Source organism: Halichoeres trimaculatus, unplaced genomic scaffold (genome assembly GCF_033239565.1).
Source record: "Halichoeres trimaculatus isolate MK-OKI-2021-1 unplaced genomic scaffold, fHalTri1.1 fHalTri1_scaffold_19, whole genome shotgun sequence".
NCBI classification, from domain to species: domain Eukaryota; kingdom Metazoa; phylum Chordata; class Actinopteri; order Labriformes; family Labridae; genus Halichoeres; species Halichoeres trimaculatus.
The window spans coordinates 6328925-6613594 of NW_027437197.1; the positions used below are offsets into that span (position 1 = coordinate 6328925).

The window sequence follows — 284670 nt, forward strand, 5'->3', positions numbered from 1 at the left end:
CATCGTGTAATGAAGAGAAAATACCAAGTGAACAAAGCTTAATAAAGGAAGCAGCTGCTGTGTGTATACACCTGCAGATGAGAAAAAAGCTTAGTTTAGAAACAGTTGAAACAGGTGAGAGACTAAACAGGCTTCTGGTTCATAAAGTGATTAGTGTTAAGCTCCAGCCTGGATGTGATCTATGAGAAATAGAAGCATTCAGATCGGCTGTGCTTGTTTAACATTTAAAACAACTTAAGAGACAAAAAACAACACACACAAAAGGTCAGACAGCAGATGAAAATATACATGGGCTGATGCAGAGACTTCTCCAGGTACACTGCTAGAATAATGACAACATTAACAAAGATTATAGTCAGGTAGGTTAACAGACTCAAGGTGAAGAACAGATATTTAAGGGGGCCATAATCTGAGAACACAGTGAACTGAAAATATATAGGATAAAGGCTGCTGTTCCTCCTCATGTCTGAGTAACAGTGGTGCCTAAAGATGAGAAGTGGGAGAGAGGAGGGAAAGGTAAAGCCCTGATCAACTTTCCTTTAAATTCTTAGTTAAACATTCCCTTGAAAATAACAGGAAAGATAAGCTTACATGAAAGTGAACTACCCTTGTTGGGCAGTTGTAGAAATTAAACCTGGTAATACACAGCATTACTTTTAAATTTCCAGCAATACAAAATGCTCAAAAATGAAACAGGGTTGTAAAAATGCTTGTGTCACCAGATGCAAAACACAAAGATTTTGCATTGTTCCATGAATAGAAATTACATGCCTGCAGGTAAACCAAAAAGCACAAAACTGAACAGATGAAAAAGGTGAGGGACTGAACGGGCTACTGATCACAAAGGGATTAGTGTTAAGCTCCAGTCTGGATGTGATCTGTAAGATAAACAAACATTAAGATAGGCTGTACTGGTTTCACATTCAAAACAACTTAAGAGACAAAAAACAACACACAAAAGGTCAGTGTCTCAAGAAAACCGGACAGAAATTTGAAAAACAAAAATGTTCAGTCAGGATGTTTCAAATCAACAGACAAACAGAGAGCATCTTAGTATCTGAATCAACAGTGGAAAAAATACAGAGCAACTTCCCCACATCCACTCAGGACTGAGGCAGCTGGTCCGTTTTTTTATTGTTGTGCTGTTACACTGTAACCAGGGAAATATAATCTGGGGCATGAAGTGATGTAATGTGTGCCACAAATTGCCAACATGTGTCCAAAGTTGCTTTTGGACAACAGGAACATTTCTCGAAAACTAAACACCTATGAGTAACCTCTTCTTTGATGACAGGAGCCAGGTTTAAAACTTGGTTCTTTTATATTATTGAACTTTCACACTTTTACTTTTACAATAATTTAACTTAGATTACATATAAAATACCAGCTGTAGCACAGGTGCATGCAGACACTGGGCAGACATCAGGCAATCTGGTCTTTGCTGGCTTTGATTGTGAGGGGAAGATAGTGACAAAAATCACCCCAATTATCCTGTAGTGTGTCTGTTTTGAAATGGAAATGTGTGAGTGTGTCTGTGTGTGAGCAGAAACCTATTAAATGTTGATCCAGAGAGAGAAATTAGTTTTTTTCCCATCTCATTTGGCCATGAGTGGCTCTAAATCACTGTTAAAACGAAGTGTAGGGTCAAGCATGTGTGGCAGAAATCCTAAGAGTCTTATGGGATGTAAAATGTGTAATAAACAAACACAAGGTAAGGCAGGAGGCTAAAGATGTTAGACCAGAGTTTTGAGAGAGAAAAAACATGAGATTGAGGAAAGAGAGTGTGCATGGATATTTGTGTTACAGAGAGAGAAAGAAATGTTGTGATGAACATTGTAGAAGGCACAGATATTCAGATTATTTACCACTCAGAGTACATGCATGTTCACCTAATTTCATGTGCCAGTTTTTGTATATCAGCAACTACAGTTTTCATAGATTTTAGTCCCCTACTTAACTTCACTTCATCATGATAAAGCCACAGCAGACACACACAATTATTGAGTTTTCAGACATTTTTAGTAGCTTTGCAGCCACCTAGTGGTAAAAAAGGGTTAACACAAATCAGCGGATGAGCAGTGAGTGTGTTAGCGCAGCCAAAAGAATTCCTGATTTGCTTTGTACTTTGCACTCATTCAGAAATGGAATTAAAAGTAATAATTTGAACTCAGTGTCAGCAGCATTGAGTAGTTATTTAGATTCCATAATTATGGAAAGTACCATTTAAACCAAATAAAAATACAATCTTAAAAGTCCTGCCCTTGAGAGCTACAGAGACTTAAAGCTTCATTGGGGAGATTTTATGTTGGTTGTATTCTGGAGCCCCCATCTGTAGTGTCTGTCTAGAATCCACGCAAATACTACAGAAAAGAAAAGACCAAAAAATTAGGCAGTGGCCTACAGAAGGCATCAACATACCCATGAAAGCCCGGCTGTCATGCCAAGATTTACATGTGAATGTGTGAGAGTGTAGAGTAAGAAAAGATAGTGTACACATACACGAACCGTCCACTTTGTTAGGCACACCTGTCCAACTGCTTGTTAACGCAAATTTCTAATCAGCCAATCACATGGCAGCAACTCAATGCATTTAAGCATGTAGACATGGTCAAGATGATCTGCTGCAGTTCAAAGTGAGCATCAGAATGGGGAAGAAAGGTGATTTAAGTGACTTTGAACATGGCATGGTTGTTGGTTCCAGATGGGCTGCTCTGAGTATTTCAGAAACTGCTGATGTACTGGGATTTTAATCCACAACCATCTCTAGGGTTTACAGAGAATGGCCCCAAAAAGAGAAAATATCCAGTGAGCAGCAGTTCTGTGGGCCAAAATGCCTTGTTGATGCCAGAGGTCAGAGGAGAATGGACAGACTGGTTGGAGCTGATAGAAAGGCAACAGTAACTCAAATAACCACTGGTTACAACCAAGGTCTGCAGAAGAGCATCTCTGAACACACAACACGTCCAACCTTGAGGCAGATGGGCTACAGCAGCAGAAGACCACACCGGGTGACCCTCCTGTCAGCTAAGAACAGGAAACTGAGGCTACAATTCACACAGCATCACCAAAACTGGACAAAAGAAAATTGGAAAAAAGTTGCCTGGGCTGATGAGTCTGGATTTCTGCTCCACATTCAGATGGTAGGGTCAGAATTTGGCCTCAACAACATGAAAGCATGGATCCATCCTGCCTTGTATCAACGGTTCAGGCTGCTGCTGCTGGTGTAATGGTGTGGGGGATATTTTCTTGGCTCACTTTGGACCCCTTAGTACCAACTGAGCATGGTTTAAAGTCCACAGCCTACCTGAGTATTGTTGCTGACCATGTCCATCCCTTTATGAGCACAGTGTACCCATCTTCTGATGGCTACTTCCAGCAGGATAACGCTCCATGTCATAAAGCTGGAATCATCTCAGACTGGTTTCTTGAACATGACAATGAGTTCCCTGTACTTAAATGTCCTCCACAGTCCCCAGATCCCAGTCCAGTAGAGCACTTTGAGGATGTGGTGGAACCGGAGATTCTCATCATGTATGTGTAGCCGACAAATCTGCAGCAACTGCTCTCATGTCAATATGGACCGAACTCTCTGAGGAATGTTTCCAGTACCTTGTTGAATCTATGCCATGAAGGAAGCTTCGCCCCAGGAGAGAACCTGGCCCTGATAGCATGTGCCCACGGCTCCTGAGGGCCTGTGCAACTGAATTGGGGGAGCCATAGCAGTCAGTCTTCAACCTCAGCCTACATCTAGGGTGAGTGCCCTCTCTCTGGAAAACAACCTGCATTGTCCAGGTTCCAAAAAAGAATCGACCTAGCGAGCTGAATGACTTCCGACCAGTAGCACTCACATCACATCTGATGAAGACTCTGGAGTGGCTACTCGTCAGACCACTCAGGCCTCAGGTTGAGCTTGCTCAGGATCTTATGCAGCTCATCTACCGTATGGAGGTTGGTGTGGAGGATGCCATCCTGTACCTTCTACATTGGGCCCACTTGCATCTGGATACTAGGGCAGGCACAGTAAGGATTCTGTTTCTAGACTTCTCAGGTGCCTTCAACACAATCCAGCCCCCCATGTTACAGGACAAACTGTTGTGGATGCAGGTGGATTCCCATTTGGTGTCTTGGATTGACAGCTACTTAACAGACAGACCCCAGAACGTACAGAAGAGTCTGACATCTTGGTCAGCAGCACAGGGACACCTCACAGGACCGTGCTGGCCCCTTTCCTGTTCACTCTGTACACCTCAGACTTCAGCTGAAACTCTGATTCCAGTCACATCCAGAAGTTTGCCAATGACACAGCCATTGTTGGATGCATCAGGGGTGAGGAAAAGTATCAAAGTCTGGTGAGGGACTTCATCAGATGGAGCCACACCAACCACCTGTAGCTCAACATCTTGAAAACCAAGGAGCTGGTGATAGACTTAAGGAAGTCCAGACCCCACCCTCAAGCACCGGCCATTGGTGGTCTAGTGAGGAGATTGTAAGAACCCACAAGTACCTCAGTGTTTGGCTGGATGACAAGCTGGACTGGACAAACAACACAGCTGTATAGGAAGGACCAAAGCAGAATGTATCCTCTCAGGAGACTGTGTTCCTTTAACATTTGCAGGAAACCCCTGTGGATGTTTTACCAGTTTGTGGTTGCCAGTGTGCTGTTTTACGCAGTAGTGTGCTGGGGAAAGTGCACACCACTCCAGACTGGACAAGCTGATCAGGCAGGCCGGCTCTGTGGTTGGCATGTAGCTAGACTGCCTGGTGACAGTAGCAGAGAAGAGGACTTTGAACACACTGTTGGCCATTCTGGACAACACCAGCCACCCTCTGCACACTGCCATCAGCAACCAGAAGAGCTTGTTAAGGGACTATGCTCCTCCCCAGATGTGGCACAAACAGACTCCAGAACATATCGTTTCACGTGCCATTAAACTGTATAGCTCCTTAGGTGAAGTAGCACTGAACTGACACCAACAAAACCACACTGTACTGTTGCACTACTCTAATTTATTCTCATTGTTCACTTAAATTTGTAAAGACTAAGGACTGATAAGGACAGAACTGCTGCTACTTGGATTCTTATTATAGCTGCTAACTCAGATCAATCTACCTACCCTCGTATTCTGAGATTCGAATTGCTGTTCTTATGTACAGCAACAGTATACTGTTTGTTTATTTCTTGCATTTTCATATTCATCTATCTTATTCTTGCACCTGTGTGCTCTTCTATCCCTTGGTGTTACCTGCAGCTGGAATCAGAATTTCCTGAGGGAACCTTCCCAAGGGATTAATGAAGTTCTTATCTATCTATCTATCTATCTATCTATCTATCTATCTATCTATCTATCTATCTATCTATCTATCTATCTATCTATCTATGTAGTTCTGAAGGCAAAAGGGGGTCCAACCCTGTATTAGCAAGGTGTACCTAATAAAGTGGCCGGTGAGTGTATATTTGCGTTAAAGAGAGAGGCATATGGAGTAAAAGTATATATATATATATGTATGTGTATATATATATATGGTTTTCAGTCAGACACTGCCATCATGAAATACAGAACAAAATGTTACTCAAACAAGGGAGCGAAGTGTGTCTTGGGTTGAACGGTTTGCCTTTTGGTTGATCCACATGTGAGTGCAGAAATTGAAGATTGAAGAGGCATGTCTGCCAGCAGTTGATGTTTGTGCCACTCAAAACGCATGCATGCACAGTTTTTGAACATAATAAAGCACGCACTGTGAATAGATTTCAGTCCCCTCCTTAACTTCACTTCACAATAATGGAGCAACAGACACATATAATCATTGAGTTTTCAGACAGTTTTAATAGCTTTGCTTTCACCCAGTGGGGAAACAGGAGAACACAGATCGTTAGATGAAGACTGAGTGTGTGAAGTGTCAAAGAAGGATTCAATGATATGCTTTGTACTTGATTTCTTTCTTTTCAAGATTCTGTAAGAAAAAAAAATCTGTTTACTGAAAGAACTTTATTTGTGAATCTTCAAACGTCTAAATATAACTCCTCTGATCCGAGGTAGAGTAAGACCATAAACTAAAGGGTTATTGATGGGAGGAATCAGGACTATCTCAAGAGACAAAACAACAATAACAACTGTATTTGCTTCATCAGGGTTGTATCGACTTAGGGAAAAATCACAGAGAAATGAGACACAATAATTTACAAAAGTGACAATGTGAGGTAAACAGGTTTGAAAGGCCTTTCCTCTGACTTCAGATGAGCTTCTCCTGCACACAAGCAGAATGCGAAGGTACGTGAAAAAGATAAAGGAAATAGCAGAGAAAGTGGTTGTTACTATTATTGTCTGACCGGCTGTGTTGACCATAGATGAGTCCTTCTCACATGAAAGCAAAATCAGAGGCCCACCAGTGCAAAACATCCTGTTAATATTATTTCCACAAAAAGTTACAAAGTTAAGTTTACGTGTAAAAGCACCAAGAAGAACTGCAGGAAATAACACAGACATAAATACTAACAGCTTCACCCTCCTTAAAGTCATTTTACTGTGATAGTGTAACGGCTGACAAATAGCAACATAACGATCATAGGCCATGACAGTGAGAAGAGTGAGTTCTTGAACTAGATAGGTGGTAATAAAATATGTCTGGATGACACAGGCTTGAAATGAGATAAAATGAGTGTCAGACACAATGTCCATCAGAAACCTGGGGAAGAAGCCGACTGAGCTGTACAGAGAGTTAAAGGACAGACAGCAGATGAAAATATACATGGGCTGATGCAGAGACTTCTCCAGGCACACTGCTAGAATAATGACAACATTAACAAAGATTATAGTCAGGTAGATCAACAGGCAAAGGGTGAAGAACAGATATTTAAGAGGGCCATAATCTGAGAACAGAGTGAACTGAAAATATAATGGATAAAGGCTGCTGTTCCTCCTCATGTCTGAGTAACAGTGGTGCCTAAAGATGAGAAGTGAGAGTGAGGAGGGAAAGGTAAAGCCCTGATCAACTTTCTTTTAAATTCTTAGTCAAACGTTCACTTGAAAATAACAGGAAAGATTGGTTACCAGAAAGTGAACTACCCTAGTTGCACATTTTTAAACAAGCATTCAGATAGGATGCACTGGTTTCACACATAAAACTTGACTTAAACTTCAGTGACAAAAAAATATACACATAAGGTCAGTGTCTAAAAAAACAGGATAGAAATAAATAAAAGTTCAATCAGTATCAATATTTCAAAACAGCAGACAAACAGAGAGCATCTTAGTATCTGAATCCCCTGTGAAAAAAAATACAGAGCAACTTCCCCACATCTACTCAGGATTGAGGTAGCTGGTCCGTTTTTATATTGTTGTGCTGTTACACTGTAACCAGGGAAACATCATCTGGGGCTTGAAGTGATGTAATGTGTGCCACATATTGCCAACATGTGTCCAAAGTTGCTTTTGGTCAACAGGAACATTTCTCGAAAACTAAACACCTATGGGAAACCTCTTCTTTGATGACAGGAGCCAGGTTTAAAATTAGGTTTTGAATATTAATTAGCTGTTACACTTTTAATTTTACACTTTATTTAACTCAGATTACACATATAAAATACTATCTGTAGCACAGGTGCATGCAGACACGGATGGAGGGATGGATGGATGGCAAGCAGAGAACAAGCACAATGAAACAGGGGACAAGAAATACTAGCAATGATGAACTGATGACGTCCTGAGTCCCCTAATGCTGGATGTTGCCACCGTGTCCGTGAGACACGTCTCTGCAACAGTGCATTGACATCGGGGACAGTGCCTCTGGATTGGCAGCCTGGGGTGGTTCCCCTTTTTAAGAAGGGGGACCAGAGGGTGTGTTCCAACTACAGGGGGATCACACTCCTCAGCCTTCCTGGTGAGGTCTACTCCAGGGTGCTGGAGGGGAGAGTCTGACAGGTGGTTGAACTTAGGATTCAAGAGGAGGAATGGGGTTTTTTGTCCTGGCCGTGGAACACAGGACCAGCTCTATACCCTTGCAAGGGTGCAAGAGGGGGCATGGGAGTTTGCCCAACCGGTCCACTAGTGCTTTGTGGACTTGGAAAAGGGTTTTGACCGTGTCCCCCAAGGTATCTTGTGGGGGGTGTATGGAGATGATGGCCCATTGTTATATGCTGAGTGAGAGCTTGGTGTGTATTGGCAACAGTAAGTCAAACTCTTTCCCAGTCTGGGTTGGACTCTGCCAGGGCTGCCCTTTGTCACCGATTCTGTTCATTACTTTTATGGACAGGATTTCTAAATGTAGTCAAGTGGTGGAGGAAGTCAGGTTCGGAGGTCTCAGGATCCTATGTCTGCTTTTTGCAGATGATGTGGTCCTATTGGCCTCATCGAACACTGACCTCCAGTTGCACTTAGACAGTTTGCAGCCGAGTGTGCAGCAGCCGTGATGAAGATCAGCACCTCTAAGTCCGAGGCCATGGTTCTCAGTCAGAAAAGGATGGACTGCACACTCCAAGTTGGAAGAGAGTCTTTGCCCCAAGTGCAGGAGTTCAAGTATCGCGGGGTCTTATTCATGAGTGAGGGGAAAATGGAGCGAGAGATTGACAGATGGATCAGGGCGGAGTCGGCAGTGAAGCGGACGCTAAACCAGTCTTCTGTGGTAAAGAGTGAAAAAGAGAGTTGAGCCAGAGGGCAAGGCTCTCAATTTACCGGTCTATCTTCTCCAGGCACACTGCTAGAATAATAAGGTTAACAAAGGTAGATTAACAGGCAAAGGGTGAAGAACAGATATTTAAGGGGGCCGTAATTTGAGAACACAGTGAGCTGAAAGTAAAACGGATACAGACTTCCGTTCCCTTCATGTTTAAATAACGTCAGTGCCTTTGAAAATAAAAGGAAAGATAGGCCTGCCTGAAAGTAAACTTTCCTTGTTGCACATACCGAAAACTTCAACCTGGTAATACACAGGATAACTTTTAAATGTCCAGGAAAGCAAAAATGAAATGCTCAAAAATGAAAAAACATTCTCAATTAAAAGTTGGTAACATTTCTACCATTTTAAACTGATCAAACAACCAGGCCTATTAAGTTTTATAATGGTATAACCACAAAAGCATTACAACAATGAAAGAATTCAACATCCTCAAAGTTAATTCTAGTTAAATATTGTCTTTAAGTTTATTTAAAATGTTCAATTTCGTAACTTTATAATGTGGCTTTTTTGTTGCACAGAGCAAGTCATCAATAGGTAGACATTATCTACCCATAGATGTCATCAGTAAATCTGTTTACTAGCATAAATGATCAGAATCAGGTCAATGCTGCCCCCAAGTTACGTAATAATAATGAGTCAATTAAAATTCCACCGACGCCACTAATGAATGTATTTGAAGCCCGAATTTGGGGTATCAGGAAATGATGCAGCCATGACATAACATTAGGGATGAAAAGTACAATTTGAGAAGGTGTTTTTTTTTATTGCAAGTTTAGATTTGAAGCACTCTCAGATGGTTCTCTTGACAAGACCAAAGTTATCTGCATTTACTGTCGACAGTGCGTGAATTAGTGTTCATTGAATGCACTCATATTTTTATGAACGGTGAACTGAACTACTCAGCTTTCAACTCATGAATGGGAACAGAAGCGATGTTCACTACCAGTGAATGACCACTCAGAATCTGAGAGGCGCCGAAAGGTGCCGACAGATGACAGGATGTTGCAGAGCATTGTCATCTAGGGCAACAGATCTTCAGAGCTACTCCAGCACTTCAGTGCATTCAGCTGCACGGCTCATCCTGTTGACAACTGGGGGTGGGGTGGGGGGTGGGGGGTGATTTCCTGTGACTTTCTCTCACCCAATTAATGATGAGCAGTTATTCCACGATTAAAATCAATCAACCAATCAACCAACTGCCGTTTCTAGAAGGCGGACGCAAAAGCATGTTGAATTAAGGCAAAGTGGTGCTGCGTTCAAGGCAAACTGGAAGTATGGGACAAATTGCGCCCCTACTGATTTATAACGGGACGCAACATTTAAGTGCGAATGATGGGACGATTCCATATTCTACGGGATGGGTGGCAACTCTAGGGATCTTATATTACGTTTATGGAGGTCCCCTGCAGTATATGCTGTTTTACATCTGTCACACCTCCGTGAGACACTGAAAAAGTTCTCCTGCATGCCTTGCAGTTTGCTTTATGCTTTAGTATTCATCTTCAGTGACTCTATCAGGCCACGTGTTGTGGCCACGTCTGTATTTTTGCAAACTATATTTTTACAAATGTTTCCTCTTTTGAGGACGAGGTGGGGAGTTCTGAGAGTCTGCTGTAGAAGTCGAATGTGCGCGTGCGTGTGTGTGACAGACGTGCATGGGACAAATGTGAAATACGGAATAAACTGCGTTCTGTATTGGTTCAATACGGAATGCAACTTTTAATTCCCAATTATGGAACGATTCCGTATTTCAAGGAACGGGTGGCAAGCATATTGACAACTCACACAATACAGTTACGGTTTTTCTGTCTGTGGTGCTTTAACAGCATACAGGAATTAGCTTGAGGGATGTGGATTTAAGCACAGATGGCTCTACTGAAAAAGAGAACTTGTGGCAAAAAAAAGAACGTGAACTAGTTCATTTTATTTGATGTGGACCTAACTTTGAGCTAGCTCACTTTTTTTGTGAGCTAGCACAACACTGACTGTCCATGTGCTTTCAGTTACCACCAAAGTAAGTCAAGTCTGTAATACCACTTGATGGCCAATCTACAGAGGCTGTGAAGAGCCCCCTCTCCCCCTTGCCAAAGGCAGACCACATTGGAAAGTATGCAATGGAAAGGCATGGCGATTCTACAAACAACAAACTGTCAACAGTCATGGCTAAATGGGTGACTATTGCTTGCCGACCAATTAACATTGTGGAGGAGGATGGTTGATACAAAGCAGTTAGACCTTTCATAATTTTAAAAAAACAAAAACAAAAAACAAAAAAACAAAACAGATTTCATCCTTTAAAAATGTACAAGTTATCTGTTCATGAACTATGTTACATGATAAAGATTTTCCAGCACAGTTTGTGATGGTTTTTAACCAGCTTTAAAGGCTGGGACCCCAAAGCTGAATCTGGAGACAGATGAGCAGTAGAAGTCAATTCATTGAAAAGCAGAAAGAGGGTGAAAAGAGGAATCCAGTGTCCGAGGTGAGAGGGACAGAGCTGAGGCGAGGTGAGGGTGTGAGGCTTAGGGCTTGAGGTGGAGGCCTGAGGAGCACACCTAAACACGCTAATGACACTTCTCTGGGGGAAGGGGATACAACTCTGCACAATAGAGGAGAGAAGAAGAAAAGAGAAAAAAGGAAGAGGGGAGATGAAAGAAGAGGAGAAGAGAGGCTGAAAGCCGATAGCTTTTTCTGAAACTCTGCCTCGCTCTAAGGGTCTGCCCTTAGCCTCAGATCTTCCCAAATCCTAAAAAACGCACCCGCTCCAGGGTTAACAAAACAAAAAGCAATCACCACACGATTGACAACCACAGTGTCAATGCAAATCACACACCTCTTCTTCTATGACAGAAACAATAACTGACGTTGAAATAAACAAATTTTTGAGGGACAGTTTAAATGAAATTGTATTCACAATATGACATACATTCAGAAATGCTTTAATTTCAGACTTATCAGGAACACATTCTGACATCATGTGCTTCAAGAGAACACATAAACATTGTGATGTGAATTACTCTGTGATGGATTTTTACTGAGCAGCATCAGCCTCCTAAGAGGTCATTAATCCTTTCATCAAGTGAAACTAACATCTCGACAACTTCAATAAACCATGGAGGCCTGGGCCCTTATGTGTGTCCAGCCTTTAGTGATTAAAAAAGAATTGGTTGGTCTGATGGAGGGGAAAAAATGGATTTCTGGTAAGCATGATCTAGGTTTATGCCTTAACAGATGAGCTAACATAACCTCACTCTTCATTTTATTGATAGACTCTCAAGTTTGAACAGACCACCGCAGAATAACTGCTGACTGTGGGTTGGGACAAACATTATCACAAAGCCTGTGTTTTAGCTCGTGCTCTAATACTCACCTGTTTATCTTTTTTCTGCTCTTCTGTCCTTTTTTTCCTTTTGCCAGTCCAGCTCCAGTGTCCACCACTACTACAAAATAAATCCACAAAATCATTTTCTGCAGAGAAAAACACAAATATATTCTTCACTACTGAACAATGTAGGCTGATGTGGTGATGTGGTTTCGTGCCATAAATCAATTTGGTCCTTTTCGACTTGATCTGAAAGCTGAGAAATAGCATTTAGAAATAACCATTTTTAACGCTGGTCATCTAATTTTAAATTGTGGATTACAATCAGGCATATAGAAGTGGGACTTTTTCAAGATCACTTAGAAAGTGCTCACAGTCACTATAGGTTCATACTGTTATACGTTAAATGCTCAGGCACATGGAGTCCATTAGTTGGTAACTTTTTGAAAAAAATCCAATATTTGAAAAAACAAACTATAAACTTGTTTTTTTTAAAATGCTCTCAGAAGAATAAAAACACTTAAGGTAAATAATCTTGACACATGCTTTATATTTCATGCATCAGAGGGAAAATGGCCCTAAAAGAGCTTTCAAAGGAAAATGTTTCCAATAAATGATGTTGTATGGTAAGGGTGGGAACTCTGTGACAACATGTGACTGAAAAATATCACCTCACCTGAAATAAACATTTTTCAGTTTTAAATTTTTATGATTTCACACAACCTAAAAGTTGAAGCTTTTATTTAGTGAGATGTGTTTTCTTGTTTCTTAACTAAAAAGAAGCCAAAGTAACACTGAATCAAACAATAAAATGAAAGCTGATAAGGCCCTGGTTTGGCTCACTGAATACACTATCCACCCCCGGTCAAAAGGTAAGAAGCCATAAGTTTAACACCCAGTTGCTGCATGTCCTCCTTCCACCTTTGCATACATTTCTTTTCTCTTACTGGCTTTCTAAACGAGTGACTGACACCAAAAGATGACTTGTAAAGAATAAAGAATTATATTCAAAATGAAGATAGTTGATAGGCAAAAATGAATTTATGCAACTCATTTTTTGTGCACTATGGAGAGAATACATAAACACAAAGGTATACGGATAAATCATAAAACAGCGGTAAAGTTCAACATCACTAGAAACTGACGGTGATGTAAGATTTGCAAAAGAAGAGTTCACACAAAACTTAAGATATTTACAGGTGTATTACAGAAACTGTAGGCTCAAAAGTATACATTTCACACACTCCCCTCCAGAATATGAATTACCTTAAATAAAAATATAGTGTGTCTCAGTCCATCTTAATGGAACAGATTCTTTAGGTGCTTATATATTTCTTTCATTTTCAAGCCATACACAATCGGGTTAAAAAGAGGGTGATACAAGACGATTTGAAAACTCATCACAAAATTTGCAGTTTTTGGAAAATCAGATTCAACCCTAAGTATAACAACATCATACAAACACAAACAAGAGAAGCTGATTAAAACCATCAAGTGAGGTAAACAGGTCTGAGCTGCTTTTTTTCTGACTACTCTGCAGCTACGGTAGGATACTATGAGTATCCTGGTGTATGTGAAGAGTATGAAGAGCACTGGAAGGAGGGCAACATTGATCATCACAATCAAACCAAAAATCGATACCGCTCTCGGTCGAATACAGTGGAGTTTGTATATAAAATTGTTACAGAAAATCCCTCTTATGGTGAAATTGCAGAGTTTCAGAAAGACATTTTGAATGGCAGACCCTACAAGCTGACAAGCAGGTAGAAGCCACGCTAAAACAAGGAATATGATTACTGTTGTTTTTCTCATGATAGTTGGATACTGCAAAGGTCTGCATATGGACACATACCTGTCAAAGGCCATGGCTGCTAATAGAAAGAATTCTGCACCTCCAAGAGAATAAAACAGAAAACCCTGACAGATGCAGGCTGAATATGATGTGATCTGTTCCTCTGATAAAAAGTCGATCAAGAGCTTTGGGTAAATAGCTGTGCTGAAAAGAACAGAGTTCACTAACAAAGCAGCAATGAAAACATACATGGGCTCATGAAGGTTTCTATGGATCCAGATAATGTACACAATAGTAGAATTTAGTGTAATTATTAGAATGTATACCGTCAACATAATCACAAAATAAAGATACCTGTACTTTTGCAATTGAACATACCCATCAAGAGTTATCATATATGTTCCGCTGAAGTTACTGTTTGTTAAGGTTGTTTCCATTTGCACTGCCATTCAACACTATGTGTCAATGTCCTGACTGTAAAAGAAGTCACACAATGAAGGTCATATAAGACTGTGACTGTCTGAAAAGAGGTGTACTCACTCTGAGAAAAAGGACAATCTGAGTCTGCAGCGAGAGTATACTACATTTGGCCCTACCCTCAACAGATCTCATTAACATCAAACAAAGAACCTTTAGGGGCTTGTGAGCCATGTAAGAAGTTGTTTTCCTTGTGATGAAATGGAAGTTCATTTACCCTCAAGAGAGAAATTTACAAGTTGCAGTTGTGACATTTTGCAGAGATGAAATCAAAGAAACCTTTTACTTAAAATAAATAAGAAAATAACTAATAAATGTTATTGGTTTAAAAACGGATTCTTTTATTCACTTTTAAAAAGTGATAAAGCCAAAACCAGCCCCCAGTTGATGGTCGGCCCCCAAGCCAGAGGTGACTGCCCACTGCAGTTTTCTTTTAGCACCATTTCTGTTGTATTTTTATCATGTAAATCAGGGGCAGGCAACCTTTTTCATGACTCATGGCACTTTAAAATACACTTGTGCCCAAATTGCCAATACTTACTTCTTTCATTAACTCATTGGCAGCTGATTGGAAAGTCTCCTTTATATATTCCCTGTCAGTAAATGGTTTTCCATGTCTCACTATGCAGTGAGGAAAGGTATAACTTCCCTCTGTTGCCTGGTTTTTAACTGAAAGTGTTGAATGTGTTGCTCTGTGTAGCATACTATGCCAATGCTGTTTCGTGTTTGGGCTCTAACAAAGCTGCTCAATTGATGTTCAAGGTACCATGCTTTCACAGCAAAAGGTGCTTATAGCCCGTTCTCTGTCTATCTTTGGCAAGAAATCCATACTCTCTTGTCCAACTATGTTGGAAAGACCAACTGGAACATGGTTTGTTTGCCATGATAACACCACTAACTGGATGTGATTGCAAGCTAGCAGGCTGACCTCCCAAGAGACTTGCGGTGACACACTTGCAAATCACATTCGAGCACTTGTAACGTCATGATATAAATTTAATATTTAACTTTTATTGCTAAACTTTGACGTATGAACATTTATAATGTGCTCATTTTTAGGAAAGTGGTAAATGGGAGACAATAAAAATGTTTTATTTTTTTACATTTATTTATTCATTTTGTCCTTTGCCTCCCTGTATTTAGTCTCTGCGTGCCAACATAAAAAGCCTCACGTGCCAGCTATAGTACCCGTGCCCTAGGTTGCCTACTCTTGATGTAAATAAACATTTTGTTGTTGATAAGAGACAGATTTATTAACTCTTGACATGTTTCTATAAAGGACCTGTCAGTGTCTTCGTACTGAGCATTAATGTGTTATTTTTGATTGTATTAACCCCTACTTAGACTTTTTTGTGTTTATATGCATCTCATGAGGTCTTACAAGTGGCTCATTTACCATTGAGTTGTAGTTCCTACTCAGCCTCACCTATTTTTGGTTGGTGATTGTGTGAATTTTCATTCATTCATTCATTTTCTGAATCGCTTATCCTGTTCGTGGTCACAGGTGGCTGGAGCCTATCTCAGCTGTCATTGGGCGAGATGCAGGGTACACCCTGGACTGGTCGCCAGCCAATCACAGGGCTGACAGAGAGGCAGACAACCTTTCACACACTCACACCTAAGGACAATTTTGAGTGGTCAATTAACCCCGATGAGCAGGAGGGTGGGAGCAGGAGTACCTGGAGAGAACCCACACATGCAAACTCAACACAGAAAGGCCCACCAGCCATGCTGGGAATTGAACCGGTGACCTTCTTGCTATGAGGCTGCAGCATTGTGTGAATTTTCTTGAATTATAATAACAAATGGGAATCATGCATCAGCCCACTCCTGGAAATTTGACGGGGTGACATGCATGGAATAGAGTTTCATGGGGATTGATTTGGTGGTGAAACAATGGTGAATGAAAATGTGGAACATTTAGCTTTAACCTGCAAGATAAAAAGTGAAACATATCCAATTTTAATTCAGAGAGTCCATAACTCCTCTCCAGATTAACTCTAGGGCTTAAATGTGGCAAGTATTCTCTGATTAAAACAACCAGTGTTACATGGGAGGAATACACAAAGTCCCAAACACACACAAGCCTGAAAGAGGGTTTAAACCTAGTGGCATTATCAAGTTAAACAGACAAATACTGCTGCAGACTTTAACAGATAAATTACAATAACTAAGGAAACTGAAGCATACTATTCAGTTGTTGCATTGTCTGAACAATGCACGGCTTTTAATAACTTATATTATAATTGAAAAGTGACAACATTTATCTTTTCTACCTCATATTACTCAATGCATTAGAAAACTTTTGGTCGACAGAACAATCTCTTCAGGTGTTTAGAGATTTCCTTCATTTTTAGTCCATAAATGATGGGATTGAAGAGAGGATGGTACAAAACTGCTTGTAAGGTCATTATCAATCGTACAGTTTTTGATAAATCAGATCCAATTCGAGCGATGAGGATATCATATGCACAAAAACATGAAAAGCTGACTAACACTAACAGATGGGGCAAACAGGTCTGTGCAGCTTTTCTTCTTACTTCTCTTTGACTACGACATGAGATGATGAGAATCTTGGAGTATGTGAAGAGTATAAAGAGCATTGGGAAAATCGCACTATCTACCAAAGCAAAAATGCCAAATACAGAAAGAGTTCTCGATCTGACACAGTGAAGAGTGTAAATCAGGTTGTTACAAAAGATTCCCTCTAAAGTGAAATTACAGAGTTTCATATTGGCACTCAGTATCGCAGAGACTGCAGTCTGACAGGAAGGCACAAGCCATGCTACGCCCAGGAAAATGCTCACAGTGGTTTTTCTCATGATATTAGGATATTGCAAAGGTTTACATATGGACACATATCTGTCATAGGCCATGCCTGCCAACAGTAAGAACTCGGATCCACTCAAGGAGTACAGAAGATAGAACTGAAAGAGACAGGCTGAGTATGATATGGTCTGCTTTTCAGATAAAAAGTCAATGAGCAATTTCGGGTAAATTGCAGCACTGAAAACAGCCGAATTCAGCAGCAAAGCAGCAATAAAAATGAACATTGGCTCATGAAGATTTTTGTTTTTCCAAATAAGGCATACAATGGTGATGTTAAAGCAGATAATGAGAATAAATACTGTTAGCATGATCAAAAAATAAAGATATCTATATCTGTTCACTTCCACATGACCACCGAGAGTGATGTATGTTTCGTTTGGCTCACCGTCCATGAAGAACATTTTCAAACAAATACTAATGATGACAAACTGATTGCATGGCACGTGTTTCTAAATTAAATAAAGGAAAGGTTTTTCCTATTGTAACTTTGATATCCTACAACTTGACTTATACTGTATTTGGCATTAACAGGCGCCTGAATGTATCTTCATATGTAGACTTCAGAAGTTGTTGAGTTTCAGTAAGGTAAAATATAATACCCTCTATGGAGCTTATTAGGTCCTTTTTTAAAAGCTACAGCCACACAAACAGTTGTATGAAACTCAAGAGGCCAAATTAAAAGATGCTACATTTTTCTCTCTCTTGTTAGCTTCGATCTTAACACAAACTCATTTCATAAAAACTTTCACACGCCAAAGGAATTAGTTTTTGTACATCAGTATGTCCACGTATACTGTATCTGTAATAAATAAACCCTGAATGAATAAATTAATATATAAAATACCAAAAATAGAATGATAAACAACAAACGTCTATGTTGCAAATCATAAAAGCTACAACCAAACTGAACAAATGATACCTGCTAAAATCAGACACTTCAGGCCTCAAATGGAACCTTCGATGCCACATTTGATTTCAGCCTGGGTAAAGTGTTACACCAGGCTTTTATTGATCCTACAAAGCTCCAGGCAACTAGCAGTGGGTAGTCTATGGGGGCCTAATGACTAATGCGTGACTGATGCGTCACTGCACTGCACTGCCATTGGTATGAAAAAGTGTGAACCTTGAGAACTAAAGGGTCCCCTTTTCATTCTTATTTCAAAAGCAAAAGTTTCTTATTTTTTTCACATCATTATATTGATTATTCCCAACTTTCAGTGAGGCATCTTTCAAGCACTATGGCCCCCGTCTGTGGAATAGCCTGCCAGAGGACCTGAGGGCCACAGAGAATGTTCATATTTTTAAAAGCAGACTCAAGACCCACTTTTTTCACTTAGCTTTTAACTAATATTTTATTGTATTTATTCATTTCAATATCTATTTGGTTATTTATTTAGTCTATTCATTTATTGAATTTTATTTTTAGCACTTTTTATATCTATTTATTTTCTTAGTTAATGTAGTTATATGTTTTTACATGTTGTTTCCTCAGCAGGGGGCCCTCTGCACTGGGGGCTGTGATTGGCTCTGGCTGGGATACTGTCTGGTGGTGACCATCAACTTGGTCAGGTGGGGGGTTTGCAGCAGTACTTTGCTGCGGTGGGCCCCTCACAGACCTGTAGCTCAGTGGGTGCCTGGGTGGAGGTGTCCTGGCCTTTGAGCCTTTGGCAGCGCCCGGTGCAGATGACCTCCTGGGTGCGTTTCCTGACCTGGCTACTTTGCTCTCAGCCACATATTTCTAAAATATATTAACCTTGTGTGTGTGTGTGTGTGTGTGTGTGTGTGTGTGTGTGTGTGTGTGTGTGTGTGTGTTTGTGTGTGTGTGTGTGTTTTTTTGTGGGTTTGGGGTCTTGGTGTGTTGGGGGTGGGAATGGGCAAGGGCTGCTCTTTTAATCATGTAAAGCACTTTGTGCTACATTTTTAATGTATGCAAAGTGCTTTATAAATAAAATTGATTGATTGTCCTTACGCTGCCATGGTCACAGAGTTTCAGAGATTGCAGAGATGCGCTAACTGAAATGTGGACAAAATTTATTCCTAAATGAGTTTACACAGACTATTGTTAACCTCATTATTTATATTAGTACTATTTTTTCTTTTTAACATGCACAAACACTTTTTGACAACCTTATGTTCTCAGATTAGTCAAAATCCTGTGCACCCACTGAGCTCAGATTCCAGTTTGGGGACCACTGAGTCAGAATAACAAATACACCAAAAACAATTCCTCTATAAGTTTATTTCACTTATTAGTTTTATATACTCACCATGCAGTTAAAGTTAGCTATCTCTTAGTTTTTTCTCAAATATGAAACTTTGGTCCAAATGCCTGTGCTTGTCAGCTCAGGTAGACTTTTTGTTACAGTTGGGGTCAAACTGATCTTTGATGTTATTGTGGTTGCACCTCTTAAACGGCTGTATTGATGAAGTTTTACTGACTTGGTGTTTATTGTGACCATTGAATATTCCACTGTTTTTTTTTTTAGCACTGTAGTTAGTTTGATGATGGTTTAATGAAGCTCATGTCAGCACAAAGTTTCATTAGCCCCTGGAGGATGAAAGTGTCTGATATAAACCACCCACAATAACACCTTCCTAGACAACACATGAACACGTTCCAGCTAGGAGTTTGAGCTGGAATGTAGACTTTCACTGATAGCTAACACAGCATATCACTTTAGAAATATTATTTCTTCACTCTTAATGAATATTCACCAGTTTGTATGACTGTTCTTAAATGACACTTGAGAGAGATTAGGGCTGACTAGAAAGAATGAATGGATCCTATATATCGCTTGGCGGGTATGTGGAAATGTTAAAGTACAGATATGTGTATTTTGGTGTTCTTTTCATTGTCTATAATCTAATAATCTGTTTTAATTCCACTATTGTGTGCCTTATTGTGAAAAATCAAAACCTTCATGAACCCATGTACATTTTTATCGCAGCTCTGCTCATCAACACTGTTTTGTACAGCACCACAACTTACCCAAAGCTTCTGATTGACTTTTTATCTGAGAAACAGGTCATATCACATTCAATGTGTCACTTTCAATTTTTCATTTTTTATTCATTAGGTGCATCAGAGTTCCTACTGTTGTCAGCCATGGCCTACGACAGATATGTCTGTATATGTAAACCTCTGCAATATCCAAACATAATGAAAAAAAAGACCATTATTATTTTCCTGCTTTTAGCATGGTTTCTGCCTGCCTGTCACATGGTAGGCTCATCCTCATTTAGTTCATCAAGGAAAATCTGTAACTTTATTCTGAAAGGAATCTTCTGCAACAATTCTATATACAAGCTTCACTGTGAGAGCTCCAGTGCACTAAATGTGTATGGTCTAATAGGTTTTCTAAACTTTGCAGTTTATCCAATGCTCTTTATTATTTTTACATACTCAAGGATACTCATAATATCTTACAAAAGTTGTAAGGAAGTCAGGAGTAAAGCAGCACAGACCTGTTTACCACACCTGCTTGTTTTAATCAATTTTTCCTTGTTGTGCGCATATGATATTATCATGCTTCGACTGGACTCATATATTTCCAAATCTGCACGTTTGATTATGACTTTACAACTTATTTTATATCATCCTCTCTTTAATCCAATCATATATGGATTAAAAATGAAAGAAATTTATAAGCATCTCAAGAAATTGTTCCGTCAGGTGATGTGATCTTTTGCATTAAAACTGTTGATGTAATGTTAAAATTGGAGTTAATGATGTGTTTCTTTGGTACTTGAAATGTTTTCAATGATTTCTTACATCTAGAAAGTGATGATGAGTATTGTAAGATTCAAAAGTTGGTTGATAATTTGATATTAGAATTTACTGACCCTTGGTGAAGTTATACCAGCCTGGTTGCCAAAACCCTCCTCTCTGTGTCTGTACATTGAGATTTAAGTCACATCCTTTTTTTTAGTTTTTATAAATCAAATATTAAATATTTGTCCTGAGATCTTTTGACAGGGCTGAGAGAGCTTTCTTCATGGCAATATTTCTGCATGTGTGTGTGTGTGGGTGTCCAGAGACCTAAATTGTGTCATATCAAAAAGTCTGGGACTCTATCAATTTTCCATTGAAAGAAAACATAAGTTTGGGTGTCGTTTAGCCTCTTGAGATATGTGCGCATTTTTGCTGTTTCTTTGCTGTTTGGGTTTATAGGCACCTGATAACTAAAAAAACTCAGCATCATCTTTTGACATGATGTAGCCTCATGGAAAAATTGTGTCCACATACGCAGACACTTGGTCTGAACTCCCATAAACACAATTAAGTCCTCATTGTGTAAAAAAGTATAAAACACATTACTTCCACCCTGAAAACAACAGTTTTTCTGCTTTTGCATTTTTAATAACATATACCAACATGTTTTTAACTTTTTGGAACAGTGCTTATTAACAAAAATGAAAAACAAACATTTTGCTAATTTTGGACAGTTACAACTCCAGTGTGGCTTGTTTGAAATGATGTCGGCATTTGCAGGAAGCCATTAAATTGTACACCTATAACAAAATAAAAAATCATTCAAACCATTTTGCCTGGGAGCGTATGATCTGTCGATACCATACATTAAACTTGTGGCTGCATTTGAAGCTATTGACTAACTTTATAAATTAACATTGAATGGAGAAATATTCTGACAATGGGATCATGAAAAAATCTGATAAAAATCAGCGTAGATGAATTCATTCTTTTATTTATTCAATAAACCACTTATTTGTTGATCTATTTGACAGGGACAATGTGCAGCTATTTAACTGCACCAGATTTAGCTGTAAGCTGATTTACTTAACTTGCTAAAATGAGCACTTTTGCTCAAATTTTAGCAAGAAGCAAATATTTTCAACAAAACTAAGTCTCTCTCTCTCTGTCCACGTAAGTGTAGCAGCATAGTAGATCATTAATGCTGCTAACTTGTGTCAAATTTGCATGTCATGGCAAACTTACAATGTGTTTATGCATATCTAAAGAATGAGCCATAAAACTTGATTGGACTTCTTATATTGTTGATGTTTGGGTTAGGAGTGGCCATTCAAACTTTGTGAAACCTAGTGCCCGCCCAGTTTTACCAGTAATGTGTTGCACTTTTCTGACACCACTAGATGACAGTGTGAGTGTTCTCTTACGTGTAAATCAGGTTCAACTTTAGTTGAATTAGCACTTATGTTCATGTAAGCAACGCCAAAAATAATAAACCTTACTTTCTACGACTTCCAAACAAACGTGTCACAACCTTACGTATACAAAACACACACCAACACACTTCTTGATCCTGCTATCCAATATGAACACAAGTTGCTCTCATCCAGTTAGCGAACCCCACACAACCCACAGACATTGGCTGCTGAATAGCATCTCACAACTGTGATTCATGTACTTGGGCACTATAATCTCAATGCTAACAGGAACCCATCCCACATTAGTCTGTCTGTTTTACTGATCAGTCCATCCTTCATTAAAGCTGCACCTCTCTGCATCAACTGTCCAGAAAGTGACTGTTTTTAAGTTTTAAATATATTCAGAAGGCCTTCCTCTTGCTAGTGTTCTCTACAACCTGCTACACCACATTTTACAGTGATGGATAGCTTGACAGCCTCATAAATATGAAAACCCAAAATGTTACCATCACCCCCTGGAAGTTTGATGCAGTACAGTTTGATGGGATCACTAATACTGAAAAATAGTGAAAATTAAAAAAAAAAATTGAATAAAATTAATATATATATATATATATATATATATATATATATATATATATATATATATATATATATATATATATATATATATATATATATATATGCTTCCTCACATGCAGTGTGCTTCGGCTCTTTCATTTGCTTCTGCATGGGTTTTTGAGATTCAGTGTTCCTACAGCCTAGCCCAGCAGCAAAGCAGAAATTAAAATAAACATCAGCTCATGAAGATTTTTGTGTTTCCAAATAAGGCATACGATGGTGAAGTTAAAGCAGATAATGAGAATGAATACTGTTAGCATGAATAAAATAAAGGTATCTGTATCTGTTTACTTCTACATGACCATCCATGAAGAACATTATCAAAAAAAACAAATACTGATGATGACAAACTGATTACATTTCTCATTTTTGTAAATGAAACAGAGGCATAAAAAGGTGCCTGAATGTGTCTTCATATGTAGACACAAATATACATAAATTAAAGTAAGACATAAATTGTACTTTCTTTCAGTTGGTGAGGGGGTTTCTGAGTTCAACCAGGTTGATTTAAATCTGTTTCCAGGTTAATTCAGGTCAACTAAACACACATGATAAGACAAGATAGCCTAAAACATCACAAGGGTTTATTTTGTTTTAGGGTTTCTACATATATTTCACTAAACATGTTTAGACTGGGAATAGGACATCAGTACCAACCTCTCTTAACCTCACAATTGACAAATTTCTTCATTTGTCTTATTTGTGAGTAGGCTGTGATGTCAAAACTTCAACTTTATGAAGAAATTTTGAACAACACATTTACAAAATTTGTTTGAAGTCTTTAAAGAATTGCAAAGAACAATCTTTGTAGTTCGCTGAAATGGGGTTCATGTAAAAGTTTAACATCAGCAATCTGCATTGAAATAAATTATTTGTGAACCTGTGTCCAAGAAAGAGCAAAAATTACAATAATGTCAGTTTTATTTTTATGAATTCTTGACTGTAAAAGCAGAACACAGGGGTAAAGTTCTTAATTGCTGATTATTTATGCTATTGACTAAAACCCTATTTTTTGGATGACTCAGCTGATTTGAATGAGTATGAAACCCAGAAGACTGAATTTCTCCTTTATGTAAATACATCATTAAATGCCTTTCAAGGCTTCACAGCTCTGCATAAACATTTCAGAAGAAATGATATTTTATTAGTGAAAAGGTTTAATACACAAAACTGTTTTTGCAGGAATAAACATCTTTTTCAGGTGTTTGGAGATTTCCTTCATTTTTAGCCCATATATTAGCGGGTTTAACAAAGGATTATAGAAAACTGTTTGTAACATCATAATGAAGCGAGCAGTTTTTGGGATATCAGATTCCACTCTTGCTATGCTGATATCATAGGCACACAAACAAGAGTAACTGATTAAAACTAACAGGTGAGGTAAACAGGTTTCTGCTGCCTTCTTCTTGACTTCCTTACAGCTTTGATAAGCTACACTAAAGATCTTTATGTATGTGAAAATGATGAAGAGCAAAGGGACAAGAGCAAGATCTACTAAAGTTATCACACCATATATAGAAATTAACCGTGAACTCACACACTGAAGTGTGTAGATTGTATTATTACAAAATGTTGCTCTTAAGGAAAAATTGCACAATTTGCTTCTTGCACTCAGTATTGCTGGAATGGCAATGTGACAAGCAGGAACAAACCAAGCAAAAAGAAGTAAAATACACACCGTATTTCTCTTCATGATGGTCGGATATTGCAAAGGTTTGCAGATCGACACATACCTGTCAAAAGCCATGGCTGACAGGAGTAAGAACTCTGAACTACCTATAGCATAAAATACAAAAAACTGAAGAAGACACGCTGAGTAAGATATAATCTGTCTTTCTGATAAAAAGTCAATTAAGTACTTTGGATAGACTGCAGTGCTTAGAATGATAGAATTAATAAGCAAAGCTGCAATAAAGATGTACATCGGTTCATGAAGGTTTTTTTGTACGCAGATGAGGTACACAATGGTAGAGTTACAACAGATGATCAGAAAATAAACTGTTATCATACTAAAAAAATATAGATATCTGTACTTCTGAACTTCCACATACCCATTTAAAGTAATGTATGTCATATTAAACTTATCATCCATTGTTATTTCAGACTGAATAAACAGACCGATTACCTCATATCAATAAATGTCTCAGTTCAATGTTTATAAAATATAACCCTACTGGTTCCAATCGACCTTAAGGTTCCTGAACTTGAAATGTACAGATGTGTTTTCATCTCCAAAATTAAAAAAAAAATAAATCCTGAACTTTGGCTGGTCTTTTATTTGCACCCTCTTCCCCCAAAGGATCCTATTAAACTTTGTCAAAACAAGTTGTAACACATGGAGAACTTCATTAAACTCAGGAGGCCTGAAGTCAAAGTGCTGTTTCATTGTCCTATATTTTAGGACAGCTGGCCTGTAATGTGACCTTTCTAACACAGAGTATTGACCGTCAGTGAGAGGTCCTCTCTAATCTGAAATCTAAAAAAGTGTTTATGACTTATTTTTATTTTTTAAAAAAAGTCTCACTAGGTTTGATAAGAGCCATATTCCTCAAACAAGTCCAGAAAAATACCTTATTCCAGAAATCAAAGACAAAATGGCACCTGAATCGCTTGTACAGAGTAAAAAAGAAAAAAGAAACTGCCAATTGGGGTAAGAAAATACTGCTTGTCAAGTTCTTTGACATAAGAACAGTGTCTCAACAATAGGTGAAGCACAAATTATTTGAATTGCAAGAGAGGGGGTCATAGAGTGAGTAATACTGAGTGTGGCTAATGTTGGCCAAGCTTGCATGATTTCAAATGACTGTTGAGATGGTTGACATTTGTCCCCTTTGAGAAAAATTCTGCATACGTTGTCACCTTCCACTGTGAGGCACCTGCGCTTTTTAGAGACAGTCATATTCAAAGTAATCCCAAATGGGGCTCTGCCGCTTTTTCCCATCTTTCAATGCCATTAACGCTATGCTAGTGGACAAAGGGTCGACGTGTGCGCCAACTGGTGTGAAACAAGCAGAAAACAAACTTTTCTTATCTACCCAAAATTGAGAGTTTGTGTACAAGATAAAATAACAAATACACTAAAAACATTTTCTCGATAAGTTTAGTAACTGCTCCACAGCAGAAGTGACAGTCACCCCACGACACCTTTCAGACCATTTCTTGGTAAAATTCTCTGCAGCCTTCCCATAAACACAGGTACCCATGCAGATGGTTTCCTCCTGCAGAAACCTGAGGTCCGTCACTGCAACACAGCTGACTGATGTAGTGTCCGCCACAATGCCCGACCACTCTTAGTCCTCTATACTGCCTGTTAATCAGGCTACAGACACATTCTGTTCCTGTCTGGTATCGGCTCTGGACAAACTCTGCCTCCTGGTGTCAAAACCAGCTAAGCCAAAGCTACCTAGTCAATGGCTCTCTGAAGTTCTAAAAGAACAAAGAGGAGGACTGGGGGAGCAGAGAGAAAGTGGCATACATCTCAAAAACCCACTGATTTGTCTTCCTACCAGCTACAACCAGCATTATACACATCCTGTGGCAAAGAAAGCCTATTATAAGAAAAATAAACATAAACAAAATCTGTGCTACTGACACAAAAAAAATCGTTTATGGTGTTTAACTCCTTACTCTCTCCCCCAACCACTCAGCCCTCTACTGCACAGACTCCAGACATGTTTGCCTCCTTTTTCACTGAGAAGTTTGCAAACACCAACAACCAACTCTCTGAGCCTGACTAGCTCATTAAGATCCAACCTACTACCGATGCCTCACTCTGCTCTTCAGCTCCTCTGAGTGAGGAGGAGGTCTCCAGACTTCTCCTGAACTCCAAACCCACAACCTGTCCTCTTGATCTTATACCTATCAGCATCCTGCAGACTATCTTACCCTAACACGAACCTGCAGTCACACACATTGTCAATTCCTCCTTAGAATCTGGGGTCTTCCCCGGAGCTTTTAGACAAGCTCGGATCACCCCACTGCTCAAGAAACCAAATCTTAGCCCAGCCCAGGTTGAAAATTACAGACCCATCTCCCTTATGTCCTTCCTGCTGAAAATACTCAGGTATACATTCTATAACCAAGTCTCTGAACATCTGCTGAAAACAACCTGATTGACTCCTATCAGCTTATCAACAGGGGTACCCCAGGGGTCAGTGCTGGGTACCCCAGGGGTCAGTGCTTGGTCCCCTACTCTTCTCCTTATACACCGCCTCACTTGGTGCACTGCTATGCTGACGACACTCAGCTTTTCCTCTCTTTTCCACCTAAAGACAATATCAGCGTGTCTGGTTGATATATCCATATGGATGGAGGAATGCTACCTTCAGCTAAATCTGTCTAAAACTGAGCTAATTGTCCTTCCAACTTGTCCCTCGGTTCAACCACAGATCAGTGTCCTGCTTGATGCCAATGAACTTGGGCCACAAACTCTGCCAGAAATCTGGGTGTCATGATTGAATACCAGCTGACTTTTCTTGGTTCATGTTGCTTTGATTGCTTGACATTGTCGATATGCCCTCTATTACTTCTGGAGGATCAGACCCGTGACACAACAGGCCATGCAGCTTGTAAAGGCCCTTGTGAAATCACAGATCGACAACTGCAACTCCCTCCTAGCAGGCCTCCCTGGGCTGTTAATCCCTCTTCACTGGCTTCCAGTGGCAGCTCGCATCAAATTTTAAAGCTCTTTCTCTGGCTTATAAAGCATCTGCAAGAAAGGCTCCATTCTACTTGGGGACCCTCTTTTAGGTCTACACTCCTTCTCGCCCCCTACGCTCTGCTTGTGCAAGACGCCTGGTACTCCCAGCCAAGCGCGGCTCTAAATCTCTAGCCAGACTCTTCTCTGTTGTTCCCAAATGGTGGGATGGATTAACTTACTCTATACGATCCACAGAGTCCCTTTCTACTTTAAGAGATGTCTGAAAACTCATCTGTTCAGGGAACACTTGAGCACTTAATCTGACCCCTCTCCTCTTCTTCCTCAGGGGTAGAATGAGTCAGAAGGTCTGGGACCCAGCTCTCAGTGAATTTACAGCATTAATTGCTGAAAATTGTTGTATGTTGAAGTATATTGTTGCAGCAATTGATTTTGGTTTATTTGGCTGGATTATTCTACATTGTTCAAATGAATAAATTTTTAAAAAATAACCTGCACTTGATGGCAGCACCTGCAGCCAATTAACTTATAGCACTTTGTTGCACAAACTAGGTTTTTCCTTTTGACTAAATTCTTGCTTGTGTTGTACGTCGCTTTGGACAAAAGCATCTGCTAAATGAAACTGTAGAACTGTAGAAAATGCTTATCTCACTTCTCGTTTTCACCTCTTTATTCCGTTAGTTTTTATTACATATAAAAACCTCGGTCTACATGCCTGTGCTTGTCAGCTCAGGTGGACCTTTTGTTACAGTTGGGGTCAAACTGATCTATGATGTTATTAAGGTTTCAAAAGCACCGCATGCATAACTATTCTTTAATCCAGGGTTTTCTTGCTTTGGCCTCTCCATTGCACCTGCTATCACTTTCCTTTGCACCAAAGCATGGGAAATTAATTTACAATCACTCATGCTTTCCACATTGATGAAATTTAACTGGTTTTGTGTTATAGTGGGTTGATTAAATGTTCTGTTAATTTTGTGAGCAGTGTAATACAGTGTAGTTAAAGTAAAAACTTTGACTCAGTCAGGGAATGCCCGACATAAAATGCATACACAACCCAATAATTTGTTGTAGCAACAAAGCAGAGTCAAGGATTTGACTCCTGGGTTTACTGAAGTTCATGTCAGCACAGAGTTTCATTGGATCCTTGGAGGATAAAAGTGCCTGATAAAACCACCCACTAAAACACCTTCCTAGACTAGAGATGGACACATTCCAGCTAGACTTTTGAGCTGCACTGACATAAGTATATACTTTCACTAATGGGTAACACAGCATCTCTCTTCATAAATTTTATTTTTCACGCTAAATTAATATTTACCAGTTTATATGACTGTTTATAAATGACACTTGAGAGGGATTGAGGCTGATTTGAAAGAATGAATGCATCCTATATAACTCTTGGTGGGTATGTGGAAATGGAGAAATACCGATATGTGTATTTTGGGATTATTTTTGTTGTATATATTTTGATAATCTGTTGTAATTCCACTATTGTGTGCCTCATTGTAAAAAATCAAAACCTCCATGAACCCATGTACATTTTTATTGCAGCTTTGCTCATCAACACTGTTTTTTACAGCACCATCACTTACCCAAAGCTTCTGGTTGACTCTTTATCTGAGAAACAGGTCATATCACATTCAATGTGTCACTTTCAATTTTTCTTACTATATTCATCAGGTGGGTCAGAGTTTTACCTGTTGTCAGCCATGGCCTATGACAGATATGTCTCCATATGTAAACCTCTACAATATCCACACATAATGAAAAAAAAGACTATTATTATTTTCTTGCTTTTGGCATGGCTTCTGCCTCCTTGTCAGATGGTGGGCTCATCCTCGTTTGGTTCAACAAGGAAAATCTGTGACTTTACTCTGAAAGGAATCTTCTGCAATAATTCTATTTACAAGCTGTACTGTGAGAGCTCAAGTGTACTTCATGTGTATGGAGTGATAGTTTTTATTAACCTTGCAATTTACCCGTTGGTCTTTATTATTTTCACATATTCAAAGATACTCATTATATCCTACAGAAGTTGTAAAGAAGTTAGGAGAAAAGCTGCACAGACATGTTTACCACATCTGCTTGTTTTAATTAATTTTTCCTTGTTGTGTTCATATGATATCACGATAGTTCGACTGGAATCAGATATTCCAAAAACTGCACGTTTGTTTATGACTTTACAGGTAGTTTTGTATCATCCTCTTTTTAATCCGATCATATATGGACTAAAAATGACAGAAATTAATAAGCACCTCAAAAAAATATTCCTTCAGCTGACATAGTCTTATGTTTTGAAACTGTTGATTTACTGTAAAAATGTTTATTTATACAGTGATTTCTTTGATCCTTAAAATGTATTCAAAAGGTTGTTAATTTAATGTAGGTAAGTTGAAAATCATTTGTTTTATTTTTTAATTTACTGACTCTATGTTATATTTCACTTGCCTGGTTGCCCAAAACTCACCTCTCTGTTTCTGTACTTTTGAGATTTAATTCACAGTCCCTCTGTTTTCATTATATACAATTAATGTTTGTCCAGATATCTTTTTTAAGGCTCTGAGAGCTTCTTTGTTTGCAACATTTTTACAGTTCACTTAAAGAGTGGAACAATGTTTTTTCTTGAAAAATCTGATTGTGCTTATTTTTCTACTGAACACACTGTATTGTCAAACCAAAGGAAATATATGTTCAGTTAAAAAAAGAAACGATTGATTTATTGGATTCATTAACAAAATGCACACATTCATATAATTACTGGCCTGCTTAAAGTGATCTAAAACAAGTCTTTATTAATTCTGGGCATTAAATGTAATCACACCATGTATGAAGAACTGTCCCAAAAAGTATTTTGTCTGTCTCTGTGAGCAGCACCATAAGCACTTTGTCAAACAGCACAAGCTAAAAGTGCAACAGTTGTCACCAAACTCTTTGAGCCCAAGATCTCTCAACCCAACCGGCACAAATGCAAGATCTACCTATTGAAGGCTTGAGGAAAAATAGAAAACACATTATGTATTTCCAGTTTTAACAAGCCTTGATGTATGAATTACACTGAAGTCCCTCGTATTTAAGTGTTATGAGCTTTTTTGCTTGCCTGCCAAAACTCTTCGGATGTTTTAACTTTTTACTTTCATATGATGAAAAAATTTAACTTTAATTTGTGTTTGATAACTTCACAGTCAGAGCCATTCAGTTACCTGCAGTTACCATCTGTTACATGTCAAAGCAGCATCACTTCAAAACATCATATAAAAGACACACAAGTTAGTGACTGAATATGTCTGTGAGGGTCTTGTAGTCTGGCTCATGGCTTTAAACAGCCAGTCTGAGACAGTCAGTAGGGTGGCTGAAAATAAAATGACTCTTGTTCTTTGATTTGCCTGCATGTGAATCTGTGTCAATCAAATTAATATGGCGATTAATTTAGCAATAAGGAATGTTGCACTTATAGCATTTTCATTAAATATGTTCTTGCCATTGCTGCTTGAAGTGTCCCTTTTATAGTAATACAAAGGTTTATCTGATCAATTTTGTCTTAAAAGTACTGCTTTAAAACAACAGACTGGCTGATGCACGTTATGTATAATACATTTTTTTTACTTAAACCAAAAACTGGGATTTTATACCTACGCTAGTTATTCATAGTTCTCAAAGTAGAGAGTGAAATTAAATAAGATAAATGATGACAATGTGTAAGTGTGCACAACCTACCCCCATTGAGACACCCCAGTCTGAAAGTCTAGACACGCCCCTTCACAGAAACACAGCAACAGTGTGAAAGCTGACAGGCTTTCAGGTTTGATCACCAAAAGCTGAAGGAAAACTCTGTTGGTTTTTAAAGAATCAGAGGAAAGATGGACAAACTAAAACTTCTGTCCCAAAGAGAGCAGAAAGGTGACTCCTGTATGAGCGTGAGACAGATTAACGATCAGCTGATGCGAAATACATGCGAGTGCAGGGGCTCAGCACTCATCATTACAATATCCACAAACTGATCGAGATAAAGGTTAAAGTAAATATAACCCACACAGAGTGACAGGGGAACTTCTGCTTCTAAATTTTATGAATATGGACATAGCGTAGAACAGAAGTTTTCTTATTACGTGAATTATTACAGCAACGAAAACAGAGAAACATGATAGCACGTCTGTAAACACAAGTAAATCATCATAGAAAGTGCGGATTTGATTTCCTCAAGCAATTTCGCCAGCCATAGTCCGCATTTGTCAATAAAGGGCACGCTTCAGGGCGGAACTTCATCAAGCATAATGCAGAGAGATTCCTTATTCTGTTATTTTCAAGATCTACTGGGCAAGCTTCAAACATTGACCAGTCAATCGCGATTCACAGGTTGGCGACCTCTGCTCTAGGCTGTAACCTGTCATCTGGCTTCAGCTACACTAAAAGTTATGACCAGCCTTAAGATAAGCCCCATGGATTGACACTTTGTCATCAAATCTCATTCCATGACAGAATACAGTACAGATTGTCCTAGATTAAGTAATTTGACATTATTCCTTGATGTCAAACTATGCTGCTTTTTCCAGTCAGTCTCAAATTTAGTGTGTGGTCGTTTTCTCTCTCAAGTGAAAATCAGAGCCGTGTCACTATGCGCCACCTGTAGACCTGGAACTGTTTCTTTTTTCTACCCCAAGTTCAAAACCTTTGTTTTTCCCCAGTAGATGTTTATTGATATTGTGTGCTTTTTACTTTGTTTAATCATTTAAATATTTTGCAACCATTTGGTCAAGGTGTTTTTTTTCCCAGCACATTTTCTCATTTGCAGTGTGCTTTAGCTGTTTCATTTGCTTTTGCATGGGGTTTTGAGATTCATAACCCTGCATTTTCAGCTTGTGCTTGCTGTAGAAGTTTATTTGGGCCTTTGCGCATGGTTTTCCCTTGTCAGCAGATGGACAAACTTACTTGTGATATAATACAAAACTTGAATAAAAAAAGTTCCAAAAAAAACAAGAGTCCCAAGACTCATGGGCTACTGTTTACAACAGTTCAAGGAAAAAGTTTAATGAGATCCAGAGAGATTATACTGTCAGACAAACATTCACACACAAACAACCAGCTTCCATGTATATAAAAAAGATGCTGTAGCATAAACCTGGTTTTGAGAATCAAAGAGAGATGTACTTGCCAATATTTTGACTTTGATTTCAGCCCTGGATGGATGAAGAACTCAATGTATCCTATATAACTCTTGGTGGGTATGTGGAAATGGAGAAGAACCGATATGTGTATTTTGGGATTATTTTTGTTGTATATATTTTGATAATCTGTTGTAATTCCACTATTGTGTGCCTCATTGTGAAACACCAAAACCTCCATGAACCCATGTATATTTTCATTGCAGCTCTGCTAATCAACACTGTTTTGTACAGCACCACGACTCATCCAAAGCTTCTGGTTGACTTTTTATCTGAGAAACAGGTCATATCACATTCAATGTGTCACTTTCAGTTGTTTATATTTTATTCATCTGGTGGGTCTGAGTTTTACCTGTTGTCAGCCATGGCCTATGACAGATATGTCTCTATATGTAAACCTCTGCAGTATCCAACCATTATGAAGAAAAAGACCATTATTTTGTTCTTACTTTTAGCATGGCTTCTGCCTGCCTGTCACTTGGCAGGCTCAACTTCATTAAGTTTAGCAAGGAAACTCTGCAACTTTACTCTAAAAGGAATCTTCTGCAATAATTCTCTTTTCAAGCTTCACTGTGAGAGCTCGAGTGCACTTAGTGTGTATGGTGTGATAGGTTTTCTTAACCTTGCAGTATATCCCATGCTCTATATTGTTTTCACATACACAAGGATACTTGTTATAACCTACAGAAGTTGTAAGGAAGTCAGGAGTAAAGCTGCACAGACATGTTTACCACATCTACTGGTTTTAATTAATTTCTCCTTACTGGTTGCTTATGATATTATCATACTTCGACTGGAATCTTATATCCCCAAAACTGCACGTTTGATTATGACTTTACAGCTTATTTTATACCATCCTCTCTTTAATCCAATCATCTATGGACTAAAAATGAAAGAAATTTATAAGCACCTTAAGAAATTGATCTGTCATTTCACATAATCTCCTTTTTTGAAAATGTTAATGTTCTGAAAAAATGTGTGTCAATAAGGTGTTTTCTTTGATACTTTGAATAAATTCAATAATTTTCTATAAAAGCTGCAAGGTTACAAAAAAGTAATGAAAGAATCAAAAGTTTTTCAATTTAATACAGGTCGGTTGGAAATATTTTTGTTTAAATTTTAAATTTACTGACTCCATGTTAAGTTTCACTGGCCTCCTTGCCAAAAACTCTCCTCTCTGTTTCTGTACTTTTGAGATGTTATTCACATGATTCCTCTAATTACATTGACTGCTATTAGTATTTTCCCAGAAATCTCTTTTTGAGGCTCTGAGAGAGCTTTTGTGTTGGCACAATTTCTGCAGTTAACTTATAGAACAGAACATGGCCCATGTGTGTGTGTGTTTGTGTGTGTATGTGTGTGTGTGTGTGTGTGTGCACAGATTTAAAATGTGTTTTCTTGAAAAATCTCAGATTATTATTATTATTGTTATTATTATTATTATTATTATTATTATTATTATTATTATTATTATTATTATTATTAAGTTTTTTACTGAAAACATTGTATTATCAAGTCAAAGCCATATGTTTAGTTAAAAAATAAATGTTTGATCTCTTGGGTTCATTAACAAAATGTACCCATTCATATAATTACTGGCCTGTTTCAACTGATGTAAAATAAACCTTTATTGATTCTGGTCATATAATGTAATCACACCATGTATGAAGAACCGTCCCAAAAGTATTTTCTCTGTCTCTGTGAACTGCACTACAAGCACTTTGTCAAAAAGTGCAGCAGTTGGCCGTACTCAAGGCCAGTATTTCTCTTTTTTTTCCCACCAAGGACCAATTACCCCCCAAAAAATCTAGGAGACCACCAGGCTAAATAGCCCCAGAACAACACCCCAGTGAACAAACTGTTATATTATAAACTCGCATCATTAATGTTACAACTTGCTGCAACTAACAATTGTTTTGATAACTGATTAAGCTGCCAATTATTTATTATTATTATTATTATTATTATTATTATTATTATTATTATTATTATTTATTAAAAAAGTGCATCTCATTTCTTTAATTCCCTTTGTTTGGAACTAGTATTTTTCACAATTAAAGTGACTACATGGTAAAAAAAAGTGCACATACTCCCTCATGGTTTGTGGTTTTCTTTTAGAGTGAGGGGGAAGATGGGCCTGAAAATCTGAGTATAACTTCATTACTGATACTTAAAATGGCCAGTACTGAAATACTCAAGTACTTTAGTTCAATGAAATTACTAATCATCCTCTGTCTAAATAAATAACTCTGTCTCACTACTTACATATATCCTATGTCATCACTCAGACCTTCTTTTAAAGAATTCAAAAACTTTTTTCCTCCTGGATTAGGCAACATGTGTTTGCTACTGTCATGTTAAGTTAAATAAAGTCAAATTAAAACAAAAAGACATTTATAAGGCATATACTGAGCTTTCCCTAATGTCAGTAAATGTGTTGGACTAATAACAGTGTAACTTGAGAGCAGGCTCGGGGAGTAACGGATTACATGAAATGACGTTATGTAGTTAAGATACAAGAAAAAAAGTGATTACAGTACAGAAAAACATATATAATCAGATTACCCATATATTTGATAAAAAGGGATTATCTGGCAGGATTACATTTTAAACAAGATATACTATAATGCAGCAGACACATGCACAGTGAGCTCGCATTGTGACACTCCACGACGCAACACCACCACAAACCAACACGTTAAGCGACCACCCATGCAGCCTTGAACAGTGTGTAAACATAACATAAGCTGAGGTCGTTCATCTTTAGGCCAATGCCAGGCTGAAATATTCGCAATTGCACTTTATGGAAACTTCAGGAATATTGCTTTAATTTTGAAAAAACTTGTTATGAAGACAGAGCTATTGAGAGTCATGTAGTGATTTCCTCTTACTGTGGCTGTTGACGGGTACATCTGGTCCATTTCTGCACTCACTTGTGGATCAAACAATAGGCAAAAAGTCCAGCTCAAGACACCATTAGGACTACCGCCTGATTTGAATAACAATTCCTTCTGTAAGTTAGCTGACAGTGTTGCAACATAAAATAAATAGGACAGTGCTTTTATTTGTTGATAATTCTATTTCCACATTTATTTTTTTACTTCTTATACTTTGATTATTTGGTTATTTACTTATGTATATATATATTTTTTGTTTTCGTTTTCACTTTTGTTTATTTTTCATTTTGGTAATTTTAGTCCTCCATAGTTTTTCCTAGTCAGCCTCAAATTCAGTGTGTGGTCATTTTTTCTCTCAAGTCAAAATCCGAGCTGTGTTGCCATGCGCCACCTGTAGACCTGAAACATTTTCTTTTTTTCTTGCCTCTGTTTGAAACTTTTCTTTTATAGGAGATTTTTAATGATTCTGTTAATTTAAAGATTCATAATACTGCTTTTTCAGCTTGTGCTTGCTGTAGAACTTTATTTGGGCCTTTGCACATGATTATTCCTTGTCAGCAGGTGGACAAACTTACTTGCGATGTAACAAAACCTAAATGAAAAAAAGTTTCACAAAGAAAAACAACAAGAGCCCCGAGACTCATGGGTTACCTAAAGTTCACAACAGTTTGAAAAAAAAGTTTAATGAGTTCCAGAGAGATTAAAACTGTCGGATAGAAAACATCCACACAAATGAAAATGCTTCCTGATACAAAAACGCCCCCTAGGTTTCTGTACTTTTGACATCAAAATCACATATGTTGTTATTTTTATATAATAAAGATATGCTGTGAGATTTTGTTAGAGATTTTAAGAACGAAACATAGCATATGTGTGTGTGTGTGTGTGTGTGTGTGTGTGTGTGTGTGTGTGTGTGTGTGTGTGTGTCTGTCTGTCTGTCTGTCTGTCTAAAATGTGAAATCTTGAAACATCTCTGACTATGCTTGTTTTTCCACTTAACACATTGCATTTCATTGCCAAGCCCAAGCAATTGTATGTTCAGTTAACATATAAATGTTTTAACTGTTTTTTTTTTTAACGCAAACATTTCTGTAATGATTGGCCTGCTAAAACTGTTTTAAAATAATGCCTCATTGATTTTGGTTGTTTATTGCATTCATTCCATGTGTGAAGAACTGTCCCAAGTATTCTCTCTCCATTATTGTGAGCAGCACTATACGCACTTTGTCAAAAAGCACAAGCTAGCAGCAGGTGAAGTCCAACGGTTGGGCGCACTCTGGGGTATAACCTGACACGAGTCAACAGAAACACTTCAAGTTATGACCAGCTTAAAGCTAAGCCCAGTTTGCCAGCACACTGTCTCCAGTTTACAATGAAAGAATGGCAGACTCAATTTCAGATTCTCCTGGCTCTGGCTTGGGTAACTTGATATAATTCCCTGATGTAACACCAAACTGCTCCTTTTACCGACATTTAAATAATGTGAGGTCATTTCCTCTCCAGTCAAAATTAACGCTTTGTCACCCTGGGCCCCCTACAGACCTGAAGCTGTTCTTTTTCAGCCTAAGTTTCATGTTTTATGGTTCTGTGTGCATATTGCTTGACATCATTTGTGTATGTGGAGCAATATGATTTTGGAGCTGTTGTTTCGGCTGTTTGCAACACATTTTCTTATTTGTAGTGTGTTAAAGCCGTTTTTTTATTTTGCATTGGTTTTTGAGCTTCTTGTTGCTGTTGAAGTTTCTTTGAGCCTTTGCACATGGTTCATTCTTTGTCAACCACGAGAAAAACTCTTTTTGTAAAGTCATATAAAAATGAACTTTGTAATTAAACAACAAGGGACTAAGGATACAGTGTGGTCACACAACTCCATGAGAGGGAAAACAAGAGCCAAAGGACTCATGGGTTAGCTAAAGTTCAAAAAAGTTCAAGGAAAAAGTTTAATTAGATCCAGAGAGATTAAAGCAGTTAAACTGGAAACATTTACACACATGAACTGTCAGCTTCCTATTAAATATGACAACCATGTTCCAGCTTCAACATGTTTTTGAGAATCAAGGTGAGATGTACTTGCCATTAAATTGACTTTGATTTTAGCTCTTGATGGATAAAGAACATAATGTAACACCTATTACTCTTGGTGGGTATGTGGAAATGGAAAAGTATCGATATGTTTATTTTGGGATTATTTTTACTGTATACATTTTGATAATCTGTTGTAATTCCACTATTGTGTGCCTAATTGTAAAACACCAAAACCTCCATGAACCCATGTACATTTTAATCGCAGCTCTGCTCATCAACACTGTTTTGTACAGCACCACGACTTACCCAAAGCTTCTAGTTGACTTTTTATCTGAGAAACAGGTCATATCACATTCAATGTGTCACTTTCAATTTTTTATATTTTATTCATTAGGTGCGTCAGAGTTCTTACTGTTGTCAGTCATGGCCTATGACAGATATGTGTCCATATGTAAACCTCTGCAGTACCCAACCATTATGAAGAAAAAGACCATAATTCTTTGCCTACTCTTGGCATGGTTTCTGCCTGCCTGTCAGATGGCAGGCTCTTCTATTTTCAGTTCAGCTAGAGAAATCTGTAACTACACTCTGAAAGGAATCTTCTGCAACAATTCTATTTACAAGCTCTACTGTAAGAGCTCAAGTGCTCTTAATTTGTATGGTCTGGTGGGTTTTCTCAACCTTGCAGTCTATCCCATGGTTTTTATTATTTTCACATACTCAAAGATACTTATAATATCCTACAGAAGTTGTAAAGAAGTCAGGAGTAAAGCTACACAGACATGTTTACCACATCTGCTGGTTTTAATTAATTTCACCTTACTGGTTGCCTATGATGTCAGTATAGTTCGACTGGAATCTTATATTCCCAAAACTGCACGTTTAATTATGACTTTACAGCTTGTTTTATATCACCCTCTCTTTAATCCAATCATCTATGGATTAAAAATGAAAGAAATTTATAAGCATCTCAAGAAATTATTCCTTCAGCTGACATGACCTTTTGTTTGGAAACTGTTCATGTGCTGTTCAAATTGTGTTGATGATTTGTATCTTTGATACTTGAAATGTGTTCAGAGATTTCTTACAAAACCTACAAGGTCATGATTTATGATGATGATGGTGAAGTATTGTTAAGCTCAAAACTTAGACAATCTAAAGTGGTTAAGTTGAAAATAATCTGAAATTTGGATTTAGAGACTTTTTGTTAAGTTTAACCAGCCTAGATGCCAAACCTCTTCCTCTGTGTTGTACTTCATTAATTACAATGAATATTTGGTAAGAGTTTTTTTTTTTTTAAGAACTGAGGTTTCCTTAAAGACAACATTTCTACAGTACACTTTAAGAACAAAAATGGCATTTGTGTTTGTGTCCCCTGTTATCTTTAATCATCTCTGTGTTATTTTCCCACTAAACATGCTGTATTGTCAAGCCAGAGCAAATATGTGTTTACTTAAAATAGAATTGTTTGATTTGTAGGGTTCATTAACAAAATGCATACATTCCTATATGCAAAGTAATGCTTTATTGACCTAGATCATTAGTTGCAATTATTCCATGTATGAAGAGCTTTCCTAAAAAGTATCTCATCTGTTCTTGTGAGCAGGGGGTATACCTTCAAATCAGACTTCAGTTACATCCAAAGCTATAACCAGCCAAAAGTTAAACCATGTGAAATCACACTTTATCACATGCGCTCAATCCATAACAAAATTCAGTCCAGACTGTCCTGACTTAAGTAATTTGACATTATTCCTTGATGTCAAACCATGCCCCCTTCCTTACCAGTGTTAATTTCAATGTGTGGTACATTTCCTTTCCAGCCAAAGTCAAAGCTGTGTCACTGCACCCCCTACAGATCTGGAGCTGTTCTTTTTCTAGCCTCAGTTTGAAGCTCCTTAGTTTTATGATTCTGTGTGCTCTTTGCTTGACATCATTTGTGTATGTGGAGCAATATGATTTTGGAGCTGGTGTTTGCTATGTATTTTCTCATTTGCAGTGTGTTACAACTGTTTTATTTGATTTTGCACTGGTTTCTGAAGAATTCTTTGTTTTTTGCTTTTGCAGCTTGTTGTTGCTGTTAAAATTTGTTTGAACCTTTGCACATGACTCGCCCTTGTCAGACACTGGATAAACTTTTTTGTGGTGTCAGTCAAAGATTAACTTTTTAGTCAGACACCAAGGGACTAAGAATGCAATGTAGTCACTAGGGGTGTAATGATCCATCGATATACATCGATACATCGATTGGTTAAGCAATTATCCAATCACATCGATAGAAAGTCTAAACATCAATCATCATCGTGGTCTTTGATGTACGCCTTCATTTTGAAATCCCGCCCGGACGCGCATGTCCGTCTCCGTCCAACCGCGAGTCGTTCTGAAGTTTCCTCTCAAGCCTCACACACTCAGCGTATGAGACTCACATTTGAACCTTTTAACTCTCTGACACGCCACGCCTGATATTTCTCCTGCTGTAAAATGTACTGTTTAGCGCCCACCGAGTCACACCGCTGTAGGTGAACGTATAGCAAGACGCTGTTAGCATCACAGAGCTAAACGGGAGCCAGACATATCGGCCAATCATAAAATAGCTCTCCTGTATCCGGGTGAGACATGGTCGACCTGACTGAGAGGATGCAGGCTGCACAGACGACAGGAGTGCATCATCACACGACTGCAGTGAGTTGTCTCATAATATGATTTTGTAGCGACTGATTCATGAAATTTCATAAAGTTAAAAAGTAAAACGGCGGGAGCTTAGTGTCATTCCTCCTCCACATCGACTGTTACACAGTGGAACAAAGTCTGAACACACTGACATACAAACTGTGGTTATCAGGCATCACAGTAAAAAAAAACTATCAATGTTAAGTTAAAGTTAATAGTTCTAATTTTGAACAATAGAAATGTTTGGGTTTAATTAAAATCAAAGCTTCAAATTTTTGGTTTGATAGAAAATGGACAAATGTTGGAGGTCAATAATAGTTTGTGTAATCAGTAATTTTTAATTATAGTGTTGCATCATTACTTGATATAATAATCAAATATTACAGTATAACAGTAAGACCCATAAGGTAATTGTGGGGGAAAAAAAGCACCTTACCTGAATTTAACCAGTTTTAATTTTAAAACATGATAAGATCATACAGATGGCTATAATCCTCTACAAACTATCATACCCAAAGGTCAGCACATCGTTCCACATTTCAGTAATAAAACTATCAAAATAGTTTTGTATTTCTTTCTTGCATCAGGTGAAATGTTGCTGATTGTGTTCAGTGAGGACATTATATCGTCTTAAATCGATCAAAGGCCCCTGAATCGTATTGTATCGTATCGTATCGTGACAGACTTTGTGATATCGGCAAATATCATATCGTTGTCCAAAGAATCGATATTGTATCGTATCGTCATGAAACTGGTGATTTACACCCCTAGTAGTCACACAACTCCATGAAAGGAAAAACAAGAGTCCCAGGACTCATTGGTTAGCTGAGGTTAAAAAAAAAAGTTTAAGGAAAAAGTCTAATGAGATCCAGGGAGATTTAGACTCAAGAGACAGTGCTATCTGTGTATGGCATTTTCACTTTTGTAAGCCTTGTAATGTTTTCTATGCTGTATATAGTGTTAACATACTCAAAGATACATTTTTTTACATTATTTTTTTATTTTATTACTTCCTACAGAAGTGGTAAAGAAGTCGGGAGAAAAGCTGCACAAACCTGCTCACCACACTTTCTGGTTTTGATCAATCTATCCTTGCTGATTGCTTATGATTTATTTGTGATTAGAGTAGAATCACATATCCCAAAAATAGTACGTATGATAATGACTTTACCGGTGGTTTTGTTTCATCCTCTCTATAATCCAAGTATATATGGGGTAAAAATGAAAGAAATGTATAAACACCTCAAGAGGCTTTTCTGTCAAGTGAAGCTGTCTTTTGTTTTACACTTGCTAAGTGATATCCGTATGATTTATTTTTTTTTACTTTTTCATTAACAAGGACCATAAATAGTCTAACAAATACATTATTTATCAATTCAAACCACTGTTTCAATCTGTATTTGATTGTTTAATGACTGGTAAAATAACATCATTCAATGTTTAGCAATGACATCTTCAATTGGTTTTATCATGTAAGAAAAGCTTTCATGTATTTCTTCAGTATTTAATTTTCATGGGGTACTTCTTGATCAGCAATCCAAAATATGTCCACATCCCAAGTTGTGTTTACAGTAAAAAGCAGCTTACAACAAGTGAATAACATGTAGAGTCAATGTAGTGATTTAGTGGGAATGACATGAATTTGGCGGCATAAATAGGTGAACAGCAGAGTTGGCTTGTGAAAATCTGCTCCATGGATTGGCACTTTGCCTGCCATGCCCAATCTAACTAATTGGCACGTTTTCTACCAAGTTCTCATACCCGTTGGCCTTTTGCATACCAGGTAGCCCCATATCACCATTGCTAAGGTTTCTCAAGATTAGTAAAAATTATGCCTGTAATCCCTGCCAGCTCACCTCATCTCATCTCATCTTCCACCGCTTATCTGGGTCTGGGTTGCGGAGGCAAGACACTATATTACCAAAAGTATTTGCACACCTGCCTTGACTCACATATGAACTCAAGGGCTATCCCATTCCTAACCCATAGGGTTCAATATGATGTCAGTCCACCTTTTGCAGCTGTTACAGCTTCAACTCTTCTGGGGAGGCTGTTCACAAGGTTGAGGAGTGTGTTTACAGGAATTTTTGACCATTCTTCCAAAAGGGCATTAGTGAGGTCACACACTGATGTTTTTCAAGAAGGCCTGGCTCTCAGTCTCCGCTCTAATTCATCCCAAAAGTGTTCTATCGGATTCAGGTCAGGACTCTGTGCAGGCCAGTCAAGTTCATCCACACCAGAATCTGTCATTCCTGTCTTTATGGACCTTGCTTTGTGCACTGGTGCACCGTCATGTTGGAAGAGTAAGGGGCCTCCTCCAAACTGTTCCCACAAGGTTGGAAGCATGGAATTATCCAAAATTTTTTGGTATCCTGAAGCATTCAAAGTTCCTTTCACTGGAACTAAGGGGCCAAGCCCATCTCCTGAGAAACAACCCCACACCATAATTCCTCCTCCACCAAATTTCACACTTGGCACAATGCAGTGCGAAATGTACCATTCTCCTGGCAACCTCCAAACCCAGACTCATCCATCAGATTGCCAGATGGAAAAGTGTGACTCATCACTCCAGAAAATGCCCCACTGCTCTGGAGTCCAGTGGCGGCATGCTTTACACCGCTGAATCCAATGCTTTGCATTGCACTTGGTGATGTATGGCTTGGATGCAGCTGCTCGACCATGGAATCCCACTTCATGAAGCTCTCTGCGTACTGTACTTGAGCTAATCTGAAGGCCACATGAAATTTGGAGCTCTGTAGCAATTGACTGTGCAGTAACTCTTTGCACTATGCACCTTAGCATCCCCTGACCCCTCTCAGTTAGTTTACATGGCCTACCACTTGGTGGCTGAGCTGCTATTGTTCCCAAACTCTTTCATTTTCTTGTAATAAAGCTGAAGGTTGACTGTGGAATGTTTCATGACTAGATTTGTTGCACAGGTATGACAGTTCCACACTGAAATTCACTGAGCTCCTGAGAGTGGCCCATTCTTTCACAAATGTCTGTAAAAACAGTCAGCATGGCCACAGGTGATTGATTTTATACACCTGTGGCCATGCTGGGCGATTGGGACACTGATTCTGATCATTTGGATGGGTGAGCTAATACTTTTGGTAATACAGTATATAATCTCTCCATTATGTCCTGTGTCTACCCCGGGGTCTCCTACCAGTTGGACACCTCCCCAGGGAGGCGTTCAGAAGGCATCCTAGCCTTATGCCCGAACCACTCCATCTGGCTCCTCTCAATGTGGAGGAGTAGCGGCTCTACTTCGAGCCTGTCCTGGAGCTCCAAACCCTATCTCTCAGGCTGGGCCCAGACACCCTGTGGAGAAAGCTCATTTCGGCCGCTTGTATCCGCAATCTTATTCTTTTGGTCTCTATCTACAGCTTGTGGCCATAGGTGAGGGTCGAAACGTAGATCGAGCAGTAAATTGAGAGCCTTGCCCTCTGGCTCAACTCTTTTCACCACAAGAGGCCAGTATTGCATCCGCATCACTGCCGACGCTACCCTGATTCGTCTGCCGGCCCCTACTTCATTTTTCCCTCACTCGTGAACAAAACCCCGAGATACTTGAACTCCTCAACTTGGGGCAGAGCTCTCTCCCAACCTAGAGTGGGCAGTCCACCCTTTTCTGACTGAGAACCATGGCCTCAGACTTAGAGGTGCTGATCTTCATCCCGGCTGCTACACACTCGGCTGCAAACTGCCCAGTGCGAGCTGGAGGTAAGTGTTTGATGAGGCCAACAGGACCACATCATACACAAAAAACAGAGATGGGATACTAAGACCACCAAACCTGAGTCCCTACGCCACTTGACTGTGCCTAGAAATCCTGTCCATAAAAGTAATGAACAGAAGTGGTGACAAAGGGCAGCCCTGGCTGAGTCCAACCCAGACTGGGAAAGAGTTTGACCTACTGTTGGCAATACGAACTAAGCTCTCATTCTGGGAATACAGAGACTGAACAGCTCATAACAATGGGCTATTAGCTGCATACTCACAGAGAACTCCCCACGAGATACCTCAGGAGACATGGCCAAAAGCCTTTTCCAAGTCCACAAAGCACAAGTGGACTGGTTGGGCAAACTCCCATGCACCCTCTGGCACCCTTGCAAGGGTATAGAGCTGATCTCGTGTTCCACGGCCAGGATGAAAACCACATTGCTCCTCTTGAATCTGAAGTTTAACCAACTGTTGAACTCTCCTCTCCAGCACCCTGAAGTAGACCTTACCAGAGAGGATGAGGAGTGTGATCCCCTTTAGTTGGAACACACTGTCTGCCTGAGTGATGACAGAATCCAGTTCAGAATCTCCTGGATAAAGTCAAACCATGCTGCATTTTGTTATCAGCCTTACATTCCGAATCAGGTCATTTTTTCCTTGACAGTTAAAATTAAAGTCACCCTGCATCTCCTACAGGCTTGGAGCACCTACTTTTTCAAGTCACAGATTAGAGCATTTTTTTGCAGATGTTCAATGATCCTGTGTTGCTTTTGCTTTTGCATGAGTTTCTAAGTTTCGGCTATTGCGACTGTATTTGCTGTTGAACTTTGGTCAGCCTTTGCACAAAGTTTGCCCTTGACACTGCACAAACGTATATTCTGATGTAATATAAAACAAAACTCAAATGATCAAACAACAAGGGACTAAGGATGCAATGTAGTCATACAACTCCATGAAAAAGAAAAACAAGAGTCCCAGGACTCATCGGTAAGCTAAAAAAGTAGGTTAAAAAAAGTAAGTAAGTTAAAAAAAAAAAAGTTTATGGAAAAAGTTTAATGAGATCCAGAGAGATTAAATCTTTCAGACAGAAAACACCCACACACATGAACTGTCAACTTCCTAATAAATATGACAAACATGTTCTAGCTTCAACATGTTCTTAACATTCAATGTGAGATGTGCTTGCCATAGTTTTTACTTTGATTTTAGCATTTGATGGACGAAGAACTGAATTCAACAGTTATTTCTCTTGGTGGGTATGTTGAAATGGAAAAGTATCGATATGTTTATTTTGGAATCATTTTTGTTGTATATATTTTGATAATCTGCTCTAATTCCACTATTCTGTGCCTCATTGTGAAAAAACAAAACTTACATGAACCCATGTACATTTTTATTGCAGCCCTGCTTATCAATTCTGTTCTTTTCAGTACAGTTATTTACCCCAAGCTTCTGGTTGACTCTTTATCTGACAAACAGGTCATATCAAATTCAATGTGTCACCTTCAGTTTTTCATGTTTTACTTCATAGGTAGTTCAGAGTTCTTACTGTTGTCCGTCATGGCCTATGACAGACATGTCTCTATATGCAAACCTCTGCAATATCCAGTCATCATGACTAAATCGACCATTATAACTTTTCTAGTACTGGCATGGCTTCTTCCTGCTTGTCAGATGGCAGGCTCAACTGCATTTAGTTCAACCAGAAAAATCTGTAACTTCACTCTGAGAGGAATCTTCTGCAACAATTTAATTTATAAACTTCACTGTTTGAGTTCAAGGCTGCTTACTGTTTATGGTGTGATTGTCTTGCTCAATATAATTGTTATTCCTATACTGTATATATGTTTTACATATGCAAAGATACTCATAGTATCCATAAGAAGTTGTAAAGAAGTTAGGGGTAAAGCTGCACAAACCTGTTTACCGCATTTGCTGGTTTTAATCAATTTCTCCTTGTTGTGCTTATTTGATATCATTTCTGTTCGACTGGAATCAAATATTCCAAAAACTGTACATTTGATTTTGACTTTACAGCTGATTTTGTATCATCCTCTCTTTAATCCAATCATATATGGTTTAAAAATGAAAAAAATTAATGAACACATAAAGAAGTTGTTTTCATCTATGAAATAATATTTTACATAGTAATAACTGATCTTGTGACTCATTTTAATTTGTTATTTTTGAAGAAGTGGTTTCTTTATTTTAAGGTATTTAATGTAAATTTCTACAATATATCAATGTCTTTAATCTTAAAAGTTTTGTTGTGTTTCACTTGTCTGTTTTGTCATTACGGGTTCCAAGTTCTCTTTTCAACCTCTCGATGAAATTCTTTTGCAATGTCATTCTGTTGTGAGAAAAAAAGGTTACACTACAAAACCTCAAGTTTTTCAGACTTGTGTAAAAGTCTTTTTAAAAAAACTTTTCATCATGCTGTAAACCAGATGCAACGTTAAGTACTGGTAAATACTTGAATTAAATTGATTAATGCTGCTAAAGGTATGTATAATCATAACAGACTTTAATAGGACCTAAAGCACAGGGTAGAATTCTTCACCAATTTAAATGACAGCATATCTGAGATTTCAAAAGGGCTGAAGCCTGGCAAAGTAAGAAAATATAAATATTAATACTTAGTTTAGCCAACTAGTTATTCTGGTGCTGTCTGGCAAAGGTGGAATCAAGTCAACTAAACACACCAGCCTTAATCACTAGAAACTATGGTTGCTACATTATCTTTATCTTAACTTTAGTTATCTAGTATGAAAGAAGAAATAGGACGCATTAATTTGTGATGAAATTTCATTATTACATCATATCACACTGTCTCCGTTTGAAAGCTGGAAGTGCTGTGGGGAGCTTTTTGACAGGGCAAAGTTCAAAGCTTGACGTGCAGGTTCGTAAACATGTTAGTGGAGAGAGTAATGAGATCTTCAGGGGATGAAAGTATCAATATAAACAGGTCACAAATTCATAGCATGTGGCTTCTGGGCTACAAACAGCCAGTGGATTTTGGAGCTCTGTCATAAACTGGACATTAAGATCCATGGTCTGCTATCAAAGTTTAATCTGCATATCATTACTTTACTGTATCCAAAACTCCCAGAATGGATGAAGAATTAAACACAACTCTAATTTATCTTGGTGGGTATGGAGAAATTGAGAAATTCAGATATGTATATTTTGTGATTGTTTACTCTTTATTTATGTTAATAATTTTCTTTAATTCCACTATTGTGTCCCTGATTGTGAAACATGAAAACCTACATGAACCTATGTATATTTTCATCGCAGCACTGCTCATCAACTCTGTTCTTTTCAGCGTTATTATCTATCCAAAGCTTTTGATAGATTTTCTGTCAGAGAAACAGACCATATTATACCCAGCCTGTATCTTCCAAGGTGTTACATATTACAGTGTTGCCTACTCAGAGTTTTTACTCTTGTCAGCCATGGCCTATGATCGGTATGTGTCTATATGTAAACCTCTACAATATCCAACTATCATGAAAAAAACAAGAGTCTGCATCTTTGTGGTTTCAGCTTGGTTTGTCCCGGTTTGTGAGGTCACAGGAGTATTTGCAATGAATTTCAGTCTGAAACTCTGTAGCTTTACTTTGAACGGGGTTTTTTGCAACAACGCACTCTATAAACTTTTTTGTGTGCGCACAGAGGGTCTAGCTATCTATGGGGTGGTACTTCTGATTAATCTTGGACTCCTGCCTGCGCTTTTCATTCTGTTTACATACAGCAGGATACTTGTGATAACCTATCACAGCTGTAAAGAACTCAGAATGAAAGCTGCACAGACCTGTTTACCCCACCTGATAGTTTTATTCAACTTTTCCTGCTTTTTCACATTTGATGTGACTTCAGCCAGACTTAAATCAGAAATTCCCAAAACTGCTAGCTTAATAATAACTTTACAAGTTGTTCTGTATCACCCTCTTATTAATCCTATCATATATGGGCTAAAAATGAAAGAAATTCATCGACACCTAAGGAGGATGTTTCGTTAGGTCACATTGTACCAACACATCACTTGTTGTGTAATACAGCAGAGTCATTAGTAACAATATGTGGTTTTCTTCCTGATTGTAAGTTTAGATTTGTGTTAAGATATATTTAAATTGCTGATAAAATGTGCCTGAAGTCTTTATTATAACATGACAGGGAAACGTGATGAAGGCCTGGACCAACATTCATAAATGATAATGTAGCAGTAACTGTTTCATTTTCATATCACTTCTTTACTGTGCATTAATCATGTATATCACTGTTTAGTCATAAAACCTTTAAATTGGTTAAAATTGAAGGTTCTTCAAAGCTGTTAAAATTCAATTTTAATATTAAATCTACAAAATCAAACCTGTGTATGAGGAGTGTGTTTGTATTCCCCATAAGTGAGTTTGTGTTGATACAGTCCATTTTTTGCATAGGAAGATGTGTTTTCATTGAACAACTGCTGACTTGCTATATCTGCTTTATTATTTTAAAGAGGGTAAAATCACAACAGACACTTAAAAAAACATCGTATTTGCAACATTAGTTTAGAGATATCTGCAACATATGCTTTTACATATACAATTTACTAACAACTTCAACTCCTGGCCAGTACAGCTCAGAGTCATTTACTCCATTGCAAACCAGATTTAGGGCCCACACATGGGCGGCCTATGCCATCATGAAACATCAGTGTAAAAGAAGTGTGGGCTCATCAGTCAGCACAATGAGGCACAGAAAACAGGGCCAAGACTTCAGTTATTTTCTGGCTTCTGTCAAGTCATTTTGGTCAACATCCTCAATATTAAAAGACTGCCTAGAAGAGCAGTCGCAGCAATTATACATCATTGATTACTTGTAATGCCCTCCTTGTGGACGCATACTTGTACTTGTGGATGAAGTGTAACATGCCCAAGCACACCACTACGACGCGTGCCAGAGCAGTGAAGTGTACCATACCCCACCATAGTATCAGAGTGGTAACACTGGCCAAATGAACTGGACTTTAGTGTTGAAGTGTGCTTGGGCACAGTACGGATGGACAGCGTGATTGTACCTTAAACTCATTGATTTCTGTTAAGTTAACTGGGAGATAAGTTGCCAATAAAATCCCTGGCAGCTACTCCAAAAGTGACACTGCAACATGTTGCTCAGAACAGAGGTGTCCATCTTTAACACGAGATAAGATAAGATAAGATAAGATAAGATATACTTTATTGATCCCTGAAGGGAAATTCATGTTGTTTGGGCTCTCTTCCAAGCAAAGAATTGTACACTCTGATGGCTGCAGGGAGGAACGATCTTCGGTATCTCTCGGTCCTGCAGCGCACAGAGGTAAGACGTCCACACTGGCCTTTACAGTCTGCTTTATAACAGGTGATTCCTAAACAAATGGATGTAAATTTACGCTCACTATAAATGATACTTGCACAATTTAACCCTAGTTCTATAAATCAAAGGTACAATTCTAACAAACATTTGAGCTTTTCATTTTAGAGAGGGTAAAAGGCTTTATAGCATTAAAAACTAACAATTTTGTCTCTGTGTGTACATGTTAATTCATATGATGCAATCCATTCTGAAACAGCTGAAGAAAAGATGACTTTCAATTTTTACTGAGGGGCCATGAGTTCATGTCCATTCATGCCTCTGAGGAATAATCGCAAAAAAACAATCCCAATTAGCATGGTGCAAAACATTTCGATAGGGTCCACACAGCGGCTCACACCTAATGTAATGTTACTGTAATAAGAGTCATTAATGACTCCACAGTTGCCTCCCATGTGTTTAGTCATCACTGTGGTGAAACACAGCTTATCTCAGGGGACAGGTCGGGCTGCAGCCAGTCAACAAACACCTAATTATGACCCAGAGGCCACCACAAGCTCGCACAGGAAAACCTTCTCTGAAAAAGTAAAGACACCAGAAGTTTTCATTAATTTCTTCTATCAAGAGTCAGCTGTAATATGCCCATCAGTGTTGGCCCACAATGCCAGAGGAATGCTGCACAAGCTGTGGCCATTCTCTTTACAAGAGTGGATTACACACAAAGAGACGCTTATTTATCTGACTTGTGTGGGAACTGGCGCAGATTTTGGTGTAGAAATGAGGTTACTGTAGCATTCACGTGCAATATATGAAACATGCACCTGGGCCAAATAAGGGATAAACCTGACCAGGTATTGATAACACACCTCTAAATTGGACACTAGCACAACACAGGTAGAGAGAAATAAAGTTTGTTGTTTGGGAAGTGGATAAGTTACATTGATAAATGCCAATCTGTGCATGAATATGAATGTACACAAGGTGCCATTTGTCAAATAAAGGAACAAACGAGGGACTTAACAGGCCTAATTCTTTTTTTGAGTCAGCGGTAGGCCATGTTGCATTCTGAAGAGTTGGACATTCATCTTTAATGCAAACTAAAAAGAAATGAAACATTTAATTTCCTGCAACGGGCACACCTTTGAGTTGGGGGATGGCGTACTTAAATTTCAGGACTATGGTTGTGGGCCTATTACACAAACATGGCATTTGACTTGAGGCAAAAAGGCAGCTCAAGCAGACTAAAAAACAACATAAAACCTAATTGATTAAGATTTTACATCATGTCAAAAAAAAATTAGACGAAGTAAACAGTTTTCACTGATGTTGAACTTCATGTGACCTTTTTGGGCTTTCTTGTAGGATCGTGATCTGCAGTGTTTAACCCTTCTTCTATCCACAAATGTAAGTCTGGCCCATAAACAACAGCGAAGAGAAGACTCATCAGTGTGGACACAATCATTCGGTTGTACACTTCACTGAAGATGTGATTCATGGCACTAAACCCACATTTCCACTCTGCAATTTTGTTTGTGGAACGGTCGGGAATTTCCAGACCACAAGGGTTCAGGTCAGGTGAAAGTTAGTGAAAGAATGTGGGCTATGTGTAAGAAGATGCAACAAAACCCCTTCACAATCTACCTGTTATTTCATCTTTTTTTTTATCACTGACAGGGTTCTCCTCTTAGAGGATAACATTTATTGAGCAGAGGTAGGGATGTAACGACCACAGAAGGGGTTGATCCCAAATATCCCACCATACAAAAACTATCTGGTTGTCACACATTTGGTAAATGAGGGGCAGTGTTCAAAAGTGACTTTTGATGTTCCCATAGAGGTCCGCAAAGTGTATTGTGTGTATTAAGCATGAGTATTGGTTTTCAAATATTCCAATAATCCATTAACAATAAAGACAATCAAAGAGTTCATGTGGCTACTATCCCAGCTGTAAAATGTATTTCTTAGCCCATTTGTAATTGCAAAATGGACATCAAATAGTGATTTTAGGGCATCAAAATGCTGTTTTCTTATTGCCATTTAATTACATAAAAATTCATAATAACAGGTTTGGTACTGTGAGATTAAAAACTGGAGAAAATGTAGAGACTTATGCTTGACTGAGGTCAGGTTCCAACTGAGTCGAACATAAATATTTATTTGTGTATCATATCCAAAAAGCTTAAGACAACTTTGTAATTATATGGATCACTATCTCATTGTGTCTACATAGGGAGCAAGGAAAATTTCAATTACTAGACTAAAAGTTCGCAGTTAAAATATAATTTAACTCTAATTCCACAAATTCAAAGATATGGCTTGAACATAACTTTTTGATGTTTACAGCAGGTTCATAAGTTCTGTGTGCCTCTGAGGAATAGGTGCAAAAAAAACAATCCCAATTAGCATGATGCAATACATTTCGATACTGTCCACACAGCGGCCCACACCTAATGAAATGTTACTTTAATAAGAGTCATTAATGACTCCACAGTTGCCTCCCATGTGTTTAGTCCCCACTGGGGTGAAAAACAGCTTATCTCAGGAGACAGGCCGGACTGCAGCCAGTCAACAAACACCTAATTATGACCCAGAGGCCACCACAAGCTTGCTTAGACAAACTCATAACAAAACAAAAGAACCCATTACCTCCTTTACAACAAACAACTAAAAAAGTGACGACATCAGAAGTTTCACTAACTTTTTCGAGCATAACCTACTCTGAAAGCAAAAAAAAAAACTAAAATAACATTTAAAGGTAAACTCAACCAACTGTATGACCAACGATGTAAAATGATGAAGTAGACACAAGATTGTCTATATTTCAAAACTTAATGCAGAGCCAACCTTTCTAGGATGGCTTTTTATTCAATTGAGGCCCTGCTCAAGAAAATATCAGATAGAAAGTCAACAAGTAGTTTTATTTCCAATTAAGGAAAAATGCTTTAGAAAAAGAACTAAAATCAAGCCATGTCATTTAATATTAGGTAATATTTCCGCTATATAGCTACTATAGTAACACCATCACGCCATATAGCTACTATAGTAACACCATCATGCTACTTACAAAATCTATAGTTTAACTTACTTATTTGTCAGTTTTGTGACATATTCTTAAAACTGATCATTCTGATTTGTGTTTTTAATTATTTTGCACACTATCAATGTGCAAAATGTGTGATTTTCTCAAGAAGTTAATGAAGCATACATTTTTAAAAGTAAAAGCAAGCAGCCCTGTTTTTTTTTTTTTTAAATACCGCACTGACATATATTATGTAACCAGGATATACTTAACCTGAAACTGAATTGATGGAAACAAAAGATTTAATTTGAACTACTTTGCCCTCTCATTGGTGCCCATGTTTCCTTACGTCTGTCTGTCTTTACGGCCTCTTTCTGTCACTTTCTGAAGGATGACCATTACCCTGTGATACCCCCCCATGAAAAACACGCACACTCGTAGTAGTGGCTGGCCTCTTTACGACCCAGATGTTGCAGTTGGATTTAATGCCCAACTGTTATCATGTCTTTGTATTTTACCCTCTTAACACTGTGTTTCCTGTCACTCCTGAGTGTGTCTGACCCAATGTGTATGTGTGTGGGTGTATGTGTGTTACTAAAAGCAGCAAAGAGTTAAGAGGCTTTGTGATCTGTTGAGGTACTTAAAGAGAGTGAGAGCGTGAGGAAACCAGAGAATGAGGAAACCATAGGATGAAATGGTTAAAGAGTGAAGAGAGAAATGCCAGAGCAGAGAAACCGGTGGTGTGATTAAAAAGAAAGAGGGAAAAGAATAAAAAAGAGTTTAAGATTACAGAGGAAAACTGAGGATAAAAGGAAACGAAGAAGAAGAAGAGGACAGGCAGGAGAGATGAAGATGGTGGGGGGAGGCTTGGTAGTTGGTGGATTAAGCTGGGATAGAGAGGATTAGAGTCTGTTTTGGTCTGGTAGTAAAATCACATCCATGTCAATCACCACTGGCAGCTCACATGCTCACAGTGCTGATTCACCGCGGCTCAGAGTTCACTTCCTGAAACTGGACCAGAGGGAGAGCAGGACAACGTGGTGGTGAGTTAGTCTTATTTCACACCTTTAGACAGCACTTGTATTTCTGCACAAGCTCTGATGATTACTTTTTATTGGGCAGCTAACATGCTAACACTTCTCCATTGACAATGTAAGGCGTTAATGCCACCTAAGTTTAGTGTGTTAGCATGCCAACATTTGGCCTCTACTGAGTGGCTGGGATGACGTAACTTTAGAAGTCAGAGGATCATCAAAGTTCCCAAGAGTCACTTACAAAGCAGAGGAATTGTTTGTATAAATATGCACTTACACAGCTCAGAGGAAGAAAAGCTGAACCAATCAGATACTTTTTACGATGCAGAGTAGTTGAGTAGTACTTGAGTACTTTGTTTGCTGCAGCTCAAAATGTTCAGCTGCCTCAAATGAGAACCTGTCACCCCCGACATTCTCAACATAAGCTCAGGAAACATTCTGGTTTTACTGTAAGACACGGTTTATACAATGACTGTTGTCTGAAAGTATCTCTAACAGCTAAAATTTTGTGACCCTCATCGTCAAGTTGATGAGCTTCCAGCACAGTACCTATGAGTTTAATGTGAATGACTCTCAGTTGTGCATGTGTGAGAAAGTGAAAGCTGTTCTCGGAAAGTGTCATGACAAACGGAAGCTGAGGAGAGTTAAGAGGCTGAAGACAAGACGTAACCTCAAATTAACCCGCATTCATTAACCTGCAGTCAGGACACACAAAAATAAACCAAGCTGCTTTTTTTGTATCTCATTCACATCTCTGCTTGTGTCTCTGTGCTGCAAAATAAAACTGCATTCCCTAATTATTCAAAAGACAGTCAAATTGGAATATGGGCCAAACCAACCCACTGTCAGGGTAGACATAGTGAGAAAAATATTTATTTTATTTGAAAGATTCAGGTATTTTTCTTAATTACCTGGCAGGAAAATGCATTTTTCTAATCAGTCAATGCTTCATATCAACAGTAATTAATTCTCAAAAAAAGAAAACAGTCACAGGGACAACAACATACACTATATCAGATCAATCTTCTGAGAGGCGTAGAAGATACATTTTATTCTCTTCCTGCTGACAATGTGGCAAAAAATGTTAGTGTCTGTCTCAGGCTGCTCCAACGCTATGAGGTCTGGGTTATGTCCAAACTGTTAGGATGCTAATTTGCTAACTAGCTCACTTTAAATAAACCTCTTTGTGAGTGGCAGCGCTAGTTTAAATCTAATGTGTTTGAATCTTAAAATGTTGATGCTTGCTGGGCCTACGCATCATCAAATGGGTGGTGAAGGAATCAGATTGTTGTCCACTGTTACAGAAACATTATCTCTCAATTCACAATATTCAGTTATGTCAATTGAAAGAATGGTATGCCGTTGTTTGTATTTTAGGTGGAATACACCTTTTTCTTCCTCTGGGGTGACTCTGGTCGATCACCATGAGACAAGCTTCAGAGGATGGTAAGCACGCACTCACACACACCCACACACACCGTTTAGCTTGAACTTGAGTCTACGTCCAGACACAATCTTAATTTCAGTTAATCTGGGACCTGATTCAGATGGTATTAGTGTCTGTTAACGAGGTCAGCTCTTCTTAATCCGCCCTGTCCGCTTTTCACCTTCTGTTCAGAAGAAACTTTAAACATCTGCGGATATTAAAAACCATTTTCACCATATTTAATCTGCTTCTAATCCCCGAAGACACCACTCAGCATCTGAAGTCCATGAACACAGCCAATTTACAAGCACGAGATCCATCTGTAAAAACACAACCGTCCTGAAAACTGTGGCTTCTGCTCTAATATTTCATGACATCAACCCCTCTGAGAGTTAAACGTGTGTTTGCTCAGGTGTCTGCGAGGTGCTGTCATGCGTGGTGGAGGACGTTGGTCAGGCCATGGGCAGAAACATCAGCGGCGCTCACATCCTCCATGAGCTGCTGAGTGCTCCATGGCTACGTGCAGTGCTGAAGGCAAAATAAACACACTGACAATCACCTGTTATAGAAAAACGTACTCCAAGTTGATGCCTAACTGTGACATCATTTCCTGTTTGACCCCATTAGATGTATGAGTGCCTGTTGCATTTCCAGAGATCTACACCTAGACCTTTCTTGCCTTATGCCTCAGGGCTCTCACATGAGGTTAGTACTCACACAAACACACTTTTTCTTTTAAAATAAAACAAAAAGCAGCAATGCAGGAAATGCAGATTTTAAAGTTCGCTTGTGTGTCTTTCGTCAGATTATGGTTGTCATACAGAAAGTCCACCGTCCTTCGCCTGAAGCCAGGGAGCTGTACAAACTCCTCAGCTCACCACACATACAGGTTGGTACCCTCATCCTGGAGCTCTGATATACAGTAGATCATGTTTGATGCCCCCTCCTCACACCTGTCACTCTGTTGCAGGCCCTCCTATCATCCCACGACAGTGTAGCTCAGTCAGACTATGGGCCTGTTTTACCCCCTCTACCCGATGAGATGCCTGAGGATGAAGAGGCCATGAGGATAGTCTGTCTGGTCAAGAACAACCAGCCACTGGTAGAAATCTATCTAATTTTTACTTAACACTACAATGTTGTCCTTTTTGAAACTTGTAACTCTGTGTTTGTAGCACAATAATCTATTAAGCTTATTGTTTGAGTGAGGAAGGAAAAAGGTCTGTACTTCTTCTGTCCACCAAGAACCAAGGAGAACGCAGAGGAAGCATAAGCGAAGGAATAGGTGTGATTCGTAGTGGTTGGAGCAGCCTTCGTCGCTTCACACTGGATCGCCTAGTCCCCACAAGAAGGGCGTGGTCAGGGGAGGAGCTCAGAGCAACTGAAAGTGAAGCCAGGCCTTTGCCCATTCCAAGAGGTGAACAGTCACGTCCGTTTCTCCCTCGCTATCAATCAACAGGAAGTTGCTGTTTGTGTCCACAAACTGCAGAGCTTCAAAAGAAAAGGCTCAACCAATCAGCTCCTTCCGTCTTTGGTTCTGCTCCCTGCACTGGTAAGAGGAGCAGGGGTTGTCCAGTTCGTGTGGACTCTAGTCATTTGTCTGCTTTTCCATCTCATCTTTCTTCATCAGATCTGTCCACAAATCTAACTCCGTACACAATGCAGTGCATCCCTTTATTCCTTCATCTTTCTTTGCATCCTCCCTTTTTCTTTGTTGGATTTTCACCCAACAAGCAGTCTGTCCATCAATTCAACGTCTTCCCACTCACCTGAAAGACTCAGCTTCAGCTCCCAGATTAAATCCTTCATTTCTATTCTTTTTCAATGATGTATCAAACTTATTTTCCTGTTTTCATCTGCTTTCCTGTTTGAAGCTTCAATTGGTGGAAAACCAAAACACACCAGGGAACAACAGACCTCAGTTGGAGGGAGCAGTGATGACTACGCTTACCCTCCTCCTCCAGTTCCAGCCTACAGTCTGAGCCTACCAAACTCCCCTGTCCTGTACAAAAAGGCAGCCACAGGAGGACACTCAAGGAACATCCCTACCCCGGGTAGGACCCCCTCATGTACCGGGACGAACCTTCTCAGGGCTCACACAGCACCTTCAAGCCCTGCAGCCCATCACTCCACCCTCCAATCTTCGGGGAGTCAAAGTAAATCTCCTAAAAAAGGCCATGAAGAGCCTTCCTTGTTTGATTTCTACCATAATGCCTCCAGTCACAACGAATGCCAAAACCAACTAAAACAAAGACAAAACAAGAAGCTAAAGCCTAAAAGTCAACATCCTCAGCCTCCGGATCTTACCAAACAGTGCTGCGTTGAAGAGGTAGAGTCCAGTTTCCAACCCCTGCCCAGTGGCATGGGACAAAGCACTCAGGACGTTACCCATCTCTGCCAGAAAATGGTGGTTGCAACAGAGACAATCAAAGACACAGCTGAAGAAAACACAGAGGCACTCAACCTTCTCGTTGAGGTGGTTGACAAGCTTCAGGGCCTCATTGTTGCCAGCAAAAACCCAGAGTTATCGCCATCAGGGAGGCCGAAAAAGGCCACTCCTCCTCCACCTCCTCCAAGAGTCTCCTCAATTTCTCCAAAAGTGCTCCACAAACCTCCAACACCTTACCCACGTCATCTCTCTTCCTCCTCCTCCTCTTCTTCTTCTTCCTCCTCCACTTCATCCACATCTATCAGCGGAGAGGACTTTGCAACCTTAAGGAGCCCGAAACGATCAAATAGCGGCTCCAGAAGAACAGTGGTGACCTTTGGTCCCACCCACAGAGCAATCGTGAATGGTGGTAACGGACAGGTCAGGCTCAACAATGGCACAGTTTCCAGGGCTCCAATGGAGGTTCAACAGAACCGTAACAGCACTGGGTGCTTAACAGCCAAGAAGAAGAAAAAGAATAAGTAAATGGAAAAACTATGATGCTTTGCCTTGTCTACTCTGGCTTTGAAACAGGCAAGAAAACTGAAAACCAAATGTCTACAATTTTAACATTTCCAATTTAAGATGAAGATCCGTATCAGTACTTGGATCCCAGCTATTAGTTGAATTAATGATGCACTTGATAAATGAATGCAAAAATATCTTTGCTGCTTCTTTCCTGATTCTATATCTGGAAGAGGAAGAGGGAGGGAGGCACAAAGAAGGTACATTTCTCAACGTCCATCTCCCAGTTCTTCCAGAGCTACATGAAGTTGTGACCATCATTCACCACCTTTCATCCTGTTTTATTCTTTTTTAAGACATCCTTTCCTTGTATTGGTCTTTGCCTTTGTTGTGCTGCATCTCATAATTATCATAACTTGTTTGAACAAATGTGTCATCTGCATATTGCACAATGCGTTGCATTTATGTTCTCAGTGTTTGGGAGTATTTCTTCAAACCAGTTTTCTGCTTTATTCCACCCATTACTTGTGTGTATCCCTCCTCATGACTCTAATTGGGGTTGCAAAACTGCAGGAATTTTCAAAGTTGGCAAAGTTGGAAATTTGAGGAAAGTTTTCAGGAATCTGTATTAACCGCATTTACCTGCATTTACATGTATAAATATTAAACTTTTTTAAGACGAAGGCATGCATGCAAACATGTCTAATGCAATATTTCTAAATGACATTATTAATAAATTTTCTGGGAATTTTCCCAAAATGAGTCCAACAATCAAGAATACAGGCAAACATATCTGTTATAAGCAAACATGCAAATATTCCTGATACAACATTTATTAATTACAAAACAACATAAACCATTAATGGTGAAAAATGAAAGAAGATTTTCCTTATGTTCCCCCAGCACCCCATAAAAAAGTCCCATTCAAAAATGTCAAAATATAAAGTTTAGCTTCTCTTTAAGTCATGCTTTATACTCATCAAGGACCCTGACCTCATTGTCCTTCAACTGCTGCAGTCCACTATGAACCATTTTACAGACAAATAGAGCAGTAGAGGATGGCTATTATTCATCAACCAGGCTAGCTAAGATCAGGAACTGACAACATATTTTTCTGTCTAGCTAGCTAAGTTAGCAGAGCCCATATGATTCATTGCAAGTCTTACAAAGTTCAGTTAGCTAATCATTACAATTCATTTATTAACCAATGTCAGGACACTACAATGCAAATTACTTACCCACATCATTGGGTGTTGTAATCTAGCTAAGCTAACAGAAAATTGGCTTGCTAACCGGCTAGCTGGCCTCTGAAATCTTAGTTAGCATTTGTTAGTTTACCTTAAATATGTCTATCATTTAAAGTTAAACAATACTGTCAGTATGATCATCAAAACTTACCTGAACAGGACTTCTAGACTCCAGAAAAGTGGTCTTGATGAAAATGTTCAAGATTGGTGATGATCAAATACTTGCAGCTGCTTGCACACGTGGTTCTTTATACACAGTTGAATTTAAATCGTTGTTGTTTCAACAAAGATCATTTTTGAAAACCTCAGAGATGATAAGAGTAAGAAAAAAAAATTCTATGCCAATATCTTCAGTGGATTTCTAGAAAAATGTAAGTTGACAGCAATAAAACCCCGAAAATTTCCATGAAAAATTTTAGGAAATTTTCCCAAAATTTATCCGACGTTTTCCACCCCCTTTGCAACCCTAACTCCAGTAAATATTACCCCCTCTCTGTAGACAAAAACATACACAAAAATGGATGCAACCAGGAAGCTACTGCTGGTTATCAAATTCAGAGTTCTGTCCATTTTGTCTGTCAGGGAGCGACTATAAGAAGGGATGAGGTAACAGGAGAAATCTACATTGCCAGAGTGATTCATGGAGGACTGGCAGATCGCAGCGGTGAGATTAAATATATTATCTTGTATGTTGCATTGCCTGCTGGAGGGAATATAACACAAAACAATGCAAATTTATTGTATTAAATTATGTTAAATATGGATTTTTGTGTGTCTGTGTGTTGCAGGACTTCTCCATCCTGGTGATATGTTAGTGGAGGTTAATGGAAACCCTGTTGTGGGTCTTGAACCCGAACAGGTCATTCAGATACTGGTAGGTTGGATCTGTATATACAACTGTAAATTTTGTCAGAGGTGTTCAGTGTCTGTTGTCTCAGTAGTTGTGACCTACCAGGTGTACCAGGTGACCTCCCATTTTTTTACTGTTGCATTTGCAGATCAATTCCCATGGAACTATCCTGTTTAAAGTTATTCCTAATGCCGCTCAGAGCAGCAACACCCAGAAATCGGTGAGAAAAACCAACCAATGACAGAGATGCATCTCAAAACCCACACTAGAAAAAGATTTACTTTCATACCTCTTTCTCTCTGTCTCTCTCTCCCTCTTTCTCTGCCAGGTATACATGAGGGCGATGGTGGACTACTGCCCCCTGCAGGACTCCTCCATCCCCTGCCCGAATGCAGGGATGGCGTTCAGCAGAGGAGACCTCCTGGAGGTGGTGGATCAGTCGGATGCTCAGTGGTGGCAAGCCAGGAAGATGCCCTGTTCTGTTTCCTGTGCTGGTTTGATTCCCTCTGCCAGCATGCTGAAGAGGTGACACATAGGGCGGGTTGGTTAATTGAGGCTTATTTGAAACAAAGAATAACTCATAAAAAAGTAAGACTTTGAGAAAATGTTAATTACTGCTAATTAACCCTCCAAAAAAGTTTTTCTTTCAATTAACAAATAAGATGTAGTTAAGTTTAATGTGATCCCCCTTCTTGTTCTGCAGTAAACAGAGGGAGCAGTGGTGGAGTCAGCCGTTACAGATTCATACCTGCATCAGACCCTGTGAGAACTTATTTTCAATTTCTGTAATCATGTACCACTTTTTACCAGCATTCCCAGATCCATATAATAAAAAAATCTTAATTTTGTGTTGTATTGTAAAACCAGACTCAAGACAAAAAACAAGAGTGCCTTGAAGTTTGCTCTTACTTGTTAATCTCTGAATGTACTTTCACCTCTTTGCCTGTAGAGGGCAGTGTGTGACTTTTTAACTGTTTCTTTTCTCTCTGCTAACTCTGCTGTCCTCAGTGACACTGCCTGATGACGGTACTAATACACATGTCCATTTATTTATTGGTAGATTAAGCTGAGTGATTATATTTAAACCAATAGTTTAGTGTCTTCAGTTAGTGTGTGATGGTACATCAATAGATAAACCCACAAGTTTTTTTAGAGATGACCAGGTTTATTTAAATTCTCATGTGAAAACTAACCTTTTTCTGTTTTTTTTTTTTTTTTTCAGAGGATGATCGACCGCATGAAGACGACAAAATTGTTTTAACAGGTAAAATATTTCTGACAGGGATAAGGATGATCAGAGGATAGAGGGAGGTTTCCTGTTTGTTCAAACTGTTTCACAAGCACAGAACATTTTATTTTGAAAATGACAGATTTCCTCTTTTCTTCCCTCAGATGAGACTGAAAGCAGTGATGGGATCTACATAGGTAAGAGAACACGGTTGTCTGTGGTTATGGATGGGTTGGTAGGGTGGGGTCAGTTAGTTGTGATGTTGGTTGGTGTTATGATGATCAGATCCATGAACATGATTGTATTCTTCTTCTCCACCAGCTGGTTTCAGGCGGAGTTTCCGTTTGTGGCGGAGGACGTCATTCAGGAGGAGACGACAGTCCTGCACCACCTGCACGCCAAACAGCAACGCTCTGTCCACCCCGTATGAAGAGGTGGCTCTCTACCAGCGCCCTCCACAGGAAAGCCACCGCCTCATCATTCTCATAGGTGATACTTTATTAAGGCAGTTTTTTTTTCTCTCTTTCCCTCGTCTCTTCGTTAATCTCCCAGAGCGGGTAAAGATCCCTGGTCTGATTTTATTTGTAACTCTCTGAACAGGAGCCTCAGGTGTTGGAGTCTCTGAACTGAGGAAACGACTCCTTAAGCACAACCCTTCACAATTCCAGGGACCCATACCGCGTATGTCACCTTAAACTAAACACATTGAAAGAAATTTCCCAAATGGATATGTTATTCAGCCTCTAGTGGACACTAAGGGAACTGCAGAGCCACTGTCTTAGGTCTCACTAACTCCACTCTGTGTGATCATTGAATAACTTCTAATCAGTTCTGATTGGCTGTCACCCTTTTTCAGATACAACTCGTCCAATCAGAGCAGAGGAACAGAGTGGAAGAGAGTACCACTTTGTCACTAAGGAGCTGTTTGAGTACATGGTCTGTAACAACAGGTGGGTAACTCTTTACCAACTTAACTATTGATTTTCTTCTCTTTTTTTGATACATTTGCAAATTGTTATCACTTTGATCGTCTGTCCTTTATGTTGCCTGACCCTCATTTCTTGATGTTTGTCTAGGTTTGTAGAGTACGGTGAATATAAGGGTCACCTGTATGGAACGAGCACTGACGCTATTGATGATGTGCTGAGGAGAGGCCGGATGTGCATCATCGATGTTGAACCACATGTGAGTTTTACTGAGACCCTGCAGGTTCTCAGTACAGGTTCAAACTGTTACCAAAACCTCAGATTACAGATAAATATCATGTATTTAAACAATCTATATTTCTTTTCACTGAAGCATAATAGTTAATCTGTGACAGACTTATTTCAGCAGCAGGTTTATTCAGTGAAGACAGATCATTTGTTTTTATTTTCAGAGCATTCAGACGCTGAGGACCAAGAAGCTGAAGCCTTATATCATTTTTATCAAACCTCCCGGCCCGGAAAGACTGAGACAAACCCGTAGAGATTCACAAATCATCACCAACTTTACAGTCAACAGAGTGTTCACGGTAAGAGCACAGTGCTATTCAAGCAAAGCAAAGCAGTTCAAAGACCTGCTGATGTTAGCAGTAAAGAAAGAATAAGATAACTAATCATTTTCCCCTCACCTGTCCTGAAGGAAGAGGACTTTGTGGAGCTAGAGGACATGTCCCGGCTGATCGATGTAAAGTACAAACAGTTTTTCGACAGCGTTTTGGTGAATGACGATCTGCAGGACGCCTGCATACAGCTCTGCTCGATCATCCAGGAGGCGCAGGAGGAGCCACAGTGGATCCCTGTCAGCTGGACCCGGGCTGAGGAGTAGAGGAGAGAGGACTGAGAGGAGTTCGGTAAATGAAGAAGAGATGAAGTAAAAGAAGGTGAAAGGAAGGATACGGGGATGAGAACTTTGAAAGTGAAGAGGGAATGTAGAAAGTGATGCAGATGATAAAATGTGAAGAGTGTAAACAAAAAAAATAATCTTTTCTTTTGAAATTTGCACAGAAACTTCAAAATCAACTAGCTTAAAATGCTTTCACACAAAAGGGCAGAGGTTTTTGTTATTCTGCCTCTATCCTTCAGATAATTTTGAAGAAATTGCAACAGTCTTCTCTCCATTTCAGCGCCGTTGGCTCTGAGAGATACTTTACAGGCAACATTAATGTCTTCTGAAGTGGCAGAGGTAGAAAACTCTCCGTTACTGCTTTGTCTTAACAAATATAAATCATCTTGTGAGATGTACTGTATGTTAAGGACTTTTATGAAGTGCTTTTGCCAAGAAATCTATAAAAGGGATCTCATAAAGTCAGAAAGCCTCTGAAATCCACCGCAGCAGAGCTTAAATCCTTGAAATCTGTCATGTATCACTGAAGTAGCATGACAGAAACTTGATGTCTCGTGTGACTGGAAACTCTCCTCTCATCATGATTTAGAGTGAAAGTTAAAATGCGTGTAAACTGTGTGTGTGTGTGTGTTTGTGTGTTCCAGCTGATTAAAGATCATGATGAAATCAGTTCAGTGTGTATGTTTTCTTTCCCTTCTTCTGCAAACCAGCCCCGCCTCTCTCTGTCAGGTTAATCCTGCAGCACAGATGCAGCTCAGGAGATTTAACAAGAGGATTAACGGCTTCTCAATGCAACACTTCGCTTTACTGACATCTATACAAGCTGCAGCCAGAGAGCGTCTGTGTACCATTTATCTTACTATGAAATACTTACTATTAAACATACTTTAGTTTGAGATTGTTTTCTCTGTGCTGATGACTGGGGATTTATTGTGACGGTGTTGTTCCTTTGTCCAAATATTCCCAGGTTAGTTAAAAAAAAGAATACATTGTTTATTAGATGATACATGACAGAAAGAAAAACAGAAAAGTATTTTGTGGAGTTGAATTAAATGAATTTATAAAGAAGTTACTGGGAGTAAAACTAGGATATATTAAATGCAACATTTAATAATACCGAAGGATGAATTTGTAGAGGAAAATTAATATTTATTTGTAAAAAATGTTTGCCTTCTTTTGGAATAAATATGTGTCAACACTATTTATCAAGTCAAGGCTTCAATCAGTCTGACTCTCTGTGTGTGTGTGTGTGTGCATGTATAATAGGATTCGATGACTTGACCTGGTTTCTGTGGTGTGAAGGTCTTAACTTTGACCTGTATCCTCAGACAGACGACACTCCTGCTCAGTTTCTGCAGGTTTTCACTGCAGCACTGTTACATTTTTTCTGCAGACCCTGAATACACTTGTTTTCCTGTTTCACAATTTCTCCTGCAATAAATTTAACACAATTTAAGTTTTGAGATCTATAAATCAAATGCAAGTGCAACCATGAGAAAGTAAAAAAAAACATAAAGGCACATACAGCAACAGAGAGAACCCCAGATATTAAATCAAAACTTTAAAAGTGTGGTAAAAATTGCCTCACTGCGAAGAAATCTTCATATTTTAATTTAATACAGGCTTCAGATTGTGCAGACGGCACAATTTAATCAACAATTCAATCTTTTTGTGATGTGTAAGATCTTTTCCGTCCTTCAACTGTTTGATTTTTGGAAGTCAGATGCACCCATAAAACACTTTTCTCATGTCGGACCTGACTGGTTTGAGTCTGGCTGATCTGCAGAGTTAAGTGTAATTAGATCTGTTGCAGAAAAGACTGGTTGGAGAATTAAGGTGGAGGATCATGAGCGTCTATACCTACTTTGCAGCACTACCAGCAGGTGACATCACAGCTTATCAACCAATCGTAAAGCTCTTGTCGGCCATTCCAGCTCAGCACATGTGCCACCTGTTGCAGTAAACCTGCGACACAACTCAAAGCTTCAGCTGAGCCTCTTTGTCTTTTTAGTTCTACTTCCTCTGCTTATTCTGGGGTTATTTACGTTTTCATCTTTCAGATTACAGAGACAGGTGGATATCTCAACTTCAACTTTTGGAGGTAAAAGACAAAATCAAGACACAGGGTGAGACTTCACGAAGAGGCTCATCCAAAGCTTCTCAAGCTCTGAGACAGAAGGGAAGGCTGTGACTGTCTTTGGTGTTTCTTTACAGCCAGAGAGCAGGTCAGCTGCGCAGGTGAGGCAAAGTTTCGATGAATACTTAGTTTACAGACATGCAGCTATTCTGTCCTAGTGCAGCATCATTGCTTTTTGTACAATACGATTAAATGAGGTTTGATTCAATACGGTACAGTACAATTATATGGTACAGCACTGAAATGTATGACGCACCGCAGCTACAATACTATAAAACATTATATGTTATGCTACAGTAGGGTGAGAAATAGGGTTATAATATACTACAACACAAAACAACATGGCACTAACAGCAGGTAATCTGTAACTTCTGGTTCAGTGTACAGATTACTACATCCATTCAAGAGCAGGAACCAGGAACCATGAACCGCTAACTCCTACAACAACAACACCACACAGTTCTTCTTCTACACTTAAAAAAAGTCTTCACAATGTTTGTGTTTCCTGAATCTTTGTTCCTCTGCCTCTTGTCAAACCTTGGGCTAATCCATTTAACTCAAATCAGCATCAATCGTCAGGTGATCCGTAAGATTCGTGTTAAACTGTAATTAACTGACCTAAATAGAAAACCTCATAAACTAATCAAAGGGATACGGTCTGTTACACACCAGCAGAGCTTCATAAAAGACTTTCACATTTTTAACGATTGATCCTCCGACAGACACGCCAACATGCCAACCGTCAAGAGCAAGAAGAAGAAGCCGAAGAAGGAGGTCAGCGTAGGAGAGGAGCAGGGAGAAGGTAAAACTCGGTCCCACCAATGGATTTGGCATTAAAACATCTGTTTATGAACATTTATAAAAGCTTTTTTCACTTCTGATCTTTTACTATGTTGATCCTCAGTGGCTCTGGACATGGAAATGGAGGAGGGGACCAATAAGAGCCAGTCTGACAGCCGGGAACCTTTGACCCCAGAACCACAGGATCCAGCACCACAGAAGAAGAAGAAAAAGAAGAGAGCAGCAACGATCGGTAACTCAGCTGCACCAGTTTCTACTGAGGACAAATGTTAGTGTTTGGAGGAACAGCTGAAGACAAAGCGTCCAGCCTGTTTTTGGAGACAGGAAGGGGCTGATTCAGGAGAAAAAATTGATTTATATACTTTGTTTTTTTAGCAGCTTTAAGACATGGATGCTGATTGGCTTCTATAATTCCCTTTTTAATTCATTTCCTTTTTTTATCAGATCAAGAAGTAGATCATGCTGACACGCCAAATGGTAAGACGCCAGAGCCAACCATCGAGGAAGAGACGGCTGTCCCTGTGACCAGAAAGACCAAAAAGAAGAGGTCAGAGTCAGCATGAGTCAAACACGAGCTGATAAATTATGATGTTGATCGCATCTTAAGAATTTCCTCTTGCTTGTTTGCTAGGAAGGCAAAATCTACAGAGCATTACAGTAACGACCTCGGAGCAGAGGAAGACGACATCATTGCAGATGCACCGTCCCCAATCCCCCAGCATTCCCTGTTCTCTGCTCCACACGGACAGAGTCAGCCTGTCGGGAAAGTCTTTGTGGAGAGGAACAGTGAGTGTGAAACCAAGTTCAACTCCAGTTAGAAACAGAGCCATCATGAGCAAGACATGCAGCAATCCCAAGACATTCATAAGTATGTGTGTGTTTTTGTGTGTGTAGGGCGATTCCAGGCAGAGCGCGTGGATCAGCTACGACACACTGAGATGATGGATGACTATTTGGACCCCAGACCGCTCTGGACCACCAGAGATGTTGCAATGAAGGTTCACAGCACCTTCAGGTCAGCATTAACACAACATGTTAACTTATTTACTGTACGGATAAGGATGCGGCAACAAATGGCTTAATAAGGACTGACTCACAGCGGGAGACCACCTGTAGGGGGGTATTAGGAAACTGCAGTTTGGGACTTACATATTAGCTTCATTGTTTGGAAACTGAAGCTTGAGAAAACAGAGAAAAACACTCAAACTGATTTGTGTCACGTGTTTTTTTTTTTGTGATGTGTACCGTCTGATGTCAGTGACTGTTATGTAAAACTGATCCAACCGCTCTGTGTGTCTGTACGTGCTCATCTTCTGCAGGGTCATCGGTCTGTTCTCTCACGGCTTTTTGGCGGGTTATGCCGTGTGGAACATCATAGTCGTCTACGTGTTGGCAGGCGAGCAGATGACCACGCTGCCCAATCTGCTGAACCAGTACCACCCATTGGCCTATCCCGCCCAATCCCTGCTCTACCTGCTGCTCGCCATCAGCACCGTATCCGCCTTCGACAGGTGTGTGCATGTTTATGTGTGCCTTTGAGTGTTATTTAAAAAATGTTGCTTCACAAGTACAATATCAACTCTGAGACAACATTGTAAAAAGATGTATTGAATATCAATACTTAAAATAATAAAAATAGGCAGTTAAATATAAGACATATTATCCTCAAACTCTGAAGTGATAAAACTGTATGAGAATCAACCCCAAATTTCGGTTTCTTAATGTGTAAATCATGGAAATAACTAAACTCACAAATTGTGTAAACAAAGAAAACATGGATGAATCATGGCTCATCCAAGCTGTTAACTTTATGCTCATATTTTCTAACAAAGGGGCGCTTTGTTCTCACCTGCAGAGTGAACCTGGCCAAAGCCTCTATGGCTCTCAGAGGCTTTCTCACCCTCGACCCCGCTGCTCTGGCTTCATTCTGTGAGTGTGAAACATAGAGACATGATGATGATGAAGATGATGATGTCCTGTAATAACTCCATGCTCTCTCTATTCAGTATACTTCATCGCCCTGATCCTGTCCCTCAGTCAGCAAATGACTAGTGATCGAATCAACCTCTATCCTACAGCCAATGAGACTCTGTGGTAAGAACTTACTACACATCTGTGGGTTATGGTCATTTTGTTCAACTTTATTTTTATACTTACTCTAACTTTCTGCAGGCCTCCAGGTTCAGAGCAGCAGATCTTACGGCCATGGATTGTGGTGAACCTGGTGGTGGCACTGTTAGTGGGCATGGCCTGGGCAGTTGTCTCTACACGGCCGGACATTGACTACACAGAGGGTTCGTATAGAAAAAAAGAAATGTTGTTATACTAATAAAAAAATTGTTTAAGTGATGAAAAATGTGCAATTTGTGCCTCCCGTGGCTTAAAAGTTCAGTAACATTTTAACAACGTTTTAACTATGCAGATTTTTCTTTTTTTTTAACCTGTACAGCCTTTTACAAAAAGAATATGAACAAACTGAATCAAAAACTGATTTAACAGTGCCTACCTGGTTTAAAAACTGATATTACAGCTATGACGCTGCATAATATGCAACAAGACCTCAAATCTGTTCAACACAAAAGAGGAGCTTATGCTCAGTCTCGCGATAATACAAGCACGAGCAGAGCTGCTGACTCACTGTTAGCATCATTGCCTAGGTCACAGAAATTTAACTAAAATAAAAAAAAAAAGTTACCAACAACAATAACGAAAATAGAAAAAATATATTAAATTATATTAAGTAAAAAAAATCATAATAAGTGTCCCAAAAACGTGTTTTTCTTCTTTTCTAATAGCTTGCGATTTTGGCTATAATGCAATTAGGCTAACCACACAGGACGTTAGCTAGCGCTAAGCTCGTGCATAACGTTACTATTTTAACACTTACGTCTTTGTATCTTTCACACTACGTTCTAGTTTTCGTCGTAGTCAAAATATGCTTTTCTGACAACTTCTTGAACGATAATAAATAATTAAACATCGACACATCAACCGTAGTATATGAGTATAACACACACCCACCTTCAGCTCAGACGACGTTTCGTTTGTCGAAGGCTTAGGTACGGTGGCCTGCTGCAGCCATACAACTGAAGTTGCATTAATTAGGCCACTGGGTGACAGCAACCCGACATGGATAAAACATAAATTTGTGTAGAAATTCAATATAAAGGGTGTTTCTAACACTGTTACATAAGCATAAGCTTTGGGGTTAAAAGATAACAAAAACACTGACATAAAACAGAGATAATTAACATTGCTAGCTCTATGTCAGTTTCATACCTTCGTTTTGTGAACTGTAAATATTTTTGATTGATTTGATTTTTTTTATGTATTTACCTCTTAGTTTATTTATTTTTCAATTTTGCAGAGTTTTTGATGACAATGGAAGTGGAGTCTTACCCAAGAGGAGAGGAAAATGTGGACAATCCTGCATGAAACTCTGAAAACTTCTCCCGTATGACTATTTTTGTTTGTGACGTTTGTTTTGTACTATATTTTAAATAGCACATTTGTTTTAATGAGTGTGTGACTTTTTTAAATAAAGACCTACAGTACCTGTACAACACCATATTTCAGTTTTTGGCAGTTTATACATTGACCACAGGATGGAGCCACTGAAAAAAAAATAAAACACTGAAGTTTGTCACTTTTAGAGTCCTTTATGCACCAACACACTCCATTCAATTGAAGACAGAAAACTTTTTGAGAATTTAGATACTTTTCCTCAACACTTACTGATTTAACTGAACGACAGACCTTGGTATAGTCCAAACATTTCATGACTGCAAAATACAATACACCAACAGGATAAAAAAGTTTAACCGATTGCAAAAAACATTTTACATATTTGAAAAGAAAGCATCAACTTTTGGCAAAACAAAAATGTCAAAAATAAAAAGAAAAGAATATTTATTTATTTATTTATTCATTCATTCATTTATTTATGCTTTTGAAAAAAAAAAAATTATTTTTTTTGCTAGAATATAGAAAAGTGTAATGCAACCTTTTCACTAGAGAAGCACTACTAAACTTTGTAATTCTTTCTACATTTTTTTTATAAACATATTTTTTCGGTTTTCTAGAAATTTTTCTGACTCTTTACATATTTTTGCATTGGTGAAATATATATAATTTTTTAAGTTAAAACATTTTACTGAAACAATTTTGTGTTTCAAATATTTTTCAATGTATTCAGTTTCTTTCTGCATTGTTAATATTTTTAAATCATGAAATATTTATGCTCCCATAGAAGTCTTCTGCAACAGAGGAATGGCTTTCCTGTTTTAAGTTTGAGATTGTTGTGTTTTAAGAAATTTATTTTCATTAAGTAAAATATTTTAGCATTTATGTGACGCTTTTTAATATTTCTTTAGTGACTTGTTTCGCGAGTTGCTTGAAGAACTAGTTTTTACTGCTGTGAAATGTTTTTGGCATTCTCCGAAATATTTCTTTGTTATGAAACTTCTGTGCAGTTGACTCACGACCACCGTAGCTTCTTGGAGTTGTCATATTTCCCACAGCCCGTGAAGGTATCGGGATACATCCAGTCAGCGCGCGCTCCGCCGCAGTTAGTAGTAAAATCATGTAAAGATGGCGGAGTTACAAATGCTGCTGGAGGAGGAAATTCCTGCAGGACGGAGAGCTTTACTGGACAGTTTTACCAACCTGGAAAGAGTTGCAGAGTACTGCGAAAGCAACTATGTTCAGGTACGAATTTATGATTAAAATCAGGTGTTATTTAGTCAAGTCAGAAGAGATATCGGGGTATGAAGGGAAGGAGTGGGCGACTTGGAGATGGGAGTGATGGAATGACAGCACCAAGCTCCGGTGTTGTAGCTTTATAAAGACAGGTAAAAGTCAGGTTTTATTTAATCTGACGACTAATCCATTAAATTAAGTACTAGGCACATGTCAAAATGCAATTCAGCTTTGAAATACTTCTCTAAATCTGTCTCTTATAATGCAGATTTTACTTTTACTGCTGATCCAACTATAACGCTGAAGAAAGAGTTGTAGTCTCGGCTAATTAACTTGTTAGTTTCAAAATCTCAATGATGCACTGCACTAGATTTTAATTATTCTTCTGGAATAGATTCAGAGTGAAACAAATATTGATTGTTATAATTTTGATAGCTTTGTGCATCTTCTAATTGGGGTGATAAAGTTTAAACTTGATGTATAGGCTATTTAGTTTTTTTCAGTTTGTTTACAAAAACAAAGAAAGAAAAAAAAAAGAAAAAATATTGAGGAAGGAAATATAGTTATTTAATACTATTGAACTAGACCTTTATGAGTCAGCAAACCCAGAAACTATTTTGGCAATTGGTCTATTAGTTTGAATTCATAATTTGTGGTAAAAAAACAAAAAAAAACAAAAACATCAATACTGTCAGATTTAAGCTTTTTTAATATTAAACATAGCAAACTGAACATGTCTGTATTGAAGGGAAGACAATATTTTAGCTCAGCACACTTTTATTTGATTTTAATGCAATGGGAAATACAAGTTTCTCTTCCAAGGTATATTTAAAACAAAATAAATCTATTGTTTACTGTTTGACTGTATCTAAAACAACCACAAACAAATGTAGTCATATTCAGCATGATGTCTGTAACTACAGCTGGGTTTTCGCAAGTCAGTAAAGCATGTGCCATATGAACACAGATTTAAGCCTCAAGCATCAAAACTTTATAACTTTATTCCCTCTTTTAGCAAAAACACAACAGATAGATTATTTTCCCAATTATCAACTAAAATTTAAAGACTTGTATTGCTGTACCGTGAAAGGATAGACAACACTCTTTTATTTCAATCTGACTGGACAGCACTGCAATGGGCCTACATCTTTCTGTAGTTGGTTCCTGTGTGTGTGTGTGTGTGTGTGTGTGTGTGTTTGTGTGCGTGTGTTTGTGTGTGTGTGTGTGTGTGTGTGTGTGTGTGTGTGTGTGGGCTGGCAGGCAAGGCTGTTCAGGACAACTGTTCCTCCTCAGTTGGCTCTAACGCACCTGTTCATCATCACCACATTTCATATTCATCACATTTCTCAGCTCTTTGTGGGTTTCCCTGTTTCACCTCATCAAACACTCAGACTGAATTAATTAATAATCATAATTGTAATTGTGATGTTATTTGTAAATGTCGTCATTGTTTCTTTTTTGGGGAAAGCGTCAAGTATCCTCTCTCTGTTATGTTCAGTTTTCCTCTTTTCTGTCTTTGTAAACACAAACTCTCCCATCCCGCGTCACACTGTCTCTACTCAACTAAAAAAAACTCTTTTCTGGTTCATTAGCCTGTTCAGGCTACAGATTGGCATGGGGTCTAACAGGCCAACTCAGAGCTCAGTGGGTGGCCTACATTCTCCCTTGCCTGCAGACGATGTGAGCCGTTACATAATCCAATAGAGCTGTTTTATGGACCAAATATTTGGATTCAGACTTGACCCTTGCTCAGTCCTGCTCAAGCCTTTTGTGTAAAATGAGGCGCCTTTTATTTAATTAGGATGTCAGATATTGGTGTCTGTAGGAAAAAACATCAATATGGAGAGAAAAAGCAGGAGGGATATGACAACTTACTGTCTGTCATCCTGGCCCCCAGAGGAAACATCTTTTTTAAGTTTGTGTTTTTGAACAACAGTGAAAACCCTTCCAAACCCTTTGTGTCAGGAAAATGAAATGCTTTTTGCAGGATCTCAGGTTGTTGAATATAACACCACCCACATCTCCACTGTGGGCTCGAGCTGGGAAAACTGACAGAAAATAGAGCTGCATTTCACACAGTCAGAGCCTTCGACAACCTTCAGTCCCCACTTTCTTCAGAGCAAAAATAAACCTGAAATGTAAACCCAGGGTTTGCCAGGAGACAATCGCAACTCCAAATGTGTGACTGCTTCTGCACCATAAATCTGTTCATAATGAGGCACAGAGGGATCGCAGCCTGTAATCAAGGTTCATATTTTAAAATCTTATCTTTAGAGTTGAAGACCGAAGCTGGTCTGTAGTGAGCATGTGCAGGCCCCTTCACACTCAGAGTCCCGTCCTGCTTTGTTCTCCCTGGCCCTCAGCTGGTCCTGGTTATTTGTCAGCAGAAGGAGTCGTAACGTAACTCGACCTCCTGCTGCTCATTGAAAACACATGCTGCTGCAGCAGGAGCAATGTCGTGTGTGTGTGTGTGTCTGTTTTGCGGGAAACCATGGCGATAGGTTTTTCAGTCGACGGAGTATCAGCCTCCACCTTCCCAGAGTCTGTGCCAGGAGCAGATCCTGTGGGGGCGAAACGAGCTGAGTGTTTGGACAGACGGGCTGTTATCAGAAACAGATTCATCCCAGAGCAGAGTGGTGCGATTTTTAAACTTGAGTGTAGAAATCTCAGCTGCTCTTCAACGTCTGGAGTGTTTTTGTTGAGTCTCCTTCTGGAAGTCACTCAGCACTAGGAGTAGTTTTGTTTTCATCTGCAGGCGTTTACTACATTACCCTGAATACATTTCAACTGAAATGTGTCTGAAGTCTCTTATTCTGATAGATTTTTAGTTCTGCTAACACAGGACCCTGGTTTCCTGCGTGCACCGCAGTCAGAGCTCACAAACAAAGACGTTCAGAGTGTGAGCAGAAAGAGGAGTGTGTTCATTAAAAAAGAGGTCAGAGGAATCAGAGCGTGCATATGATGTAGATCTGATCTGATTCATCTACATGAAACTCAGAGTTAGAAATGAAAAAATAACAGCAGCAGAAGTGTGTGTGAGTGTGAGTGTGTGTGTGTGCCCTGTCCTCAGGCCAGAGAAGGCAGCCCTCCAACTAGGTCAGTGCTAACAGGACATCAGATGTCTGCTGAGGGACTGAAATAATAGAAATAAGGAGGATGTGATGAAGAGGAGGAGAAGTGGAGGAAAAATGAAGAAGGAGTGGTCAGATATAGAGTTAAATGGTTGGATGAGTCCGTCATGTGGTCTTCATGTTCAGGTGTTTCTGTAAAAGTGTGTAAAGTTTCAGCGCCATGTTGCTTTGTTTTGATTTCCAGTCATTTTTGGCATCTCAGCAAAGATAGGAAGGATGCAAGATGTCTCACTCCTAAGCAGTTCAACTCAGTACAATAAACTTCTGGTCATGCAATAAAAATTGTTGATATGGATTTTTTCTGGGCCGAAACCGATTATTTGTTGTCAAGGAGGCCTAAAACCAAAATTTGAAGCCGATATTAATTTGCAGTCAAAATGAAAATATTGGTGTCAAAATTTTGAACAATACAAACTCCAACACTTAACTTCATTCAAATACCTTAAACCATGACTTTATCAAACAGCTCCCAGGCTCAGCAGCATGTTTTATAAAGTTAAATTAAAACTTAAAAAAATAAATAGCTAAAGTTTTTCATAAAGATAAAGTTTTCCAAAATTTCCCTTTAACTGTAATAACTGCACGGCTGATTGGCTGTTACCCAAGCCATGGCTCTTCTTGTAACCAATCAGATGGTTTTGTGGGTGGGACAGTGCTGGGGACTGAGTAGTGACTGCAGACAGCAGAGCGGCTGCATCAGAGCCGCAACAACGCAGTTTTAAATTTGTTTCTTATTGGCTGTTGGATCAAAAAAAAAAAAAGCAGATGCCGATATGCCTCAAAATGCCAAATATCAGCCCCAAAATCGGCCTGGCCGATAATCAGTCTATCCCTCGCTTTTACATTTTTCTGGACTTATTAAGTCATTAATGACGCCTTCCTACTGCAGGGGAGTTTAAATCAAAATTAACCCTCCCTGATTTAGCGGTTCAGGTTGTGTTTTTCTTTTAATGTAAAAAAGCGTCTTATTACTGCAACCTTTTTACCAGTTTTAGATTATGAAGATCTGCTGTACATGCATGCTCCTGCACAGTGTCATATGGTGGATACTGCCTATCATGCCTTCCTGAGGTTCATAACAAACTGTAACCTCTGACCCACCGTTGTGAGTTGTACTTTTGGGTTGGATGGCCCACTTTGGTGACCTGGAGGCTCACACATTGGTACACTTTTATCTTTAAGGCAAGTCTTGGTCGACTGCCCCACTATTTATGTGTTTTTATCATGCAGAAAATAGCGGACAGTACTCTCTACGTTCTCAGGACTTCATTGTGCTCTCCGTCCCAAACGCTCGGACTGAAATTGGGAACTCTGCACCCTCATTTTGTAACCAGCTGCAGAAAGACTTGGAGCTCAAGGAGCTGGTGTCTTTGACTGTTTTTAAATCAAAAATAAAAAACATGGAGGCAGGTTCTGTAAGATGTCAGTGTTTTAGCTCGGTTGTTTGAACAGTGTGTTTTTATTGACTGCACTTTGTCTCTTTTTGTGTTTCTTGTCTGTAACTTTGCGTTTTTGCTGCTGCCTGTCTTGGCCAGGTCTCCCTTGAAAAAGAAGTTTTTAATCTAGGGATAGACCTTTTTTTTTTTTTTTTTACCCAACAACTGATATGGAACTTATTCAAAACTGTGTTGTTTTGGCTCTGATGCTTCTCTGCACAGAATTTCTCCCTGTCTACACTATGGAAGCCCTAGATGGTCATTTAAAATCAGTCATGTAAAACCAAACAGAAAATTAATTCAACTGCATTACATGCCTGAAAAAGGCAACACAAACTTAATTTTGTCCAGTTTTATTGCAGTTACATAGAAATTTTGGAAAACTTAAGCCTTTTATTTTTTTAAGTTTTTATTTAACTTTATAAAACATGCTGCTGAGCCTGGAAGCTTTTTAATCAACATATGCTTGATGGCATTTGATTGCAGTTAAGTTTTGGAGTTTGTGTTCAAAATTTTTTACTTAGATGGCTTCGCATATTGGTTATCGGCCTCCTTGCCTACTAATAATCATTATCGGTATCGGCCCCAAAAAATCCATGTCGGTCTTTCTCTATTATAATCTCAATGGGACCAACCTGGTTAAATTAAGGTTGAATAAATAATTAATATTCTTCTCACCACCCTCTGTGTGATGTTTACCTGAGATTTTATTTTATGTCCAACTTTAGGGATTCGGTTTTTGGGAACCTGGAACGTGAGGTCTTCCTGCTTTGACTTCGAATGTAGGGCTGTGGGTCATCGTGTCTGTGTGTGAGTGTGTGTCTCGGTTTGTGCTGTCTGTCGTAGTATTTAAATATGTGAGAGTGTGTGTGTGTAATTTCTATCTCGTTGGTGTGTGTCAGGAAGAGACACAGTGGTGTCAGTGTGTTTCACATCAACCTCAGGCATGAAAGAGTTAGCACTGACCTACATCATGCTTCAGCAAACACACACACAAACACACATCCATGAGCAAACACACACACACACACACTCTAAAATCAGGATCTGTATTATGTAGCTGTACAGTGAACACACACATGTAAATGTAATCACACGTGTGGTTTAACAAAAATTGATGCACACTGACAAATGCAGTCATGCCACACACACATAGACAAACACACACTCGTTCATGTGATGTCTGTGGTTGAATGCTGAATGTGACATTTCAGCTCAGATCATTGTGAACCTCTGTGTGTGAGTGTGTGAGTGTGTGTGTGTGTGTGTGTGTGTGTGTGAGTGTGTGTGTGTTTCTGCTGCTGAGGTCAGTCACAGGTCGACACATGTAAAACAAGTAAAAAGAAACACAGTAAAAAGCTGTTTCTTCTGTCTCCTTCCTTGCAGTCCGCTGATAAAAACCAAGCGCTGGAGGAGACGAAGAGCTACACCACCCAGTCTCTGGCCAGCGTCGCCTACCTCATCAACACGCTGGCCAACAACGTGCTGCAAATGCTCGACATCCAGGCCTCGCAGCTTCGTCGCATGGAGAGCTCAGTCAACCACATCTCACAGGTCTGCATACGAGGACTCCAACATGATTATACGACTAAATAAATTCCTCAGTATGCTTGTATTGCAGCTTCTTTTATCATAAAGGAGTAAAATCATGCATGAGAGCACACAACATGTCATCATGAATGCATGCAGGCGCATTTATCGTTCTCATTACTGTGTAACACCCATGTGCACCGGCCCAGACTTTATCTCTGGAGGTTGTTGCATTTGACATATCACCGGAGCATGCAACAATTATAACCTGCAGAGAAAAGTGTGTGGAGCAGGGCTGGGCGATGTGGCCTAAAAATAAAATCCCTAATTTTTTGATTTTACGATTTTAGGACTCCCCGCATAAGTTAATGCCCTGGTTGGGGTACCCCAGTCTAAATCCCGTTTCCACCAAGCGGTTTAGTTCGGTTTGTCTCGGCATGGCGCACATTTTGTGGCATTTCCACTGACTTATCCCGGGACACATCCCCAAATAACCGAGAAGAGCCGTCACACTTTTCAGTACCCTTCCGTAGGGGTGCCAGACTGAACCGATCTGATCTCGGAAGGTGGAGCTACAGCACTGTAGACCGTTGATTGGTCAAAAGAGTCGTCACTCACCCCGACAGCGGCTGCATTTCTCCTGGCGGCACACAGACTTCTCTGAAACAAAGCTTGATTACACTTTGTATCAAAGAGCTACATGCCAATCACAAAGAAGACAAATAGCGGGATGTCTGCCATCGTTGCTCTTTGTTTACTGTGTCCCGTTATTTGTCTTTGTTGGATTTATTAGTGGGGAACACTTTGTCCCACTGCTATGGCATCACAACGCTTTTCCACCTAGCAGTCCGGTTGAGTTCAGTACGGTTTGGGACGGTTTGGTACAGTTAAGCCTGATCCTGTTTGTGTTTCCACAGCAAACTGTGCCCTCTCGTGGTAAGCGGCGTGTAAGCCAGATGCTGAAAGTCGCAGCTGTTAAATAGCGTGACGCAGTAGCAGCGTGACACAGTTTACCCCGCTAATTAATCCAACAAAGAAGAAAAACACGACACAGTAAACAAAGAGCAACGATGGAAGACATGCAGCATTTCGTCCTCTCTGTGATTGACATGTAGCTCTTTGATACAAAGAACAATCAAGCTTTGTTTCAGAGAAGACTGTGTGCCACCAGGAGAAATGCAGCTGCCGTCAGGAGGTAAGTGATGATTCTTTTGACCAATCAACGGTCTGCAGTGTTGTAGCTCCACCTTCCTAGAGCAGATCGATTCAGTCTGGCACCCACACGAAAGGGTCCCAAAAAGTGGGACGGCTCGTCTCGGTTTTTGGGGATCTGTCCCGGGATAAGTCAGTAGAAATGCAGTAAAATGCGCGCCGTACCGGGACGAACCGAACTGGTCTGCTTGGTGGAAATGCGGCTGTGGAAACACAAACAGGACCGAGCTGAACTGAGCCAACCCCTACCAAACCATACTGATCTGAACCAGACTGCTTGGTGGAAACAGGGCATAAAATGCCTGGATGGATTTAGGCTGAACGTAGGGTTCAGTTGGTGGAATAGAGGTAGTTACAGAAAGACAGGACTCAGCTTTCCTCCAGGTAAAAGTCAAACAACTAAAGCGCTTATCGTTGTACCATGCCCCTTCCTACAGTCCATTTTCACAAATCATGATCCACTCATATCACCCAAAAAGAGGGGATTTTCTTTGGTCGAGTTGGGACGTTCTGAGAAAAAACGATGTATGTTTCTTCACCTTCTAAATTTAAAAACAATCAGAGTTTTATCTTTGAAGAGCAGCAGGTTTTATACATCAGTCACATCATTGATGATCTGCAGGTGAACCTAAAAGGGTCCCTGCTTTGTAAATGTTTCAGTCAAAGATCTTAATCAAACTCCTGAAAAGTGACAGATTAAAAACAGAGGATTGAAGGAAAGGGGTTTGAACGTTTCCTGATAAGAGGTCTGGTATATATTAAACTCTTTGGACTGTTGATACGTTGAATCGTCCACAAAGAAAAACTTGAATTAATGAATATAATCGATACATCACCCAGGCCTAGGGTGGAGTGCACAAACATGTAAGGTTTGTTCCCTTCTCAAAGTGGACGGTATTTTCCTTTAAACACTCTGCAGTGCTGCTGTTTGACTACTTTGTGCTCTCTAAAATCCTCAGTCATCTGTAGACCTTCACACCGAGGTGTGTGGGTGCAGAGTGTTGTGTAAGTCTGATCATGTGACTCCGCCTCCACATCTACAGGTGGATTTATTTATCTCAGCAGCTGAAACACATGAAGAAGAGTCTCGTGTTTCCCGATTCTCTATCAGGCATTTCAGTTCACTTCAGGCATCCTCTTCTTACACTTCCTGCATGTTTAAAAACACCTTGAATGCTTCCCTCTGTTTCACATCAGCTCACTTACAAGGAAGTTTTAGCAGGAAGCTGAAAGGAGGGAAAGTTGTGCAGCATCCGTCTCTTGCAGATCATCCCTTTGCGCCCTCAGAAACACCGGCCTGAAGCCTCAGATCTGTTTTGTGCCTGAATTTCCCCACACCCCTGCAGCTGCATCCAACATTTTACACTCCTCACATTTCATGCATACACAGCGAGCTGTGCAGCGTGCACTCTGCACCCATATTCATTATTTAACACCAACTGAAGGGAGAGAAGTGTTTTCATTCATAAAACAAACCCACACAGAGGCGCTGTGTCGTTAAAAGGAACAAAACTGTACTTTTGGGTGGTACAGAGGGTCTCTTTCTGCTCTTCAGACCTCTATAGAATAATCAAACTCTGCAGGCAGAAATAATGAGATGCTCTGCTGTCTGTGCTGTGAGGCCTGTTCTGTGATTGCACCTCATTATTACTGCTTTCTCTCCTCTCACAGCTGTTATGTAGGCGACTGTGAGGCTCACTCTGAAATAATCCTTTATTTTCAAATCTCCATGATGCAGAAATCAGCAAAGATCTGCCAGAAGAAGAGGAAAGACAGCTCAAACAGAGACGCAGTAATCGCTTTAAATCTCTAAAACCAAAGTAAATAAAGAAGATGATAAGTATTCACCAAACAGAGGAGTGATGTGTCTCATCTCACTTGTCTTTGCAGGTTTATTCCATCAGGTATATTTTTTCATACTACCTCTAAAACACATAATTAGCATCCAATCCTCCTGAGGTAACACTGTGAAACATTCATATTAAAATGCTCCAAATGTAGCTGCAGTGTGGGAGCAGAGAATAACTCACCTGTCTCACTCTGAATACGTGTCAGCTTTTCAGACCGCTGAGGAGAGGAGTCAGAATGTAGTCACAGACTTTAACACAAGATGGAGATTAACCTGCCAGGTGAAGCACATTAGGAAAATGTCACCTTATAGACCAGGGTCTGCAGCCTTTACTGTCAAAAGAGCCTTTTTCACCCTCCTCCACCAAAGAAAAGTAGACTGGAGCTGCAAAACATAACACAGCTTGTAAAGTTCACAAGTTTCATTCTTTGTCTATTTTTTCGTGTTATAACAAAAGAAAACCTCAAACAAAACTGTAATGTGTGGGCCTACTTTTTCCATGTTTGTGTAAAACTAATAAAATTAAAACTAGTCCACCTCAAAGGGGCTGTGAGGAGTTGAGTTCATTGGTACTAACCAAATTCTGTCAAAAGTACCGAGTATCGATTCATGAAATATCAAAAGGTACCATGCTTAGGTACCTAAATGCTTCCTTGTGACTGAGGGAGTGGAAGAGTAGGTGATTTTCCATGCTGAACATGAACACAGCATTGCTAGATTACTTATTGACAAATAAATATGTTAAGTTGAAAAAAGAAAAAAATTATTATCAAACAAATTGATATTTTTTACCACATTAACACAAAAAAGTACCAAAAATTGGTACTGTTGAGTACCGGTACTGATTGCCAGGTACTAGGCATCGGTACCATATCGTTTTGAATGTGAAAGGTACCCATCCCTACCCTTCTAGATATATGCCTGATCGTAATCCACACTTTAAAATGAGATCATCAGCTCCATTATTACTGGTTACAGTTTTTTTAAAATTGTTACTTCTTAGCTTCCAGTTTCGGTCGGCAAGAACCAGATTGATTTACAACACGTCTAGGTCTCTATGACAACACCACACCGGCTGACGAAGTTAAGCAAGAAGAGAGATCTGCGTCTTTCTCTGCTGAAAATGATTTCTGTGATTAATTTTGTAGTGATGGTGGACACTGCAGCCTAACTGTCAGACAGAAAAAGGACAAAAGAGCAGAAGAAAGATTAACAGGAGAGTGATAGAGCACGAGCTTAAGGCTAATTAGCTTTTATCTCAGGCTGTATCACTCTATAACACAGGAGCTAAGCTGTTTGTGATAATGTTAGTCCCAACCCACAGTCAGCAGTTATCCTGCAGTGGTCTGTTCAAACTTGAGAGTCTATCAATAAAATGAAGAGTGAGGTTATGTTAGCTCTGCTTGGTATATGACTGGCAGGACATAGCTAACTAGGATTTACTAACGTTACACATTACAGACACGTCTTAAAACACCAGGCTGCCAGTTGCGCTAAATATAAACGTCTACTTAACTACTTACAAACTGACAGTGTTTACTTGTTGTCATATTAGCTTACAGATATGTCTGCGCACTAGGCTAACATAGCCAGCTGCTACAGTGTTTGCCTGATGTATCCAGTAAAAAGTTGTCTTGAACAAAGAAAATTTGTTTCGATCCAATCCCCATTTAATTCCAAAACAAACACACGCCTCACTAAAAGTAATTTACGACAGCGTGCAGAGACTCCAGGCCACAAGGTGGCGAGGGAGTAGAATCAAAACAGATCGTCCTCATAGCATCCTTAGGATGTATAAAAGAGCCCTCATAGCAGCTGTGAAGCAGGTTGGCCAAATGTGAACATAAATTTCTTATGACTATGGCTGATGATTTATGGCCACCACCTATGTGCATATTTCATTGACAGATTATTAAAACTTTATTAAATGTAATGACAAAAAGGTTTCAAGATAACTGGGCAACAAAATAAAAAAAGAATTGTATCAAGAAAAACTTTAATTTATCTCAATGATAAATCTCTTTCTCTGTTTTCAGACAGTGGACATCCACAAAGAGAAAGTGGCAAGGCGAGAGATCGGCATCCTCACCACCAATAAGAACACGACTCGCGCACATAAGATCGTAGCTCCGCCCAATCCAGAGAGACCTGTCCGCTACATCAGGAAACCCATCGACTACGGCGTCCTGGATGACATTGGACATGGAGTGAAGGTGGGAAAAAAAAGAGGAGACGAGCTTCCTTGTCACTAAACAGGCACTGGAGTAAAAACATTTAAAGATGAAACACTCGTGTTTTTGTAGAGATGTCTTTGTGAGCCTGTGTCAGTGTCATTAAAAATGTAGAGCATGCATTACCAGTAGTGTAGGAGTTGTACCTGCAGGACTCTGTGTTTTCCAAACTGTGATTTAGTGAAGAACAACTTGACATTTAGTTCCTCACAGTCAGAGCTGCATCATATCCCTCCTCTCTGACTCAGACTCTCTCTGTTTCTGTTTCTCTGGATGTGTTTTTCTCTTTCTGTGTTTTATGCCTGAACGTGTTTGCATGTCGCTGCACTGATACTAACCTGCACACTGCTCTTCTCCCTTTCTCTCTTTGCTGTCATTGATGTGTTTAGTGGTTGTTGAGGTTCAAGGTAAGGATGCACAACACACCTGCACAAACAAACATTCAGGAACGACTAAAGTCAGAGTTGAAGCTGCAGACCTCTGCTGAAATTATTGCTCTGCTTGCACTCTTAAGTCCTTGGCCCGTATGCATGACCAGCAATTAGCGAGGAAAATGGACGGCTAAAAAAAAGGATTAGTGGTATGCACGAGCCAGGTTAACGGGCCATAAGTGAGTTAGATTTGATGGAGGTATACCCAAACATTACAGGCGCAAACAGCAGGAGTGGACAATCCTTTGGATAGATAGGTAGATAGATAGATAGATAGATAGATAGATAGATAGATAGATAGATAGATAGATAGATAGATAGATAGATAGATAGATAGATAGCAGTGGTGATTGCTCTAAGACTGCAAGGGAAGCTCAGCTTCCCCTAAACTGTCCCCAAAAAGTGTTGATATGTTCTGCTGTGTGAACATTTCATTGACAAAATCTGCGCTAGAATTCCTTCATCTTTTGTTCAGAATCAGCTCCTATCACAGGTAACTGGCTCCACCTCCTTCTCATTCATCCCCGCAGCGTCTCAGCGCTTTAACACAGTCGGACGCTGAGCGTCTTCTGACTTCAGAGGGGAAGTGTAGAGTGGGTTGTTCCACTGTGGAAACTGGACGGTCATTGGATAAACGCTGGGCTTTGTCCCGCCCATCAGACGCTCAGCGTCTCTGGGGGTCTATGAGGCAGTGGGCTGGCCTGGACGCTGGGCTTCTGCATGATGATTGGATGATCTGTCTGGGACCGAATCCCTTTTTGATTGACAGTGAAATGAGCCAGTCAGTGATCTTGAAGTATAATCCTCCATCGCAGCATCTTCTGAGTTGTTCTGGACTGATCTAGAGGATTTATCAATCCTCAGAGAGTTTCTCTCTCTTAAAAACGACAAGCGTTGAGAGAACACAGGTAAAATCCCTGGAAAAAACACCTAGTTGGTACGACAGGGTCACAGATCATTTTCTTGAAAAGGAAGGTTATAATTTACGTAACAATAAACAAATTTATGATGTTAACTGGAAAAAAATGAGCTTCCCCTCCTTGACTGACCAGCAGCCGCCACTGATAGATAGAGTAAGGCAGCGATGTTGTTCAAGATCACCAAACTTTCTCTTTCTCTTTGTTCACCTGATTGACTCACTGATACCAGCTGTTTGTGTATTCTTGTAATAAAATCTCAATTTCTTCCTATGAAAAATGTTTTTCTTGATCTTCTCTCAGTCACACTATTACCACTTGCCAGGTTTATCACTGTTTATGAGTGGTAGACATGCTCAGTTTAAATTATGATAAAATCTGCACCAGTATATCTTTAATGGTATTATTAATTTACTGGTCGATTATTTGCAGTCGTGCATGCGGCTAACGCTGCAGCCAAACGGGCCGTTCCTTAACAAAACATTAGGACTAATGGTCCCGTTTGTTCAATAGCTGGAGATGCGTACGGGCCCTGGTCTACAGCTGTGAGGTGGTTAGCATCTCACTTCTCCTCCTTCTCTCCTGAGGGATCAGTGTTGACTTCAAACCAAATAAACACACACAGAAAGTTGGAGAAGACACACAAACTGTAATATTTGTGACGTCCTTTTGCTGATGATAAGTTTAGGACTCAGCTCTGGTTGTTTTTTCTGCAGGTGAACGGTCAGCAGACTGTAAAACTTGGAGGAAATCTTTCACGGTCCAACCCTCCAACACAGAAACCACCCAGCCCCCCGAGGGCAGGCAAGGGCATCTTAGGGTACGTACCAACCTTCATTCATTCAGGTTTTCAGGCAGATGGAGTTTCTGTTTATTTCTCGCTGTGTTCTGGAGCAGACACGCCCACCTGGACAGGAGCACAGATGTGTCCCCCGATGCGGAGAGTGTGTGTGTGACTTTGATGTTTGTGACTGTGCTGCAGTTTTTGTGTGTGTCTGTCTTAACGAGCGAGCGTAGAGTACAGATTAGACCCGGCACACTTGCTGCTCGGAGCAGAAGTAACGTCATTCGTTGTGAAAGCTTGTTGTGTTCTCTCCCCTCAAACATCTAGGTCACCCAGCTGTGGCTCTCCGTCTCCTCCTCCTCCTCCTGCTCCTCTTCCTCATCTGCATCTCTTTTTTTCTGTTTGATTTTTTTTTTATCACTCTGCTCTCTTTCTTTCTTTTTCTCTTTAAACACTTCTGCCACAGCATCAACAGGCAGGTGACGGACGACTGGATTGATTTGGTACGACGTGTGTGGTGTGTTCATCGTTCTCTACAAGACTTTTTATTTTCCCCAAAAGAGTTAAAACACAAACAGATGGAGCAATTTTTTTTTATATTAAGACTTGCAACAACATTTCTGTATTTGTGTGTGTGTGTGTGTGTGTGTGTGTGTGAGGCAGGTGTATGAGCTTAAAGAGCCAGCTGGCTTCTCACCATGTCAACCCCCCTGTTGTTCTGTTCCTTCCTCTTTCCTGTTTGTTACCTGCTGATCAGCCGGCTGTTTGTGGACTGACAGTTTTAATTATGTGCCAAAATAGCTCCCACGCTGAAGGTGCCAAAATACCTGAAGGTTCAAGAAATATATAAATAAAGCAAAAATACTCTTATAGGGTTTATAGAAAATATTAGAGAGTGTTTGGAGTCTGTCGGAGAGAGCGAACAGAAGCAGCTTAGCAGAGAGTTGGAACTGAAGCTTTGGTGAACACGCCAAGTACGCCTGTTCCTCCATCTCTCACACACACACATTCAGCAGTGAGTTGGCATCACGCTTCAATCGACAGGCCAAGTCCTTCTGTCATCAGACGCACACAAACACCACCACCCCAGATTCACACACACACACATAATTTCACACTCTGTTTCTGTTCTTTCATAATTCTTGTTTTTGCGAAAACTTAAACTACGATCACGGCTCAGACTCTGTGTCCAAATGGTGCGACTGAAACCTGAGCGTTAAGCCATGCTTCTTTCTTTCACCTGTGAAGTGGAGTTTGTCAAACTGCCTCCTGTTTCTCTTCACTCTAGTTTTTGTGTGTTTGTAATCTGAGTTCATGCTTCTTTGTCCTCATTTTGAGCAGTTCTGTGATGCTGGAGGAGATGCAGTCTCCAGAAATACATCCTGACCTTTAAATGTGACCTTAACAGATTTTTTTTTTCCTCTTGAAGTCGACAGAGAGGAAAACAAACTCACACTAACAGTTAAAGTCTTTATTTCTTTCTTCTTTTTTTATACCACATCACCCAAAGGTCCAAAACCTCTTAACTTTAACTATTTCTTAATCATCTAACTGTAATTTCAGTATATTCAGACTTTGTGTATCAGAAAATGAGCTACAGCGCCCTCATGTGACCACTCAAACACACACCTGGATCCTAATAATGTCGTTCTGCAGCATCTGTGGTTTTCACACAGTCAGTGGTCAACCCTCTCCTCACCTTCACCTCTTGCACGTGCAGGAAGAACTCCCCCTACAGGACACTGGAGCCAGTGCGGCCCCCAGTGGTGCCCAACGATTACGTCTCCAGCCCCACCAGAAACATGACTGCTGGGCAGCTCCCCAGTCCGGGCCGCACCGCCACCCTCAACCACCGACCCAGAACTTACAGGTAGACGGGTCAGAGGGTTAGCGTGACCGGCCGAGGGGGACTCAACACCTTCTTCTTTCTGCTTCCATTCGATCATTATCCTCTGCTCTGTTTTTATTTTACTGTAAAAGAAAGGTGACTGAACATGAGCAAGTTTTTTTTTTTTTTTTTTTTTTTTATCAGTTCGAGAAACTGTTAAATTAACTCAGATCGACTGATCTGAGCCTGATTTTTCAAAACATATCGCTCCTGATTGATCCATGTCAGGATAATATTATTTGAAGTGTTGAATAATTTCACAGAAAGTTTGTGTTTTCTCACCTTTCTTCAGGCTTTAAAGTCAAATTAGCTTCCTCACATGTTCTTCTGCTTCTTTCTTCTTCTGCGCTTTTTTAAAGAGGCTGTTAGGAGTGAAAGTGATCTTGAAAAAGTCTGCCTCCTAGATATATGCCTGATCATAATCCACACTTAAAATTAGATTATCAGCGCCAATATTGCTATTATTATAATTTTATAGTGATGGTGGACAGTGGAGCCTAACTGTCAGACAGAAAAAAGGACAGAAGAGCAGAAAAAAGCTTAACAGTAGAGTGATACAGCCCAAGCTAAAGGCTAATTAGCTAACCAGGATTTACTGACGTTACACATTACAGACATGTCTTGGAGCACCGGACTGCCAGCTGCGCTAAATATTAACGGCTACTTAACTACTTACAAACTGACAGTGTTCACTTGCTGTTATGTTAGCCTCCAGATATGTCGGAGCGCTGGGCTACACATTGCTAGCTGCTAACGTTTGCTCGATGTCACGTTTCAAACCGTAGCACTACGTAACTCTACTGATAAATACCTTACCTCCGCACGCAAGTAACCAGTAAACAGTTCAACCCATCTTGAACAAAGAAAATTTGTTTTGATTCCATCTCTATTTAACTCCACACACGCCCCCAGCCACAAGGTGGCGATAGAGTGCAATTAAAACAAATCCACCTCATAGCATTTTTAAGCTAAGGATACAGAGTCTGGCTCTCTGCCTTCATCCTAACAGCTCCATCTAACCAACTGTTTCCTTGTTTATTCATTCATTTGAAGTCTGTAGATAGATTTTTTTCTAGTTAAAGACTTTAAAGAGATGTTTTCAAGTCTGATAGTTTTAAAGCAAATAGCTTAGCGTGTCAAGTGCTTGAACCATCTCTGCCTTCACTGTTAAATCTGCTGCACAGACCTCTCTAATCTTAACCATCCATTCAGCACCTCTGTCTGCCTCTGGTCTGACACTGTCAGCCAATCAAAGCCTGTTTTGTATTTGTTTTTATTCTCATGGCTTCTGTTATTGACATTAACTCACTGCTGCTGCTCTAACACACATTGCTCTGCTTCTTCTTTGCTGCCTCTGAACAAAGCTTCATCTGTCGTTGATCTTTCTGATGCGTCTCTCTGGTTTTCTGTGGTTACCTCCAGCATTTGCTGTTTTAACAACTTTTTAATCTGTATTTATACATCTTGACAAATCAGTGAAGTAAGTACAGTTAATGCTGTGTGTGTGTTTACAGTGGGAGCAGTGGGGGCAGTCACCCGAGCAGCAGCAGTCGAAGCAGCAGCAGAGAGAACAGCGGCAGCGGCAGTGTGGGCATTCCCATCGCTGTGCCCACGCCATCCCCTCCCTCCACCTTCCCAGGTGACACACACACACACACACACACACAAACACACACACCTCCTCTGTTATGTTTGCCTGTTCCTGTGGTTCCTGTTGGAGTGTATAACCTTTGACCTGTAATGTCCTAACTGCTTCCTCCACTCCTCCTCTTCCTCTGTGAAGTTTCCCCGACTACTGGACCTGCAAGCTCCTCCTCCACAGCTCCTAACTCCTCCCCCTCCCCTTCACCAACCCCTTCCTCCTTCTCCTCCTCCTCCTCCTCTACTACCACCCTAACACATCCCAACGCGCCCCTTCCTCCACACTCACCCTCGCAGCACGCTGACTCCTCACAATCACACCCAGCCGCCAGCACGTCCTCACCCTCTAACCCCGCCCCCGGCACAGCTGAGGGCCAATCAGGCACTCTTCTTCCTCCTGCTCCTCCTTCTCCACTGTCCTCCTCCTCCTCCTCACCACCACCTGCTGAAGGTGAAGGTGAGTTTTCGCCGCCCAAGAAGTCTCGTTTTTGTTCGTCCAACCTCTGAGCTGCTGATTTTCCCCACAAAACAGATTTTTTTTTGTTTTTAATGCAGATTACATGTGTTTTATGTTTAGTTAATTTCCTCCTCCTCCCTCCCTGCTCCTTCAGGTCCCATCGTTCCCCAGTTCTTCAGTATGAACCGGCCTCAGCCCCGACAGCAGAGCCCCCAGGTGGGAGGGTCACTGCCGTACCGCCGACCCCCCTCTGTGACCGGCCAGCCAATCTCAGCACAGAACCAAGTCAACGGAGGTCCCTACTACAACCAGAGCCCAGGTAGGAGAGTGGAAAGGTCTTTCTCTCATTAATCACCATCAATAACGGACAAACAGGTGTGTATAAACTCTGATCTGTGTGTTGACAGCGTCCCCTCCGCCCTCCTCCATCCTTCAGTTCACTCCTCAGCTTCCTCTGATGGGATTTGTTGCTCGAGTTCAAGAGTCAAGTGAGTCCACTGCCGTATTTTTAGACTTTATGCTTTAAATCATCTTTAATTGAATCAAAAACAGTCTCAGATACTCTTGATTAAATTCTAATCTTCTTCCTCCTTCAGTTTCAGACTCCTCTCCTCTTCCTCCTGTCCTTCCTCAACCTGCTGCTGCTGCTGAGAGCCAGCCAGCGCCTGAGGAGACCCCGCCCACTCCTCAGCCACTGGAGGACGGACATGAGGAGGAGGACTCAGCCGTGGTGGAGTACAGCGACCCGTATGCTGAAGAAGACCCTCCATGGGCCCCCAGAAGTTACCTAGAGAAAGGTACGCTCCAGTTTATCTGTGTCATATACAACTAAGGTATCAGATATGTTGGTTTTCAATATTTGTCCATGTTTGTCACCCCCTAGTGGTGGCCATCTATGACTACACTGCCGACAAAGCAGACGAGCTGTCGTTCCAGGAAGGAGCGATCATTTACGTCATCAAAAAGAACGAGGACGGCTGGTTTGAAGGAGTGATGAACGCCACAACGGGCCTCTTCCCTGGAAACTACGTGGAGTCCATCATGCACTACGCAGACTGAGCGAGCGGCGTCTTTGTGTCTGAGCATTCGTCGTCTCACTCCTGCAGTCCAGGCTCTTAGAACTGAACCTTAAATGTCTTTTGAGGCTCCATGTTTTTATTTTGGTTCACACTAACAGATCATTAGCAGGTCAGAGCTCGAGCGTAGGAATCCCAAATGTGAGAACACTCTGCTCACAGAGCTACATCTGTTTACCCATAAGGCCTTGGCTGCTGGTCTCTTAAAGGTCCCATATTCTGCTCCTTTTCTGCAGTTTAATATGGATCATTGATGTCTCCATGAAATGGTAGTAACATGTTTTGGTCCAGAAAGCCAATAAATCAAGCACAGCAGCATTGTTTCCAGGCTCTCATAGCCCCTCTGTTCAGAACGCTCTGATTTAGTGGGCGTGGCCTTCATATGTAAATGAGCCACCGCTGATACCGCCCCGCTCTTCCACGTCACTGAGAGCGGCACCACGAGCTCCGAGTGCACAATGTTTAGAAAACAGCGAAGCTTGTTTACTGTAACATTACAGGCTAAAACAACAGGCTAACCGCAGCTAAAGTTAGCATCCTGAAGCTAACATAGAGACAGGGGGGACACTGAGGAAAAGCTCTTACATCTGCTCCACAGCACACAGCATTTAAAACACTCACATTTCCAGGGTCTGAGGTTTGTTGGTGGATGGTTGGTAATGCGCCTGGATTCAGGACCAGTCTATTGGCTAGCCCTCTGTTGGACTGTCCAAAGTTGGAAAAGCAGTCGGCCGTGAAGTGACTAGCACACACATGCACAGTTTTACTGAGTGTAGCTGGAACATTTCCTTGAAAAATAAACTTTAGACACTTAGTCTCGTCTTCTTCTGAGATGGGAAGCTTGTACATGGAACTATGTGGCTGTTTACAGCCAAAAAAAGAGCAGTGATGGCTCTTCAACTTTGGCATTCTCCTCCCCGCTGCTGGAGAGGGGAGTAGGTTTGGGGGTATCTGCTCCGGTGGACCAATCAGGTCAGACTTGCTCCTGATTGGTCAAAAAAGGGAATCGTTGACATCGGCAAATCCCCTAAAATCCAAACAGCTCGTTTTTGGTCAGGATTTCACATTCACAAGCACTACTAAGAACAGGTTTTGTCATTAAATATCACATTTTGTGGGCTGGGAGGAAAGCCAAAGACCCACAAATTTCACTAAAAGACTTAAAGTGATTTTTGCATAATATGGGACCTTTAAAAGCACAGAAAGGCATCTAAATGTTATTATTTGGTATGAAAGTGCCATTCAAACACTTAAGCAAGACAAAACTTGTGCACTTATCTGAGTCAGTAAAATGTGAACACATGACGTCACACTGCGTTAGCTGTAAATACAGTTTGTCACGTCTTTTTGCAGCACGTTGTTTTATTTGGAGCGCTTTCTGTCGCAGCAGACTTTTGCAGTTTTTAGAATTTGTATCATTCCTGAGTTTGCAGCCTTGAAATCATTCAAACTATTGAAGCACGATTGATGTTGGCCCTGTTTCTTCTAACTGACTCCAAAAGGATCTAAATTGAGATTATTTCTCTCAGTAAAAAGAAAAGACGCTATGCAAAAGCCCCTCAGGCAATAAAAGCTAAATACAGAGATTCTTTTTAAAGCCCCTCCTGAACCTCTCTGTCCTGAGCTCTAACAGTCCAATCTCGGTGTTTCAAACACGTTAGAACTAAATTTGAGGTTTTATTTGCACAATTAAAAGAAGTACAAAAAAAACAAGATGATCCCTAACCCTATTCAAGATTTTAAACCTCTTATTCACTGCAAAAAACTGAAATCTTATCAAGTGTTTTTGTCTTTTTTTAAGTAAAAATTGTCTTATTATACTCGATATGAGCCACATTCAACTTATCAATCCAGAAAAATGTCTTGTTTCAAGTTAGAGTACAAAAATGAGGTTTGAATTACTTGTGACTAGTAAAAAAATCAGCCAATGGAACAAGAAAAAATTGCTTGAGAAAATTTCCTTGAGACAAGAACAATGTCTTAATAAAAGTAACTTTTCTCTTGTTGCATTGGCAGATTTTTTTACTGGTTACGAGCAATTCAGACCTCATTTTTGTCCTTAAATAACTTTAAACAAGACATTTTTCTTGATTGGTCATGTGAATTTGGCTCATATTGAGTCTAAAAAGGAATTTTCTACTGAAAATAAGACAAAAACACTTGATAAGATTTCAGTTTTTACAGTCTTGACTCCTCCCAAATCCTTGTCTCTGTGACGTTTGCCTTAAAATCACTTCTAACCGTTTTTTTATTTTCCTCAGAGCCTTATTTTTATCTGCCAGTGAAGTAATAAGATACACTCAGAAGGATGACAAAGACCTTTACAGTCTTAAAAGTTTAAGGCAATAACACTAGAATAAAACACCGGTTTGTGTTTATGAAGTTAAAGACATCCAGTAAAGCGGTGAAGCTCCATCATCCTTCTCTGATGTGTGATTCCAGCTCTTGTGTGCCATGAAGGATTAAAAGCACAAGTTATTTTAAATCTGTGATGAATCCTCCTCTTTGTTTTCATACACATAGATAACAGATAACCGTTCACTATCTCTGACCTTAAACATTCAAAGTGAATTCAAACACATAAGAAGTCGTCCTCTGTCTGATCTCTGAGCCTGCGTCCATTCGTTGTGATTTTGTCTTTGAAGTGGACCTGACCGAGCCGCCTTCTGGAGAGTTTGGACCTGTTGACAGTGTTAAAGTTTACAGTGTGTTTGCCCGCATGCCTGATATCTAACTGACATTTTTATTCTCAGTGTTTTTATATCTGTTTGATTGTTTTTTTATAGTTTCACCATCATGAGCTTTTATCAGTGATGTTTCTCTTCAGCGTGTTTGGTTGTGATGGAGGTGGATTTTCTTGTGCCATATACAGAGGTGTTGTGGTGTGAATGCAAGTGTGTATGTATGTTGTGTGTGTGCGCGTGTGTGTAATCTGGTATGAACCAAACTTTCTTTATCGACTCCTGTTGTGACTGTGGACCTGAAAAAAGTGTTTCTTTGTTGTTACAGTGTTTAAAAGGCATTTGATACAAAAACCAGACTGTTCCACATGGATGAGGTTTGTTGAGAGTCGTGTTTGGGAATCTGACAAAATTACAGAAAAGATCTTGGGATTCTGAACCGCTGATTGAATGATAGCAATAAAAACATGGTTCACATGCATTCTTCTGGCTTCCTACCCATCATCAGGTGAAGATGTTGGTCCACTCTGGTTTTTGTTCTGCCTGTAGTTTCCCTTTAAACCCACTGAGCTGGTTAATGAAGTGAGCAGTGGAATTGTTAAAGACGAATCTCTAGGGCTGATTTTACCAGGATTCTGCTCCAGTTTCCCCACAAACACTGACCCCAACTTCATTTGTCAAATTTAAAGGTTAAAAAAATGATTTTTGATTTCTTGTTTGGGAATAAATGTGGAACAAACAAGGGATTAACATTTTTGAACAACTTCCTTTCTAATCTTTTTATTTTCACCCTCCCAGCTGAATTAAAGTCAACACAAGGAGGTCTGATTCTTTGTCTAGATTTTTCTTGCTCAGTGGTTTCTCTCTGTCTGCAGATTATTCTGGTAGAACGTGACGTCTGGAGGAGTTTCCAAAGCGACTGAAAAGATTTCACTCTGTTATTGTAGGAACTCAAAAAAGTGAGAAGTTCTGAGTAAATGTTTTAAAGTTTGGTCTGTGTGGTGTGGTCTCTTTATTCTTTTTTTCTTTGTGCATCACTTCTTACCCTGGTATCTGGGAAGTTAATGATGAAAGTTATAAAAAGAAAAATATGTAAATTACTCAAATGATTCTTGCTTTTTTTATTTGGTCCACAAAGAGGGATAATAATTTTATTATATCTTATGCAATAATGTTTTATTATATTAAATTAAATTATATTATATTATTCATTCATTTGTTTGTTTATTTGAACAGGTTAATAAAGACATCAAAACAAGACAAAAAAAAAACCAGAACAGAGATAAATAAGATGCTCGATGTGTTTAAGCAGAAATAAATAAAAAAAAACAAGAAACAAAAACAATTAAAGAAACAACTCTAGTAACTTAGATCTTTATACCTTGTTCGAAAGGGTGTAGGATGAAGTCGGAAACTTTTCTAGTCCTACACCTTTGTCTTTGCATATTTATAATCTAATTCTAAATATAATCTAATCTGTTACAGCATGTGTAGAAACCCAAAACAGAAGAAAACAAAGTGCATCACAATAAAACAAAAAGAAGACAAACACAATTTTATTTTTTCTTTATATTATATCATATTATATTATATTATATTATATTATATTATATTACATTATTGTATTATATTGTATTATATTGTATTATATTATATTATATTATATTATATCATATTATATTATATTATATTTTATTATATTTTATTATATTATATTATATTATATTACATTATTGTATTATATTATTATATTATATTATATTATATTATATTATATTATATTATATTATATTATATTATATTATATCATATTGTATCATATAATATTATATTATATTATATTATATTAGTCAGTTTTATCTTTTAAAGGTGATACTGTCATAGTATTTAACGTGAAGCTTAAAAAACAGTGAATATCAAAGTTGGAGAGAATAAACTACATAACCCATAATGCACCTCGGCAGCGGGGTCAAATCACAATTTAAACAGCTAACCCCGGATCTGTTCTCCAAACTCACAGACCGGATAACTCTTCAACAGACTTTCTTTCGTTTTGTTAATCGTTTAAATTATTATCCTGTCAGACTGTTTTCGGTTACCGGATCGTCACTGTGGATTTAATCTGTGGATATTTTTCTTTATGACATGATTTCGCTGGTTTTTGTCCGTCAGCGCTGCTAGGCTAAGCTAACTAGCTGCTAACAGAGCTCGTGTGATGACATTCTGACTGCAGCTAGTTCTTTCTCTCCTACAAATATGAATTAAACCTGCGTCGTTACCACAGGGATGATAACTAAGATGTGTTAAGTGAATAAATATATAGTTGTAACTCATCACCAAAGAGTTAAACACACCAAGCTGAGGACACCATGACGCTCGCTCCGAAGGAACTATCCAACCTGCTGAGCATCATCTCGGAGGAGGCATGCACCAACACCTTTGAGAGCCTCTCCACACACTTCCATCATTACTTTGGTAAAGCGGAACACTTCAGGGTGGGCTCGGTGTTGGTCATGCTCCTGCAGCAGCCGGACCTGCTGCCGAGCTCCTCGCAGAGACTCACCGCCCTCTACCTGCTCTGGGAGATGTACCGCACGGAGCCGCTGGCTGCTAACCCGTTCGCAGCTGTGTTTGCTCACCTGCTGAACCCCTCACCTGCCGGGGAGGAGCAGGAGAAGGTGCTCTCAGGTACGTCTGAAAAGAAGGCACAATATCTGCTGAAATGCAGAGACAACTAAATTCACTGCAGTCTTACCTGGCAGCCTTAGTAACTCCTCCCTGATGAAGGATGTGTCAAAAAATGTCAGGTATCATAGTCAGAACTTGCTTGTGCTCGACCATTGTGTGACTAACCTTTTTGGATCTGTAGTCTGTCTCAAAGCTCCATCACTAAGTATCCTGATCTGCTCCTTCCAGGTTTCCTGCCTCCCATCACTCAGCCTGAGAAGTTTTTCCTGTCCCAACTGATGTTAGCTCCACCCAGAGATCTGTTCAAGAAGACTCCCACACAGGTGTCCTGCATGGATGTGGGCAACATGCCGCAGTCTATAGACATCAGTGGGCTGCAGCTTGCCTTGGCAGGTACATACACCATACATCGCTTAATGCTAGACCTTAACAGCATCATACTTTATGCTTCAATGCTGACAGCCCTGATGATATAAAAGTTTTCTTCGTGTGTGTTGTGCAGAGCGACAATCTGAGCTGCCCACTCAAAGTAAAGCGAGCTTCCCCAGCATCCTGAACGATCCTGATCCAGATTCATCAAACTCTGGGTTTGACAGCTCAGTGGCCAATCAGATCACAGAGACTCTGGTCACAGGGCCCCGCCCACCACTGGAGAGTAAGTGTGTTTCTTCTACTAAAATGGTGTGCAAGGTTACATAGTTTGAAGACCCTCAACTACCAGAGCGCCATGAAATATACACATTCTGAGAATTAATATCACTATTCTGTTTCAGGTCACTTCCGTCCAGAGTTCATCCGGCCGCCGCCTCCTCTTCATGTGTGTGAGGATGAGCTGGCGTGGCTGAACCCTACAGAACCGGATCACAGCGTGCAGTGGGACCGCTCCATGTGTGTGAAGAACAGCACTGGTGTGGAAATCAAACGGATCATGTCCAAGGCCTTCAAGAGCCCGCTGTCTGCCCAGCAACAGTCACAGGTGAGAGCACAGAGGGGTTTCATGTTTCAGCTCTGATGTTAAAGATTTTTAAAACAGTTAAACTCATTTACCCTCTGTGTGACTTCTGTGTGTCTTTCTGTCTGCAGCTGCTGGCTGAGCTGGAGAAGGACCCAAAGCTGGTGTATCACATCGGTCTGTCTCCAGCAAAGCTCCCGGACCTGGTGGAGAACAACCCGCTGGTTGCCATCGAGATGCTGCTGAAGCTGATGCAGAGCAGTCAGATCACTGAGTATTTCTCTGTGCTCGTCAACATGGACATGTCTCTGCACTCCATGGAGGTCGTCAACAGGTGTGAGGACGTTTCATCACTCTTGTTTTGTTATTCTGATGGATATTTTACAGCAAAGAGTCTTTTATTATTTTATTGCAGCTGTTGTTGGATGCAGAAAAGTGTAACCAACACTCCTCCTCTGATGACTTTTCTCTTTGTCAGGTTGACCACAGCTGTTGACCTTCCTCCAGAGTTCATCCACCTCTACATCTCCAACTGCATCTCCACCTGTGAGCAGATCAAAGACAAATACATGCAGGTACATCGATACACTTCTATAAAAAAGAAAACAGACACAGTTAAACAGCTCAGCCTTCAGAGGACGCTGTAAATTCACTAAGTCTGGAGTTATCTGTTGCAGTCTCTGACTTGAATAATCTCTTTGTCCCAGAACCGTCTGGTGCGTCTGGTCTGCGTCTTCCTCCAGTCTCTAATCAGGAACAAGATAATCAACGTTCAGGACCTCTTCATCGAGGTTCAGGCCTTCTGCATCGAGTTCAGCCGGATCCGTGAAGCTGCCGGACTCTTTCGCCTCCTAAAGACCCTGGATACGGGAGAAAACCCTGCCGAAGCCAAACCTGCCAAATAATCCTCCCCATACACGAACACTGCACTGAGAGGGAGTTTTTCTCAACACACAGGGACGTGGTGTGACTCAGACGTGGAGTCTCTGATGATCCCAGCAGGAGAAGAAACTGGTGATAGCACTGGCAATATGTAGAGATGGTTTCCTCAGACCTTGAACTCAGATCTTGTCTAAGTCTGCAGCCCCGATCTCTGTTTGTCTCTTTTTCCAGAAGAAGAAACCAGGACTAACTCAGCTCAGCACTCGATTTTTCACCTCTGACCTCTTTTGAAATTAAATGGTTTTCTGTGACTAAACAGGTGTTTCTGGTGTTTCTCCTTCATATGAAATAATTACAGTACAAAAACAAGACCAAACAACACATTTCTAATACAAAAATCTCTTTATTTGTTGCTGGTATTTTTTGTGTTCTGGATTGTGATCATGAACTGGAAAAAACAGGCGGGACATGGAGGAATGTTACTGAGCTAGAGAGAAATAAAAACTAGCAGCACAGCAGAAAAAAACCCAACGAATCTCTTCTTCTTCTTTAGTACTGCTCCATGTGCTTAATATATACGTATCCTCCTTTAAATGTTTGAAAATGAAACTCCAGAGGGTTTATGTAACAGAAAGATCCTTAACAGGCTGCACAGGACGAGTATAAAGTATGTTTTGACATCACTGAATGTAAAAAGTGTCAACAATCTGTACCGTTAAACCTTCAACACCCAGCACATTTCAGATTATCAGAGCGTGAGATTATTTTCTCTGAATGTTCAGTTTAAAGTCACTAAATCAGCCGAGCCTCCAGGTGATGGAGCAGGTTTTGGTCTTTACACTCTCTTCATGCCGCGCGCCATCAGGCAGGCGAACACCGTCATCACCATCTTTGGTTTGACCTCCACCAGGTCCTCGGGCAGAGCGTACACTCGAGCGCCGATCTTCCTCGCCATGGAGATAGCATACCTGGAGACACAGAGGAGAAAACAGTGAGGGGAAAAATCTGGATCTTACTTAATCAGAAAATCTTAGAAAGTAAATGAGAAAACTTCACTGTGAAAACAAATGAATTAAAAATGAGTCGTACTTTGCGTTGTTGAGTTTCTCCTCCTCCGTCAGGTCTTCAGTCTTCAGCAGATCGTATTTGATCGATCCAGGCTGGATCGCATCGATCAGGTCTAGAACTGGCATGCTGCTGCTGATGGACCCATCCTGTACACACACACACACACACACATGGTCGTTATTTCCTTGATTCATAACTTGACGCTGCGCTGAGAATCTTCAGGTTCATATTTAAAGTCAAACAATGGATCAAGCACTCAGATAAATGGAGGTATGTGAGACCTTGAAGCTGGAGATGGTGGGTTTCCCGGCCTCTCTCAGCGTGTCGTTCACCCAGCCCACAATGGTGTCGTCTGTCACTTTCTGTCCGTCCCCGAGGTCCTCCAGGATGTTCAGGGTGTACCTGAAGGACACACGTCAGACCCTCATCATGATCATGATCTGGGATTTTATGGATGATGAAATGTAAAGCAGCAGTTTAGCGTTGTTACCTCCTCATGAGCTGCCACAGGAGAGCCAGGGTGAGGGTTCGATTCCCAGCATTCAGGTCCTGACCTGCGATTCCAACCAGGGAGAACTTGGCCTCTTTCTTCCCGAGCTCCACGGCGTAGTTACAGTTCTCCAACTGGGAAAAAGATTTGATACTTCAGCTATGAGCTGTTTCCTCACCAGGGTTTACAGTGATACTCTGGGATAGAACAAGTTGGGTCCTATCACAAGGTTTAAGGCAGAAATTACCCCTACAGCAGTGTTTTTGTGCAGCAGAAGCCCAGAGCGCCCGCACCAAACACCCCCTCCCTGCTCCTCTGCTGGTTTCCTCTGCACTCAGACGGGGCCATATTTTACTTGACCAAAAACACAAATAAACAGACTCCCACCAAAAAAATCTGATATCGGTCTGCATTCACGCTTTATTTAGAAAATTTTCAGCGCGTTACTTTCACACAAAAACACCGCTAAATAAGGCTCTAGTTCTCATCGTGTCGTAAAACGGCGCTACCTCCGCTGCAGAGCCACAGATGGCTACGAGGCGCTCGCCGCTTAGTGTATCAGTCCTCGCGCGCAGATATAAACAAACGCAGGTAGTCTGCCAGGACGAAGAGACAGGATGAGATAAAATAAAAAAAATAAAGCGTGAATGCAGACCGATATCAGATTTTTTTGGTGGGAGTCCGTTTATTTGTGTTTTTGGTCAAGTAAAATATGGCCCTGTCTGAGTGCAGAGGAAACCGGCAGAGGAGCAGGGAGGGGGTGTTTGGTGTGAGCGCTCTGGGCTTCTTCTGCACAAAAACACTGCTGTACGGGTAATTTCTGCCCTAAACCTTGTGATAGGACCCAACTTGTTCCATCCTGGAGTATCATTTTAAGTCTTTCTTTTCATCATGTGACCTGAGATCAGCTGTTGTACCTTCTTCATGTTGCTGCCCAGTTTAGGATATGGTGGTTTGTTCACTCTGTCCCAGTCTACGGGAACTTTAATCTTCTCATACAGCTGGAAGATGACCATAGCGTCATCAATGTCTCTGAAACACACAAACACATTAAAAAAAAACAGTAAAAAACAGAGAAAGTTCAGGTGTTTATTCCTAGCTAACAGTGCAGAGAGGTGGGTGCGGCAGTGCATTTTCTTACGCGTAAAGGTGATTGACTCGAGGGTTGACTCCCAGAGAGTTCATCCAGTTCCTGAACGTTCTCTCTTCTCTGGTTTCACCTGCAGAAAAACACCTTATTACAAACCCTGAAGAACTCAGAGCTAATATGTTCAAACTTCCCACTTAGGAATTGTGTGAATGTGGATTTTGGCGCCCCCTGTGGTGTCTGGCCCATAATCCCCTTTGGTTGTCTTTTAGGAGCTCTCTAATAGGACTCCTCCTCTCCCACCTTCGATGGAGCTCCAGTCGATGTCCTGGTTCTCAGGTTTCTTCAGAGCCGGGTATTTGTTGAACAAATTTGCGACGAAGGCCAGGTTCAGTTTGGGGTTTCCTCTGACGACGTCTGTGGGCATGACGAACTGTCTGCAGCCGAGCCGGTCCGCCTGATCCAGCATGCACTCAGCTCGCTTCAGGTCCTCTTTCTCCTGCAGGGACGCAGACAGACGAGGACGTCAACAACGCGATCATTTATTACACCACAGACTCTAAAGGAAGAGTTCAGCATCATCCGAGTCTCCACAGAACGTCTCACCCTGATTCCTGACATGTCGATGGCGATGGGAGGGATCCCGTCCTCGTCTCCTTTGGGTGCCACTTGGTTCAGGAGGTTGTAGTACGCCTTGGAGTCCTGAAACACACAAAGAGAGAAAAATTAGTGAATCCGCTGCAGTTAGAAGATATTAAACACGTTAATGTGTGTGTGAAAGAGTGTGTGTGTGTTGACCTTGATGTCAGAGCTGAAGTTGTTGATCTTCCCACAGCCGGCTTCTTCCAGGTGATAGTTTGCCCACCTGAGCAGCAGCTCTTCAGGAGACAGCTTCATCAGATCCTCCAGACTCTCTCCGTCACGCAGCAGAGCGATCAGAGCTACACACACACACACACACACACACACACACACATAAAACATGATTGTTCTGCACACAACTGATGCAAGTGGAAACACAAACACACTCATATCCCACCCACCTTCGTTCTTGCTGAGCTCGATGTCTGCGAACAGCCCGATCTTGATGACCTGCCACATCAGACCCAGGACCAGGTGCTGCCTGCCCTCCTTCAGGTCCTCAGCGCCGATGTTCACCACGTGGCAGCCGATGGCTGACGCCGAGTTCAGAGCCAGGTTCAAGTTCTCCTGTTAGGGTGAGGAGAACGATATTAAGGTCTCAGCAACAGGAAGATGTCACATGATCAGAGCGCAGAGAAGGACGGGGTTTCTCACCTGGATGGTGAAAGGTGTGAGCTTCTTCTTGTTGATGGTTCTCTCATCGATGGTGTCGGGAACAGACAGGTTGATCATCTTACTGACAGGGCAGAACATATGAAGAGGTAAACATTTACAGAATGAGGCTCATCCTGGAGTAAAGAACAGGTCTTTACTGAATCCATTTGTCTGTTTTCATTGTGTTAGAACAGGGGTCTGCAACCTTTACTCTCATAGAAGCCATTTTTCCTCAGATCATCATCATCATCATTCAGGAGCCACAAAATCTACTTTATCTTTACAATAAAACAAAAAAAGTGGATAAAATTGAAAACATTGTAAAAATGTAGTCAACAATTAACAAAATTAGTAGTTTTTTTAATAAAATTGTACACGTGATGTATAAGTTTTTTATTATTACTAAATTTACAATATTTTTCAAAAAATTGTAATATATATTAAATAAATTAAAAATATTTTCCAAAAAAATAAATAAAAAACATGTGCAAAAATTGGCAAAAAAGTTAGATAATTGTAACTTAAGAAAAGTTGGAAAAATCAAAAATTTGCTAAATTCTCTAAAAAGATTGAATTTAAATAATTTTCTAAAACTTTTATAAAACATTAAAAAAAAACATTTTTGGAAATATTTTTTGTAAGATTTAGTTCCACAAAATGTTAACTCATTATTTTATTTGGTGTTAGTGGTTTCAATCATCATCAATACCCTCTTTAAGAAAAATATAATTTATTTCATTGAAAGAATATTTTTTAAAGCTACAAGGAGCCACTGCAAAGGAGCCAAAGAGCCGCATGAGGCTCCAGAGCCACAGGTTGAAGACCCTTGTGTTAGAAGTATGAATGTTCAGTGACTGTGTGATGTTTCTGTGAGCTTAAAGGAGACAGCAACCAACATTTCCAGCTGATATCAAATCCGCAACAACTCGAAGTCATTTTGAAACGTACCAGAGAACAATCCCGTCTCCCATAGCGGTGAACAGGTCGTTGCTGGATGGATCCATGGGCAGGACATGTTGACAGTCTGGATCTTTCTCCAGAGCTTTATTGACCCAGTTGACAAAGGCCACTTTCTCCTCCTCTGCAAGCGGATAAAAAACATCAGACCTCACAGACCAGTTCTCTTTAGAGAAACTGATCTCCAGCTCTACTACGTCCTGATGATGATGATGATGATGATAAAATGTATCACACCTGAGTACGAGTGCTGAGTTCCTGACTGCTCTGAAGTTCCTGCCACATTACAGATCCCTTCTTTTTTGTTGATCGCCTTCCTGAACGTCTTTGCAACCTCCGTGCTCTTCAGCCCGTGGAAGATCTGCAAGTCGAGCACAGAAAGAGAGATTCCCATCATGCTTTTTATTGGCTCAAAGTTAATCAGGTCTGAAGAGGGTGGGGTTGGATGCAGCTTCAAACTCACTTCAATGAACTCGTCGAAGGTGAGCTGGTTGCTGGTCTGAGTCAGCTCCTGGACGATCTCTCTGATCCTGTAGCCCGGCAGTGGCAGGTTAGCGGCTCTGAACAGGTCTGTGAGCTCAGCTTTACTGATGAAGCCGTTTTTATCCACATCTAGAAGAGGGGGAAGGGTCAAAGGTCAAACGAAGTGGACAGTAAACAAAACTGTAAAAGCCTTTTTAGCTCAGGAGGAAAGTCTGTAATGGACACACTTAAGTGGTAAGTCCTGCAGTTCCTATATCGTCCAGTAGGGGCTGTCTCTTGCAATGAGCCATGGACCATAGAGTCCCATGCTAAAAACTCAAAGGTTTTTATTCACAGACTGTCTCTAATTACCCTCCTGTATCACTTCCTTTGCTGCTGCTTCCTGATTCAAACACAAGAGGAACTAACAAACCTACACGGTGTCTCTTACCGATCTTGTCGAAAGCTTCTCTGAGCTCTTCCACCTCCTCTGCAGAGATCGGTGTGCTGGCGGCCATGTTGGAATCCGAAATCTGTCAGAAACAAAAAACACAGTCTTTTAATTATGTTAAAATCCTGTGAGGACCGAGCAGCGCAGCAGACGAGTCGGGCAGAGCAGAAAAAGGAACTTGATGATGACTCCTGACTCGATTCTGTGATGCAAACTGCTCACAGTTCTCACTTCTGCCAGCCTCTGACTTCCTGCTTGCTGATGTCCTTCCTGCCTCTCTGAGGGCTGTTTTTCTGACTCCAACAGCTGTGTGGAAGAAGATCTGATCATCTGCAGCTATCACTGATGATCTGCTGCTTTATCTTTGGCACATAACGTCCAATCATTATAGGATTCAAGCTGTTTTTTAAGGTATTATTTATTCCACACATTCTCCTTTATGGGTCAGTTTTGGTGCCTTAATTACCCATGATGCAACTCTACAAACCACAGTTTGATGGAAAATAAGGAATGCTACCTGCTAGCTTGTTGCTAAGTCTTAAAACTTGTTCTTTTATTAATAGTTAAAGGAAAAGTTTGTTGTGTTGGCGGCTAATTCCCTTTCTCATAGTTTCATGTAAAACACTCTGTAGCAGCCAGTTAGCTTAGCTTTGTGCAAAGATTTAAAACAGGGTGATGATCTAATCAGATTCTGTTTTTTTTTTTATTTCATCATAAATAGAGCTACAGCTCTGATGTTGTCACTGATAACTTCTCATTTCCTCAACCTGAAATGTTCGACAATCTGATCTGTGTCCTTAAAAAGAAAAATCTGCAGATGAGGAAGAGTGAAATAATTCTGAGTCTGATCACATGACCCGTGTATTTTAGTCTGATGATTCACTCAATGTGTGATTCCTTTTTTGGAAGAGTTAATGTCAAAGAAGATGGCTGACTTATTATTTTAAGATGAGTGAATCATCCTGTGTTGACACCTTTCTTTCTCCTCCGGAAAATGCTCAGTGAGATTGAGATCAGACTGAAGTTAAAGTTCTGACACCGACTAATAATGTCAACTTTTTCCGCTGACTCAGATTCTGTCACTTTACATCTGTTCATTGCCTTGATGTGTCAAATTCTTCATTCTGGTCACTCATAACCCGATTAAACTTCAACAGAAAAACCGAGGCCAGGCACAACCTGGTCACACAAAAGTAAATCCACAGGAAGTAGTCCATCACATTCCCTCTCTGCCTGTTGACGCTGTGGTAAAAACATTACTGCCCATCTCAGGCTGGTGTTAAGAGTTGTGAAATAGTAACAGTTAGTGACACAGATGTGAGAGCAGCCTGAAGAACTACTGGACCACAACCATCTCTGACAGAGAAAAGTGGAGCAACATCCTGTCCTGCAATCCAGGCACCACTTCAGTGCATCCAGTATTCATAAAAAGGTCCACTTTAAGTAAAATCAAAACTGTTTGATAAACTCAAAGTTTCCTGGGTAAGTTGTCAGAACATTTACAAAGTGCGATTCAGTGAACGCACACTCGTCTAGTTTTTCTGAATTTGATCTGTTTTTCAGCGTCATTTCTCCTTCCTTTGCCAAAATATTTCACCTCATCACATTTTTTTTCTCCTAATTTCATGAAATCTGCTCCTCCTCTGACAAATAAAGTCTAACAGAAATATCAAACCCTGTGCTGGGGTTGTCTTTTTTTCTGTTGAAGTAAACCGCAAACTTCCTGTTCTGCTCGTTGCAGTGGTTTATCTCCTTCCTCTTGCTGCAGGTCTCGCTCTGCCTCAAAATGCTTTGTGCTTCAAGTCTCAAATGATTTTTATCCAACATTACAACATTAAAGATTTCACTCTCAAGGTTTAAGGTTTAAGTTTTTCAGCATTTAAGTCTGTTTCATGCATATTTCCCTGCATAAAGTAGGAAGGTTAAGAATCAAAACGAGGCCTGAAGTGAAATGTGGTTGGGGTTTGGGTCACAAAAATGTGCAGAAACATAAAAATACAGACACATTACCTTTGGTAAACTTATCTTTCCTTATATACCTACGTCTTTCACAATAAAGGTTTAGAATTCCTGTTCTGCATGAAACTAGGAGAGGTTGAGCAAAACCTGATCTGCAGAGGAGTCATGTTGGGGTTTGGATCAGGAAAATGTTGGAAACTCAACTTAAAAATATGAGGTTTCAAACATTTCATGTCCTGTTCTCGTAGATTTTTCTTTTCTGCAGCAAATCAGTCACGTGATATAATGTTTTAAAGTTCCCTTTTTCTTTTTCTTCTTTTTTGCTTTTGTTTTTCTTTGTTTTTAATTACTCTTTTAACAAAACTGGGTCTGCATAAAAGACAGATAGGGCTGTGGATCAAGAAAATGTGCAGAAATATGTGCAAGAACACAAGATTACAAAAACTCCCCATGCTCGACCCTCCTATGCAGTTTCTCTTTCACAAAACAGTCGAAAAGTAAGAAATATGAAATCCTCTGAGCTTTCTCTGATGGCACAGTGCTGCCGTCATGGACTAACCCATGTGGATCAGACTCCTGATAAACGTAAAGTTACCTGAGAGGTGAGTCAGGGTGCTGGGGGTCTCTGGGTGTGGAGGAGTCCTCAGTGGGTTTGTCAGGCTGCAGCTCTGTGGCGACACGAGGAGCAGGGCGACACACAGGCTGTTCAAATGCAAAGAAGAAGGAAGTGACATATCACGCTTCAGAAACAGGAATGAAGTATTTTGTCTTTATATGGTGATGCACACCAACACAAGTCAACATAAAACCTTTGAGCGAAGTTTCAGCATCGCAGGGCGCGCGTTGTGACTAAAAAGTCAATGTTACAGGAGTGAGGACTTTATTTTGAAATCCTGTCACATTGTAATTGATTAATTTACTGATACGGTGAAGATTTCTTTATTAAGATTAAGTTCTGTTTTTCTGTGAGGCCTTCTGAAGACGTTTAAAACAGACATTTAAAGAGAGAGAGAAATAAAGTGAGTGTGTACACCAAGAAAAACAGAAAGCCAATCAAAGGAGTGTATCAAATGAGTGTATCAAAAAAAGTGTACTTAGGTATAATAACACTTCTAACAAATAACTAATAGCAAAGACATAACACTAATAACCAAACTTCCTGTTCATGGACCAAGTTTAGTTATTCAATTTATTAGGTCTTTCTTATCCAAGTAGCAGAAAAAATTAAAATATTCATAGCAGATAAAAAAATTTAGGGTCTCAGGTTGTTAAATAATGAATTATATAAATTCAGCAAAACCGTTCATATTTGACGCTATTATTAAATAATGAAATATAAATATTAAATTAAGTTTTTGTTATTTTTTTTATGATTTTAAATGATCAATATTACGTACTACAGCATGTAATAAATAAATCGATAAGCGAATGACTAAAAGTCACGTGGCATCGACGTGTAGGTAAACAAACGCTGAGCCAATCAGAGAGAAGTAGCTTAGTCAGGTGACAGTAACTTCCGGTATAGTATCGTCCAGTGTTGTGTTGTGTTGTCAAAATGGACGGACACGGACATTCTCATCATCATCACCACAACTTTTCTCTCTGTTTCTGTGACTTAATGAGGTACTGTGTTCCCTTAACAGCTGATAAAGTTTGATTAAACCGGAAGTTTCTCGTGAATAAAATCGCGTCCCGGGGTTAGCTCGGGGTGCTAATGTTAGCCTAGCAGCGCAGCTACAGATTATCAGTTCCTGTTGAGTCAGTGTGTTTTCATGGATGATGTTACAGCTCTTCTCTGACACACCTACTCAGGTTGTTATGGTCCCTGGTGGTACCCTGCGTCTACCTCAGCCTGGTCCTGACCCTGGTCCTGCTGCTGCTACTGATGGGGGTCCGTTTGTGGCTGCAGGGCCGCCGAAAGGCCCGTCGGGCTGAGGACGGCGGCCCCGCGGTAGCTTTCTTCCACCCATACTGCAACGCTGGAGGAGGCGGCGAGAGGGTCCTGTGGTGCTCGCTGAGGGCCCTCATGCACAGGTACAGAGGATTCACCTGTCTGTCTCCTAACCTGTCTATCTGTCTGACCGTTTAAAAATGTCCTGTTTAAAATCTGGGTTATTGCAGAGAAATGTATGACCAACAAATACAAATCAAGAAAGGAGTATGGAACAAAAAATAAGTGATGGTAGTGGTGGAAACAGGCTGCAGTTTAGCTGATATAAATGAATGGTGGTGATAAATGCATGATGCGAAGCATGTTATAAATTGCGGCTTTATGAGGAGGAAAGTGTTGGTACAAGTAATTTTGAGTAGGGCTGCAACTAACGATTATTTTTAAAGTCGACTAATCTATCGATTATTTTTTCGATTAGTCGATTAATCGCGTTTATTTTGTGTTTCAACCTAATTTGGCCTTTAAAAATGTGCAGACCTTTATAATTCAACCTGTGTGTTGCATTTTCACTGCATTTACCCAGAGTTAGGTTCTCTCCTCTGATTGGTCAGTTTGTGGTTTGTTTGTTTATCTTTATTGCATTCATGGTGATATAAAAAAAAATATAAGTAGCCTACTATCCAAAAAAAACAAAACAAAACCAAAACCTCAAAATGAATGGAGCAGGTAACAGGGAAATGAAGTTGTTGTACGTAGTGTTGGACAGACCCCTTATTGGTGACTTTGGGCTTGTTTTCTAATGTGTATTTGCTTATTGGGGCTTGCTTTGCTCTCTGTATGATCACACCTGACTCTCTCCCAGCTCTCCATGACAATGCGTTTAGTTTCGTTTCTCTACATGCGCTATTTCGCTCATGCGCACTCCGCCCCTCCTCATCCCCGCTGAGTGTTACCGGTGCAGTGTGAGCTTGAGAGTGAGAGCTCCATCAGATAAATGTCCTCACTCTTCAAAAGTTAGGGGAGTTTTGACACTAGTTTGTGACTCAGATCCTGAAAAACTGTCTGTAACAGAGAGTGAAGGAGACTCTCTAAATCACGTTATCAGACACTAAAATCCGGGAGCTGTCAGGCTGTCCAAGCCGGAGGTTCAGAGTTAGTGATCTTTTCCCATAAAAGTATCCAATAACACAGCACCTCATGCTGTGAACTGAAGTTACAGATGAGTATTACCCCCTGGTATTTGATTTCACCATGTGACAACAACAATAAAAACAATAACACGACGAGTTGACTATTAAAATTTGCGTCAATGAATTTTTATCCCCGACATAGTCGATTATGTCCACTAATCGCTGCAGCCCTAATTTTGAGGTGTAGATTATTTTACTAAAAGTCACTGAGACAGATAAAAACTAGCCTGACTCATCTTATTTGTCATTCACCTCCTCCAGATACCCCAGCTTCACCTTCGTGGTTTATACAGGCGATCAGGGCGTGACAGGTGAGCAGATTCTGGAGGGAGCTCGACAGCGTTTCAACATCACACTGCCTCGACCAGTCACCTTCATCTTCCTGCGTCATCGCATGCTGGTGGAGGCAGGCTCTTACCCACACTTCACCCTGCTGGGGCAGAGTGCTGGATCCATGTTCCTCGGTGAGAACAGGAGAACTCTGGGATCAGGAGTATTACAGAGAATTTTCTCTATATATCACATGTCTCTGTGTGCACAGGCTGGGAGGCTCTGACATCCTTCGTTCCTGACCTGTACGTTGACTCGATGGGTTATGCCTTCACCCTGCCGATCTTCCGTTACCTGGGAGGCTGTAAGGTGGCAAGCTACGTTCACTATCCCACAGTTAGCACCGACATGCTGTCTGTGGTCAGAGAGAGGAACCCACGGTAACACACACAACACACACCGAAATGAAATCAACACAAAGTCAGACAAACAACAGGGACCCTTTGAATGAGTGGAGATGTCCTATCTTTGTCCTGTTTTGATTTCAGATTCAACAACGCAGACTTCATCTCCAGAAACCCGGTGCTGAGTGCAGTGAAGGTGGTGTATTACTGCTGCTTTGCTCTGCTGTATGGGCTGGCGGGCTCCTGCAGTGATGTCATCATGGTGAACTCCACCTGGACGCTGGGGCACATTCTGGCTCTGTGGCGCTCTCCCAACCGCACCAGCATCGTTTACCCACCCTGTGACGTCAGAGCCTTCCTGGACGTCCCGTTGGAGGAAGAGGATGAGGATGAGGTGGAAGAAGGCTGGGAGGAGCTGGGGCGGGAGCTTGGGAGTGGAGAGGAAGAGGAGGGAGGAGGAGGAGTAGACAGGAAGTGCCACTCCATTGTGTCTGTGGGTCAGTTCAGGCCAGAGAAAGATCACCGGCTGCAGATTAGGGCATTCTGTAAGCTGCTGGATAGGAGGGGGGAGGACCCTGCAGGGCGGGAGTCTCTCCGGCTGGTGCTGATTGGTGGATGCAGGAACCAGGAGGATGAGGAGCGGGTGCTGATGCTGCGGGGACTGTGTGAGGAGCTTGGCTTGTCTGATCGTGTTGACTTCAAACTCAACATTCCCTTTGAGGAGCTGAAGAGAGAGCTGGTGGACGCCACGATCGGTCTGCACACCATGTGGAACGAACACTTTGGTATCGGTGAGGACAAACACACACACACACACTCTTACACACACCATCCATGTTGTTTGTATAACATCCTTACAGGCTGTTTTATCTGGGCCGATCAGTGGATGACTGTTTCTGTCTCCATGTGAAGGTGTGGTGGAGTGTATGGCTGCTGGAACCATCGTCCTTGCTCATAAGTCCGGCGGTCCAAAGTTGGACATTGTGGTGCCATTTGAAGATGGACCGACCGGCTTCCTGGCAGACAGCGAGGACAGCTACGCCACCGCCATGGAAACCATCCTGGCTCTGTCTCCATCAGCCAGATTGGAGATCCGACGAAACGCCCGTCGCTCTGTGGAGAGATTCTCCGACCAGGAGTTTGAGGCGAGCTTCCTCTCTGCCACGGAGACGCTGATGCAGAGACTGGAGCGATGAGGACGAGCAGACCGAGGCCACAGGGGACCAGGACTTTGGTTTTACAGTTTATTGTATTATTAAAGCTGCACAGATGCAGACAGCTTCATATTTACATCTAAGACGAGCTTTAAAGTGTGACACAGTGCGTCGTTCTGTATTTGATTTAAGAGAGGACAGAAATGTGGTGGACGTCAGAGCTGAGGCTGTCGTACTAATCCTCTCACTGCGATGAATAATCAAACCAAAACATAAAGAAGGTTTTTAGTAACTTTGCATGTCACACTCATGTGAGTGTCTTCAGCTGTTTGGTTTTCACATTAAGGACAGGAAAGAGGAAACAGTGCTCACCACACTGTCAGACACACAGAGCTCCTGTGCAGGTGTACGACGCCCAATTAAAGTCTCAGACTTCACAAAGCGGTGGAGAAGGAGCACGAATCCTAAAATATTTCTGTAAGGTGTTAAATTAAAAGAAATCCATTCCAAACAGAGCCGCTGAGCCCTCTCCTGAAGTGAGTTATCTGAAGTAAATACTTTTGTCGTACGTAGTTTTGTTGTGATGACGACGTCACCGTCACCGACTGATTCCTGACTTGATGTTTGAAGTTCAATGAAGACTTTTTAGAAACGTTAAGAAGCACTTTGGGTTCAGATAAAGACCAAATGTTTATTTTATGCTAATGTTTCACTTCCTGTTTGTGATGAGGTCCAGGCATGGAGATGTGTTGCTGTGTAAAAATATAAAATATCTTTATTTTAAGAGAGGTGTTGTTTCTATTTAAATCTGTCCAAGTGGAGAGGATGTTGTTTGCTTCACTGAGCAAATTAAATCCCACTTTAACGAATCTGCAATAAAAACAATCATAAATCACTTCCTGTTTGGAGTCTTGTTGTGCGACATCTTGTGGCCAGAATTAGAGTTACACAATTGCTGTTAAGACCAAACACTTTTCATTTCAGTCGAACCAGTGGAGCTAAGGAGTCTTTCATTTGTTCATTTGTTTAACACTTAAAGTTTGGTCTGGAAGGAAGGAGTTTGAAGGAAAAGAGAAGAGAGATGCTGAAGTTACTGTTGTTTTACTTTCTATGAATCAGAGTTTTCACTCAGCTCGTTTGATGCTGTGTAGTTCCAGGTGCGTTACTTTCTGGTTTCTCAGGCTGTCCATCATGTCCTTCAGGCTCAGGTGAAAAAGCTGGAGTGGGTTTGGCGGCGTCTGCAGCTGAATCTTTAACTTCAGGACAAACTTGTAGAGGATTTGAATCACCTCCTGCTCTCTCATCCACCTGTTCTCTGTCCTCCGAGCGCTCCCCCTCATCTGAGCTGCTGTCCTCCATCACGAAGAGGTTCTTCATGGAGTCTGCCACCGCCTCTCTCAGTTCGTCCTCTGACTCCTCAAAGTTTCTAAGGATAAATTAGAAGATAGAGAATCAGATGGGGAACTAAGCGCAGACAGCCCCTGAACTTTTTCAAGATCCTGTGTAGGATCGAAAATTGATATATCATGATTTTTTGTTTGACAATATCTAAATCTGGATTCATTGTTAAAAAAAATGTTTTTTCGAATTCAGATCCTTCATTTCAGTCTTTGTTTATAAACTGGATCAGAAAAAAGTTACCACTTTTCTCCAGCAGAGGGTGTATGTTTCTCTCTGACTCGCGTGATGTGCATTTTATGGGAAAATATGGCTCCTGATATAGTCTGTAGACATTATTATCATCATGTAAATTTTTTGCATGATCTGGTTTTAAAACAGCTAACTAAAAATCTTAAATATCCAAGAATCGAAATTTAAATCAAATTGGCACCCCAAAAATTGTTAAAGAATAAAATAGCGAGAATCGTTCATGTCCCAGCCCTACTAATAACGTTTCATAAGATCTAGATAAGTTTTGTTACATACAAGAAACTTCTTGAAGAATTAAGGGAGGCTACAGTCTTTTGGAAGCTACCAGCAAACATTTGCAAGATTCTAAAATTTTGGCAGATCCTAAAATAATGTGCCAAATTAAGTGAACATTTGCAAGATCCCACGAAACTTTAATTAAATTTTGACAAACTTTCATTAAGTCCCCAGAAAGTGGATTAAAGAATCTTTTGCACCATCCTGAAAAACTTTAAAGATCAGTTTCTCGGGCTCTTGCAGAACAATTTGAAGTATCAATTTTCTCCAAAATCCCCAGGTGTTTGTCCTGCAGGTCATAAGAACAGAGAGAAGTGTTGACTCACGTGTCGTCATCATCTGATCTTGGCTCCAGGCGATCCTCATCCATCTCCACATCAGAGTCTTCCTCCTCCTCTACTTCTCTTCTCTCCTTTTCCTCCTCCTCAGCTCCATCCTTCTCTGGCTCAACATCTGAGCGATCAGAAGAGTTCAGTGTTTCACACTCTCTGTGTGTAAATACATGAACTGAAATGTCTTTCCCACAGATGTTAGAGTTAGTAATGTCTGACCTGCAGACACAGAGTCCAGAGTCGATGAGTTGAGTTCAGCCTCGGCCAGAACATTCAGGAGGGTGTTGGGGGGACCTTCAACCCACTGCTTGCGGCTTGACGGCTCTTCATCTAAGGGAGGAGATGTACATGAGTCAACATACACAGGGGGAACTCTAAAGTAACATCTACAGCTCCTCAGAAACACTGAAAGGTGTGTTCTGTGCTCTTTTGTTACTTTTGCACACTTCCAGGTGTGTATTTACTCCTGTTTCTCAGGTGTACTGCACCTTGTTCAGCCTCAGCAACAGTATCGCAGCCCGAGTGGACGCCCATGTTACCGAGTGCTTCCAACAGAGTCCGAGGAGTTCTTTGGCTCCACCCCCTCCTCATCTCCTCTGACCAGTCCCCAATCTTTAAGTCCTCTCCCTGCTGGAAGCTCAGGGTCTGGTTCAGAGGGTCCAGCTCCTGTCGGGGGACACAGAGACCAGATGAGGAAGACTGAGGGAGAAGAGGAGGAGCTCAAGAAGGATTCAAGTACAGTAAGCACTTACCTTCTCCTCATCTTCTTCATTTGTCTTCTCATCTTTTAGGTCATCTTCTTTTATCCCTTCGTCATCTAATCGGATCTCAAACATGATTCCTTTCTAAAGAAAAAAGAACAGAGATGACATGACCTGTGACTGTTTGAGGTGAATCATGAGAAGGTGTGATCTCACCTTGTCTCTGTGTTTCTGCTGGTTTCTGTTTTCTTCTCTGATTTGCTTCAGAGCTGCTTCAACATCCTGCAGAGAATGTAAAAGCTCAAATGAACAGAGAAATTCTTTAACACATAAATAAATCCTTCCTATGAAAACGACTGATTTCACTACTTTGCCGTCAGTACTTACCTGTGCAGGTGAGGCTCCCTGCTGCTCCTCCCTTTCTGCTGGAAGTTCAGTATCTCTGGGTTTGTCCACCACAAAAGTCTCATGTTTGTGTGTTGGCTTAGCCTAGCATGATTAAATAGCAGTGTGTTAAGATACTCAGATATCAGACAGTTATTTGAGCTCAACCCAGTGTTACATGTCTTTATGTACAGAGCTCTGTTATTAGAAGCTTTACAGAGCTCTACAGAGTAACACATAAACATAAACAGTTTAAACTGCTCCCCTTTGGTGTTACAGAGCTCTGTGTGTCAAGACGTCCAGACACAAGGACAGTTTCTACCACAAGGTTGCCACTCTGATGAACAGTTAACCCTGCCATAAACAATCATTCATATACTTCATATATCAGCCTGTCTGTTTCTATTTGCAAAATCATGTTTCATTTTTTATTTTGCAAATTGAACAGTTCCTAACATCCTTTTCAGTGCACTGTTTTTCTTATAATCTAACTTTTGTTTAAATACTTTTTTAAAACTCTATCAATAATAATAATTATAATAATAATAATAATAATAATAATAATAATAATAATAGTATAACTATTGATATTATACAATTATTAATATCACTATTGTTATATTTATAATAAAATATTATTAGTATTATAGTTATTATTATTATTATTGTATTTTCAATATTAATAATAATAATAAAAAAATATAATAATAATAATAATTATCATTATTATTATTATTATTTATTTATTTATTTTACTAATTAAGCTCTATTTTTTCAGTTTTTGTCATATTTTTAGTGTGTTTATAATCATACAGAGAGAGTTTGGTTAACCAGGGTCAAAGTCCTATTATTGTTATTACTATTGTATTATATAATAATAATAATAATAATAATAATAATAATAATAATAATAATAATAATAATAATAATAATAATAATAATAACAATATAACTATTAATATTATAGAATTATTTTTATTACTATTGTTATATTATTAATAATATATTATTATTACTACTACTATTGTATTATATAATAGTAATAATAATAATAATAATAATAATAATAATAATTATTATTATTATTATTAATATTATTATTAAATATTTATTTATTTTACTAATTAAGCTCTATTTTTTCCGTTTTTGTCATATTTTTAGTGTGTTTATAATCATACAGAGAGATTGTGGTTAACCAGAGTCAAATTCCTTGTATTCTTGATATACTTGGCAAATAAAGGTGATTCTTATATGAAATGTTTTGATGGGATGATTTTTTACCTGTCGTCACATCCTGACAGGAATAAAAAGTCTGTGTTTGTACCTCTGCCTCAGCTCTCTGCCTCATCTGTCTCATGTCCTGCTGATACTGCTGTCTGATGAGATCCAGCTGACGAAGGTAATCCTGTACACACACACTTTAAATTAACATGTTTCGCAAAGTGACATTAAATATAAAAGCTAAGCTTTTGACTTCTTCGTATCTCACCTGCTGTCCCTCCTGTCTCTTGTCCTGAGCTGCATGTTGCTGCTCAGGTTTTCTGCTCTCATGCTCCTCCTGACCTGCGGGCCTCCTGACTCTTTCAGCTGTACATGGACGCAGACCCTGACAGTCACAGCAGAAAGGTTGAAGGTTAGAGCTTATCGTAAACCATGCATGAATGTGATCTGCTGCTGAACTCTGAGAATCATTCTTTTTTTTTATGAATTCAATCTTTAGTGTTTGAGATATTGTTTGCTTTCTCAGCCTTTGCAGCTTCAGCCCCTCACTCAGCACCTTTAATCATTTCTCTTTCCTGTTGTGGTTTCTCAGACACGGCTGAAGTTCACAGGTCTGACTCATGTTCCTGCGCTCTAACCTGCATTAAAAACTCTGCTGTCACAACAAGAGCAACGCCCAAGAAGACAAAGTCTGAACATGTAGTCTGCTTGTAAACTGTGACAGCCTTTAACAAATAAAAAACACAAGGAGCCTGCAGCAGAGTCAGTTTGTTTCTTCTCACCAGCTGTTTCTCTGCTCTCAGTTTGTACTGGTTCGCCTCGTGTCTCCTCTGCAGGTATTCATTACGAGCTGCAGCCACGCTGACGAGCACAGACAGAGGAGATATATACAGATAATACTGATGCAGTTGCTGGTTGAGGCCTCAGCTAAACGAACATATTGTTGATTTTGGAGAGTTGTATTTATTGCACTCACATCTGGTACGGCTCAACAGACGGCGCTTCATGCTGTTCCCCTTCTCTTTCCTGACAGAGGGGATGAAGAGGAGGAGGAGGAGGAAAGACGTCCTCCCTCTTTCTCCTCTGCAAAGCATCCAGCTGGGCGTGATAGTGCAGGTAGTGACTGACCGGCTTCTGCTCATTTAACCTGCATCAGTTAGAGTAAAGGAGAGTGATAAAACTTATTAAGGTGTCACAGCAGATTCACATGCTTTGAAGGCCTGAGTTTTGCTCACCTGTGGTCTCCTCTGTCTGCAGCTGAAGGAGCTGCTCTTTGACGAGGAAGCTACAACCATGAACACAAACAGTATAAGAGTTAACAGTTTGACAGGGCTGTGCAAAATAAAAGCTCTGAAATAATCAGAAGTGTCTCTATGATAAAGGAGCTGTGTGAATAAAGTTTTACTCAGTGTTATTATAAATACTCTGTAGGGCGCTGGGCTGAGGGCAACTCTCCGCTCTGGTTTCACGGGGAGTCTCTTCACAGCGACTCCAGGTCTCTCTGCTGCTCTGGACTTCTGGATCTGCTCTGGATTAAAAAGACAAAACGATACATGAAGCAGAGATGCAGAGAAACATCTGTGCTGTGCCTATTTGACACTTGCACCCCTAGGTGGCAGGAGTTCCCTGTTTAGTCTCTTTGTCCTGCTCTTGTTCTCCAGCACCCATTTGCTGAGACAGTTTAATCTGAGTCAGACCGATGTGAAGTGAGAAACCACTTTTTTCCCTTGGATTACATAATCCTGCTCACTATGAGATTAAAATGGAGTCAGATGTTAGATGTTCCACCACTATTGTTCTTGCCGGAAAGCAGAGGAAACAGTGTGATAAGTATTTAGATCAGTAAATGGCGGTAATGCAGCATAAATTAAAAATAATAATAATAATAATGAAATAGAATAAAATAAAATAAAATAAATTAATGAAATAAAATAAAATAAATAAAAATAAATAAATATAAAATAAAATAAAATAAAACAAAATAAGTAAATAGATAAATAAATAAATAGATAAAAATTAAATATAAAAAAAATAATAATAATAAAAATAAAAATCAAACCTTGAATTTCCCCTCTGGGATAAATATATTATTTTCTATTCTATTCTATAAACTCGTAACTCATTGATTCTTTTTAACCAACCTGTGCCAAGATTTAATCCAGTCTGATATTTTTATATTTGATCAGAATATGTGTGAACCTCTGGGCTCAGTCCCTGAAAGCTGTTGATGTCGAAGCGTTTGACGACTTTATTTTGGTTTGAGCTTATTGTTTGAAGAATAAAAGGAATTAAAAACACGTACAGCACGGTGAGCTGCTGACTGAGTGATGACAGAAAGACATGACAGAATCATTGTGGAGCAGACAGCACTGCACTAACAGACACTCCCTTTGTGATTTAAGACAGACACACATGCACAAACACACACAATGTCTTTACGCTCTGAAGTTACAAAAGCACAGTATGTGCCAAAGTGTGATGCATTACTTTCTGTCGAGTCAGGAGGAAGTCCTGTTTTTATGCGTCGATGTAGCTGTCAGTAAATGACCACTAGGTGGGGCTAGAATCCACATTCAACACAAACTGCTGTGAGTGCGTGTGTTGTAGTACCTTTTGTGTTGCTGGTTCTTTTTTTAGCTGCCTGGCACGCTGCAGATTTGTGTTGATGCAGCACCGTGTGGCTGAACTCTTCCTGCAGCAGCTTCACTCAGGAAACCGCACACAGATGCACACACCACAAACACACACCACAAGCACACGGGACGGCAATGTGTTGAGCAGCACACTTAAGAAATTTATGTTCTGGCAGTTAAATAAACATACATATGAGTATCTCTCAGAGAGGTGTTGTCAGATTATGATTGTTTCTATTTTTCAAAAATTGCTCAAGAGCAATTTTACCTGTGGATCCAGGTGTTTGCTGATGAGTTTCTCCAGGAACGGACGCCTGAGGACAGAACTCACTGAGGGTCGATCCCTCGGGTTCACCTTAAAAATGTCAAATGCAGTTGTTTTCAAATTCTAAGAATGATCCAGAAACTCCACTGACTAAACTTTACTGATGATACATTCAATACACAACATCTGCAGTAAACTTCACGTTCAAACATTGTTTTGAAAAAAGGGAAAGTTTCTGTAAACATGTCACAGTCTTCCCCTGAACTTACAGGAATCAGCAGTTTGTGTGTGTGGTGTGTGCAGTTCTGGTTATCAGCCTGACACAATAGGCGCTTCCTCATGTTCAGCTCAGGCTCATATCCTCCACAGCTGCTCAAACAGTTTCCTCTGAGCCTGAATTTAATGTTTCCTCTTTAAAAAATGTTTGTTCTGCAGTTTGAACTCAGAGAACCCAGCGAGGGATTAAAGAAAACCAAAACTCCAAAAAAACAAGTCCTTTTGAAGTCAGTGAAATGTCAAACTTAACCCAAGATGATGAGTTTCTCTGTGATGGTTTTAGAGTGAGTACTTCTTGTTCTTATTCAATTTAACAGAACGAAACCAGCTTCAAGCGGCATTCGAGGATAAAAGAATCATCAGAGTTCAAGTCTCGGTCATTATGACTACACACGCTTTATTTTGATCTGTTTTCACTGGCTGATGAGAAAACACATGTTGCAACAGCCTCAATTAATTTCCAAAAGGAGAGACACGTGCTGCAAGTTTAGAAACATGCAAACAAACAGAAAAAAACGCGAGATTTTTTTTCCCTAGGATGAAATTGGGAAATCCACGCCCCCAACCCATGTGATTGGTTCCTGCAGCATCTCTTCTTCTTCTGTGTACAAGAAGAAACGTGCTAAAATCACGTAGATTTCAAGTATTTTCCTGTTGCAATGGCTATCTTTTGTCAGCATTGCAAGAGGCCAGGAGGCGAAGACTCGAAAAGTCTACTTTTGGAGGTTAGAAATTATGTTAACGTAAAATATTCTGCACTTAAATTACGTTCGGTAACAGCATCATCTCTATGCTATTTTGCATCTAGTGGAAATGCCTACCTTCCAAAGCTAATGGTGTTTTTCTTCAAAACGTTTCGGCTACATATGGTTCTGACTGATGGAGTGTTGGTGGTCAAACTTCAAGGAAGCCATGTAGTATCCTATTAACTGAAGATCTATGCATTATTATCTAGTTTGGGTTAGTAGTTATGGTGGTGATAACCGTGATGATGAAGTGTACATATTTAAAATCAAACTAGGCCTGTTTGAAGAACACTTTTAATCAGATGAAATGCAGCTCAAAGTGCTTCAGAGTTTAACAGAAAAAAAGAAATGATTAACCAAGCTGATTATTTTTTAATGAAAAGTAAAAGCATCAAACTAAAAAAGCGTCAAAGCTTAACAACATTTAAAATTTCACACTACTATAGAATTACTACATGTTAAGTTTCAATTCAAGAACTATACACTTAGTTTAAAAACCATTCGAGCATTCGAGGTCAAAGCGTGTGGAAGTGGGAGACTTTGCAGGAACCAATTACATGGGTTGGGGGCATGAATTTCCCGATTTCATCCTAGGGGAAAAAAAATTGCAAAAAAACTGCAAAGAAAAGCACTGCAAATCCAGTTTTCACAACAGAAGTGCTCAAGGCCTGTAGAAGCAAAACTAAAACCAGAAATGAGATTGTCTGACCTTGAAGAGTTGGGTGATCAGCAGGCGTAGGTTGTAGGAGTAATGGGTGGGTACTGGGTTGTAGCGCCCTCTGCAGATTTTACTGACCAGCTGTCGTAGACTGCTGCCCTCGAACTGCAGGTGAACACAGGTACAACATTTTCAAAGCAAACACAAACCCTTTCTCCTTTCAACAATAAACTCTTATTCTTTGCATGTGTTTGTGTTTGTGATGGATTCTTATATCACATTTCATTATTTATATGCACCTAAACAGTAAACTATTCCTGCATTAACTTTTATATTCAAGACTTTGTTGTTATCGCACTGATAGATTTGAGATCCCTCTGCAGGCTAAGTTAGCGTTCGTGTTAGCATTAGCTCAGGGTTTCATGCTGTGTGTGTGAAGCAGCTGCTGACGTTTTGCTAGGTGTGGTGCAGCTTACTGGATGCCTCAGGGTGCAGAGTTCATACAGGACACATCCCAGAGACCAGATATCCCTGCAGAGAGCACAAACACACACACACACACACACACACATATATGCACTCTTTGGATCGTGACTTTAAATGCAATCTGAAATGAATCAATGATAATTACTCAGAAAACAACTCTGATTCAGATTCATCATTCTGTTTCAAAGCCCTGAAGAATCAGGGAGTGTTTCTATGAAGTCACCGTGAGGCTGTTTTTTCAGCACATCTTGTGTAACTCAACATATTTCTTGTTGAAACAGGATGAAGAGGCGGGGCTTCACAGTATTCTCTCTCCCCCAGAGGTAAAGTCATAAAAAAATCACAAGAAGTGAACTCTTCATGTTAAAATCTAGAGAGTGGTGAAGTCTCCAGTCAGAGCACAGCTGCTGACAGAAAGTCCAGTTTAAAAGGTTTTAGGTCCTGGAGTAAAATCCCTGCTTTGGCATGTGCTTATACTGGCGAGGAACCAACTATGCGCATGTGTGTTTGCTCTTGTTTTTGTCCTTGCGAGGTCTCACTGATGTTTCAGACTTGGGAATGAGGGCATGCTCTTCAGACATAACTTTAGGGTTAGTCAAAGACTTAAATGAAGGTTGGAGATGTATTTTATAGTATAACAAATAATACATCTTTCTAAGAGTGTGGGAAAGAGGAAGCACCTCTGACCTCAGTTGTACCAAAACAAGAGCGAAGACGAGATGAAAGAGGAGGATTATGACTCTTGGCGTTTACATGTCGGAGTTTACTCACAGTGCTTCTGTCTGTGTTTGTACATCTTAAGGGAAAGCTCCTCTCACAGAATAATGATTCATAACCTTTCCTAGTTTCAAAGAGAAACCAAAACAAAAGAATTTCAAATCTACAACTTTTCTACTGTACAGCAGGGGGCGACTCCCTGGTTGTAAAATCAGTCTGATGTTCCTGAGAAAGTAGCTTTTAATAGGCTGATTTATGAGGCAGAGGATTCTGTTGTTGATGTTGAAGCTCTGCTGTTTTCCTGCTGCTTTCTCTGTTTGCTAAACTGAGTTTATGGTTTATTGCAGCTTGTTTCGTTTCCAGATGAGTGACACAGTTTAATGAATAACAGAATGATAAACAGTCTAAATGAAACTGCTTTGTTTCTGCAGCCCACAGTTTATAAGAAACTCCCTGAACTGACCCGAAGAGACGACTCCACCCAGCTGAGACTGAAAGCAGAGAAAAGCAAATGTCTGTAACATTTTTTTGCATTTGCAGGCTGATGACTGTACCTACGTTTTGTTGTTGTAGGGTCGACTCTCGCAGATCTCAGGTGAGAGATAGTACGGTGTTCCCACACAGGTCCTGGCCAGCTCCATGGTGCTGAACAACCACAGCAGAGAAACACATCTCTTATTATTACCTGATGCTGGAGCAGTGTGTGTGTCTCAGACAGGAGGCTGCAGGTGTTATGAATGGTTATAAAGGCATTTTGCTTAAAGGGGACATATCATGTTTGTTTCTCCTTTTCACTATGCCAGACTATGATGCCTGTAAAGCATTTCTGCCCTCAGTACAAGTCATTTAGTTCCTTCATTGCCCCACAATAGCGTTCTCAATATCCTCAGTTTAGGCCATTCTGAAGGTCTCGTTTAAACGCTCCATTTCGAGAATGACCTCCAGTAATCTCGCAACGTCACAGCCCTTTGTGCTCTGATTGGTCAGTTCTATCAGAGGGGCGGAGGGGGTAGAGCCAGGGGGCGGTTTTTGCAGCACGGCAGTATTTAAAAATCGCCATATTGGATGGAGCAGACCGAGCGAGTTTGCTGTTTGCCAAAACTTCACCGTAAGACATTGATAGCACTAATAAAATGGCAGAGTGTAGGATACGTCCTTTTGTATTGGACCCCGAGTCAGACCCGGACAGTTCTGCAGCTCAGGAGGAAGAAAATCCACCTCCACACAGATCATCTCAGGACGCTTCAGTGTGGTGAGTCAAAGCGGTACTGTAACATGTATAGTTTATACGTGGAAATATAGGCAGACTTCACCAACAAACTATTCCTATAAAAGGGCTCCATCCTGCTCCTTCACTTTTCTCTGTCTGTTTTATCCATCATGCTGAAAGTGTAGTCTAAAGATCGCCTCTACCGTCAGTTCCTCACTATGTTATTACCGCAGCATTATTGTGGTCCAGGTTCACAGTGCATGTCAGAACAAGCATGCAAATATCACAGTCTCACAAGTATTACCACGTCTGCTAAAACCACAGTGTTTCAACTGCTAATTCACCATGTAAAGCCGAGCTGCTCAGCAGAGCAGAGTCCCTGCATCCAGCACTCAGTCAGTTGGCTCTTGGTGGGTGTATCCCTCGGTGGCGGTTGTGTGACTAACTGACATCACAGAGGAGGAGCTGCTTTATCAGATTACTCCAATAAAAAGAAAGGATCCTCGTGTCGTCACGACGGTCGAAATCTCGCGGTGAAATGGCAATGACCTATTTTCAGAGGCATCAAATCTCGTTCTAGGATATCAGAAAAAATACAATATCTCATTTTTTGAAAATTCAGGGGGTGAAAGGTCTTGTTTTCAAATGAATTATATTATATGTAAGTATTAAATCAGGGATCAGCATGATATGTCCCCTTTAACGCACTCTTGAGGTCTGCAACCAGTTTAGAAATGTCTCTGGTGACAGTGCTGACAACTCAAAGACTCTGAAAACCTAACACCTCACCGCTCCACATAAAAAATTCCGATTTATTTCTCAGGGTCACAAGCATAAACTAAACTAAACTTTATTAATGTCTACATGCTCAGTGTGTTATTTACTGGACTGGGATAAGATTTGATCCTCTGAGTGGACTCTCACAGACCAACCGTCATGTGTGTTTACGTGTCCTGGTTGAGTGTGTGGAATGATAATGACTTGTTTGGAGGTCTTCCATGTGTTACAGAGCGCTCAGTGATCAACAGCTGCATCGTGTGTGTGAGGGTGTGTGTGTGTGTGTGTGTGAAGATGACACTGACTTACTTATTCAACATTCTTGCGATTCCAAAGTCCCCCAGCTTCGCTTTCATCCCTCCGTTGGTGAGGAAGATATTCTAAACCAGAGGGAGAGCAGAGGGATGAAAGCATGTCTGTGTTGGAGCATTGACTGTGCTAACGTGTGTATGTGTGGGCGTGTGTGTTTCTGTGAGTGTGTGCGTGTGTGATGATAGATAGTGATGGCATTGAACAGAGCAGCAGTCTGTGGTCAGTCTGAGTTATTCTGGGAGTTGGCACACAGTGAGCTCTTTGTTCAGGACAAAGCTGAGCGTCCTCTGAGCTCTGTGACGACTGCTCTCGTTAATTAAACGTCTTAACCCCGGGCTCTGTGGATCATGTTGTTTATCAACTGCAGGTCATCGTATTGAAGGAGGCCAGATTTAGAAATGTTACCATGAAGTGACTGCCTCTGGATATCTGAGTGTGTTCAGAAACCTGGGATTTGATGTCTCTGTGGAGGATCTTCCTGTCGTGGATGTGTTTGAGTCCAAGGCAGATCTGAACAAACCAGTTAACCACCTGAGGAACAAATACACACCTTTAGTGTGAATTTGATTCTCATTTCAACTGATTTCCTTCAACGTGAGTGCACCTGCTGCTCAGTGAAGAAGACTCCTCTCTGCATGTTGATCTTCTTCATCAGATCTCCTCCGTCACAGTACTCCATGACAATGTACAGGCTGCCCCTCTCTACGAACAAACAGTGAATACAGCATAAATGTGCAAAACCACAGGTTCACACACTCTATGAGGATCCACACTCACCTTGAAATGAGCTGATGAAAGTGACAATGTTTGGGTGTTTCATCTTTGAGAGCAAAGTCACCTCTTTCTTCGACCCTTCCTTTTCCCTCGCTGACATCTGAGCCGAAGAACATATACACTTTGAATCTTTTTTTTTGTGTAACACTATCAATGACACAAATTGTATTCCCCTCTGATGTAGAAAACTATTTTGCAACATAAAGTCTTAGAAAGTCTGCAGTAGTACCTTCCTGAGGTTAATCTGTTTGACCACGCACTTTCTGTCACCACCTTCACCTTTATCCTGAACCAGGAAGGCTTTACCAAACGCTCCCTCTCCGATCTGACGGATGACCTCATAGTTGTTCATAACACCTGCAACACCTATGACAAGTAATATTCAACACAACACTTGAAAAAAAACAATATGGGACCCCTGAGTGAGCAATAAATGTAAAACACACTAAAAACTGATTGTCATTTGGCGAAATAATTATGATTATTAATCAGTATTTAAAGTAATGTAACACTAATCTTATAAGTGGTGATTGAACCTTGAATATAGGCAGACTAAGGTAAAACCAGAAGCCAGTTTCTCCCTGTATATTGTTGTGGTTGTCCTTTATTAAAGACCAGGGGCGTAGCTACAATTAGGCGAACACAGGCAGTTGCCTGGGGCTCCAAGATTCCCAGGGGCCCCCAAAGCATCTCTTAAAAACTGATTTATGAAGTTCTCTAAATCTTACTTCACACGCTTCAAACTACATCAAAAAGCTTAATCTTCAATGATCGTTTTGGGTACTCCCCCTCCCTTCTTATCCAATGGGCTATTCCATGTTACAACACATCTCAAAATTTGATTCAGGAAGAAAGTGGAAAAAAATACTTTTTTCCCCCATTTTTTCTAATTTTCAGCCGAGTCGGAAATAAAAACAATGTTGCTCTGAGATCTGAGATAAACATATAAGACTTTTAGGATTTTAAGGACTTTATCTAGCCCAGGAAACAGGATCATTTTCTCAAAATCAAACTTTTTGAGTTGGTGATAAACATGATTGTACAAAATCTCTTTCTTGATATATAACTCCCTGGACATGGGGCCAAATAAAAATACATTAACTTTAAAATAATAGTACCAAAAAGTATGGTAACTGTAAATATCACCTCTTTCAGTAGATTTTTTTCCAGTTTTATGTTGTGCTTGATATTTACATATTTTTTCTTTTTATTTACCTATTGTCATGTTTTCACTTCATACTTTCTTAATTGTTACTGTTACTCTGTAAATTCCCCACTGTGGGACAAATAAGCTGTCAATTGACCATAAAAGATTTCAAATCCAGGACAAAGTGGACTAAACTAAGTATTCACTTTTTTCAAGATCAAACTAAAGTACAGAACTTGAGGAATGCATTTAGTTGCGCTAAGTTACATGTACAAGATAAACACTGTCTCATGCCTTGATTCTGGGAAAGAGACAGTGGACCCAGGGAAGGCCAGTCTAGCTCTGAGGAAGATGAGTTACAAGGACATGGAGGGCCCCATTGACTGGGTTTACCTTGGGCCCCCAAACGACTAAATACGCCCCTGTTAAAGACCTGGCCTTGATAAGAAAAAGAAACAGAATGCTAAGTCATTTTTCTTGGGGAAGAAAAACGCTTACACTATGAAAATTAGTCCAATTTATGACACAAGAATTTTATTTCAGGTAAGTTTAGTCTTTACATCTGATGTTTTCAACGCTGAAAACAGCAGGTGTAGCTTGTATATCATCAATAATCTGTGACGTAAATCTGGTCATTCTAAACTATCATTTGACATAAGTTCATTAATAGCTTTTGATAATTTGCTGAACATTAACACTATTAATTTATCAGTTTTTACGTACTAATGGCTTCCAACCGGTGAAAGAGCCTGTTGCTATGACAACAGATACACAGGCTACTAGCTTCCAATTAGCATGCTCACAAAAGTTCATAAATTCAGTGATACAGTGCAGTTTTCTACCTCATAAGTTTCATATATTATTCCCGTCTTACCTTCTACACAGTTTTCTTTCTTTTCAGAAGTTAAACATCCTGAAACAATGAAGCTGTGAGGAGTTCAAAGAGCCAAAGTAGCACGAACACTGTCAACAAGACCGTCCGTCAAATGAGGCAGGCGCGAGGGCAGAGCACAAGGCATTCTGGGAGTTATAGTAGGGACAGTTTTTCTGAATCAGAACGGTCATGTATATGATTCTAAACTTGTATTTCTTAAACTGAGATTTTTAAAAAAAAAAAGTCGTGATCAATCTGCTTTCTTTTTAATCTTTTATCATTTCTTATTTATATTTGTAGGACTTTAGTTTTGTAACAACAATAAAAAAAAGAATCTGAAAGTGTAAATTGGGATTTTATTTCTTCATGTCAGGTATGAAATTATCTAAAACAATTCTGTTTTACAAGCAGCATTAAATCAAAGATATTCTTTCACAAAATATCACTTTTAGTGGGGACATGAAATTGTCTATTTGTTTTGTCCATTTTTCTAATAACATGATGATCAGAGACACATACATCTCTGTAGTTCTCTCACCTGTCAGGTCTGTAACCAGAGACAGAGACTTCACTAAGTGTTAAGTCCAGACCCTTATTTTAATCCTCAGAATGTCAGCAGAGGTTTGGGGCTTTATTCACACACACTGATCAGGTTTCTGTTGTCAGATTTTAGAGATCACACCCCTGAGGGATATGTCAGACAGCCATCGTGTACATGTGTGTTTATTCATAGAGTTTGTTATTGACAGAATAACGTTAACTTACTGTAAGGATATTTGACACTTTCTATTATAGAAGTATTCAGGTTTTAAATATAACTACACACCAAGGTTTAATGATGCCCTAAAAAAATATCTTTTAGGTTGTACTTAAGCAAAATCTTCATTGTTAAAAAGGTTGAACTAATACAGAAGTCTTGTTCCTCTCCTCTCCCTTCAATATCATCTTTTTCATACATATGAATATGAACTATGTTAAATATTTATATACTTATAAATGATAATTCCTGGTGTCAACGAAGCTGTTCAACCTCCTCTCTCATCCCTCAAGGTGACACTCCCCTGCTAACCACCTGGCCCATTTCCCATCATGCCCCTGGGTGAGGTACCTCTGATTAGTGCTTTAATCAAGGACGAATTTCCACTGCGATCAAATAACACGGAGGCCGAGCACTCGCTGTGACACCTGATCTGGTGTCAGTCCTCTGAGGTGACGGCCGCAGACACAAAAAGTCACATGATGACAGCGCGGTGACCAAGTACAAATAAACACATCACATTCTACAGTTAAGTAGCAACACGTTAAAGTCTGATACAAGCTTTAAATCCTGCGTTATCAGTTATACAGAAGTAGAGAAGTATTTACAGCTTCATGTGCTTACAGGCATGTGTTTTCAGAAGCACGCAGCCACTTCCTGGCCATCAAACATTTCACGAGACCTTATGCAATACAAGTAAGACCTCAAGAAACTGTAGACTTGACATAGATAAAAAGGAAGCAAAACCTCATCTCTGTTTTTCTGTTTTGTTTATTGTGTTGGTCTGTTCATAAGAGATTATATACACAAATTAGTACAAGAAGAGTTATCCAAAAAATTACACATTCAAAAAAGACAACCCCTGTGAAAAAAAAGACTTGAACTGAACTGTGAACCCTCTCTGCTGTGAATTTTATACTCTCACATTCTCTACTTTGTTTTTAAAGCTAAACAGGAGAAGAATAAAGTCCACATGCATATATAAAGATCATTTTCCAGTTAAGAAAGAAACAGGTGCAATGTTTTAATAGCTACAGCAGACAAAATACAAAAAAATACACAAGGTCTCCTTGCTTTGTTACAAAAGTTGCCCTTTTTAAAATCTTTGATAATTTGGACTAAAATAAAAGACTAGCTACATTTAACATTTGCTATTCTGATAAGCCTCAATACTTTACCTGTAATTATGATTAAAAAACTTTCTGGTTTTTAACGCTTACTTTGAGCTCGTTATTGTCTGAAAAGATTCCAAAGAGATCCCCGATCAGAAAAGTGAAAAATACACAACTTTTCCCAATTTCCCCCCCCAACAATCAACGAAAATTCAGCAAACAGCTTCACATTTCACTCCTCTCACTCACTCAAACTACCTGAAGTAAAGATAGAAAAAAAGAGACAGGTGAGGGTTAACAACACAAATCTCACTGCAGACTTTAAGAGCAGATGTGAGGCGTTGGGGTCTCTTTAAGGCTCACAGATCTGAGTTTCCACCACATACTGGCTCTCAAAGTGACGGATCTTGAAGCAGTTCAGAGCTTCGCGCTTCTGCATACCTGTAACACAACAACAGGGGGTTACAATGCTGGATATGTGGAGAGGAACTACTCATGTTAGGAGTTTAAGAGTTCCTATGAGAGAGTGAAAATTGACTGAGATGCTCTGGTAGAGGAATTTGCTCACCTATGATCCTGTCTCTGCGCTGCAGCTTGTAGGTGTCTTTGCCCTTGCACAGGTTGTAGATGAAATATCCGAGCTGGTCGACGTGCTCCAAACGCTCGGTCACCATCATCTCCTCATGGATCAGGTACGTCTGAGGCAGGTAGGTGCCAGCCTGAGACAGAGAAGACCGCACCATGAATAAATATCTGATCATTACAAATACAAAAACACAGAATCACAGTCTGGATTGCGAATCATAATGTTTCACCTTGACGTTGACGAGCAGCTCCAGGAAGTCTCTGGGTGGCATGACGATGGAGGTGTTGAGGGGGATGACGTAGCACTTGTTCAGACTGAGATCCAGGTACGCGGTCAGCCTCTGAGAGAGATGAGGAGAATGTTTACACACAAAGAAAGCTACAAACTATATTTTCATAAACATATCTTCAGTTTCTCTTAAAATAAAATAAAACGCTCTAAAACTGGGGTTTGATTTGTGTCGATGGTGTCATAAACTGGGAACAGCTGACGAGGCGTGATGTCATATTGTGGGCTGGGCTTCTTGGTCTCACCCTCTGGAAGTCGTGCACGATGTCAGCAGGGTCTCCGTTTTCAAACTCGGGCACGGGGACGTTTATGAGCTCCACCTGCTCCCTCTCCAGCACCCTGACCCTTTCCTCAATCTGCCGCAGATGGAACTGGTGCGGCAGCTCCACCTCCACCTGGAAACCAGTTCAGCCAGTTCATTAAACCAGTCAAAATATCAAAACAGTTACTGCTACTGTGAACTAGAGGAGTGAATCACTTTCAATTCAATTATGGAATAAAGACTGATGTTTAATTCCTGATGACTGGCTTAGTGTTACACTCAGATTTCAGAGGAGTGCTGAGCTGCGACTCACGACAGACTGAACTCCATCAGTTAATCAGTAGCAAAAGTCGTCAATACATGACTCAGTGCTGATCATCAGCTTTTCAATGTGTACTGAACTCAAACACTTTTAGTCTGAAGAGCAGCAGGAAGTGACTGTGGTGCCTCTGTTGTCTGGCTTTCAAACACATCATACCTCCTTTTCGTCTGGGATCATGTAGTCTTCCTCACGGTATTGCACCCCGCAGAAGAAGACGTCACCCTGTTGCTGAAATGAAACACATAGAAACAGTGTGTAAATGTTTGTATGTTTATATTTAACACTTCAGAATTCTTTCTTGTCTGTTTATTTCTGACTTTACAGCAAAACTTATTCACAAAGGAATCAAATGTAAACTCATCCTCTGGCCTTGACGTCTCTCACAGATGAGCCTCCTGCTCTAGCTGTTTCCACCTCCGTCTCCTGAACTCTGCTGGTAGTTATTAACCTCCCTGTAGTTATAAGGTTTGGTCTGTTTATCTCATACTTCTTTAAACCCTGCCCATTAGAGGTGTAGTGAGCTCTGACATTAAAAACACAGTTCACAGACTGTTACCTGCTCCAACCTGTCCAGTCCTGAAGCTTTGATTTATATGATTGTTTGTTTTGTTCCTTCTTGAAACACAGGAGTGAATTTACACACTGCTATTATCTTTCAGAAATGTGAAGTTTTATTTTATCAGTATTGATTCTCTACATCTCGGACTGTCCAACCCTGCAGTTTGCTCACCTCCATGATGAAATAGCGGTACAGGTAGGCTGCTCCCACCACCATTCCTGACAGCATGAGGGCCACACCCAAACACACGCACCAGCACCAGGGCCTGGACGAGTGACGCACCACAAGAGCTGCCTCGGCATCCTGCAGGACAAAGAAGAGGATCATCAGAATAAATGGCATAGCTGAATGTAATTCATCCAAAGAAATCAAGATATTTTTCAACATTTCTTTGCCCTTTACTGGTATGTGAAACAAATCCCATCAAAAAGGGTCTGAATTAAAATTATCCAAGAATCAGTTTCCAGAGACAAGGAAGCAGCAATCGAATGCATCTATGACTTCCAAGAGCAAAAGCTTTAACTTTACCTTCCTGAGTTGCAAAAATGCTTGTGGGTAGATATTTCAAAACAAAAAAAGAAGTGAGGCCTAAGATCAGACAAACAACATTCTGTGGACTTTGGCCAGGAGGATAAAGACCCCAAACTTTCAGAACAAGTCCAGACAAGTCTCGTTTTTATCTCATCCCGCTTGAAACAAAAAAAAAGCTGAACTAACCTTTACACTTGGTTCACATGAATGATGAAGTGGAACTTTGTTTTGACTCTTGTCAGTTTTTTTTAAATTGAGCAATTGGCCTGAAAGCAGAAGCTGTGTTTGATTTAGAGAAACTCTGACAATGCATTTCACTGTTCTTATGAATTCATTTCTGTTTTCTGAAACAAATCAGACCAGCTACGATGAATACCCTGAACAATTTAAAAGCAACTTAAAACCAAGGAAAACACAACGCAAAAACTCAAACAACAGATTTTGGCATTTTTCAAATGTTTTGCTAAATGTATTTCTTAGTTTATCAGGAATAACTTTAAAACTACAGTTTAAAACTAGTTAAAGCTATAGTCTTCGATTTAAAGCTAGGTAATTATTATCAACACTGTTTTGAGGCCGTTGTGGTCCGATCTACGCTATATAAAAACCAAAAAGAATGAAGAAAATCCATTCAGTACAGCAGCTGCAAAACAGCTTAATAATGGACCAATCTGAACCGCTGTTTCCCTCATTTTGGATTTGTGTGTAAGTCCATCCAATCCCCTGTCTCCCCTGCTCCGCACCGTCATGCCCATGGTCCCACCTCGTCCTTCCCCACTACCCCTCTCACGTCAGCTAGCTGCTCAGCTACAAAAGCGTCATGGAGCCAGAGAAAACCGAAACCAGGAAGCTGTTTCTGTTACCCTCCACAGCGAAGGGAAGAAAACAAAAAAGTTTCAAGGAAAAGGCTGAAGGAAGGAAGAATTATGAGCGATACAGGTGCAAACAGAGACTGAATATTGGAGAAATGTACGACCGGTGGAAAAAGCTGCAGAGGGATTCGGGACTGACGCCTGACGCTGAGACAGCTGAGTTTCTATTGAACAGGTAATGACTTTGTTTACCACAGTGGGAGATGTGAGCTGAATAACTCTGGTTAGTCTGAGCCTGTACTGGTTAATGACTGAATGCTGCTGGTCGGAACGGGTCGGCTCTGTCAATAGATGTTAGCATAAGTTAGCCACACATCTTTAGCATTGTAAACTGAGCTGGTGAAGACACGCAGAGAAAGGTAAAGCCTCACCCAGAGTCGGCTCTGCTCTGATCAGCTGGCAGTGGCAACGCCAGACCTGCTTCGTCGGCTAATTCACGGTTTTGATCGCGCCGGTCCAATTGAAAAAGCTACTACTGTGTGGTACAAGGAGGATGATTGTCTTGTTTGTTACATTTTCTGCCGGACGGCTTCTTGCTCTGGCATAGAAGGGCGATATGAGCTGGGGGACGGGAACTTGGAACATCGAGGGGAGGGGTGAATGATGTGTCTCATCAGCCGAACTGGGTTTCAGATCGTGGACCATAGCTTTAAGTCTGTTTTTTTGACTCTTTTATTTAAAAACCAGGAGGGAGTCACACAGTAAAAATGTTTGACCACCATGTTTCTGAAAGCAGAGTTCTTATTCTGTTGAACTGAGTGTGTTTGACACTCGAAAGGCCGACACACCAACACACACTTTCTAAAAGGGGCTTTCCTCCTTCAGCTGAAAGCAGATGTTTGATCCAATCACTCACTTCCCTTTTGACTTTCATAAGAGAAAAGAGAAAGCAAACAAAGCAGGAAAGGAAAAGAGGAGAGGAGATGCTGCTAACTTAACATCAACACCAGTGAGACACACAGGGGAATATAAAACAGCTCTGTTTGGGTCAGGATGGTGGTGCCGCTCAGAAAGCAAAGGGTGGATTGTTAGCTTTATTTCCTGACCTGATCTGTTCATGCTAACACCTCAGTTTTCTCTTGTGTGGGAAACAGACAGCTCTACGTGCTGAAGTGATCTTCCTGTTGCTCCACAATCTCCGCACACTTTACCGACAAGACCAGACAAGCTTCAATCCAGCGTTTTATAACTACCACACAACACACACAATCGTCAACACAGTGAGGTATGCTTACGTCACAGCAGGAACAACATGTTCAGTCAGAAAACATCTGCACAGACTCAGGAAGAAGCATAAAACAGGATTCATTAATGAATTTATATGAAGCCTTGTGCATTGGTTTTATTTCTAGGTTGTGATTCTCATGACCTGTGCCCTTATTCTGTATCTCTGCTGCTTTCAAGCACTTCCTGTTTTTGTTCCAAGACCACCTCTGTCCCACTTTAGGGTTTCTCCTGCGCATGCGCCCCGAAGATTAAAACAACGCAGACGAATCAAAGAATCATGGTGAGAAATAATCTAACAGGGCTGTTTGACTTATTAAATCTGGGGTGTTTCTGCTCCACATTCAGGTTGATTCTTTCTGATTAATTTCATTATGTTAATTATTTCCTGAAGGAGGATTTTGACCCTTTAATCGTTGGTTATCAGGCACTAAAATGAGTTTTCTCTGATCCTGATCACAGTTCAGTGTTCGGTTAAATGTTTAGAGGATCAGCCTGCAGACTCCTGTGCACCTGAGAAGCAGCCTCTCTTTGTGTGTGTGTGTGTGTGTGTGTGAGTGGACAGGTGAGTATCAGTGTCATGACCAGCTTATGTTTCAGTCTGTCCGAGGAGACACGTGAAACTCCATCCCCTGTCTCTGTGGGTCCAGTTCTCTAAGGAGCACTGAAACACCCGTGCCAGACTTAACCAGACAAAAATCAAACCCCTATGCGCTCGTATTTGTTAGGCCTGTCACGATAATCAATAAATCAATTAACCGAATGATAAATAAAAACGTCCTCGGTAAGTTTGCCAGCCTCGATAAACTGCACATGCATGCATGTTTGTTTTCCTCCTCTCTTTCGACCAAAGAGGCTGAATGAGAGGATGGCTCACTACGTCTATCTTTCCTAACATCGGGGTGCATAGGTTCTATAGCAGATTTAGCGGATTTATAGCGGAGTGAGCATCTGTCAAAAATGTGATCTTTGGGGTGAAGACGGGGCTGCTCGCGCGTACACACAGAGAGAGCTGAAGCGAGCGTCCTGAGGGGTAAGGAGGAAACACACGCTAATATGAGTGATGGCATGAAAGATACTGTTCTTAAGCCGCCTGCCACAGTCCCAGTGTGGGAATATTTTGTTTTTATCAGAATGAACAAAGTGTAAGCTCATGAACACCAACGAGCTGATATGTCGCATTTGTTTGAAAATAGTGGCGACGAAGAAGAAGAAGGGGAGGTGCAGTGAAGCCTTGTTCTTTGACAATCCGCTCTTACTGAGGCTTTTGGTCTGCAAAGTAAATAGAAATAAAAGCGCCAAATGGTGGGCGCTCAAAGACAGCTACATTGCCAAAGAAATGCAGCCCTTCAATTCGGTTAAAAGCCAGAAATGTTAAAAATGTTTGACAGACAGTACGGATTGACTGGGAAAAAGTACATGTTGCATACAATTCAGGAACTGTATAAACTCCCTTTTATTTAGGCTATAGTTTTTATAGTTGTTTTATTTTTTGAGTTTCGTTTTTTTCTTTAGAGACAGGGTCTATGTTTTATTGTTTTTGGTCAGTATTAATTATTTTCATTGACATGTATTTTTTTCTAAAAGAGAGTCCATTTCATTTTCATTTTATTTTTTTTCTCTTTCTTGTTTGTTAAATTTATTATATTTTTTGTTTAATTTACTTTATTTAAAAGATCCTGACCTTTTAATTACAGTTAAATACTCTTAAGAAATTAAAGTTTCTTGCTTTTGATATGGTGTACTCACTTTATTATCCCATTTATCATAATTACATCAATGAAAAAATGAAGAAAAAAAAATCAAAATAGTATTGACAATAATATCGTTTATTGGCAATAATATTTTGGAAAATTATTGTCTAGCAAAATTTGTTATCGTGACAGGCCTAGTATTTGTTGAAGCTGTCAGGTAACCACAGGTGTATCAGAGAAAATTGTGCATTTTTGAAGTTTGTAGAAAATTAGGGAAGGTTTGGGCTTTCTGGAAAACAAAATCTTTCCAAAGCAAATGAGCAAATCTTGAACTAAAGTGACACCACACTCATTGAAACAGTGTATTGTAAAAAGGTGCCATATCTGTAAAAGATGTTTAAAGTAGACAAATTAACCTCTGAAGACTTTCTCACAGCTGCTGCTTGACAAACTAATCCTCATTAACTTCTGTGTGTAAGCAGCTCACACTGCTGCTTCTTCATTTTTGTGTGTTTACTGCTGCATACCTGCTGCCACTTGTTTGCTGGAGTAATGAATATTATGTAATGCTGTAATTACCTGTGATGTCTCATTGGTTTTTAGTAGGTGTTGATTTGTGTAACACAGACTTTCCTGTTGTCAGTCTGCCACGGTGAATTTAAATGTCAAACCCTGACTCTTGTGGTTGGTATAAATCTGTTTTTCAGCCGCGCTCTAAATGTCTGATTTTCTTATGGTATAGACTCAGCACAGCACAGGGGGAGGAGGTCCATCCCTCTGCCCGGTTAATCTTCCTCCTTGTTGGGTTTTAGCCGCCGGCGCCCTGCAGGAGGCTGTGTAAGCTCCCCGGCTGAGTCCCTATCTGACTGATTAAAGTGTAATCCTCTCCAAGCAGCCGCATGCCGACAGCGACCATGACGAGAGGAGGACACACAGGAGGAGAAAGAGAGGGGGGGCGGAGCTGTAATCTGCTAATGAAGGAGGTAGAGAGGTGTGTGTCTGAGGGTGGAAAGGCTGTTATCACGGAGAAATCACGGAGGAGGAATGAGAGAAGTAGGACAGTCATCAAACAGAGGTGAAGCTCTGAGGTTTGCTCGGGAGGTTTATGTCACGTCCACCTCTGTATGAGTCACCTGTAGATTCAACAGGTGGAAAATATAATGCATCACATCAAAAGAAATATAAGGTCCCAAGGAAACGGGAAATATTTTATGTCTTAATTATCTCCTACTTATATCAGTCTTATAATCTCTGAATTAATTAAAGATAAGATCCATAATGTGCAGTTTTTCTTGAGAAATGAAGTATTTAAAGGGGACATATCATGCTTGTTTCTCCTTTTCACTATGCCAGACTAGGATGCCTGTAAAGCATTTCTGCCCTCAGTACAAGTCATTTAGTTCCTTCATTGCCCCACAATAGCGTTCTCAATATCCTCATTTTAGGCCATCCTGAAGATCTTGTTGAAACGCTCCGTTTGGAGAATGACCTCCAGTAACCTGGCAACGTCACAGCCCTTTGTGCTCTGATTGGTCAGTTCTATCAGAGGGGCGGAGGGGGTATAAGGAGGAATGAGAGGGGGCGGTTTTTGCAGCATGGCAGTATTTACAAAATCGCCACATTGGATGGAGCAGACCGAGCGAGTTTGCTGTTTGCCAAAACTTCACCGTAAGGCATTGATAGCACTAATAAAATGGCAGAGTGTAGGATACGTCCTTTAGTGTTGGACCCCGAGTCAGACCCGGACGGTTCTGCAGCTCAGGAGGAAGAAAATCCACCTCGACACAGATCATCTTAGGACACTTCAGTGTGGTGAGTCAAACTGGTACTGTAACATGTATAGAAATATAGAAATGTGGAAATATAGGCAGATTTCACCAATAAACTATTTCTATAAAAGGGCTCCATCCTGCTCCTTCACTTTTCTCTGTCTGTTTTATCCATCATGCTGAAAGTGTAGTCTAAAGATCGCCTCTACCGTCAGTTCCTCACTATGTTATTACCGCAGCATTATTGTGGTCCAGGTTCACAGTGCATGTCAGAACAAGCATGCAAATATCACAGTCTCACAAGTATTACGACGTCTGCTAAAACTACAGTGTTTTAACTGCTAATTCACCATGTAAAGCCGAGCTGCTCAGCAGAGCAGAGTCCCTGCATCCAGCACTCAGTCAGTCGGCTCTTGGTGGGTGTGTCCCTCGGTGGCGGTTGTGTGACTAACTGACATCACAGAGGAGGAGCTGCTTTATCAGATTACTCCAATAAAAAGAAAGGATCCTCGTCTCGTCACGACGTTTGAAATCTCGCGGCCAAATGGCAATGACCTATTTTCAGAGGCATCAAATCTCGTTCTAGGATATCAGAAAAATCTCATTTTTTGAAAATTCAGGGGGTGAAAGGTCTTGTTTTCAAATTTATTATATTATATGTAAGTATTAAATCAGGGATCAGCATGATATGTCCCTTTTAAGTCTCCACTAGTCCTTTTCTTAATCAGCCAAAGATCAACTCTAAGACAAACGTGACGTCCTTCATAACTCCTTTCGTCTGACCAGCTGTCCCCAAGCCAAAGCAGTAATTTCATTTAAACATTCGAGATAAACGAATGTACAAAATCCTCACAATTGATTGGCTAAAATGGGATCAATTAATAAAATAATGAACTAATCAGCTCAGCTCTAAATCCTGTTATAGTGGACGGAGTGTGGAGCATCTGCTTCCTCCTGAGTCGAACACAGGAGGCATCCTGAACAGAGAAATATCAGTTAGCTATCAAATTTAAAGAAAAGGGTCTGGTAACCCAAATAAAGGTGTATTTATTCTGTTACCACTAAACAGAAGCACACACACACGCAGGACTTTTCCTTGCAAAACATCCCCAATAACTGAGCTGCCAAATGATCTGTCCCTTATTTTAATGTGGTCATTGTTTTTGCACATCATGGAGAAGAAAGACTAATTTTTTCCACATCCCACTGAATCTCAGAACCTGTTGTCTATTGTCTGAAGATGATTTACGGCTGTGTTAGTGACTGTGAACTTTTCTGACATTCCAGTGAAGCCTTCTGAGAGCCAAAGCTCCTTTTTTTAGCGTGCTTCTCTGTTCAGTCGAATGAGGAACTTGAGCGGCGACCGTGTGATCAGATCAAAAGAGAAGTGAAATTAATCTCTGCAGATACGTCTGCAAAATAAACATGAATGTTTCACATCCATTGTGCAAGGATGCAAAAGGAGCGTTGCATCATGGTACGTCACGTCTGAAACATGCTTGGGCACGGTATGAATTGTTGAGCGTGAGTAGAAAGCGACTCTTTTATTCTACGCCTCACACAATTCATCAAGTCTGCAGAAGACAGAGAGACTCAAGCACTCCATCAGTTATGTGGCTAGAAAATCATGGCACGGATTAGGAATACAACAGATTCTGATTGGCTGATCACTGGCCCATGAGCAAATGAACTTGCCCTGCATCAACTTTACATGAGAAACAATTACATTAAGATAGGTTCTGTTTAATAATATCAGTTTAAAATAAGATGCTATTTTTATGTCATGCTCTCTCTTCTTTGCCTGTTTCTTGTAATTTTTCATCACTTTTTGCATTTGGAGTGGATCATTACTTTGTATGGCTAATTTGTTGGTCATGGACACCAGACTTTTTGCAGCTTCAGTGATATTTTTACTATTTTTGCACCTGTGTTTGTCTGGAGATCCTACATGTAACCATGGCCACATGTTTACATGTGAAACCAGCTGTTAGCAGCCTGTGGCATGTCAATGCTAACTGGTGCTAGGCCGGATGTTTCCACACAAGGTAAGGAGAAGGAGGTGAGGACGACGTGCTGGTTCTCAGGTGTGAACTAAGAAGTGACGACATGGACCTGTCCTTCCATCCGTCATAATTGGGAAAGTAAGATCTATCTCCAATAAGATGGATAAGCTAGAAGCTAGAGTAGCATCATGCTGTTCACAGACATGGCTAACGGAGTTAACACTGAACACCAACACCATATTGGAAGAGCTTCACCTGCTGTGAGCAGACAGGATCCAGGAGACAGAGACTGAACAGACTGCTGAAGAAGCTCAGTCCTGGACCCTGTGGAGGTGGAGGCTGGCTGACTGGACAATGATGGACAAGCTGTCAGCATCTGTTTTGTTTTCTTGATTGCTGAATATCACCTCAGTGAATCTTTTAATCATTTGGCTTATGCAACATCAGAAAACAGAGATAAAAGCCGACCATGACATCCTTAAAAATAGATACATGATCAACAAAAATTTTCCAGCCAAGACTAAAAGAACATCAAAATATCTGATGTTGTGATAAGGTGTAGAAAGGGATTAACGTCACATTCAAGAAACTACAACTATCAAAGGTTTTACCATGCTACTTAATAAATGATTCAAACTTGAATTATAATCTAACATTGGTTGATGTTTTACCCTCTCTCTGTGAAATTGCAGGTTAATGTTACAATTAAAAAAGGTTGTCTAAAAGAAAATGCCAGTTTCCTTAAACACTGCTCTGTTTGCTTCAGCATCTTTTTGGAGAGCTCATCTTTGGTCTTATCTTTGTATTAAAGGATTATTTTCTATAAACTGAATTATCCACTAACCCGCTTTAGACCTCACTGAGCACGCTGCTGCTCCTCCAGTCGAGTGATGGAAATAGAAAGCGTTAGATGCCTCGGAAACTCACAGGTTCTTTTTTTAATCTGGCTCTCATAAATACCTGTATAAATAAAGTTTCAGTCTAACTTTATGAGCACAGTATCTGTTAGCGTTTCTTAATAAAGGTTACTTCCTGTCTGAGCTCAAACAGCAGACGGTGGGTCTTAAGAAGGTACATTTATAGTCCAGGCGTCTCTACAGATTCATAAATGTAGGAGGTCTGAAACAGAGGCTGGCTTCTCTGAAACACTGATTATCCTCTATCAAGTCAAAGTCTAAGATGCAGGACTTCTCCTTTTAACAGCATTTCTAAAGAGCAGCACTAAAACTTCTCCTGAAACCAAAGTTCTGATTAATGCAAATGTTTTTTGTTTTTGTTTTACATGAAGAAGAGGAAGTCAAGAGGATTGTATGTCCCAGACTGGCACCAGAGCTGCAGTGTGAACACATGAGAGGGAAGCTAAACTAAGCATGACGACAAACTTAGCATAAATGTTTAGCTCGGTGTATTATTGTTGCTATTAACGTCTCAGGGAGACGGGCCGAGGATACAGCTGATTAGTCTCTTCCCAGTTTAACCTCTTTAAGACTGAAGCACAAGAAGAGGAGGAAGATTACTCAGACTGGTGGGGTTTATGGACGCAGAGGTGATGCAGGACATACCACAGGATCAGAAGTCTCTCCTTTAGAAAAGTGAAGATAAAAGGAACAGAAAGTAAAACATCCTGAGCAGCTTAATTTCCCAATTTTCTTTTCTTAAAGAACTTTGACAGTAAAATTTTCTGCAGGAGCACAAAGAGAGACAACAGCCATATGCAAACAAGTGCTCTGCAGGTTCGTAGTGTTTCAGATCAGCAATGTGTCCATGCAAATCAGACAAATCTGACCACCAGACTGTTTTAGGACAAGGGTAATAAAAAATGTTTTTTTTAGTCCAATGGAATTTACTGAAAACAAACAAAGATGGCGATTAGGGATGGGTACCAAATTAGGTACTTTTATAGGTACCGACTGAATTCTGTCTAAAGTATCGAGTACCGATTCATTTAAAATCAAAAGGTACCATGTTTAGGTACCTAAATGCATCCTTGTGACTGGGAGGGAGTGGAAAAGTAGACAATTTTCCATGCTGGACATGAACACAGCTTTGCAAGATTAAATATTGACAAATAATTGTTAGGTTGAAAAATATATATATTTTGTCATCAAAACAAATTGATATTTTTTACCACAGAAACACAAAAAAGTACCAAAAATTGGTACCGTTGAGTACCGGTATCGATTGCCAAATATCGGGTACGGGTACCGTATTCTTTCAAATGTGAAAGATACCCATCCCTAATGGCGATGCAACAGCATCATTTTTATGTTCAATATGACAGCGACATATGACGACCTTTTCATTGTTCAACAACAAGTTCTTACATATTCCTGGAACAGTCACTGGTCTACACAAAAATTCATAAACTTAAACATGACTATTTGTTAGCTGCATGTCATATTGTTGTTGATTATTGTTTTGCCCAACTTTCTGTTTGAAGGAAAAGGTTATAAACTGTGTGTTACTGCATTGCTGAGCATATGGCACATTATTCTAAATCCCATTATCGCTGTATTGTGAGTGGTACATTGTGTTGTCAGGCCCTCTTGTGATTCCCAGGCATGACAGAAAGGTATGTCAGTACTGGAAATGCCCAGATAAGAGCAGCTTCAATATGTGCAGCAAAATCCCCCCAGATACAATAAAAAGTGCAGAATGTGCAGTGTTTGCAGCCACTTCCATCCCCAGAAGGAAAACATTAAGGCTGATTATGGAGATAAGAGTCAGACTGAAACTCAGGGAAGGAGGGAGGGGCGTGAAACTATCTGGGGAGAATGGTTTACAGTCTGCAGCAGCTGTAACCATACGAGAAGACAGGAAGTACACACACACACCACAACGAACAGAACCACAGACTAGCGAGATGACAGACGATAATGCTCGCTTGTCTGCAAATGTTTTTCTTGGTTTTACACTCCTTCGCTGAGCATCTAAAACTTAAAGTGTGTATTCTTCTCAAACTCTGCACACAATAACTCTGCAGACATTCCAGTGTCTCTAACCCTTCAACAGGTCACACTTCCTCAAACTGAGAGCAACTTCTTTGAAGACAGGGTGGAGACATTTCAACCAGACTTTTTAAACCAACAACAACACGCCACAGCAGGCGGCTTTCACCGACCTAATTATCCACTTTATTGCTGTCATTTATTCTCATACATATTCCAGCAAAAGTAAACAAACATTTTAATTTTTTATCAGGTGTTTCAATCTAAACTTCTCTCGAATCTCCAGGACTGAAACTTCTCCTACTTTCTGACCTGAAGTCCCCTCTTTCTCAACATGTAGACGATCACCTGAGCTCATCTGTCTACATTAAAGGCCAAACTCTACACCTGCAGCTGATCAGGATGTTGTTGTTTGCAGATAAGATAACATGCTGGTTTGCATGACTCCTTCATGCGGTGACGCACTTTTCTGAGGTAGCAACAAGATAACATGGACTTTGTTCTCAATTAAATTTAATTAAACCCTAAAAAATTACAGTAAGGTCTGATGTTATTTTTCTCCCTTGTAAGTGTAAACTTGAGTCGCTTTGCTGTAGATTATTAAAACAGGATTACAGATTATTTGACCAGTGGGTGTATATGTTTCTTGACATTACAAGTGTGAGGTGTAAAGCCTGACTGTACCGTTTGTTATTCTTCCTGAAGCACAAAGCTCTGTATCTTACTGAGAAGATTTCTTATTAAACTGCTGCAAAAGATAAAACAAAAAGATCTGAGTAGCCAAATAACCCCATAAAATGAAATTAAACATATGATAGAAGAGCATGGTGTTAATATTATACTACAATTATTGATTAAAATTGGTGATATCTTAGCAGGAAGTGATCCAGTCTTCATGCTACTGAAGAGGTCTTTAAAAAGTACTTGTTTAGTGGCACAATCAAAATGAATAGTTACAAAAAACAACAACATTTTTGTCTTTCTAATGTAAGTAAAAAACATTTGATGGTTAAAAAACGTACAATTAAATGAAAACCCTAATTTTTAAGTAAAAAACAGCTTTATCTGCTGAATATGTTTCATTGTTATTGATAAAAGTGTTGAACACTGTGTACAGGGAAACCAGACGAACTATTAAAAAAATAATGTTACTAAACACTATAAAGTACGTAAAATATCGTAACAACTTATCGTTAACAGTTGGAAATTAAATAAGCAGAGGAGTTCGACTGAACAGCAGGTTTAACTGTGAGTCTTCACGTTTTCACAAACTGCGTCTGTTTGCCCCGGGCTGAAGCTAAGTGTTAGCACTGTTAGCCATTTTTACTCACTTTGTCCTCCTCGGGAATCAGAGTTTCGGCGTCCTTCTTCGCATCTTTCTGTCCCAACGCGGAGTTAAAAGAAACTTTCACCATCTTGAAAAAGACGCTGTCAAACTTCAAAACAAAGAAATAAAATCTAAAAAGAGGTTTTTTTTAAAGAGAGAAAAGAAACAGATACAATTCGCTCCGCAGTAAAGTACGCGTACTTCTGTCCAGCCAAACCGATCTGTTGTGATAACAGAGACCATAATGGCAGGCACGAGAACGAGAAAACAACTTCCGGTTGGGCTTCAAAATAAAATTAAAAAAAAGTCAGACTTGGCCACTTCTCTTGATACACGATTATTCAGGAAGTTAAAGGTTATAATTTCAATAATCCTATATCGTTTCCATTTATATTTATTGTGCTCAGTAGTATTCTCTTCTTCATGATGGTTGCCTGTAACAATAAAAGTCATTGATGTACTCTTTTTTTATATATATATACTGGCTATTTTTGTTGAATGTGGAAAATATAGGTTAAAATGAAATAAAATGAACCAAAAATAAACAAAAATGTCAAACAAAATTTATTCAACATATAATGTCCTGTTCAGCGTCACGACAACAGAATTATGGTCTGTCTGCCGTATTGTGCAGAACACACTTGCTTTTCCAAAGGGAGCCGTACGTGTATAAGGCTCCCCTTGAGTTTTAAAATTATACTCTGTATTAGTGTTTTTGATATATATTTTATACATAAATACACATACATATATATACATACATACATATATATACATACGCATACATGTATCCATATAGTTTCCCTCCCGTATATTGCCAAATTTGAAGATTACCGCTTAACCAGAACAAGGTGTTATCAGGAAAGAAAGGGAAAGAGTGTAGAGAAGAGACAGAGGGGGAGAGAGAGACAACAAAACAACAGTAGAGAGCAACCCAACAACTGAACAAATTACTACAGACAGGAGAAACAAACAACCAGCTACTGGGCCTGAAAAGGGACAGTACCCTGAGGTCTTTGACATCATAATCACAAGAAGCACCTGTGTATAGAGTACAATTTTGATGAAGCTTGTTGGAATGCTTTGTCTTATGTTCAAGTGAAAATAGCGTGTTTCCAATATATTTTGTTTCCCAAGATATATAATTATGGAAACAAGTTAGTTATCTTGTGTTCACAAGCAACTATCCTGAGGGAAGAACGTCTTTTACTGTATCTGTAGGAGTTTACAGTCACCAGCAGAGGTCAGTTAAGCAAGCACGAAAGCTGCCGTAAAAAAGTAAACGAAGAAGAACCTCTCATTTTGCGCGTGCGCAGAGGAGAGCTGAAGCAGCTATGGCGGCGACAGCAGAGAAGTCAACGAAAGAAAAGCTGCTGTCTGTTCTGGATGATTTGGAGGTATTATCCAGGTAAATCAAAAGTCTTTATGTTGTTGCATGATATGTGAACTAAGTTTTATCCGTCTTTGATGTTTCCTCTGTGAAGAGTGTACTTACCTTTGAATAAGTGTTTTTTTTACATACGCTAGGCTAACATTAGCCTTCATTATGCCAATCTTCCCTCTGTGTGTGATTCATTTACATCAGGGAGCTAATCGAGATGTTGGCGCTGTCAAGGAGTCAGAAATTGCCTCAGCCAGGAGAGGACTCACAGGTAAGACGACACGAATAATCAGATATTTATCCAATAAGATACAGAGACTTAAACGGACAGCAACGCAGAGCAGAGATCAGACAAATGAAGCATAACACTTTTTCGCACACAGAAGCAAAGAAAGAGTTCAGAGATGGTGTTGCCACTTCTTTAATTTTGTCTTTTCTTATGTGAAACGTTTGTGTTTTCCTCAGATCCTTGAGCTGCTGGTGCAGCGGGACAAAGAGTTTCAGGAGCTGATGGAGGTGGCTCAGCAGCAGGGGAAGGTGCACCAGGAGATGCAGCTACTTGAGAAGGAGGTGGAGAAGAGAGACAGTGACATCCAGCAGCTCCAGAAACAGCTGAAGGAGGCTGAACACATATTGGTACGTGGTTGTTTTCACCTAGACTGGTCAAACATTAACTTTGAATTAGTCTATTGGATTTAACAACATTCAATGTGTCTTTTCCAGGCTACTGCTGTTTACCAGGCAAAAGAAAAGCTGAAATCTATTGATAAAGCCAAGAAAGGTGAGTGAGCACGTCTGTCTCACATAGTCTCTTGAGGACTGCATGGAAGTCTAATGGCTTGTCTTGCCTATTTGTTTTCTACAGGAAGCATCTCCTCGGAAGAAATCATTAAATACGCTCACAGGATCAGTGCGAGTAACGCTGTGTGTGCTCCCCTAAACTGGGTCCCAGGTAGAAACCTTTGTTTGCTGCTCCTGATGGATCTCCTGTTCTCTTCTTTCTCACTAATAACACATGTTGTACTCAGGTGATCCTCGCAGACCTTACCCCACAGACTTGGAGATGCGCAGTGGGATGCTGGGTCACATGGCCAACCTGCCAACTAATGGTGTGAATGGACACCTGCCAGGTGACGCTCTGGCTGCTGGGAGGCTTCCAGGTGAGTTTTGTAAATGCATTTATCAGATTTTCTGTCCTCATTTTGTTTGAGCACATTATTCTTTTTCTCATTTTCACTCCCTGTTCTTGTGTCCTCAGACGTTCTTACGCCTCACTACCCCTGGCAGTCCTCAGATGTGTCAGTGGGGATGCTGCCTCCTCACCATGGCAATGACTTTGGCCTTGAACCTCCTGGTCACAACAAGGAGAACGAGGATGATGTGGAGGCCATGTCAACGGACTCCTCCAGTAGCAGCAGCGACTCTGACTAACAACAGGGACTGAGAGTGTGTGTGTGTGCGTGTGCGGGTGTGTGTGTGTGTGTGTGTGTGTGTGTGTGTGTAAGGTCACCACAGAGCATCAGCTTATCAAAGACCTCAACCTTTGGTCATTTACAACGCAGCCCACTGTATTAAATGTTAGTATCACAGGTTATCTTTTGTGACTTTCATCCAAAGGAAGAACAGTGTTTGTTTTTATACTATATTCTCTTTTGGGTTGGGCTCAAAGATCAGAATTTTGTCTGGAAAAAGAACAAGGTATGACTGGTATTGTTATTTATCACAGTGTAATGAAATGTTTGACCTCAATGTCAAGTATTTGTTTACTGTGAGTTTTAATGAACCGCCTGAAAACTAATTACAGAAAAACAAATTGCAAAAAGACTACACACTCTAAGCCTAAGTTTGGGCTCAATCAGGGTCTCAAAACCTGTCATGTGATGTGACTTACATTTTGTGGTGACCCCTGTTAGGATAATTTTGTTTATATTTGTCAACTGTAGCATGTTTGTCTAAACTTACCTCTGTATATACTCCCTTGTAAATATTGTACCTTGTAAATAAATACTTTTTGAGTAGATTTCACCTGTGCATGTGTATTTGTGCTAGCTTAGGAATCATTTGAAGGTGACATACTCAAGAGGTGTATAAAGATAAACTTAGATGCAACCTTAGACCAGAACATTTCTTTACATTAAAGCGTAACCAAATGTTCTCCTTATCAAAAGATACTCCCTGACAACACTTTTTATTTGTTTCAAGTGTTTTCAAGAAATCCAAACAGCAGGCCATGCTGCCTGATAGAGAAGAACCAGTTATCTGTTTAAATGTAACATTTACCTCAGCAAGTTGGACTTAGGACATGACAGGAATATGGTGAAAATATAACAGAATATAGAAAGATAAAAAGTGTACTTTCAGTCTTAACCTACCCCAGGTCTGTTAACTATGACTTATGTCAGTTTTTGTGGGATTAACACCCATTTCACTGAGGTAATGATAGAAGAATTTAAGTTAAAGGTCATTTTGAGGCTATATTTACACCATGTCAAGGCCTTGACACAGCTGCATTCAGGGTCCCCTTGTAAACTTAAAAAGCAAAGCTTGGGTAAAAACACGTGTGTTTTCTGATTATGAAGACAAATAAACTTTTCTTAACTAATGTAGGATTGTTTTAGTATGTTAACATCAACAAGGCATTTGGTACAGATTATTTATATTGCATTGATATGCACCAGGCAGCACAAAGGATGGAGCAGCCCCTTTTGAAAACTATACATATAAGACAATAATATTAAAAGTAGCATTATCATAGCCTCAATCTTCCTTACCCACGGTGTATTCACTTTTCTAGTTGTTTGTGTTTACATTGACACGATGTATAGATTCCGACAGTATTTGAAAGTCCCATTGGGGAACCCGACTTTGTCATTCCCTGCGCATGCGCTTTATTACTCCTATGTACAGGGAGACATGGCGACGTCCCTGATCTGCGGCCGTTTGACGGCTAGCCTGAGAAATTCAGGGGCTAGGAGTACCCTCAGCTCCGCTTCAAAGGTGAGTGTGTGTCCCCATTAAAGCGAAGAACCTCAGCTTTTGTATGATGTGTTTGTTTCAGCGCTGAACCTCTCACAAGAGCTACAGTTTATCCATAGCGGACAGGGTCAAATTTGACATTAGCTCATCTCCATTGAGCTTCTGTTGTTTTTGCTAACATGCTAACGAGCAGGGAGCTGGCGGTATTAGCATGGCTAGGGCTGTCACTGTCGCTGAGAAGAGGTGACCCAGCAGAAAAACATCAACTAGCACACTCACACTACCCACTCATGAGGCCTCGGTTTACTCTGAGTTAACAGTGTGTTGTTTTAATCTGTTTTTCTGGAGGTGATAGCGCTCTGTGAGCACAGTTAGCTGCAGCTCAGTGACCTCCACACCGGGCAGCTGTTAGCCCTTCGCGGAGGAGAGCTGCTGAGCTCTGCGCCATCGCATCTGTCCCGCTGGGTCTTTGTGAAAGTTATCTGTGTAAATCCGCTCAGTCTTAGTGAGCACATACACCAGCTTTCATTGTACAGAGACACAGCAGGAGCTGCACCCGTGTAGGAAAATGAGATGTGATACATTTTGTTTGCAGAGGTTCTCTGGTATTCACAGGCTGTCATTATTTCACAAGTCCACACATGTCGCAATAAGCAGAATATCATAAATTTGTTGCTTCTACACCGAACAAAATCGTAAAATATCCATCACATGGATATTATTTAATTACAGAGTTCCAGCTCTGATTTGAATATTTCCTAAAGTAGATTGTTGTGAGATTTAGATTGTTGTGACCTCATTTTATACCATAGATAAGCGTGCCTCCTTTGTTTCAAGGCTGTTTTCACTGTAATCTCAGTTATGACTACAGTGTGTTTTATGATCGTGCAAACAAAACCTGTCATTAATTCAAAGAGCAGCTGAAACTGTGTGAGAGGTCCTCAGAAAAGCTCCAACAGCAGCACTGAGGCCTTATTTTCTTAGACAGAAAAGCAATGATAGCATAAATCTAATTTTCTGTATTTAATTTACATTAGATTTTCAGCCAAAACCAGCTGCTCCGTAGAACAGATATTCTATTTTGATTTTGTTGAGCAGCAGACTTTCAAATAAACCTTAAAAGGTTTTATTTTTATCTCACAAATGAGACTTCTACATAGCTACTTTAGCAATAAAACAATGCCATGAAATGTGTTGTAAAAGTCTCATTAATGTATTAGCTATATATTAGAACACTAACCCTGTGGGATCATATCTCTGTTGCCTGATGTCTGTATTTTCTTTCAGAAATAATAACATTCTACAACTAGATCCTCTGCATAACCATTTTATGACTCCTCATGGCGCCACTATTGATATTAGCCCTGCATTTTATATTCTTTAGATGATCGGATTTTGTGATGCATAACTGTATTTTGTTATCAGGGCATGTATAAGGATTTGTTGTTAAGAGTTAACATTAAATTCCTACTCCTGATTCAGGCCCTGTTTTTCTCAATCAGTGCAAAATGTGATAATTATATCCTCAATATGACACCATATTCTATATTCTGTTACAACAGGGATATTTGCATGTTTTGCACAAAGTGAGTAGAGTTGGTAAAGACTGGTTTCCCCTCCTCCACTCCGTTCAGTTCAGCCATGAGCAGTTACAAACTGTTGCAGCTGTGTGTTGGAGCTAAATCAGGAGCAAAAAGTTTATTTTCAACCTTTAGATGTCTTTTCTTCTGTTTGATGCTATACACTGAAGGTTGTCCTAACCTTAATTTAACAACATGTTTGTTTAAATCTGTGTTTTTTTTTTATCTAATCAGGATTCAAGCCGGTTTAATGTGACATGGTTGTTAATGAAAAGGAATGAAAGTAGGCGCCAAGGTCCCGGTTTAAAGGAAACAAACAGTATAAAGGAATATGATAATAACTCTGAAGACTCAAAGCAGAAAAACTGTTAACACAGTATAAAAAAACTCCAGACTAAATTATTTTTTCTTTCGGGTAATTCTTGCGACAGTTTAAGGGTTGACATGTAAGGGAAAGCTGACATTTTAGTGCTGTTGATTTTTCTGTGTTCATCCCAGTTTAAGGTGGTGACGTTTGTTGTGTAAACACAAATTCTTGCTCACAAACACAAGTGTATGTCTGTCACTCCACACACCAGCACCTGTGGCTACATGTGTGTATGTTTGTGTGTGGTTTTTATTGTCCAGCCGGGTCACTATTCTTCTTCTTCTTCTTCTTCCCGCTGACTTTAAACACTCATTCTTCATTGTAAACATTGAACTCAGGGTGCTTTTCATTGCTTTCATAGATGATGCTTTCTTGATATGTGTTAAAAAAATCCTAAAATCTCCTCTTGTGTTCTTACAGGTTCTGGGCGGTTCCTCCGGTCTTCTCGGAAGCCATGTGTCCCAGCTGCAGCCCCCCCACCTGCAGCAGCAGCAGAGGAGCCTCTCTCTGCATGAATACATGAGCATCGGGCTGCTGAAGGAAGCCGGCATCTCTGTCCCCGCAGGCATGGTGGCCAGCTCCTCTGAGGAGGCCTACAGCGTCGCCAAGCAGATCGGTAAGCAGCACTGAGTCGTAATTAAGTTATATCAAAGACACTTAGTGCAGGAGATTAGTGTTGGCCAAGCTTGTGTTGTGTCTGATGAACATAAAGCATCACATAAAGTGTTGTTGAGGGATCAGTAATGGTCAGTGTAACATGGCTTCATTTATGGCAGAGCTCTAGGCCTGGTCACAGCTCGTTGTGTCTGCGAGAAGAACCTTACCCTCACTCAGCGTCCGTCCTGACTCCTCCTGACCTGTATGTGTGTGTGTGTGTGTGTGTGTGTGTGTGTGTGTGTGTGTGTGTGTGTGTCAGTGAGTGAGGAGGTTTTAAATATCTAAAGTTGAAGCTCTTCAGAAGGCCAACAAACACATTCTCACTCACTTGGTCTAAACATAGACTCCTGCTGCTTCACTGCTATCAGTTTACACCTCACTTATTTATTCCTGTGTAGAAAGAAACTCTTGAATTAAACCACATGCCCTACTTCATGGTTAATTGTCCTTTTCCAAAATGAACTATCTTTTAACCTCAAACCGGTGGGTTAATCTCTGACTTATAAAGCTCCTTAAAGTGATACTCTGGGATGGAACAAGTTGGGTCCTATCACAAGGTTTAGGGCAGAAATTACCCCTACAGCAGTGTTTTTGTGCAGCAGAAGCCCAGGGCGCACGCACCAAACACACCCTCCCTGCTCCTCTGCCGGTTTCCTCTGCACTCAGACAGGGCCATATTTTACTTGACCAAAAACACGAATAAACGGACTCCCACTGAAAAAATCTGATATCGGTCTGCATTCACGCTTTATTTAGAGAATTTTCAGCGCATTACTTTCACACAAAAACACCGCTAAATAAGGCTCTAGTTCTCATCGTGTTGTAAAACGGCGCTACCTCCACTGCAGAGCTACAGCTGGCTACAAGGCGCTCGCCACTTAGTGTATCAGTCCGCGCACACGGCGTGCCAGATATAAACAAACGCAGGTAGTCTGCCAGGACGAAGAGACATGATGGTAATTTCTGCCCTAAACCTTGTGATAGGACCCAACTTGTTCCATCCCGGAGTATCACTTTAAAGGAAAAATATTACAGGAACTTTGATGGAGTATAAAGACCAAGAAAAGAATTAGACTGCTCAACATTAAAGCCTCGTAACTGTATGTTTGAGAGAATGTAAAGTCAGTCGTGCAATCGACTTAATGTTTGTCGAGCTGTCAGACAGGTGGCATCAGTCATCTTGTTCTTATTATTATACTAATTTCACTGTGTTACTGATATACCAATGATTGTATTAATATATATGTGTGTGTGTGTATCAGGCTCAAAGGACCTTGTGGTGAAAGCTCAGGTGCTTGCCGGTGGCAGAGGGAAGGGGACATTCGAGGGTGGACTGAAAGGAGGAGTGAGGATCGTCTACTCGTGAGTAATCATGTCTCTATCTTCAAACCTTCGTGTCTTTCAGGCGTCACCGTCCTGTCTGCGACTTGGTGTTGCATGCTTAGCTGTTTTCTTAAGCACTGAAATGTTTATTTATCCTCCTACCACTGAAACTTCTTGAAGCTGATAATCTTATCTGAGAGATCTGATGTGAGTCTGGGCTGAAGCACATCAAGATGTAACTGGTATTAGTTATCAAATAACAAAACTTAGTGGATGCAAAAGAATCAGAACAAACAAACAAAAACCATGATGTTTATGATGTTTGGATCAAGCTGACATTTTTCACCAGTCTGCTCCTGAACTATGAGTTTTGTTCATCTCAGTGGTGTTGAATTATTTGTTGATACAGCACAGATCGATTTGGAAAAAGTTTCTTTGTTTTTCTGCACTATTTTCGGAGGTTGATTAAAAATATCAGCTCTCCAGGATAAGTTTTAACTTAAGATTTATATTGCAGAGGTGCTGCAGGCTTCTGTGGAGAGTCGCTGTCATGTTAATTGGCGCTGTTGGCTCTCTGAAACTGTTTCTATGCCACCTCCTCTCCAAATGTCAGCAGTGTGACAGGAACAAGCTGCAGAGAGGCAGAAGGAGATGACGGTTATCTTCAGGAGGCCTTTGTTAGGACAAAAACAGAACCTGATGATGATTGCTTTGTACAAGATCAAAAAATGTTGATTTAATTGAAAACTTTTCTGAAAGTCAGTCAGATTAATGAGTTGTGTGTTTTTCCCTTTTCCTTCTTCAGGCCAGAAGAGGCCCGCGACATTTCCTCTCAGATGATTGGTAGAAAGCTGTACACCAAGCAGACTGGAGAGGCAGGTCGTATCTGTAACCAGGTGTTCATCTGTGAGCGCAGGTATCCACGCAGAGAGTACTACTTCGCCATCACCATGGAGAGGTCTTTCCAGGTGAGGAAACAACTGCAGGTCCAGAAAAGAGCTTTTTGAAGACAGCAGACCCTTTACAGGTGTCTACTGGCTGTGTTGTGTTACACCACTAGATGGCAGCGTGGTGCTTTTAGCGCACACTGAGTCCTACTGATGTTTTGAATCATTCAGGTGAATAAAAGGTGTCTGTTGTATAAATCGAGTTGATAAGACAGGACATGTCAAGGTCACCATTTTAAATGATGAATACATAAAGAGAAATCAAGTGAAACTGCAGCTTTTCTGGGCTTTGCAGATCTTTATGGAGTGTTTCTGATCATTTTCCTCCATCTCTGGAGATCAATCCAACCTCTAATTTATAACCTGATATCTGCTTTCTCTGTAGCTTTTCAGAATATAATCAAATCTGAAACTCCAAACTCTTCTCTATTCAGACTTTAAGTGTTAACCTCTCCTCCCCCTCGCCTCCCTCAGGGTCCCGTGCTGATTGGCAGCTCTCAGGGGGGTGTGAACATCGAAGATGTCGCGGCTGAAAACCCGGATGCCATCGTGAAGGAACCCATCGACATCGTGGAGGGGATAAAGATGGAGCAGGCTGTTAAGGTAAAATCAATAAGAGATGGAGCGAGTCACAAACAGACGTTCCAGCTGTGTGGTTTGGACCGCAGAGAAATCGAAGCTCGGTGTGTGTTTGTTTGTGTATTTTTGTGTGTGGGCTGTTATTATTTCTCAGAGGAAAAACTAGTTTCTTAACAACACACAGGCTCGATCTCTTTCTCCGAATCAAGTCTAAAAATCCTTTACGTCTTCTCAGCAGACTTAATTCTTCCCTCCTGTTGTTTTCTTTTGAACTCTTTGGATAGATATCTGAAATAACTCAACATCCATCATTTGGGTTTTATCAACAATCTAGTTTGAAAGTCAAGCCTGCTTCTTTAAGTCTGTTAAAGGTGGGAATGACAGCACTTAAATTTATGAAACTCATCTTATAATATAGCTTTGTGTTTGTGGAAGAGGATATAAAAGATTTGTCTGATGTGTGTTGTGAATAAACATCTCTTTCCTCCTGCAGGTGGCAACAAAGATGGGTTTCCCCCCGGCTCTGATCAACGAGGCTGCAGAAAACATGATCAAACTTTACAATGTGTTCATCAAGTACGACGCCTCCATGGTTGAGATCAACCCTATGGTGGAGGACTCATCTGGCATTGGTACACACTCATACTCACACACACAAACACATTGTTATTTTTTTGGACTTATTCTGCCCAGAAAACTTCCTGAAAACCACATGGATTTACTTTTATTCTGATATTCAATTAAGATGACTGTGGCCTCTGCTGTGAGGATGTGAAATGTCCACCCCAGTTAGTTTCCTCCCTATGATCTCTGGTGTTTCTCTCTCCAGTGATGTGCATGGACGCCAAGATCAACTTTGACTCCAACGCAGAGTACCGGCAGAAGAAGGTGTTCGAAATGCAAGACTGGACCCAGGAGGACCCCCGAGACCGGCAGGCTGCTAAGGCTGACCTCAACTACATCGGCCTGGATGGAACCATCGGTTGTCTCGGTCAGTGCTCGACAGAAAAAAAAATACATGTAGCAGAGAAGACCAGATGACAATACTTACAGAGAGCTCACTTTGTTTCATTCACATTTTGTGATTTTGAAATCAGATGTCTCTTTCATCGACTGAGACCAAGATTTTCCTGCAGCCGTCTTTAGTTTAATGAGCTTTTAACTCTTATCAGCACAAACTGTACATCAGACAGACAGCTTACAGGCTGACAAGCAAATAGCATTGATTTTCTCTCTACACTGTCACCTGTCAGTGGGTGGGATGTGTCAGGCAGCAGGTGAACATGTTCTTGAAGTTGATGTGTTGATGGAGGAAAAATGTGCCACTGGACGGTGATTGACGCTGGTAGGGATCAAACTGTGGCTGTTTGATGACGAGGTCAGAGCGTTTTCTAAAGCCTCGTCGTCTTTATGCTTCTTTTTTTATTTTAGTCAACGGAGCCGGTCTGGCCATGGCTACCATGGACATTATCAAGCTGCACGGTGGCACGCCGGCCAACTTCCTGGATGTGGGAGGCGGGGCCACAGCTCATCAGGTGACTGAGGCCTTCAAACTCATCACATCTGACAGAAAGGTAAGAAAACCACTCCATGTAGTTTGAAACATGTCAAAAATACCACAAATAGAGCTTCGCTTTAGGTAACTGTAGCCACACCTGAGCAGCACTGACACAGAGGTGTTCTCATTTTTTACTTTGTGTTGCTCTCATGCCGTCCAGGTTCAGGCCATCCTGGTCAACATCTTCGGCGGCATCATGAGGTGTGATGTCATTGCCCAGGGCATCATCATGGCGGTGAGAGACCTGGACCTCAAGATCCCTATCGTAGTACGGTTACAAGGTACATCACACACAAGCAAATACAAATACCTGGCCCCACAGCCACTAGGGGGCCCCCAATAGCAAGTAACAAAATAAAAATAAAATAAATATATCTATTTTAATTCTTTTTCATATATAAGTGATAATTTCTATACGATCAACGGTATATTATTGGACAAAAACACAATTTTTTGTTAACAGGGTGCTGCTGCTGTTGATGTAGGTCTAGTGGTTCTTACTAGGGCTGAACGATTTTGGAAAATAATCTAATTGCGATTTTTTTTTTTACCAATAAATACAAGATTTGGGGGGTGTTTATCTTTTACATTATTCACTGAACACAAGCAATAAACCATTTTAGAGTACGACCAACAAGACAAAGGAAACTGTCAACATATAAACAAGTCTTTCCTGTAAACCAGGCCCACGTTATGATGAAATGAGATGAATTGAAACATGAATTGATAAAAGTAACAAACCTTGATTTCACTATTAAAATCACAGTAGAATACCAACTGATTGATTTAACTTCAAGCCTTGTAGATGTATAATAAAATCATCATTAATTACTTTAAATAAAATCAGAGAAAAGAACAGAGCACTGCTGTATGAACAATAATATATACAATATGAATCCTCTCTTCAATGAATCTCACATTAAATAAAGTGCAGAAATGTAAAATAATCAGACCAAATCTCTGGTTTAACCACTGAAATATGTCAACATGTGGAATGCACGTTTAATAAAATAAAAAAAAAAAACACTGCATGAACATAAATATAAATACTAAAATCTTACTGATCTCTCATTAGTAATAAAACACATATTAAAGTAAATGCACTTTAATTTTTTTTTTCTTTTAACTGCTGTGATGTTTTCTGAAAACTCTGGTTTCATGGTTTCATGTAGACGTCGGTAAACAGCGTTTTGAGTTCTTAAACGTCACAGCTGAATGACGGGGGCTCATTCTGGTTGGCTGGCACGGGTTTTACGTCGAGGAAAATACTGCCCATTATGGGTTTGGCATGCTTCGGGCTGCACTCACCAGTGGCTTTACCCGCTGTGTGTGGACGTAAATACGAAAGTATTTTTAAAAATGAACATTGGGGGTCTTCATTATTGAAAATACCAGACTACTTGTGGACATAACGTAAAATGTCAAGTAATGTGAGCCTCCTGCCGTGCTGTGCACACTGTACATCTAAAGTGCAAGTAGTGAAAAGCAAAATGAGAAAAATTCTAAACCTTCAGGCTCCAAGAAAAAGGGATGTTTGCATGTCTTCTTCATGAAATGTTTATCAAAGAGACTTGTGTAGCCATTAATTCCAAATTAGCTAGTTAGCACAAAAGGAGAGACAACCAGTTAAACAGCTTAATCTTCATGCTAACCTCTTTGTGTTATACCAACTTTGAGTTGATTCTTAGTGTTGACCTTATGTTTTTGGCCTTTTTTGGCTTCAAAACAAAGATTTTCCTATCGAGCCTCCATGGGGCCCCGAATCATATTTTGCAATGGAGGCTTGGGCCAGGTGAAGAGTGAGACTCCTGACTGTGCTTGCTTGTTAAATAAATAAATAAAATAAAATATGTCCGTAATGTTCTCTTCTGTGCTTCGTATTTCACATTACACACATTTGGAAACCGCGTTTCTCTTCAGGTCATCGGGTCTCTTCTGCCTGATGTCTCAGTTTGCGGTGACATCCTCGTGTTTTGCTGTAAAGACGCTAACAGATGCTCTCGCTGACACTTTATGCTTCCTTTTTGGCAGTTTTCAACTGTGTGTGAAAAAAGGAAGCAGAAAATTAGATGAAGTGTCAAATCTGTTTAAAAAAAATCTTGTACAGAAAGTTAACCAGGAGAAAGAAATCCTAATGCTAAGTTTTTTAATTTGTATGACTGAAAATTCCTCTGATTCTGCTAACAAACTTTGAAAAAAGGCTAAAAAATCCTTCCAAAAGTGCTCTAAGAACTACATTCACCCAAAATTCTTGCAAATAGACATGATGTGGTGCTTCTAAGTTTGTATTTTTCTGAAAAATGTGAGCAGTTTAATTAAGGATGTGTCGCAAATCCCATGAATTGATTAAATATTGACATATTTGTTTCTGAAGGAACAAGAGTGGACGACGCCAAAGCTCTGATCGCTGCCAGCCCCCTGAAAATCCTGGCCTGTGACGACCTGGACGAAGCTGCCAAAATGGTACAAAGCACAAACTCACACTGAGGCTATGACACATCTACACACTTCTGCGGATGACAGGATGAATTTTCAGAATATGTGATCATCTCTCTTTCTGTGTTTCTGTCCTCAGGTTGTAAAGCTTTCTGAAATCGTCTCTCTGGCCAAAGAGGCTCAGGTGGACATCACCTTCCAGCTGCCCATCTAAAAACATACCTCCAGTTGGGACCTTCTCACCCCTCCTCCTCTCTGTCACAGTGGCCCACCACTCCTCCTCCAAACAGACTGCAAGACCCTCCTCTCACACCCGAGAGGAGACCCCCCCATGGGAGACTTTTAGTTTATTTTTCTTCCTCTGTGGCACGATGGTACGACGCACACAGGCGTCCACTCATGATGCACTAGAGTCGATACGCACAAACCTCCACCTCTCTTCCTTTTCTTTTATCTGGGAGAGTTTCCTTCGCCCGGTTGAGGGAATTTACAGACGAGTTGAAGCGATTCATGTTTCTCTGCCAGTGTTAAATGCTTTCAGTGGGATAACTGCGAGACAGGGCTGCAGATTGGAGCTGTTACATGTATAAAAGAAAAACATGGCGTCATGATAAAAGATTGTTCTCTTATTAGTGTCGAAAACACACACACACAGTTTCGCATGCTTGGTTTCACATTGTGTTGTCTCTTCAGCAGAATAAAGAGCATATGATCCCTTGATGCAGAACTTTGAAGTATTTAATCAAAAAAACGAGCTGAAATCTAAAAATACAGAAAGCACCATGCAGCCAGACAGTCGTCGTATTTCATCGAGCTTTCTCTGTGTCTTCCAACACAATGAAGAACTCTGCAGCAGTGATTCAATAATTACCGACTTCAGACACAGAAATTGGTTCAGAGAAAGTGTTTTTCTCTGCAGGCGCCTTCGTGTGATTTCTTCATCTGTCCTCCTCCTGCAAACACAAGTGTTTATCAGATTCAGCTCGGAGGTCGTACATCACGCCTCTTTCCGCTCCTGGTGGGGACGCTGAAGTGTGTACAAAGGCTGCTAGCATTCCTAATGCTAATTTTAGCCAAGCCAGAGTTTAACCTCCCAGAAAGAGTTCTTACTTCAGTTCAGATGAGAGTTGTTTTTTAATGCAGAGAAAATTGCAGAAAAATACCCTCTATTTTAGGCACACAAACCCCTAAAACATGAATTTTTTAGAGAGTGAGCTGCATGTGTGAACGCATTCTCACTCATACTTGATCTGGAGTTTTTCAGTGAGCTTTCCAGTAAAATTCCCACATGCAGTCTGACAATATGATAAGAGAACGGCGTCATTCCTGCTTGGATGGTGGCAGCACCAAAGTGTGAGGTTGACGGAGCTATAAATATAAAAACTATCATCATAGCGTCTGTTTCTGCTGCTTCATCCTCCTTCATGCTGTCGCAGGATGTTTTATCTGTTACATCCTGAAACTTGCTCCTTCTTGTCTGACAGGGAAGACTTTTCGTATGTGAAGGGATGTGCAAACACGCAACCGTGGAAGATTCTGAGAGCAGAGCTCCAGATATTTTCTTGAAAATGCGTAGCATGTGTGAACGAGGCTCCTGCTCGTCAAAACCAAAGTCACCAACACTTCAGTCGTTTTTCCCAGCTCGATCAGTCAAAGTCTGAAAACTCTGCTTTCGTTTCTTGGTATAAAGTCTCAACTTCAGAGTTTTCACGACTCACACCTGTAGTTTGAACTCTGAAATATCAGATGTGACACTCGTGGACTCTTCTGTATCGATCTGTGCTGCAGAGCTCCGTGTCTGTATTGACGAACCATCCTTGAGTTTCTGCTCTTCTTCCACAGCGGTGGACCTCAGACGTGGTCAGGTTACATGGTGGCGATGCCTGTACTGAAACTTTATTTTTTTCGATTGATATGTCAAATTAATTATTCAGCGTTCTTGTAAAGAAGCCTCGAGGGGGAAGGAGAAGAGCAAAAGTTAGATCCACTGAACTCTAAACCGATTTGATTTCTCAGCGTCTCTCGCTCTGTTGATTTCCGCGGGAAGGAAAAAACATTTTCTTTTCCTGATGACTTTCTGCAGCATGAGCACGTTGGTCCTCCTGCTGCGAGTTACATGATCAGGGAAAGATGTCCTGACCCTTCTCTCAAACATTATATTCTTAACTAACAGGGAGGATCTGGATCTGTACCAGGTCTTAACCTCGCATTAAAACCTGGTTGTGTGGGACGCTACTGCTGCTGCAGAGGTCCTTGTTTGATTGAACTACTGCAGATAATTTCCTCTTCTTTTTGAATGTTTAAAGTTACAGAAAGTGGCCTGCTGGAGACACTGGATGTTTGTGTTTCTGTGTATTTATTTGCTTTAAAATGAATCTGGGACTCCTGCAGCAGCTGCTTCTGTGCGTCGTTCTGCCATCGTGCCACTGAGAGGAAGCTGTTTCCTCTGTTTTGTTTCTGATGCAATGTAACTTTGGGCGGGCTGTGTCCTCTCAGACGAACGGTAAAATGACTGTAGTGTTTTTTTTCTTCCTCTCCCTCCTTCTCCCAGTCTTTATCCTTCAGCGCTCCGAACACAAGCCGACATTGTGAGTTGTACGTCATTTATTATATCTTGTAAATAACCGAATGATGTTCTCGCTCTGTAAAATATTTATGCTCTTCACATGGGCTGCTACAGAAAAAAGTAGACAAAAATAAAAGCTGAGAACACCAACTTTTCTCCAGTCTTTTCCTTTTTTTCTGCTTCATGTTCCTTTTGTTGAGATAGGTTATGCATCAAAATGATTATTCCAAGTTATTTCTTTGTAATTTTGCATTCACTAAAAATGATCAAACTTTAATTTGTTTCTTTTCTTTTGGTCTTTTGCTCGAGGCGTAAAGACTTGAAGTCTGGGCAGCTGCCACCTTGTGTCGGAGTAATAGTGAAGCCAGTTAAATGGTTAGCTGGGCAACTTAACTTCAGAGCTGATGACGTATTACTCATTTATAAAGAAGCTATAATTTGTAATGAGCTTATCTATCTGCACTTCAGTACGGTGGCCAGTAGGTGTCAGCTGATTTGCAAACGCAATGACACGATTGCAAAAGCTACAACACAACAAAAGTTAAGAGGACAGTTATGGACACAGAAAAGTTTCGAAAGTAGGTAAATGATTGTTTTCTTTATAATCTTCAGCTATGATAAATATAGCTTTAATGCTAACTTTATTGATTCCTAAAGCTAAATATAAAACATATAAGATGACATATTTCCGGTAAATAAAAAGATATAAGAACTATTAAGGACATCACAATGTGCGACCCCTGAAAAGCTTTATTTGTCCTAGATGAAGTAAAAGAAAAAAATAATAATTTACCCTCTTTCGCAACTTTTCCGTGTCATAACGTTTTTAACTTGTGGCTGTACTTCTGTTGTGTTGTGGCATTTGCAGATAGTCTTGACACCCATCAGCCACCGTACTTCAAACCCATAGACTGTAAAAAAAAAAAAAAAGGACTTCATCTTGCTCGGCTTAAAGTGGGGTCGCCACAAAAACTGCTCCCCCTGGTGGCTGGCTGCAGTAGAGGTAGAAAAATCCTACTCCCCAGTCATTCCAGATGGGCTGTGGTCAAACTTTAAAAAATGAATACACCTGGTAGAAATGTTTCTCACGTCTGATTGTTGTGGTGATTTGAAGATATAATTTGGCTGTCTTGTATTCAAGTCCTCTTTTTTCGGAAAAGTTTCATTTTCATTAGTTATACGAGGTTAAAAACAAGGTTTAACGTCACGTTTAACGATGACTGACAGCTGCCGTTCTTGTGTATTTTTTCAAGGGATTGTAAAATATGTTGGGAGGTAGAGCCAAGAAGTTATTAGACTCTCGAAAGAAAAAAAAACAATAATTTTTGTCACTTGGCTCCACTCAGATTTTCCCAGAATCCCTCACTGCCTCTACTGCTCAGACTCTGGCTGCACAACGGCTGCTGATGGTGGCGCCTGGGACTATTAATGGCTGCTGTTAAACCAATTCAATTTTAAACTGAATCAGCTGATTTATTTGCTTTTCTTTGATTTAATACTTTAATTCCCCTGTAGTGAAGTGGGCGCCCCCTGCTGGTGGAGGCTGTGTTCACACTGCAGTTTAAAATGACTTTAATCAGATTTTGTGTCGCTCAAATGGAAGCAGCTTTTTAGAATAAAATAAACAATTATACTGCAATAAACTTTGATACATCTTCCCAAATTTACTTCCTTACAACAAGAACGAACACCCCCTCTTCACAGATACTCCCAGTCTGAATAATCAGTAAATTTACATTTTCTTTAGAAAGCACATCTCTCTAAATTCAGTTACTCAACCTGTGTTGCTTTGTTGCTCAAGGTGTTTTCCTGGGATAAAATTCCCCTGGTGGCATTTTGAGGTCACTCAGATTATCTTATATTCATGTTACTCTTGCCACTCCAGTAACTTCTACGATACAATTTCTTCCGTTAATTTCTCCATTTATAAATACTGGAGAAGGCAGAGTTTTATTAAACAGCTCAATTTTTAAACTTTATGCTTTTTTTGGCACTGGTAGGCAGGTATTATCATGGAGTTACCATGTAACACAGGACAAACAGTGGAGTCACTGCTGCTTTATACACCTACTACACACAGTCTACAGTCTAATATATTGTAAGCAGGGGCGTAGCTACATTTAGGCGAACAAAGGCAGTTGCCTGGGGCCCCAAGATTCCCAGGGGCCCCCAAAGCATCTTTTTAAAACTGATTTATGAAGTTCTCTTTAATTGAAAGCATTTCTTTTTTCTAAATCTTACTTCACATGCTTCAAACTACATCAAAAGGCTTAATCTTCAATGAACGTTTTGGGTACTCCCCCTCCCTTCTTATTCAATGGGCTATTCCATGTTACGACACATCTGATAATTTGATTCAGGAAGAAAGTGGTAAAAAACACTTTTTTTCCCAAATTTTTTTTTCTTATTTTCAACCAAGTCGGGAATAAAACCAATGTTGCTCTGAGATCTGAGATAAACATATAAGACTTTTAGGATTTTAAGGACTTTATTTAGCCCAGGAAACAGGATAATTTTCTCAAAATCAAACTTTTTGAGTTGGTGATAAACATTATTGTACAATGTCTATTTTTTGGATACATAACTCACTGGACAGGGGGTAAAATAAAAAATAGTACCAAAAAGTATGGTAACTGTAAATATCACCTCTTTCAGTAGATTTTTTTTCCGGTTTTATGTTGTGCTTGATATTTACATATTTTTTCTTTTTATTTACCTATCGTAATGTTTTTCACTTCATACTTTCTTGTTTGTTACTGTTACTCTGTAAATTCCCCACTGTGGGACAAATAAGCTGTCAATTGACCATAAAAGATTTCAAATCCAGGACAAAGTGGACTAAATTATGTATTCACTTTTTTCAAAATCAAACTAAAGTACAGAACTTGAGGAAATGCATTTAGTTGCGTTAAGTTACCATGTACAAGATTAGCACTGTCTCAGGCCTTGATCCTGGGAAAGAGACAGTGGACCCAGGGAAGGCCAGTCTAGCTCTGAGGAAGATGAGTTACAAGGACATGGAGGGCCCCATGTAAATGTGAATCATCATCTTTTAAAACTTTGTGACAAAAACTTCCAAACTTTAGTCCAGTTTGTCCTGTGTTTGATAAACTACCAGCCCAGCGAGGAGGACTAAAACGATCCCTGTTCCTGACTCTGGATGTGAGTGTCCAGCTGCTGTATGAGAATGTCACACAGTGTCTGTGCTCCCTGTTTAATTATAACGTCGTTAACCTTCAGTTTAGTGCCTGTGTCTCACCCTGCAGAAACCCTGATAGAGCTGCTCTGATTACAGGTTGTGCTGTGTGATTCAGACACACACTCACACACTCACACTCACACACAGATACACAGCGACCGCCTGTATGGCTGCTTAATTACTGGAGTGGGTGTTTAGTGGTTTTATCAGGCGCAGCAGGTTGAAATGCTGTTGACTGTGTTTATGTAAATACACGCATGATGACTGACTCGCAAATAAATATGAACCAAATACATGAAAAGTGGCATTTAAGGAGCAGTCGTGATTTCTGTTATTATCCATGGTTCATGTTTGATTATTGCACAGAAGCTTCTAGAGGTTCAGTCCTCAGATAAACCCTGCTGACTTTAGATCTTTTAAAATCCAGTCTTTCCACTGGACTGGACTCTCGCTACACTTCTCTTACTCAGCTTTGAAGTCTTTGTCGAGTCTTCTTTCTCCTCCTCTCTGACGCGCAGAGCATGATATTGATTGTACACAAGACTTTTCCTTTTTTTCTGCTATTCCAGAGATGAAAAGGCCACTCGAGCAGGAAACGTTTGGATGAATGAATCTTGTTTGTGTTCACAGAAGTCGCAGCTAAAGCCAATTTAACAGGGAGGCAGGGGGTCCCACAGGTTTTTCCCTGGATGTATTCATTCCTTTAGAATTAAACATAAAACCCTCTGACACATTTTTCATCTTTTTGAAACGCGTGTTTGTGGGCGGCATGAAGAGAACTGGGCTGTGTGTATGTCAGGGTTTTATTTGGCGATGGTATTGTCAGAGAGGCTTTAATTAAAAAGCGTTTTGAAGCTAAAAAAAGGGACAAAAATAACACAAACATCTAATTATAAAAGCACAGTGTAGCTGTTAATCTCTCTGTTGTTCTTCTATTTCTGCAAGAACTGCACTGTAGGATTTTGTGTTTCTGTATTAGCTGTTGCTCCGTCATATGAGCCACAGAGTCACTGGAGATCATCTTCAGCAGAGCATGAGTAGACCTCATTGAGTTAAGACTATATTCAGGTGTTACAATCACTTACAATCATGTTTCCACTGACGAATCCCGAGACAGATCCTCAAATAACCAAGACGAGACGTATCACTTTTTGGGCACCCTGCCGTAGACGAAACCATAGACTGTATATAGAGTGGACAGCGTGGCTCCGCCATTTGTCATTGCAAGCGCCACCATTGTAGCAATTTGCAGCCAGAGTCTGCGCAGTAGAGACGATGAGGGATTCTGGGAGAATCTGAGTGGAGCTGGGTGACAAAAATATTTACATTTTTTTCTTTCAAGAGTCTAATCACATCCTGACTCTACCTCCAGACATATTTTACAATCCCTGAAAAAAATACATACGAACGGTAGCTGTCAATCATCATTAAACATTATGTAAAACCTCCTTTCTAACCTATTATAACTAATGAAAACAAAACTTTTCAGAAAAAAGAGGACTTTAATACAAGACAGCCAAATGATATCTTTAAATCACCACAACAATCAGACGTGAGAAACATTTCTACCAGGTGTATTAATTTTTTAAAGTGTGACCTCAGCCCATCTGTAATGACTGGGGAGATGGATTTTTTAACCTATACTGCAGCTAGCCACCAGGGGGAGCAGTTTTTGTGGAGACCTCACTTTGACCTGAGCAAGCGGATGTCCATTTTTTTTATTACAGTCTATGGACGAAACCAATCTGATCCTGGAAGGTGGAGCTACAGCACTGCAGTCCGTTGATTGGTCGAAAGATTATTCACTTACTGTGTATTTCTTCTCACGGCTCACAGTCCTCTCTGAAACAAAGGTCCCGTTTACATGTCATTTTACCCGAAAACACTGAAATGCAGTGAAAAAAATCTGTTAACACAGAAACACTGAGGGACTGAAAACGCTGTAGTAAGCATACCAGGCCTGTAGTTGGTGCTATAACTGTCTTGTCCAGAAGCTGCTTTTGGTAGATCTCCACTTAAGTAGAGTTGAGCTGATCACCTGGTGTATTGGCGATTTCTAAGATCAAAAGTGGAGCAACAGATGCACATTTTGTTGATAGACAGTCAGCAGATTAGTAACAATGGTAGTGTTACACGAAGGAGAGTGTGACGTCAGCGTTTCCACTGAAAACCTGTGGCGTGGCGTGGGGACTTTTTTTTTCTGAGGAAGCCAAGTGAAACAAAGCCTCTAATCTGTATGTTTTTTAGGGAGTGGGGTATTTAAAAGACTATGTCGCAGCTTGTATATCGCTATTTCATGTAATGACATGACCTGTTAAGGGCGCCCAGAGAGCGCTCATTTTACTTACACACACTCCTTTAGCTCAGTCACTCATTCACACACGTACATTGTCCTCTTGACTTAACTTAAATATCTTATTGATTTGCTCAACCGTCCACTTAAATACACAACCGGCCGCTTCATGCACACTGCTAACGTGCTAATCTCGCTGATTTCATTCAGTGGCTTGATGATGACGATACTGTGATTTGATTGGTTTGAGGCCAAAGACGGGGTGGCTTCCCTTGACACAGTCTTGGCCAATCACAGGTGAGCAGTGTCATGGCCGCAGCCTAGTCTTGTTTTTTTTTTTTCACCAAGGGATGCCAACTCGGCTTGGCCTCCTTGCGGACAACAGTGTGCAATATTGTACTTCATCATAAAATGCTCAATAAGTAGAGGAGAGAGATAAGGAAGAGATGACAGTGACAAAACACAGAAGACATGGCTTCACCCAAAAATCCGTTGTCGTGTAAATGGCCCCAAAGCTTGATTGCGCTTTGTAACAGAGAGCCACATGCCAATCACAAAAAAGGCAAATTGCTTGATGTCTTTGTTGCTCTTTGTTAACTGTTTCGTGTTTTTCTTCTTTGTTGGATTTATTAGCTGAACAAAGTGGAAGCCACTTGTTCCGAATCTTGAGACACACGGTGTGCAGAAGTCGCCAACTTTCTGCAGCGTCAACAGCTTCAGACCTCCAAACTTCCTTTGAAATTAGTTTGAGAAAAGTGCGTAGTATACTCTTCATGTTTTTCAGGATTCCACCCCGAAGCCCCTGTGAAAGGAACTTGCTCCCAACTTTGTGGGAGAAGTTAAGGGAAGACTGATTCCTGTTCCTGGCCCTCTTATTCTTACCTCACAAATGTGTTTCTGGAAAAATAGTTAAAGATTCCCATAAACAGACTTCTAATCCTCATTGAAAGCCCTCTCAGAGGAGTTGATGACCTGACACCCTTGGTGGCAAAGTGTATTTCCAAACTACTGTGTTTGTATCACTCACACAGAATCTAAAGTCCATCAAAACTGCACAGAAACCCTCTTTTAAATCAAGAGCAGGATATTAAATCTGACATTTGAGTGGTGTTCAGTAACCAGGCTCAGGCGCTGTAAATGTAACAGAGAGTTTTAATGGGACGTCGTTAACAGAGACCTCTGTTTCAGCTCTGCGTCTGAGTGCAGCTGATATATGAGTTTGGTAATTGAGTGATAAAGTATTCACAGAATAATCATTAGGGTTTGAAGTATACTCAGAGCTCTCTGTGTCATCATCAGAGGCCAATAAGTTAATAACTGAGGGGCAGGGAAAGACAACTTTTGGATGTCAATAGAGATTTATTTCAGTCATTTTCTGATACAGACTCACGCTGAAAGTGATGATCCCTGTGTGCACCTGATAGAGTTATTAGGTCACAAAAACCCAGATAACTTTCATCTGCTCCAGCTCTCTGTCACGCAGCGCCTCCTCCTCCAGCGTGCAGACAGTGATGGAGGTCCTGCAGGTGGAGGCAGGTTTTGCTCTCAGCTGGCTCCGGCTGATAAGGTTCAGGGTTTAAGGAGTCGAGCTGCAGGTTCATTTAGTCTCGTCCTGATAAGACCGCTCTGGCTCGGTGGGAAGGAGGAGGGTGTGTGAGGTTTGTCGTTGGTCAATTTAGCTCATTCAGGAAAAGTAAACAAGCTTTGTGTGCCGAAAATGACAATGCTGTCCCTTAAATTTACAGTGGAAATTAAATGGAGGTTAAGTTTTGAATACTTGCAAAAGAAGAAGTTCCTCAAGTATGTAAAAGTAACAGTTCCACTGAAAAAAACTAAAATCTTACAAATTGATTTTGTCTTTTTTTTCTGCACAAAGTGTCTCTCTAGACTTAAAACGAGCCACATTTACTTGACCAGTCTAGAAAAATGTCTTGTTTCAGGTCATTTAAGACAAAAATGAGGTCTGAATTGTTTGTAACAAGTAAAAAGAAAACAAACAAAAAAAAACTTCCAATGAAACAAGAGGAAAGTTTCTTGTATTGAGACCTTTTTTTTTTGTTTCAAACAAAGTTTAATTATTTTATTGGTAGATTTTTTTTACTCGTTCAAGCAATTCAGACCTCATTTTTATTTCTAAAAAACTAAACAAGACGTTTTTCTGGCCTGACCACTTTAATGTGACTCATATCAATTATAACAAGACAATTTTTACTTAAAATAAAACAAAAACACTTGATGAGATTTCAGTTTTTTGCAGTGTATGATGAAGCAACAGAGATGCAAAATACTCAGGGTGTTGTTGCACTGCGTTGTGTTTCTCCTGCTTTTGCTCTCCATACAGACGCCAAAGCCTGCTGATATCTGATTGGTCAAAGTACTCTGATTAAAAAAACAGAAACTACACTGCAAAACATCAAAATCTTACAAGGTGTTTTTGTCTTATTTTAAGAAAAAATGTCTTGTTATACTCAATATAAGCCACATTCAACTGATAATTCACGAAAATGCATTGTTTTAAGTTAATTTAAGACAAAAATGAGGCCTGAATTGCTTGTTCCTTGTTAAAAGAAATCTGCCAATGGAACAAGAAAAAAATTCTCAAAAATTTGCTTGAAACTTGAATAATGTCTCAATACAAGAAACTTTTTTCTCTTTCCATTGGAAGATTTTTTTTTACTTGTTACAAGCATTTCAGACCTCATTTTTGTCTTAATACAACTTGAAACAAGACATATGTCTGCACTACTGAATGTGGCTCATATTAAGTCCAAAAAGACATTTTCTACTGAAAATAAGACAAAAACACTTTATAAGATTTCAGTTTTTACAGTGTAGAACACCAACTCTTTCTGCATTTCTTAACTTCATATTCCATGGCGGTTTCTTGATAAACACCTTTGGTGCAGCGCTTGTGTGCACCTTTTTAGAAAGTCTTTGACACACCTGTCTCCTTGTCTCATGTCTCATCAGTCGTTGCTGTTTGGGTGACGATTTAGATTCATTTTTCTTTTCTAAAGACTTTATTTTAATGTTTCAGACTTGAAATGTTTTACTTCAGCTTCAGTCACACATGGCATGAACTGCTGCATAAATAAAAGTCGTAATTATTTTTTTTCCCACCATCCCCTGCTTCTCTCCTCTGCTCTTCCCTGAGTTAAATTAATATAGTTTGTTTTCATGAGTTCTGACTCACAGATTCTGAGTGACATCTTATTTCTGCACTTTTAATATCACCACCAGCCGGGCTAATACTCTCTGCTAATATCACAGCCTGCCGCCATTATTGAGCCCTGCGGGAGTCTGAACTTTGGAGGTTTGGTTTTTATTAATGGAGGATTTTTTTTTTAGGATTTAGTGGAAATATTTCATAGAGGAGATGTACAGACACTCACACATGGATCATCGTCAGATTCTCAGTGGGATGTGATGTCAGGAGAGAAAAACTGGTCAAGTGGAGCTTTTTGTCTTGTTATAATTTCACCATCGCACAGGAAAACTGACATGTAATCAAGTGTTTGTTTTATTTTCAGTAGAAAATGTCTTTTTAGACTTAATATGAGCCACGTTCACCTGACCAGTCCAGTAAAATGTCTTATTTCAAGTTATTTGAAGACTAAAATGAGGTCTGAATTGCTTGTAACAAGTAAAAAAAAAAAAAAAATCTGCCAATGGAACAAGAGAAAAGTTTCTTGTACTAAGACATTATTCTAGTTTCAAACAAACTTTCGAGCAAATATTTCTTCTTCTTTTGGCAGATTTTTTTTTACATGTTACAAGTAATTCAGACTACATTTTTGTCTTTACACAACTTGAAATAAGACATTTTTCTGGACTGGTCGGTTGAATACTGCTTATATAAAATATAATATCGAGTTATAATCATAGACTGTAAAAAAAATGGACGTCATCGTGCTTGGCTAGAAGTGAGGTCGCCGCAAAAACTGCTCCCCCTGGTGGCTCGCTACAGTATAGGTCAAAAAATCCATCTCCCTATTCATTCCAGATGGGCTGTGGTTAAACTTTAAAAAATTACAACACCTCGTAGAGATGTTTCTCATGTCTGATTGTTGTGGTGATTTTAAGATATCATTTGGCTGTCTTGTGTTCAGGTCCTCTTTTTTTCTGAAAAGTTTTGTTTTCATTAGTTATAAGAGGTTAAAAACAAGGTTTTACGTCACGTTTAACGATGACTAACAGCTGCTTTTCTTGTGTATTTTTTACGGAGATTGTAAAATATGTCAAGGGGTACAGTCAAGAAGTGATTACACTCTTGAAAGAAAAAAAACATTATTTTTGTCACCTAGTTCCATCAGATTTTCCCAGAATCCCTCATCCTTGAAACTTCAAAATATTCAGCTATCTCTATATTTTGCAGTGCAGAGCTCTCAACATGTATTTCACCAAGTGAAACTGTCCAATATGATCCAATGAGCAAACAGTGCATCCAAAAAGTATTCAAAACATGAAAAAAGTGGGTTTTGGTGACATTTTTGCAAATGTATTAAAAATAAAAAACTAAGACATTGAAGTGTTTTTATATTCTTTCAGCCCTCTTTCTTTCTTTTTTTTTCTTTTTTGTATCGGTGATGCTCTTTCTCTCTGTATGAAATGACTCATGTGGCTGATTTATTCTCCTTCCTCCTGAGTCGAGGAGAGCAAAGGGGCGGTTGGACCTTTCTCTTTATAAATACAGATACACGAGGCTGCCTGCTGATGGGGCTGTCAATCACCGACACACACACACACACACACACACACACACACACACACACACACACACACACACACTGAGCCTGATTTCCATATAATTATTTTGATAGTTTTATTCGAGCCAGGTTTTCTCTCCAGTCACTCATATCACATAACACAAAGACATAAACCTTAAAGGCCGTAACGTTAAATAAAGAAAATATAATTTGACTCAAAGCACTGATGTAATGAAATTTAAACATTCCCACTGAAATATTCTGTGAGTCTTCCTCACTTTGATGTGAGGTCAGGCTGAGGAGGAGGGTGGGAGCAGAGTCAGGATTACACCCCGTACAGCTGCACAAACAGATGTTCACACCTGCATGTGGCGTGTGAACAACCAGCAGCTCGGGGTCAATGCACACACACACAAACACAGAGTTAGAAATATGAATTTTTACACACACACACACACACTGCTTCATGTGAAGGTGACAGATGGTGAAACAGACACGCGGGGCTTCTTTCATGTCGCCACAGCTCCTCCTGAGGGTCACAGGGTCCGAAGCTTGAGCGTCAAACTGAGGAAAGATGCTCCTGAGATGGTTATGAAACGATAGATTCATTCAGGGGATATTTTTTTTAAAGATGTAGTCAGGAATATTTTCTTTGTGTTGCGTTTTGCGACCCCCCTGTGGACAAACTCATTCATGTCTCTTTTTTCTCAAAATTTGTAAATAGTCATAGTTTTATTTCCTGCTTTCTTTTAACATTCAGATATTTTCTGTGTGAATCTTTGCAGATGATGTAAAGACTTATATTTCTGCATCGCTGTAAGGGGAGAAAATAAGACTCCTGTAGATTCCAGCTCAGCCCACAGCCTCTCAACTCTCAGCTGAAGCTCCAAATGAGACTAAAGTTTATTCATCCAGCTTTGAATGTTTTCAGATTGAAGTGGCTATGAGGAGTTTGAAAGCGATATTGAAAAAGTCTCCCTTCTAGATATATGCTTGATCTTAATCCACACTTTAAAATGAGATAATCAGCACCAGTGTTGATGGTTACATCTTATTTCAAATTGCTACTTCTTAGCTTCATCCAGGACCGGCTTGATTTACGGCATGTCTAAGTGTCTATGACAACACCACGCCAGCTGACGAAGTTTAGTAGAGAGAAGAGATAAAACCCAGAGATCTGTGTTTCTCTGCTAAAAATGATTCTGTGATTAATTTTGTGGTGGTGGTGGACACAGGAGCCTAAATATGTGACAGAAAAAGGACAGAAGAGTAGAAGAAAGCTAAACGGGAGAGTGATACAGCCTGAGCTAAAGGCTAGTTAGCCCTTAGCTGGGGCTAAACAGGGCTAAACTGTTTGTGTTAATGTTGACTCCAACCCACAGTCAGCAGTTATTCTGCAGTGGTCTGTTCAAACTTGAGAGTCTATCAATAAAATGAAGAGTGAGGTTACGTTAGCTCTGCTTGGTAGATGACTGGCAGGACATAGCTAACCAGGATTTACTAACGTTACTCATTACAAACATGTCTGAGAGCTTTGGGGCTGCCAGCTGTGCTAACATATAGCCAGCTGCTACAATGTTAGCTTGATGTCACATTTCAAACCATAGCACAACCTAACTGTACTGATAAATACCTTACCTCAGCGCGTTAAATTCAGTAAAAAGTTGTCTTGAAAAAAGAAAATTTGTTTTAATCCAATCTCCATTTGATTCCAAAACAAACAAACCCCTCACTAAAATTTATTTGCGACAGTGTGCGGAGACTCCAGGCCACAAGGTGGCAGTCTTGGTTTGTTTGTGTTCACAGGCGAAAGTCTCTTGCGGCCCAAAGTTGTAGACAAATGTCACGTATGATCAAATTTTTTCCGTTATTAGTCAGAAATCAGACCCAGAAGGCGGGGAGTTCCCCTTTCTTTCGTTCATTCATTGGTGTTCTTACCCGCCATGGAGCATCAACAACGTGTGTTCTCTGGCTCATGTACAGGTGTGCGCTATACAAACGTGCAGTTTTTTTTAATGAGGCATTTTATTTCCTCACTGTTCCACGTGAGCATACGACTCATTTTTTCTGTTCTTCAGGCTTCTCTACTTCTTCTTCTGCCATTGTTGAGTCTTTTACTCATTCTTCTTCTACTGTTTTGACTGTGCAGTTGTCAACTGGGCTCATTACTGCCCCCATTACTACAGTGTGAGCCACAGTTATAAGTCAGTTGTGCCGGTTGCTGGGGCGTTTGTGTTCTCACTGCACAGGAACCGCTACAGGGCTCGAATGGAAGCGAGACGAGACCACCTATTTTTGGTGATCTTGACCCGCTTGTTTTGTCCCGCATTCAAGCGCGACCACTGTGTTCACATATGTCCAAACGAACCGGACTTTCGGAGGGCTTTCAGAACTACTGCCCTTTCATAAAGTGCTCCTTTCCTTGCTCAAACAGCTGAAACTGAAGCTGTGATGACAGTTCACTTCATGATACACCCCCTCCTTTTATCCTACATGTGACTTTAACACAAAATAAAATTAAAGAAAGAAAAATCATCCTTTCTCTGCATGACTCATCCCTCGCCTCCCCAAAATAGTCCTTCTATATCAGTATTCATCCTTCACAGGGTGTGAACTTCAGTGAGTTAGTGGTCTCGATTACTTCCCTCCTCCACGCTGTGTCTCTGTCAGGCTCCTCAGCAGACACCTTCATTTCGGACCTTTTTAAATTCTACCATTTTTAGGGTGGGGGGTGTTACGGTTAAATTTAGCTCGCTGGCAGCCGGCGGCTCCTCATTCAGGAGTTATTACACCCCGAAGCAGCTCGGTTCAGCGAGTCGACAGAGAGTCTGCAGCAGAGTGATGCTGACACGAGGATTTGTCACAGACCTGCTCTGAATGAAAACGTCATGATTCATAAAACACCTGAGCTCAATGTGAGGTGACGGATGAGGAGAGGAGAAGGAGGACGTTTGAGGTTGTTTTGATTTTGGCGCCCCCTGTGGATAAAGTGGTTCCTCATTTTTTTTCTTTGCTTATTCATATTTTTGAAAATATCAACATTAAGCATTGTGTCAGCTTGATTTAGCAGATTTCTCAAGCAAAAATAAGCATGTTTAAAGTTGGGGTGGAAAATTCTCAGTTTAAAGCCTTTTTTTAAATTAGATATCTAAAAAAGTTTCTCCCTCTGTGAACCCAGATACCTGCAAAAACCTCGCTGGCCCAGAATCCCCTGGGGACCTGTTAGGTGGCATTAAGCTCACTCTCCTCTGTGCTGACCTTTATTAGTTTTCCCTGCTGTGTTTTCTCCCTGAGTATATCTGTGTAACAGAGAGCTCTGTGTGTCACCGCATAGATTTATATTTAACATAATGAGGAAACAGTCAGGAGACATTTAATCCTCTGAGATTTATTTGGAGGTAATACGTCCAAAAACTCTTATGGGGGAAAAATGCTTTAGTGTGATTATTTATGTCTGAAGACGTTTTTAAAATCTAATCTGTTTAATTTAAAACCTTGCTGATTACTTTCAAGGCTCTTAAAGGTTAATCTCTTTTTATATCACAGGATTAATTCACTCACGCTGACTCAAAGATCTCTTTTTTTTTACACATCCCACAGTCAAGATTTATACTAAAAGGTGACAGGAAAGATCGTCAGATTCTCAACCTTCCAACTTCATCGTTCTCTTTTTTCTCTCCCCACCTTTTGTCTGTAAATATTACCCTATAATGGCAAACATATCATATGTGATACACGCCTTTCAAACAACTCCTTCTCATCACCATAATAAGTACTTTCTTTGATAACTTGTTTACAAAATGATGTAAATAAACCTATTCTACCTCCTTGAGGAAATATCATTCAACTAAAGCCAGCTAATGTGGTATTTTGCGCTCCAAAAAAAGGCTGCTCTCACAAAGTCCTCCAATCATTTTTCAGGAAAATCATTTAACATTTTCAAACAGATATATATCTATATATCTTAGATCTTGATATCTTTATCTATATATATCTATAAATAAATAAATAAATATATATTTATATATATATATATATATATATATATATATATATATATATATATATATATATATATATACACACACATAAAAATTAACTTAATAAAAACATGAAAATAATAGAAAAAAACTTGTGCATATAATAATAATATATATAATAATAATGATTAATATACATATGTAAACATATGTATATATGTATATATATGTATATATATGTATATATATATATATATATATATATATATATATATATATATATATATATATATATATATATATATATATATATATAAGAATTAAATTTAAAAATAACAGAAAAAACTTCGTGAAAATAATAATTAATAAAATGAATTATATATTTCAGAAATTAGGAATACATTTTTTTTTACTTATCATTTATTTTAATTTTGTAATGTAATTCTTTTATGTATATATATATATATACACACACACACACACACACACACACACACACACACACACACACACACACACATATGTATATATAAATATATTTATATACTCAGTTAGGCTTTACAGGGTTAAATCATTTTTTTTTACATTGAACAAGGCTGGAAACAGAAAAGTTTCTCGTGTGACTGTACACAATCCATTTTCTCGGGAACAGGACCATGGCTCTGTCAGATGACCTCTGCATTTGTTTTGGGTTTCTGGTTTTCGTTAGCAGGTGTGTGTGCTGAGTTCATGCACGCTCTGATGGTTTCCACAGGACAAAAGGTCAAAACCATGCATGCTGCACTGACCACATTACCTCCACATTCTTTTTTTTCTGTCACAAAGACTTAAATAAAGGTTTTTCTCTTCGCAAGAGGCAGCAAAAAACCTGAGTAATGGTCAGATTCACAAAAAAAGACAAGAAATATCTGTTATCATTGAAACTGAAGATGTCACATTCAGTGAGTAAACACATATGACTAGAAATGGGAAATCCTCAGGTGACTCGATACGTTTCACAGTGTGTGACTCACTGAAACGATAACATAACACCACAGAAACAGAATTTTGGAATAAAACTAAAGTTAGCTTTCTCTAATCCTCCTTTTCTCTCTCGTTAATTTCATTTTCTTTTGTCTGAGAAGTGAATAAGCATCCTTGTCAGAATGTCAAACTTTTGTTCCACGCTGAAGAGTGAAGGGCTCTTTGACCTTTTATCAAGTCCTCCTCGGCGTAATGTGTTGTGAGTCATAAAGCTGCTCAGTGACCTGTGCAGGTGAGTCATCGGAGACAGAGAGAGTCCTGCTCAAGTTATTAAAGCTAATGACTCTTGAATGACTCATAAAAAATTAGAGGCAACTTTTTCCCCTATCTTTATTTTTGTTACAAACACAGAGTTTCTTATGCTTTAAACTAATGGAGTTGGTTCAGTTAGCAGTGTTTTTATTCCCAGTGGACTCACAGACCGGTGTACCGCAGCTGTAATTGTATTTTTCTGAGTAAATGCTGGAAATGTGTCTCAGATGTTCTCCTGTTTCCTTGGAGACTCCTGTGGCTGTGAGCTTACAGGGATGGTAGACCACTTTTACAAGGAGGGATGAAAAACACAAGGAAGGACGAGGGTAAGTGGACGGAGATGGACACAGAAGTTACAAGATTTCCCAAAAAAAACAAACTGCATGACATCTTCTTCTTCCTCTAACCATGCTGTAACACTGCTCCAGGCATCACTAATCATTACGTAAATTATGGCCAACTGTGCCCTTCTTGGTAGGAGGCATGTAAGCCGGATGCTGAGTGCCACGTTTGCTTCGTAACAGTGTGACGGCATGACACGAAAAAGCGTATCCCACGAATAAATCCAACGAAGAAGAAAATACTTTTCGTCCACACGCAGCGGGCAAACCACTGATAACATAGACTGTATAAAACACGGATGTAGCTTCCGCGACGTCATCTTCCGTTCCTGAAACCGTGAAATGAAGCCAATCCGTGGATGCAGCCACATTTGATATGACGCCTGTGAGTTTCTTTTCGAACAGCTACTGGGCACCCAGCAGTCATGTGACCTGAGCTGTGTCTCTGATTGGACAATCAAACAATCCTGATATCTTATAAACTGTGGAGTTAGACAATTATCACTCATTGTACAGTGTGTGCGGATAGTGAAATCAGCGTTTTAGACCTGTAAATAGAGCTGTAAATATGTTTTTAATGCTGTAAAAGTCTGTTTTTATGGCTGGGTTTGTACGTGACTTACGGTCTTTCTGCAGCCAGCCTCAAGTGGATTCTCGATGAACAGCAACTGTTAGCACTTCGGCATGAGCTTTATTTGTACTAAACAGATTATAACCCTATTTGGCAGTGTTTTTCAGGCCTAAAACCCATGCCAGCCAATCAGAATGAGTCCCTGTCATTTACCTGTAGTGTTCAAGGACCAAAAACTCTTTTTACTGGCTTCTACAGGAAACCACGAGTTTTCCAAAATCTTCACTTTGCTCGGAGTTTTCAGAAAACATCGTGTTTAGTGATATAAAGGTCAGTTTCGTGATGATGACAGGCGCAAATGTACGGCCAGATTCCCGGCAACTTATTGACTTGGCCTTAAACATGGCAGGGTTAGTGTTGTTTCTAGCTCCACCTTCTGGCGTCAGCTCAGTATGACTGGCACCCCAACAGAAGGGGACAAAAGAGTGGGATGGTAAGCTGAATTGAGACGGTCTGGTCTACGGAGCATTTCCTGTTTGTCACCGTCGACGTCACACTGCACCGCCCTAACCTTTCAGGCTTATATTACATTGAAACACATGTAAACTAAAACCTCACATTTAAAACAGGATGTTTTTTATTTTTTTTTACAATAATTTTTATTTTTACTTTCCTTTATTATAATTACTATTATTATTTTATTATAATTGTTATTGTTTTTTTAAATTGATAGAGAATAGAACCACCATCTAGATGAAAGTTAAGCAACTACGTACATTTTCAATATTTGAACAAGTGCAAGGAGGATGATAGATAAAAAAAGTATAAAATACAAACTGCTGCAATGATTAAATTATTTTTTTTGGATTCCCTGTAAAAAAAGATGAAGAAATAAATAAATAAACACAAAGAAAGTTTTTTTTCCCCAGAGAATTTACATTTCTGAACATATTTTTTTAATAAGAAGAAGATTTATAAAGAACTTTTTTTTTCTTCAGTGTATTAATTTAAAAGAGCCAAACAACACATTTTTACACAGTAAAAAGAAATCTTTAATTTTTAGAAATACATTCACATAGTTGTTGCCAGAAATCCTTCACATCTGGATAAAACAAGGCTCCTTCTGGAGTTCAGCCCTGTCCATCATCTTCGGCGTTGATGCGCAATGGATCTTGGTATATGTGAGGCTACGAAGGATTAACCGAATCCGTCCTTCGTGGCACCCGAAAAGGAGACCGGATTTGTAGGAACCTTTGAAATGGGACAGCCTTTGACGCACCACACCTTTGACACTGACCGTCTTCTATGACTTTTACAGTTTTTTTTGACATTGAGATCTTGTCAAGAACCACCCTTTTTTTTTTTTTTAAGTTTTTTTTTAATCAAATGAAAGTGTTTTTTTTTTTTTTTTGAGGGACTCAGCTCTGCCCTGCCTAATTAGCGGGAATTAGACACACCTGTGAGGTTGTCCTCAGCTGGTGGCGATCAGTGAGCAGAGGTTATATAAAGACGCTGAGGTCTACCTGATCACACTCTACAGAAACCAACACGAAACGACTCCCGATGTAAATCTTCTTGAGCCGTTCAGAGCGTCACCCCATTAGAGAAAACCAGAGCGACTCTCCTGGAGAAGTCACAACATTAATCTGTCTTAACATTTAAAACTTCCACCACAGTCTGAACTCCATGTCAGCACATTAACCGCAGCAGCACAAGGTTAAATACACCAGACTGTGTGTCGTGCCTCACCTTTTTAAAGAGCAGTAAATTAAATCTGTCCTTTGATTATCATTGTGTTGGCATTAGGAAGTCAAACACGGAGGAGAGGAGCAATCACAGCTAGGGTTATCACATATCAATGCTTTCATTAATTCGTATTTTACTCAAGTTGTGAGGTCAATCCTTAAACACTTTGAAAGGATATACACGTGCTTTAGATTAAATGAAAAGTTAGAGAAAAATCCTGTAGATTAGAGCAGGGATTAAAGCCCTCAGCTTGTTAAATTGACTCACAGGGAAAAAGACAAGCCGTGAAAGCTGGTTAGCCTCGCTGAGCTCGTGAATGAGTCATCTAATCGATGTGACCGTGAGAGGGTTGTGTGGCGTTTTGTTCAGAGATTCAGCCTGAGGTTAGAGACACGTGGGACTAAACCTGGTGCTACATTCAGCTTTCACTACTGCTAACCCTACTTTACTATAACTACAGCTGATATATCTGCCCAGATTTACCTCAGCAAGGATTGTTTGAGGAGTGGAGTTTATTTTTGGCAGCATGGAGTAGAACTCCAGGAGTCACGTAATGGAGGATTTCCTCGTTCAGCATGCAGGATATGAAATATTTGCAGCTTTGCATTTTCCTCAAAAAGAAGCAGAGCTTGCTGATGTTTATGCAGCATGTAAAATCACAGAAAACAGTCCAATCCACTGTATTTATAGAGCACATTTTAAAAATAATAAAGTTCACCAAAGTGCTGCACAGTAAAAATCCAACAGGAATATCAACCTACACCGGTTTCCCCTCCACTGTCAAGGTATTACCTCCACTGTTAGGGTTTCATTCCTTTCTGGCCCTCCTAGTGACAGTTGTTATTTCCTCTGCTGAGTCACATGACCAGCTGCACGGAACTCCTCATCAGTGTGTGACATCATCAACTGCAGCAGAGGGAGGATTCTAATTCACAAAGGTTTACAAACAACTCGTCATATATGCCAGAATGTTGATCTAATCTGTGTAAAAACATTTCATTTTTGTGGGAAATTTTGTCAGGAATCCATTCATATCATTTTTAAAGCTGTGAGAGTTTTACTTTTTTTGTCTAGAGCCCTAAACCAAAAGCCTGCGCGAGGTGGAGGCTCCAAACCTATGTATTTACATGGAGGGAGGTGGAAGGGCTTCTGTGGGGTTGCCATTCAAAAAGTAGGTCTGAAATAACTTCCATGAGAAATTTTGTAAAGCAGGCTCTAGTCTCTGATGTGAGCAATTTTCATCCACTTATGGTTTCGGAGGAGATACTTTTTGTAGAAAGGGTAAAAGGGTGGCGAAATCTTATTTTGAAAGGCAAATTGCCGACTTCCTGTTGGAGATAGGTCAGGGGTGTCAGTATATCATTTTTGCGTCCCAGTGAGATGAACAATTTGGTGTTGGTTTGATCTCTCTAAGACATTCCTACTGGCTGCTAGGGCTGTTTTATTGGGGCTAGGTGGCGCTACAGAGCATATTATGGGATGTTGGGGGGTCTTGTTTGGTATCATATCGAAAATTTTTCGATTGTGGAGTGTGTGCCAATTTTTGTGAGTTTTTGAGCATGTTTAGGGGGTGTAATAAACGTTCAAAGCGTGTGTGGAATAATAATAAAGAAGCGGACAAAAAACAAGAGCTAGAAGGTGCCCTCTTCCTGCTGCCATCAACCGTAATAAGAGCCATAAAAACACAGAGGTTAAGACCATAAAAGACATAAAAGGGTGGGGTTTGGTTTTCCATAATTTGGGAGCCACCACCAAAAAGGCTCGATCGCCACTGGTCTTTAAACTAGTTTTTGGGACCACAAGGTAAAGGTGATTGGCAGACTTCAGGGACTGCAATGGAGATTAATATTTAAAAGGTCAGAGGTTTACTGAGGCGCTGATCCATTTAAAGATTTAAAAACAAACAATAAGATTTTAAAATGACTTCTAAAATGAACAGGAAGCCAGTGGAGGGACGGGGTGAATTGGGGTGGCGTGTTGATGCTTTTGTGCGCCTAAAAGACGAGCAGCTGCAGACCAGTTATCACTGGTGTCGAGAGAATGATGAAAGAATACTAACCTTAACCACTTAACTGGACAGTCTGTGACTTACCATAAACGGAGCACCATGTAACACACGTGAACATGTCCCCACTGTCCTCATTGGTCCTGTTAACAGGTTGTTTAAAACAGCAGAACATGAAGAACCTTTAACAGAACGAGGGAAACACACATACACACACACCCACGATAGGAGTAATACAGCAGCGGTTCAAACAATCCTGGTGGTTTCTGTCTCTCGACCTTTTCTGAATGTCACCCTGTCTCTGTCTCTGTGTGCCGGCTGCTAACACACAAACAGCTGCTGGAAATGAAGTTTCCTTTCTTTCTTGTGTATTTTACGTCACCTCACATAATTACACTTTATTTTTTATTAAATAACACAGATCCTGATTCTGATGGTTAGCTGTACCAGCTCTCATCATGTCCAGCAGCTAAAGAAGTCATTGGGTTAAAAACAGCAGATAAATGTCAGGAGTGGACTTTCTGTTTAGCACTGGTGGTTGCAAAGTTGGAACAAACATCACAGTAACGCCTGAAATACACCAGATACGTCTGCAGTGCAACTCTGTTGTGCTGCGTCTTGTCACCTTACACTGGCTGTGTGTTCAGTCCGACAAGCTGCATGACTGACACGCTTCCCTCTCCATTGTTAAGCCTCTTGTTGCAACTTTTTCTGGTGTTTTGGGCCTCCTGCAGGCCTCGTCAGGATGGGCCCCTTATTCCTCTGCCTAAATACTTCATAACTGAATTTCTAATACCTTGATATTTGACTATTGAGGAAGAGGGCGCTGAGTTCAGTCAGCCTGAATTCAAATACTTTATTCAAAACAAGCCATCTTAAACAAAGTGAGGTCCCTAGGTCTGCAGTGAATCAGCTAACTCAATCTTCCTAGGCCTCAATCAGCCTAAAAGCCTCCCCAAAACCCAAAGACCTCAGAAAAACCTGCAGTAAAACCTGCAGTAAAATCTGTACAGAGCTTAAGGAAAAAAAAAAGCCCTAAAGACCTCTAAAGACCTCCACAGACCCTAAGAAAAAAACCTTAGTTTCTGGTCACAACTTCCTGCCGCTTGATCTTCCCTACGCTGAATTTATGCATCACATTACCGCCGACATAACGGACCAACTACGCCAACGTACAGCAACAAAACAGATCCAGTGTGAGTTGACACATTGAGTTTGAATGAAACCTGTTTGATCCGTTTGCAGTAACAGAGCAGAGACGCACTGCAGAAGCATCTAGTGTATTTTAGCCGCCCTCTGGTGGTGAGAATGTGCTCCCCTTTTTTGCAACTGCTCCTGTTGACTATAGTAGCTTAAAAACTTCCAAAATTTAGACCTCCTGCACATCTACCTGCCTGAATAACTTGAACTGCTACACGAATAACTAATTCCTCTTACTGCTGCAGAATCAGTCACTTCACTTCAGCTTTGAGAACTTAGTGTTTCAGTATTTTTGCGTGTGCTGCTTATTATCTGAAGCAGGTCTTCTGTGTTGTTTCTGTGGTTGTTATTGTTGCAGACTGCTCATATTGAAGCAGATCGTTTCTGCAGCAGCAGCAGGAGGATTGCACTTGATGGGCTCCGTACTCCTCTTCAAGCTGCTGTGGTGTTTTTTAGAAGCCTGTCTCAAATGGACTCATTTTAAAACCGTTTAAAGGCTGGAAAGGAGCAAATGTTTTCTGTCTGAAGAAAAATTACAGAACCAAAGCTGTATTACCCAGAACAGCTTCACCCTGATGACCATCTTTCAGCCTGTATTTGGCTCCAGCCCTGCAGACATGATTTGATTTTGAACAACAATCCTGTGCTGCTCCTCTCTGAGCTGATTGTGTGTTTTTTATCTGAGAGGATGCTTTCATACCAGCTGAAGTTGACTGGGTTTTCATGAGGTCATGGCGAGCTGGTAAACACATCCATCAAAGTGAGAGCTGACCCATCGTCAGAGCACGGCATCAGCTCCATGAATCGTCTCATGTCTGCAGCACAAACGCCGTGTGTGTCACAGAATAAATCTCTCTGTTTACAGTCTGCACCCCATTTATCAGAGTCTGTTTCTGTGAATATGGAGACGTGATGAAGGGCTTCTCGTCCTCTCTGTCAGCTGTGAGGCACACGGACATGATGGATGGATTCGATTGTGAGTACAGGAGAAAGAAAATGCCGCTTTGTTTTTTGGAATGCGGGGCTTTCACTGCTTTCTGTTTCTGTTAAACTCTGAGCTGAATGGCTTTTGAAATCCTAATAAAACATAAAATAATAAAACACAAAACTTCTGAATTCTTCATCTTCCTCACGTCCTCATCCTAAAACTATTCTCCACCAACCTGTGTCTGAGGGTCATTGAGTTTCCTCATGAGGCTGAAACCGCTCTGACCTCTGTGCCTGCAGGTGCGACGTTGGTAATAAAGGTTAATTGACGGTATAAATATGTTCTCCGCAGAGAGCTGTGACTCCTTCCTTCGTCCTTAACAAGGTGAAGACATCAGAGCACTCAGGTTATTTGCTTCTAATTATTTCCTGATAAGGACGCCCTGTCAGGGACACATGAAGTGTCTCAGAGGTGTTGTCCCATTTGGTTTTATTTGCCTTAAAGCTACCTGACAGATTTACTGTACCCTGTTCCAGTATTAGCTCATACATGTTTGCAGCAGACTGAGTCTGACTCTGACAGAGAGACATGTACAGGTAAACAAGTTTCAGGGAGGGAAAGTAAACAGGACGACCCTCTCTGACAGAGACAGCAGCCGGTAAAGATCCCTCTGTGGTAGAAATAATGAGCCTGATTACCGAGCAAGGAGGTGATGTTGAAAACAAACAGCAGAGCTGTGGTCGAGTCGTCGTCGTGTGAAACTGCGTCCAGCCGTTTCCTCTCGGTTTGTGTCACTAACGAAAGCTCAAACAGCTGAAGGCTTCCGTGTTGCTGTCTCATTAACTCAACATGTCCTCAACAAAAAGGAATCACCTTTACAGCCGGGCCTGTGTGCTGTCAGACTGAGACACTGTCCCCGGACCTGACGGTAATTACAGGAACAGCCTCCAGGTTCAAAACATGGGGAGGAAACACATTTACACTGTGGTCATTTACACGGGCTGTTAACATGCCCGCTGGGGGATCCGATCACATGTGGACAGAGTGTTAACACCTCTCATTACGTGTCTTTAAACATTTATCTCACCTTTCACCCTCAGTTCTGAATTAGCACTGAGCTTCTTCGCCTTCATCAACTTTAAAGGTCCCATATTCTGCAAAAATCACCAAAGTCTTTTAGTGAAATTTGTGGGTCTTTGGCTTTCCTCCCAGCCCACAAAATATGATATTCAATGACAAAACCTGTTCTTAGTAGTGCTTGTGAATGTCGGAATCGGAATTTGGGGATTTGCCGATGTCAGCAATTCCCTTTTTTGACCAATCAGAAGCAAGTCAGACCTGATTGGTCCACCGGAGCAGATACCCCTGAACCTTCTCCCCACCCGAATCCTGAAGTTGAAGAGCTATCACTGCTCTGTTTTTGGCTGTAAACAGCCACATAGTTCCATCGTGCTCAAGCTTCCCATCCCAGAAGATGACAAGACTAAGTGTCTAGAGTTCATATATCAAGGAAATGTGCCAGCTACACTCAGTAAAACTGTGCATGTGTGTGCTAGTCACTTCACGGCCGACTGCTTTTCCAACTTTGGACAGTACAACAGAGGGCTAGTGAATCCCCTCTGTCTCTGTCTTAGCTTCAGGATGCTAACTTTAGCTGCGTTTGCTTGTTGTTTTAGCCTGTAATGTTACGGTGGAGCTCGTGGCGCCGCTCTCAGTGACGCAGAAGAGCGGGGCGGTATCAGCGGTGGCTCATTTACATATGAAGGCCACGCCCACTAAATCAGAGCGTTCTGAACAGAGGGGCTATGAGAGCCTGGAAACAATGCTGCTGTGCTTGATTTATTGGCTTTTTGGACCTAAACATGTTACTACCATTTCATGAAGACATCAATGATCCAGATTAAACTGCAGAAAAGGAGCAGGATATGGGACATATAAAAACACTTAAGAATAATGAGATACAGCAGCAGTCATGGAACTTTTAGGGATGTAAACAATTAATATTGAATTCATCAGCCTCTCAGTCAGCGGTTCAGAACCCGTTGGGACTTTATTTAACTTGGGTTTTGTTTCCGTCTGTGCATCATTTCTGCTTCTTTTTTCTAAATTCCTCTTTGTTGTGTTTTTGTCTGTTAATTACACTCATTAAACTCTCTCTGTCTTTGTTCACAGAGACACAGCAGCAGACTGTTGATAAGATGAATATTAATGCTGTTTGTGTGACTTCCTGAGACGTATTCAATCATCTGCTGAGGAGAAACGGGGACAGAGGAAACATTTAATCTCTTTGATTAATTTGCAAAACAGAAACTCATTCAGATAACTGCAGTCAGATTACTGTACTCGTTTCACTCTGTGACAGTTCGTCCAAATATGGGTTTTATGAGAACTATTTGTAGCATATTAGTTTTAGAAATAGAGACAATAAAGGATGTGAATGTTGGTGACTAAGTTTAGAGTTTCGGAAAATTACAGATCTTTCATTTTCTCTCTCAGAGTTTGATTAGTCCAAATTAATTGGAACTAAATTAGTTGGAGTCTATTATGGTGAAGTATTAAAACTGCAGTTCCTTCAGTGTCCACTTGAGGGTGTCTGTAGAAGCCCTGGAAATTACATACACACCAGTTAGAGAAAAAAAAAACAGAATTTAACATGTTTACAGCCTGGTTTAAATAATTGTTTGACTCTTGCAATGAGTCCGTGTTTTCATATGATAACTGCTGTCAAACCTCTGCTTTAGAAACAAATGTGAAACGTGACTCCATGTTTATTTTTACAGCCAACCTGCCTAACAGAGACCACAGTCCCTGGGTTAGACCCCACTCCTCATTCCCTGTCTCCTACTCTTCCCTGTCCCCTGAGTAACGACATGATAAGCCCAAAAACCACAACTAAAACCAGAAAATCAGCAAACAAGTCCACAGATAATTGGGGGTTGACTTCTGAGGTCAGAGATGGTTTTGTCTGGCTGCACAAAAAATAAAATGTAGAAGAGGAGAAAGCAGGGAGAGGATGTGGTTGTTTCTGCTGGTACCTGCGGAAATAACTTCAAAATAAGTTAATTATCAACACCAACGATGATTTGACCTAAGGGGAAGTATCATCACTAAATCAGGAAGTATGAGGTGAAAGTAAAAGGAAATGCAGGTGAGCAGCAGCACCTGATCCTCTCATTCACACTGACCTCATTAGACCTGCTGGTGAGTGTGTGTTTCTGTGTGTTTCTGTGTGTGTGTCCTCCAGATTCTCAGCTGATGTATTGTGTTGATTGCCCTTTATTTACAAGGCCAATTATATTGTGTTTCCCAGCAGCCTTTGCAGCAGCAGAGTGAAGGACAGGGTCACCATGACAACCTAACCGGACACTTGATCATGAACGGCACACAGACGATTCTCAGACACTCAAACGCACCTTTTTTCAGCCCAATTAAAAAGACACGAGTGTGAATCTCTCTGCTGCTTTGTTCAGTTTCTCAGTGGACTCTGATTCATTCCTAAGAGAGATATCTTGGTGTCTTCTTATTTTTCTGACAAGTTAGAAAGAAAATATGTTTTTATTCCAGCTTGTACTCAGTTTTGTTTTGTTAATTTTATTCGGTTAAGTAGTTTCTGATGAGTCATTGCTTCTGTCTCAATCGTCCTCTTGAGCCTGTTATTCTTCCATCTGTTTGAGGCACTGCTGTCCTCATTATCACCTCCTGTGTTTGTTTCTTAAACAGATCGTAAACCTTACACACTCTGCACACTCAGCTTAAGGACACACCGGGTATGGGCATGTTGGATTTTAAAGGGCATAAAAATACGGACAGTTATTGAAAGAATCAGCTGTGTGGTAACTGTAGGAAATAAACACGGCTTTGAAAGAATCTTCTAATTGGTTTATGACAAGATGAAGCAGTGGGCCTCAAACACCAAGGTCTGCTCATATCTCTGGCACCAAGAGGCCAATCAGAGTAAAGGGGGTTTGTGGAGCGAGGAGCCTTAAAGTGATACTCTGGGATGGAACAAGTTGGGTCCTATCACAAGGTTTAGGGCAGAAATTACCCCTACAGCAGTGTTTTTGTGCAGCAGAAGCCCAGGGCGCACGCACCAAACACCCCCTCCCTGCTCCTCTGCTGGTTTCCTCTGCACTCAGACGGGGCCATATTTTACTTGACCAAAAACACAAATAAACAGACTCCCACCGAAAAAATCTGATATCGGTCTGCATTCGCGCTTTATTTAGAGAATTTTCAGCGCGTTACTTTCACACAAAATCACCGCTAAATAAGGCTCTAGTTCTCATCGTGAAGTAAAACGGTGCTACCTCCGCTGCAGAGCCACAGCTGGCTACGAGGCGCTCGCCGCTTAGTGTATCAGTCCGCGCGCGGCTTGCAAGATATAAACAAACGCAGGTAGTCTGCCAGGACGAAGAGACACAATGAGAACTAGAGCAGAGAACATCAGTTTAAATTATAGAGACTGAAATAAGTTTTTTTTTTTTAGCTATTAATCATTCATGGAAGACATTTAGCAGCTTCAACTAAAATCCAGCAGGCTGGAATCACAAGACGTCCTCTCGTCTATAGAGACTTAGAGGACACGAACACAAAGACAAAACTTAAACAACACACACACACACACACACACACACACAGCTGAGGGGAGACGAAGAGACATGAACGCTGAAGAGAAACTGACAATCAAAAGTTTGATCTGCGTGAAAGACGAGGAAATAAAAACACAGCTTTGTTTTTGTTTCAGGGGAGCTGAGAAAACTCAAACAGCACGTCGTCTTTTATTTTTTTTTAATATACTTTTTACTTTATCTGTGCAGTGTGTGTGTGTGTGTGTGTGTGTGTGTGCAGAGCATGCCTGTGGGTGTGTATGTGTGGGTGTGAGATTCGTCTTAACACAGCCAGCTTTTTCTTTTCTCTCGATGAGTTGTTTTCTTTAAAGCACATCAGTCTGTCCTTCTCCTCCTCCTCCTCCTCCTCCTCTTCTTCCCACTTTATTCACTCCTGCCTCTCAGTAATAATAAAGTGGAGGAGTTTTCTCCAGAGGACAGATTTTTGCGATATAAAAGTGTATAATCAACACTTAAAAATGTCCTTGAGCCTCCTCCAGAAATGTGATTTCACAGAGGACTGTTTCCCAGTTTGGATATTTTCATTAAGCAGTTCAGCACAAAGTCATCAGGAATATTAAAAGCAGTCGAGCTGCAACTCAACCAGGACTTCATACATTAATCAGAGTTTACTGAGCAGCTCGAATTGGGACCCTGAAAGAAGAGGGTTTACAGCTGAGGAAAGAAACCCCTGTGACTACAGTCCAAGTGTTGTTCAGGGAGAGAAACTCCTCTCCTCTGGACGCTGAACTGAAAAAACAAAACAGGTGGACCAACTTAAATGATTGCTTAAATTGGTCACACCTAAATAAATTAAGTTGTTTGAAATGAAGTTAATAAGTTCAATCAACACAACTGATTTAGTCAAATGAACTTAAAAATTTGATTCTTCTCAAATCAACATTTTGCATCAATCCAACTTAAGGTTTTCAGTTGTTTCAACTAAAAATTTGCAAAACCTCAAAGTAAATTCTGACGAAGTGTTTTTTATACTTTATTTCACTGTAAAAATGTGACAAGTTTAGCTTTCTTAAAAGAATCTAGGGAAACAACTGCACCAAAAAGGTTAGTAAATATAAACAGTGGTCTTAAGTGGAGTTTACTTTGTGTCTACTAAAGTTTACTTTGCAGTCTGTTGTATGTACTTCATTCTAACCGTGAGTGAGGAGGGAATGCAGTGGATGTTGGACCCAGCTGTACATTAAGATGTCAACCTGCCAAGGGCACAGGCTTTTTTGTGCTCTACATGGCATGGACCTGCTGTTTGTGCCCTGTGGCATGGACCGTGTACCTTTAAGCGTGTTTAATGTTTCATATGTTAATAAATGAGATGTGTTGATGGGCTACAATTATGATCAGAAATGATAAACTGGGTTTTGTCTTCAGTTATATTCAAATTACCTTTACTGAGAGAGTATTTTAATTGGAGCTCTCACTGCCGTTGATCACAAGCCACGTATACATGGACCCAAATATTCAGCTTGCCTTTGGTTTATTTGCTCAAATGGAAAGAATTGAACCTTTGTATACACCTCATTCTGAAAGTAAAGTGCCAATCTGAATGGACATTTAATCTGTGTCACAGGGGTGGAATATTCCTTTACCCGAACCGATTGAGGTATCATGTATCCACTCAGACGGAAAGTTGTCAGGGTACATTCTTTCAGATCTGCTCAGATATGACGTAAGACGCAACTAGAGACGTTCCTCAATTTTAAAAATGGCGGCAAGCAGTCGGCACTGGAGGAAAGTTTGTTTTTGGTCCAAACTTTGAAGAACTGAACATAATTTCAAGACTGGACGGACACTCGCAATACGGAGTATTGCAATACTGTGATAAAAATAAACTGTTGTCCTCCGTCTTTGATGAATCATGTGATGTTTACGTTTTTCTGCGCACGCCCCATTGACTATTCTGTTTGATTACAGCGGCGCATGTAGACCAGAGATTGGAATATTCCTTTCCATGGATACTATTGTTTTCGGAAAAGTCATTCAGAAAGATTCCATTCGGAAAGACGAAAAACTCCTCATGTAAACATGGCTACTGACAGCCAGGAGCACAGACCCACATATTAATGTGCAGCAGGGTCTCATATCCAAAGCGTTCCCTCCTCATCCACGGTTTTTCCTTTTGGGTTTTGCAGATTATTGAGTTAAAACAACTTAAAACTTTATGTTGGATTGATGCAAAATGTTGATTTGAGAAAAATTAAAATATTTAGTTCATTTGACCGATCAAGTTGTGTTAATTGAACTTATGAATTTAATTTCAAAGAACTTAATTTATTTAGGTGCGACCAATTGAAGCAGTTGATTTGAGTTGGTCCAACTACTTCTTTTTTTTTTTTGTTGCAGCAATGCAGAATTTCAAGTTGATATGATCCACAAAATGCATTGAACACCTTAACTTAAAAATATCAAGTTGGATTGATTAAAAAAATTACATCACTTCAACTGATTGAAGATTCCCTTTTTAAGGGTGTAAGAAGACACATGCAGATGGTGGTCGATACGCGGAGGCTGAACTCTGAGAGTGAGAGATAAAGATAATCCCTGTTAGATCTCCTCAGGGAGGAGACAGAGGAAAGGGTCCAAATGAGTTAAAATGGGAATCAATTTTGTGATTTTTGTGTGTGTTATCTTCTCCTGCCAACTCGCCCTCCGGTTTATTTTGATGTCTGCTCCTCCTTCTGGGCTGTTTACTCAAAACATTACCTGAGGAGTTGATATTAACTCTCAAACAGCTTTTTTAACACTCAAGTCCAGCTACAAAGATTAATTCTGCTCTTCTTTGTTCAGTGACGCTGCATTTAAGAGTTTCACTTGTTGCCTAAAGAGGGTTTTTGCCTGAGAAGATGTTAAACTTTTGTGTTATCGATGTAGCAACAGAGCTGTGTGGTAAGAAGGCTGAAACAAACAACATAAAGTAAAAAAAAAACATATTTAACATGTCACAAACCTAGTCTCAGCATTTACACCTCAGGTCTTTGTTGTTTTAACTCTTCTTCCTCTCTCGTGTGAATAAAAAAAGATGTAAGTTGGCGTCCCGTGCCTCGGTGGGAGTAACTTCTTCACCTGCATGTCAAGTGTAAAACCTCCCTTCTGTTGAGATTTAGCACACTATGAATTTTTAACTGAAATTGTCTTGACGTGTGTCAGACTGCGGGGGATAACAGAAAGCATCTGTCACATTCGTTTTATCTGCTGGGACGCGAGGGAGGAGTGATGGAGAGGAGTGATACAGGAGGAAGAGGAGGAGTCGTAAAATCTGTCAAACTTGGGTTTTGATAGATGCATCGACTTTGTTCAGCTCCTCGACTCTTTTCTGTGCTCCTCTTCACTTTTTGACACCACCTCTCTATCTTCCCGACTCTGTCTCATACTCCTTTGTTTCACGCCCTCAGATTCATCGCTGCCTCTGCCGTCCTTGACCTCTTGTTTTATCTCTCTGCAGCGTTTCCTGTCATATTCTTTAACCACACTCTTCGTCTTTCTTCACTTTCTGCCTCATACTTTGTTTACTCTCCTTTTCCCCGGTTTTCTCCCTCCTTCTCCTCCTCTGATTTGTAATTAATCCTCTTCTTCCTGCGCTCGTCTCTGAGGGGATCTGTGAGGAATCCTTTAATTACTCCGTGCTCACTAACAACTCTTTTAAACTGAACTTTCCACCCTTGATGACAACTTTTCCTCAAATGACCTCAGATCAATGTTTTCGGAGGAAGCAGCTGAAATCTTAAGTTAGCATTGGCTAGCTGAGTTTTAAAACTTTAAGGTCTTTAATGATGTGAAATGTGTGCTCAAGATTTCTATCTTTTCGTGCTGAGAGAACATCCGAGCGTGAGGCTGTTTGAATAATTTATGTCTTGTATGGAACAAGCTCAAAATAGAGGAAACAAGTGTGTATTAAAGGGTAATGATGTGCGGTGGGTGTTAGTGTGTCGTGCCGACTGACATTTCCTGACCATAATTTGCACACACGGAGCTGGTTGATGGATTTTGACCCACCCAGCTGATTATAGATTCACAGCATCCATACCTAACACACACTGGCATTCATCAGAATTTGCATAGAAGTTTCACAAGGTTGGGGGTGATATCGGGATCATCTGAATGTGTAAAGGTGATCAAAAATTATCTTGATTTGTGCAACTTTTGGAAAATATGGTTGATAAATGGTCTCATTTCCATCTTTATAGAGCAGGATGATGAATGTACAACAGACAGGGTTTTCAATAAAATTACAGGGCCTCACTTACTTTTTGCATTGGTTGCACTGGTGCGCCAAACTTTTTTAAATTAAATAATTCCTTTGAAGGTGCACAAGCACACAATTTATGCCTCAAGAGGGCACCGCTCTGTTGCATGTTGACTGCGTTCTACTTCACTGAGCTGAAATTAAATATTTCAAACTCAAAAGTTTCAAGCACATGGAAAATTTCAAAAGTTTCCTAAAAGTTTCTTTAGAAAAAAAAAAAAATCAGTGTTTTTACGGGGCAGATTGATTAGATCAGCTTTACCACCCCAAGGCCCCCAAACAGCATTTGCTACCGGCCAGGGACCCCCTATGGAAACCACCAGAATGTCCAACAAACCAAGGAATGTCAACTTTATGAATGTAATTTTTAAGCTTTTTTCACTTTTCAATAATTATTACATTTGTGTAGAATAGGAAATTATTATCAAGCAATTTTTTTATCAACTAACTTTTTGTAATTGATTAATTTTTTTAAGGTTCACCAGCACAAAATTTACACCTCAAGAGGCTGTCACTCCGTTGCACATTGACTACGTTGTGCTTCATTGAGCCTAAATTGAACATTTCAAATGCAAAAGTTTCAAACAAATGAAAATTTTAAAAGTTTCCTAAAAGTTTCTTCAGAAAAAAAATTGTGTTTTTACTGGGCAGATTGATTAGATCAGGGGTTCTCAAACTTTACCATACCAAGCCCCCCATTAGCATTTGCTTCAGGCCAGGGACCCCCTTTGGAAACCAACAGACAATGCTTCAGTATATGTAAAGAAATGTCAACTTTAAGAATGTATTTTCAAACTTTTTTTTTCACTTTTCAATAATTATTACATTTGTTTCAAGTAGGAAATTATTAAAAAACAAAAGCCAGACTCACAAAAATAGGTTGTTGCCAAGGGACAAGGCATTTCAGGGCTTTGTTAGACAAAATGAGACATTCATTCCTTACATGTAGCCAGTAGTTAGAGAAGGGAAGAGCCTCAATGTTTAGTTCAGTTTTTAAGATAGTTGAATAATAGGATGCAAATAGGTACAATCAGAAACTTGTGAATCCAGCACTCTAGGTTTGGTATGTTCAGGACAAATGGTTACAAATAATAATAATAAAAAACAAAACAAAACAAAGAAAACAAAACAAAACAAAAACCCTTAATACAAATATAAATAAAAATAGATAAGTTAACAATTAGTTTCTGTTTTTTACCTTCCTTACAATTTTCTGAGGACCCCCTTGTGCCCCCTGGTGGGCCCCTAGGGGACCACAACCCCCACTTTGAAAACCACTGAATTAAATCATGAGATGTCCTTACTTTTTTTAGTGTCCTCGTAAGGTTTTAAAATTCACAGGGTCCCCACAAATCGACAAATACAGACACACACAGACACACACCTGTTGCTTGCTGAAATGGATCAAAATATGGTGACAAATATTAATAGTTTGTCCTTCACAATAAGTTGATGTGACTTTGTAATTACTGTGTGTGTGTGTGTGTGTGTGTGTGTGTGTGTGTGTGTGTGTGTGTGTGTGTGTGTGTGGTGCTATTTTAAACAGCAGGAGACAGATGGGGTAAAGATAAATTCTTCACAAAGATAAATTGGATGTTCGGGCTGAACTTGCTGCAGGCGAATCAGATTAGTTCGATACCACTTTCTCTCCTCTCTCCTCTCCGCATCTCTCCTCCCTAATTTTAATCACAGGTTCCAGTGTGTGCTTCTCCAGATATATTTCAGTCTGACATGAGTCATTAGTAATGAAGCGAAGACGAAGAAAGTAATATTAGCAAAAAGCACGCTCCCTCTCCCTCTGTCTTTGTTGGAAAAGGACATTTCGTTATTGGTGTCGCAGAGAAATCAGCCTGAATGTTGAGTCTCCGTGACATTTACAGAATCTGAATTGCATTAGTCATTATGACAGCTGGTGTGAGTCCAGGCCTGAATAACATTCAAAAGAAACTACATTTCCATATGCTTTGTTTGACACGATGGGGGAATGAGACCTGTTAGCCTTTAGAGTTTATAACGGCACTGCAGGGAGAGGAAGCAGACGTCTTATGATACAGGTTGTGTGTGAATCACACGGATCATTTAATCTGTACTTTTCCTATTACAGAGACTCCAGCCAGCTGTGCAGTTCATATATCACACTGATTATTCACAGGACTGTGAGGGGACATCAGGCTTCATGATTAGGGTTTCATATCATGTCATCACTTCTGTCTCCTCTGCAAAGCGCCGTCTGCACACAGGAGTGTCATGAGCCTTAATGATATCAAACAATACCTGTTTTTAAACCTTGTTAACAAAATATACCATCCTGAGCTACAGATGAGTAATTTTGTTTTTAATTTGCAATGTGCACACAATTTAAAAATCAATGGGACATGACCCAACAGGTGATGAAATGTTGGGTCATTCTCATGTCTCAGTTAAGTCCTACATATCCCCACAACACTACAACTCACTGTTGGTTTAAATCATTAGACTCAAACTAATTTTAGTTTAAGGGTTACAAACAGCCTAATTTGATCTAAAGCTGGTCGTACCAGTAAAGTCATACCATAATTACCTATAAATAACTACAAATCCAAGGTTTTCCATTTGTTTTGGAGCAAAGAAACACATTTATATATATAAAAAAATCTTTATATTTAATTAAGTATCTTATTACACAGTGTTTCTCATCAGGCGAATGTTGGCAAAAATTTGTCGCTTCGTTGGGTTCAAGCCTTCTACAGCCTTAAGCACTCAACCTCACAGTACGGCTTTGATGCTAACGTTAGCGATTAGGTAGCTGGCTGTCATCACTGCATTACTGATCTCTTGGTGCCAAACATAGACTGTAGAAAAAAAATGAACGTCCTCATGCTCGGCTCGAAGTGAGGTCTCCACAAAAACTACTCCCCCTGGTGGCTGGCTGCAGTAGAGGTTAAAAAATTCGGCTCTACAGTCATTCCAGATGGGCTGTGGTCAAACTTTAAAAAACAAATACACCTCGTACAAATGTTTCTCACGTCCGATTGTTGTGGTGATTTGAAGATATCATTTGTCTTGTATTCAAGTCCTCTTTTTTCAGAAAAGGTTCATTTTCATTAGTTATACAATGTTAAAAACAAGGCTTTATGTAACGTTTAACGATGATTGACAGCTGACGTTCTCGTGTATTTTTTTTCGGGGATTGTAAAACATGTCGGAAGGTAGAGTCAAGAAGTGATTGGACTCTTGAAAGAAAAAAAAAAAATGTTGTTTTTGTCACCCAGCTCCACTCAGATTCTCCCAGAATCCCTCACAGTCTCTACTGCACAGACTCTGGCTCAGAATCTCATAGTGGCGCCAAACATCCTTGAGCACCAAAAACTTGCTGCATACACACTAAGCACATAGGTTTCCCATTCACCTCCGACTCCATTACATGGACCGAATTAGACACCCTGGCAGGCCAGTTTTGGCCCGTGGGCTGTATGTTTGACACCCACACTCTTTCTAAAATTGACTGCAACTGAATGGTTTATAAGCACTTTGATATCAAATTGTTTTGACATACGGAGCATTTTGACAACCCTGCACCAGTGCAGCTCTTCCCCTCTGGGTGCAACAAGTCTGCAGCAACTTTTAAAAGACTAATGAAGGTGAACGGGAAAGAGCTCCATTTGAAAGCAGTCACTGGTGACACTTTGTGTGATACATGATGATGCAAAAGTTTGGACACTTCATACTCAGGATTAATGATAACACCAGGTGTGAGTGCTCCCTGTGGTGATTGTGAGTTTATCCAATCACAGAATCCATCTGGGACCTTTCAGAATCTAATAAATCTCATTTTTGTGCCTCAGGTCAGATTAATGTCACCTTCTTGGTTTTGTTTTGGACAGGAAGTTTTCACGTGGAGAAGAGGCTGACGCTGCTCAGAGAGGAGAGATGGATGTGATGCTGTGAGCTTTAGTATTTGAAGCTGGAAACAAAATTAACAGGACCAAGTGTTCAGCAGGATCCAGACATCACAAACATGAGGCTCTTTAGAAACAAAGGTAACTAAAGGAGGAGGGATATTAGCTCAGCTGGAGACTGCTTTTAGCTTCACAGAAACATTTAGCTGTGATGTTTTTTTTCCTTCTGCCTACTGAGTCACAAACTGTGTTTACATGGAAACAGAGGCAGCAGGTTATTCAACGTCCCCATCCAAGTACTGTGCGTCCGTGACAAAACGTAGCCTGAGGAAATGAAGTCATTTGGGAGACTTTTTTTATTCAAAAAGTCTCCCAAAATTACTAAATCACTAAGTCATTTTGGGTGACTCTTTGATGTTAACAACTGTATTAATTTTTTTTTTCTTTTATAAATATATCAACCATTAGAACAAAATTTCAATGTACAGCTGGGTCTCATATCGACAGCGTTCCCTCCTCACTCATGGTTACAAATGCCAGCACAACAAAAATCAACTCTAATGTCATAACTTTGGAAATCGTGAGTGAGGAGGGAAGGCAGTAGATATGAGACCCTGCTGTACATTGAAATTTCATTCTAATGGTAAATATATTTATAAATGGAATTTTTGACTGGACTATCATGCTATTTCGGCAAATTTTGAATGTGTAAAAAGGTATATAGATTTATTTTTGACGCAGTCAGTCCAAACCACATGAAGCATGAGCAGCTGGTCCATGCTGTGGCGCAGAGACAAAAGCCGTGTCTCCACCAAGCAGACCGGTTCGGTTTGTCTCGGAAGGCGCGCTTTTTGCGGCGTTTCCACTGACTCATCCCGGGACAGATCCCTAAAAACCGAGACGAGCTGGCCTACTTTTTTGGGACTCTTTCGTATGGGTGCCAGACTGAACCGAACCGCTCTCGGGAGGTGGAGCAACACACTGCAGACTGTTGATTGGTCAAAAGAATCGTCACTTACCCCGACAGCAGCTACGTTTCTCCTGGCGGCACACAGACTTCTCTGAAACAAAGCTTGATTGCACTTTGTATCAAAGAGCCACATGCCAATCACAGAGAGGACGAAATGCTGCATGTCTACCATCTATGCTCTTTGTTTACTGTGTCGCGTTTTTCTTCTTTGTCGGAATTAATAGTGGGGTAAACTGCTACAGTGTTTGGATATTGTTCAACAGCTGGGACTTTCGGCAACTAGCTTACACATCGCCCACCACGAGAGGGCACAGTTTGCTGTGGAAACGCAAACGGGATCAGGCTTAACTGTACCAAACCGTCCCAAACCGTACTGAACCGACCCAGACTGCTTGGTGGAAACGCAGCTAAATGGTTTGTGTCATGTGGAGCACAGACAAGTTGTGCCATTGCTGCACGTCTAGAAGTACAGCAGGGTCTCATATCAACTGCATCCCCTCCTCACTCATGGTTACAAAACACAGTCACAAACTAATGATTTAAGTTGTACTAAAACAGTAACAAAAGTTAAATCTACTCAGATATCATAATTTCCAACACTGAAAACTCAGACATTTGAGTAAATTGAAGTTACTAACAAATTTTAAGTTTTCATAGCTTAATTTAATGGAGTAATTTGAACTCTTAGGCTTACAAAGTGTAAATGTATTTCATATTTTAGTCTTTCCTCGAATATCTGCTCAAGAATTTCCATAAGGATAGATCAGGTGCTGTTTCATTCTTTGTGTATCCACACACATATATATATATATATATTTACGCTCTGAAGACTCAAACAATAAATCACACATTGGTCTCCTTTCACTTTTATTCAAAAACAGGGAAACCAAAGAAATGTCTCACACAGCTGATGTACAAAAGAAACGTGACTTTCACCAGCAAACGTTAAAATCCAAAATAGACGGCATTATTAGAAAACATCTTCAGACAGGAAATACTTTATGGATCCAAAATTATGTCCGCAAAAGTGGTTGTAACATGTTTTCATCATCTGAGGGTTTTCCAGAAACAGGTCCAAGATCTAAATCTTTAGATAATACGATGTTTCGTCGACGACAAAATCCCAAAACTGTTTAAAATTTCCCTCTGAGAAACATTATCCAGAAATAGCTCACATATTTGCTCATTACTCACATATTATTAATTAACCTCATTAGTTGGGAGATGTTTCCCTGTTTGTGTTTTCAGCACAACCTTTTGGAAACATTTGCTGGCATCAAATTTAAAAAGAGCTTTGTTTTCACGGAAGGATCACATTTTTCAGTTTGATATGTTCTTTTTATTCTACTTAAATGATTTCAGACGGAAATGTAAACATGTAATAATCAACTACCAAACTGAAGGAGAAAAACAACCCAATGCTTCTTAAAAACAACCCCAGATTGTGCACTGACACTAAAAAAGAGGGAAACAAACCTGCAGTGAAATCCTCTTCATATCCAGCTGAAGTAATCTCATTTTACAGTCTTTAAACTTTATCAGATCTGTGCCGTAATCCTCACTTATCCTCCAAATAAATCATCCCAACCTCCACAGTCATGTACATTTATTCACATTAACCTGCACAAAATACAAATATAGATTTATTTATGTCATCTCTCTGTAACGTCACTATCACAAACAGGAAAATTATTCTCCAATTAATCTTTAACAGGAATCACAGAAGCAGCAGGAGCCTCTTCTCCTCATCGTGGCAGTTTCATCCGTCCTCTGCAGGAGTCTGGAGTCCCAGAGCGTCTGACTCAGCCTGGATCTCCCTCTCAGACATAAGCGGCTGATAAAGTGTCAGGAAATCCAGCCTAATCCCTCCTGATCCACCCACAAGGTATGATGGGAGGCAGAGGCCACCTGACAGAGGAGGCGAGGGGAGCTGAGGTCACTGCAGCTGAGAATCCATGAAATTATAGAGAGTCTATAAACGTGTCTGTTATAAAACAGGTGATGTCTTTAAGAGATGCTCAAAGGTGTCTCACATGGTCAACATGGATACGTTTTCTCCTCTTTTATCCAGCTTTCAGCTTACTTTGAGTCAGAAAATAAAAATAATTTACTTTGACCTTTTTTTATCCTTCAGTCCAGGCCTCCAAGGAAAAAATGACCACCCAACTAAACGGGACTAATCCGATTAAATAAAGGTTGACTGAAAATAGACACAATAAACTCAGATCTCGACCCTGATGCCTTTTAAAACTCTGACAAAAATTCCTCATCGGATCAGTGAGCTCCTGACCTCAGCGTTTCTAAAACCCTGACCGTGAGGCACTTTGTCTTTGGCACTTTGACCCCTTTTAACCTCAAACCCCGGTGAGATCTGACCAAAGAAGTTGAACCTCTCCAGAAAGTTCATCTCTGTTTCAGCCGTTCACACACAGCTCTCGTCTCGCACTCCCTGACCTTTGTCCTGCTTGTGTTTCTCCGTGTCCTGCCCGGGTAAAGAAAAGTCCTTCACCCCGTTCTGAAACTTCCCCGCGTCGCTGAGCTGCAGCTGCGTGGAGCTGTACGCGAGCGGCGGGATGGTGTTGACCAGGATGAGCTGCAGCGGCTTCTTCTCTGGCGTGTACTGACAGCGAACGTATCTGAGGAACGCTGCTCTGTATGTTTTGTTGAACAGTGTGTAGACCAGTGGGTTGACCGCTGAGGACAAGTACCCCACCCAGACGAAAACGTTCAACAGGCCTCCCATGAGCCCTGCGTCGCACACGTCGGGGTCACAAACCACCACGAGCACGTTAGTGATGAAGAACGGACACCACATGACCACAAAGAGGAAAAACACCACCCCAAGGACTTTAGACGCCTTCTGCTCGTTGCTGATGGACTGCATGGTGCGTCGTCCAAACATAGAGCCCGTGGCGTTCTCCCGGGTGCCGCTGAGTCCGCTGCTGCTTCCTCTTCCCCCGGCCTCGCGGCTGATTGAGCGTCTGAAGAGTTTCTCCGAGGACAGCGAGGTCTGCGGTAAGAAGCTCAGGGTGAAAGTGGTGCTCCACTTGGGTCGGGGGACCAGCTGGTCCAAACAGAGAGTGGCCTCGTTCTGCAGCGCGTTGATGGTCAGGAAATAGGTGACGACCATGATGGTGAGCGGCACGAAGAACGCCACAAAGGAGCCGACCAGCACAAAGTTGTTATCTGTCAGCAGGCAGCTGCCATCTTTGAAGACCTTGGAGTGATCTCTGAGTCCCAGCACAGGGATGGGCATGGAGATCCCTGCAGGGACAGAGACAGACAAGTGAGGAGACGAGGACAGAAGAGACGCAGGTGAATCATTTATGGGTGTTTGCACTGCAGAAAACTAAAATCTTATCACCTGTTTTTTTCTTATTTTGTTTAAAAAATGTCTTATTACAGGTACAGCTTATAATAATGTTTTTAGAATATTTCTTCAAGGTCCCATATTGTGCAAAAATCCCTTTATTAAGTCTTTTAGTGAAATTTGTGGGTCTTTGGCTTTCCTCCCAGCCCACAAAATGTGATATTTAATGAATAAACCTGTACTCAGTAGAGCTTGTGAATGCAAAATCCTGACCTAAAACGAGCTGTTTGGAATTTCTGGGATTTGCCATCGTCAGCGATTCCCTTCTTTGACCAATCAGGAGCAAGTCTAATTGGTCCACCGGAGCAGATACCCCATCACTGCTCTGTTTTTGGCTGTAAACAGCCACATAGTTCCATCGTGCTCAAGCTTCCCATCTCTGAAGAAGACAGACTAAGTGTCTAGAGTTCATTTATCAAGGAAAAGTTCCAGCTACACTCAGTAAAACTGTGCATGTGTGTGCTAGTCGCTTCACGGCGACTGCTTTTCCAACTTTGGACAGTACAACAGAGGGCTAACGAATAGACTGGTCCTGAATCCAGGCGCGTTACCAACCATCCACCAACAAACCTGGGACCCTGGAAATGTGAGTATTTTAAATGCTGTGTGCTGTGGAGCAGATGTAAGAGCTTTTCCTCAGTGTCCCCTCTGTCTCTGTGTTAGCTCCAGGATGCTAACTTTAGCTGCGGTTAGCCTGTTGTTTTAGCTTGTAATGTTACGGTAAACGAGCTTCGCTGTTTTCTAAACATTGTGCACTCAGAGCTTGTGGCGCCGCTCTCAGTGACGTGGAAGAGCGGGGTGGTATCAGCAGTGGCTCATTTACATATGAAGGCCACGCCCACTAAATCAGAGCGTTCTGAACAGAGGGGCTATGAGAGCCTGGAAACAATGCTGCTGTGCTTGATTTATTGGCTTTTTGGACCAAAACATGTTACTACCATTTCATGAAGACATCAATGATCCATATTAAACTGCAGAAAAGGAGCAGAATATGGGACCTTTAAGGCTTAAAAGACATTTTCTACTAAAAATAAGACAAAATCACTTGATAAGTTTTATTTTTTTTCCAGTGTGGACACAACCTGTGAGAGAGGTGTGATGGGTTATTTTCTTCAAATGTGAATCAAAAGAAAAAAAAAATCCACGACAAAGATGCTTTAAAACCATTTTTACAAACATGCAAAGATGTGTGACGGACCATGCGTGTGTATTTGTATATTGGTGATGAAGAAACTGATATCTGACATGTCCCTTTGCTTTAAATGTGTCAGTTTTTTCATTACATTTTGGATGAAACTCCTTTTTCCATTGGTCCGTCCATCTCTGAGTGGGAGGAAAGTTCACTTTTATTCCTGACCTGGTGTCAGCAGCCTCCGAGGCTTCAGTCTGAGCTCTGTGTGAACCTCTCACCCGTGCTCACTTCAGGCTTTGTTATTGTTTTCTGTGCAGGTCAGGAATCAGAGCGGCTCCGGCCTGATCCGTCTGAACCCTGCTGTCTTTATTTTCCTACCCTCTGATTCTTTCACTCTGCAGCCAAATGTTACGATAAACCTGATAACGAATCTGCCCCAAAAAGTTGGACGAGCACAGGACAGGTGTAAAAAGGAGCCGGGGAGGTATAAAGTCAGCAGTCCCCATCACGCTGTGTTCTCATTACCTGCTCGTCACAAACAGAAGAGAAGGAGAGGAAGAGGAGGAGGAGGAGGAGGAAGAGGGAGTGTTTGACAGACACAGTGAGGGTGGACAGAAATTGTGGCTGCCCGTTGGGAGGCGAGGAGGTCAAAGACAGATCGTTCTAATTTAGTCCGGGCGCTTTGACAGAAAACCTGCTGAGGCGACTCAGCCTCAAGGTTTTTCAGTGTCCAGACAATAAAAAAAATCTACAGTACACTTTAAAATTTTCAGCTGCAAATTTATCACAATTCACAATTTAAAATCTATAGTTTTCTCACAGGTGTGTTTTGGTTGTAAGGTTTGTTTACAGCAGCTCAGGCTGTTCTGAATGATAACGGTAATAAAGAGACTCCACAGACAGGCAGCAGTGTGTACGTCTCCTTCCTGAGGGTGACATCACTCTTGAGTGTAAAAGCTACGTCAAAGTTTGGAAAAGCAAAACTGACGATGAACGAGTTGACAGCTTTAGTAACATGAACACAGGGGTGGATCCAGAGGAAGGGTGCAACAAATAAATTAGGTGGGCCACCTGAAAACAACCAACAATTTTGTTCCATGAATCAGATACATAGATTTCAACTGCTCTCAGCTCGGTATAGATAATCAAGTAGTTTAGTTTAGTTTTTCTTAATTTCATTTCTGATAACATTAAAAAATAGAAGTACAATACTAAAACAAAATAAGTCTCAAAACGAGTGAAAAAAAGAATAAAGAATAAAAGAATTCCTATGGTATCTGCCACCTCATTCACACAGTGATTAACTAACCACCTTATCAGACAACCAATAAAACTAAAAATAAAAATGAAAATAAAAAAAATAAAAAAAGGCCAGCATGCCTTTAGCTTTGCAAAAATAAAATAAAATAATAATAATAATAATTAAAATTAAAAAATAATTAACAATAATAAAAACCACCACCAACAATAATAATAATAGAAATAGTCATAAAAATGTTAATAATGATGATAATTAATAAATAAATATAAGTAAATATAAATCTTGATATCAATGTTAATTATGTTATTTATTTTTTTACTTTTTATTTCATTACATCTCTTCTGTTTTATTTGTATATTTTTCCCATCACAGGTGCAAGGTTAAGAGTATATTTCTACCTGTGTTTGTTAAGTATGTTGTTTTTGCTATATTTGTTTTTGAAGATACTGAATGATTTGATGGGCTGCATGGTGGCGCATCGGTTGGCGCTGCAGCCTCACAGCAAGAAGATCATCGGTTTAAATCCCCACCTAGGCCGGTGGGCCTTTCTGTGTGGAGTTTGAATGTTCTCCCCGTGCATGCGTGGGTTCTCTCCGGGTCCTCTGGCTTCCTCCCACAGTCCAAAAACATGCTCATCAGGTTAACTGATCACTCAAAATTGTCCGTAGGTGTGAGTGTGCGCGTGAATTGTTGTCTGTCGGCCCTGCGATTGACTGGCAACCAGTCCAGGGTGTACCCTGCCTCTCGCCCAATGATAGCTGGGACAGGCTCCAGCCACCCGCGACCCTGATCAGGATAAGCGGTTAAGAAAATGAATGAATGATTTGATATCCTTAGAAATCGTTTCTTTCAAGGGTGTTTCATAAAGAGACACCTTTAACTGTTATACTGTGTTACCTGAGTATGGTTCTTAAATTAGGTTTTTCCAAACATACCGAATCCTTTCAAAGTGTAATTTCTTCTTCTTTTAACAAATCTACACTGAGTGTTGGATGGTACTGGTTCAGTGACACCTGACAAGCTCCCAAACTAAACCCAGCTGCTTGAATTTGCCAGTCGAGTGGTGTAACGTCATCCAGCAGCAGTTTGAAGCACCAGAGAGGACGCCAAGACACACAACAGCTGTTATTAAAATCAGTGTGAATACATCAGATGCATCCTTCAGGGCCCAACAGATCTCATCAACAAGATGACGGACTCCAAAGTCCATCAGACTTCCAAAGACCTCTAAATCGAGGTCTAATGTGTGCTCACTTCAACTATTAATAGTGAGGAGGAGAAGGAGCAATGGCCAGAGCTGGACGAGCATCCAGGATACTGTGCATCTTCTCAGTGGGCTGCCTCCTGCTCCAGCGCCCCCTACAGGAGCAATTTCAGAAGCTTTAAAATGCAGAAAAGCAATGCATCAAAACAAAACACAAATAGAGAAAAACATAAATAAATATAAGCCAGATAAATCTCTCTTTCTTCACATTTTCCAGTTGCTGTTTTTGCTTCAGACCAACTTTAATCACCTTGAAAAATCAGCAAAATGCAGCAGGAGAGTGTTTAAGTGTGTGTGTTTTGAGTTATGAAGCACATTTGTAAATGTCTGCATGAATATTTACAAGGTTTTGCATTTTTAGAGATGTTTTCATCATGCATTCATGTCTCCCTCTCTGTACTCTTCCTCTCTTTGCAGCTACGTGTAAATCCTGATGTAACATCTAATCAGGTGAGGTGCAATGTGAAAAAAAGAGTTTCCTCTATTTCTTCTTCTCCATAAAAATAACCCTGAGTAAGAAGAGGAGGCAGTGTTTGTGAATAAAAATTAGGATCTAACCCAGAGTAGTAATCTCTGACGTAATCTCATTATGCTGGTGGGCGGCTGCAGAGCGTGACGTGCTGCAGACGAGAGTTTGGCTCACTGTGCCACTGCCGGAGGGCAGGATCCTGCTGCACGCCACGCTGACATTAGATTATTCAACCCTCACCCTGCTGTCGAGTGTGTGCAGCTTCAGGGACGGTTACATCACAGCAAAGACGCGCTTCAGCTTCAGACTCCAGACTCCAGTTTTTCATAAATTCAAGCTCAAATCTACAGAGAGAGGTTCATGAAGCACTCGTGTGATCTCAAGAAAGACTGTTGTGATTGTTTTGGCCCTGATAGTTGTAGAGGCAGGTCAGTGGCTTCATGTCAGCTCTTTGCCTGTCTGCAGAGTTCACCTGTTTTCAATAATAAGCAGCATCATTTACAGTGAACAGACTGAAAACGTACAGAGCGATTCCTGTTTATCAGGTCTTTGATCTGAGCGAGGACGGAAGCTGAATTATCTGAACCAGCAGCTCGGACCAGAGCGACAGAGCTAATGAAGAGAGGCGGCAGAGCTGAGAGCTGCAGACTCAGAAAACACACACACACACACTCTGAACGCACTGAGGTCTGCTTTTAGCTCAGAGGAAAGCACAATGTGACGACGGAGGGCTTTTAGAAAATGTTATGGTAAATGTGTTTCTTGTTCTTTTCCTTTGACTTGTTTCATCAGATTTTCTTGCAAAGGAGAGAGGTGCTCACCTCTGAAAGAAAGCAGACTGAGTGAGAAACTAAGTAGTGCTCACTTCTTATGCTACCTTTCACACTTTGCTCCTTTGATATTTCATTAGTTTGTACAAAAGAATAGATTTTATGCCTGATTTTCATCTTTTTGTGACTATTTAACAGTGTGGCGTGTGAGCAGGCAGAAGGACATCAGTCAGACTAGAATAAGAAGGAATAAGAAATGAACACGTCAACTTTTTCCTCATCACATTTATTTCCAAAGCTGCAATCCAAACAAGTCAGGTGATTAACTAGGCCATTCTAACAGATTTATTTTCTTTTTCTGAAACCATTTGAGAGTCAACTTTGCCGTGTGCTTTGGATCGTTGTCCTGCTGGAAGGTCCAGCCACGTCTCATCTTCATCATCCTGGTGGATGGCAGCAGATTCAGATCAAGAATTTCCCCATACATGGCTCCATTCATTGCTCCGTCAATTATATGAAGTTTGCCAACACCATGAGATGAGAAACAACCCCATGCCATGATGCTTCCACCTCCAAACTTCACTGTTGGTGTAGTGTTTTTTGGCTGATGTGCAGTGTCATTTCTCCTCCAAACATGGTCTGTAGTATGACAGCCCAAAAGTTCAGTTTTGGTCTCATCTGACCAGACAACCTTCTCCCAGTGTTCTACAGGCTTGTCAAGATGCTGTTTAGCAAACTTTAAACCAGCTTCAACATGCCTTTTCTTGAGGAATGGAGTCTTGCGGGCTGAGCGTCCATAGAGGCCAAGGCGGTGGAGTGCATTGCCTATTGTTTTCTCTGTAACAATTATACCTGCTGCCTCCTAGTCTTTCTGGAGCACTTTCAGGGTGGTCCTTGGCTGGTTGAGTACTCTTCTGACTATCTTTCTGACTCCCTGGTCAGAAATCTTCAAGGAGCTCCTGTGCGTGGCCTGTTGATGGTAGGTGGTGCTTCTTCCACTTGTGAATAATAGCCCCAACGGTGCTGACTGGAATATTCAGGTGCTTTGATATAAGTCTGTAACCAGTTCCATTCTGATGCTGAGCTACAATCAGGTTGTGAATGTCTTCAGAGAGCTCTTTGCCTTTACCCATCATGAGGTGTGTCGCATTTAACTGCTTGGTGAAAAAACAACCTTTTTATAGGACCATCAATTTGCTCTAGCCCAGCTGATGTTGGTTTGCACTAATTGGAAGTTCAAGTAATAATTACTGACAGATTTCAGGTGGTAATGTGCATTTCCTTGCCAAAGTATACAGCCTTTCCATGGTGTGTTCAATACTTTTTTCCTGTGTTATCGTACTTAATTCACCATAATCATTATTTATGGACCTGAACGTTGTGATTTCTTTTCATGTGTGGATTATTTGAGTTAATACCAATGTCTGGTAGAAATTTTGTTTTAATTGCAGCTTTGGAAATAAATGTGATGAGAAAAAACTTGACACGTTCAATACTTATTTTCCCCACTGTATGTACACAAGTCTTCATTCATCATTTGAACATTGCCCTGAAATTTGTAGAGGAAAATATGTCAGAAAATGTGAAAATGTGATGTTGAAAGTAGCCTACTGTGTCTCTGAATTGTCAAACTTGAAACATGATCGACAAAACATGGGATTTTATTTTTCAACAACCGTGTGCAAAGGCCTTTGCTGACTGCATGTAAACGTAGCCATTGTAGAATTTCCAGGTCAAAATGTAAAAATAGCGTTATTTTAAACATCGCCCTCTTTTCTTATCTGATGCTATGTTTCTAAAGAGCTGAACCCGGGAGACCTCATTTTCATACTGTTGTTCATTTTCGCCTGGTGAGTGTAAATAACGTCCTCGCACAGTTAATCTGCTGGCTGCCGTCTGCAGCCCCGTCATTACATTTCCTGCTCATCAGCTCCATTGACCTGAGCAGCTGGAAGCCGGCCAGGCGAGCAGGAGCCAATTATCAGAGCTGATTGTTCCCCACTCCTCCATCAGGATCAGGCGCAGTCGGACACGTCACTGCTGAGCTGCAGGAGGAGAAAATTACACCTCACGTGCAGCTCTCTGCGTGTCGGAGCTGGACTCTTTAATTTTCATAAACTTCTGTCACTTAGCTGTGGCCTCTCACCTTATCCGTGATTTATTATTTACATGAGCATCACAGTCATAGCAGGAGGATCATTTTCTTGAGACACTCTGAATCCACAGCCTTGGATGGATGAATTCACTGTGTGTCCTCAACCTATCACGATTCAGCATCTCAACCTTCAAACCAGAACAAAGCCACAAACCTTCCTTCATTCTTAGTTTCTCCTTTTAAAAACGTCCAGACTGCTCGCTCCTTTATTAACTGAGCAGAAACAAAACATGAGGCGTGTGTGTGTGTGTGTGTGTGTGTGTGTGTGTGTGTGTGTGTGTGTGTGTCCTCACCCACTGAGATGGTCCACACAGCCATGATCTTGAGCCGCGCCTTGGTGTGGGAGTTGAAGCGGCTGTGGTGGATTGGGTTTCTGATGCCGATGTATCGATCCAGAGAGATGGCGCAGAGGTGCATGATGGACGCCGTGGAGAACAGGACATCCAGGTAGATCCAGATGGGACAGAGGTCAGAGGGCAGCGGCCAGCCGTAATCTACAGGGAAGAGTGAGAGGATGGAAAGTTAAGGAAGGAAAACCAAAAACAGAAACAGCTTTTCAGACGTCTTCTTTCTGTGTCGTTTGAGGTCTGTGTGATCCCTGCAGGACGCTTTCTTTTCCTGTCTCAACTGAAACTTGAGAATCTTGTGAATCTTGTGTCTTTTCCTGTGTGTTTCCATGGCTTTGTTCAGACTGGCAGCCCAATTATGTTTCTGTCATACCCAGATTGTATCCTGTTCAATCCGGATAGGCCGAGGATGTAGGAAGCCTCTCTGTGTTTGCAGTGAATCCTTTCTTCACTTCATCAGCACAAAGCTCACAGAGGCAGCAGGTGACTCAGGGCTTTGAACATGCAATGAGAAATGAGGTGCTGGTGACACATTTGCCAACTGGTGTTGACTTTTCTGTCTGAACTGTTTCATGTGTGGCCTGTTCCCTCGGAGCTGTCTGTGGTCCTGAAACGGGCCCAACTGAAATTCACTTTTAGGGCTCTAATTTCATGGTGCAGCGCAGGGGGCGCAAGCCTGGCGCACCCCGCGCAGTGTTAGTTTCATGCGGCACACCGGCATGCACTGCCAATTTGACAATTAGGTAGACCGTCTGCGCAGAGATGGGTGTGACGCCGCACCAGGGGGAGGTGTCGGCAGATTCATGTTGGCGCAGTGACAATTTCGTGCCAAAAACAGCGCAGTAAGTGCGCTGAAAGCTCGCCAGCTCCAACCTGGTCTATTCTCAGCGCAAAGTGGAGCGCACCCTCCGCAGCTGTAATTTGGTGACAGGTGCACATGTGCGCACATGTCAACAAAGCCTCAGAGGCAGGTTTCCAGAGTGTCAGCCACATTTTAATGCAATAAACAATCACAGCAATCACTATTTAATGTAACCGTCTGAACCAGCATAGACATTTATATCTATATTAACTGTCCCGTCACATCTGATGTCAGATTACAGCCGTTTGTCATAATGGAAAGTTAACCTGACGGCAGCTGGAAGTTTGATGCACATCTTACAATTAAACAATAAACAGCCTTAACATCTGATACTGAGTATATATCTGGCTTCTCTCATTTCATTTAATTCAAAGAAAAGAGGGAGAGAAAAGACGAAGAAAACAGAGACAAAATAAATGTGTGTCACTCAGGATTTACCCGTGATTTCCCATATTTCTCTTTTTTAGTCTTTATTTTTAACCTGATTTAAAAAGATGGAGTACATTATTGTAAGGAGGATGAGGCAGAGACACCGCTTGGACACGCTCCTCTGCACCTCTCTGCACCTTGACTGCGCCTCTCTTGGCACTGCAGGAAACTTGCAAAGTGCGCCGGTCACGCCCTGTCCGCACAGTGAAGGCCGGAGTAGGGCAGGTGTGCCTGCGCCTGCCCCTGGTCTACGAAATTAGAGCCCTTAGTGTCCCACTGTAGATGGTTTTTGGTTTTAAAAGAAGCTTTGTAGATTTTTTTTCATTTCTTATTTGTTTTGTTGGTATTAGATGGCCGGTCTTTGTAAAATGAGCAAAGTTTGGCAATCACTTGAGCCCGCTGGAAAAAAATGAACACACAAACAGAGTAATGACATTAAGCCTCATGTTATATAGGCAATACTAGAGAATAGTTTGGGGAAAAACTGTAGGTTTTTTTTTTGTTCATTGAACCGTGGTTGAAGTCCCCGCTCTTTCAGCCAATAATAAACACACCAGAAAAATTAGCTAACATGAAAGGTGCAAAAAGGAACCAAGTTAATAGTAACAGTGGTTAATCAGTTTTATTAACTTGATCAGTGATCCACAAACTTTTGAAATTCAAGGCCCAGCCAAAAGTAGTTTGGCCCACCCAAACCTAAAACCCTGGCCTCGAAAATGTGGCGTCAAATAAAGTGTTGCTGTTAAAATTCTTATATCAATTTGTGTTTATTGCGGCCATGTTATAACATGTGGACTTGCAGAAAGTTGAGAGCTCCTGAGAGGCTACAGGTCACTTTTCACCATTAAAATGAAAGATTTTGCTTGAAAGCCAAATGATTAATCTTGTTTACCCTTCTACTTACCAAACAACTTCTGAGTATTTACGTTAAATTTTCAGCGAATAACTGCATAATATAACTGCTGAGTGTGCTGTATGTGTGTGTGTGATGTGAAAGGCCTTGAATTGGAGACAGTTAGAGAACAGAAAGTACCTTGGGAGGAGACAACAAATTTAATAAGGCAGCATGAAAATGTGAAATGTGTGTGAGTGTGCATTTAACCTTTCTTTATTAGGAAAACACCGGATGAGGCTGGGAAATGAGACATCACTGGCTCACCCCGAAGATAACGTTTCAGATCAGTAACTGAATGTCTAGATTTTTTAAGATCAGGGATCAAGGAAATCTTTGTCATCCACAGTGGGTCACAGTGGGACGTTAAACCCTGATCAAAGTTATGCGAAATGTGTTAACATTAACATTTTTCATTATCCAGGATAAGGTAAACGGGATAACTTTGTCCTGTCAGATAAATAAGACTTTAAAGATCACAAAAACCACATTACTGAGCACAGATGGCTGAGTGGTCTAGGTTGTGCTCCATGAGGTTTTGGCCTCTTTTTTTGTGTGTCACTCCCAACTTTTGCAAGATTCCCCTCTCAATCCACTGACATCTCTGATACAAATTAAGGCATAAAAAGCTCCCCAAAATAAGGGCCTGTTTACATGACACTGTTTAATCTGAAAATGCTAAAATGCAGTGAAAAAAAATCTGACTGAAAACGCTGTAGTAAGCATTCCAGGCCTATAGTCGGCACTATAACTGTCTTGTTGAAGCTTTTGGGAGATTTAAACCAAGGTAGAGTTGAGCCGATCCGGTGACGTCAGCGTTTCCACTGAAAATGCCAGCTTATTGTTTACACGGCAACGGTGTCGGCAGCATTTCAGAAAAATCCCACTCTGGAGGCCGTTTCAAAAGTTTGCGATTTAGGTCGGCTGAAACGCCGTTTCCATGTAAACGCGAGGCTGAAAACTTTTGCGTTTCACCCTAAAACCGTTGTCGTGTAAACAGCCTTTAAGTCAAGAAAACAAATACAAACATTACCAGTGTTGTTATGTAAAATACACACTCTGTCCACATGGGGCGCCAGAGTCAACACAAAGTAATGAGTCCTCACAGCTGCTTTAACCTCCAGTGAGGATCCCTTAACAAACTGGAATTGACAGCAATGCTTTTTTTTTAAGACCTTACCATCAACATCACTAAAAAGTGTCTTAAAACCCATTTCTATTCTTTGACTCTTAACCTCGGCGGACTTAGTTTCTTTGCTCGATCTTATTCCCTTTTATTGCTTTAACTGTTTTAAGTTTGTGTTTTATGTGTCTGTTTTTTCTTATCTATTTTTATCATTTATTTCTATCTACCTGTAGAGCACTTTGTTTACAGCTGTAGTTGTTTTTGAAAGTGCTCTATAAATAAAGTTGGTATGGTCAACACTTTTATATCAATATCCAGACCTTAGACCTTAAAATAAAAAAACTCAAGCAAAGACTGCTTTTTTTTCTGCTGTTTTCTGTTTTTACTTTGCAGCCATCACTTTCAGATTCCTATAACCAGTGCAGCTGCATTTTGAATCCAAACATTGTGTTGAAAGCTGAAGCCGTACAGTCACAGTGATGGTTTTAATGCACCTGTTGCTTTCCTGCAGCCTCTGAGATCTCATCACACAGAGCGATAAACACACTCTGAGTCACACACACACAAAACATGACTGCAGCCTCTGAATTTACCCACACTGTCTGACTGCAGGTACACTGACCACACACACACACACAAACACACACGTGAACGTAACACATCTCACACAACCATGGTCGCACACTGCCAACACCCCCCCCAGCTGCTGTTTCTAAAAATAGCCCCGTAAATTGATGGCGAAGGCACTCAGCTCTGATTTTATTCAACACTGTGAATGTGAGCAGAAGCATAAAGGTTTTTATGATCATCCATCAGGATGAGGCAGATTCATGGAGACTGGCGCCAACACGAGACAGTTCAAAGGCACAAAGTATCAAAACTAACACAAAATAACAAAATATTTAACAAACACAGACAGGAAAATGTTGTAGTTTGCTTTAAAAACAGTTTTAGGGAGTCTGAAAGCAAACAGCTACACTTCAACCCCAGGGGATAAACATTTCTCCAGAGAAAGAAAAAGTAGCTGCTTTTCTACAATCAGCATCCTCGAGGGTAAAATGTCCTGAAAAGACTGAAATACCATAAACATACAAGGGATTTATCCAATCTACAATGGCCTTTTTAGGACATCAAATCACAATCAGAATCAGCAAGAAAACCCCTCAGCATACACTTACAGGCCACTCTATTAGTCACACCTGTCCAACTGCTCGTTAACACAAATTTCTAATCAGCCAATCACATGGCAGCAACTCAATACATTTAGGCATGTAGACATGGTCAAGACGATCAGCTGCAGTTCAAACCGAGCATCAGAACGGGGAAGAAAGGTGATTTAAGGGACTTTGAACGTGGCATGGTTGCTGGTATTTTAACCCACAACCATCTCTAGGGTTTACAGAGAATGGTCCCAAAAAGAGAAAATATCCAGTGAGCAGCAGTTCTGTGGGCCAAAATGCCTTGTTGATGCCAGAGGTCAGAGGAGAATGGACAGACTGGTTGGAGCTGATAGAAAGGCAACAGTAACTCAAATAACCACTGGTTACAACCGAGGTCTGCAGAAGAGCATCTCTGAACACACAACACGTCCAACCTTGAGGCAGATGGGCTACAGCAGCAGAAGACCACACCGGGTGACCCTCCTGTCAGCTAAGAACAGGAAACTGAGGCTACAATTCACACAGCAACACCAAAACTGGACAGAAGATTGGAAAAACGTTGCCTGGTCTGATGAGTCTGGATTTCTGCTCCACATTCGGATGGTAGAGTCAGAATTTGGCCTCAACAACATGAAAGCATGGATCCATCCTGCCTTGTATCAACGGTTCAGGCTGCTGCTGGTGGTGTAATGGTGTGGGGGATATTTTCTTGGCTCACTTTGGGCCCCTTAGTACCAACTGAGCATGGTTTAAAGTCCACAGCCTACCTGAGTATTGTTGCTGACCATGTCCATCCCTTTATGAGCACAGTGTACCCATCTTCTGATGGCTACTTCCAGCAGGATAACGCTCCATGTCATAAAGCTGGAATCATCTCAGACTGCTTTCTTCAACATGACAATGAGTTCCCTGTACCCAAATGTCCTCCACAGTCCCCAGATCTCAATCCAATAGAGCACCTTTGGGATGTGGTGGAACGGGAGATTCTCATCATGGATGTTCAGCCGACAAATCTGCAGCAACTGTGTGATGCTATCATGTCAATATGGACCAAACTCTCTGAGGAATGTTTCCAGTACCTTGTTGAATCTATGCCACCAAGGATTAGGCAGATCTGAAGGCAAAAGGGGGTCCAACCCGGTACTTGCACGGTGTAAGGTTGGTGGTTGTGTCAGAGACTGAATATAAGAAAGGGTCCAGGCTGGAAACCTGAGCTGATTGCTCATGGAGTGTGCAACCAAACCCCAAGACCACAACAGAGAAAAAAAGAAAACAGATGTGGTCCAAGAAGGCTACCCTGAGGTACTCCACGTCACTTGTCTCTTGTTTACCATTTGTTAGTCAGTGATGTTCACGGTGAGATGCAGTTAAAGCTTTAATCTATTTCTGCACACTTTCAATTTGCTTTGTTTTCCCCACACCAGCGTTTGCACACAGAAGTGACTCCACTCACACGAGTGAAACAAACCGAGACGGCAGATGGGAAAAACTTAATTTAGGAGATTTTTCAGGAGTCATCGCCTCCCTGAGGGAGCCTCAGGGTTCAGATAAAAATAGAGCCCAAGCCGAGGGATCATCAGGGCCATCTTCATCATATTCAGAGTGACGAAGAATCATTTACACCCTCTCCCTCGCCTCTCCTCGTCTCTATTCTTTAACCCTCCAACAGCAGGTGAGGGATGACCTGATCGAAGATTTTACTATTTCAGAGAAGATGACTCATCTGTTCCGCTCCATGTCGCCATGGTCACCGCCGCACTCCTCGTCATCATCCTCATTGTTCCCGTTTTCTGATTTCCTCTTTTTCTTCCACTGTCCATCATCCCTCATTGTTTTTTTGTCCTTGATGTCTCTGTCCTGCTCGGTCTCTTTCACCGTCATTTACATGGCTGAATAACTTTGACTGGGTACCAACGACTCTCTGTTTGCTCTTTTCTCTCCTCCTCCCTTGAGCTCGAGTCCTTTTCAGTTTCTAAATTTGGTTTGTAAGAAATAAAGCTATGACCTTATTTCTTTAAACAGCTAGACTGTCTCGATCGAAAGTACAGCTGGAAAACAAACTGAGACCAAACTACTTCTACAAAACAAACTCAACATTAAGCTGCACGCACGAGAGGAAATCAATTTGAAGTTAGTGTTTGAGTCGAGCATTAACACAGGTCTGGAGCTTCAGACCGTCCGCTCTTTGTTCACTCCACATGTTGCTTCTGCTCTTAAAAAACCTCCAGCAGCGATGTTACTCCACTGCTGCTCCTTTATTTTCAGTCTCCCCATGGAGAACCACAAAGAGAAAGCAGAATCTCCCCCCGAGGACTGATAAAGTGTCACATTATCCGCTGAACAACCTCTAATGGTGATAACCCGGAACACGACTGAATCGTCCCTCTCAGAGAGATTCTTTCTCCTCACAGACACGAAAAGACAAACCACTGAAAAGCTCCCAGAGGACCTGCTGAGATCTGACTTTCTGCTTGCTCTCCTGCTGCTGCAGACGGAGACGGAGACGTCTCTCTGACACTGTCGCTGTAGTTTTCCGTCTGTCTGCTTCTTTGTCCTGTAAAAACCTGGACACCCTCGGAGCACTGAGGCTGCGACACGCCTGACATTGTGTCCTGGGACCTGACACCAATTAGAGGCAGTCAGCTGCAGCGGCTTCAATCTGTGGAGGAGACTCAACCTTCATCCTGTTTCCGTGCTGCAGCTGCGTTTGTCCAAGGCACGAGAAGTGAGTGTGTTTCATGGATTATCGAAACCGTTTATGGTTTTTCATTTTCTTGAAGTGTGTTGGATAAATCCCAACACTCAGAGCGTCTGACTGTGAGGTCTCAATTTATCTCACAATGTTCTGCTCCTTTAAAACGCAAAATATTTTTACAAAATCTTCTCCAGACTTGCTGAGTGAAGAGGTCATCTTGAGGATCGCCTAATTGGTTCTTGACACATTGGCAAGGCAAACTTTGAACACCAAGACGGGCCTATAGAGGGCTGGCCAATCAGAGGGAAGGGTGTTTGTGTAGCAGGGAGCTTAAAGAGACAGCAGCTAAAACAAAGTGTTCCAGAAACAGGCTGAACCAAGCATTTCCAAAAACACCAGTGTGAGAAAAATTTAGATTTTTGCTGGAAACCCTGTAAAGCTACTACAGGAACACCAGAGGGACACAATAAAGACGAAACAAAACAAAACAAAACAAAACAAAACAAAACAAAACAAAACAAAACAAAACAAAACAAAACAAAACAAAACACATTACCCCCTCTTTAATAACATAATGACAGAGGACAGTGGACTCTTCTCTTTAAAGATGCTATGAGGAGGATCCTTCTCAATTGCACTCCCTCGCCACCTTGTGGCCTGGAGTCTCTGCACACTGTCGAAACACATTTTCTTAGGGAAGGTATTTATCAGTACAGTTACGCAGCGATACGGTTTGAAACGTGACATCAAGCAGATGTAGCAGCCGGCTATATGTTAGCGATATCTGCAGCCTGGTGCTCCTATGTATCTCTAGGCTAATGTGACAACAAGTAAACACTGTTAGTTTGTACCGTGATTTAGTATCTGTTTAAATTTAGCACAGCTGGCAGCCTGGTGCTCTAAGACATGTCTGTTATGTGTAACGTTAGTAAATCCTGGTTAGTTATGTCCCACCTGTCATCTACCAGTCAGAGCTAACGTAACCTCACTCTTCATTTTATTGATAGACTCTCAAGTTTGAACAGACCACTGCAGAATAACTGCTGACTGTGGGTTGGAGTCAACATTAGCACGAACAGTTTAGCTCCTGTGTTATAGAGTGAAACAGCCCGAGCTTAAGGCTAATAAGCGTCAGGTTTTCTTTCTTCTGCTCTTCTGTCCTTTTTCTGTCTCACAGTTAGGCATCACAGAAATCATTTTTTAGCAGAGAAAAACACAGATCTCTGTGTTTTATGTCTCCTCACTACTAAACTTCTTCAGCCAGCGTGGTGTTGTCATAAGCCGCTTTTCCACCAAGCAGACCGGTTCGGTGCGTCTCGGTATGGCCCACATTTTGCGACGTTTCCACAGACTTATCCTGACACAGATCCCTAAAACCTGAGACAAGCCGGCCTACTTTTTTGGGACCCTTACGTATGGGTGCTAGACTGAACCAATCCGCTCTCGGAAGGTGGAAGCAACACATTGTAGACCGTTGATTGGTCAAAAGAATCGTCACTTACTGTGCAATAGCGGCTGCATTTCTCCTGGCGGCACACAGACTTCTCTGAAACAAAACTTGATTGCACTTTGTAACAGAGAGCTACATACCAATCACAGAGAGGACAAAATAATACATGTCTTCCCTCTATGCTCTTTGTTTACTGTGTCGCATTTTTCTTCTTTGTTGGATTTGATAGCGGAATAAGCTGCTACAGCGTCACACTATTGTTTAACAGCTGCGGCTTCCAGCATCCGGCCTACACGTCGCCCACCACGGGAGGGCACAGTTTACGGGATCAGTCTTAACTGTACCAAACTGTGCCAAACCGTACTGAACCGAACCGGACTGCTTGGTGGAAACGCGGCTATAGAGACATAGATGTGCCGTAGATCAATCCGGTCGTAGATGATCCGAACTGGACGCTAAGTAGCAATTTTAGATAACCTGTAACCAGCAATATTGGGGCTGATAATCTCATTTTATAGTGTGGATTACGATCAGGCATATATCTAGAAGGGAGACTTTTTCAAGATCACTTTCAAACTCCTCACAGTCCCTTTTAAGTGAACCTTCGTTGCTTTTCTTTTTTGCATTTTTGGACAAACTAAACCAAGCAGAAGCAGTACCACATGACTCAAAGTTGGACACAAGCATGCTCCAAGATATTAGTTTCCATGCGGTTGCATCTATGAGCAGTTTGACACGACACCAGACGCCCTGACTCTAATTATCATTAGTAAATTACATTTAAATGCAGGGTCTGTTTTTCCTTCGGCCAAAAATGTTGAGGACGTGACCCTGGCAGGATTTATCCACTGTGCATCCACATTCACCGTGACACTGATTAACTACGTTTACAGATCCTGCTGTCTCCTGCTTCTTTGGGCGAATTGTATTTTAAGGCTCTCAACACCTGTGTGTGTGTGTGTGTGTGTGTGTGTGTGTGTGTGTGTGTGTGTGTGTGTGTGTGTGTGTGTGTGTGTGTGTAGGGGTGTATTATCCACAAACACAGAAACAGATCCCTGCATGGAAACGCAAACTTCCATCTGCAGGTGAGATGTGCAAAGCAAACAGTTTAACACCTCAAAACGAAGCAGCTTCTGACGCTTCTCCGAGAGGTAATGACAGCGAAAAGAACTGTTTTTATTTATTTGCTTACGATAAAAGGAAAATGAGTCCTTCTAAAGTGGAAAAAAAGAGAGCAGAAAGAGAGAAAAGCTCGGTATATTTTTCTCTACAGCAGAGAGTAAACACAGTGTGAAGGCCGAGTGTGTGTATATGTGTGTGTGTGTGCTTTAAAAAGCCAAAATAAGTAAAGAATAATTGAGAGGAAGAAGAGAGCAGGAAAATGAGCTCCCAGGAGGACAGAGGCGCTGAGAGAGGAGGATTAAATATAAAGAAGAGAGAGAAGAGGACACACACAAACTTACACAAAAAACACAGACACACACACTCACACACTCAGTATGTATAGGGTTCATATTAAACACAGTAGCTCCTGTTAGGAGTTATCTGCGTCACGACTCATTTGAGTCTCAAACTTGGCTCAGATCAGCCTCCATGAGTCTGTTTAATGTCAGAAATCCAGCCAGATGTCAGAAGATGAAGCCAAGAACACACATTCACACACACACGACCACCATGATCAAAGCAGTCCTGGAACTTGATCCTTAATCTGAAATATCCTTAAGACGTTTTGATTTAGGACGAAGTGATACTCATGGTTTATCTCCATTAAGATCTGAAACTCTTCTGTACCTGGGCGCTGTTTGGTAAACCGTTTTGGGTGCAGACCCCATGTGCTGCAGCTGTACTTCATTTTTGTTTAATTACTATTTTGAATTACCATGACCTGGATGACTGAAAACATTCTCAAACAAACTCCAAATCTGAAAACCCTCCTTCATCTCTGCTCTCAGAAAGCTGGAGTCGGCTGAACACAGACAAACTTACAGCCATGTGTCCTTCACACAAGTTTCTGATCACACCTATCCACCACACCTGTTCTGACAGCTTCAACTTCGGCATGACAATGTCACAACCTGTGCCGATCTGGCAGTTTGCGCTTATTATTAAAGGTCCAATATTATGCAAAAATGACTTTATTAAGTCTTTTAGTGAAATTTGTGGGTCTTTGGCTTTCCTCCCAGCCCACAAAATGTGATATTTAATGACAAAACCTGTACTTAGTAGTGCTTGTGAATGTAAAATCCTGACCTAAAACGAGCTGTTTGGAATTTGGGGATTTGCCGACGTCAGCGATTCCCTTTTTTGACCAATCAGGAGCAAGTCTGATTGGTCCACCGGAGCAGATACCCCATCACTGCTCTGTTTTTGGCTGTAAACAGCCACATAGTTCCATCGTGCTCAAGCTTCCCATCTCAGAAGAAGACAAGACTAAGTGGCTAGAGTTCATTTATCAAGGAAATGTGGCAGCTACACTCAGTAAAACTGTGCACGTGTGTGCTAGTCACTTCACAGCCGACTGCTTTTCCAACTTTGGACAGTCCAACAGAGGGCTAGCGAATAGACTGGTCCTGAATCCAGGCGCATTACCAACCATCCACCAACAAACCTGGGGCCCTGGAAATGTGAGTATTTTAAATGTAAAAGCAAATGTAAGAGCTTTTCCTCAGTGTCCCCCCCTGTCTCTGTGTTAGCTTCAGGATGCTAACTGTAGCTGCGGTTAGCCTGTTGTTTTAGCCTGTAATATTACGGTAAATGAGCTTCGCTGTTTCCTAAACATTGTGCACTCAGAGCTCGGGGCGCCGCTCTCAGTGACGCTGAAGAGCGGGGCAGTTTCAGCGGTGGCTCATTTACATATGAAGGTCACGCCCACTAAATCAGAGCGTTCTGAACAGAGGGGCTATGAGAGCCTGGAAACAATGCTGCTGTGCTTGATTTATTGGCTTTTTGGACCAAAACATGTTACTATCATTTTATGAAGACATCAATGATCCATATTAAACTGCAGAAAAGGGGCAGAATATGGGACCTTTAAATAAATAAATAAAAAACAATAAACCAGTCTTTTGAATGTCTCTTTTAAAGGAGAAATCCAGCTCCCTCCAAAAAGCCATAAATCCCATCTCTACCAGATATCACCACAGACGGAGCTCATCCAAACACACATTTCCAAATTGTTCCTTTTAGAGAGCGATAGCGGCACCCTGCAGAGCTTACAGACACTCTCAGCTGGATGTGAAGAGCTGGTAATTATTTCCAGAGTGTGTTTGGTGGTGAAATAAATTCATTGTGTTAGAGGCTGAAGAGCGCTGCAGAGGAGAGAAGAGGGAACAATAGAGTCAGAGTGCTGTCTGCTCACATCCAGCCCCGGAGCCAAAAGTCCCAACAACTCCATGATGAAGGCAGAGGAGGGGGGACGAAACAGTGGAGACTGTTAAGAACAATAAGAGGCTGAGGCTTCAGATGAGACAAAAAGAAAAAATCAAAGAGAGAAGAAGACTGTGGTGGAGAAGTGGTGAAACGCAGCAAAAGGAAAGTTTGCTCAAATAAAGCTCCTTCACATCATCGACTTGTCTTACATCTTAAATTAGAAAATAGCTTCAGCAGACATCAAAACAACATCCAGAGGCAACCAGACTGAACAGTTTTAAATCCTGAGTGTTCAGTCTGAGCCCAGGAGACCTGAAAAGTCGTTCCTGTAATCTAATGGACGCCAGAAGCCTGTGGCATGTTTAAAATGACTGGTATGTTCAGGAGCAGGTGTAAAGTGTCTAAAGAGATATTTGGCAACAGGGAAGTTCATCAAGCTGGGAAAAGTTTCCTGAAAGTCTGAACACAACACAATGTTTCACAAACTTTCAGCAGGATCCATCCACAGCTCAACAACCCATCCTGACAGCTCTGAAGTCTTGTTACTAAAACATGCTTTCTGAACCGCCTCTGGTGAACTTTACCTCACCTGGCTTTAAAAAAGAGACAAAAACAAGACTTTCCAGACACACAGGAGCTGTCCACCTCCTTGTTCTGTTTGTTCTTTGAAAAGTTAGTTTGACTGACATTCAGGGATCAGGGTTTGACAGGAAAGCAGCGTGAGCCGAACGGACACATCACGGCCACGTCGACACGAGCCGCTCTGAGATATTAATCCCTCAGATGAGCCTCTCAGGCTGCCGTCTCCCCTTTGTGTTCCTGAGCTGCTGATGCTGTTGATTCTCTTTATAGCTCTGTGTCTCCTCCTGTCAGCTCCGTTTCCTGTCTGCGTGAAGCTGCTTCACATCTCTGTGTATCAAACACACAATTTGTATGATGTTGCTCTCAGCTTTGATGTCGGCTAAAAGGCTAGGACTAAAGGGACGTGCTGCCGCTGAATGCTAACGCTCTCCAGAATGTAAATCACAGATGAAGCGAGGAATACAGATCCAAAGAGCTGTTTGAGACAATCTGCAGCCAAATGTTTTGTTGAACTCAGACGTCAAGCTTTTCTTGTTCAGTCACGGCTCAGAGCATGTTGTGGTTATTTGTGTCATTGCAAGTGCAAACCTGATCAAAAAGTATGACCAGCTGAAAAACTGCAAGAGTTCGCTTTTTGCACTCTTGGGTTTTAATAAGGTTAGGATTAGGATTAGGTTTAGGGGCCCTTACAAGCCAAAATCTGCAGAAAAATGTGGGTTCAATCTGGTTTTCTGTCAGGTTGCTGGGGTTGGACGCAAGGGGCAACATCCAGTTTAGAAAATGAAGTCCATGTGGAAGTGCTAAAAGTTGCTGTTCATCAAGAATCTGCCTGAGGCTGGCTGCAGAAAGACTGGAAGTCATTTACACACCAAGCCATAAAAACGCTCTGCTCGTGAAAGACGCCTGGTGCTCCCAGCCCAGCGCGGCTCCAAATCACTAGCCAGACTCTTCTCCTCTGTTGTCCCCAAATGGTGAATAAATTACCTAACTCTATACAATCCACAGAGTCCCTTTAAGAGACTTAAAGAGATGTCTGAAGACTCATCTGTTCAGGGAACACTTAAGCACTTAGTCTGACCCTTCTCCTCTTCTTCCTCAGGGGTAGAATGAGTCAGTAGGGCTGAGACTCGCTCTTAAAAATTTTCAGCACTACTTTTTTCTAACTTGGCAGTTTAGAAGTTATTAGGATTGTTTGATTGTCCAATCAGAGACACAGCTGTTCGAAAGGAAACTCACAGCTGGTGTCAAATCAAATGTAGCTGCGTCCGCGGTTTGGCTTCATTTCACGGTTTCAGAAACAGACGGGTGAAAAAAGTCAAGAGGTACACCCAAAACCTTTCACTGGTACTGAGCTGAAGAATCCAATTGGCTGTCCGTCAAGATATGGGACAATCCTTGACTCAATTTAAGGCAGCTACTGCTGCCGACTGCAGCCCAATAACCATTAGATGCCATCTGTGAGAGAAGAGCTCTAAGACTTCTTCGAAGGCCTCGTCTCCTTCAACGTAATGAGATCGCCTGTCTGGACTTTTTCAGAGAGCACCAAACATGGGAGATTGTAAGTTGAAGAAATTCTTTATCTAATGAAAAATAATTTAACCTTGACGGTCCTGATGACTTCCAACATTATTGACATGACAATGAGATCCCACTGGAGATGTTTCCTTATGTTACAGAGTGGAGGAGGTGCCATGATCTGGGGCTTTTTCCTTTAATTAAAGGGGACATATCATGCTTGTTTCTCCTTTTCACTATGCCAGACTAGGATGCCTGTAAAGCATTTCTGCCCTCAGTACAAGTCATTTAGTTCCTTCATTGCCCCACAATAGGGTTCTCAATATCCTCATTTTAGGCCATTCTGAAGATCTTGTTGAAACGCTCCGTTTCGAGAATGACCTCTAGTAACCTCGCAACGTCACAGCCCTTTGCGCTCTGATTGGTCAGTTCTATCAGAGGGGCGGAGGGGGTAGAGCCAGGGGGCGGTTTTTGCAGCATGGCAGTATTTACAAAATCCCCACAATGAATGGAGCAGACCGAGCGAGTTTGCTGTTTGCCAAAACTTCACCGTAAGGCATTGATAGCACTAATAAAATGGCAGAGTGTAGGATACGTCCTTTTGTATTGGACCCCGAGTCAGACCCGGACGGTTCTGCAGCTCAGGAGGAAGAAAATCCACCTGGACACAGATCATCTCAGGACGCTTCAGTGTCGTGAGTCAAACCGGTACTGTAACATGTAAAGTTTATATGTTGATACTCGGCTCTTGGTGGGTGTGTCCCTCGGTGGCGGTTGTGTGACTAACTGACATCACAGAGGAGGAGCTGCTTTATCAGATTACTCCAATAAAAAGAAAGGATCCTCGTGTCGACAGGAAGGTCGAAATCTTGCGGCCAAAAGTCAATGACCTATTTTCAGAGGCATCAAATCTCATTCTAGGATATCAGAAAAAATACAATGTCTCATTTTATTAAAATTCAGGGGGTTAAAGGTCTTGTTTTCAAATTTATCTTATTATATGTTAGTATTAAATCAGGGATCAGCATGATATATCCCCTTTAACCAATGGAACTTCAGGTTGTTTAGGGCTGGCTCTGTGGAGAAGTTGCAGGGGGCCTCCTTCATAACTGAGGGCCCTGGTCTGTGTGGTGGTAATGACTTGGTTTATCAACAGGACAACGCTGGCTGGCTGCTTGACAAGGGACTTCTCCCAGAGGGATAACCTCACTCTTTGACCTCTTAATTCCTCATCTGCGTAGATCAGCAGATGTCTGTATGACGCTTAAAGGTTGTGCTATGCTTTCTGTGGTGCACAGCAATGAGACGCGTGAGATCCACACGAGAGAATGCATGAGGCTTTTATGCTCTGGCTTCCCAGAGATTTTTCCGGGTTCTTTTAAGCGATTCCCTTTCGCTGCCAATAGTGGCCACAATTTCACACCATGAATTATTTTCCACTCAATTATCATGGTGATCTCTGTGTGAGGAGTCACACAGAAGCCTGTATTTCTGCACTTTGACCACCTCAGCTATTTTGTTCGTGCATCTCCATTTGTCAGGTTAAAATTTTTCGAGTGTTCATGGCGTTGAAATTTTCCATGTGAAAAGGACAGTGCAAGAGGGCATGGGTGTGAAAATTACGTCATCCGTCCACATGAAGCTGTGCAGACCCCGCAGACGCGTCAAGCATAAATCAGCCTTTAGAAAACGTAAGACCCTTGGGAGAAGTACAGTGAGACACAGAACCAGACTCTCTCCTTAAATATCCCAGACTAACCTCACAAAACCTCTTTTGCCTTAATGCGCTCAAACTGCCACAAACTTTTTGATGTATAGAGACATTATTAAAAATATGTGCAATTAAGGAAAAGCCTGATGCTCCTCCATGCTGCAGTCACGACCGTGCAGTGAGTCAGCGCTGCTTCAGCTCCTCAAAGTGAGCTTTTAAAGATTCTGCTCCCAATTTATCTTAAAAAACTGATCATTATAGCCTGAATTAACCCAATTAGACACGGACATGATTTAATGATCCTGAAATAATGATGTTAAGGGTAAAAACGTCTTCTTCAGCACACGTTGCCCCATGTTTGCTGATCTGCTGCTTCACTGCGGCTCATCTACACAGAGATTAATGCGCTAACAACAACATTCATCAACTTTTTACTCAGGGATTCTTCTTCCATCAGTGCTCTCCTCTGTTTTTCTACCTCTTGTGTGTCTAAGTGGACATTTCATGGTCGTATATATCTTGATTTCACTCATCAAACCTTCCGCCTCGTTTCTCTCTAATCTGAGAGAAAATCGGGTCACACTCTCTGAGTGTGTGTTAATGTAATTGCACCAATAAGGAGTCTGATGGCTGTAAACAGAGCACCATGAGCTGTCTGCACACACAGCGCAGACGTGGTGACACTGTGAGCTGCTCTGATTAATGTTTCCCTCCCACACTGACCCCGTCATGCAAACAAACACTGCGGCACTAGCTCTGAAGTGGAGAGGGACCGACAGCTTCAACGTGTCAATCAGGATGCAACGAGAGGCCGAAATTAGCGTGTTAATTCTTTTTAATTGCAGGACATTTGTGTCCCTTTTGACACACTGTAGTTAAGACTGTTTCCTGTTGCCGTGATGTTCGAACATGAATCCTGCAAGATTTCACGCTGCAAAAAAATGAAATCTTATCAAGAGTTTTTGTCTTAGTTTCAGTAGAAAATGTTTTTTAGACTTGATATGAGCCACATTTACCTGACCATACCAGAAAAATCTGTTTTTTTCAAGTTATTCAAAGACAAAAATGAGGTCTGAGTTGATTGTAACCATAGACTGTAAGAAGAATGGGTGTCTTCTTGCTCTGCTCGAAGTGATGTCGCCACAAAAACTGCTCCCCCTGTTGGCTGGCTGCAGTATAGGTCAAAAAATCCATCTTTCCAGTCACTCCAGCTGGGCTGTGGTCAAACTTTAAAAAAAATTTAAACACCTCGTAGAAATGTTTCTCATGTCTGATTGTTGTGGTGATTTAAAGAAATTATTTGGCTGCCTTGTATTCAAGTCCTCTTTTTTTTTCTGAAAAATTTTGTTTTCATTAGTTATAAGAGGTTAAAGACAAGGTTTTACGTCACGTTTAACAATGATTGACAGCTGCTGTTCTTGAGTATTTTTTTTGGAGATTGTAAAATATGTCGGGAGGTAGAGTCAAGAAGTGATTAGACTCTCGAAAGAAAAAAAACATATATATATTTTTGTCACCCAGCTCCACCTGGATTCTCCCAGAATCCCTCACAGTCCTTACTGCACAGACTATGGCTGCACAACGACTGCCAATAGTGGCGCCTGTGACGGGGGTATTTTGGCTTCAAAACCGTACAATGATAAATGGTGGAGCCACATTGTCCACTCTATATACAGTCTACACTTGTAACAAGTAAAAAAAAATCTGCCAATGGAACAAGAAAAATAAGCTACAGAATTTGCTTGAAACTAGAATAATGTCTTAGTATATGAAACTTTTCTCTTGTTCCATTTTCAGATTGTTTTTTTTCTTGTTAAAAGCAATTCAGAGCTCATTTTTGTACTTAAATAACTTTAAACACAATATTTTTCTGCACTAGTCAGGTGAATGTGGCTCGTGTTAAGTCTAAAAAGACATTTTCTACTGAAAACAAGATAAAATTGCTTGATAAGATTTCAGCTTTTTGCAATGTACCACAATGGCCGCGATGGCTGATCTGCTTCAAATTTCTGTTTCAGAAACAGACGGGTGATGTCAAGGAGACTATGTCCATGTTTTATACAATCTATGGTTACAAGCAATACATACCTAATTTTTATCTTTAAATATCTTGAAACAAGACATTTTTTCTGGAGTGACCAGTTGAATGTGGCTCATATTAAGTCAAAATAGACTATTATTACTTAAAATAAGGCAAAAACCCTTGATAAGATTTCATTTTTTTCAGAGTGCAAAATGAGCTCCCTGGAAGTTTTCCCCCATCCAGGTGAAATATCTGCAAGAAATGTATCACCTGTGGTACAGTTAAAAGAAATGCTGCTCTGTTTGTATTAAAATGATGTTTAGAGAGCTGTTTACATTCTGCCTCTTCAAGGAAAATCAGTTAGCATAATTTGCTTTTGTTAAATTTGTCCATCATCTATTTTTGTTGCTCTGAAACCAGAAACATTGTCAAGAAAAAGAAACAGGTTGCCTCTTTCTCCTGCTCTCTTTGTTCCTTCCTCTCGGCGCTCTGTCAGGAGGAAAATGCATTTGCTGATTTATGGTTTTAGTATCACCCATGGTAACCCGGTCTCCTCAGACCTTGGTCTCTGTGGACACGCGGCTGCAGGGGTCATGTGATCCGCTCTCTGCTCTTATGAAATCTGACGTGTTTTATCATCTCTCTGTCTCTCTGTATGAAAACAAGTTGAAGTGAAGGTGAGCAGTGATGATATCAGAGATAATGATGTCGTGCTCTCCTAAACTCTCCATGTAGGCATGTGGAAAGGCAGGGAGACCTTACTGAAACAAAATTTTGATGTCAAAGTGCACGTAAAGAAATCAGGTTAAAACCTCTGTTTCAGTTGCTCTTTTTCCTGCATTGCTGTTAAAAAACTCCAGTCAGCTGGCTAATCTGAAAAACACACAGGCCATGATGCTGGCTCTGTCTCTGCTCATGTTTGGGTATGTATATTTATCAGTCTGTGTGTGTTTCTGCAGGTGTTAGTGTTCCCCAGAGTGTGCGAGTTTCTGTCGGAGCTGCAGGCTGCGAATGTCTCTGTTGTCGAACATTACAGAACCAACTCGGAGAGATTGAAAGAGACGTTTAATTAGCCGGAGGAAATCTGCTTTGCACATGAAAAGGTTTAGCAACTGGCGCACAGCGAGATCACACACGCACACAAACACACAGAAAAAGGTAAACACAAAACGAAGAAACTCACAGGAGGGATGACTCATGCTATATGCTGATGACAGCTTCATTTATGGAAATCTAATGGTGAAAAATAACAACCAGAGAACAGATGAACACCACACACGTTCACCAGAGGAAAGAGACGTCTCCTTTGGAATCAAAGTGGCTAAAATTTGGTTTAATATGAGTTTGCAGCTAATGAGGCTAATTAAAAAGAAGCAGAATGACCTCAGTTTTACCTCCACTTCTGAGTTAGTCATCGAACACAAAGAAGGAGGAGGTGCAGAGGTTATGAAGAGACTTTAGCGACCCTTTGGCGGGATTTTCATTGATCTTAATTAAAAACCAGCAGCAGCAGAGGCCGTTGTGATAATAAAGCAGATATTTATTTATATATAAAAAAGAGCTGTTTCAAGCCTGAGACAAATTAACCCAAGTTCAGTGAGACGTCTCAATTTCCCTCCCCTTGGTGTGTGTCTGTGACCTCTCATTCATGTTTACACTCACAGAGTAAGGAGAGATAAAGCCGTAGTACACATGGCTGCTCTCATGAGACAGTATGTGAAGCGCTTCCGGCGTCTTCAGAGGATAAAAAAAGTGAAGTTTCCTCCCCTGAGACAGAGCCAAACCTGTCCTGATCTAAATTACAGCGTGCCACAGCACTGTGTCATCAGATGCCTTCATTATTCTACATTAATTACCCGCCGCGCCGGATGAAGACGGAAACTCTGAGGAGCGAAGGTACACGACAACATCAACAGACCGGGAAAGAAAGTCTGCACTCCTCAGATTTTTCATAATAAAACTCTCAAACTCCTCATACACAACCCTCAGCTGACTCTGTGGACTCTTCAGATCCACCTCTCGGCTTGTTACTTTAACTCAGGGTCAGCTCTGGTCTTTTCAGAGAAGTGATCAGCACAGCAGGTGTCGCAGGGTTACGTCCCTGGCTGAGCAAAACTCTCCTCTGAAGCCTCTCCGGCTCGTGGCTGTGTGGCTGTTGTGAGTTGTAAAATGCAGATTTATTTCCCCGAGGAGACTAACAGAGTAGTATTTTTTTTTAGAAACAGTTCAGCACAGAAAAACTGGGAGGCAGCAACGCCGGAGGTGATACAGTTTCTCTGCCGAGGTAGAGTAAACAAAAGAAGGTAGACATGGTTTATACAGTAGAGGAGGGATTGTGCTTTTTAAAGCCTTTGAACTGTCCCTGTAGTGCCCCCGTAGGAGCTGCACATGATGTACAACTCAACAAAAAGAATCCCAAATTTTCTCATGGTTCTGTCTCTTTAAGACTCCTTGCTCCACAACCCCCCTTCCCTCTGATTGGCCAGCTCTCTTGAGGCGTGGTGGGGGCAGGGCTATTGTTTCAGCATATTGAAGATTTCATGAAGTTCTCAGGAAGTTCTCCTGCCCTTTTGGAGCAGACTGTTTTGGGCATTTTACAGAATGATTCAGGGATTTTAACAACAAATGAATAAGTAGAGGTTTGACCCTGTCTGTGTATTTCATGGGTAATTCATACACTGTTGAAAGAGCTGCAGTAAGCCATCCCTCTCAAGCACTGAGGTCTTGTACACACACTGCCGGGTATTTTTTTTTAAAACAAATACACTTGTAACCCAGACAAATATGTCAATTAATAAACATAAAAGTTCATAAGTTCATGAGAGATGTTACAATTCAAACGATTTATAGGAATCAAAAAGTTAAATGTTGTATAAAAATTGTTAAAATTGTATTTCATGTATGTGTTCAAAAGATTTAAAAGCTATCAAAAGTACCTGAGTATCAGTTAAAAACAAGTGAAATACAAAATGTTTTAATGTATTTTATTTTTGTTTTATTGTGAAAGAGCTAACAGGAAGTGCTGTGTACACAACCCTTGCCAATCAGTTTTGGATTAGCTTTACTAAGTCAAACCGGAAGTGGGATGCGCTAGCTTGACCTCGAGAGACGCAAGTTGAATCTGCCATGTAGCTGCCGTTTTTGAGTAATTAGAAGAGTTTTCTGAACTGTTAACTCAATGGTCGTCAATGAACACTCGTCTTTGGCATTTGGATTACCTATTGACAATTTCTGCCCGAAGTTTGCCCTGCAGTAAGTTGTTTAAAGAGGTTTTGAAGCAGTTTAGCACGGTAGCATGTAGCATTCGCTGGTTTAGCAGATGTCGCGCCGCCAGCGGACTAGTTTTGCTCACTCAGCTTTCTATAAAGACTTCTTTCTCATCATTCCGGACTGGATATGAAGATTGGTCGAAGTGCTAACAGACTGTTGGAAAAGTGCCAAGTGTGGATTTTATCTTTTCTTACCTGGACATCGCCTGCTAAAGTCTATTCCTCATTTGCTGATGAGGGAGGATCGAGCCGCCATCTTTGGACGGTTTGGATTTCTCTTCACGTGAACTTGGACTGGAGGCTGTGAGTACTGACTGAACTACAAGCTCAGGGTTTTTTTTAAATTTTGGTTTGCTCCTAGAGTGAAGCAGCCATTAAGTTTTGGGCCTCACCTCTCCCAAGCATCACTCAGGCCTGCAACTACAGGGTTTTCTAAGCTTTATAAGGCGATTGATGTGGATGTGTGTGTGAATGGTGAGAGGGCCCCTTACATGGGTTGTTATTTCAAGTTTAAAAAATGAGAAAAGACAGATTTCAGGAGAGATTATGATTTATTATTGGTTTACATGTTATAATGTTTATTTTATAAATGTTCAGTAAACTGGAAGTTTGTATTTAACTTAAAACTTTGGTCTTTTCATCTGATCTTAAGAGTGTGACAGTGATTTGGTTTCTCTGCATGTTAGATCGTAATAATTGTGGGTTTCGAACATTAAAGGGACACTTAGGATTTTTCACACAGTATCTCTTCATTAGTTCTCTATATAATATTTGAGAACCCAGGGGCCCTTTCTTAATATATTGGGTAAAGGTGGGCTACACACTCCTTTTTTGTTTCTAGAAACACTTGCATTTACCCGTAATCAGGCAAATTCTCCAATAAGTGCAGCTCTAACCCCCAATTCACACATAACGGGTGAGTGCTGTGCAGGGCCGCACACTCCACCGTACTTAGAAACTACTCTAGTCAATCATTGCATTCACACAGCACACGCTGCGGTCCACCAACGGCTGATAGCAACTGTTTTGCTGCGAGTCTCAGAAACACGTCAATGTACCAAACAGGAAATAAGGCACAAAAACGATCATAATATCTGGTCATGTCAAAATAAAGCACCATTTTCTGGTTCATGATCGTAAATCTCATCCTTGTTTATGAAAATTACGCCCTGGCACATGGCCAGAAGTCGCCAGCAGGTTAGATCCAGATGAAATCTGAGCTTTTGGACAAGGAAAGTTCATCTTGAAGGTGAAAAACTTTATAATTCTATATGACACAACGCATAATTTCTATAAGGACACCAACAGAGTTTTCAAACATCTTCTTTAGTGACGTCAAACTGTGGTTTCCTGTGAATGACGAGCCTAAACGAAAATAACGTTTGGCATGGCCTGAATCTGCTGATCTAAAATCTGGAACTGATCCAACTACTGTGTTAGAAATAGCACGCCAGCTTCTGTGTTAGATTTAATTTGATCTTTTTGTGGCATTTTACGTCCACATCTTGACCTTCAGCCTCAGATCTGATCAGCTGTGTCGGTTAACGTCTGTGCCCTTTGCTCGGCTTCGGTTTCATTCAGTCCCTTTCTCCCGTTCTGCAGATCAGACTAAACACAACAAGCACAAACAGATGAGCACAACACTGACTGATAATTCTCACATTGAGTCTCTATTTCTTCTTTCTACCCACAACTCTTCTTCTTCTTTGGAGAGGGAATTAGAGGTTATTTTTGCTCCCGGTGGTCTCCCTCTTGGAGACGACAGCAGAGCTTGAGTCTGAGGGGAGATTCATTGCTACATACGACTCATTCAAGCAGCCCCAGAACACAACGTGAGCCCAGAATCCTCAATCTGAAACCCAGTCACAGGAGCTGATGGGGTCAGGAGCAATAAATACATGAATAAAAACATAAAAGTGTCGTCTCACAGGAGTCATCGTTGGCTCTTTTCTGCCTCGTTTGTTTTGTTATTGATTCACCTTGTTTCACAACCATTTCATCATGTTACCACTTTGATCCTGTTTGAGTTTCTAACCGTGCCCTTCTTGGGAGGCAGCGTGTTAGCCAGATGCTGATAGCTGCATTAGCTACGTAATAGAGTGACAACATAGCATTGTACCCCACTAATAAATCCAATGAAGAAGAAAAACACAACACAGTAAACAAAAACAACGATGGAAAACATCCAGCAATTCGTCTTCTTTCAACCAATCACCAGACTGTAGTGTTTCTAGCGCCACCTTCTGGGGTCTAATCAGTACCTCCGGCACCCCAACAGAAGGAAACCAAAGAGTGGGAACAGTACAGGTCGGTAATTTGGGGACTTTTCCTGGTTTTAGTCAAAAGAAATGCCACAAAATACGTGCCATACATAGACAAACCAAACTCTACCACTTGGTGCTGCTTATAACTCCTTTGAGAAATCTTTGCAAATCACATTTTTGTCAAAAAGGCTTATTTAAAGGGGCTGTGAGAAGTTTGAAAGTGATCTTGAAAAAGTCTCCCTTCTAAATATACGCCTGATCGTAATCCACACTTTAAAATGAGATTATCAGCGCTAATATTGCTGGTTACAGGTTATTTTAAATTGCTACCTCTTAGCTTCCAGTTCAGGTCATCCAGGACCGGATTGATTTATGGCACGAGCAAGTCTCTATGACAACACCATGCTGGCTGATGAAGTTTCGATTTCTTTATGATTTGTGTGATTCATTTTGTAGTGATTGTGGACACTGGAGCCTAACTGTCAGACAGAAAAAGGACAGAAGAGCAGAATAAAGATAAACAGGAGAGAGATAGAGCACAAGCTAAAGGCTAAAAGGGCTAATCTGTTTGTGCTAGTGTTGATTCCAACCCACAGTCAGCAGTTATTCTGCAGTGGTCTGTTCAAACTTGTGAGTCTATTAATAAAATGAAGAGTGAGGTTACGTTAGCTCTGCTTGGTAGATGACTGGAAGGATGTAACAAAGCAGGATTTACTGACGTTAGACATTACAGACATGTCTTAGAGCACTGAACTCCAGCTACGCTTAATATAAACAGCTACTAAACTACTTACAAACTGACGGTGTTTACTTGTTGTCACGTTAGTCTGCAGATCTGTCAGAGCACCGGACTAACATATAGACAGCTGCTACAACATTAGCTTGATGTCACGTTCCAAACCGCAGAGCTACCTAACTGTACTGATAAATACCTTACCTCAGCACATTGTATCCAGTAAAAAGTTGTCTTGAACAAAGGAAATTTGTTTTGATTCAATCTCTATTTAATTCCAAAACAAACACACACCTCGCTAAAAGTAATTTACAACAGTTACTATAAATGGTTCTGAGCCTCTGTCAAATTTTCTTGATGAAAATGAGATCATTTTGGGACGCAGATTGCCTTGTGGTCTAGGTCGCCTCCCATGACGTTCCCCCTCCATTGGGGGGCCCCCAGTTTGAGTCCGGCCTGTGGCCTGCTTCCCCCATGTTATTCCCCACTATCACTCTTTTTTTGTCTCTATCCACTATCCTATCCTCTCTGATGAAAGGCATGAAACTGACAGTGTTTATTTGTTGTCACGTTAGCTACAGACACGTCAGAGCAATGGCCTAACATATTGCCGACTGCTACGACGTTTGCTTGATGTCATGTTCCAAACCGTAGTACTACGTAACTGTACCGATAAATACCTGACCCCAGCATGTTGTATCCAGTAAAAAGTTGCCTTGCACAAAGAAAGTTTGTGTTGATCCGATCTTCATTTAATTCCAAAACAAACACACCTTGCTAAAAATGATTTTTGACAGTGTGCAGAGACTCTGGGCTTGACTTTTACTTCTCCCTGTTTCTCTCTTTATAGGGATGATTCTGTGCCTTTGTCAAATTTTCTTGATGAATATAAGATCATTTTGGGGCACAAATGGCCTTGCGGTCTAGGTCACTCCTCTTGAAGTTTGTCCTCGAGTGGGTGGCCAGGGTCTGAGTCTGGTCTGCGGCCTGTTTTCCCAATGTCATTTCCCACCATCACCCTGTTTTCATCTCTATCCACTGTCCTATCCTCTCCGATTAAAGGCCCCCAAAAATAACCTAAAACTTTTGTAAAAGTCCAACATCTGAAACGTCTGTACTGCTCCAAACCATCCCAGCAGAGCACAACAAACAGCCTTAGGATTTGTGCAGTGTCGGCATTATTTTGTAAGTTTGTTGATCATATTTCCACAAACATTAGTGGATCAATGTAATCTACCTCTGGATTGTTAATTTGCTTGTGGTGTATTAGTATAATTTGTTGGATGGAGGCACTTTTCTTTGGGTTTTATGTAATGAATGATTTCTGTGATGAAGAGCTGCTTGTTTTGAAAGCAGCTTTGTAAAGAAAGCTCCGTCTTCAGCTGCCGTCCTCCGTCTTTTGTTTCCTCTCTTTTGAATCCCCGTCACCGCAAACAGTCTGCAGCAGCCATTTGTGCAGCACAGCTTTATTTGGAGAGATGTTTATTTGCCTTGCATTTCCCGACTAATTACCTTTTTTTCAGTTCGTTACCAGGCTACCGACTTTTACATAACCATAATATTTGTGTTATGATAATTAAGCCTCTTGCATTTAAAAAGATGGAAATATTTGTTGCTGTGTTTCTGGGAATACTGGCTGAGTGGATTTTTTGAAAGGAGGATTAATCTTGTATTATTTAATGAAGCAATGACAAAAGTCTTTGGACTTGTTTTTTCTGAGGCGTTTTGTAGTCTGCAGGATGTCCGTTTTCAGCGTCTTTGTCACTTGCTGATTCAAAACCTTTGGTGTCAAAAGAACTAACACCCTTTCTTTTTTGCAATGACTTCAGCACTATTTTCATCCATTTCTTGATGTCAGCTCAGCCTGAATGGCTCATTTTATTGAAGAGTAAAACCCTGAGCCCGATGAAAAACATTAGACTATGAAAATGATGAAGCCTATAATATCGCACAACCAGGAGGAAAAACAGAGGGAAGAAAAACAGCAGCCATAACTGTTCCCTAAACGGCACCAGTAGAGATTTAATATTGTATGAAACAACAATTTCCTCTTGGCTCACCACGTACAGTTTACTCATTGTGCTGCGACTACACAGCAGCAAATATCTTTTCAAACAGATTTCTCCTGCTGGGCTCGGAGTCAAAATAGAGACTTTTACATCAGCAGAGGCATTGACGACCAAATTATCCTGATGAACTAATGAGTTGCTTTATGGCGCTGACGTTAAAGCTCCTGTTGCATAAGACACAGAAAGCTGGGTTCTGTTTTGGAATGGGCACTTTGGGATTTTACACTTGTCGGTGTTTTACGCAGGAATGACCCTCATCTAAATCCAGCTGAACGTGGGAATACGACATAATATGATTACTCTGACATTTTACCTCAATATGTGGTTTAAAGTTTGTGAAAACAAAGTTGCATTGGCTCAGCTGTGGCTATAAATAAAACCATCTTTGATTGGTCCGGTACGGATCAGTACAGTTTGGTATGGGTTACATATGTGAAAGCAATGCGTCCTCTTGGCATGTGGCTCTTTGTTGCAAAATGCAAGGTTAGATTAAATTAGATTAGAAAATACTTTATTTATCCCCGAGGAGAAATTCAGAAGTCACAGCAGCAATCAAGAAAACAAAAGTAAGAAAATAGAAAGTGCAAAAAGGTCCAAAAGAAAATAGATGTGTACAGCTTGTCCATCATTGTCCAGTCAGCCAGCCTCCACATCCACAGGGTCCAGGACTGAGCTTCTTCAGCAGTCTGTTCAGTCTCTGTCTCCTGGATCCTGTCTGCTCACAGCAGCAGGTGGCGTTGGTGTCTGGTGTTAGCTCTGTTAGCCATGTCTGTGAATAGCATGATGCTACTCTTCCTTTGGGTATTCCCTCTGTTGCTGGGTTAGCACTGCTAGCTCTTCCATCTTATTTGAGATAGATCTTACGTTCCCAATAATGATGGATGGAAGGACAGGTCCATGTCGTCACTTCTTAGCTCCCACCAAGAACCAACACAATGTCCTTACCTCCTTCTCCTCACATTGTGGGGAAACATCAGGCCTTGCACCAGTTAGCATTGACATGCTATAGGGTGCTAACAGCTGATTTCACATGTTAACAATGCGGCCATGATTACATGTAGGATCTCCAGACAAACACATGAGCAAAAATAGTAAAAATAGGAATCCACCCATGTCTTTTTTTAAAGCTGTATGAGTTTTCCTTTTTTGTCGAGACGCCCAAATGCCACAGCTCAGAGGGCTTCTTTGGGGTTCACTGACTTAGAGGGCTTGTCATCCAGAATCCGTCTCTGGAACAAAAACTTCCCGCTGTAATTTTGTAAAGCAGTGTCCACTCTGTCATCTCAGCGAATTTCAAGCTGATACCATTCATGGCTTTGAAGGAGATGATTTTTGTAGAAAGGGCAAAAATTTGGCAACATTTTATTTCTAACGGCAAATTGAGGAAAGTGGCGATCCTTTCGATCAATCGACAGACTGAAGTGTTTCTAGCTCCACCTTCTGGGGTTGGATCAGTATGGCACCCCAACATAAGGGTACCAAAACATGACACAGTACTGGTCAGTAATTTGGGGATCTATCCCAGTTTTAGAGAAATGAAACACCACAAAATGAGTGCTGTACCAAGATGAATCAAACTTAACTGCTTCATGGGGCTTTTGTTTATTAAATCACCTGAGATCTAAAGACTAAACTTCAATCCAAACTTTGCAGTCATGGATTTCATTGGGAGTGAATCACAGGAGAAGTATTAGAGTCTAATCTTTTAAGAAAATCTCACCCAGCACAGCTGCTGTCCAAAGAACGAGGTCGAAACCCGAGGGCTTTGAACCAGGAGTGTTTGTTTCCTCTGTCATACAAACTCTGAGGGGAAAACTAACAACAAGAGGGAAGAGGAGGGAGGGAGAGGAGGCAGGAGTGATGGATGAGTGCCCCGACCTTCAAAGTAAAAGCAAAGAAAGGACATTACCCGGCTGACAGACTTCAGAAGCTTAAAGAGGAAGGGGAAAATGAGGATTTGAACCCAAACTTCAGGAAAATCAATATGACATGAGGTTATTTTTGTGCCTGTAAACAGCAGAGGCAGGATCAGAGCCGGAAAAAGAACTCAGCGAGCTTCCACTGAGCTCCGACTGAATACCCTGTTCCCATCGGTCCCTCGTTTTTCTCCGTTGCCTCTGGAGACCAAAAGACCAGAAAGACTGAGAGGCTTTACTGCATTGATCACCGAGCAACTGCACCACAAAAGGAGAGGAAAGACTAAATGCAAAGTGCAAGCAGAGCCCCCAGTTTGGAGGTTGTTTGAGTGTGAAGAGGTTTGCAAGTGAATATCAGACAGACACGCTCATGTCCGGGGTCAGTCCAACCACTCAACGTGTTTGTTTTCCCTGCAGACGACGTCTCTGTGTCAGTCAAACACAGGAGGACAGGAGCAGAGAAGACGGGAGCCACTGAGGGTCACTGCAGAGCAAGACTCAGGCTCAAATCAATGATAGAGATATGATCGGGAAAATCTATGTGCTGGTTTGAGAAATACGATCAGAGAAAAGGATGAAAATCCTGGGAAGTAGGAGACTCAAATGCAGAGATTAAAGCAGCAAACAAGGCTGTCATTTCAAATCAGGTAAAGGACAAAAGAAGGTCAGTCATCAAGAGGCATGAATCCAGGGTAAGAGAAGTGATGTGGAAAAACTGTTAAAAGACACGACTAAAATGAGACAATCTTCCTGAACAGACAATATCACAGCATCAGGTTTGCAGTGAGTGGAGGTGTGGATGGTCGAGGGATCTGGGGACTCAGAGCAGGAGCTCAGGTGAACTGGGATGCTTGCCCTTCAAAATAAAACAGGAAAAATGATGTCCAAACAAAGATGTTCTCAGTTAACCATCCTCCACTGATACTTCCTGCTGCTTTAAAGTATCCTGTTGTAACTAGTATTACCCCTCAAATACCCCAGATACGTCTGTAGTCTGACTCCATTGCGCTTTGTTTTCAGGCCGACAAGCCTCATCATGAGTGACAGACAGCTGGCCAGTGCTTCCCTATTCGTTCACAAGCACCTTTTCATTCATGTTGGGCTGTAAAACCCCAAACCTGTTGACTCCTGGGCTGATGCCGCTCGTTGTGGCTGTTTATCATCTTAGTCAAGCTAAATACGAACCAATTTTGACACGGTTTGTTTTATTTTGAAAGTTACAGGGTGTTTTTAGGTAGTTTCCGGTCATGATTTCCTGTCCTGCTAGATCTTTCCTGCGCTAAATTTATGCGTCACAGCTCCACATCCGGCAAAAAATAGGATGGCTGCGAATTATCTACAACACAACGGACCAGCCACGCAGGCATATTGCAACAGTACGGATCCAGTGTAAGATAACAGATTGACTTGAATGAAAACCTATTTGATCTGGAAAGGAGACGCACCGCAGACAAATCTGGTGTCTTTCACCTGCTAGAATCGTCTCGTAACAAACTGGTATTGAGAAAAGTAACCCTTTACCTACTGGGGCAGTGCCGTGCCATATTTACCTCAGCTTGAGTGATATTACCTTAATTCTGTCACCGTTTGTTTGATCAGAAAATTCAAACAGAGTTGGAAACCTAAGAATTTGACCTTTCCAGTTAAAAATGGTTAATGAACGTGAGATGTAGCTCTGGAAAGCAAAACAATGAAAGTATCGTGAAAATGCTAAACAGCTGTACCTCCTTGAGTTTTTGCCCAATTCAAAAAATTTTAACACTGACTTAGAGCTGTCAGCTTTCTGTCAAATATACTGCTCTGTCGGTAACACTTTATTTGTATGGAACTCCAAAAGATTCACAATAAAGTAAATAAAAACAGCTTTTTGAAATAAATACCATTTTGATAAATAACTGACAAACATGTAATATGGCCATTAAAATGGTGAATAAGGCAATGTTTCTATGAAATATGTTTTATTGTTCTTTGATATCGAATTATTATAATTAAATAATTCATAATGATAATTTCAAAAAATTCATACTTTTTTAGATAATGACTTTTTGTTCATTTTTCAAGCTTCTATAAAAGAATTTTTTTTTTTTTTCTTTTACAAAGTCAATTTTTATCACATAATGTTCTTTTCCACAATGGCCTTTTAATTTCATAATGTCCTTTTTCAGCATAATGACTGAATGTCAATCAAAGCCAGAGGGTGGGACCTCTGCTTGATCCTTTAAGATCAGTATTATGAATGTTTTAGCCAAACTCAAGTAAAGTGGGACACTTTGGACCAGACATGCATCGATCGATCGATCGATCAGTGCCAATTTCCTTAATTTTGGGGGATCGGTGATCTTTACATATGAAACTGATCTCATATACCTCTGGGAGGGGACCTAAAACTCAGGAAACTTTATTGGTTGATTAAGTGAAAACATAAAGATTATATTGTTTCAAAGGTATTGTTCAATGATTTTTAATAAAATAAGATTGGAACATTGAAGATACATACCGTCAGTTATAGAAAATAAAAACTAAGAATGAGTATCGGCCCAATTTGGTATCAGCAGGTCAGGCTTTTTAAAGATCAGTGATTGGTGATCGGCCTGAAAATTGTGATCGGTGCACCCCTACTTTGGACTGATCATTAGAATGTCATTGAGTGCTATTACAAAGTGAAATGATAGAAAATTTATGACTTAACAACCATGTCAGTCTTATGCACACCCATTCAAATAGAGTGTAACTGTTTTGTCTCACTAAACTCCTAAAAAATGCAAATGCAATAGTAATTAACCAGATGTTAAAAATCAAGGTATTGCCGTACTGGAAAAAGGGTCCAAAGCACTCAGACGTGGGGCATTGTCAGACCATTTTACAGCCGTGATCACAAAATAGACCAGACTATTTTAGCCCCAGTGGGTAAACAGTATTTTCAGTTTGGATTGGAGACTGTTGATTCTGGGTACAAACAACGTGGAAAAGAACAAACGAAGGAGGTCAACATGCTGGTACACACCCAGACAAAAGACAACAAACCAATGGTGGGATTGTGAAAGGAGCAGGACTCACAAAAGTGGGCTAGAAATAATGTCTGTGCTGTGTGTTTTCTGCAGACGTAATGTGGCCACTGGAGTGAAACATCTTCAGGTTCAGCTTCAGTTCAACGTGATGACTTCAGCGATGCTCTCCTGGGGTTCAATGACTTTTCCACCAAATAATGTTTATATTCGTCTTCTGAAAATCACAACCAGAGGAGTGAGGCTCAGCAAGACGTGCTCATTGACCCGCTGTAGTCTCTTAATTCGACAGAGCTCCCGCCATTAAGAGGACATCTGAATGGACACAAAACTCCTGAATTATAATTCTGTTCATGCTCAACAGAGAGACACGAGCATCATTTCTTCAGTTAGCTTGACCTTGTGTTGTGGTGCTGAACGGACAGCTCCTGTACAGATAATGCAAAAACATCTCCTCGATGAACTTCTCTAACCAAGGTGATTTCTGTCCATCCCGTTGTCCTTCCACTTCCATTTCTGTTCCTGAGCTCCTGGTTTAAAATTCAACTTTGCCAATTAGCTGACAGACTCTGCGGCTCTGTGACGGCTAAACTTCCACCCACCCTGCAGTAAATGTAACTTGACTGTGAGTGATTATTTCAGCTCCCAAAGCAGCTCTGCTTTTGATTTATTTTGACAATAACAAATGAGATGAAATGAATGAGTCTGCTTAAATATAAATCTGCAGTGTGCCGCCTTGGGCCACAGCTTATCAAGCTGCAGAATGAGTTCACCTGAAAATGAAAGAGTGCAGTCGATTTCATCTGGAAAGAAGCAACGGGAACAAAGAAAGAATCTCAGAAAATACAGTTGCAGTTTAGGAAGGAGCTGAGAATAATCATTTTCTCTGCATTGACTGAGGATGTTTTAGATAAATTACCTCGGCTGTACATCTCCAGCTCTCTTGGGAGCAGACTCTTGTCAGCGACGCTCTTATTAAAGCTGTGTACATCTGTGGAAGTGGTGTCTGGAGACTCATCAGTCTGTCAGGTTTATTGTGACGGCTCATCTGTGGCGAATACGTGACAGAGAGAGGAACACAGAAGCCAAAAACTGCAGCTTTTATCTTTTTTTTTGCATTTCTGTGTGTAATCGATGGGAAACAAGCCACAGAGCTAGCTTAATCCCAAATTTCCCAGGAAACCTGAAATGTTTGTTTTACGCCGATAAATTTGTAGAGGAGAACTGAATCCCTGAATCATGACTGGGCTCGCTGCCAGAGAGGCCAGACGAGACCATCGCATCAGCACAAACACACCAGCATGCTGTGTGTTTAACAAGCTTATTGTGCAGATATATACGAGTGTACATCCTCAGAGCCGTGACTCAGAGGAGAGCAACCCTGACACCAGCACTCAGAGTGAAATCCAAGTTTTTAATGTGCGATGACGAGTTCTGGAAGAGAAAGTAGGTCTCTGTGGTCCTTGTTTGATCACAATAATCCCTTTAATGTCTGAAATTTGCTTCGAGCCTCTGAAACAAACAAGATTTAGCAGCTCTCTGAGGCTTTAATACTCACTGTGGTGTATTGAGCTGCGAATGGCAACACGGAGCAGCTGTGGAGGTAATCTCTGTTTACAGATTCTACATTAAAATGTCGAACCTAATCTGGAGAGTCTGGATTTTAAGTGTGAGACGTGTTCTGGCTTCTGAAAACAAAGTTTTTTGTCTTCAGGCACAATGTGTTAGACATTTCCGGAGATTCTTCAGGAAGTCGTGCAGGAGAAGTGTGAATTTATTGCTCCTGTCAGCAAGTAAAACCACACAGTCCATCAGCAGGTAATCTCTTCATGATTCACAGCCTTTAGCTGCCACACGGGACGGTTCAGGCCTCCTGTCGTTTTGTGAAACTGTGAAGAAAAGGAGCTAAAGTCTGGCTTTTTGAGAATTCAGAAATGTTAAACTCCTACTGCTGTAGCACTGATCGATATTCAGGAGAAGCACAGCAGGAGGCTGAAGATGTCCCACAGCTGTCTTTGTAAAGGAAGTCACCTTGTCTTTCAGCTCAAACCCTCTCCGTGTTTTCAGGGAGAATCTCAAAAGGCCAACGTGTCATTTCTTTTCACTGTCACTCGCTGTCAGGTAGAAAGTTAAAAACGCACACTGGGTGCGTCTCAAAGCTCCAAAGTTTCATCCTTCCTTCCTCCGCTTGCGTCTTCGTCCCTCCCGCCAGAGATGCAAGGAAGAGACGCGAGGAAATGAAGAGAGGAGAAAGATTTGTTTTTTAGAGCAATGGGACATTCTCTCCTCGTGACGTGTTTCATTGATGACGGCGTCAGCTGATCACCTCTGGATCATCTGTCAATCAGCCCTAACAGCTGTTTGGGTGTCTGCACATGTGCGCTGTAATAACTCTGATAAAACATAAACTGAAACAGAGTTTTGTCCGTTCCTTTGACCTGTTTAACAAACACGTTCACATGAAGAAAACCTGCTCTGGTTATTCTGTGTGCAGTTCAGAAGCTCACAGATCACTCACTAATTATTTAGCCTTTAGCTAGAGCGCATCTGATCGTGAACTCTGAAACCTATTAACTTAAAGATGCTATGAGGAGGATCTGTTTTGATTGCACTCCCTCGCCACCTTGTGGCCCGGGGTCTCGGTTCAATCGTAAATGACTTTTAGTGAGGTGGGTGATTGTTTTGGAATTCAATGGAGATCAGATCGAAACAAATTTTATTTGTTCAAGACAACTTTTCACTGCATACAGCGCACTGAGCTATCGTATTTAACAGTACAGTTATGTAGCGTTGCGGTTTTAAACGTGACATCAAGCACTTGTAGTAGCAGCCAGCTATATGTTAGCCTGGTGCTCCGACGTATCTGTAGGCTAACGTGACAAGAAGTAAACACTGTCAGTTTGTAAGTAGTTAAGTAGCTGTTTATATTTAGCACAGCTAGCAGCCCAGTGCTCTAAGATATGTCTCTAGTGTGTAACCGTAGTAAATCCTGGTTAGCTATGTCCTGCCAGTCATCTACCAAGCAGAGCTAGCATAACCTCACTGTTAATTTTATTGATAGACTCTCAAGTTTGAACAGACCACTGCAGAATAACTGTTGACTGTGGGTTGGAATGAACATTAGCACAAACAGTTTAACTCCTGTGTTATAGAGAGATACAGCCCGAGCTAAAGGCTAATTAGCCTTAAGCTCGGACTCTATCACTCTCCCGTTTATCTTTCTTCTGCTCTTCTGTCCTTTTTCTCTCTGACAGTTAGGCTCCAGTGTCCACCATCACTACAAAATTAGTCACAGAAATAATTTTAGCAGAGAAAAACACAGATCCCTCTCTTCTTGCTAAACTTCATCAGCCAGCTTGGTGTTGTCATAGAGACCTAGACGTGCCATAAATCAATCCAGTCTTAGTCAACCCGAACTAGAAGCTAAGAAGTAGCCATTTAAAATAACCTGTAACCAGTAATATTGTCGCTTATAATCTCATTTTAAAGTGAAACTTTTTCAAGATCACTTTAAACTCCTCACAGTCCCTTTAATCAACCTATTTTAATCTGTCTCAGGAAGATATTATCTTTAGCATTTCAGTTTTCAGTACTGATCCTCCGTTATATTAATTTAAAAACGCTTGTTTTTGTATTTTGTGCTTTAAACTCACAACAAACACTTTTTAAACCCAGCTTTATGATTCGTTTCAGAACAATCCTTGGTGCCTTTTTCAGCTCGTCTTTTCTCTCTCAATAAACTCTGCTGACGTGAAGTTTCATGTAGAGAAGTTGGAACTGCAAAGCTAGCTCTCGTGTTTCCTCAATCATAGCTCCTCCGATCAATCACTTCCATCCTCTCTCCTCCTCCTTATCACTTTTTGACAGCCTTCAAAATGGTGAATATGAAAGAATTTCAGGCGCCACGGAGGAGAGAGGAGAGAAGAGACTGCAGTTTATCGCTTTGAGGCCCACCCACTATGATACTTTCAGATCCAAGGAGACACCTTGAGTGCTCTGTGTGAGGGCTTAAACTGTGTAGGATGAGGAGGTGACAGTAATAACTGCTACTGCAATGACTCCAGATGCACCGTTCTGTCCACAGGGGGCGCCAAAATCCACACAGACTTAAAGCTCTTAAATGTAACTTTAATATAATGAGTCTGTTTGCTTCTTAAATAATCATAAGTAAGAAATACAGCGTATCAGCTGCCCTCATTTTTATTAATGATCCCATTTATAGTCTAATCTGATCAATTTCATCCATGACATGAAGCACAAACTAATCTCTGACCTCAGCTGTAACCTCACACCTCCTGATTTCACCGCTAATCCCTCAGTTTAACATCAGTAATGACTCACAGGAGCCTCATCTCTCCTCAGTCCTGAATGAAAACTGAGCTGGGAGCCCCCCCACCAACCCCGACACGTCGCTCTGTTTCCTCTGAACCAGTGAGTGAGTGTGACACACAGACGCCACGACACCAAAAACAAACACACGCTGCAGTTGTTTCCTCTGCCTAATGACTTCTTTTGTCTCCTCATTAAAGATCCAGGAGGACGAGTAATAAGCTCTGCAGGTCGTTCTTTAGGAAGCCCTCTTTCCTCTCACTAATTTTAATGCTAATGAGTTTTCTACTTAAAGGCTTAAAGCTGCTCCTGGTTCGTGACATTTACAGAGGGAAGAGGAGGCAGAGGAGGAGGAGGATGGATGGAGGTGTGTGTGTATGACAGAGGTTATCTGTGTGTGTGTGTGTGTATGTGTGTGTGTGTGTGTGTGTGTGTGTGTGTGTGTGTGTGTGTAGCAGACAGATAAACAGAGAAAATGAGGAGGCTATCCGGGTGAAATCAGCGTCCACCTGTGGCAGGCTGACAGCTCAGATTCAGCTGCAGCTCCTGAACATCTCCTCACTGGGAAGATTTATTTTCCATGCTGTCCCAGAATTCACACTGAAATATTCTTAAAGCAAAGCAAATGCTTTTGTACAGAAATTCAAAGTCCTACTCTCTGTCTTTGGTCGACATTTCATTTGCCAAGTTTCTGTCACAAAACTCCTCAAATCTCTCAGAAAGACTAAATTCTCTCCCTGGGGAAAAAATAAAGTGTCTCTAATTCAAGACAGCAACAAAGGCTTCTCCATGGTACCAAGTTTTTTTTGTTTGCTTTGAGTAATTTGAGTTATGAACTCCATCGAGGAACAAATGAAACTTGTAAGTCAGGGGTGTCAAATACACGTCTTGCTGTGATTGCAGTTTGCATTTTAAATCTTGCTCTACTTGTTGTTTTTCTTGAAGGTTCACTTTGGCAAACTTAGCTCTGTGTTTGGCGTCAAAATGCTGACGCAGATTGTACTCTTTGACACAAAAGACATCACTTGAAACATCCATCTATCTGCATCAACTCTTCTCTTCCTGGATATTTTGGGATCATTGTTTTGTCATTGTCTCAATTCCACTAGTTGGGAAAATGACACTGATATGAAAACACTGCAACCTAGTGGCGGACTGCTGTCACTTCATGGGTAACATAACCAGTAGCTATTATGGGAAACGTACTTCATGATCAATGGACCCTTTTGACTGATCTATTATGAGACTATCAGACCTTTAAAGCTCTCGCGGGCCACATAGAACGGCGTGGCCAGCCACATTTGGCCTCCATTTCCGTATAGGACACAAAATAAAGAACTTCTCTCTGAGAAAGATACATAGACTTTAAAAAAGGTAAAAACTTCCTTTGAGTGAAGCCAAAAGTTTCAGAGCTCCCCCTGGTGGCTGGTTGCAGTATGTCTCACCTTGAACATGTGGTTCCCTCTCTTGAACCACCTGAACTGGTCATGACCACAGACTGGAAAAAAAACTGGACATCATATTGCTTGGCTCAAAGTGAGGTTTCCACAAAAACTGCTCCCCCTGGTGGCTGGCTGCAGTATAGGTCCCAAAAATCCATCTCCCCAGCCATTCCAGATGGGCTGTGGTCAAACTTTGAAAGATTAGTACAACCCGTAGAAACGTTTCTCACATCTGATTGTTGTGGTGATTTGAAGACATTATTGGGCTGCCTAGTTTTCAAGTCCTCTTTTTTCAGTAAAGTTTCGTTTTCATTAGTTATTAGAAGTTAAAAAACAATGCCTTACGTCAAGTTTAACGATGATTGACAGCTGCCTTTCTTGTGTATTTTTTGGGGGATGGTAAAATATGTTGGGGGGGCAAGAAGAGATTAGATTCTTGGTAAGTGGCGGATCCACTCTATATACAGTCAATGTTCATGGTCACTTTATTAACAAGGTAGACATGGGTTGGATAGAGGAAGGAGTGAGACATCAATGCCACTGACTCACCAGAACAATATGTCAGCACTCATCAAAACGAGAATTTGGCTTCACTTTCTTACAGCAGGAGGGTATAAAGCCGAGCAAAGCCATAGATATCCATCTGGGATAATAGAGTTAATAAAACGTGGGGACGTATGTCCACTTAAGCCTACAATGAAAACGACTCTGGGCTCCTTTCCACCGCTTGTTTTATAAGCTGTTGACTTTAACAGTCAACAACCAATAAAAGAGACACATTATCCCCTGGCTGCTTTCTTTCATTCATCTCTTTTACGACCACTTTGCTCTCACTCAGAGGCAGCTCTAAACACCTCGATCAGCGCTGCCCTCCTTCTGTCACAACCAGAGTTTAAACCAGCATGTCCACATGTGATGATGATGATGATGAGGAGGAGGAAATATCAGATTTATTATGAGTAAAGCGTCAAACAAGCAGCAGCACCAATGACACAAACCTCTTCCTGCTGAACTCGGCTCAGCATCACGTCAAATGTCAACTCAATAAAACTCAATTTAAGTGTCACTCATCGCTTACCGTAGAGAATCGTCACCATGGAGATCGGCATGACCAGGATGCCGAGGAGCATATCAGCGACCGCCAACGACATGAGGAAATAGTTTGTGGCGTTCTGCAGTTTCTTCTCCAGAGACACGGCGAGGATGACCAGGATGTTTCCCATCACTGTGACGGCGATGATGACCAGAATCAGCAGCGCCGCCCAGTTCTTCTGCACCGCCATCTGCTGGACAGGAGGACACTGGGACACGCTGTAGATTACTCCCACAGCATGCTGGGACCAGTTTCCCATCAGTGGGTCGCTCCCTCGACACTCTGAGGTATTGATCCGGATTGGGCTCTCGTCGAGTCCACGTGAAGGCCAGGTGTTGGACTCCAGAGCAGTGACGGCTCTTACGGTGTTGGAGATCAACTCAGACACGTTTGATCCCCGCAGGTTCATGGTGTCAAAACAGTAACACTCACAGTTACACCTCAGGACTGCAGCCTCGTAAATGGGCCAGAAGGGAGCAAAAAAGAGGAAAATCTTCTCATCTTTCTCCTTTTCCCTCCGCGGCGAAACAGAAAGGAAAACACAGATTATCTCTCAGATAAGGAGCAATAATCAATAAGCACCTGCAGCTTCTCACTCCAACACCTCAGAGGAAACTCTCAAGCCTTTGCCGTCCTTGAAATACTCAACAGATGATGGTGTCCACATGGAGGAACTAAAATAGCATTCTGCTGAAATCAGCGCAACAAAAAGAGCAGCTGTTCAGCCTAAAGGACACTGCTGAATAGATGAAAATAAAATAAGTCAGATGAAACCATCCCTGTTTGCAGCACCTTAAAAAAAAAACTAACAAACAAGAAAAAAGAGGATCCCAAATCAAATGTTGGAGGGATTTCTACTTCACATGCCTTCAAAAACAAAACAAAACCTCTCATCTTCTGATCAAAGAATCCATTTGAAGTCGGAGGGATGTGGGCAACAGTTGCGGGGATTTCATCCTTGAGATCCTCTCAGAGCGTGATGAAAATATATGATCCATGTGAAGTCTTGAATCCTACACACACACAGCCTCCAAGTCTGTTTCTTCTTAACTTAAGTCCTCTATAAAGTAAAAGCCCAGAACAGCAAAGAGGGAGAAGAAGTCTGTGCATTTTCATCAATGACAGTCTCAAACTTTGCTCAGCTCGGCTCAGATTTTCAGTCTTGCTCTACATACCTGCACAGATGTGATTCTTATGTGTGCATACGTCGATAACCATGCGTGACAAACCTCCCGTGTCCTTGTCTTCATGTCTTGACTCACTCCAGCACCTGTGCGAGTGCGTCGGCGGCTGACAGAGACTGATGACTATTATCATATCTGAAGTGAGAGTGTGTTAGTCTCACTAACTTTTCCCCTCATGCCACACAAACATTCCTCCGACTTCTTTTATCCAAAACACCCCAGAGACCTTTAAATATTCCTTAAATTTTTTCCTCTTTCCTCTTTGGAAAATGTCAGTCACTGTCCAAATACTCCACAATCCAGGGTCAGTATTCCATCTGATTTAAAAACCAGCACGTCTTCCAGGCTTCATGTTTCCCTCCGTGGATTTAGGTTGGTGTCCTGAAGGAGAAAACATGAAAGGAGGAGCTCTCCTCTTCCCTCTGTGGACTCAGCTTTCCACAGACAGGCTGTAAGTTGTAGAGTCGTCCTCAGTGATGATCAGGAGCAGAATGATTTCCTCATGCTGCCTCTCCTCCCCTGCTCTCCCTCTCTCTGGGATCTCCTCTGCTCTCCCTCCCTCTCTAACACACACTCACACACGCACACACACACACTCTTAACCCAGTGTCTCTCCTCCTCTTTCTGTATTGGCTCGCTCTGTTCAGCCTGCGTTCTCCTTTCCATTCATCCTTTCCTCTCTCTGGCTGAATCTGTTGGTAGTGTTTTCCCTGTTTTTCTCGATGGATTCACTAAAAGTTCTTGTTTTTGTCCCTGCCGGGCTCAGGTTGTTATTCTTAGAGCCTGAAAGCATCACAGAAAGGATCTCTACACAGAGAGAGGAGGAAGATTTTAACCACAAACAGCTGTTACATCACTCAATCATGTCATCATCATCTGTCACAGGAGTTGTTGGTCTACTCTTATCAGAATAGATTGTATGATCTAACTCTTAGATTCTGTGATTCCCTCACAGAAAGACGTTTTTTTTTTTTTATGAAACAACTTTTTTTTTCTTATCAGGGACTTAAGCCTGGCTCACATTACATGAGTTTGACCCCAATTTTCCCCATATTCGGTAGAGAAATCTGGTCTTGATGATGTTTGGCCCAGATGATCATCTTCTGAGAGTGGGTGACATCAATCTTAGGTACCGTGATCCACTCACCGACTCATCAAAGTTGCAACAATAACTTTCAAACAGGTTCAATATTTATCGGGATGGTTATGTCACTCATTTTTGCTAAGGACACCAAGCAGTCCGGTTTAGATCAGTACAGTTTGGTACAGGTTGGCTCGGTCAAGCCTGGTCCTGTTTGTTTCCACAGCTAACTGTGCCCCCTTGTGGTAGGCGGCGTGTAAGCTGGATGCCGTTAGCCGCATCAGTTAGTAATAGTGTGACGCCATAGCAGGGCAACACAGTGTAACCTTGTAGAGCAGATGGACCTGCCTGATTCAGTTTCTGAAATCCTGCAGATCCATCTTGCCAGGCTCCATTGACCCACAACTTCACTCTGCTAAAGCTGTGGAAGTGGCGAGCAGATGTGACATCAGCAGACTTTCGTACTCGTCAGCGTTTCTGATTCTTAATCGAACTTTACAAAAACGGCAACAGTTGTCCAATGCCATTATCATGCCGAAACAAGCATTTGTTTACATTCCCTTCCTTGTAAGATAACGTAAGATCCCGTGGTGCATTGCTCTCTTTGGTAAAATCCTGTAGTGTGAGTTGGACTTTACTAATTATTGAAAACACAGAAGAAACACAACAACACAAACTTGAATTGTTGGTCACCTGCTATGATGCTAGTTTTTGTTGAGTTAAATACAAACAAACAGCATCAAATTGGAAGTTACACAGTAACACAAACAGTTTGACCAACGGAGGCAGATTAGCAGAGACATTATTCCTTTTAATCCTTGAAAAGTTGCCAAATTCAAAACTAGTGATGATACATTCCTGAACTATTGGTTCAAAATGCATGAATCATCTAGGTGAACAAACTGATTCAAATCACCTACCGAGAAGATTCATTCATTCATTCATTTCTCACCTTCTGTTGCACTCTCGGCTCTCCCTTCTTGTGTTTCTCTGTCTTGACTGTAAGTCTTGCCCAATCACTCACTGACTGTTGTTCAATGACTGAAAGCACTGCACCTCCAACAGAATCACTGAGTGACTGCCGTTCAGTGAACGTATATATTGAATGGCAGCTCTGCCTCTGAACCTCTTCCCTTTCTCAGTCACGCAGTCAGTGAATGATTTTTGTACTGAACTTAATAAACACAACATTCAGGGAAATCATTGTTTTAGTAGCTTTCAGTTAGCAAAATATAACTTTAACCCACTAAATTCCCAGCTCATTGGCTTATTATTAATCACCATTGGTGTTTCGGCCAATCAAATTCTGATTCACATGTAGAGCAGCGGCGAGTTCTGAACGTTTCTTAATGAATCTTTTGAACAAATCATTTCACTGAACTGATTCTAATGATTCAGTACACTAAAAAGAACTACTTTTCCCATCACTATTCAAAACCCCAAGACTCCACCGACTCTAGATTTACCACACAAGAGTTGTTGATCTACATCCGAATCAAACAGGTGCTTCATTTGAATAACCGTGCTGTATTTGATCATAAATAATCAGTAGAAACTTTTATTTCTGTGGATAAAATCTGGACGGGGATAAAAACAGGGATGAAACTGAGAAAAGCGGAGTGGTGAATATATGATCTGTGGTTTGTGTCTCGCTGATTCTTCACCGGCTGAGTCGAGAATCAACTCCTGTGATGTTTCTTTGACCGTTTAAACCAGCCACAGCTGACAGGAGATGTTGTTCCTGCTACAAACTGTCTGATGTTAATTTCTTGCTTCCGCTGACATTTTCCTTCCCCCCTTCATGTGAACAGAAAGCAGTTTCATGCTCGAGACGGCTGCTGAAATAAAAATCCATCATCAGACAAAAAGATCTTCAATGAAGCAAGAAGTGTTAGCGAGAAAAATCACAATGAAGGTTATAAAACATTTCCCCTCTTTCTTTCCGGCTCATTTTATTTAGCTGAACCTTTCTTTCTCTCTCTGACGTACTTAATGGATGTTATGTGACTCTGATGAGACGGCGTTACGGCTTAGGTAATTTCCTCATTTCTCTGTTATATAGCTCTGTGTTGTAACAGGCAAGAAAATTGGGAATAATTACGCCCATTTAGAGACAAGATGAGGGTAAACACACAGCTTGAAGTATATTCTTTGTGCCTCTGCATGAAAACAAGTGATCCAAAGCCAAATTTTACTCTTATATAAATAAACTGTCTCATTCTGTTTCCTTAACACGGTTATTGGAGCATTATTTGGTCTTAAAGCTGCAGATTGTGAAAACGAAATAAATCCAAGTTGACGTCAGAGTGTGTCAGTGTCCAGACTGATTTAGACTGAATGAACACTACAGTCTGAGTTTCCTCCTCATACACGCTCTCCTTATGCTGTCGCTCCATCAGAGGAGTAATTACTGTCTCCTTGTTCTCTCTGAGTCTCAGGCCGTCTCGTACGCTCTCCATCATTTACTGAATCTCTTCTTGTCCTGTAAGAGCGTCTCTCATCCCTCGTCTCAGGCTCTGTCTCTGTTTCTGTCATCTAATTTGTTTTTTTTTGTTGAGGTTTGAGTTTTTGAAAACATTGTCAAGTATCTATTTCCATACGTAAAGGAAACATAAATTAGCCTTTTCTTTATATTGTCAATAATCGTGTGTTACCAAGCGCTATTGCTTTTACTACAGTGATTTTGTCTTTAAATTTTTTTGAAATATCTTTGTTTTTGTTTTGTTTGCTGCACATTTCTTACACTGCATTTGTTTTGGATCATGCAAAAAGACAGAAAACTCTTTTTTTCTTTTCTATTTGTTGGTCTACTGCTATCATGCTAGTTTGTATTATTCAATAGCATTTAATCCAAGCCCATACAGCAGGAGTGGCCAACCAGTCAGAAACAAAGAGCCACATCACACACGTGGTTTTACAAACACACTTACTCTCCCATGTTAACAAAATGACATAAAATGAAAATCAATGCATTTCCAATTTTCAAAATGAGATTTATTGTGTTTAAATTGGTACTTGGAGGCGTTTCAAAGACAATTTTCTGTTTTTATTGCAGAAGAGACAAAGGTCCATCTATCTATCTATAATTGCATGAGCGATTGAGAGGAGCACATAGAGAGAAGGGAAACTGAAACTCAAGTATCAAACTCATCACCCAAGTATTGATAGATACTGATCCCAATGTTGCATCAATAGGTCAATATCTAGATTGATCGGCACACCACTACTCATAACAACATTTTATTTATTTAATTTTAATTTAAGAATGGATCGAAGAGCCGCACACCAAAAGACAAAGAGCGAGCCACAGGTTGGCCACCCCTGCCATACAGCATACCGTTACACAACCCATCTACACACAAAAGATTTTGTTCTTCCCACTCAATTCCTACGGAGTGTACAAGGCGAAGGGGATGAACAGTTTACTGTTATTTTTCTGTTCAAGTAGAAGATACAAACAGAAAACAAAAGTTCTTGGCTCTCCTCCCTGACAGATCTTTTTATTCCCGAAAGGAACTGATCAAAGATGGCAACTGTCAATTAGCGTGAAACGTGACGGAAATCCCCACTTTTTAACATCTAGTGGCCTCCCTTTAAGCTGAGCTAAATGACGTCTTTTTTTTTTTTTTTTGCAGTCTATGATTAGAAGAAAGACCATTTGGCCCATTAAGATCAGTTAGCTTTGCCGGGAATTACATCATCACCTACTGGTGGCTTTTTGAACTGCATGTTGGATGTTTGGTCCATCTACTGGCCTTTACTTTTTAGATGTTTGATGATGTGAAATCATTAAAAAGATCTTAACTTTACAGCCCAACTTAGAAAAGAAGAATATGTTACTTTGTTTTGGGAGTTTTAATCTTTAGAAGTTCAGTCTTAGGCCTTGTCCACATGTAGTTGGGTATCTGAAAACCCCGGCCAAAGTAAAGATTTAGAAAACTCGGGGTTCTGGGTTTATATGTGGACGCGGTAAACAGAGTTTTTGGATCTCAAACATCACAGTTGAATGACGGGGGCTTATTCTGATTGGCTGGAAAACACTGCCAAATATGGGTTTGGAAGGCCTCAACCCGCACTTATTGTCAGGTTTGCCAATACCCTGCTACGTGCGGACATGGCCTTAGTTGATTCAGCTGGTTGACACGAACCAATTCAAGGACCCAGGCGTACAACTCAAACATTGCCATTTTTTTTTTGAGTATCAAAGAAGAATTCTAACTTAAAAACCTAAAAAAAACTTGGATTTAAGAAGCTAGCTTCTGGAAAAACACTCAATAAAACTGGACAAACAAGCAACTGACTAAAGGTGACCCAGACTTTTGCCAGGTGAAGTGAAGACAGGAAGTGAAGTTTCTGATACAAGAGGAGGGACATTTCTTCAAAATAAAACAATGGGAAAACTAAGACATGACTAAAAAGTGTGAACTTTAATAGCAAAACATGACACAGGTTGGGAGGAACTTAAGAACAGCAGAAATGTCCACATTTTCTTTTGTTGAGACATTTTTCATGAAAACCTGTCACTCAGTCTCAAGATCTGTTTGATCATGAAAAAGTGAAAGATTAAAACTTCAAACATGCTGCTGCTGTACTCCCGAGATCTCCAGTATGGAGGAGTGGGGCTGCGTCTCTTCTGTGAGATGGCAAAAGATAAGAACCCAAGATAGACACGCTGACCTGTCTTTGTATCACCAGGAGCGGAAACAGAGATAAGAGCGACGAAGGCGTGAAGATAATTCGGCAATAGATAGACAACAGAGATAAACATTCAGAGTCCGCAGGAGGAAGAGGAGATAAAGAGGCGGCTGCTGTTTGTCTTATGTCCTTCACACAAAGACGGAAAAACTCCTCCAGACGTGCAGCCATGAGGAAGAAACACTGAAGTTGCTGTTATTACAGATGCATTTTAATGTCTGTTTCTGACAACGGAACGTCTGAAGGGTGTGTTTAGATTGGAGTCGCATCAAACAGAGAAAGTAGGAGAACAGGTCGCAGGAAGGATTTTTAGAATATCTCCTGCCTTAAAGGGAAAATCCTTGGACTCAAGTTTTGATGCTTTTCATATTTTGACTTCATCTGAAAGATTACACGCTTTCATTGTCGAAGGAGATCTTCAGCCCTCGGGCGCACGAGGTTCCTTCAGAGCCGGGGTGGATGTAGGGAGATAAAAGCAAAGATAAAGCCTTGTTTCTTTGTTCCTTCAGAGAAATTTTACAGGCAGGTATGTGTTTTATTATGAGGAGCAGAGTATGTTTCAATATGATCTATAAGGTCCCTTTATAACCTTTGCATGAGGTGCCTCAGTTGGGCCACTGCACTTAACCATTTCTGGCTCTGAGTGCTTCTCCTTTGTGTAGTTAATAACCACCTTACTTTAATTAATAACCATCATCATATCCTTCTCGTGCAGTCTTTAAGGTTTGCAGTGGAGCTACTTAAAGACCTGCGCTACATCAGAGCCACAAATCTGAATTCATGACCCGGGATCCATCTTTTCTTCGTTCCTCTGCAGGGTTTGCAACGGTTTCGTGATTAATTTCTCTTTTAAAGACCGATAACTCAGACCACAGTCACTTCCTTCCTGCTCCTTGTTAATCAGCACCATCTCCTATTTCATAAAAATGCATTAAAGTCATTAAGACGACAAGCAGAGGACTCTCTCCTCTCACATCCTGCAGACGACCTGCAGAGGAAAAAATTGCTTTTAGCGGCAGAAATGCTTCTGTTTTCATGATGACACAATCTGAATATCATTTATTTTTTGTGCTTGAAATTGCATCACCAAACACCGCAGTCTTAAGAGGTTTTCATACTGTGACTCCCTCACTGAGGCGCAGGGATAGAGAGGAAACAAAGGTGTGTGTTTGTGTGCGAGGCCTGGAGAACGTGGTCATGCTAAATGAAGTAAAAAGTTCTGCAGGTATAAGTCATCTGAAACACCTGGGGAGTTTTTAAATGTTTATGAAACAGACTGACATTCATCCATGTGCCTCATTAGGATCTACAAAAGCAAACAAAGAGCAGCACAATGCAAAAAACCTGTAAAAATAAGAAAAAAAATTGTCTTATTTTGAGTAAAAATTGTCTTATTACACCTGATATGAGCCAAATTCAACTGGCCAGTCCAGAAAAATGTTTTGTTTCAGATTATTTAAAGATGCTATGAGGAGGATCTGTTTTAATTGCACTCCCTCGCCACCTTGTGGCCCAAAGTCTCCGCACACTGTTGTAAATCACTTTTAGTGAGGCGTTTGTTTGTTCTGGAATCAAATGGAGATCAGATTGAAACAAATTTACTTTGTTCAAGACAAATTTTTACTGGATACAACTTGTTCAGGTAAGGTATTTATCAGTACAGTTACGTTGCTCTACGGTTTGAAACGAGACATCAAGCTAACTTATCTGTAGGCTAAATGTTAGCCCAGTGCTCCTAAGTATCTGTAGGCTAACATGACAACAAGTAAAGACTGTCAGTTTGTAAGCAGTTTAGTAGCTGTTAATATTTAGTGCAGCTGCCAGCCCGGTGCTCTAAGACTTATCAGTAATGTGTAACGTTAGTAACTCCTGGTTAGCTACGTCCTGCCAGTCATCTACCAAGCAGAGCTAACGTAACCTCACTCTTCGTTTTATTGATAGACTCTCAAGTTTGAACAGACCACTGCAGGATAACTGCTGACTGTGGGTTGGGACTAACATTATCACAAACAGCTTAGCTCCTGTGTTGTAGAGTGATACAGCCTGAGATAAAAGCTAATTAGCCTTAAGCTCGTGCTCTATCACTCTCCTGTTAATCTTTCTTCTGCTCTTTTGTCCTTTTTCTGTCTGACAGTTAGGCTCCAGTGTCCACCATCACTACGAAATTAGTCGTAGAAACTGTTTTTTCTCTTATCAATACCAAACTTTGTCAGCCAGCGTGGTGTTGTCATAGAGACCTAGATGTGCCGTAAATCAATCCAGTCCTGGTCCACCTGAACTGGAAGCTAAGAAGTAGCAATTTAAAGTAACCTGTAACCTGCAATATTGGCGCTGATGATCTCATTTTAAAGTGTGGATTATGAACAGGCATGTATCTCGAAGGGAGACTTTTTCAAGATTACTTTCAAACTCCTCACAGTCCCTCCAAAGAGAAAAGTGAGGTCTGAGTTGCTTGTAATAAGTAAAAAAAAAAAATCTGCCTAAGAAACAAGAAAAATTTACTTGAAATATCTTAGTACAAGTAACTTTTCCCTTGTTCCATTGGCAGATTTTTCTTTTACTTCTTACAAGTGATTCAGGCCCCTTTTTGTCTTTAAAAAGATTGAAAAAATACATTTTTCTGCGCTAGTCAGGGGAATGTGGCTCATGTTAAGACTAAAAAGACAAAAGACAAAATCACTTGATAAGATATCAGCTTTTTGCAGTGAATGTAAGCTGATTTTCTCTGTGAAGATGAAAAAAAGACCACAAAGACCCAAGTGTCTGTATCTGGACAGCAAGAGACAACGTGACTTCAGGGAAATACGGCTGCTGTGCGAAACTGGAGAGTAAATTAACTGTATTCTGTGCTTGCATTAAAACATGGCTGGTCTGTCAAAGAAGTAAAAATACACCTGGTAACGACCAAATCTAAATCCTGTGCTCACCCTGAAAGTGTTACCCAGGTTTGAAAAGGATTAAGGGCCCAAACTCTGCCTGTCTCACCTGGACCTTTACATCAGTGGAGCTCTGCTGAATAACTCTGCCCCGTCTTTCCTTCATCCAGCCACACTTTCTGTCTTTAAGTGCATAAATTTGTGTGACTTTACATGATTCTCTCCTCACTTTGCTGTGTGAAGTCTGCCAATTAAAGCTGTCAGTCAGAGGAAACATTGACGACACGTTTCCCTCAGTGACAGGAACACACCTGATCACGCACAATGCTCGCAGTGTACATCATGAGTGTGTTTGCTCAGACATGTGACGCAGGTTCAAGTCGAAAAACAGTTTAAGAAAACAAACATTTTTAATTTAATTGCACTTTTTTTTCCCCTAAATACATTAAGGCACCATAGCAGATTTTCCCCTGCTTCAGCGTTCACTTTATGAGCTCACATAAACCCTGGAAAATGAGCCTTTGGTGGAAATAATCGGAATTCTTTTCACCAAAAACTCATTTCTTAGATGCAAATGTGTGTGTGTATCGTATTTGAGTGGTGTTATTGTTCTCCAAACAAAGTAGCAGTAATGTGTGTGTGTGTGTGTGTGTGTGCTGCTCTTAAATCTTCTTCATTAGTCTGTTCTGCTCTGCAGGCGTCCCTGAACCCTGGCTGAAATGCACAACAATTACTTTAACGTCTCATATTTAATAACTGAGTGAAAGTCCTGCAGGGACTCTCGAGTGTATGTGTCCACTGAGCAGAAGGGTCAAACATAACGAGCTGGAATAAAACGCACGGAAAAGGAAGTTTTAGCTTTAACTGTTTTATTGCAAGACCAGAAATCCTGAGAAGCTGGCATCCATTTCCAGAAGTTGTGGTTTTGTTTGGTGTTTTATATTTTTATGAGCTTTTCTTACAACAGATGATGTTAAACTGAGGTCACTGGCTAAAGACAAGCTCACACCCCAAAATAGTTTCCTCTGGATTGTATGTTCTCAGAGATCCAGACCTCGTGCTGCAAACATTATGCATTAAGCCAAAAGAGGAAGCACGTTCTGTTGTCATCTTCAAATGCAATATTGATAAATTGTGCAGTAAGCATGGTCAGCCACCAGAGGATCTTGTGAATAATTAATGTTTAAATCCCTGTGAAATGAATCTTCAGGGTATATTTCTCACCTGTGGAGACAGTGCCAGACATTGGAGAAACGTAATGAAGGACACACACCAGGTTTGTGTCCTTTCTGACTGCTCTCATCTGTCAGCTCACGCCAGCTACACAGTCAGTCCAGCTCCCAGCTAGAGGTGTATGAGTGAGGAGATTCAATGCTTGTCAGGCTGTAAAACCTGTTTTCTTCTAGCCTGGTTCTGCTTATTCTCCCTGTTTGTCGAATTTTCTTTTGAAAGCCAAAAGATGTTTAAATAGGTATCAGCACTTCACTTCCTATCTTCACTCTGTGCAAATTGATGTATCATTGCTCTGCCATCAGGTACAAATGTAAGATCTGCTTATCTGATCCGGGGAGTTCCAACCTGAGTTAAGCCCCATTTATTATGCTCAACGTTACATACGGATCCGGATCCGGATCCGGACTTAGCCTTCTGTCCATGCTCTGTTCATTTTGTCCATATTTCTGCCATAGACTAAAAAACTTCAGCTCGAAGTGAGGTCGCCACAAAAACTGCTCCCCCTGGTGACTAGCTGCAGTTAAGGTCAAAAAATCTGTTGCTCCAGTCATTCCAGATGGGCTGTGGTCAAACATTAAAAAATGAACAAATGAAATGTTTCTCGTGTCTGATTGTTGTGGTGATATGAAGATATGTGGCTGCCTTGTATTCAAGTCCTCTTTCTGAAAAGTTTCGTTTTCATTAGTTTTAAGAGGTTAAAAACAAGGTTTTACGTCACGTTTAACGATGATTGACAGCTGCCGTTCTTGTGTACTTTTTTCAGGGGTTGTAAAATATGTTGTGAGGTAGTGTCAAGAAGTGATTAGACTCTCGAAAGAAAAAATAAATGAATAATTTTGGCGCCCAGCTCCACTCAGATTCTCCCAGAATCCCTCACAGTCTCAACTGCGCAGACTCTGGCTGCACAACTGCTACCAATGGCTTCGTCTGTGACGGGGGTATTTTGGCTTCAAAACCGTACAATGGTAAATGACTGAGCCACGCTGTCCACTTTATATACAGTGTATGATTTCTGCACGTTTCCATGAAGCTTACAGATTTGAGCAAAACAGAGCAGTACCACTGGAAACCATGAGGGCAGTGTTGCTGTTACTTCCTGATTTGTAGTTTTGGTGAGACACGAAGAAGAAATACAAGAGGTACAGTAGCAATACCTCCTCCACAGTCGCCATGTTTGTTTTTGAGTTTGTTGTTGTCATAAACTTTTGACTTTGGCTGCTCCCCCTGGTGGATGTATTGGTTAACAGCAATGCCAATATAAAGGACACACAGAAGGATGAGAACAGTGACGGTAAAATAGTTTGAAAAGGACGGATACATTTTCGTACGTAAAAGGAGGAAAAATGGCCCCATAGTGTGAGTTTACACCAGTGTCATGATGGAGTGGAGACAAACCTGGTATGTTTTGGAGATAGACTGTATGAGAAACTGTGACATCACAAGTATCAAGCTGTAAACTTGTTTATATCTGCTGTGAAAACTATTTTTTTTGGCTTGTGTATGTAGTTTCTGGTACTTCTGGAGCCGGCCTCAAGCAGATGCACGAGAAACTGCAAATTTTGGCACTTCCACATTGCCTCATATTTTCAGACCTAAGGGTATCGCTTGGTTTTGGCTGGAGAAAAGATAAATCAGAAATCCAGCATCTGACAGCAGTGTCCAAAGTTATTCATCCAAACATTTAGTTGGACACACTGTGTGTGTAAGAGGCATCACTAATACTCGTCTAATTAACTCCTGAGTGAGTTTCCTGCAGATATAAATGTTTTTACTCACACACACACACAGACACAAGTGTTTAAACACACTGAGTCACAGTGAGACTGGGATGAGTCAACAAGCAGCAGATCTGCACACGATGTTAATACTGAGCCGACATGAAGCTAAGTCGCTAATACCGCTGAGCTGCGTCACTGACAGCGTCTGTGAGAGGAATCCAGCTGACTCACTGACGGGGCCCGAGTGTCAGCTAGAGCAGGTCACATAACTCGACACTTCAGAAACTTCTCAACGGGCTCGTCGCTCTGCTGATTGAATGTGGGTCATGTGAAATAAGCGCTGATGCAGATGTGTAACGAGGCTAGAGGAGTTTTAAATCATGATCGGGCTCAATGACTGTCAGGTACGGCTGATTGATGACAGCGTCATCCATCAAGCCTGCCTGCAGGAGTTTTAACAAAAATAATCTATCTGACACCGTCCTGTTTGGTATGCCTGAGTTAATCTCTTTGAATCTGACACCTGGATGACTTGTTGGTTTAACTGTCTTGAAGGAAGAAAAATAGTTTAAGAGTTATTGTACTGATCCTTTTATGGAAAGTTTAAGAGTTGGACTCAATCTTCAAGAGAAAAAGAGACAAAAGGGAAAAAATAAAAGAGTAATGACTGAGTGCTCACTGATTTTGAATGGGGATATATTTAACCTCCTTGCAGCCATATTTGTCGTTTTTCTTCATTATCTCAACCACAGACAGACATTTTCCAAACGATTTGTCCAGAAAGTCAAAGAATTAGTCTGTGAGGTGTTTTGCTTTGTCCCGTAATTGGAGCTCAACTTTAAACCAAAGAGCTTTCTCAACAGCGTGTTAATCTTCATCACATCTTACTCATTAAAACTGACACGGTCCCATTATGCTTCATATCAGGAATCAATTCTCTGATACTGTTAGAGGAAAGGATTAATTAAAGCAGGGATGAAGCAACGAAGCCACAGAGGAGAAGCGCCTGGACTCTTTGAAAGTCTAACAGTCGTCTGCCCTTCTTGTTTTTTTCTGCGTCCTCTTCCTGTGAACTCCACCATGTTTCATCATTATGTTTGTGCCTGGCTGGTTTCATTGGCTGCTTCAATTAGGCTGCTTTATTGATAGGGCGTCAGCAGGAGTGTTGTTAAACCTCAATGAATACTAAATGAGGCTAAATAAAGAATCAATGAGCAACAAATCACAGGCTCACTGATCAAAATGGAAATTAGCCGAGCCTCCAAACAAAGGTCGTCGTGTAGGTCGGCCATTTGTATCTTTTCGCTCCTTCCATGTGGAGACTTTCAGATCCTCATACCATCAGATTCTTTCTCCTCTTGTTTTTCCTGGGTATTTCAGAGCCTGGATTCTGATTTTGCATCCGCTATACTCTTCTATAGCTTCTCCAAATTAATCCTCTGCTCTCTGACGCTGTGCTGCCTTTGAGATTCAGCGTTCAGGGGGATGGAAATTAGACTCTTTGAAGTGACAAGCAAAGAGGTTTGCTCTGCAGGGAATCGTTACATCATCTTAATCAACATCTGAGTCTTTAAATGATTTCAACGAGGCAGACATGAGAGTGCTTTCCTTCAGATCCTGATGTTAACAAACACACAGAAAAGACCGTGGTGGACCCACCTGACCGAGTTTTAAAGCTCAAGGTTGTTGACCACATCCTGAGACACACACAAGTGATGCAGAAATCCTTGTTTTGAGCTCTTTGGGTTATATAATAATGGAGCGAACATGCTGTACACATTTGTGTGCTTCTGCAGAGACCAGCCAGCCCCACTTCCCTGCAGGTCCAAAAATAACTCACAGGTGACACACATCTGTGAAGCACATGGTTTCTGTCCTCACTGTGCTCTCTAGGCCTGATTTCAATGCAAACCTATCATTATACGAAGTCAATGTGCCAACATATGTCACGATCATATTGTACTGTATCTAATTGTACCAAAATACGTCTTATCTCCGGACAAATTTCTGAGGAAAAAACTTGTTTTATATATCTGGGTCAGCACAAAAGCATAAGGGAATGACTAATGCCAGATGTTGAGACCACTGTCTAAATTTTATCCAGACCGGATGCAGGAAATGTTCCTGTAAAGATCTTAAACTGATTGTAATACCGTGGGGAAAAAAGTATTGAACGCAATTCAAACAAAATTTCTACCAGACATTGGTATTAACTCAAATAATCCACACATGAAAAGAAATCACAACGTTCAGATCCATAAATAATGATTATGTGGAATTAAGAACGATAACACAGGAAAAAAAGTTTTGAGCACACCATGGAAAGGCTGTATACTTTGGCAAGGAAATGCACCATACCACCTGAAATATGTCAGTAATTATTATTTTAACTTCCAATTAGTGCAAACCAACATCAACTGGGCTAGAGCAAATTGATGGTCCTATAAAAAGGTCGTTTTTTCGCCAAGCAGTTAAATACGACACACCTCATGATGGGTAAAGGCAAAGAGCTCTCTGAAGACATTCACAACCTGATTGTTGCTCAGCATCAGAATGGAACTGGTTACAGACTTATATCAAAGCACCTGAATATTCCAGTCAGCACCGTTGGGGCCATTATTCACAAGTGGAAGAAGCACCACCTTACCATCAACAGGCCACGCACAGGAGCTCCTTGAAGATTTCTGACCAGGGAGTCAGAAAGATAGTCAGAAGAGTACTCAACGAGCCAAGGACCACCCTGAAAGTGCTCCAGAAAGACTTGGAGGCAGCAGGTACAATTGTTACAGAGAAAACAATAGGCAATGCACTCCACCACCATGGCCTCTATAGGCACTCAGCCCGCAAGACTCCATTCCTCAAGAAAAGGCATGTTGAAGCTGGTTTGAAGTTTGCTAAACAGCATCTTGACAAGCCTGTAGAATACTGGGAGAATGTTGTCTGGTCACATGAGACCAAAACTGAACATTTGGGCTGTCATACTACATACCATGTTTGGAGGAGGAATGGCTCTGCACATCACTCAAAAAACACTACACCAACAGTGAAGTTTGGAGGTGGAAGCATCATGGCATGGGGTTGTTTCTCATCTCATGGTGTTGGCAAACTTCATATAATTGAAATCTAATTGAAGATTTGTGGAAAGAAGTAAAGAAAAGGGTTCACCAGAGGGCACCAAAGAATATTCCAGATTTAAAGACAATCTGTGCAGAGGAATGGGCCAAAATCACACCTGAGCAGTGTGGGCGATTAGTTAAAACATACAAGAAGCGTCTGGAAGCTGTCATTGCAAACAAAGGCTTCTCCACTAAGTATTAGATGAGTCTCAGTTAGCGTGTTCAATACTTTTTTCCTGTGTTATCGCACTTCATTCTACATAATCATTATTTATGGACCTGAACTTTGTGATTCCTTTTCATATGTGGATAATTTGAGTTAATACCAATGTCTGGTTGAAATTTTGTTTGAATTGCATCTTTAGAAATAAATGTGATGAGAAAAAAGTTGACACGTTCAAAACTTTTTTTCCCCACTGTAAGAGGAAAAGCATCATAGCAACAAACAGAGAGAGCAGAGGCAGATTTGGAGAGTCAGCAGCATCCTTTTTGTGCATTTTTTCTGAATGTGTTCACAAAAGAAAAACATTTCAAGCTGAAAGAGAGACTTTAAATTGAACTATACTTTCGTTCACGGACAGTCACATCGGTCTGAAAACTGTGCAGCAGATAAGATTGTCTCGACTGATGCATATAGAAAGTTAACTGGAGGAAACTTCCCTCAGACTCATTCATTCTTTCTCCTCGTTGTTTTGTTCTCCAGTAAGTTTCTGCTATTTGCGCTGCTGCTCACTGTTTAAACACACACACAGAGTCCGCTGACAATAAACCTTATCAGCCTTCTGAAAAATCCTCCACTAGTTATCAGCCTTTACTGAAAAACGACGAGGGTTAGAGAGGAACAGGGAGGAAAAATGCTCGTAGATAACTCCGATAAGATCTTCTCTTTTTTTTCTACATTAACTGAAGAACGGCTCAGTGTTGGAAAGAGGAGACTTCAAAGAGAGGACAGATGAATGTTGGAGACTCCAGGGCCTAAATCCTGCCACTTTGTCTCTGAGGATCATCTGTGAGACACCACCAGAAGGTCCCTGAGCTGATCTCTAATTAAAAATGGTCTCAAACATGAAGGGAAATGTGCAGTTTTCAGCCTTATCTGAATCTTTCACAGTAACAGAGAGGAGCAGCCTCCCATTCTGCAGATGAAGACAAAGCTGGTGTCCTCAAAGAACCCATGACTATTTCAGCTTTTTGTCATCACTGTTTATACTCGATGGAAAATCACCAACCAACGTGGCATATTCAATCACCTACATAGCCATGGTAGGCATGACCTACCATCATAAGTACCCATACTTATCACGTACGTGCATACATTTGAGTATCACATTACATTATGACACTTCATGTGACGCAACTTTGTGATACTTTATGTTACTAAACTTCACCCTAAGATACTTTATGCTATCCCTATTTCATGCTACTTTATGTTACTTCATGTACATTTATGTTACGTTACCTCAGGTTATGTTACTTCATATGACATAACTCAATCTGACAAAACTCCATGTGACTTTCCTGGCGTGATGTAACTTGATGTGACTTTATTCAATGTGACCTTACTTGATGTGGCCTTATTTGCTGTGACCTGACTTGATGTGACCTTACTTGATGTGATCTTACTTGATGTGACCTTACTTGATGTGACCTTACTTGATGTGAACTTACTTGATGTGACCTTACTTGATGTGGCATTACTTGATGTGGCCTTACTTTATGTGGCCTTACTATGTGGCCTTACTTGATGTAATCTTACTTGATGTGGCATTACTTTATGTGACTTCACTTGATGTGGCCTTACTTGATGTAATCTTACTTGGTGGGAAATTACTTTATGTGACTTCACTTGATGTGGCCTTACTTGATTCAACCTTACTTGATGTGACCTCACTTGATGTGGCCTTACTTGATTCAACCTTACTTGATGTGACCTCACTTGATGTGGCCTTACTTGATTCAACCTTACTTGATGTGACCTCACTTGATGTGGCCTTATTTGCTGTGACCTGACTTGATATGACCTTACTTGATGTGAACTTACTTGATGTGACCTTACTTGGTGTGACCTTAATTGATGTGGCCTTTCTTGATGTAGCCTAACTTTATGTGGCCTTACTATGTGGCCTTACCTGATGTAATCTTACTTGGTGGGAACTAACTTTATGTGACTTCACTTGATGTGACCTTACTTGATGTGGCCTTACCTGATGTGACCTTAATTGATGTTGTCTTACCTGATGTGACCTTAATTGATGTTGTCTTACTTGATGTGGCCTTACCTGATGTGACCTTACTTGGTGAGACATAACTTAGCATGACCTTACGTAATGAGACCTTACTTGATGTAACCCCACTTGCTGTGACATTACTTGATGTGATATTACTTGGTGCAAATTTACTTGCTGTGACTTTACTTGATTCGACCTTACTTGATGTGACATATCTTGATGTGGCCTTACCGGATGTGACCTTACTTGATCTGGCCTTACCTGCTGTGACGCTACTTTATGTGGCACTACTTTTTGTACCGTTGCTTAACATCTTGTCACTTCACAATTTATTACTTTATGTTTCTTTACGTCATGTACTGCTAAGCTATATCATTTGACGTAACCTCATTCCACATTACATCATGTTACATAACATCATGTTTCATTACTTTGTGTTACGTAACATTCTTCATGTTACTACTTGTAACATTACATCATGTTACTTCATGTTGTGTTACTTGTTATGTCCTGGTACATTACATTACTTTATTTACTTCACTTTGTGTTGTTTTACATTACTTTGTGTTATCTACCATTACTGTTATCATACTGTTACATTATCTCATATCACATTACATGACATTAGGATACATGTCATGATGCATATAAATAAATGAGACATTATCAGAAGGAAACCTTATCGGAGAATACAGATCTGAATATCTGCTGCTGATGCTGAGCTGAAGTGACACCTCCTGCTCGTCTCCCTGATGGATCCTTATATTTCTGCGTGACACTCAGAGAACTCAGAGCAGCTCTGTAAAGACCTGAGAGCCCACAGGTTGTTCAGGTTGTTGTTGCCATGAGCGAGGGAGCGAGATGCTTCCACATGTGGTCGTCTGACTCATACCTGCATGAGTCAGGGGAGGAGAGCGGGGGAGCAAAAAGTAGGAGAGGTATGATTGTGCTTTCAGTAAAGAGCTGAGCGAGGAACATTATTATAGAGGCAGAAAAAAGCTGGGGCTCACCTCAGAAACCTCAAAATGTCTAACTCAGATAACCTCACAGTGACATACCTTTAGCACTGAATTTCCTTTAGCCTGTGATGGAGCAAGTGAGTCACATCTTTGCTGTTCAGACAGGAAATCTGCAGCATCTGTGTGATGTTATCTCGTCTATATGAACGTAAATCTGAGAGGAATGTTTCCAGCTCCTTGTTGATTCTTTCGCCTCAGAGGATGGAGTCAGGTCAGGGAGAGAAAACAGGGTCACATCAGGTGAAAAGCTCAACTGTTTCGTACACTTTTTGCTTTGTAATGTGTAGTTTTGTATTCCTTAAACTGTTAGTCTGCACTGAGATGCAAAAATATCCAAATTCACGATTTCCCACCATCCTTAGAGTCTGCTCCTTTCAGCCTCTCATTTGATCTCAGCTGTTTCCAGTCTCCTCTTCTTCACCTCACCTCACACACTCTGTCTTTGCTTTAAGCCGTTTGGCACTTTGTCTCCTCAGCAGCAGGTGAGGCAGATTAAGGAGAATTGGTTCCTGGCAGACTTGCAGCACCTCCACCTGAGCGGTCGTCTTTTTTCCCGTTGTCACACTCCTCCGCTCCTTCATCTCGTCGGGTTGAGCAGCTGAAAGTTTTGTGTCACTTTTCTCAACCTTGTCTTTGTCCAAGTCTGCACTGATTCTCTGCAGGCTCAGATCAAGAAAACGCAGCAGATTTATCCAGCACACGGTCTGAGCAGTTTCTCATATTAGCTGACCAACACGTCTCTGTTTATAATGAGTGTATGAATAATAAATGCACATTTCCTGATTAACCTGCAGGAGCTGGAGCAGCCTTGTTAAAGTGGAAACAGGACACACATGGAAATTTGGGTGAAATTTGGGTGCCTCTGGGTGAAAACTGTCAGTATTTCTCTTCATGTTTGGTTGTTCAGTCTTTCAGATGTAATTTCCTTTACTCTGTTACTTTCTTCTTACTTTTTTTTTTTAAGTTTTTTTTTTTTTTTTTTTTTTTACCTCACTTTTAATAAATCTTTCTCTTTGGCTTTAAAAACTCAGGGAAAGTGAGACAAGGGGAGAAATTGACATACTAAAGATAAACAAATAATGCGGGCTAAAAATGTTTTTATTTATTAATTAAATAATTATTTTTTATTTAATTTGTCAATTTTTTATTTTGTTTAATTTCTTTATAAATTAATTTTATTTATTTGTGTATATATTTATTTAATTATTTTTATTTGATTACATTTCGATTTTTTACATTATTATTATTTGAGTACATTTCGATTTTTTTACATTATTTTTATTGTTTATTAATTCATTTTTATGTGAATACATTTAAAAAAAATTAACATATTTTTATACATATATTTAAATTTATCTAAGTGCATTTTTATTTTATTTTTTTACACTATTTTTATTTATTCCATTATTTTTTTGGGATACATTTTGATTTTTTATTATTTTTATTTATTTATTTATTTTTTTATTTGAATGCGTTTTGATTTTTTTTACACTATTTTTGTTTGAGTACATTTTGATTTTTTTACATTATTTTTATTAATTTATTTTTTATTTAAATACATTTTAATTTTTTAAAAACTTTTTTATATACATGTTTATTTTTATTTAATTGCATTTTTATTTTATTTTTTTTACATTATTGTTATTCATTTCATTATATTTATTTCAATACATTTTGATTTTTTTAAATTATATTTATTTATTTATTTTTATTTGAATGCGTTGTGATTGTCTTTTTTTTTTTTTTTTTTACATTATTTTTATTTATTTATTTATTTTTACCTCACCTGTCAGGTAATGAATCTTACAGCTTTTTACAGTTTATTTAAAAAGGTGGACTCTGTAGTTTGGGATCTGGATTCGGCTCTGGGATTAGTCATTGGTTCTGTTTGTAATCGAGTTGTATTGACCAATCAGGAGTCACACACCTGGCTTTGGTGTCTGCAGAAAAAAACAGCCTGTAGCTAAGTATGGAGTGATGCCTCAGTGGAATTTACTGTTAACAGTGAAACTTAGACTCACCATAACCAGATGGGGGATGTGATAAAGCAAGAAATGACAGGGTGTGCTTTTCAGACCTGCAGTTTACAGAAGCATCAATTTTCTTCACACTTTATCTGAACACAGCAGCTAATGAGGGCGCTAATCGAACTGTGAACAATGCAGCGCACAAGAGAGGAAGTCGTTTTTTAGCAATGGGTTCACAAAAATCGACAGTTTGAAAGACTGGGGCTTTACTGAAGCAGCTCCCAGAGATAATATGTGACATTTGTACCCAACAATAGATACCTGATTGCTCTGAATGGAGAGCAGATAGCCTCTGTTATTAAGGGAGAGTGTACACACTATACATGTTTACCAGAGGCCTTTATATGACAGGAGGGGCAGGCGGGTCAATAGTCTGTCATCTGACTGAAGCTGAATCCAATAAGCTGTTAATGGTCAGAGGTGACCTGTTTATGGTAATTATGCTGTGTGTGTGAGTGAGTGAGTGTGTGTATGCTGTGTGTTCCAGATACGTCTGTGATATTTCCTTTCACTCTGGCTTTTTTTATAACCCCGAAAAGAAACAGATTCTCTTTTCTTTTCCTGACTTAAAAATCAAAATTATAATATTTAAAATGTTTAATGAATCCATTTAAATGCATGTAAAATCAGTGTTTTCATTACAGCTTAATTGAGAATGATTGAAGTCTTAATTGTTCCTGCAGAAAAAAAAAAAGAACGGTGTCAGGTGTTAACATTAAGTATTAAAACATGTGCACAGGTGAAGGTCTGCAGAAATGAACATGTCAGGCTGAACATTTGGATTTGGCGCACTGCCTGGTTGGACGTTTCACACCCGCAGGCACTTTGTTCCACTCTTGATCTGAGCGACAGCATCCTTCATGGAGGATTAGAGTGATCGGATGGGAGTGGAAGTCAGGAAAGAGGAGATAAGGCGAGTGGTGCGATGTGTTTCTGCTGTATCTAACGTAGACCTGTCACGATAACGAATTTTGCTAGACGATAATTTTCCAAAATATCATTGCCGATAAAAGGTATTATTGTCAATAAGATTTTGGATTTTTTTTCAATTTTTTCATTGATGTAATTATGATAAATGGGATAATAAAGTGAGTACACCATATCAAAAGCAAGAAACTTTAATTTCTTAAGAGTATTTAACTGTAATTAAAAGGTCAGGATCTTTTAAATAAAATATATTAAACAAAAAATAATAAATTTAACAAACAAGAAAGAGAAAAAAATACAATGAAAATGAAATGGACTCTCTTTTAGAAAAAAATACATGTCAATAAAAATAATTAATACTAATCAAAAACAATAAAACATAGACCCTGTCTCTAAAGAAAAAACAAAACTCCAAAAAAATCCCAACAACAATAAAAACTACAGCCTAAATAAAAGGGAGTTTATACAGTTCCTGAATTGTTTGTAACATGTACTTTTTCCCAGTCAATCCGTACTGTCTGTCAAACATTTTTAACATTTCTGGCTTTCAACCGTATTGAAGGGCTGCATTTCTTTGGCAATGTATCTGTCTTTGAGCGCCCACCATTTGGAGCTTTTATTTCTATTTACTTTGCAGACCAAAAGCCTCAGTAAGAGCGGATTGTCAAAGAACAAGGCTCCGCTGCACCTCCCCTTCTTCTTCTTCTTCTTCGTCGCCACTATTTTCAAACAAATGCGACATATCAGCTCGTTGGTGTTCATGAGCTCACACTTTGTTCATTCTGTTAAAAAACAAAATATTCCGTGCCATCACTCATATTAGCGTGTGTTTCCTCCTTACCCCTCAGGACGCTCGCTTCAGCTCTCTGTGTGTACGTGCAAGCAGCCCCGCCTTCAACCCAAAGATCGCATTTTAGACAGATGCTCAGATGTTAGGAAAGATAGACGTAGTGAGCCATCTTCTCATTCAGCCTCTTTGGTCGAAAGAGAGGAGGAAAACAAACATGCATGCACGTCACTTTATCGAAGCTGACAAACTTACAGAGGACGTTTTTATTTATCGTTAGGTTAATTGATTTATTGATTAGGTTGATTGGTCTCTAAATTAGCCACAATTGTGTGTGAGATTGGTAAGTTTGGGAGTGATTGGAGTGAAGTTATCTGTCAGACAGGATGTGATGTGATCTGTGACGTTTCCTGTCGTGGGACAGGATGTCTTCCGTCCCCCCATGCAGCCTCTCATGCAGCATGCAGAACTAATCAGATTGAATCTAATACTGAATGGATCGAGTCTCCTGTCTGAGTGCTGGCTTGTCCCGCTAATTACATGTTCCACCATGTTAATCTAATAACTCACTATCACTTCACCAGCAGCAACAGCCACACACACATGCATACACACACTGTTCTGCATGAGCCGGGTAATTTTGCCCTCATTGCTGGCTGCAGGAAAATGAAACAGATAAAAGATGTCGCCTGTCTCATCCAATAACATCCAGAGTTTTTAAGCTCTATTATCAGCCGTCTCATTGACTTATTCCCCTTCGGTCATCTATTTTATTCAAATCTGAATATTTTTCAATTAAGAGGACCGTGTAGAGGAGGTCTGCCGAAGGAGATTGTACTGTGAGCGAGGAATAAGTTCAGTTCAGCACTTTTCATTCAGCTACAATAGATGTGATTCTCTCGGATTTGAGCACAACTTCCGGGCGTTTCCGCAGCAAAATAAAAAAAAGAGAAAACTCCTACTGGCCTGATTCCTGTCTGCATGTGTTCTCGAAAATTTCCCTGTAGGAGTCAGTGATGCTTGAATTGGAAGCTGATTCAGAGCTGTCATGCTTTTCAGAGACCCCCCGCCGTGGCTGTGGAGAAGCCTGAGTCACTCCTCTCATGCTCGAGGCGTCTGGAAGCTCCTCAGAGCAGAGATGATCTGACGGAGGAGGACGTGTGCCGAGTCCTCCCAGCTGAAACCTTCAAACTTTGTTTCCTAGTTTGCATTTTTAACACAACAGTTGCTTTGCAAAGTGTTTGGTTGTGGTAAGTATTTCACTTGAGCTGTAAGTTTATATTCAGATGTCGGAGTTATCCACTTTTCCTATCAGTGTTTCTAAATTCTCATCACGATCACAGGCTACGAGACCAAGCAACACATCAAAAAGGCGATTTCTGAGTCTTTAGAAAAGCGTCCCACTTCTTTACTCCTCAATAATTAGTCGAACAGAGCTTCATCTCCTCAAAGGTTTTGGAAAGCTAATAATCACATCCCTCTCAGCTCTTTTTTTCTTTCCTGCTTACACACACTGCCAACTTTAAACTAAATCCAGCACTCCTCCTCTTTTATCACTCCAAAAACAAATCCGAGCATCTGTTCGATGAAACACTTCTCTGTCGAGGTTAATAAAGTGCTCAGTGCTCCAAATTGGGACATTAATCTTGATCATAGCTGTAAAAAACAATGATTTATGTTCCCTCTGAGCTGAACACACAGTTATCTGAGACTGTACGATTTAACGCTACAAGCAAAATAAGCAGATGTAAATCCAAATACAGCTGATTTAAAGGTTACACCACTCTGTTTTGTATTTTAAAGCTCCCTCTCAGCGGTGGGTCGGCTCTGACTGCGAGCGTTTCATCATTAAAGGCCTCAACACAACCTCATTAGAGTGTTTTCCCTTCAACAAAGCAACAATGTTTATATCAGGATAAGAGAATTATGACGCCGTAAAGGAGTTTCTCTGAGATGACAGTTTGTGTTGAAGGACTCAGTGGTCGGCAGAAATAAGTTTCTCCAAGTTTCCCCTTTCCACAGGATTTTAAATGTCTGATCATGAAAATGTTTTTGCAGTGATATAATCTGGTGTTTGACAGAACTGGTGTTTCAGACTGAATAATGAAGCAATTTAAGATCAGTGGGTTTGAAGTCACACTCATTTGGATTTGACAGAAAGTACACGTCGTGGGCTAAATCCCCCCTGAATTATTTATAACCTCATATATATTCATGTAGCAGATTCACCCCAGCCGATCCCAACCAGTGTGTGTGTGTGTGTGTTGCTTAGCACTCTAACGTTTGTGTTAATGAGCTCAAAAAAAATCAGCTGAGATTGAATTATGAGACCGAGCAAAACAAACTTTGACAATGACATGCATGAGGAGGAGACTGCACCATTCATCCCCGTTTCTAAGGATGGCTGATCTGCAGAGGCACAAATGAGGCTGCAGATTCAGAAACACTGTAAATGTCCTTTTTACAGAAAGATCAGCAGCGACTGGTATAGGAGCTTTGATGGTGATTTCATTCTCCAAATAACTTTTCAGGAAATGTTTAAAATGTGATAAGGAAGAAGTGATTACATTTTGGAGATGATCCGGATCACCGTCTGGATCCAGGAATTTTTTTAAGGATTCGTTATCATTGTGAGATAGGGCTGTTTCACCACATGTGTATATAACTCCACGATTAATGGTCGGATTGCTTTGCAAAACAATACATCTGACAGATGTAAAAGTACGATCCAGATCCTGGCAATATTCTGAACACTAAGATCTGGAATATGAAATATGAACTGGGTCATCATAAAACAGAAAGTTACAGACAGGAAGCCCAAAAAGAGACAAAGCACAGTTAACAGAATACAAGATTGTGGATTAAAATCACATTTTGGGGATCCATCGTTCAAACAACCAAGCTAAAAACACTGACATCTTATAGAGGGATTATTTGTTTATCAACAACACTGCATTCGCAGGCAACTTGGGTGCAGAAGCACTGCGGAGAATAATAGTTTGTCAACAGATGTTGAGGAGTTAACCACCAAAAAGCGCATTTTAAACTAAATATCGTCACTTATACGGATGGTAAACGGCTCCCAGGTTTGTGAAATAGCAGCAAGTGGACAGATATTAGGTGGACAGACGTTTTTAGTGGAGAAATCTGGCGTGTACCCAGAGAGTAATTTAAACACACAACTGTCCCTGGATGCTCCTGACTGCATTATCACTTACCAGACTGTGGCAGACCAGGACGTAAACGTGTGTCAATAAATCAGAAATCCTCCCAGACCCAAAAAAAGCACATAGACTGCTGAGTCTGAGACCTGCTTCATTATAAAAGAAACAGAAAACTACGTCCAGAGTTAATTGTTTACCCGCAGGCGTCACTGGTGTTTCAGTGTAAAGTGTGACCCTGTTAACTGGCGACTCTTGCCGTTCATCACTGATACTGTCGGCTGAGGGTCACCAGTTAGCATGGTTGCTTTTAACTCCAAAACACTGGTTGCTCTGCGACGGTCAAAACTTGATAGACGTTGCCTCTGTAGTATAGTATCATTTCTAAAAACCCACCAATTAACAACCGCACATTTTGATGCTGATAACAGGTTGAATTTAGTGTTTAAAAAACGCTAACTCGTCTGAATGAATGTAGCTAAACGCTGCTTCTGCGGTCAAAATGCATTAGCATCTTTATGATGACGTAGACTGACAATCCCTCTATAGAACCTGCCTCCATGTTTTTCATTTTAGATTTAAAAACATTTAACGACACCAGTTTCTCGAGCTTTAACTCGTTCTGCAGCTTTTACCTCTATGTGGACATAAAATCTGTTGTTACAAATGGTTGCACAGCTCACAGTAAAAACAGTCAATCCTCTGATCCTTAAGATTATCTCTAAGAGAGGCAGACGTGACATTCATGTCGCAGCCGGCTGCGAGATATCGCTCATATCTCATAACGCACACACCAGAATGAAAACAAAGCCACTGTGAGTGCGAGACTCACACTGGAACATAATTAGTCGGCGTGCTTGAGGGTTTCTTTCTCAGGCTTTAGGGTGAGATCGGGGCTGTGCCATGGCTGTCAGTGTGACAGAAAATGAACAGCGGTCCTGACTCCCCATCTGTGGACTTTTCACACCGTGTCCTTATTTGCTCCAGATATAGAAAAGCTAATGTTTAAAAAGAAAAACATGATTATGGTAGTTTACTGTAGAGCTTTGTGGCTCTAACATCAACAAAAATTATTTTCTAATTTGTCCTCACTTGTGTTGTGTAAGAGGCAAACCCATCACCTCTGTTATTTTTACATCCTTTGGTAACACTAACATGGAAACTGTTTGTACTCAGAGGAAAGGTTTGGCAAAGACAGTCATCAAGGCATGAGGACAAACTGCTCCAAACTGCAGCAATCTGAGCAAGGTTACATAACAACCCTCCTCGAACAGCTCTACGTGGGAAAAACAATCATGCGTCTTCTTCCTGTTCATGGTCAGTAAAGAAAAGAGTTTAAAAGGTGACCCTGAACTCTGCGACTGAAAAACTCTTCTTCTACCAAATGAAGTCTGACGTAAGCTTCTTTCTCTTCTTCCTCAGCTCCTCTGTGACTGTCCTCCTCCTGTGATATCTATTATAAAGCCTGTCTTCTGCTCAGGTAAGGTAAGCTGGCAGCGACACATGAGAGAGGACGCTTCCTCCATTAAAGAATAAAAACACAAGTTCCCTCGGAGCTTGTTTTATACATGAAAGAATGAGATAACAACATGTCATCCACATCTCCCTGGTTCTTAGTGTTTTGATAAATAAATTAGCATCACACGGGATCCCCGGCAGCGAGCGCTTCCTCCACAATGATAGAAAATGCTGTTTTGTTTCATGAGGCTGCAAATTAATTTGTATTCAAGTTCCCAATTTCACATCTCGCTGCAGGCAAAGCGAACCGTCTCTGCTGCCATGAAAAAATAAACGTGCATACAGTGTCTCAATCTGCAGGAGAAGAAGAGGATGAGGAGCTTCTGTCAGGGCTGGAGCTGAATCAGGACGACCATATGCTCACACAGACTGCTAACAGGCGGGTTTCAGTCCACATCTTTGGGTCTGGACTGAAACTTACTCTCCTAAAAAGTTAGTGTTAACATTTTTAGAGCATTTTTCCATCATTTCTTCCTGTCAAGTCAGAGCACTCACCTCTTCAAAGGTCGGACACTAATGCTTTATCTTTATTCAATAAAAATAGGAACATTTGAACCATTTTCCCAAGTCTTCATGGGAGAATACAGACAGCAATGATTTGTCTTGTCCTGTGGAGGGAAATGAGAAATAAGAAAGCACTTATTTCTGCAGGACAATGTTTGGGCCACCAATAGATGCTCAGTAAGCGGCGGCTGCTGTGTCTACCTGGTTGTTATTAGGGGCAATCATAGTCTGTCAGAGCCTCAGAGCTTTAACACCCACTGCTCAGTTGTTCCAGTACATCCAGGTGTTAGAATAAAAATAAACCTCCAGCCAAGGTCTCCATCTTCGTGTGAAGTTTATGTCTGCGATGTACACACTGTTATTTCTTGGTTTTTCATATTTCCAGAGGATTGCATAGGTCTTAGTGTAAATATTTGATCAAGGACAGATTATTTGCTGCTCTTGTATGAATTTTCACTTATAAAGAGAAATAAATCATCCTCAGATGACGGCTGAGAGGAGTCAGAATGATTGTGTTCCTCCTGCTTTTGCTCTCCGTACCGACTGCCAGCTCACACTGTAAAAAAGGGAATCTTCAATCAGTTGAAGTGATGTAATTTTTTTTAATCAATACAACTTAATAATTTTAAGTTAAAGTTTCCAATGTATTATTGTGGATCATATCAACTTGAAATTCCGCGTAGCTACAACTTATAAAAAGAAGTAGTTGGACCAACTTAAATTAATTGCTTCAATCGGTCACACCTAAATAAATTAAGTTCTTTGAAACGAAATTTAGCAAATTCATTTAACACAACTTAAAAGGTCAAATAAACGAAATATTTCAATTCTTCTCAACCCAAAAGGAAAAACCATGGGTGAGGAGGAATGCTGTCTGTGCTCCATGGCATGGACCAGCTGGCTGTCTGTGCTCCACGGCAGTAAGGGCTCCAATTAAAATACTCTCTCAGTAATAGTAATTTGAATATAACTGAAGACAAAACCCAGTTTGTCATTTCTGATCATAGTATTAGCCTATCCACACATCTCATTTAATAACATATAAAACATTAAACACGCCTAAAGGTAGAGCTGCACGATTTGGGGAAAAGGTGCGATTTGCGATTAGGTGGAAAATATTGCGATTGCGATTGTGCTTGCGATTTAATAAAAAAGGTTGTGTCATGATGAGTCTACAGATTTGCTTGGTTATCATGGAGAAAAATCTGAATTGCATGTGCTGACATTGCGATTGCGATTGCGATATCCTCTTTTGCGATTACGTAATTGCATGTGCTGACATTGCGATTGCGATTGCGATTGCGATAATCGTGCAGCCCTACCTAAAGGTACACGATCCATGCCACAGGGCACGGACAGCAGGTCCATGCCATGTGGAGCACAGAAAGCCTGTGTTCTTCGCAGGTTAACCTCCTAATGGACAGCAGTAAACTCAATTTAAGACTATAAGTTATATTTACTAACCTTTTTAGTGCATTTTTTTTCCTAGATTCCTTTAAGTCAGCTCAACTTGTCACATTTTTACAGTGCAATAAAGTATAAAAACACCTCGTCAGATTTTACTCTGAGGTTTTGCAAATTATTGAGTTGAAACAAATGAAAACCGTTAGTGTTGATTGAATTTATTAACTTCATTTCAAATAACTTCATTTATTAAGGTATGACCAATTGAAGCAATAATTTAAGTTGGTCTAACCGTTTTGTTTTTTCAGTGCAGACTGCAAACAGAAATCATAACTCACCTCCTTGGTGACTAAAACCTAGATTCTTGAGTACAGATCCTGTTTTTTAAAACTCTAAATGATCGAGTAGGATGTGACTGACCTCTTCAGAGTGGGTCTGTAAACTGGGATCTCTCCGTTTTCCATTTGTGTAATGAAAAGCTTCCACATGTGTAATAAAAAGCTTCCAGTCTAAATTTATTCTCCAACATCCTCTCGGTCTGAATTCCTTCCTGTCACTCGTGTGATTGATTGTTTCGGAGCTTTATGAGCCGAAGGTGTGAAAACACGTGTGACCGCCAGCCTGGCTGAGTGCGAGCTGTTTCTGGGAAGCCCGGGAGTTTTCCAAGGGGAAGAACCAACCGCTAATAAAGCCGGAGTCCATTTCCACTCCATAGTTCTCCTTTCTTTCCCCTCATTCTGTCTCTTATTGCTCAGAGGGTTTCCTCTTTTCAGGGCGTCTCAGCGATGCTAACAGGATCCTAATGAGCAGGAAGGTGGAGGTAACATGGACTCATATCTACTGGGACTTGTTAAAATTGAAGATACTCTCTTCACTCATTATATCTTACACATCCAGCTGCTGTAGGAGTCCCCTCCCCCTGAACCTGTAATACAGTGATTAATGGCTGCTGCTGCTGCTGCTGGAGCACAACTAAGAGTAATTTGAAAGAGATTATAGGAATGATGAGACCGTTAAAACTGAGATGGGATCTTATAAAGAAGCATCAATGAAGGATGAACGTGAATAGAGAAATCATTTGAAGGCTGCTTCAAGCTTTGGTCAATCCTCCACTGATGAGTTGATGTTTAAAAGCCTGTTGATAAGAAAATCCCTGTTGGGGATTTTAACTAAGTATGATAAATAAATTCTGAAAGTTCTGAAAATTGAAATGAACCTTGAGTGATGGAAAGATACTGGACGTTTCTGGAGTTTCTCTGTGAGAGTTGGGGTTTCAAAGGGGCAGAAACTTCCCGGGAAATTTCCAGAAATTTTCAGAGAGGTTAAGCTTCAGAATTGTGAAATATTCTGGATTGTTTTATCTAAACTTTCGTGACTTTATGTTGTACTCAGGTGGGGTCTTTAATGGTTTCGTGCTGTGGGCATCATGTGCATGACTTGTGAATTGTATCAAATCTGGTTGTTTTAGCCAAAATTAAGTAACAATACATTTCTCCTAGTTATATTTAAGTTCCTGTTTATTCCCATAAATTCCTGTGGAAAGTTTTTGACTTTGGAAATTCCTGGCATTTTGCAACCCTAGTAAGAGTCCCTGTATAGGTAGGCAGACCATGCACTCCCTGATAGTTTGTGTTTTTCCTTGCATGTCGAGATTGTGTTAAATGGTAAATTTACAGTGGCCGGTTGGTGTCAGACAATTAGCAAAAGCCACAACACAATAGAAAAACAGCTACAATGGAAGTTAAAAGAGGTTAGTTATTAAATGGACACATCTTTTTAATGTGTTTACGATTTTTTTATTTACTAGAAAAATATGTCATCTTATATTTAGTTCTTTGAATCAAAAAGGTTAGCATTGAAGCTTTATTTATCAAAGCTGAAGGTAAAAAAAATAAATAAAAAGAAAGAAAAAATAAAACAATAGTTTACTTCCGTAAGGAAAACTGTCCTCTTAACTTCCATTGTGGCTGTACTTCTATTGTGTTGTGGTGTTTGCATTCGTATGGCGGGATTATCAGTCTACGTCATCATAAAGCTGCGCACGCATCTTGACTGTAGAAGCAGCGTATAGCTACATTCATTCAAACGAGTTAGCGTTTTTTAAATACTAAATTCAACCTGTTATATGCATAAAAATGTACGGTTGTTCTGTGGTCAGTTATTAGAAACAATACTACACAACAGAGGCAACGTCTATCAAGTTTTGATGGTTACAGAGCAACCGGTGTTTTGGAGGTAGTAGCGACCATGCTAACTGGTGACACCAGCAATGTGTGCGGGTAAATAATTAACTCCGGATTTCTGGTTTTTCTGGTTCTTTTATTGTGAAGCGGGTCTCAGACTCAGCAGTCTGTGTGTTTTTTTTGTTCTGGGAGGATTTCTGATTTATTGACACATGTTTACATCCTGGTCTGTCACAGTCTGGTAAGTGTCCACGGATAATGCGGTCATGAACATCGAGTGACAGTTGTGTGTTTAAATTAGTCTCTGGGTAGACAACGGATTTCTCATCCGTATAAGTGATGATATTTAGTTTGAAATTGTGTATTTTGGTGGTTAACTCCTCCATGTCAGTTGACAAACTATTATACTCCGCAGTGCTTCTGCACCCAAGTTGTGCGAACATCCAGCATTGTTGATAAACAAATAATCCCTCTTTTGTTACTTGTGCAAATTGGCTAACACCTACCAACCACTGTATAAATTAACACTTAGGGAAAGAAAATTTCTTAAAAGCTGTAACATGTCCCAGTTCTGGAAAATCGCTGTCCCAGTCTCCAACAAATTCCAAAACAATCACTAACCCCTCTGAATGGATTTTTCTGCATGCCATGTCGACTGAAAACCATCCCTAATGCACTGCGAGCCAAAGTTCAGTACTTCACTGTCTGTACATGTGTGACTCAAACTCGGCGTGTGGCTGTAACCCAGTTCATCATCCTGACAGGACGTGCTGTGTGACGTCTGCTTGGCCAGATGTCACGCTGAGATGGAAGTCAGCACTTTCCAAAGAGCTCCAGGACAAACACAAACAGCACAAACACCATTAAATGAATGCGCTCAATTTGCAACTTGTGAACAAGAACTTGATTGTAGTTCACTCTGGCTTGTTTTCAGAGATGATCTGAGACGTCTCAAAAGTTACCAAATGCTGTGTCTAACTCCATCTGATGTCAGATTACAGGGTATATTTAGCATGATTTTGCATGCTATGAATGCTAAGCTAGGCTACTGCATCTGCTGTGGTAAAAAGAAAGTCAGCATGTGTGTTCCATATTTTCTTTTTAAAAATAAGTTTGACTTCCTTAAATTTTCCCCAAAGTGGACTCGGCAGGATTTAAATAACTACAGGTGACATGCATGGATGTGGATGTTTTCTGGTGGTTAGCAGAGAAAACAGAGGCAGCACCTCTGCAGCATGAACTCATCACACTGTCATGTTCCTGTTAGCGCTGTGGGCTAACCGTATGTCCACACATACCTCGGCTCAGCGGTGGAGGTGAATACCACAGAATTACTGCAGACGGATGAACTTCCAGGCAGCTTTCAAGGTGGGATCGGAAAGAAAAGCCTGTTAAGTTCTGGGATCATCTGACTGCAGTTTCCATCCGTCTGCCGCTGACACTCGCTCTGACTTTTCCTCACATAAGGGTCTGAACAACAGAAGAAAAAGACTTTCAGTCGGGGGATTTAGGATGAGTTCAGCCTCATTCTCAGACCTAAATCTGCTGCTTTCGCCTGAAAGGATTTCTAACAGAGAAACTATTCTCTGTAAAACGCATTTTAAGAAGCTTTTTCTCCGTCTTTATCTGTTCCTCTTTATCTCACCCATCTTTGTTCTCTTTCTCTGTTTTCCAATTGCAATATCCGCTTCCTCTTCCTTTATTTTTGTCTCTTTGTGTCTCTGTCTTTATATTCAGATAGCTCTTTTCTTTCTTTGTTACTGGAGCTTTTTCTTTTAACTGCTGCAATTATCTGTAATTCAAAACAGTGTCATTCTTTAACAGCTCCTCAGGTCAAATAAGAGCTGAGGCTCTACTAATCATCGCCTGTTATAACAGCCGGGGGGACAAAGACAGACACACGAGTACATGAGGTGTTAACATCTCAAAGCGTCATGTTCAGGTTCTCAGAATAAGTTGACCTTGAGAAATTACATCACTGAAGAAGATTAAAAAGTTTGATTTGATACAAAGACAGATTTAACTTCCTCTACTTTACTGATTGATGAAAACTATGAAGCGCAGATTAAGTTACACACCACAAATAACATTTATCCATATTTAGCTTCGAAACATCACCTTTTTTGTCTTATTTTAAGTAAAAACTGGCTGATTATACTTGATATGAGCCACATTCAACTTGTCAGACCAAAAAAATGTCTTGTTTTAAGTTATTGAAAGACAAAAATGAAGTCTGAATTGCTTGTAACAAGTTAACAAATCTGCTGATAAAACAAAGAAAAAAATGATTGGTAATTTGCTTGAAACTGGAAATATTTTAATACAAGTAACTTTTCCTTTGTTCCATTGGCAGATTTTATTTTAACTTGTTGCAAGCATTTCAGACCTCATTTTTGTCTTTCAATAACTTGAAATAAGACATTTTTCTGGACTGATCAAGTGAATGAGGCTCATATTAAGTAAAAAAAAAAAATCATTAATTACTAATAAATAATGCAAAAACACTTGACAAGATTTCAGTTTTTCCAGTGTGACTGTTTTATGTAAATGATCAATATTATATTTGAATTTCCTGACTCTAAAGCCGCAGCAAAACTGTGCCCTCTCATGGTAAGCAGCGTGTAAGCCGGATGACGAAAGCCGCAGCTGTTTAACAATAGCGTGACGCCGTAGCAGCTCGACACAGTTTACCCCGCTAATTAATCCAACGAAGCAGAAAAACGCGACACAGTAAAGAAAGAGTACAGATGGAAGACATGCAGCATTTCATCTTCTCTGTGATTGGCATGTAGCTCTTTGATACAAAGTGCAATCAAGCTTTGTTTCAGAGAAGTCTGTGTGCCGCCAGGAGAAGTGCAGTCGCTGTCAGGGTAAGTGACGATTCTTTTGACCAATCAACGGTCTGCAGTGTGTAGCTCCACCTTCTGAGAGCAGATCGGTTCAGTCTGGCACCCATACAAAAGGGTCCCAAAAAGTGGGACGGTTCGTCTCGGTTATTTGGGGATCTGTCCTGGGAGGAGTCAATGGAAATGCCACAAAATATGCGCCGTACCGAGACGAACCGAACCGGTCTGCTTGGAAAAAAAGGGGCTTTAGTATTTAGCTACATTTATAAACAGTTAGCTTACATTGTAAAATTTTAGTTCAGATTTCTAAAATTTTGCTCAGATTTCTAAATATGGAGTCAACATTTCTCAATCTCGAGGTACAATTCCTAAATATTTAGCTAATATGGGAATTTACACTCCTGCCCACTGGAAGCAAGCCCTAAATCAAGTTTAGAATGGCCAGTGTGACCGCAACCGTGCCGTGCTTGAGCACGATTCACTTCTCTGCTTTGGTACGCTTCGTAGAGGTGGGCTTCAGCACGATTTACTTCATGCACGAGCACAAGCACGCGGACAGCGCGTACAATCCATGTCACACAATCACACCAAGCACACCTCTTGACAATAATTTTAAACAAAGCAGGGCGTTAGAAGGTCAAAATGACTCACCATAAATCAAAAAGTCCCTAAAGTTGTAGCAGTGCTCTCTATGTCTCATTGTGCTGACTCTGATGAGATTACGCTTCATGTAAACAGACGCTTCAAGATGACGAGCCATGTGAGTGTGTGATACCTGCTGAGGTCAGGTTCATATTGGAGTACTACAGCTGGGGAATAGCGCGGTTTAGACTAGTGTGACTGTACACTAAAAGTTTGAGGAAGTGACCTGGCCAAGCGGGATTTTGAGAATGTCAAGCTCTACTTCTTCGATGTCGGCCACAGGATCTTCAACAGTGTCATCACAGCACTGACTCACTGCCTCGTACTTTTATTTTGGTGCTTCCGGCGGGTGGGAGTCTGAATTTGCATATTAGCTAAATATTTTAGAACTGTAGCTAAATACTTAGAAATCTTGACTTCATATCTCGAAATCTTGGCGAATGTTTAGAAACCATTTTTAAATATCTAGATATCAAAGCTAAATCTAATTAAATCTTAGCTCATCTTAGCTTAATATCTAGTGTTAGATAAATATTTAGAAATCTTACCTAAATATTTAGAAGATTAAACTAGATTTTTAGTATGTAAACTAAGTGTTAACAAATGTAGCTAAATATTTAGACTTAGGACATTCATTTACAAAATTTATTTTAAAGTTTAGTATTTAGGCAAAATATTTAACATTTATATATATGTATTTGACAGACATATTTTGCAAATATTTCTCTAAATCTGCATAAAAATGATGTTTTCAGGCTAAATGCAGAAAAATGTTATTTGTTGTGTGTGCGACTTTACAATTGGCGCCCTATAGAAAACTAGATTATATTTATTATCAGAGGTTTTGCCAGCTTCTGATACAGAAGTATTTCTGAACAGAGTCTCTTAATGTAAAGAGAAGACACTTATATTTTGCACCTACTCCACTTCAAACTGATTCGGATCAGGTCTCCACCTCTCACAGCTCCTAACCTTATCCCCGTATCCTCCCTGTCAGCCTGACTCTAAACACGTCCTCACAGAGGTAGAAGAACATCAGAAAACACTCGTGCATTGATTACACCGACCTTTACTCTGGTCACTGAGAACAGAGCCTGACCTGCCTCCTTCAGCTCTCCTGTCACAGCCAATTACTGCCGCTTCCTGTCCAACAGGCCGCCAATCACAGTCCATCACTGTCAGTCAGGAGACGAGAGACAGCAGCAGCTGTTGCCATGGCAGCCGAGCATCAACAGAGCAGAAAGTGTGTCTGCAAAGCCACTGTACCACCAAACACACACTCTTTGAGGATTTACAGGAGCAGTTTGTTGTGCAGATGGTGTTATTTGCTCACACTCACACACAGCGCTCCCCTGTTTGATTGACAGCTCCTCCGCTGGCTCTGAGCGTGCTCCGTCTGTCTGAGCAGCAGAGAGGAATAAAAAGGTTTTTCATTATGTTAGATTTGATTCTGTGAACTGTAAACCCGAGCTGTCTGCACGCTCTGTTCATCACGTCATCACTAACCTGCCGCTTGCTTTGGAGAGATTATGTCCAAATCTCTGCGACGCCTGGACTTGATTTCGCTTTTTCACTTCCCCTCCTGTGTACACATCCCAGATCACGACGGGCTCAGTGAACTCCCTCTGCAGCTGACGTCACTTCGTCACAAACACAGGCAGCAGGCGGATGAAACCTGGGATTCCCAGAGAGGACGATGAAAAGTAAATACTGACAGGGGGCTGAATGTGTGAGGTTTCCTGACACATGTTGGACTTAATAATGTCAAAATAAGACCAACGTCCAACAACAAAAGCTTAAGTCTGCCTGCAGCTGATCTGATGACTTCCGCTCTTTATGTTAAGGGTTCACCCTCTCTGTTCCTGAGGTGCAGCTGGAGACAAATTTGGTCCAATTACAGAGACCCAGCTGACACACGGCTGCAGGTTGTTTCACTGTTTGTAGGTAACTGAGGGAATGAGGAGAAGAAGAGCTGGAGGATCGATCTCACAAAGAGAAAACACACAGACAAGATTTATTCAAGGAAACTCTTCATTTATTGTCGACAGAGAAAAGGAAAACAATAACACCAAACATAACTGTGTTGCGCACTTAGACTGTAAAAAAAAATGGACGTCGTCTTGCGTGGCTTGAAGTGAGGTTGCCACAAAAACTGCTCCCCCTGGTGGCTGGCTGCAGTATAGGTCAAAAAATCCATCTCTCCAGTCATTCCAGATGGGCTGTGGTCAAAAACTTAAAAAAATTAATACACCTGGTAGAAATGTTTCTCACATTCGATTGTTGTGGTGATTTGAAGATATCGTTTGACTGTCTTGTATGTCGTTCTTGTGTATTTTTTTCGGGGATTGTAAAATATGTCACAAGAGACAGCCAACAACATAACTCAAAAACTAATGAACAGATCTGAATGAAATTTTCAGGAAATGTTCAAAATGGGATAAGGAAAACGTGATTAAATTCTGGAGGTGATCTGAATCACCGTCTGGATCCAGGACTTTTTTAAAGGATTCTCGATCATTGTGAGATAGGGCTATTTTCACCATATGTGTAAATAATTCCACCAAAATGGTCGGATTGCTTTGCAAAACAATACAAGACAGGGTCACAATCATTTCTGATAGATGTCAAAGTACGATCCAGATCCTGGCAAAATTCTGGATACTAAGCTCTGGAATATAAAATATGTACAGGGTCATCATAATTTTCAACACCGTCAGGAAACAAATTATCGTACAAACCTACAACTAACACCAAATTGTAGCAGACAGTCTGCTGAAAGGGAGTACAACATTAAAGTAGGACTAAAGTGTTGCATGAGAATCACAAAATGCTTGGCGGAGGTCTGTGCTCTCTGAGTGCTTTTCTAGTTATTTTTGTCACATGGTTCAACTCAGATTCTCTCGGAGTCTCTACTGCACAGACTCTGGCTGCACAATGGCTACCGATGGCTACGGTGTCCACTCTGTATACAGTCAATGGTTGCACACTTGGACATATGAAACAAATTTTCATGCGTGGATTGGTTGATTATAAATAACTTTTACTCCAGCTCTGTAAACACAGAAACACGAGCACAACAGCTCGGGATCATTCTAGTGAACTAGTGCAGAGCCAAAAGTTTCTTCCTCCAAATCGTCTGCTAAAGAAACACCGAGGCAGATGTTCCTGTTTCTTCAGAACATCAAACTTCAACACTTTTCATTTTTCTGTGTAGCTCTCTTCACTTTTAGTATTGAAGTTGTTTCTCTCTGCGTCTGTACAGGCCTGGAGCACTTCCTTTGTGAAGTCTTGATTTGAAGTTTTTTTTTTTTTTTGTTTTGTGTGTTTTATCATTTCTGTATCTGCAGCAAATCTGCTTTTTCTGCAGCTGTTTTGGGTTTTTGCAACATGTCCGTTCCGGTTGCATCACATTCCCATCACTTCATTTGTTCTTGATTCATCATGTGTTATTAAGTTTGTATTGTTCTCATCTCTTCCTCAGGTCGTTCCTTTTATGTTTAATGTAAAAAGTCAGCGCATGTGGAAAAACTCACCATCTTCATCAGAATTTTGCCAGAAATACCAATTCAAAGAAACCTCTACTTTCATCAGAGTGACCTCAAACTGTCTTTCATATTTCCCCAATATTTGATGAAAAGAAGGGATTTGATCTCTCTGCCCACAAAGCAGCAGCTGTGTGACTGTGGAGGAGCTGAGAGTCCACCCACTTCTTATATAAGCTTCTAAAACACTGTGTGATGTTTGTGTGTGTGAGTGTGTGTGTGTGTGTCCCAGAAATGTGACAGGCAGTAAAGAGGACAGCCCCGGGGCTCTCAGGACCTCTTGAAAGAAGTTGCAGGCGTGTGTCTGGGAGGCAGAGATGTATCACTGCTGTTATCTCTCTGTGTGCAGACGAAGCCCACGGGGATTCACGCTCTGACTTTCCCCCCGTGAGACGCTCCAACACCTGAGATCTGCCGAGAGACTCTGTTTTTGGCTTCAACATTTTGTTTTATATGTTACACGAATGCCTGAAGGGAAAGTTGTTCATTTGAAGCGCTTTAAATCTTCATCTCGAGGGTTTTCCGATAAAATCGTAACATGACGTGTACAGTACGGTTTATTTCAACGTTAAATGATCGTCTTTGGACACGTTCCCATGGCCTTCACTGGGAAACAGAGATGATACATCCAGCAGAGCTGACAGCTGTTTGGAATAAAATCTGGACTGACAGTGAAGAAGATCTTTTTTTTCCCCATCCTTCGTCTCTGTTAGCAGACTCTCAGAGCAGATGTCCGGCATTTCACAGGAAAGCTCAAAAAGTAGAGTCTGTTCTCCTAAGAGGGAATCTCTCTGCAGTTTGGGGCAGTCAGATGTCTTTGAATTCCTATTTGTTTTACATAAAGTGCTAATTCAGAGCATGCTGTGACACAAGTAGATGTTAAAGTAATCTTAAAAAGTTGTGACAGCTTGAAATGGTTTGTCAAGAAGTTCAGGAAATGTCTGACAGGAGACAGAAAACATGGGGTAGGTTAAGGTATGACCATTGACTGTATAGATTACCGTTAAGCAATTTGGAAGCTTAAATTCCCCCGTCACAGGCGCTGCTATTGGCAGCAGTTGACAAAAATAATCATTTTTTTTTCTTTTGAGAATCTAGTCACTTCTTGGCTCTACCTTCCGACAAATTTTACAATCCCTGATAAAAATTAACAACGGCAGCTGTCAATCTTCATTAAACATGATCTAAAGCCTTGCTTTTAACCCCTTATAACTAATGAAAAAACTTTCGGATAAAAGAGAACTTGAATACAAGGCAGCCCAACAATACACGGCCTGACCAAAGAAAAAAAAAGTGGCCACCAAGAAAAATGGTCACACACTGTAATATTTCATTGTACTACCTTTAGCTTTGATTACGGCACACATTCGCTGTGGCATTGTTTTGATAAGCTTCTACAATGTCACAAGATTTATTTAATTTTTCACCAAGATCTTGCATTGTTGATGGTAGAGTCAGTTATCAGTGAGGCTAACCAGAAAAAGGCTTTGATTTGCTAGGGACCATAAAGATTGGACTCTAGAGCAATGGAAGAAGGTCATGTGGTCTAATGAGTCCAGATTGACCCTGTTCCAGAGTGATGGGCCATCAGGGTAAGAAGAGAGGCAGATGAAGTGATCACCCATCATGCCTAGTACCTACTGCCCAAGCCTGTGAGGGCAGTGCTATGATCTGGGGTTGCTGCAGTTGGTCAGGTCTAGGTTCAGCAACAGTCTGTGCTCAAAGAATGAGGTCAGCTGACTACCTGAATATACTGAATGACCAGGTTACTCCATCAATGGATGCTTTCTTCTTTTCTTTCTGATGGCACGGCCATATTCCAAGATGACAATGCCAGGATGAGAGAGTGGTTCAGGGAGCATGAGACATCATTTTCACACAGGGATTGGCCTCCACAGAGTCCAAACCTTAACCCCATTGAGAATCTTTGGGATGTGCTGGAGAAGGCTTTGTGCAGCAGTCAGACTCTACGATCATCAATGAAAGATCTTGGTGAAAAATTAATGCAACACTGGATGGAAATCATCTTGTGACATGCAGAAGCTTGTCAAAACAATGCCACAGTGAATGTGTGCCATAATCAAAGCTAAAGGCGGTCCAACAAAATATTAGAGTGTGTGACCTTTTTTCTTGGTGGCGGCTTTTTTCGGGGCTGGGCAGTGTATCTTCAATCACCACAACAATCGGATGTGAGGAACATTTCTACGAGGTGCATTCATATTGCAAAGTTTGACCACAGCCCATCTAGAAAGAATGGGGAGATGGCTTTTTTTAACCTATACAGCAGCCAGCCACCAGGGGGAGCAGTTTTTATGGCGACGTCACTTTGAGCCAAACAAAAAGAAGTCCTTTTTTTTTTTTTTACAGTCAATGGGTATGACTGAGTTGAATCCTCTAGTTTCATACAATAATTCTAATGTAAGAGTCCTAAAAACTGCTGTTCCTTAAGTGTCCACTTGAGGCTGGGTTCAGAAGCTTTGGAAGCCACATACACGCCCATTCAAAAAGGACAATCTTGACAACAAATATGCACAGGTAGCTAAGGAAGAAAATATGTTGAAAACAATGTTAGGCGCAGATGGCGTAGCGGTCTACTTCCTGCCCCATGAGGTTATTCCTTAAGCAGGTGGCGCTGTTTCACCATTCTCTTTTCTATCCTCTTGAATTAAAGGCATAGAAAAGCCCGAAAAAAAATAACTTGTACAAAAAAAATACATTATTTATTGTGTTATACAATCTTAAAGTCACAAGGTTTACATCAAAGAACAGGAGTTCAAAAAAGAGACAGTTCTCTCTGTATTCTAAGCTTTCAGACTGAACATGTGTTTGTGTTGAAGAGAGATAAACAGACGCCTGGTTTAAATTTGTTGTACAACAAACCAAACAAATCATGAAGCTCTAAATCACACAGCAGCAGCAACTCTTCTTCTTCTTTATACTCTGTAAAACTTCGATCAGCCCCCTGACTGGGAATCGAAGCGACGTTCAGCGGTCCAGAGGGCCAGAGCTGCATGTCTACATTGTGTTTAAACTAACGTCAGAAATGTGTCTTCATGTTTGTGTGCTTCGTGAGAAACACAGATTGATTTTTGCCACTCAGGGACGAAACTCTCAGACGCATCAAAGGGAGGAAGAAAGAATGAATGTGTGAGTTCAATAGTCCAGAGGGAAAACGGATTGATGTATGAGTGAGAAACCTCTGCGGTCTCACTTTATTTACACCTGACAGACAGAGAGATGGAGAGACGGAGGGTTCAGCAGAGATCTACATGCATCACATTCACATGTCCTGAACTAACTGGACTTTGGGGGTTAAACATACTAGTGCTCTTGTGTGAGTGCGCTGTGAATTAAAATGACAACTAAGAGGATGCCAAAAATAATAATTCATTGACAGTCATATTTTTAACTTGTACAGGATCCCTTATTTGAAGGGGCTGTGAGGAGTTTGAGAGTGATCTTAAAAAAGTCTCCCTCCGAGATATATGACTGATCATAATCCACACTTTAAAATGAGATTATCACCACCAATATTGCTGGTTACATGTTATTTTAAATTGCTACTTCTTTGCTTCCAGTTTGGGTCCTCCAGGACTGGATTGATCTACATCACGTCTAGGTCTCTATGACAACACCACACCAGCTGATGAAGTTTAGTAGAAAGAAGAGATACTGAAAATGATTTCTATGATTAATTTTGTAGTGATGGTGGACACTGGAGCCTAACTGTCAAACAGAAAAAGGACAGAAGAGCAGAAGAAAGCTAAAAACGGGAGAGTGATTCAGCCCAAGCCGAAGGCTAGTTAGCCTAATTAGCTCTGCTTGGTAGATGACTGGCAGGACATTACCAGGATTCACTAACGTTACACATTATAGACATGTCCTAGCTGCGCTTAAAATAAACGACTGCTAAACTTCTTACAAACTGACAGTGTTTACTTGTTTTCACGTTAGCCTACAGATACCTCAGAGCATTGGGCTTACATATAGCCAGCTGCTACAATGTTAGCTTGATGTCACATTTCAAACCGTAGCACCACGTAACTGTACTGATGAGTCCCTTACCTCAGTGCATTGTAACCAGTAAAAAGTTGACCTGAACTAAGAAAGTTTGTTTTGATCTGACCTCCATTTAATCCCAAAATAAACACACGCCTCGCTAAAAGAAATTTTTGACAGCGTGTGGAGACTCAAGGCCACAAGGGGGCGAGGGAGTGCAATTAAAAAAGCATCTTTACACTGAAGTTTGCTTCCTTATACCCAGTTTTAATCTCAGCATCATAAAAGAAAAACCCTGTTCCTAAAGCAGGTGGATGGATC

At 40.6% G+C, this 284670-nt stretch overlaps 21 protein-coding genes and 1 long non-coding RNA gene across 23 annotated transcripts; 13 read left to right on the forward strand and 9 right to left on the reverse strand.

Moving 5' to 3' along the window:
- Positions 1-5987: 5987 nt before the first annotated feature.
- On the reverse strand, positions 5988-6978 carry LOC141808772 (olfactory receptor 5AR1-like). The gene has a single exon (XM_074695475.1). It carries the CDS (start codon positions 6921-6923, stop codon positions 5988-5990), a length of 936 nt encoding a protein of 311 aa, XP_074551576.1. The 5' UTR covers positions 6924-6978.
- A 6316-nt stretch (positions 6979-13294) lies between these two features.
- On the reverse strand, positions 13295-14182 carry LOC141808637 (olfactory receptor 11A1-like). Its single transcript, XM_074695310.1, has one exon. It carries the CDS (start codon positions 14180-14182, stop codon positions 13295-13297), a length of 888 nt encoding a protein of 295 aa, XP_074551411.1.
- A 2376-nt stretch (positions 14183-16558) lies between these two features.
- On the reverse strand, positions 16559-17485 carry LOC141808560 (olfactory receptor 11A1-like). The gene has a single exon (XM_074695221.1). The coding sequence runs from the start codon at positions 17483-17485 to the stop codon at positions 16559-16561; it is 927 nt and encodes a 308-aa protein (XP_074551322.1).
- A 2378-nt stretch (positions 17486-19863) lies between these two features.
- LOC141808373 (olfactory receptor 13C2-like) lies at positions 19864-20775 on the forward strand. The gene has a single exon (XM_074694932.1). It carries the CDS (start codon positions 19867-19869, stop codon positions 20773-20775), a length of 909 nt encoding a protein of 302 aa, XP_074551033.1. The 5' UTR covers positions 19864-19866.
- A 3210-nt stretch (positions 20776-23985) lies between these two features.
- Positions 23986-24951, reverse strand: LOC141808638 (olfactory receptor 4N2-like). The gene has a single exon (XM_074695311.1). The coding sequence runs from the start codon at positions 24931-24933 to the stop codon at positions 23986-23988; it is 948 nt and encodes a 315-aa protein (XP_074551412.1). The 5' UTR covers positions 24934-24951.
- A 3926-nt stretch (positions 24952-28877) lies between these two features.
- Positions 28878-29786, forward strand: LOC141808639 (olfactory receptor 4E1-like). The gene has a single exon (XM_074695312.1). It carries the CDS (start codon positions 28878-28880, stop codon positions 29784-29786), a length of 909 nt encoding a protein of 302 aa, XP_074551413.1.
- Positions 29787-32679: 2893 nt separating this feature from the next.
- Positions 32680-33600, forward strand: LOC141808640 (olfactory receptor 4E1-like). Its single transcript, XM_074695313.1, has one exon. It carries the CDS (start codon positions 32680-32682, stop codon positions 33598-33600), a length of 921 nt encoding a protein of 306 aa, XP_074551414.1.
- Positions 33601-37660: 4060 nt separating this feature from the next.
- On the forward strand, positions 37661-42199 carry LOC141808641 (olfactory receptor 13C2-like). Its single transcript, XM_074695314.1, has 3 exons — positions 37661-38549; positions 41493-41555; positions 42036-42199. Exons 1-3 carry the CDS (start codon positions 37661-37663, stop codon positions 42197-42199), a joined length of 1116 nt encoding a protein of 371 aa, XP_074551415.1.
- A 2994-nt stretch (positions 42200-45193) lies between these two features.
- On the forward strand, positions 45194-46114 carry LOC141808554 (olfactory receptor 2K2-like). The gene has a single exon (XM_074695213.1). The coding sequence runs from the start codon at positions 45194-45196 to the stop codon at positions 46112-46114; it is 921 nt and encodes a 306-aa protein (XP_074551314.1).
- Positions 46115-47088: 974 nt separating this feature from the next.
- On the forward strand, positions 47089-48000 carry LOC141808563 (olfactory receptor 11A1-like). The gene has a single exon (XM_074695224.1). It carries the CDS (start codon positions 47089-47091, stop codon positions 47998-48000), a length of 912 nt encoding a protein of 303 aa, XP_074551325.1.
- A 6789-nt stretch (positions 48001-54789) lies between these two features.
- Positions 54790-63479, forward strand: LOC141808267 (MAGUK p55 subfamily member 4-like). Its single transcript, XM_074694783.1, has 19 exons — positions 54790-54811; positions 55204-55325; positions 55419-55496; positions 55597-55680; positions 55762-55893; positions 59514-59595; positions 59720-59805; positions 59930-60001; positions 60110-60306; positions 60485-60543; positions 60790-60807; positions 61004-61045; positions 61174-61206; positions 61331-61498; positions 61610-61690; positions 61866-61959; positions 62086-62194; positions 62388-62522; positions 62633-63479. The coding sequence occupies exons 1-19, from the start codon at positions 54790-54792 to the stop codon at positions 62816-62818; spliced, it is 1800 nt and encodes a 599-aa protein (XP_074550884.1). The 3' UTR covers positions 62819-63479.
- On the reverse strand, positions 60173-68062 carry LOC141808269 (uncharacterized). Its single transcript, XR_012599898.1, has 4 exons — positions 67932-68062; positions 67624-67701; positions 62622-62807; positions 60173-60298 (listed from the first exon to the last, which is right to left on the reverse strand). It is a non-coding gene; the product is annotated as an uncharacterized LOC141808269 (long non-coding RNA).
- LOC141808268 (transmembrane protein 237A-like) lies at positions 65354-69275 on the forward strand. Its single transcript, XM_074694784.1, has 10 exons — positions 65354-65775; positions 65878-66006; positions 66219-66321; positions 66406-66560; positions 66669-66789; positions 67094-67285; positions 67630-67703; positions 67781-67868; positions 67947-68068; positions 69142-69275. The coding sequence occupies exons 1-10, from the start codon at positions 65706-65708 to the stop codon at positions 69207-69209; spliced, it is 1122 nt and encodes a 373-aa protein (XP_074550885.1). The 5' UTR covers positions 65354-65705; the 3' UTR covers positions 69210-69275.
- Positions 69276-70322: 1047 nt separating this feature from the next.
- Positions 70323-92728, forward strand: LOC141808054 (abl interactor 2-like). 2 transcript variants are annotated; one of them, XM_074694374.1, is made up of 12 exons: positions 70323-70481; positions 76426-76593; positions 81667-81843; positions 82251-82268; positions 83926-84029; positions 85714-85863; positions 87396-87520; positions 87665-87979; positions 88134-88298; positions 88387-88467; positions 88576-88776; positions 88863-92728. In XM_074694374.1, exons 1-12 carry the CDS (start codon positions 70365-70367, stop codon positions 89036-89038), a joined length of 1797 nt encoding a protein of 598 aa, XP_074550475.1. In that variant the 5' UTR covers positions 70323-70364; the 3' UTR covers positions 89039-92728. The 2 variants fall into 2 exon arrangements, with proteins under 2 accessions (XP_074550475.1, XP_074550476.1); XM_074694375.1 differs by lacking the exon at positions 87665-87979.
- Positions 92729-93698: 970 nt separating this feature from the next.
- On the forward strand, positions 93699-96663 carry cnot11 (CCR4-NOT transcription complex, subunit 11). Its single transcript, XM_074695152.1, has 7 exons — positions 93699-94424; positions 94653-94817; positions 94927-95079; positions 95198-95400; positions 95508-95710; positions 95855-95951; positions 96084-96663. Exons 1-7 carry the CDS (start codon positions 94106-94108, stop codon positions 96279-96281), a joined length of 1338 nt encoding a protein of 445 aa, XP_074551253.1. The 5' UTR covers positions 93699-94105; the 3' UTR covers positions 96282-96663.
- lcp1 (lymphocyte cytosolic protein 1 (L-plastin)) lies at positions 96648-104750 on the reverse strand. The gene is made up of 16 exons (XM_074695151.1): positions 104624-104750; positions 102070-102151; positions 101620-101768; positions 101394-101517; positions 101148-101280; positions 100200-100281; positions 99947-100112; positions 99702-99844; positions 99510-99605; positions 99207-99402; positions 98958-99036; positions 98734-98848; positions 97817-97950; positions 97608-97728; positions 97348-97472; positions 96648-97226 (listed from the first exon to the last, which is right to left on the reverse strand). Exons 2-16 carry the CDS (start codon positions 102134-102136, stop codon positions 97094-97096), a joined length of 1863 nt encoding a protein of 620 aa, XP_074551252.1. The 5' UTR covers positions 102137-102151; positions 104624-104750; the 3' UTR covers positions 96648-97093.
- A 768-nt stretch (positions 104751-105518) lies between these two features.
- LOC141808547 (GDP-Man:Man(3)GlcNAc(2)-PP-Dol alpha-1,2-mannosyltransferase-like) lies at positions 105519-109832 on the forward strand. The gene is made up of 6 exons (XM_074695197.1): positions 105519-105651; positions 105841-106062; positions 107371-107573; positions 107651-107819; positions 107928-108574; positions 108696-109832. The coding sequence occupies exons 1-6, from the start codon at positions 105584-105586 to the stop codon at positions 108977-108979; spliced, it is 1593 nt and encodes a 530-aa protein (XP_074551298.1). The 5' UTR covers positions 105519-105583; the 3' UTR covers positions 108980-109832.
- nek5 (NIMA related kinase 5) lies at positions 109519-124494 on the reverse strand. Its single transcript, XM_074695196.1, has 24 exons — positions 124377-124494; positions 122585-122721; positions 122359-122455; positions 122186-122283; positions 122029-122112; positions 121579-121649; positions 119841-119927; positions 118556-118610; positions 118131-118244; positions 116403-116489; positions 116112-116202; positions 114926-115029; positions 114737-114786; positions 114478-114648; positions 114284-114362; positions 113770-113886; positions 113605-113685; positions 112284-112385; positions 112113-112178; positions 111948-112040; positions 111684-111861; positions 111415-111525; positions 111190-111316; positions 109519-110363 (listed from the first exon to the last, which is right to left on the reverse strand). The coding sequence occupies exons 2-24, from the start codon at positions 122705-122707 to the stop codon at positions 110066-110068; spliced, it is 2484 nt and encodes an 827-aa protein (XP_074551297.1). The 5' UTR covers positions 122708-122721; positions 124377-124494; the 3' UTR covers positions 109519-110065.
- A 1400-nt stretch (positions 124495-125894) lies between these two features.
- LOC141807909 (integral membrane protein 2B-like) lies at positions 125895-140872 on the reverse strand. Its single transcript, XM_074694100.1, has 7 exons — positions 140635-140872; positions 128434-128565; positions 127860-127931; positions 127365-127514; positions 127061-127171; positions 126814-126964; positions 125895-126686 (listed from the first exon to the last, which is right to left on the reverse strand). Exons 1-7 carry the CDS (start codon positions 140716-140718, stop codon positions 126598-126600), a joined length of 789 nt encoding a protein of 262 aa, XP_074550201.1. The 5' UTR covers positions 140719-140872; the 3' UTR covers positions 125895-126597.
- Positions 140873-141925: 1053 nt separating this feature from the next.
- med4 (mediator complex subunit 4) lies at positions 141926-144020 on the forward strand. The gene is made up of 7 exons (XM_074695080.1): positions 141926-142038; positions 142216-142282; positions 142477-142647; positions 142735-142792; positions 142877-142963; positions 143040-143171; positions 143270-144020. Exons 1-7 carry the CDS (start codon positions 141965-141967, stop codon positions 143440-143442), a joined length of 762 nt encoding a protein of 253 aa, XP_074551181.1. The 5' UTR covers positions 141926-141964; the 3' UTR covers positions 143443-144020.
- An 879-nt stretch (positions 144021-144899) lies between these two features.
- sucla2 (succinate-CoA ligase ADP-forming subunit beta) lies at positions 144900-157144 on the forward strand. Its single transcript, XM_074695396.1, has 11 exons — positions 144900-145008; positions 147355-147550; positions 148854-148953; positions 149720-149882; positions 150336-150464; positions 150934-151072; positions 151270-151431; positions 151872-152014; positions 152159-152279; positions 154373-154461; positions 154574-157144. The coding sequence occupies exons 1-11, from the start codon at positions 144925-144927 to the stop codon at positions 154646-154648; spliced, it is 1401 nt and encodes a 466-aa protein (XP_074551497.1). The 5' UTR covers positions 144900-144924; the 3' UTR covers positions 154649-157144.
- A 36674-nt stretch (positions 157145-193818) lies between these two features.
- Positions 193819-243364, reverse strand: htr2aa (5-hydroxytryptamine (serotonin) receptor 2A, genome duplicate a). Its single transcript, XM_074694816.1, has 3 exons — positions 241645-243364; positions 203672-203872; positions 193819-196221 (listed from the first exon to the last, which is right to left on the reverse strand). Exons 1-3 carry the CDS (start codon positions 242066-242068, stop codon positions 195380-195382), a joined length of 1467 nt encoding a protein of 488 aa, XP_074550917.1. The 5' UTR covers positions 242069-243364; the 3' UTR covers positions 193819-195379.
- Between the last annotated feature and the right edge of the window lie 41306 nt (positions 243365-284670).

What these genes read in the sequence shown, in the direction of transcription:
- LOC141808554 (XM_074695213.1), top strand. Translation starts at nt 45,194, where the DNA reads ATGGACGAAGAACTGAATTCAACAGTTATTTCTCTTGGTGGGTATGTT.
- LOC141808373 (XM_074694932.1), top strand. Translation starts at nt 19,867, where the DNA reads ATGAATGGATCCTATATATCGCTTGGCGGGTATGTGGAAATGTTAAAG.
- LOC141808639 (XM_074695312.1), top strand. Translation starts at nt 28,878, where the DNA reads ATGAATGCATCCTATATAACTCTTGGTGGGTATGTGGAAATGGAGAAA.
- med4 (XM_074695080.1), top strand. Translation starts at nt 141,965, where the DNA reads ATGGCGGCGACAGCAGAGAAGTCAACGAAAGAAAAGCTGCTGTCTGTT. An exon ending in AGGAGGCTGAACACATATTG is followed by an intron (nt 142,648 to 142,734) that starts GTACGTGGTTGT and finishes TGTCTTTTCCAG; the next exon opens with GCTACTGCTGTTTACCAGGC. An exon ending in TCCCCTAAACTGGGTCCCAG is followed by an intron (nt 142,964 to 143,039) that starts GTAGAAACCTTT and finishes TGTTGTACTCAG; the next exon opens with GTGATCCTCGCAGACCTTAC.
- cnot11 (XM_074695152.1), top strand. Translation starts at nt 94,106, where the DNA reads ATGACGCTCGCTCCGAAGGAACTATCCAACCTGCTGAGCATCATCTCG. An exon ending in GCAGGAGAAGGTGCTCTCAG is followed by an intron (nt 94,425 to 94,652) that starts GTACGTCTGAAA and finishes TGCTCCTTCCAG; the next exon opens with GTTTCCTGCCTCCCATCACT. An exon ending in GCTGCAGCTTGCCTTGGCAG is followed by an intron (nt 94,818 to 94,926) that starts GTACATACACCA and finishes TGTGTTGTGCAG; the next exon opens with AGCGACAATCTGAGCTGCCC.
- LOC141807909 (XM_074694100.1), bottom strand. Translation starts at nt 140,718, where the DNA reads ATGGTGAAAGTTTCTTTTAACTCCGCGTTGGGACAGAAAGATGCGAAG. An exon ending in TCGTGCACGACTTCCAGAGG is followed by an intron (nt 127,172 to 127,364) that starts GTGAGACCAAGA and finishes CATCTCTCTCAG; the next exon opens with AGGCTGACCGCGTACCTGGA. An exon ending in GCGCAGAGACAGGATCATAG is followed by an intron (nt 126,687 to 126,813) that starts GTGAGCAAATTC and finishes GTTGTGTTACAG; the next exon opens with GTATGCAGAAGCGCGAAGCT.
- LOC141808641 (XM_074695314.1), top strand. Translation starts at nt 37,661, where the DNA reads ATGGATAAAGAACATAATGTAACACCTATTACTCTTGGTGGGTATGTG. An exon ending in AATGAAAGAAATTTATAAGC is followed by an intron (nt 38,550 to 41,492) that starts ATCTCAAGAAAT and finishes AAATGTATAAAC; the next exon opens with ACCTCAAGAGGCTTTTCTGT. An exon ending in ACACTTGCTAAGTGATATCC is followed by an intron (nt 41,556 to 42,035) that starts GTATGATTTATT and finishes TTTGCATACCAG; the next exon opens with GTAGCCCCATATCACCATTG.
- LOC141808637 (XM_074695310.1), bottom strand. Translation starts at nt 14,182, where the DNA reads ATGATAACTCTTGATGGGTATGTTCAATTGCAAAAGTACAGGTATCTT.
- LOC141808560 (XM_074695221.1), bottom strand. Translation starts at nt 17,485, where the DNA reads ATGGACGGTGAGCCAAACGAAACATACATCACTCTCGGTGGTCATGTG.
- nek5 (XM_074695196.1), bottom strand. Translation starts at nt 122,707, where the DNA reads ATGAACAACTATGAGGTCATCCGTCAGATCGGAGAGGGAGCGTTTGGT. An exon ending in ATGAAGAAGATGAGGAGAAG is followed by an intron (nt 111,862 to 111,947) that starts GTAAGTGCTTAC and finishes GTCCCCCGACAG; the next exon opens with GAGCTGGACCCTCTGAACCA. An exon ending in TCTGGACTCTGTGTCTGCAG is followed by an intron (nt 111,317 to 111,414) that starts GTCAGACATTAC and finishes CTGATCGCTCAG; the next exon opens with ATGTTGAGCCAGAGAAGGAT.
- LOC141808268 (XM_074694784.1), top strand. Translation starts at nt 65,706, where the DNA reads ATGCCAACCGTCAAGAGCAAGAAGAAGAAGCCGAAGAAGGAGGTCAGC. An exon ending in CGCTGCTCTGGCTTCATTCT is followed by an intron (nt 67,704 to 67,780) that starts GTGAGTGTGAAA and finishes CTCTCTATTCAG; the next exon opens with TATACTTCATCGCCCTGATC. An exon ending in ACAGCCAATGAGACTCTGTG is followed by an intron (nt 67,869 to 67,946) that starts GTAAGAACTTAC and finishes AACTTTCTGCAG; the next exon opens with GCCTCCAGGTTCAGAGCAGC.
- LOC141808638 (XM_074695311.1), bottom strand. Translation starts at nt 24,933, where the DNA reads ATGGATGATAAGTTTAATATGACATACATTACTTTAAATGGGTATGTG.
- LOC141808267 (XM_074694783.1), top strand. Translation starts at nt 54,790, where the DNA reads ATGAGACAAGCTTCAGAGGATG. An exon ending in AGGACTGGCAGATCGCAGCG is followed by an intron (nt 59,596 to 59,719) that starts GTGAGATTAAAT and finishes TGTGTGTTGCAG; the next exon opens with GACTTCTCCATCCTGGTGAT. An exon ending in TCATCGATGTTGAACCACAT is followed by an intron (nt 62,195 to 62,387) that starts GTGAGTTTTACT and finishes TTTTATTTTCAG; the next exon opens with AGCATTCAGACGCTGAGGAC.
- LOC141808547 (XM_074695197.1), top strand. Translation starts at nt 105,584, where the DNA reads ATGGACGGACACGGACATTCTCATCATCATCACCACAACTTTTCTCTC. An exon ending in CTGAGGGCCCTCATGCACAG is followed by an intron (nt 106,063 to 107,370) that starts GTACAGAGGATT and finishes CACCTCCTCCAG; the next exon opens with ATACCCCAGCTTCACCTTCG. An exon ending in TGCTGGATCCATGTTCCTCG is followed by an intron (nt 107,574 to 107,650) that starts GTGAGAACAGGA and finishes CTGTGTGCACAG; the next exon opens with GCTGGGAGGCTCTGACATCC.
- sucla2 (XM_074695396.1), top strand. Translation starts at nt 144,925, where the DNA reads ATGGCGACGTCCCTGATCTGCGGCCGTTTGACGGCTAGCCTGAGAAAT. An exon ending in TGGAACCATCGGTTGTCTCG is followed by an intron (nt 151,432 to 151,871) that starts GTCAGTGCTCGA and finishes TTTTTATTTTAG; the next exon opens with TCAACGGAGCCGGTCTGGCC. An exon ending in TCATCACATCTGACAGAAAG is followed by an intron (nt 152,015 to 152,158) that starts GTAAGAAAACCA and finishes CATGCCGTCCAG; the next exon opens with GTTCAGGCCATCCTGGTCAA.
- LOC141808640 (XM_074695313.1), top strand. Translation starts at nt 32,680, where the DNA reads ATGGATGAAGAACTCAATGTATCCTATATAACTCTTGGTGGGTATGTG.
- htr2aa (XM_074694816.1), bottom strand. Translation starts at nt 242,068, where the DNA reads ATGAACCTGCGGGGATCAAACGTGTCTGAGTTGATCTCCAACACCGTA. An exon ending in CATGGTGACGATTCTCTACG is followed by an intron (nt 203,873 to 241,644) that starts GTAAGCGATGAG and finishes TCTTCCCTGTAG; the next exon opens with ATTACGGCTGGCCGCTGCCC. An exon ending in TGTGTGGACCATCTCAGTGG is followed by an intron (nt 196,222 to 203,671) that starts GTGAGGACACAC and finishes CTGTCCCTGCAG; the next exon opens with GGATCTCCATGCCCATCCCT.
- lcp1 (XM_074695151.1), bottom strand. Translation starts at nt 102,136, where the DNA reads ATGGCCGCCAGCACACCGATCTCTGCAGAGGAGGTGGAAGAGCTCAGA. An exon ending in ACTTCAGCTCTGACATCAAG is followed by an intron (nt 99,606 to 99,701) that starts GTCAACACACAC and finishes TGTGTGTTTCAG; the next exon opens with GACTCCAAGGCGTACTACAA. An exon ending in CCACCATCTCCAGCTTCAAG is followed by an intron (nt 97,473 to 97,607) that starts GTCTCACATACC and finishes GTGTGTGTACAG; the next exon opens with GATGGGTCCATCAGCAGCAG.
- LOC141808054 (XM_074694374.1), top strand. Translation starts at nt 70,365, where the DNA reads ATGGCGGAGTTACAAATGCTGCTGGAGGAGGAAATTCCTGCAGGACGG. An exon ending in CAGTCAACCACATCTCACAG is followed by an intron (nt 76,594 to 81,666) that starts GTCTGCATACGA and finishes CTCTGTTTTCAG; the next exon opens with ACAGTGGACATCCACAAAGA. An exon ending in GCAGGCAAGGGCATCTTAGG is followed by an intron (nt 84,030 to 85,713) that starts GTACGTACCAAC and finishes TTGCACGTGCAG; the next exon opens with GAAGAACTCCCCCTACAGGA.
- LOC141808563 (XM_074695224.1), top strand. Translation starts at nt 47,089, where the DNA reads ATGGATGAAGAATTAAACACAACTCTAATTTATCTTGGTGGGTATGGA.
- LOC141808772 (XM_074695475.1), bottom strand. Translation starts at nt 6,923, where the DNA reads ATGAGGAGGAACAGCAGCCTTTATCCATTATATTTTCAGTTCACTCTG.